General features: G+C 30.0%; 35 protein-coding genes across 45 annotated transcripts; 16 read left to right on the top strand and 19 right to left on the bottom strand.

Annotated features, from left to right (window-relative positions):
* The first annotated feature begins 36,087 nt into the window (after positions 1–36,087).
* Positions 36,088–40,400, top strand: LOC145755658 (cationic amino acid transporter 4-like). The gene is made up of 10 exons (XM_082571909.1): positions 36,088–36,175; positions 36,255–36,431; positions 36,850–36,994; positions 37,292–37,503; positions 37,746–37,911; positions 38,524–38,821; positions 39,015–39,181; positions 39,489–39,993; positions 40,137–40,245; positions 40,333–40,400. Exons 1-10 carry the CDS (start codon positions 36,088–36,090, stop codon positions 40,398–40,400), a joined length of 1,935 nt encoding a protein of 644 aa, XP_082428035.1.
* Positions 40,401–41,894: 1,494 nt separating this feature from the next.
* Positions 41,895–44,136, top strand: LOC145754899 (arrestin domain-containing protein 17-like). The gene is made up of 8 exons (XM_082571064.1): positions 41,895–42,038; positions 42,144–42,269; positions 42,340–42,435; positions 42,513–42,640; positions 42,742–42,884; positions 43,060–43,216; positions 43,330–43,398; positions 43,488–44,136. The coding sequence occupies exons 1-8, from the start codon at positions 41,921–41,923 to the stop codon at positions 43,620–43,622; spliced, it is 972 nt and encodes a 323-aa protein (XP_082427190.1). The 5' UTR covers positions 41,895–41,920; the 3' UTR covers positions 43,623–44,136.
* LOC145755657 (arrestin domain-containing protein 17-like) lies at positions 43,923–45,594 on the top strand. Its single transcript, XM_082571908.1, has 8 exons — positions 43,923–43,926; positions 44,129–44,251; positions 44,367–44,444; positions 44,520–44,644; positions 44,751–44,896; positions 44,984–45,140; positions 45,304–45,369; positions 45,434–45,594. The coding sequence occupies exons 1-8, from the start codon at positions 43,923–43,925 to the stop codon at positions 45,557–45,559; spliced, it is 825 nt and encodes a 274-aa protein (XP_082428034.1). The 3' UTR covers positions 45,560–45,594.
* Positions 45,595–46,321: 727 nt separating this feature from the next.
* On the top strand, positions 46,322–54,651 carry LOC145754898 (arrestin domain-containing protein 17-like). Of its 5 annotated transcripts, XM_082571058.1 has the most exons (10): positions 46,615–46,713; positions 49,933–50,209; positions 50,285–50,532; positions 50,606–51,156; positions 51,232–51,394; positions 51,487–51,550; positions 51,647–51,787; positions 51,846–51,984; positions 52,143–52,711; positions 52,856–52,908. In XM_082571058.1, the coding sequence occupies exons 2-8, from the start codon at positions 49,972–49,974 to the stop codon at positions 51,860–51,862; spliced, it is 1,422 nt and encodes a 473-aa protein (XP_082427184.1). In that variant the 5' UTR covers positions 46,615–46,713; positions 49,933–49,971; the 3' UTR covers positions 51,863–51,984; positions 52,143–52,711; positions 52,856–52,908. The 5 variants fall into 5 exon arrangements, with proteins under 5 accessions (XP_082427188.1, XP_082427184.1, XP_082427187.1 ...); XM_082571062.1 differs by lacking the exons at positions 49,933–50,209; positions 50,285–50,532; positions 50,606–51,156; ... (2 more) ...; positions 51,647–51,787; positions 51,846–51,984 and adding exons at positions 46,322–46,507; positions 53,092–53,234; positions 53,380–53,536; ... (1 more) ...; positions 53,881–54,046; positions 54,253–54,651 and having other exon boundaries at positions 46,588–46,713; positions 52,616–52,711; positions 52,856–52,983; XM_082571061.1 differs by lacking the exon at positions 46,615–46,713 and having other exon boundaries at positions 49,966–50,209; positions 50,288–50,532.
* Positions 54,652–55,515: 864 nt separating this feature from the next.
* Positions 55,516–63,297, top strand: LOC145754945 (tenascin-N-like). Its single transcript, XM_082571118.1, has 26 exons — positions 55,516–55,619; positions 55,751–55,854; positions 55,928–56,093; positions 56,543–56,665; positions 56,816–56,956; positions 57,176–57,347; positions 57,609–57,700; positions 57,770–57,818; positions 57,976–58,042; positions 58,167–58,300; positions 58,449–58,480; positions 58,583–58,705; positions 58,826–58,959; positions 59,067–59,234; positions 59,483–59,585; positions 59,725–59,845; positions 59,988–60,127; positions 60,259–60,435; positions 60,566–60,655; positions 60,808–60,975; positions 61,067–61,265; positions 61,546–61,709; positions 61,809–61,929; positions 62,014–62,141; positions 62,513–62,771; positions 62,948–63,297. Exons 1-26 carry the CDS (start codon positions 55,562–55,564, stop codon positions 63,039–63,041), a joined length of 3,327 nt encoding a protein of 1,108 aa, XP_082427244.1. The 5' UTR covers positions 55,516–55,561; the 3' UTR covers positions 63,042–63,297.
* A 704-nt stretch (positions 63,298–64,001) lies between these two features.
* Positions 64,002–67,462, bottom strand: LOC145754807 (claudin-7-like). Its single transcript, XM_082570932.1, has 5 exons — positions 67,272–67,462; positions 65,536–65,660; positions 65,335–65,454; positions 65,042–65,194; positions 64,002–64,626 (listed from the first exon to the last, which is right to left on the bottom strand). The coding sequence occupies exons 1-5, from the start codon at positions 67,378–67,380 to the stop codon at positions 64,492–64,494; spliced, it is 642 nt and encodes a 213-aa protein (XP_082427058.1). The 5' UTR covers positions 67,381–67,462; the 3' UTR covers positions 64,002–64,491.
* A 1,852-nt stretch (positions 67,463–69,314) lies between these two features.
* LOC145754535 (TOG array regulator of axonemal microtubules protein 1-like) lies at positions 69,315–88,656 on the bottom strand. Of its 2 annotated transcripts, none has more exons than XM_082570598.1 (24): positions 86,522–88,656; positions 86,284–86,422; positions 85,648–85,734; positions 85,115–85,318; positions 83,842–83,975; positions 83,129–83,602; positions 82,922–83,046; positions 82,675–82,828; positions 82,436–82,589; positions 81,045–81,116; positions 80,786–80,905; positions 80,467–80,673; positions 79,514–79,607; positions 78,984–79,069; positions 78,328–78,533; positions 77,748–77,846; positions 77,427–77,566; positions 77,118–77,238; positions 76,748–76,912; positions 72,096–72,245; positions 71,818–71,949; positions 71,409–71,619; positions 71,070–71,156; positions 69,315–70,975 (listed from the first exon to the last, which is right to left on the bottom strand). In XM_082570598.1, exons 1-24 carry the CDS (start codon positions 88,526–88,528, stop codon positions 70,755–70,757), a joined length of 5,589 nt encoding a protein of 1,862 aa, XP_082426724.1. In that variant the 5' UTR covers positions 88,529–88,656; the 3' UTR covers positions 69,315–70,754. The 2 variants fall into 2 exon arrangements, with proteins under 2 accessions (XP_082426724.1, XP_082426725.1); XM_082570599.1 differs by having other exon boundaries at positions 82,922–83,034.
* On the bottom strand, positions 74,181–76,526 carry LOC145755204 (uncharacterized). Its single transcript, XM_082571432.1, has 4 exons — positions 76,506–76,526; positions 76,323–76,425; positions 75,933–76,127; positions 74,181–74,293 (listed from the first exon to the last, which is right to left on the bottom strand). Exons 1-4 carry the CDS (start codon positions 76,524–76,526, stop codon positions 74,181–74,183), a joined length of 432 nt encoding a protein of 143 aa, XP_082427558.1.
* Positions 88,657–89,626: 970 nt separating the features above from the next.
* Positions 89,627–99,227, top strand: LOC145755996 (tubulin polyglutamylase TTLL5-like). The gene is made up of 29 exons (XM_082572214.1): positions 89,627–89,819; positions 89,918–90,027; positions 90,189–90,271; positions 90,457–90,563; positions 90,701–90,831; positions 91,278–91,360; positions 91,634–91,788; positions 91,862–91,963; positions 92,299–92,498; positions 92,574–92,655; positions 92,750–92,811; positions 92,892–92,947; positions 93,164–93,208; positions 93,501–93,724; positions 94,098–94,173; positions 94,290–94,419; positions 94,574–95,177; positions 95,256–95,379; positions 95,524–95,705; positions 95,838–96,017; positions 96,180–96,331; positions 96,511–96,726; positions 96,845–96,919; positions 96,993–97,151; positions 97,306–97,422; positions 97,561–97,658; positions 98,225–98,439; positions 98,564–98,709; positions 98,790–99,227. The coding sequence occupies exons 1-29, from the start codon at positions 89,707–89,709 to the stop codon at positions 98,831–98,833; spliced, it is 4,071 nt and encodes a 1,356-aa protein (XP_082428340.1). The 5' UTR covers positions 89,627–89,706; the 3' UTR covers positions 98,834–99,227.
* A 1,089-nt stretch (positions 99,228–100,316) lies between these two features.
* LOC145754688 (small ribosomal subunit protein mS29-like) lies at positions 100,317–102,196 on the top strand. Its single transcript, XM_082570792.1, has one exon. The coding sequence runs from the start codon at positions 100,595–100,597 to the stop codon at positions 101,894–101,896; it is 1,302 nt and encodes a 433-aa protein (XP_082426918.1). The 5' UTR covers positions 100,317–100,594; the 3' UTR covers positions 101,897–102,196.
* On the bottom strand, positions 101,288–103,074 carry LOC145754690 (uncharacterized). Its single transcript, XM_082570794.1, has 6 exons — positions 102,908–103,074; positions 102,623–102,811; positions 102,443–102,533; positions 102,272–102,379; positions 102,145–102,208; positions 101,288–102,071 (listed from the first exon to the last, which is right to left on the bottom strand). Exons 1-5 carry the CDS (start codon positions 103,057–103,059, stop codon positions 102,149–102,151), a joined length of 600 nt encoding a protein of 199 aa, XP_082426920.1. The 5' UTR covers positions 103,060–103,074; the 3' UTR covers positions 101,288–102,071; positions 102,145–102,148.
* Positions 103,075–103,242: 168 nt separating this feature from the next.
* On the bottom strand, positions 103,243–104,014 carry LOC145754689 (ciliogenesis and planar polarity effector 2-like). Its single transcript, XM_082570793.1, has one exon. The coding sequence runs from the start codon at positions 103,993–103,995 to the stop codon at positions 103,255–103,257; it is 741 nt and encodes a 246-aa protein (XP_082426919.1). The 5' UTR covers positions 103,996–104,014; the 3' UTR covers positions 103,243–103,254.
* Positions 104,015–104,052: 38 nt separating this feature from the next.
* On the bottom strand, positions 104,053–105,320 carry LOC145755071 (protein DPCD-like). The gene is made up of 4 exons (XM_082571272.1): positions 105,208–105,320; positions 104,860–105,068; positions 104,510–104,740; positions 104,053–104,419 (listed from the first exon to the last, which is right to left on the bottom strand). The coding sequence occupies exons 1-4, from the start codon at positions 105,266–105,268 to the stop codon at positions 104,315–104,317; spliced, it is 606 nt and encodes a 201-aa protein (XP_082427398.1). The 5' UTR covers positions 105,269–105,320; the 3' UTR covers positions 104,053–104,314.
* A 184-nt stretch (positions 105,321–105,504) lies between these two features.
* Positions 105,505–106,544, bottom strand: LOC145754938 (meiotic recombination protein DMC1/LIM15 homolog). The gene has a single exon (XM_082571113.1). The coding sequence runs from the start codon at positions 106,542–106,544 to the stop codon at positions 105,525–105,527; it is 1,020 nt and encodes a 339-aa protein (XP_082427239.1). The 3' UTR covers positions 105,505–105,524.
* Positions 106,545–107,151: 607 nt separating this feature from the next.
* On the bottom strand, positions 107,152–108,525 carry LOC145755012 (DNA-directed RNA polymerase II subunit RPB7). Of its 2 annotated transcripts, none has more exons than XM_082571205.1 (2): positions 108,423–108,525; positions 107,152–108,180 (listed from the first exon to the last, which is right to left on the bottom strand). In XM_082571205.1, exon 2 carries the CDS (start codon positions 108,165–108,167, stop codon positions 107,649–107,651), a length of 519 nt encoding a protein of 172 aa, XP_082427331.1. In that variant the 5' UTR covers positions 108,168–108,180; positions 108,423–108,525; the 3' UTR covers positions 107,152–107,648. The 2 variants fall into 2 exon arrangements, with proteins under 2 accessions (XP_082427331.1, XP_082427332.1); XM_082571206.1 differs by having other exon boundaries at positions 107,152–108,201; positions 108,423–108,506.
* Positions 108,526–108,626: 101 nt separating this feature from the next.
* Positions 108,627–111,206, bottom strand: LOC145754902 (uncharacterized). Its single transcript, XM_082571067.1, has 5 exons — positions 110,889–111,206; positions 110,397–110,567; positions 109,674–109,727; positions 109,174–109,230; positions 108,627–109,077 (listed from the first exon to the last, which is right to left on the bottom strand). Exons 1-5 carry the CDS (start codon positions 111,095–111,097, stop codon positions 108,990–108,992), a joined length of 579 nt encoding a protein of 192 aa, XP_082427193.1. The 5' UTR covers positions 111,098–111,206; the 3' UTR covers positions 108,627–108,989.
* Positions 111,207–111,994: 788 nt separating this feature from the next.
* LOC145755981 (uncharacterized) lies at positions 111,995–117,680 on the top strand. The gene is made up of 14 exons (XM_082572200.1): positions 111,995–112,126; positions 112,468–112,629; positions 112,779–113,205; positions 113,284–113,944; positions 114,154–114,336; positions 114,694–114,798; positions 115,222–115,416; positions 115,601–115,679; positions 115,756–115,788; positions 115,971–116,130; positions 116,241–116,358; positions 116,449–116,596; positions 116,709–116,871; positions 116,989–117,680. Exons 1-14 carry the CDS (start codon positions 112,060–112,062, stop codon positions 117,470–117,472), a joined length of 2,985 nt encoding a protein of 994 aa, XP_082428326.1. The 5' UTR covers positions 111,995–112,059; the 3' UTR covers positions 117,473–117,680.
* LOC145755980 (unconventional myosin-XVIIIa-like) lies at positions 117,640–137,869 on the bottom strand. Of its 5 annotated transcripts, XM_082572196.1 has the most exons (44): positions 137,837–137,869; positions 137,451–137,576; positions 137,140–137,236; positions 136,863–137,067; positions 136,643–136,779; positions 136,426–136,540; positions 136,153–136,348; positions 135,963–136,038; positions 131,140–131,181; positions 129,933–130,059; positions 129,759–129,853; positions 129,406–129,588; positions 129,100–129,295; positions 128,754–128,896; positions 128,427–128,527; positions 128,004–128,218; positions 127,487–127,695; positions 127,244–127,341; positions 126,943–127,120; positions 126,497–126,686; positions 126,018–126,177; positions 125,661–125,838; positions 125,443–125,599; positions 125,168–125,352; positions 124,873–125,001; positions 124,412–124,555; positions 124,241–124,330; positions 123,956–124,067; positions 123,739–123,861; positions 123,417–123,544; positions 123,131–123,285; positions 122,772–122,895; positions 122,590–122,688; positions 122,206–122,418; positions 121,880–122,134; positions 121,457–121,570; positions 121,080–121,280; positions 120,918–120,998; positions 120,794–120,850; positions 120,477–120,662; positions 120,316–120,402; positions 120,097–120,203; positions 118,303–119,918; positions 117,640–118,183 (listed from the first exon to the last, which is right to left on the bottom strand). In XM_082572196.1, the coding sequence occupies exons 1-43, from the start codon at positions 137,845–137,847 to the stop codon at positions 118,325–118,327; spliced, it is 7,419 nt and encodes a 2,472-aa protein (XP_082428322.1). In that variant the 5' UTR covers positions 137,848–137,869; the 3' UTR covers positions 117,640–118,183; positions 118,303–118,324. The 5 variants fall into 5 exon arrangements, with proteins under 5 accessions (XP_082428322.1, XP_082428319.1, XP_082428325.1 ...); XM_082572193.1 differs by having other exon boundaries at positions 117,640–119,918; XM_082572199.1 differs by lacking the exon at positions 118,303–119,918.
* A 628-nt stretch (positions 137,870–138,497) lies between these two features.
* LOC145754811 (uncharacterized) lies at positions 138,498–139,539 on the top strand. The gene is made up of 5 exons (XM_082570937.1): positions 138,498–138,634; positions 138,713–138,830; positions 138,889–138,997; positions 139,085–139,226; positions 139,311–139,539. The coding sequence occupies exons 1-5, from the start codon at positions 138,564–138,566 to the stop codon at positions 139,501–139,503; spliced, it is 633 nt and encodes a 210-aa protein (XP_082427063.1). The 5' UTR covers positions 138,498–138,563; the 3' UTR covers positions 139,504–139,539.
* On the bottom strand, positions 139,499–148,821 carry LOC145754810 (uncharacterized). The gene is made up of 17 exons (XM_082570936.1): positions 148,680–148,821; positions 148,272–148,354; positions 146,838–147,006; positions 145,775–145,904; positions 144,969–145,445; positions 144,552–144,790; positions 144,405–144,486; positions 144,102–144,197; positions 143,777–143,939; positions 143,548–143,696; positions 142,820–142,944; positions 142,498–142,669; positions 142,294–142,422; positions 141,720–141,847; positions 141,440–141,595; positions 140,846–141,275; positions 139,499–140,750 (listed from the first exon to the last, which is right to left on the bottom strand). Exons 1-17 carry the CDS (start codon positions 148,716–148,718, stop codon positions 139,981–139,983), a joined length of 3,537 nt encoding a protein of 1,178 aa, XP_082427062.1. The 5' UTR covers positions 148,719–148,821; the 3' UTR covers positions 139,499–139,980.
* A 1,748-nt stretch (positions 148,822–150,569) lies between these two features.
* LOC145755655 (uncharacterized) lies at positions 150,570–156,171 on the top strand. The gene is made up of 21 exons (XM_082571907.1): positions 150,570–150,652; positions 150,866–150,976; positions 151,132–151,225; positions 151,375–151,517; positions 151,780–151,899; positions 152,028–152,152; positions 152,421–152,510; positions 152,805–152,896; positions 152,972–153,138; positions 153,261–153,432; positions 153,509–153,601; positions 153,687–153,875; positions 153,943–154,121; positions 154,270–154,388; positions 154,506–154,624; positions 154,715–154,882; positions 154,952–155,051; positions 155,136–155,303; positions 155,389–155,469; positions 155,660–155,796; positions 155,922–156,171. The coding sequence occupies exons 1-21, from the start codon at positions 150,570–150,572 to the stop codon at positions 155,967–155,969; spliced, it is 2,598 nt and encodes an 865-aa protein (XP_082428033.1). The 3' UTR covers positions 155,970–156,171.
* A 488-nt stretch (positions 156,172–156,659) lies between these two features.
* On the bottom strand, positions 156,660–157,522 carry LOC145754999 (transport and Golgi organization 2 homolog). Its single transcript, XM_082571187.1, has one exon. It carries the CDS (start codon positions 157,520–157,522, stop codon positions 156,686–156,688), a length of 837 nt encoding a protein of 278 aa, XP_082427313.1. The 3' UTR covers positions 156,660–156,685.
* Positions 157,523–158,204: 682 nt separating this feature from the next.
* Positions 158,205–177,559, bottom strand: LOC145754900 (leucine-rich repeat-containing G-protein coupled receptor 5-like). Its single transcript, XM_082571065.1, has 16 exons — positions 177,232–177,559; positions 176,653–176,755; positions 168,916–168,987; positions 167,247–167,318; positions 165,136–165,207; positions 164,272–164,415; positions 164,010–164,081; positions 163,706–163,777; positions 162,472–162,540; positions 162,267–162,338; positions 161,819–161,890; positions 161,630–161,698; positions 161,289–161,498; positions 161,132–161,200; positions 160,879–161,053; positions 158,205–160,706 (listed from the first exon to the last, which is right to left on the bottom strand). Exons 1-16 carry the CDS (start codon positions 177,350–177,352, stop codon positions 158,661–158,663), a joined length of 3,510 nt encoding a protein of 1,169 aa, XP_082427191.1. The 5' UTR covers positions 177,353–177,559; the 3' UTR covers positions 158,205–158,660.
* A 3,820-nt stretch (positions 177,560–181,379) lies between these two features.
* On the top strand, positions 181,380–187,687 carry LOC145755397 (transmembrane protease serine 9-like). The gene is made up of 14 exons (XM_082571622.1): positions 181,380–181,612; positions 181,795–181,966; positions 182,158–182,261; positions 182,401–182,562; positions 182,791–182,914; positions 183,392–183,576; positions 184,084–184,341; positions 186,029–186,172; positions 186,260–186,440; positions 186,636–186,736; positions 186,833–186,991; positions 187,073–187,202; positions 187,284–187,468; positions 187,548–187,687. Exons 1-14 carry the CDS (start codon positions 181,516–181,518, stop codon positions 187,553–187,555), a joined length of 2,010 nt encoding a protein of 669 aa, XP_082427748.1. The 5' UTR covers positions 181,380–181,515; the 3' UTR covers positions 187,556–187,687.
* Positions 187,688–189,350: 1,663 nt separating this feature from the next.
* On the top strand, positions 189,351–191,043 carry LOC145755255 (trypsin-1-like). The gene is made up of 7 exons (XM_082571479.1): positions 189,351–189,484; positions 189,557–189,737; positions 189,933–190,033; positions 190,130–190,288; positions 190,369–190,498; positions 190,578–190,762; positions 190,840–191,043. The coding sequence occupies exons 1-7, from the start codon at positions 189,394–189,396 to the stop codon at positions 190,845–190,847; spliced, it is 855 nt and encodes a 284-aa protein (XP_082427605.1). The 5' UTR covers positions 189,351–189,393; the 3' UTR covers positions 190,848–191,043.
* Positions 191,044–191,805: 762 nt separating this feature from the next.
* LOC145755395 (serine protease 33-like) lies at positions 191,806–195,216 on the top strand. The gene is made up of 10 exons (XM_082571620.1): positions 191,806–191,902; positions 191,987–192,167; positions 192,342–192,442; positions 192,517–192,675; positions 192,752–192,884; positions 192,952–193,136; positions 194,388–194,459; positions 194,545–194,725; positions 194,865–194,965; positions 195,041–195,216. The coding sequence occupies exons 1-10, from the start codon at positions 191,806–191,808 to the stop codon at positions 195,214–195,216; spliced, it is 1,386 nt and encodes a 461-aa protein (XP_082427746.1).
* Positions 195,217–195,256: 40 nt separating this feature from the next.
* LOC145755394 (transmembrane protease serine 9-like) lies at positions 195,257–198,853 on the top strand. The gene is made up of 9 exons (XM_082571619.1): positions 195,257–195,328; positions 195,444–195,663; positions 197,152–197,268; positions 197,329–197,509; positions 197,676–197,776; positions 197,882–198,040; positions 198,110–198,239; positions 198,330–198,533; positions 198,583–198,853. Exons 1-9 carry the CDS (start codon positions 195,257–195,259, stop codon positions 198,851–198,853), a joined length of 1,455 nt encoding a protein of 484 aa, XP_082427745.1.
* Positions 198,854–203,421: 4,568 nt separating this feature from the next.
* Positions 203,422–207,264, top strand: LOC145754616 (actin-histidine N-methyltransferase-like). The gene is made up of 13 exons (XM_082570695.1): positions 203,422–203,826; positions 203,975–204,067; positions 204,171–204,340; positions 204,469–204,541; positions 204,622–204,732; positions 204,847–204,927; positions 205,062–205,247; positions 205,340–205,434; positions 205,523–205,697; positions 205,809–205,967; positions 206,043–206,206; positions 206,309–206,504; positions 206,695–207,264. The coding sequence occupies exons 1-13, from the start codon at positions 203,727–203,729 to the stop codon at positions 206,904–206,906; spliced, it is 1,815 nt and encodes a 604-aa protein (XP_082426821.1). The 5' UTR covers positions 203,422–203,726; the 3' UTR covers positions 206,907–207,264.
* LOC145754617 (sorting nexin-7-like) lies at positions 207,146–211,302 on the bottom strand. Its single transcript, XM_082570696.1, has 9 exons — positions 211,124–211,302; positions 210,469–210,636; positions 210,219–210,329; positions 209,838–210,002; positions 209,576–209,765; positions 209,277–209,449; positions 208,524–208,745; positions 208,072–208,224; positions 207,146–207,936 (listed from the first exon to the last, which is right to left on the bottom strand). The coding sequence occupies exons 1-9, from the start codon at positions 211,226–211,228 to the stop codon at positions 207,859–207,861; spliced, it is 1,365 nt and encodes a 454-aa protein (XP_082426822.1). The 5' UTR covers positions 211,229–211,302; the 3' UTR covers positions 207,146–207,858.
* A 716-nt stretch (positions 211,303–212,018) lies between these two features.
* On the bottom strand, positions 212,019–214,815 carry LOC145755636 (protein arginine N-methyltransferase 1-like). Its single transcript, XM_082571883.1, has 10 exons — positions 214,718–214,815; positions 214,531–214,650; positions 214,214–214,433; positions 213,918–214,060; positions 213,368–213,499; positions 213,173–213,244; positions 212,909–213,059; positions 212,653–212,774; positions 212,472–212,559; positions 212,019–212,398 (listed from the first exon to the last, which is right to left on the bottom strand). Exons 1-9 carry the CDS (start codon positions 214,763–214,765, stop codon positions 212,476–212,478), a joined length of 1,092 nt encoding a protein of 363 aa, XP_082428009.1. The 5' UTR covers positions 214,766–214,815; the 3' UTR covers positions 212,019–212,398; positions 212,472–212,475.
* Positions 214,816–214,948: 133 nt separating this feature from the next.
* LOC145755634 (uncharacterized) lies at positions 214,949–216,829 on the bottom strand. The gene is made up of 2 exons (XM_082571880.1): positions 216,757–216,829; positions 214,949–216,462 (listed from the first exon to the last, which is right to left on the bottom strand). Exon 2 carries the CDS (start codon positions 216,442–216,444, stop codon positions 215,005–215,007), a length of 1,440 nt encoding a protein of 479 aa, XP_082428006.1. The 5' UTR covers positions 216,445–216,462; positions 216,757–216,829; the 3' UTR covers positions 214,949–215,004.
* Positions 216,830–217,307: 478 nt separating this feature from the next.
* Positions 217,308–222,041, bottom strand: LOC145755393 (uncharacterized). Its single transcript, XM_082571617.1, has 25 exons — positions 221,996–222,041; positions 221,806–221,884; positions 221,489–221,602; positions 221,115–221,273; positions 220,795–220,963; positions 220,643–220,720; positions 220,514–220,570; positions 220,368–220,427; positions 220,188–220,252; positions 220,010–220,103; positions 219,837–219,887; positions 219,642–219,737; positions 219,443–219,536; positions 219,284–219,372; positions 219,097–219,215; positions 218,995–219,026; positions 218,884–218,927; positions 218,774–218,801; positions 218,628–218,695; positions 218,368–218,502; positions 218,015–218,227; positions 217,848–217,955; positions 217,663–217,779; positions 217,531–217,583; positions 217,308–217,428 (listed from the first exon to the last, which is right to left on the bottom strand). The coding sequence occupies exons 1-25, from the start codon at positions 222,039–222,041 to the stop codon at positions 217,308–217,310; spliced, it is 2,289 nt and encodes a 762-aa protein (XP_082427743.1).
* A 436-nt stretch (positions 222,042–222,477) lies between these two features.
* Positions 222,478–229,195, bottom strand: LOC145755068 (proteasome activator complex subunit 4A-like). The gene is made up of 2 exons (XM_082571269.1): positions 224,060–229,195; positions 222,478–223,905 (listed from the first exon to the last, which is right to left on the bottom strand). Exons 1-2 carry the CDS (start codon positions 229,152–229,154, stop codon positions 223,214–223,216), a joined length of 5,787 nt encoding a protein of 1,928 aa, XP_082427395.1. The 5' UTR covers positions 229,155–229,195; the 3' UTR covers positions 222,478–223,213.
* An 878-nt stretch (positions 229,196–230,073) lies between these two features.
* LOC145755635 (epsin-2-like) lies at positions 230,074–233,333 on the top strand. Its single transcript, XM_082571882.1, has 2 exons — positions 230,074–230,371; positions 230,455–233,333. The coding sequence occupies exons 1-2, from the start codon at positions 230,174–230,176 to the stop codon at positions 231,679–231,681; spliced, it is 1,425 nt and encodes a 474-aa protein (XP_082428008.1). The 5' UTR covers positions 230,074–230,173; the 3' UTR covers positions 231,682–233,333.
* Positions 233,334–236,203: 2,870 nt separating this feature from the next.
* On the bottom strand, positions 236,204–243,529 carry LOC145755392 (G-protein coupled receptor GRL101-like). The gene is made up of 8 exons (XM_082571616.1): positions 243,521–243,529; positions 243,255–243,401; positions 242,777–243,073; positions 242,482–242,662; positions 242,140–242,311; positions 241,741–241,949; positions 241,326–241,525; positions 236,204–236,278 (listed from the first exon to the last, which is right to left on the bottom strand). The coding sequence occupies exons 1-8, from the start codon at positions 243,527–243,529 to the stop codon at positions 236,204–236,206; spliced, it is 1,290 nt and encodes a 429-aa protein (XP_082427742.1).
* Positions 243,530–256,581: the final 13,052 nt, after the last annotated feature.

Raw genomic sequence — 256,581 nt, 5'->3', positions numbered from 1 at the left:
GTTCTATTCGTTTGGTTTAAATTCGATTTAAATTTTTAATTTTTTTTTTAAGTATTTCGAGTTGCGCACTTACATTGAAGTTTTCGCAGCATATTTTCAAGTTCTCTCGTGGCTGAGTGGTTATGTTGAGGTAGTTGGAGACTTATAGTTGTCAGGTTCGAATCTAGGCAGAAGTAAAGTTAGTTAGTTAGTTAAAAAGGTACTATATAAAGTGAGCCAATAAAAATTTCAAAAAAAATTTAAAAATTTAAATCGAATTTAAACCAAACCAATAGAACCGCACTGGTCTAAATATCCTATTTCAAAAAATTATGAAAAATTATTTAATATTAATAAAGTTATGACATATTTACTAAATTTTTGCAAAATTTCAAATACCGAAATTAAACATCTTATTTGATGCGCATTGCCCTAACTAACATAAGAGATAAAGAAATTTGCGAAAAAATCCAAAAATAAAAAAGTTAGGGCAAAAAATTATTGCCCCCCCCCCCCCCATAAATTGGTACTAAAAAAGTGGGCCAATAAAAATTTCAAAAAAATTTAAATCGAATTTAAACCAAACCAATAGAACCGCACTGGTCTAAATATCCTATTTCAAAAAAATTATGAAAAAATATTTAATATTAATAAAGTTATGACATATTTACTAAATTTTCGCAAAATTTCAAATTCCGAAATTAAACATCTTATTTGATGCGCATTGCCCTAACTAACATAAGAGATAAAGAAATTTGCGAAAAAATCCAAAAATAAAAAAGTTAGGGCAAAAAATTATTGCCCCCCCCCCCTCCCATAATTTGGTACTATATCAAGTGGGTCAATAAAAATTTCAAAAAAATTAAAATATTTAAATCAAATTTAAACCAAACCAATAAAACTGCACTGGTCTAAATATCTTATTTCAAAAAATTTATGAAAAAATATTTAATATTAATAAAGTTATGACATATTTACTAAATTTTCGCAAAATTTCAAATACCGAAATTAAACATCTTATTTGATGCGCATTGCCCTAACTAACATAAGAGATATAGAAATTTGCGAAAAAATCAAAAAATAAAAAAGTTAGGGCAAAAAATTATTGCCCCCCCCCCCCCATAAATTGGTACTAAATAAAGTGGGCCAATAAAAATTTCAAAAAAATTGAAAAATTTAAATCGAATTTAAACCAAACCAATAAAACCGCACTGGTCTAAATATCCTATTTTAAAAAAATTATGAAAAAATATTTAATATTAATAAAGTTATGACATATTTACTAAATTTTCGCAAAATTTCAAATCCCAAAATTAAACATCTTATTTAATGCGCATTGCCCTAACTAACATAAGAGATAAAGAAATTTGCGAAAAAATTCAAAAATAAAAAAGTTAGGGCAAAAAAGTATTGCCCCCCCCTCGCCCCATAAATTGGTACTATATAAAGTGAGCCAATAAAAATTTCAAAAAAAATTAAAAAATTTAAATCGAATTTAAACCAAACCAATAGAACCGCACTGGTCTAAATATCCTATTTCAAAAAATTATGAAAAAATATTTAATATTAATAAAGTTATGACATATTTACTAAATTTTCGCAAAATTTCAAATACCGAAATTAAACATCTTATTTGATGCGCATTGCCCTAACTAACATAAGAGATAAAGAAATTTGCGAAAAAATCAAAAAATAAAAAAGTTAGGGCAAAAAATTATTGCCCCCCCCGCCCCCCCATAAATTGGTACTAAATAAAGTGGGCCAATAAAAATTTCAAAAAAATTTAAATCGAATTTAAACCAAACCAATAGAACCGCACTGGTCTAAATATCCTATTTCAAAAAAATTATGAAAAAATATTTAATATTAATAAAGTTATGACATATTTACTAAATTTTCGCAAAATTTCAAATCCCGAAATTAAACATCTTATTTGATGCGCATTGCCCTAACTAACATAAGAGATAAAGAAATTTGCGAAAAAATCCAAAAATAAAAAAGTTAGGGCAAAAAATTATTGCCCCCCCATATATTGGTACTATATAAAGTGGGCCAATAAAAATTTCAAAAAAATTGAAAAATTTAAATCGAATTTAAACCAAACCAATAGAACCGCACTGGTCTAAATATCCTATTTCAAAAAAAATTATGAAAAAATATTTAATATTAATAAAGTTATGACATATTTACTAAATTTTCGCAAAATTTCAAATCCCGAAATTAAACATCTTATTTAATGCGCATTGCCCTAACTAACATAAGAGATAAAGAAATTTGCGAAAAAATCCAAAAATAAAAAAGTTAGGGCAAAAAATTATTGCCCCCCCATATATTGGTACTATATAAAGTGGGCCAATAAAAATTTCAAAAAAATTAAAAAATTTAAATCGAATTTAAACCAAACCAATAGAACCGCACTGGTCTATATATCCTATTTCAAAAAAAATTATGAAAAAATATTTAATATTAATAATGTTATGACATATTTACTAAATTTTCGCAAAATTTCAAATCCCAAAATTAAACATATTATTTGATGCGCATTGCCCTAACTAACATATGAGATAAAGAAATTTGCGAAAAAATCCAAAAATAAAAAAGTTAGGGCAAAAAATTATTGCCCCCCCCCCCCATATATTGGTACTATATAAAGTGGGCCAATAAAAATTTCAAAAAAAATTTAAAAATTTAAATCGAATTTAAACCAAACCAATAGAACCGCACTGGTCTAAATATCTTATTTCAAAAAAATTATGAAAAAATATTTAATATTAATAAAGTTATGACATATTTACTAAATTTTCGCAAAATTTCAAATCCCGAAATTAAACATCTTATTTGATGCGCATTGCCCTAACTAACATAAGAGATAAAGAAATTTGCGAAAAAATCCAAAAATAAAAAAGTTAGGGCAAAAAATTATTGCCCCCCCCCCCCATTAATTGGTACTATATCAAGTGGGCCAATAAAAATTTCAAAAAAATTGAAAAATTTAAATCGAATTTAAACCAAACAAATAGAAACGCACTGGTCTAAATATCTTATTTCAAAAAAATTATGAAAAAATATTTAATATTAATAAAGTTATGACATATTTACTAAATTTTCGCAAAATTTCAAATCCCGAAATTAAACATCTTATTTAATGCGCATTGCCCTAACTAACATAAGAGATAAAGAAATTTGCGAAAAAATCCAAAAATAAAAAAGTTAGGGCAAAAAATTATTGCCCCCCCCCCCCATAAATTGGTACTAAATAAAGTGGGCCAATAAAAATTTCAAAAATATTTCAAAATTTAAATCGAATTTAAACCAAACCAATAGAACCGCACTGGTCTAAATATCCTATTTCAAAAAAATTATGAAAAAATATTTAATATTAATAAAGTTATGACATATTTACTAAATTTTCGCAAAATTTCAAATTCCGAAATTAAACATCTTATTTGATGCGCATTGCCCTAACTAACATAAGAGATAAAGAAATTTGCGAAAAAATCCAAAAATAAAAAAGTTAGGGCAAAAAATTATTGCCCCCCCCCCCTCCCATAATTTGGTACTATATCAAGTGGGTCAATAAAAATTTCAAAAAAATTAAAATATTTAAATCAAATTTAAACCAAACCAATAAAACTGCACTGGTCTAAATATCCTATTTCAAAAAATTATGAAAAATTATTTAATATTAAAAAAGTTATGACATATTTACTAAATTTTCGCAAAATTTCAAATACCGAAATTAAACATCTTATTTGATGCGCATTGCCCTAACTAACATAAGAGATATAGAAATTTGCGAAAAAATCAAAAAATAAAAAAGTTAGGGCAAAAAATTATTGCCCCCCCCCCCCATAAATTGGTACTAAATAAAGTGGGCCAATAAAAATTTCAAAAAAATTGAAAAATTTAAATCGAATTTAAACCAAACCAATAAAACCGCACTGGTCTAAATATCCTATTTTAAAAAAATTATGAAAAAATATTTAATATTAATAAAGTTATGACATATTTACTAAATTTTCGCAAAATTTCAAATCCCAAAATTAAACATCTTATTTAATGCGCATTGCCCTAACTAACATAAGAGATAAAGAAATTTGCGAAAAAATTCAAAAATAAAAAAGTTAGGGCAAAAAAGTATTGCCCCCCCCTCGCCCCATAAATTGGTACTATATAAAGTGAGCCAATAAAAATTTCAAAAAAAATTAAAAAATTTAAATCGAATTTAAACCAAACCAATAGAACCGCACTGGTCTAAATATCCTATTTCAAAAAATTATGAAAAAATATTTAATATTAATAAAGTTATGACATATTTACTAAATTTTCGCAAAATTTCAAATACCGAAATTAAACATCTTATTTGATGCGCATTGCCCTAACTAACATAAGAGATAAAGAAATTTGCGAAAAAATCAAAAAATAAAAAAGTTAGGGCAAAAAATTATTGCCCCCCCCGCCCCCCCATAAATTGGTACTAAATAAAGTGGGCCAATAAAAATTTCAAAAAAATTTAAATCGAATTTAAACCAAACCAATAGAACCGCACTGGTCTAAATATCCTATTTCAAAAAAATTATGAAAAAATATTTAATATTAATAAAGTTATGACATATTTACTAAATTTTCGCAAAATTTCAAATCCCGAAATTAAACATCTTATTTGATGCGCATTGCCCTAACTAACATAAGAGATAAAGAAATTTGCGAAAAATTCCAAAAATAAAAAAGTTAGGGCAAAAAATTATTGCCCCCCCCCCCACCATAAATTGGTACTATATCAAGTGGGCCAATAAAAATTTCAAAAAAATTGAAAAATTTAAATCGAATTTAAACCAAACAAATAGAAACGCACTGGTCTAAATATCTTATTTCAAAAAAAATTATGAAAAAATATTTAATTTTAATAAAGTTATGACATATTTACTAAATTTTCGCAAAATTTCAAATCCCGAAATTAAACATCTTATTTAATGCGCATTGCCCTAACTAACATAAGAGATAAAAAAATTTGCGAAAAAATCCAAAAATAAAAAAATTAGGGCAAAAAATTATTGCCCCCCCCCCCCCATAAATTGGTACTATATCAAGTGGGCCAATAAAAATTTCAAAAAAATTGAAAAATTTAAATCGAATTTAAACCAAACCAATAGAACCGCACTGGTCTAAATATCCTATTTCAAAAAAATTATGAAAAAATATTTAATATTAATAAAGTTATGACATATTTACTAAATTTTCGCAAAATTTCAAATCCCGAAATTAAACATCTTATTTAATGCGCATTGCCCTAACTAACATAAAAGATAAAAAAATTTGCGAAAAAATTCAAAAATAAAAAAGTTAGGGCAAAAAATTATTGCCCCCCCCCCCCCATAAATTGGTACTATATAAAGTGAGCCAATAAAAATTTCAAAAAAAATTAAAAAATTTATATCGAATTTAAACCAAACCAATAAAACCGCACTGGTCTAAATATCCTATTTCAAAAAATTATGAAAAAATATTTAATATTAATAAAGTTATGACATATTTACTAAATTTTCGCAAAATTTCAAATACCGAAATTAAACATCTTATTTGATGCGCATTGCCCTAACTAACATAAGAGATATAGAAATTTGCGAAAAAATCAAAAAATAAAAAAGTTAGGGCAAAAAATTATTGCCCCCCCCCCCCCCCCATAAATTGGTACTAAAAAAGTGGGCCAATAAAAATTTCAAAAAAATTTAAATCGAATTTAAACCAAACCAATAGAACCGCACTGGTCTAAATATCCTATTTCAAAAAAATTATGAAAAAATATTTAATATTAATAAAGTTATGACATATTTACTAAATTTTCGCAAAATTTCAAATCCCGAAATTAAACATCTTATTTGATGCGCATTGCCCTAACTAACATAAGAGATAAAGAAATTTGCGAAAAATTCCAAAAATGAAAAAGTTAGGGCAAAAAATTATTGCCCCCCCCCCCCCTCCCATAAATTGGTACTATATCAAGTGGGTCAATAAAAATTTCAAAAAAATTAAAAAATTTAAATCGAATTTAAACCAAACCAATAGAACTGCACTGGTCCAAATATCTTATTTCAAAAAAATTATGAAAAAATATTTAATATTAATAAAGTTATGACATATTTACTAAATTTTCGCAAAATTTCAAATCCCGAAATTAAACATCTTATTTAATGCGCATTGCCCTAACTAACATAAGAGATAAAGAAGATTGCAAAAAAATCCAAAAATAAAAAAGTTAGGGCAAAAAATTATTGCCCCCCCCCCCCATAAATTGGTACTAAATAAAGTGGGCCAATAAAAATTTCAAAAAAATTGAAAAATTTAAATCGAATTTAAACCAAACCAATAGAACTGCACTGGTCCAAATATCTTATTTCAAAAAAATTATGAAAAAATATTTAATATTAATAAAGTTATGACATATTTACTAAATTTTCGCAAAATTTCAAATCCCGAAATTAAACATCTTATTTAATGCGCATTGCCCTAACTAACATAAGAGATAAAGAAGATTGCAAAAAAATCCAAAAATAAAAAAGTTAGGGCAAAAAATTATTGCCCCCCCCCCCCATAAATTGGTACTAAATAAAGTGGGCCAATAAAAATTTCAAAAAAATTGAAAAATTTAAATCGAATTTAAACCAAACCAATAGAACCGCACTGGTCTAAATATCCTATTTCAAAAAAATTATGAAAAAATATTTAATATTAATAAAGTTATGACATATTTACAAAATTTTCGCAAAATTTCAAATCCCGAAATTAAACATCTTATTTGATGCGCATTGCCCTAACTAACATAAGAGATAAAGAAATTTGCGAAAAAATCCAAAAATAAAAAAGTTAGGGCAAAAAATGATTGCCCCCCCCACCCCCCCCCCCCCATAAATTGGTACTAAATAAAGTGGGCCAATAAAAATTTCTAAAAAATTTCAAAATTTAAATCGAATTTAAACCAAACCAATAGAACCGCACTGGTCTAAATATCCTATTTCAAAAAAATTATGAAAAAATATTTAATATTAATAATGTTATGACATATTTACTAAATTTTCGCAAAATTTCAAATCCCGAAATTAAACATATTATTTGATGCGCATTGCCCTAACTAACATAAGAAATAAAGAAATTTGCGAAAAAATCCAAAAATAAAAAAGTTAGGGCAAAAAATTATTGCCCCCCCCCATATATTGGTACTATATAAAGTGAGCCAATAAAAATTTCAAAAAAAATTAAAAAATTTAAATCGAATTTAAACCAAACCAATAGAACCGCACTGGTCTAAATATCTTATTTCAAAAAAATTATGAAAAAATATTTAATATTAATAAAGTTATGACATATTTACTAAATTTTCGCAAAATTTCAAATCCCGAAATTAAACATCTTATTTGATGCGCATTGCCCTAACTAAAATAAGAGATAAAGAAATTTGCGAAAAATCCAAAAATAAAAAAGTTAGGGCAAAAAATTATTGCCCCCCCCCCCCATAAATTGGTACTAAATAAAGTGGGCCAATAAAAATTTCAAAAAAATTGAAAAATTTAAATCGAATTTAAACCAAACCAATAGAACCGCACTGGTCTAAATATCCTATTTCAAAAAAATTATGAAAAAATATTTAATATTAATAAAGTTATGACATATTTACAAAATTTTCGCAAAATTTCAAATCCCGAAATTAAACATCTTATTTGATGCGCATTGCCCTAACTAACATAAGAGATAAAGAAATTTGCGAAAAAATCCAAAAATAAAAAAGTTAGGGCAAAAAATGATTGCCCCCCCCACCCCCCCCCCCCCATAAATTGGTACTAAATAAAGTGGGCCAATAAAAATTTCTAAAAAATTTCAAAATTTAAATCGAATTTAAACCAAACCAATAGAACCGCACTGGTCTAAATATCCTATTTCAAAAAAATTATGAAAAAATATTTAATATTAATAATGTTATGACATATTTACTAAATTTTCGCAAAATTTCAAATCCCGAAATTAAACATATTATTTGATGCGCATTGCCCTAACTAACATAAGAAATAAAGAAATTTGCGAAAAAATCCAAAAATAAAAAAGTTAGGGCAAAAAATTATTGCCCCCCCCCCCATATATTGGTACTATATAAAGTGAGCCAATAAAAATTTCAAAAAAAATTAAAAAATTTAAATCGAATTTAAACCAAACCAATAGAACCGCACTGGTCTAAATATCTTATTTCAAAAAAATTATGAAAAAATATTTAATATTAATAAAGTTATGACATATTTACTAAATTTTCGCAAAATTTCAAATCCCGAAATTAAACATCTTATTTGATGCGCATTGCCCTAACTAAAATAAGAGATAAAGAAATTTGCGAAAAATCCAAAAATAAAAAAGTTAGGGCAAAAAATTATTGCCCCCCCCCCATAAATTGGTACTATATCAAGTGGGCCAATAAAAATTTCAAAAAAATTGAAAAATTTAAATCGAATTTAAACCAAACAAATAGAAACGCACTGGTCTAAATATCTTATTTCAAAAAAATTATGAAAAAATATTTAATATTAATAAAGTTAAGACATATTTACTAAATTTTCGCAAAATTTCAAATCCCGAAATTAAACATCTTATTTAATGCGCATTGCCCTAACTAACATAAGAGATAAAGAAATTTGCGAAAAAATCCAAAAATAAAAAAGTTAGGACAAAAAATTATTGCCCCCCCCCCCATAAATTGGTACTATATAAAGTGAGCCAATAAAAATTTCAAAAAAAATTAAAAAATTTAAATCGAATTTAAACCAAACCAATAGAACCGCACTGGTCTAAATATCCTATTTCAAAAAATTATGAAAAAATATTTAATATTAATAAAGTTATGACATATTTACTAAATTTTCGCAAAATTTCAAATACCGAAATTAAACATCTTATTTGATGCGCATTGCCCTAACTAACATAAGAGATAAAGAAATTTGCGAAAAAATCAAAAAATAAAAAAGTTAGGGCAAAAAATTATTGCCCCCCCCCCCATAAATTGGTACTAAAAAAGTGGGCCAATAAAAATTTCAAAAAAATTTAAATCGAATTTAAACCAAACCAATAGAACCGCACTGGTCTAAATATCCTATTTCAAAAAAATTATGAAAAAATATTTAATATTAATAAAGTTATGACATATTTACTAAATTTTCGCAAAATTTCAAATCCCGAAATTAAACATCTTATTTGATGCGCATTGCCCTAACTAACATAAGAGATAAAGAAATTTGCGAAAAATTCCAAAAATAAAAAAGTTAGGGCAAAAAATTATTGCCCCCCCCCCTCCCATAAATTGGTACTATATCAAGTGGGTCAATAAAAATTTCAAAAAAATTAAAAAATTTAAATCGAATTTAAACCAAACCAATAGAACTGCACTGGTCTAAATATCCTATTTCAAAAAAATTATGAAAAAATATTTAATATTAATAAAGTTATGACATATTTACTAAATTTTCGCAAAATTTCAAATCCCGAAATTAAACATCTTATTTAATGCGCATTGCCCTAACTAACATAAGAGATAAAGAAGTTTGCGAAAAAATCCAAAAATAAAAAAGTTAGGGCAAAAAATGATTGCCCCCCCCCCCCATAAATTGGTACTAAATAAAGTGGGCCAATAAAAATTTCAAAAAAATTGAAAAATTTAAATCGAATTTAAACCAAACCAATAGAACCGCACTGGTCTAAATATCCTATTTCAAAAAAATTATGAAAAAATATTTAATATTAATAAAGTTATGACATATTTACAAAATTTTCGCAAAATTTCAAATCCCGAAATTAAACATCTTATTTGATGCGCATTGCCCTAACTAACATAAGAGATAAAGAAATTTGCGAAAAAATTCAAAAATAAAAAAGTTAGGGCAAAAAATTATTGCCCCCCCCCACCCCCCCCCCCATAAATTGGTACTATATCAAGTGGGCCAATAAAAATTTCAAAAAAATTGAAAAATTTAAATCGAATTTAAACCAAACAAATAGAAACGCACTGGTCTAAATATCTTATTTCAAAAAAATTATGAAAAAATATTTAATATTAATAAAGTTATGACATATTTACTAAATTTTCGCAAAATTTCAAATCCCGAAATTAAACATCTTATTTGATGCGCATTGCCCTAACTAACATAAGAGATAAAGAAATTTGCGAAAAATTCCAAAAATGAAAAAGTTAGGGCAAAAAATTATTGCCCCCCCCCCCCCTCCCATAAATTGGTACTATATCAAGTGGGTCAATAAAAATTTCAAAAAAATTAAAAAATTTAAATCGAATTTAAACCAAACCAATAGAACTGCACTGGTCCAAATATCTTATTTCAAAAAAATTATGAAAAAATATTTAATATTAATAAAGTTATGACATATTTACTAAATTTTCGCAAAATTTCAAATCCCGAAATTAAACATCTTATTTAATGCGCATTGCCCTAACTAACATAAGAGATAAAGAAGATTGCAAAAAAATCCAAAAATAAAAAAGTTAGGGCAAAAAATTATTGCCCCCCCCCCCCATAAATTGGTACTAAATAAAGTGGGCCAATAAAAATTTCAAAAAAATTGAAAAATTTAAATCGAATTTAAACCAAACCAATAGAACCGCACTGGTCTAAATATCCTATTTCAAAAAAATTATGAAAAAATATTTAATATTAATAAAGTTATGACATATTTACAAAATTTTCGCAAAATTTCAAATCCCGAAATTAAACATCTTATTTGATGCGCATTGCCCTAACTAACATAAGAGATAAAGAAATTTGCGAAAAAATCCAAAAATAAAAAAGTTAGGGCAAAAAATGATTGCCCCCCCCACCCCCCCCCCCCCCCCCATAAATTGGTACTAAATAAAGTGGGCCAATAAAAATTTCTAAAAAATTTCAAAATTTAAATCGAATTTAAACCAAACCAATAGAACCGCACTGGTCTAAATATCCTATTTCAAAAAAATTATGAAAAAATATTTAATATTAATAATGTTATGACATATTTACTAAATTTTCGCAAAATTTCAAATCCCGAAATTAAACATATTATTTGATGCGCATTGCCCTAACTAACATAAGAAATAAAGAAATTTGCGAAAAAATCCAAAAATAAAAAAGTTAGGGCAAAAAATTATTGCCCCCCCCCCCCCATATATTGGTACTATATAAAGTGAGCCAATAAAAATTTCAAAAAAAATTAAAAAATTTAAATCGAATTTAAACCAAACCAATAGAACCGCACTGGTCTAAATATCTTATTTCAAAAAAATTATGAAAAAATATTTAATATTAATAAAGTTATGACATATTTACTAAATTTTCGCAAAATTTCAAATCCCGAAATTAAACATCTTATTTGATGCGCATTGCCCTAACTAAAATAAGAGATAAAGAAATTTGCGAAAAATCCAAAAATAAAAAAGTTAGGGCAAAAAATTATTGCCCCCCCCCCATAAATTGGTACTATATCAAGTGGGCCAATAAAAATTTCAAAAAAATTGAAAAATTTAAATCGAATTTAAACCAAACAAATAGAAACGCACTGGTCTAAATATCTTATTTCAAAAAAATTATGAAAAAATATTTAATATTAATAAAGTTAAGACATATTTACTAAATTTTCGCAAAATTTCAAATCCCGAAATTAAACATCTTATTTAATGCGCATTGCCCTAACTAACATAAGAGATAAAGAAATTTGCGAAAAAATCCAAAAATAAAAAAGTTAGGACAAAAAATTATTGCCCCCCCCCCCCATAAATTGGTACTATATAAAGTGAGCCAATAAAAATTTCAAAAAAAATTAAAAAATTTAAATCGAATTTAAACCAAACCAATAGAACCGCACTGGTCTAAATATCCTATTTCAAAAAATTATGAAAAAATATTTAATATTAATAAAGTTATGACATATTTACTAAATTTTCGCAAAATTTCAAATACCGAAATTAAACATCTTATTTGATGCGCATTGCCCTAACTAACATAAGAGATAAAGAAATTTGCGAAAAAATCAAAAAATAAAAAAGTTAGGGCAAAAAATTATTGCCCCCCCCCCCATAAATTGGTACTAAAAAAGTGGGCCAATAAAAATTTCAAAAAAATTTAAATCGAATTTAAACCAAACCAATAGAACCGCACTGGTCTAAATATCCTATTTCAAAAAAATTATGAAAAAATATTTAATATTAATAAAGTTATGACATATTTACTAAATTTTCGCAAAATTTCAAATCCCGAAATTAAACATCTTATTTGATGCGCATTGCCCTAACTAACATAAGAGATAAAGAAATTTGCGAAAAATTCCAAAAATAAAAAAGTTAGGGCAAAAAATTATTGCCCCCCCCCCTCCCATAAATTGGTACTATATCAAGTGGGTCAATAAAAATTTCAAAAAAATTAAAAAATTTAAATCGAATTTAAACCAAACCAATAGAACTGCACTGGTCTAAATATCCTATTTCAAAAAAATTATGAAAAAATATTTAATATTAATAAAGTTATGACATATTTACTAAATTTTCGCAAAATTTCAAATCCCGAAATTAAACATCTTATTTAATGCGCATTGCCCTAACTAACATAAGAGATAAAGAAGTTTGCGAAAAAATCCAAAAATAAAAAAGTTAGGGCAAAAAATGATTGCCCCCCCCCCCCATAAATTGGTACTAAATAAAGTGGGCCAATAAAAATTTCAAAAAAATTGAAAAATTTAAATCGAATTTAAACCAAACCAATAGAACCGCACTGGTCTAAATATCCTATTTCAAAAAAATTATGAAAAAATATTTAATATTAATAAAGTTATGACATATTTACAAAATTTTCGCAAAATTTCAAATCCCGAAATTAAACATCTTATTTGATGCGCATTGCCCTAACTAACATAAGAGATAAAGAAATTTGCGAAAAAATTCAAAAATAAAAAAGTTAGGGCAAAAAATTATTGCCCCCCCCCACCCCCCCCCCCATAAATTGGTACTATATCAAGTGGGCCAATAAAAATTTCAAAAAAATTGAAAAATTTAAATCGAATTTAAACCAAACAAATAGAAACGCACTGGTCTAAATATCTTATTTCAAAAAAATTATGAAAAAATATTTAATATTAATAAAGTTATGACATATTTACTAAATTTTCGCAAAATTTCAAATCCCGAAATTAAACATCTTATTTGATGCGCATTGCCCTAACTAACATAAGAGATAAAGAAATTTGCGAAAAATTCCAAAAATGAAAAAGTTAGGGCAAAAAATTATTGCCCCCCCCCCCCCCTCCCATAAATTGGTACTATATCAAGTGGGTCAATAAAAATTTCAAAAAAATTAAAAAATTTAAATCGAATTTAAACCAAACCAATAGAACTGCACTGGTCCAAATATCTTATTTCAAAAAAATTATGAAAAAATATTTAATATTAATAAAGTTATGACATATTTACTAAATTTTCGCAAAATTTCAAATCCCGAAATTAAACATCTTATTTAATGCGCATTGCCCTAACTAACATAAGAGATAAAGAAGATTGCAAAAAAATCCAAAAATAAAAAAGTTAGGGCAAAAAATTATTGCCCCCCCCCCCCATAAATTGGTACTAAATAAAGTGGGCCAATAAAAATTTCAAAAAAATTGAAAAATTTAAATCGAATTTAAACCAAACCAATAGAACTGCACTGGTCCAAATATCTTATTTCAAAAAAATTATGAAAAAATATTTAATATTAATAAAGTTATGACATATTTACTAAATTTTCGCAAAATTTCAAATCCCGAAATTAAACATCTTATTTAATGCGCATTGCCCTAACTAACATAAGAGATAAAGAAGATTGCAAAAAAATCCAAAAATAAAAAAGTTAGGGCAAAAAATTATTGCCCCCCCCCCCATAAATTGGTACTAAATAAAGTGGGCCAATAAAAATTTCAAAAAAATTGAAAAATTTAAATCGAATTTAAACCAAACCAATAGAACCGCACTGGTCTAAATATCCTATTTCAAAAAAATTATGAAAAAATATTTAATATTAATAAAGTTATGACATATTTACAAAATTTTCGCAAAATTTCAAATCCCGAAATTAAACATCTTATTTGATGCGCATTGCCCTAACTAACATAAGAGATAAAGAAATTTGCGAAAAAATCCAAAAATAAAAAAGTTAGGGCAAAAAATGATTGCCCCCCCCACCCCCCCCCCCCCATAAATTGGTACTAAATAAAGTGGGCCAATAAAAATTTCTAAAAAATTTCAAAATTTAAATCGAATTTAAACCAAACCAATAGAACCGCACTGGTCTAAATATCCTATTTCAAAAAAATTATGAAAAAATATTTAATATTAATAATGTTATGACATATTTACTAAATTTTCGCAAAATTTCAAATCCCGAAATTAAACATATTATTTGATGCGCATTGCCCTAACTAACATAAGAAATAAAGAAATTTGCGAAAAAATCCAAAAATAAAAAAGTTAGGGCAAAAAATTATTGCCCCCCCCCATATATTGGTACTATATAAAGTGAGCCAATAAAAATTTCAAAAAAAATTAAAAAATTTAAATCGAATTTAAACCAAACCAATAGAACCGCACTGGTCTAAATATCTTATTTCAAAAAAATTATGAAAAAATATTTAATATTAATAAAGTTATGACATATTTACTAAATTTTCGCAAAATTTCAAATCCCGAAATTAAACATCTTATTTGATGCGCATTGCCCTAACTAAAATAAGAGATAAAGAAATTTGCGAAAAATCCAAAAATAAAAAAGTTAGGGCAAAAAATTATTGCCCCCCCCCCCCATAAATTGGTACTAAATAAAGTGGGCCAATAAAAATTTCAAAAAAATTGAAAAATTTAAATCGAATTTAAACCAAACCAATAGAACCGCACTGGTCTAAATATCCTATTTCAAAAAAATTATGAAAAAATATTTAATATTAATAAAGTTATGACATATTTACAAAATTTTCGCAAAATTTCAAATCCCGAAATTAAACATCTTATTTGATGCGCATTGCCCTAACTAACATAAGAGATAAAGAAATTTGCGAAAAAATCCAAAAATAAAAAAGTTAGGGCAAAAAATGATTGCCCCCCCCACCCCCCCCCCCCATAAATTGGTACTAAATAAAGTGGGCCAATAAAAATTTCTAAAAAATTTCAAAATTTAAATCGAATTTAAACCAAACCAATAGAACCGCACTGGTCTAAATATCCTATTTCAAAAAAATTATGAAAAAATATTTAATATTAATAATGTTATGACATATTTACTAAATTTTCGCAAAATTTCAAATCCCGAAATTAAACATATTATTTGATGCGCATTGCCCTAACTAACATAAGAAATAAAGAAATTTGCGAAAAAATCCAAAAATAAAAAAGTTAGGGCAAAAAATTATTGCCCCCCCCCCCATATATTGGTACTATATAAAGTGAGCCAATAAAAATTTCAAAAAAAATTAAAAAATTTAAATCGAATTTAAACCAAACCAATAGAACCGCACTGGTCTAAATATCTTATTTCAAAAAAATTATGAAAAAATATTTAATATTAATAAAGTTATGACATATTTACTAAATTTTCGCAAAATTTCAAATCCCGAAATTAAACATCTTATTTGATGCGCATTGCCCTAACTAAAATAAGAGATAAAGAAATTTGCGAAAAATCCAAAAATAAAAAAGTTAGGGCAAAAAATTATTGCCCCCCCCCCATAAATTGGTACTATATCAAGTGGGCCAATAAAAATTTCAAAAAAATTGAAAAATTTAAATCGAATTTAAACCAAACAAATAGAAACGCACTGGTCTAAATATCTTATTTCAAAAAAATTATGAAAAAATATTTAATATTAATAAAGTTAAGACATATTTACTAAATTTTCGCAAAATTTCAAATCCCGAAATTAAACATCTTATTTAATGCGCATTGCCCTAACTAACATAAGAGATAAAGAAATTTGCGAAAAAATCCAAAAATAAAAAAGTTAGGACAAAAAATTATTGCCCCCCCCCCCATAAATTGGTACTATATAAAGTGAGCCAATAAAAATTTCAAAAAAAATTAAAAAATTTAAATCGAATTTAAACCAAACCAATAGAACCGCACTGGTCTAAATATCCTATTTCAAAAAATTATGAAAAAATATTTAATATTAATAAAGTTATGACATATTTACTAAATTTTCGCAAAATTTCAAATACCGAAATTAAACATCTTATTTGATGCGCATTGCCCTAACTAACATAAGAGATAAAGAAATTTGCGAAAAAATCAAAAAATAAAAAAGTTAGGGCAAAAAATTATTGCCCCCCCCCCCATAAATTGGTACTAAAAAAGTGGGCCAATAAAAATTTCAAAAAAATTTAAATCGAATTTAAACCAAACCAATAGAACCGCACTGGTCTAAATATCCTATTTCAAAAAAATTATGAAAAAATATTTAATATTAATAAAGTTATGACATATTTACTAAATTTTCGCAAAATTTCAAATCCCGAAATTAAACATCTTATTTGATGCGCATTGCCCTAACTAACATAAGAGATAAAGAAATTTGCGAAAAATTCCAAAAATAAAAAAGTTAGGGCAAAAAATTATTGCCCCCCCCCCTCCCATAAATTGGTACTATATCAAGTGGGTCAATAAAAATTTCAAAAAAATTAAAAAATTTAAATCGAATTTAAACCAAACCAATAGAACTGCACTGGTCTAAATATCCTATTTCAAAAAAATTATGAAAAAATATTTAATATTAATAAAGTTATGACATATTTACTAAATTTTCGCAAAATTTCAAATCCCGAAATTAAACATCTTATTTAATGCGCATTGCCCTAACTAACATAAGAGATAAAGAAGTTTGCGAAAAAATCCAAAAATAAAAAAGTTAGGGCAAAAAATGATTGCCCCCCCCCCCCCATAAATTGGTACTAAATAAAGTGGGCCAATAAAAATTTCAAAAAAATTGAAAAATTTAAATCGAATTTAAACCAAACCAATAGAACCGCACTGGTCTAAATATCCTATTTCAAAAAAATTATGAAAAAATATTTAATATTAATAAAGTTATGACATATTTACAAAATTTTCGCAAAATTTCAAATCCCGAAATTAAACATCTTATTTGATGCGCATTGCCCTAACTAACATAAGAGATAAAGAAATTTGCGAAAAAATTCAAAAATAAAAAAGTTAGGGCAAAAAATTATTGCCCCCCCCCACCCCCCCCCCCCATAAATTGGTACTATATCAAGTGGGCCAATAAAAATTTCAAAAAAATTGAAAAATTTAAATCGAATTTAAACCAAACAAATAGAAACGCACTGGTCTAAATATCTTATTTCAAAAAAATTATGAAAAAATATTTAATATTAATAAAGTTATGACATATTTACTAAATTTTCGCAAAATTTCAAATCCCGAAATTAAACATCTTATTTGATGCGCATTGCCCTAACTAACATAAGAGATAAAGAAATTTGCGAAAAATTCCAAAAATGAAAAAGTTAGGGCAAAAAATTATTGCCCCCCCCCCCCCTCCCATAAATTGGTACTATATCAAGTGGGTCAATAAAAATTTCAAAAAAATTAAAAAATTTAAATCGAATTTAAACCAAACCAATAGAACTGCACTGGTCCAAATATCTTATTTCAAAAAAATTATGAAAAAATATTTAATATTAATAAAGTTATGACATATTTACTAAATTTTCGCAAAATTTCAAATCCCGAAATTAAACATCTTATTTAATGCGCATTGCCCTAACTAACATAAGAGATAAAGAAGATTGCAAAAAAATCCAAAAATAAAAAAGTTAGGGCAAAAAATTATTGCCCCCCCCCCCCCATAAATTGGTACTAAATAAAGTGGGCCAATAAAAATTTCAAAAAAATTGAAAAATTTAAATCGAATTTAAACCAAACCAATAGAACCGCACTGGTCTAAATATCCTATTTCAAAAAAATTATGAAAAAATATTTAATATTAATAAAGTTATGACATATTTACAAAATTTTCGCAAAATTTCAAATCCCGAAATTAAACATCTTATTTGATGCGCATTGCCCTAACTAACATAAGAGATAAAGAAATTTGCGAAAAAATCCAAAAATAAAAAAGTTAGGGCAAAAAATGATTGCCCCCCCCACCCCCCCCCCCCCCCCCCCATAAATTGGTACTAAATAAAGTGGGCCAATAAAAATTTCTAAAAAATTTCAAAATTTAAATCGAATTTAAACCAAACCAATAGAACCGCACTGGTCTAAATATCCTATTTCAAAAAAATTATGAAAAAATATTTAATATTAATAATGTTATGACATATTTACTAAATTTTCGCAAAATTTCAAATCCCGAAATTAAACATATTATTTGATGCGCATTGCCCTAACTAACATAAGAAATAAAGAAATTTGCGAAAAAATCCAAAAATAAAAAAGTTAGGGCAAAAAATTATTGCCCCCCCCCCCATATATTGGTACTATATAAAGTGAGCCAATAAAAATTTCAAAAAAAATTAAAAAATTTAAATCGAATTTAAACCAAACCAATAGAACCGCACTGGTCTAAATATCTTATTTCAAAAAAATTATGAAAAAATATTTAATATTAATAAAGTTATGACATATTTACTAAATTTTCGCAAAATTTCAAATCCCGAAATTAAACATCTTATTTGATGCGCATTGCCCTAACTAAAATAAGAGATAAAGAAATTTGCGAAAAATCCAAAAATAAAAAAGTTAGGGCAAAAAATTATTGCCCCCCCCCCATAAATTGGTACTATATCAAGTGGGCCAATAAAAATTTCAAAAAAATTGAAAAATTTAAATCGAATTTAAACCAAACAAATAGAAACGCACTGGTCTAAATATCTTATTTCAAAAAAATTATGAAAAAATATTTAATATTAATAAAGTTAAGACATATTTACTAAATTTTCGCAAAATTTCAAATCCCGAAATTAAACATCTTATTTAATGCGCATTGCCCTAACTAACATAAGAGATAAAGAAATTTGCGAAAAAATCCAAAAATAAAAAAGTTAGGACAAAAAATTATTGCCCCCCCCCCCATAAATTGGTACTATATAAAGTGAGCCAATAAAAATTTCAAAAAAAATTAAAAAATTTAAATCGAATTTAAACCAAACCAATAGAACCGCACTGGTCTAAATATCCTATTTCAAAAAATTATGAAAAAATATTTAATATTAATAAAGTTATGACATATTTACTAAATTTTCGCAAAATTTCAAATACCGAAATTAAACATCTTATTTGATGCGCATTGCCCTAACTAACATAAGAGATAAAGAAATTTGCGAAAAAATCAAAAAATAAAAAAGTTAGGGCAAAAAATTATTGCCCCCCCCCCCATAAATTGGTACTAAAAAAGTGGGCCAATAAAAATTTCAAAAAAATTTAAATCGAATTTAAACCAAACCAATAGAACCGCACTGGTCTAAATATCCTATTTCAAAAAAATTATGAAAAAATATTTAATATTAATAAAGTTATGACATATTTACTAAATTTTCGCAAAATTTCAAATCCCGAAATTAAACATCTTATTTGATGCGCATTGCCCTAACTAACATAAGAGATAAAGAAATTTGCGAAAAATTCCAAAAATAAAAAAGTTAGGGCAAAAAATTATTGCCCCCCCCCCCTCCCATAAATTGGTACTATATCAAGTGGGTCAATAAAAATTTCAAAAAAATTGAAAAATTTAAATCGAATTTAAACCAAACCAATAGAACTGCACTGGTCTAAATATCCTATTTCAAAAAAATTATGAAAAAATATTTAATATTAATAAAGTTATGACATATTTACTAAATTTTCGCAAAATTTCAAATCCCGAAATTAAACATCTTATTTAATGCGCATTGCCCTAACTAACATAAGAGATAAAGAAGTTTGCGAAAAAATCCAAAAATAAAAAAGTTAGGGCAAAAAATTATTGCCCCCCCCCCCATAAATTGGTACTAAATAAAGTGGGCCAATAAAAATTTCAAAAAAATTGAAAAATTTAAATCGAATTTAAACCAAACAAATAGAAACGCACTGGTCTAAATATCTTATTTCAAAAAAATTATGAAAAAATATTTAATATTAATAAAGTTATGACATATTTACTAAATTTTCGCAAAATTTCAAATCCCGAAATTAAACATCTTATTTAATGCGCATTGCCCTAACTAACATAAGAGATAAAGAAATTTGCGAAAAAATCCAAAAATAAAAAAGTTAGGGCAAAAAATTATTGCCCCCCCCCATAAATTGGTACTATATCAAGTGGGCCAATAAAAATTTCAAAAAAATTTAAAAATTTAAATCGAATTTAAACCAAACAAATAGAAACGCACTGGTCTAAATATCTTATTTCAAAAAAATTATAAAAAAATATTTAATATTAATAAAGTTATGACATATTTACTAAATTTTTGCAAAATTTCAAATCCCGAAATTAAACATCTTATTTAATGCGCATTGCCCTAACTAACATAAGAGATAAAGAAATTTGCGATAAAATCCAAAAATAAAAAAGTTAGGGCAAAAAATTATTGCCCCCCCCCCCCCCCCCCCATAAATTGGTACTAAATAAAGTGGGCCAATAAAAATTTCTAAAAAATTTCAAAATTTAAATCGAATTTAAACCAAACCAATAGAACCGCACTGGTCTAAATATCCTATTTCAAAAAAATTATGAAAAAATATTTAATATTAATAATGTTATGACATATTTACTAAATTTTCGCAAAATTTCAAATCCCGAAATTAAACATATTATTTGATGCGCATTGCCCTAACTAACATAAGAAATAAAGAAATTTGCGAAAAAATCCAAAAATAAAAAAGTTAGGGCAAAAAATTATTGCCCCCCCCCCCATATATTGGTACTATATAAAGTGAGCCAATAAAAATTTCAAAAAAAATTAAAAAATTTAAATCGAATTTAAACCAAACCAATAGAACCGCACTGGTCTAAATATCTTATTTCAAAAAAATTATGAAAAAATATTTAATATTAATAAAGTTATGACATATTTACTAAATTTTCGCAAAATTTCAAATCCCGAAATTAAACATCTTATTTGATGCGCATTGCCCTAACTAAAATAAGAGATAAAGAAATTTGCGAAAAATCCAAAAATAAAAAAGTTAGGGCAAAAAATTATTGCCCCCCCCCCATAAATTGGTACTATATCAAGTGGGCCAATAAAAATTTCAAAAAAATTGAAAAATTTAAATCGAATTTAAACCAAACAAATAGAAACGCACTGGTCTAAATATCTTATTTCAAAAAAATTATGAAAAAATATTTAATATTAATAAAGTTAAGACATATTTACTAAATTTTCGCAAAATTTCAAATCCCGAAATTAAACATCTTATTTAATGCGCATTGCCCTAACTAACATAAGAGATAAAGAAATTTGCGAAAAAATCCAAAAATAAAAAAGTTAGGACAAAAAATTATTGCCCCCCCCTCCCCATAAATTGGTACTATATAAAGTGAGCCAATAAAAATTTCAAAAAAAATTAAAAAATTTAAATCGAATTTAAACCAAACCAATAGAACCGCACTGGTCTAAATATCTTATTTCAAAAAATTATGAAAAAATATTTAATATTAATAAAGTTATGACATATTTACTAAATTTTCGCAAAATTTCAAATACCGAAATTAAACATCTTATTTGATGCGCATTGCCCTAACTAACATAAGAGATAAAGAAATTTGCGAAAAAATCAAAAAATAAAAAAGTTAGGGCAAAAAATTATTGCCCCCCCCCCATAAATTGGTACTAAAAAAGTGGGCCAATAAAAATTTCAAAAAAATTTAAATCGAATTTAAACCAAACCAATAGAACCGCACTGGTCTAAATATCCTATTTCAAAAAAATTATGAAAAAATATTTAATATTAATAAAGTTATGACATATTTACTAAATTTTCGCAAAATTTCAAATCCCGAAATTAAACATCTTATTTGATGCGCATTGCCCTAACTAACATAAGAGATAAAGAAATTTGCGAAAAATTCCAAAAATAAAAAAGTTAGGGCAAAAAATTATTGCCCCCCCCCCTCCCATAAATTGGTACTATATCAAGTGGGTCAATAAAAATTTCAAAAAAATTAAAAAATTTAAATCGAATTTAAACCAAACCAATAGAACTGCACTGGTCTAAATATCTTATTTCAAAAAAATTATGAAAAAATATTTAATATTAATAAAGTTATGACATATTTACTAAATTTTCGCAAAATTTCAAATCCCGAAATTAAACATCTTATTTAATGCGCATTGCCCTAACTAACATAAGAGATAAAGAAGTTTGCGAAAAAATCCAAAAATAAAAAAGTTAGGGCAAAAAATTATTGCCCCCCCCCCATAAATTGGTACTATATCAAGTGGGCCAATAAAAATTTCAAAAAAATTTAAAAATTTAAATCGAATTTAAACCAAACAAATAGAAACGCACTGGTCTAAATATCTTATTTCAAAAAAATTATAAAAAAATATTTAATATTAATAAAGTTATGACATATTTACTAAATTTTTGCAAAATTTCAAATCCCGAAATTAAACATCTTATTTAATGCGCATTGCCCTAACTAACATAAGAGATAAAGAAATTTGCGATAAAATCCAAAAATAAAAAAGTTAGGGCAAAAAATTATTGCCCCCCCCATAAATTGGTACTAAATAAAGTGGGCCAATAAAAATTTCTAAAAAATTTCAAAATTTAAATCGAATTTAAACCAAACCAATAGAACCGCACTGGTCTAAATATCCTATTTCAAAAAAATTATGAAAAAATATTTAATATTAATAATGTTATGACATATTTACTAAATTTTCGCAAAATTTCAAATCCCGAAATTAAACATATTATTTGATGCGCATTGCCCTAACTAACATAAGAAATAAAGAAATTTGCGAAAAAATCCAAAAATAAAAAAGTTAGGGCAAAAAATTATTGCCCCCCCCCCCCCATATATTGGTACTATATAAAGTGAGCCAATAAAAATTTCAAAAAAAATTAAAAAATTTAAATCGAATTTAAACCAAACCAATAGAACCGCACTGGTCTAAATATCTTATTTCAAAAAAATTATGAAAAAATATTTAATATTAATAAAGTTAAGACATATTTACTAAATTTTCGCAAAATTTCAAATCCCGAAATTAAACATCTTATTTAATGCGCATTGCCCTAACTAACATAAGAGATAAAGAAATTTGCGAAAAAATCCAAAAATAAAAAAGTTAGGACAAAAAATTATTGCCCCCCCCTCCCCATAAATTGGTACTATATAAAGTGAGCCAATAAAAATTTCAAAAAAAATTAAAAAATTTAAATCGAATTTAAACCAAACCAATAGAACCGCACTGGTCTAAATATCTTATTTCATAAAATTATGAAAAAATATTTAATATTAATAAAGTTATGACATATTTACTAAATTTTCGCAAAATTTCAAATACCGAAATTAAACATCTTATTTGATGCGCATTGCCCTAACTAACATAAGAGATAAAGAAATTTGCGAAAAAATCAAAAAATAAAAAAGTTAGGGCAAAAAATTATTGCCCCCCCCCCATAAATTGGTACTAAAAAAGTGGGCCAATAAAAATTTCAAAAAAATTTAAATCGAATTTAAACCAAACCAATAGAACCGCACTGGTCTAAATATCCTATTTCAAAAAAATTATGAAAAAATATTTAATATTAATAAAGTTATGACATATTTACTAAATTTTCGCAAAATTTCAAATCCCGAAATTAAACATCTTATTTGATGCGCATTGCCCTAACTAACATAAGAGATAAAGAAATTTGCGAAAAATTCCAAAAATAAAAAAGTTAGGGCAAAAAATTATTGCCCCCCCCCCTCCCATAAATTGGTACTATATCAAGTGGGTCAATAAAAATTTCAAAAAAATTAAAAAATTTAAATCGAATTTAAACCAAACCAATAGAACTGCACTGGTCTAAATATCTTATTTCAAAAAAATTATGAAAAAATATTTAATATTAATAAAGTTATGACATATTTACTAAATTTTCGCAAAATTTCAAATCCCGAAATTAAACATCTTATTTAATGCGCATTGCCCTAACTAACATAAGAGATAAAGAAGTTTGCGAAAAAATCCAAAAATAAAAAAGTTAGGGCAAAAAATTATTGCCCCCCCCCATAAATTGGTACTATATCAAGTGGGCCAATAAAAATTTCAAAAAAATTTAAAAATTTAAATCGAATTTAAACCAAACAAATAGAAACGCACTGGTCTAAATATCTTATTTCAAAAAAATTATAAAAAAATATTTAATATTAATAAAGTTATGACATATTTACTAAATTTTTGCAAAATTTCAAATCCCGAAATTAAACATCTTATTTAATGCGCATTGCCCTAACTAACATAAGAGATAAAGAAATTTGCGATAAAATCCAAAAATAAAAAAGTTAGGGCAAAAAATTATTGCCCCCCCCCCCCCCCCCCCCCATAAATTGGTACTAAATAAAGTGGGCCAATAAAAATTTCTAAAAAATTTCAAAATTTAAATCGAATTTAAACCAAACCAATAGAACCGCACTGGTCTAAATATCCTATTTCAAAAAAATTATGAAAAAATATTTAATATTAATAATGTTATGACATATTTACTAAATTTTCGCAAAATTTCAAATCCCGAAATTAAACATATTATTTGATGCGCATTGCCCTAACTAACATAAGAAATAAAGAAATTTGCGAAAAAATCCAAAAATAAAAAAGTTAGGGCAAAAAATTATTGCCCCCCCCCCCATATATTGGTACTATATAAAGTGAGCCAATAAAAATTTCAAAAAAAATTAAAAAATTTAAATCGAATTTAAACCAAACCAATAGAACCGCACTGGTCTAAATATCTTATTTCAAAAAAATTATGAAAAAATATTTAATATTAATAAAGTTAAGACATATTTACTAAATTTTCGCAAAATTTCAAATCCCGAAATTAAACATCTTATTTAATGCGCATTGCCCTAACTAACATAAGAGATAAAGAAATTTGCGAAAAAATCCAAAAATAAAAAAGTTAGGACAAAAAATTATTGCCCCCCCCCCCCCCATAAATTGGTACTATATCAAGTGGGCCAATAAAAATTTCAAAGAAATTGAAAAATTTAAATCGAATTTAAACCGAACAAATAGAAACGCACTGGTCTAAATATCTTATTTCAAAAAAATTATGAAAAAATATTTAATATTAATAAAGTTATGACATATTTACTAAATTTTTGCAAAATTTCAAATCCCGAAATTAAACATCTTATTTAATGCGCATTGCCCTAACTAACATAAGAGATAAAGAAATTTGCGAAAAAATCCAAAAATAAAAAAGTTAGGGCAAAAAATTATTGCCCCCCCCCCCCCATAAATTGGTACTAAATAAAGTGGGCCAATAAAAATTTCAAAAATATTTCAAAATTTAAATCGAATTTAAACCAAACCAATAGAACCGCACTGGTCTAAATATCCTATTTCAAAAAAATTATGAAAAAATATTTAATATTAATAATGTTATGACATATTTACTAAATTTTCGCAAAATTTCAAATCCCGAAATTAAACATCTTATTTAATGCGCATTGCCCTAACTAACATAAGAGATAAAGAAATTTGCGAAAAAATCCAAAAATAAAAAAGTTAGGGCAAAAAATTATTGCCCCCCCCCCCCCATAAATTGGTACTAAATAAAGTGGGCCAATAAAAATTTCAAAAATATTTCAAAATTTAAATCGAATTTAAACCAAACCAATAGAACCGCACTGGTCTAAATATCCTATTTCAAAAAAATTATGAAAAAATATTTAATATTAATAATGTTATGACATATTTACTAAATTTTCGCAAAATTTCAAATCCCAAAATTAAACATATTATTTGATGCGCATTGCCCTAACTAACATAAGAAATAAAGAAATTTGCGAAAAAATCCAAAAATAAAAAAGTTAGGGCAAAAAATTATTGCCCCCCCCCCCCATATATTGGTACTATATAAAGTGAGCCAATAAAAATTTCAAAAAAAATTAAAAAATTTAAATCGAATTTAAACCAAACCAATAGAACCGCACTGGTCTAAATATCTTATTTCAAAAAAATTATGAAAAAATATTTAATATTAATAAAGTTATGACATATTTACTAAATTTTCGCAAAATTTCAAATCCCGAAATTAAACATCTTATTTGATGCGCATTGCCCTAACTAAAATAAGAGATAAAGAAATTTGCGAAAAATCCAAAAATAAAAAAGTTAGGGCAAAAAATTATTGCCCCCCCCCCCCATAAATTGGTACTATATCAAGTGGGCCAATAAAAATTTCAAAAAAATTGAAAAATTTAAATCGAATTTAAACCAAACAAATAGAAACGCACTGGTCTAAATATCTTATTTCAAAAAAATTATGAAAAAATATTTAATATTAATAAAGTTAAGACATATTTACTAAATTTTTGCAAAATTTCAAATCCCGAAATTAAACATCTTATTTAATGCGCATTGCCCTAACTAACATAAGAGATAAAGAAATTTGCGAAAAAATCCAAAAATAAAAAAGTTAGGACAAAAAATTATTGCCCCCCCCCCCCATAAATTGGTACTATATCAAGTGGGCCAATAAAAATTTCAAAGAAATTGAAAAATTTAAATCGAATTTAAACCAAACAAATAGAAACGCACTGGTCTAAATATCTTATTTCAAAAAAATTATGAAAAAATATTTAATATTAATAAAGTTATGACATATTTACTAAATTTTTGCAAAATTTCAAATCCCGAAATTAAACATCTTATTTAATGCGCATTGCCCTAACTAACATAAGAGATAAAGAAATTTGCGAAAAAATCCAAAAATAAAAAAGTTAGGGCAAAAAATTATTGCCCCCCCCCCCCATAAATTGGTACTAAATAAAGTGGGCCAATAAAAATTTCAAAAATATTTCAAAATTTAAATCGAATTTAAACCAAACCAATAGAACCGCACTGGTCTAAATATCCTATTTCAAAAAAATTATGAAAAAATATTTAATATTAATAATGTTATGACATATTTACTAAATTTTCGCAAAATTTCAAATCCCAAAATTAAACATATTATTTGATGCGCATTGCCCTAACTAACATAAGAAATAAAGAAATTTGCGAAAAAATCCAAAAATAAAAAAGTTAGGACAAAAAATTATTGCCCCCCCCCCCATAAATTGGTACTATATCAAGTGGGCCAATAAAAATTTCAAAGAAATTGAAAAATTTAAATCGAATTTAAACCAAACAAATAGAAACGCACTGGTCTAAATATCTTATTTCAAAAAAATTATGAAAAAATATTTAATATTAATAAAGTTATGACATATTTACTAAATTTTTGCAAAATTTCAAATCCCGAAATTAAACATCTTATTTAATGCGCATTGCCCTAACTAACATAAGAGATAAAGAAATTTGCGAAAAAATCCAAAAATAAAAAAGTTAGGGCAAAAAATTATTGCCCCCCCCCCCATATATTGGTACTATATAAAGTGAGCCAATAAAAATTTCAAAAAAAATTAAAAAATTTAAATCGAATTTAAACCAAACCAATAGAACCGCACTGGTCTAAATATCTTATTTCAAAAAAATTATGAAAAAATATTTAATATTAATAAAGTTATGACATATTTACTAAATTTTCGCAAAATTTCAAATCCCGAAATTAAACATCTTATTTGATGCGCATTGCCCTAACTAAAATAAGAGATAAAGAAATTTGCGAAAAATCCAAAAATAAAAAAGTTAGGGCAAAAAATTATTGCCCCCCCCCCCATAAATTGGTACTATATCAAGTGGGCCAATAAAAATTTCAAAAAAATTGAAAAATTTAAATCGAATTTAAACCAAACAAATAGAAACGCACTGGTCTAAATATCTTATTTCAAAAAAATTATGAAAAAATATTTAATATTAATAAAGTTAAGACATATTTACTAAATTTTCGCAAAATTTCAAATCCCGAAATTAAACATCTTATTTAATGCGCATTGCCCTAACTAACATAAGAGATAAAGAAATTTGCGAAAAAATCCAAAAATAAAAAAGTTAGGACAAAAAATTATTGCCCCCCCCCCCCATAAATTGGTACTATATCAAGTGGGCCAATAAAAATTTCAAAGAAATTGAAAAATTTAAATCGAATTTAAACCAAACAAATAGAAACGCACTGGTCTAAATATCTTATTTCAAAAAAATTATGAAAAAATATTTAATATTAATAAAGTTATGACATATTTACTAAATTTTTGCAAAATTTCAAATCCCGAAATTAAACATCTTATTTAATGCGCATTGCCCTAACTAACATAAGAGATAAAGAAATTTGCGAAAAAATCCAAAAATAAAAAAGTTAGGGCAAAAAATTATTGCCCCCCCCCCCCATAAATTGGTACTAAATAAAGTGGGCCAATAAAAATTTCAAAAATATTTCAAAATTTAAATCGAATTTAAACCAAACCAATAGAACCGCACTGGTCTAAATATCCTATTTCAAAAAAATTATGAAAAAATATTTAATATTAATAATGTTATGACATATTTACTAAATTTTCGCAAAATTTCAAATCCCAAAATTAAACATATTATTTGATGCGCATTGCCCTAACTAACATAAGAGATAAAGAAATTTGCGAAAAAATCCAAAAATAAAAAAGTTAGGGCAAAAAATTATTGCCCCCCCCATAAATTGGTACTATATCAAGTGGGCCAATAAAAATTTCAAAAAAATTGAAAAATTTAAATCGAATTTAAACCAAACAAATAGAAACGCACTGGTCTAAATATCTTATTTCAAAAAAATTATGAAAAAATATTTAATATTAATAAAGTTATGACATATTTACTAAATTTTCGCAAAATTTCAAATCCCGAAATTAAACATCTTATTTAATGCGCATTGCCCTAACTAACATAAGAGATAAAGAAATTTGCGAAAAAATCCAAAAATAAAAAAGTTAGGACAAAAAATTATTGCCCCCCCCCCCCCCCCATAAATTGGTACTATATCAAGTGGGCCAATAAAAATTTCAAAAAAATTGAAAAATTTAAATCGAATTTAAACCAAACAAATAGAAACGCACTGGTCTAAATATCTTATTTCAAAAAAATTATGAAAAAATATTTAATATTAATAAAGTTATGACATATTTACTAAATTTTCGCAAAATTTCAAATCCCGAAATTAAACATCTTATTTAATGCGCATTGCCCTAACTAACATAAGAGATAAAGAAATTTGCGAAAAAATCCAAAAATAAAAAAGTTAGGGCAAAAAATTATTGCCCCCCCCCCATAAATTGGTACTAAATAAAGTGGGCCAATAAAAATTTCAAAAATATTTCAAAATTTAAATCGAATTTAAACCAAACCAATAGAACCGCACTGGTCTAAATATCCTATTTCAAAAAAATTATGAAAAAATATTTAATATTAATAATGTTATGACATATTTACTAAATTTTCGCAAAATTTCAAATCCCGAAATTAAACATATTATTTGATGCGCATTGCCCTAATTAACATAAGAGATAAAGAAATTTACGAAAAAATCCAAAAATAAAAAAGTTAGGGCAAAAAATTATTGCCCCCCCCCCATATATTGGTACTATATAAAATGGGCCAATAAAAATTTCAAAAAAAATTAAAAAATTTAAATCGAATTTAAACCAAACCAATAGAACCGCACTGGTCTAAATATCTTATTTCAAAAAAATTATGAAAAAATATTTAATATTAATAAAGTTATGACATATTTACTAAATTTTCGCAAAATTTCAAATCCCGAAATTAAACATCTTATTTGATGCGCATTGCCCTAACTAACATAAGAGATAAAGAAATTTGCGAAAAAATCCAAAAATAAAAAAGTTAGGGCAAAAAATTATTGCCCCCCCCCACATAAATTGGTACTATATCAAGTGGGCCAATAAAAATTTCAAAAAAATTGAAAAATTTAAATCGAATTTAAACCAAACAAATAGAAACGCACTTGTCTAAATATCTTATTTCAAAAAAATTATGAAAAAATATTTAATATTAATAAAGTTATCACATATTTACTAAATTTTCGTAAAATTTCAAATCCCGAAATTAAACAACTTATTTAATGCGCATTGCCCTAACTAACATAAGAGATAAAGAAATTTGCGAAAAAATCCAAAAATAAAAAAGTTAGGGCAAAAAATTATTGCCCCCCCCCCCCCATAAATTGGTACTAAATAAAGTGAGCCAATAAAAATTTCAAAAATATTTAAATCGAATTTAAACCAAACCAATAGAACCGCACTGGTCTAAATATCCTATTTCAAAAAAATTATGAAAAAATATTTAATATTAATAAAGTTATGACATATTTACTAAATTTTCGCAAAGTTTCAAATCCCGAAATTAAACATCTTATTTAATGCGCCTTGCCCTAACTAACATAAGAGATAAAGAAATTTGCGAAAAAATTCAAAAATAAAAAAGTTAGGGCAAAAAATTATTGCCCCCCCCCCCATATATTGGTACTATATAAAATGGGCCAATAAAAATTTCAAAAAAAATTAAAAAATTTAAACCAAACCAATAGAAACGCACTGGTCTAAATATCTTATTTCAAAAAAATTATGAAAAAATATTTAATATTAATAAAGTTATGACATATTTACTAAATTTTCGCAAAATTTCAAATCCCGAAATTAAACATCTTATTTAATGCGCATTGCCCTAACTAACATAAGAGATAAAGAAATTTGCGAAAAAATCCAAAAATAAAAAAGTTAGGACAAAAAATTATTGCCCCCCCCCCCCCATAAATTGGTACTATATCAAGTGGGCCAATAAAAATTTCAAAAAAATTGAAAAATTTAAATCGAATTTAAACCAAACAAATAGAAACGCACTGGTCTAAATATCTTATTTCAAAAAAATTATGAAAAAATATTTAATATTAATAAAGTTATGACATATTTACTAAATTTTTGCAAAATTTCAAATCCCGAAATTAAACATCTTATTTAATGCGCATTGCCCTAACTAACATAAGAGATAAAGAAATTTGCGAAAAAATCCAAAAATAAAAAAGTTAGGGCAAAAAATTATTGCCCCCCCCCCATAAATTGGTACTAAATAAAGTGGGCCAATAAAAATTTCAAAAATATTTCAAAATTTAAATCGAATTTAAACCAAACCAATAGAACCGCACTGGTCTAAATATCCTATTTCAAAAAAATTATGAAAAAATATTTAATATTAATAATGTTATGACATATTTACTAAATTTTCGCAAAATTTCAAATCCCAAAATTAAACATATTATTTGATGCGCATTGCCCTAACTAACATAAGAGATAAAGAAATTTGCGAAAAAATCCAAAAATAAAAAAGTTAGGGAAAAAAATTATTGCCCCCCCCCATATATTGGTACTATATAAAATGGGCCAATAAAAATTTCAAAAAAAATTAAAAAATTTAAATCAAATTTAAACCAAACCAATAGAACCGCACTGGTCTAAATATCTTATTTCAAAAAAATTATGAAAAAATATTTAATATTAATAAAGTTATGACATATTTACTAAATTTTTGCAAAATTTCAAATCCCGAAATTAAACATCTTATTTGATGCGCATTGCCCTAACTAACATAAGAGATAAAGAAATTTGCGAAAAAATCCAAAAATAAAAAAGTTAGGGCAAAAAATTATTGCTCCCCCCCATAAATTGGTACTATATCAAGTGGGCCAATAAAAATTTCAAAAAAATTGAAAAATTTAAATCGAATTTAAACCAAACAAATAGAAACGCACTGGTCTAAATATCTTATTTCAAAAAAATTATGAAAAAATATTTAATATTAATAAAGTTATGACATATTTACTAAATTTTCGCAAAATTTCAAATCCCGAAATTAAACATCTTATTTAATGCGCATTGCCCTAACTAACATAAGAGATAAAGAAATTTGCGAAAAAATCCAAAAATAAAAAAGTTAGGACAAAAAATTATTGCCCCCCCCCCCCATAAATTGGTACTATATCAAGTGGGCCAATAAAAATTTCAAAAAAATTGAAAAATTTAAATCGAATTTAAACCAAACAAATAGAAACGCACTGGTCTAAATATCTTATTTCAAAAAAATTATGAAAAAATATTTAATATTAATAAAGTTATGACATATTTACTAAATTTTCGCAAAATTTCAAATACCGAAATTAAACATCTTATTTGATGCGCATTGCCCTAACTAACATAAGAGATAAAGAAATTTGCGAAAAAATCCACAAATAAAAAAGTTAGGGCAAAAAATCATTGCCCCCCCCCATAAATTGGTACTAAAAAAGTGGGCCAATAAAAATTTCAAAAAAAATTAAAAAATTTAAATCGAATTTAAACCAAACCAATAGAACCGCACTGGTCTAAGTATCCTATTTCAAAAAAATTATGAAAAATTATTTAATATTGATAAAGTTATCACATATTTACTAAATTTTCAAAAAGGCAATGCGCATAAAATAAAATGTTTAATTTAAAGATTTGAAATTTTGCGAAAATTTAGTAAATATCTTATAACTTTATTAATATTAAATATTTTATTATAATTTTGTCGAAATAGAATATTTGGACCAGTGCGATTCTATTGGTTTGGTTTAAACTCAATTTAAAATTTTTAATTTTTTTGGTAGACAGTACACGTCAAAAATTTTCGGCCCAAATTTCCAAAATTTATTTACCCCAATTGGCCCAAACTTTTTCAGAATGTGAAATAGGAAGCGCTGAATCGAATAAAAGTAGTCACGTCGCTCTATCTTATGTAGTTTTTAAGAAATTCAACAATTTGTGCAAAAAAATCGTAAAAATGGCCCCAAACTTGCCGATTTTTAGCGATTTCTGGCCGATTTTTCAAAATTTTCATAAAAATCTCGATTTTTCAAAATCGATTTTCATAAAAGTTTTTTTTTTGTATTTCTGATTTATTTTGTTATATCTATTGTATTTCTGATTTAACTGTCTAACTAATTAATTTTACTTCTGCCTAAATTCGAACCTGACAACTATAAGTCTATAACTACCTCAACATAACCACTCGGCCACGAGAGAACTTGAAATTATGCTGCGAAAACATCAATGTAAGTGCGCAACTCGAAAAAAAAAAGAAATACTTAGAAAAAAAATTAAAAATTTTAAATCGAATTTAAACCAAACCAATAGAACTGCACTGGTCTAAATATCCCATTTCGAAAAAATATTTAATATTAATAAAGTTATGACATATTTACTAAATTTTTGCAAAATTTCAAATCCCGAAATTAAACATATTATTTAATGCGCATTGCCCTGATTAACATAAGAGATAAAGAAATTTGCGAAAAAATCCAAAAATAAAAAAGTTAGGGCAAAAAATGATTGCCCCCCTCCCACCCCCCCCATAAATTGGTACTATATAAAGTGGGCCAATAAAAATTTCAAAAAAATCTAAAAATTTAAATCGAATTTAAACCAAACCAATAGAACCGCACTGGTCTAAATATCCTATTTCAAAAAAAATTATGAAAAAATATTTAATAATAATAAAGTTATGACATATTTACTAAATTTTTGCAAAATTTCAAATCCCGAAATTAAACATCTTATTTGATGCGCATTGCCCTGATTAACATAAGAGATAAAGAAATTTGCGAAAAAATCCAAAAATAAAAAAGTTAGGGCAAAAAATTATTGCCCCCCCCCCATATATTGGTACTATATAAAGTGGGCCAATAAAAATGTCAAAAAAATTGAAAAATTTAAATCGAATTTAAACCAAACCAATAGAACCAACCGCACTGGTCTAAATATCCTATTTCAAAAAAATCATGAAAAAATATTTAATATTGATAAATTTATGACATATTTACTAAATTTTCGCAAAATTTCAAATACCGAAATTAAACATCTTATTTGATGCGCATCGCCCTAACTAACATAAGAGACGAAGAAATTTGCGAAAAAATCCAAAAATAAAAAGTTAGGGCAAAAAATTATTGCCCCCCCATATATTGGTACTATATATAGTGGGCCAATAAAAATTTTAAAAAAATTTAAAAATTTAAATCGAATTTAAACCAATAGAACCGCACTGGTCTAAATATCCTATTTCAAAAAAATTATGAGAAAATATTTAGTATTAATAAAGTTATGACATATTTACTAAATTTTCGTAAAATTTCAAATCCGGAAAATTAAACATCTTATTTGATGCGCATTGCCCTAACTAACATAAGAGATAAAGAAATTTGCGAAAAAATCCAAAAATAAAAAAGTTAGGGCAAAAAATTATTGCCCCCCCCTCCATATATTGGTACTATATAAAGTGGGCCAATAAAAATTTCAAAAAAAATAAAAAATTTAAATCGAATTTAAACCAAACCAATAGAACCGCAGTGGTCTAAATATCCTATTTCAAAAAAATTATGAAAAAATATTTAATATTAATAAAGTTATGACTTTGCTGCAAAAACTTCAATGTAAGTGCGCAACTCGAAATACTTAAAAAAAAATTAAAAATTTTAAATCAAATTCAAACCAAACCAATAGACTGGTCTAAATATCCTATTTCGAAAAAAAATATAAACATGTCATAACTTTATTAATATTGAATATTTTTTTTTGAATTAGGATATTTAGACCAATGCGGTCGTATTTGTTTAGTTCAAATTCGATTTAAAATTTTCAATATAGGGTCAGGAAAATGGGGTCAAAATGGGCCAATCAATTTTTGCCCTAACTTTTTCATTTTTGAATTTTTTGCAAATTTTTTTCGTTTATGTTAGTTAGGGTTATGTGCATCAAATAATTTTTTTTTATATAAATTCGTATCCAAAACTATATGTATATTTGAGGTCACAGTGTCAGCTGACGTTAGAGTTTATGAAACTGAAACTTTGAACTAACTTTTTTGTTTTAATTATTTTTCGCGAATTTTTTTTCGCTTATTTAATAATTAAATTATACAAACGCGCTTTTAATGATGCCATTATTTTTGAATTTTGGAAATCAGAAATATTGATCATGAATTTTATGAATATTAATATATTTTAATAATAATGTGGATATACGTTCATAAGAGCCCTACGGTTATGTGTATATATGACTTCAGAGTTAGTGAAACTGAAAATTTGACCTAACTTTTTTGTTTTAATATATTTTTGCAAATTTCTTTATCTATTATGTAAGTTATATCAACGCGCTTTTAATGAGGCCATTAATTTTGATTTTGGGGAATCGGGGATTTTTATGAAATATAATCATAACATTTCAATAACATATTAGAATAGAAATATGCTAAAGCAAAACTAAAATCTGAATTTTTTTTTTATTTTTAAATATAAAACTATATATATGACGCTACGGAGTCATTTAACGTCAGATTTTTTTGACAGATTTTTGCGAATTTTTTATATAGTATTTAAGTTATACAAATGCGGCTTTAATAAGGCCATTAATTTTAATTTTTTGGAATCAGGGATTTATATGAAATATGGTCATATCTTTAATCGATATTTATATTTTTAATAACGTAATTAAAATACGATTATTTGCTAGTGCGAGTAAGTATTAAAGTTATGCAAGTGCGCTACTGAATAGGGCTCTTTATTTTTTAAGTAAAGTTAGAGTTTGATAATAAAATCCTCTAGTTATTAATTTCTTTAAATAAAAAAGGTAAAATAAAGATGCGAGATAATGTATATTTTCTCCCTTTTTCGAAAATGGACAGGCGAGAACTATTTCGTTAAACGCTCGTAGAACATTTTCCTGTTATTCAGTTTTATAAAGAAACTGTATTTTCTTTCTTAAGCAGGATAAGATTTAATGTTTAGTTTATTTTATGTTTAACTATTAGGATAAATATCTAGCAAAAATTATAGCTGGCGCTTTTTAAAATTAGCTTAAATTTAATAGTTTGTTAAGAAAAGACAACTCTGTGTATAATTATTAAACATGGCAGAAGGAAATTCTGACTTCGTAGCAAATTTTTTTAAAAACCTTATTAGAAAAAAAAATATTTCAGAAGATATGATGAGAAGGGGTAGGTATTTAATATTTATCAATTGGTTTGCGGCCCTACAAACTTGTTTTATTTAACTGTATGAAAATTATTTTTATAGATTTGCGACGTTGCTTCAAACTTCAAGACTTAACTTTTTTAGCCATCAGTGGTATGGTGGGCTCGGGGTTATACGTTTTGTCTGGTACTGTGACAAGAGAAATAGCTGGGCCATCTATTATTTTGGGTTACATTATTGCTGCATTTGCATCTATATTATCAGCATTATGTTACGCCGGTACTTTGCATTTATAAACTATTTCAATGTATTTATATATAGAATATGACAATGTTTATATATAGGATATGACAATGTTTTAACCAAAATGTTCAAATAACATATGTTAGTCGTAACCTAGTAAGATAAGATGTTATAATAGAAACGCGCGACAAAAATTAAATAAATATCGACCTACAAAATAATGGCGGAAAATTGATAACCGTAATAAAATAATTAATCTTAAAACATGTATTTAATTTTCTAGATAAATGATAAATCAGATTAAGCGGAATTAAATGCGCGTAATTAATTTTGTTAATTTATTGTTTTAAATCATTTATTCAATTTTAATAATTACGTTCCTACTATTTTTGTAGTAAAGATTTTTTGCAGAAAATTAAGTAATTTTATTTTATTAACTTTGAATATTTGACAGAGTTTGCTGCGCGAATTCCTGTCGCTGGGTCAGCCTACCAGTTTACTTATTTAAGTGTGGGTGAATTTTGGGCGTTTGTAGTAGGTTGGAATGTTGCCTTGGAACATACAATATACGTGGCAGCTATCGCTAAAACATGCAGCGCGTAAGTTTATTATTTATTTATCAAGGACCTTTTTTGTTTATAGTTTCACTAACATTTTATAACCGGTTTTGTAAACATATTTACTAAAAAAAATAGTTTTAAAGTGTAAACTTTCGGCTAAAGTCACACAGACTTTTATTAATTAAATCAATTTTTGTTTTCCCATTAACCAAACTCTTTATTATTATTTTACGCAAACGCGACATTTTGCATCTTATCTCTTATAGATAACAGATGTCCAAGGGCCTTATAATACACGCATTATCATCTTAACGACCACTCTGTTTTTAATTACAGGTACCTTGATGGACTGTTCGGTGGTGCAATTAAGAGCTACTTAGAAATTCATGCCCCGATGGCGGGCGGTTTTGTAGCGACTTATCCAGATTTTTTATCGGCCGGATTAATTTTTGTGTTCGCTCTTGTTCTAATGTGCGGTGTTAAGTTATCGTCGAAAGTCAATATTGCTATAGCTTGTATTAACATTTGCGTGATCACCTTTATTATAAGTAAGACGTCTATTTTTAAAAAAATTTCAAGGAAACGAATTGGTTTTAAGTTAAAACTAAGTTAAAAATATTTTAACAGAGTTTTAAGTTAATTACAAATTTTGACCATTTTTTTCATCTTTTACCGAAATTTAACCGAACTTTGTTGTTTGCTTAAGTTTAAATGATATTGTTTGTGAATCTTATACGTGTTTTTAAATGTGTTTGTGAAAAAAATAACAAACTCACTTTGCTCCATCCAGTAAGTGGTTTCATTCTCGGCGACTTCGACAACTGGACCAAGGTCGAGGGTGGTTTCTTTCCGTATGGTTGGGGTGGTACAATTAGTGGTTCGACAACGCTGGTGTTTTCATATGTAGGTTATGAAGTGGTTGCTTCTGCGACGGAGGAGGCAGTAAATGCTGCAAGGTAAAAACTGTGTTAATATTTTTCTCTCAGTAAGTAGCGTAAGAGCAAAAACCTATTGTTATAAATTTTATGCAAGTTAATGCAAAAAATACAAATTAATGCAAAAAATGTTTTTTTTTACAAAATGATAATTAACTTTGTTCTTGAAAAAAAAACGCCAACATTTTCGTGTCGCAATTAATATTTAATAAACGTAAGAACGCACTTCAAATGTTGTTCTGTTAATTTCTATTATCATGTACATTTGGGAAAAGTCAAAACGGGCAAAAATGTTACAAGGCTTTAGTGTTAATATAGGAGAAAGAAGCAATTAGGGAATAAATTATTCATTACACAACGCACTGAGGGGATATAAATATTTCATGAGTTTACATTTAACTTTTCGTTCTTGTCATAAAGTGTGTTTTTGTGTCTTTATATAAAATTTCAAGACTTTTTATATTTTAAATTAAAACTAAAAAAAAACGATTTTTCTGTGCATCTCGTGTTAATAATGATTAAATGATTAGAAAATTTATAATTCCTATAAATAAATATATTTTTAAGCATATTTTAAATTAAATTTTTTCAGTATGCTCTTACATGCTTATATGTTATTTTTTTAATTTCTAGAGATATACCGTTGTCGCTTCTAATATCAATGACTGTCGTGGTTATATCCTATGTTGGTGCGTCGGCCTCTTTAACCTTAATTTCACCATGGTATTTAATCTCACCTTCTACTCCATTCCCAACTGCTTATGCATTGAAGGGTTGGTATTGGGCCAAGTACGTGGTATCCATTGGTGCCCTGGCAGCTATGATGACTTGCTTGATTTCAATCATGTTTGTTGTGCCGAGGTATTTACTGGCAATGGCGAGGGACGGGCTGCTGTGGAAGTTCTTTTACAAAATCCATCCTAAAACACAGGTAAAGCAGATTAAATGTGTTGTTAAATACAAACTTAAACACAATTCGGTAAATTTACGGGTTACGCTTTCAAATTAAACTACATAACAATATAACATCTTTATAATAAACCTTAATTTAGCAATTAAAGTCATAACCATTTAATATATTACAAGGTTATAGTTATATGATTGTGGAAACTATTTATTTTTAGGTACCCTGGCTTGCCACGGTAATAGTTGCATCTGTAAGTTCGTTCATGGCCATCATATTTAGCCTTGTGACTCTGGTTGAATTTATCGCAATTGGTCAGTTATTAGCCTGCACGTTTGTTTCAATTTGTGTAATCAAGTTACGTTATGCACCGAATATGATTTCAAGGTAAGAAATATAGTTAGTATACCACTATAACGCCTACGAAATTATGCATATTTTAAAGTATGTTGCCAACTTCATAAATATACTGAGGCAAAACACATTTTAACAGGGTAAAGGCCACATACGATAACGGCATCGTATATTTTTGGACTTAATTAAACATACTAAATGAAACCCATTTAAATAGTATGGCAGTTTTAAAAAGCGATGACAAAATGCAGATCCATACGTAGAAAAGTGTAGAAAACATGTCATGTTTTAAAAATTGTGTTAATAAGTATTTAAAATGGGCCAAAATTAACTTGTTTAGTTATAAACGTGCCGACCACTGCCCTATCGACGAAGAACAAACGGCTGAAAATTCAACAGACCTAACTTCACAACCAATCGAAACTAAGACCGAAGAAACATCGCTGTGTGGCCCACAACAACAGCAACAACAAAAACAAAATGACTTAACTTCTAACAATTACCAAACAATTAAAACGCCAACACCTGAGGGCCCATTACCATTTGAAAATGACACTTTATTACAAGTATCTGACTTTGGGACAGTAAAAAAACATCTTTTACATTCGCGGTTAGGGTTTTTAATAAGCTGGGCTTTACCATACGAGGCAGGCATAGTTCCGTTTTATTTATTACTTACTGCTATTCTGAGTTCGTCTATTGCAACAATTTTGCTTCTTTTTGCGACGGCTCATATTGCTGAAGGGTGGTTTATAATCCTTTTATTAATATTGATTCTTATTTGTGTCGTCTGTATTTCAATGATCGGGTTTTTTCATCAAGACAACTCAATTCAAACCTTCAAAGTAAGTTTTAATTAATATTTTGGGTAAAGAATAACTTAAGAAAAAATAATGTGACATTATTGCAGCTTAAACACCAAGTATTTTGGCACGTAACTTATGCCTCAGCCACGTCATCTAACGGTTAACACATTTGTAATTTTTAGGTTCCATTCGTACCTTTTATTCCCTTTTTAAGTATAATCATCAACGTTGCTTTAATCCTCAAACTGCGACCGTTAACTTGGATTCGACTTGCCATTTGGATGATAGTTGGTTAGTATACTAAAAACACAAAATTAAAGTTTTTATTAAATAATTTTTACACACCCTATTATAACTTTAATCAATATTTAATTTCAGGGCTGGTCATTTACTTTGGTTATGGATATAAACATAGCAATTTAGCCGAAGAAGAAAAGGAAAAATAATTATTTTTTGCCATAATATTTATTAAATGTGGTTTATTTATCAATAAATATTTATTTTTTTACTGTTATGCATCTATCGAATATTTATTTGTATTTTAAGTTTGTATATGTCGTAAATGTTGCTAATTTTAGAAAATTTCATGATTTATAAATGTAACTGTGGCAAAGTGCTGGTAGAAAATAAAACCTATCCGAAACCTGTGCATGTTTACACGTCTAAAATCGCATTCTTTTAAATGTAGTAATGCCAAATAAAAAAAGTTAAAACAATAAAACGTGTAAAACAAGTTGAACAACCCCATCCCTTATATTAACATTTGGTTCCCACACTAAGCCTTTTTTTTCAAAATACAACTATTACAAAGCTAAATTACCTTGGTTAACGAGCAGTTGTTGGTTAGTAACTCCACTTATATATTTGTAAACATTAATATTTGTCTTTTTAAAAAAACGCTTTTACAGCCTAAACTAACTATTGCTTACCATTTCTAAGTTTAAACTATAGTTTACAACACACTATACTGTAGTCCTGTTACAATTAAATGTTAACAACACAAGTTTATCTTATCTTCTTATCTAATTCCTCGACACCTTGTATCCGCGCGTCTGCTACCACGTAACTTGCACCTTTTAACTAAAAAAATTCTACGATTACGTAATTGTAAACAGACTTAATTGCGCAAAATATGATTTTGTTAGGACTTAAATTTTTTTTTTCAAAATATGATTATGTTAGAAAAACCGGTCGAAAGTGCTTTAGCGTCAGTGGCTTTATATGCCACAACAGCAGACAAGCATGTAAACATAACAAAAATTAAATAGGCAAAGAGTTTGGTAAAATAATTTTTTTTTCCAAAAAAATTATGCTACTACTGAAAGATATAATTTCAGTTAGGACCCTTGTTACTTATACCGATATAAATTTATTTTAAAGTTGTTTAAATCTGGTGTAGCTAAAAAAAATAAACAAACTTTGAGCCTAAATCGCAGCTAAGTGTTCATCAATCAATTTATGTAAATTGTAAAGTCAGAACAACGGAAGTCTATTATACAATATCATACGCACAATATATCACTCGCGCCATGAATTATTTTAAGTTCGGTGGTTTCCCGTGACGCATCAGTCCGTGGTATTGCTAAGTTTCGATGACGTCAGACTATTTAAAGCGCTGTTCAGGTAAAACGATAAACTTTATACACAAAAAAAACGCTAGCGAGAAGGATGACATAGCTATGTAGTATTTTCCATAGTAAACAGTTAAAGCATAAACTTTTAAGAACTTATATGCGTTATACAGTAATATAACTGTTGGCGTTTTTTATTACAAAACTAATGTTAAAATTTTACGGTTTGCTAGTAAATGACTGGAACAGCTTTAAATATATAGAGTTGTTATTATGTGAAGTGATTGAGTATGTAAGCACAACAACATGTTTTGAACGCTGTCGCGTGATATATGAGTTTATTAGCAACGGATATTTGTTTTTAGAGTCAGGCAAGTGTTGTTTTATTTATAAAAATGGGTAAATTATCAAACTTTCAAATCGAGCTAATCGATGGCAAAAAAGTATTTAATAGTGGAGAATGGATGGAAGGAAATGTAAAATTTAACCTCAATGAAGAATTGAAAATCAAATGTAAGTAAATATTAAATCAAAGTTTTAATATACCTTTCAAATAACTGTAAAGATAATGGGAAATTTGGTGGCTAGAAAGATTGAATTTAAATTTTGTTTACATAGCATTGAAGTTGATTTTTAAAGGAAATGCACTTACGCATTGGAGTGAAAGTTATGGAGATAATCAACACAAAAATTTTGTAAACAAAGAAGAATTTTTTTGCCGAACAATACCAATATTTGGCGAAGGTAGAAATTTAAACTAAAACTTAAACATAAAGTGTCACAAAATTAAATTTTATTTTGTTTGACTATATAGGTTCGGAATTTAGTTCAGAGGACAAGTTAAAAGCTAGCAGTCACGTTTTTCCATTTAGATACCAGTTACCGCGCAGGTTGCCAACTTCATTTAAAGGTTGGTATTTTCCAAAAAAAATTACTGACTTAGTTTATGTATTATTAGAATTTAATAACAATATTTTTGTTTTTAAGGCTACCACGGCTATATAAAATATGGAATAAAAGCTACCTTCGACTGCGCGTGGAGCATAACACAAAATACGAAATTAGCATTTACAGTTATAAGCCCTGTAGACCTTAATTTGGACAGCACAAACAGGGTAATATAAGATTTGATATTAAACAATGCTTAGCATTAACTATTGCTAATTTCTAACTGGTAACTATGCGTTTAATATACTTATCCGCAATTTTTTTACAGATTAATCGAAAATACACCAGCACAAATCAAGTTAAGTATTGGGCACGTAAAAGTGGTCAAGTAAAAAAGGAAATTCATTTACAAAAGGCTGGCTATGTTCCGGGCGAAGTTATTCTTATTGACACATTAATTGACAACCAAAGGTATTTGCTACAAAAACTTTATGATCTAACCTAAAATCGCAATTAAAGTAAATTTAAAACTGAAATCTGGTAAATTTAAGCGCGACGATGTATATTACTATAGGTAGTAAGCATTTAATGCGCTATACTTCATGACTAACGAAATAATACTTTAACGTTTTAAAATTCGTTTTAGCTCGTATAATTTAACCCAAACAATATTCAAACTGGTGCAAGTTGCAAAATGGAAGGTGCCTTACAAGAGCAAACATACTTTTAAAACATTGTCGAAAATTAAAAGACTCGGCTGTAAAAGTAACTCGCAAATGGAATTAAAAAACGAAGAATTATTGGTAAAAAGTTATTGGCAAAATAGGCTTTTAAAAAATTAATTTTTTTGTGTGCTGTAGTTGACGAATCTTTAACAAACAATTTTCTTGCATATATTTTTTTTAAATTGTTTTAGATACCGAGAGGAACACCACCGACCTTAACACAACATTCAAATACCCTTGAAATTACATACAGAATTGAGGTATAAGTTGTATTACCTTATCGTAATAATATTATGAGTTTTTGGTGGGGTAATTATTTAACGCCGTGTTAAAATGATTTATTTTATAGGTAACAGCTAAATTACCAATCTTTAAAAAAAACTTAACGTTAAAATGCCCTATTACAATTGGTACCGTACCTTTGCGTGACGTCACACCACCTTATACTCAAAGAAATGTGGGTAATAACATAACTCGAAGGTAAAAAACCAAGGAATTAAAAATATGAAGACAACATATTTCTTGCTAAGATTGCACGATATGATATTTAAGTTTAAGATTTTTTTTGACGTAATATTCGTGATTAATTAATAAAAACTTAACTGGTTTCACAACGTGTTAATAAATGTCTGTAAAATTTTCCATTACTTCTTCATGTCTTTTGCTTATTAACATAAAACGCAAAAAAAATGTTTAAATACTCAGATTATAATTTAGTTATAACAGTTGATTTAAGGAGCTAAGAGCCTTTGAAATATAGTTTAGCCGTAGTAATTTGGCAAAAATGGGTAAATTGTCGAATTTTCGAATTGAATTAATAGATAACAAATTGGTCTATAAAGGCGGAGAATGGCTTGAAGGAAATATCAAATTTTACCTTGCAGAAGCAATAAAAATCAAATGCAAGTTAACAATATAACAAAAATATTTTTACCAATTTTTTTTTTTTTGAGTAGCGAAATTCTAATGCTGTAAATACCCTTTCCACAGCGTTTCAACTTCATTTTAAGGGTTCTGCGTTTCTACAATGGACCGAGAGTTATGGAAGACATTCTCGCACTTATTTTTCCAAAGAAAAATACTTTAGCGAAAGAGTGGCTTTATATATTCAAGGTACTAGAAATAAAAATTCTCTGTTACCCCGATAAAAATAAGCGCAGTTCTAATCGTTCAACGATGCAATATTTAACAAATTAACAGCTTTCTGAATGTTTAAAAAATGTCACAGAAAATAAATTATTTGCTGGGGAACATGCACTTCCATTTCGCTTCCTGTTACCAACAAGACTTCCACATTCACTCGTTGGTTTGTAACTCTAAAATATTTTAAAGCTATGAGCCCGATTTTTGCTGTAAATCTTAAGCAAAAATAATTTTTTAGGTGAGCATGGCTATATTTACTACAGAATTAAAGCCACACTCGATAGCTCATGGAGCACAAAGAGAGCCGAACTTCCATTCGCTATAAAGGAAACTATTGACCTAAATAGAAACATAGCATTTAGGGTAAGTTGGATCTTTAATTTTTTTAATGGGGTGCTATAGTTCAAAGCTATGTATTATCCTCTATACCTTTCTGTTAATATTAAGTCTAAAAACAAGTTGTTTACAGCGGAAGGTGATATGCGAAGATTTAAAAGAAATATGTTGTTGTTTTTCTTGGGGTAGTGATGCTGTAATTGGAGAACTTAGTTTGGACAAAACAGGTTTTGTGCCAGGAGAATGGATTAAAATTAACGCAAAGGTTCGCAACCAAAGGTAAGCATAATATAAGCATTTAAATACTTTTCTACTAAAAAGTTAAATATCAACTTAAATTTGGAAATTTTATAACTTTACAAACAGCAAATATGATATCGATAAGACGACGGTTAAACTTAAACAACGTGTTGTATGGATATCAAAAGGTAACAGCATACACTCTACTGCAACCGTGGCTAAAATGAAAAGACTTGGATGTAAAAGTAAAGGACAGACGGAATGGAAAAATCAAGAATTATTAGTAAATTCTATTTTGATTTTTTTTTTGTTTTGTATCTACTATTTTTCGTGTAAATAATTGTGCAACTAGTGTAACTATTTTTAAGCGATTTTATTTGTTAACTTTAACATTCAGTTTCCATCTTTATTCTAAATACTAATTAGACTTTTTTATTTTGTAAAAGGTGCCGGATATTCCAACGACTTCAACTATGGCCTGCAGAATAATTAAAGTATCATACAGAATTGAGGTAAATTACTACTTTGTTTGTTAAGTAACTGCGATTTTTTTACAAGTGTGATATTGTTGTTTAGTTTATTGTTAACATGCCAGCCTGCACCAAAAACCTGCGCCTCAAATGTCCCGTCATAATCGGTACCATTCCAATCGATGACGCCAGGCCCGCAGAACCCGAAATCATGTACTTTAGGAACACATAAACAGGCACACGGTACACACCTGTCTAAGAACACTTCTTGAAACTAACCCCATTTAACGTTTAAAAAATCATAAATGTAAAAACTTTATAATAAACAAAACAAATAGCAAAACTTTGTTGTATGCGCTTAGTTGTAATCGAACGTTTAATGTTATGAATTTTCAGAAACAGTTAAAAGGTATTTTATTTTTTACTTCGGGCAACTGGTTCTTTTGTTAAGTGTACAATCTTATGACTAAGTTATTGTTTCTCGTGACGTGTTAAATCGTGATCAATGAATTAAACATCACGTGTTTTACTAATTGTCATAAGTCGTGTGTACTGAGAAAATTTCCGTAAAATCTTAACAACAAATGGAAAATTTTTGGTAAAATCGGCCACTAACAAAGTATAAATAGGTGGCTATAAATTAGTTATACATAATTTGATAGCTACAGCAAAACGTTTTGCAAGTCGGTTAACGTAAACATTATAAGAAAATGTTACCCTATATTAGATTTTAGTCTTATTCTATACATGACTAGCAGTGTTATAGACTTACCGACAATGAAGTGTCTTTGTTATTTCTGTTGTTATAGATCCATTGTTGTATTTCTATGACTCTTATTGTTTGATCTAAAAAGGTAGAGTAAAAAGGGTTAGTTAGCATCTTGAAGTGATTAAACAAGCTAAAAGTTAATTTACCTAAAAAAAAAACTTTTAGGATTGTTTTACAAGCCACACGTTTAGTATCAGAATTAGTCAGTTTTGCAAACTTTAAAACATGTTAAAAAAGTTCTGTATCTTTATTACATTTAGTTACATGAAAGTGTAAGTTAATAAAAGTTAAAAATGGGTAAATTATCGAAATTTCAAATCGTCATTAATGACGGTAAAGATGTTTTTCGTTCGGGAGATTTTGTTGAGGGAAATTTAATGGTGGAACTTAATGAAGAAATGGAACTAAATTGTAAGTTTTAATTAAAAAAAACACAAATAAATCATTTTTTATTAAAAGACATATTTCCATAAAAGTTTTTTATTCTACAGTTATTAAAATAAAAATCAAGGGCTCAGCGTTTTTACTTTGGACAGAGCATTATGGACAATATTCCCACGTGACTTACTGGAATAAAGAAAAATATTTTAGCTATAAAACAACAGTACTGGGAGAGAGTAAGTAATGTTTTATTTAGGCTTTGATAATGTTAACATCACTGTTAAAAAAAATAGTAAAATTTACAGTGATAATGTATGTAAATATATGGTAAAATTTTACATGTCAGTTACGTAAATCATTTTTACTGTAAAAATGCAGTAAATTTACCATTTTACTTACAAATGCGGCGTAAACTTTTACGAAGAGCATTTGTAAATCAGATTTACGGTATTTTGCAGTAATTTTTTTTTAACATATTTTTTTTTTAAAAACATGATATTTTTTGTTTTAAACAAACTATTTATAATCTCTAATGTTAAACTTAACAAAAAAACGCAACTATAAAGTTTTTTTTTCAAAACAACGTATTTTGTGGTGCTTTCTAATGCAAAAACACGATACGATGTTTATTTTTTGCCTGAAATTGACATTTAAATTTTTAAACTTTGTAACAATTATTTTTTAGTAACTCTTTATTGTTTTTAATTTTTAATTTAATGTGTGTTAAAAAAATCGTTTTTACCAACTAAAACGCAGTAAAAGCAGCATGGTCGACGTTACGCTCCATTGGTCGTATATTCGCCCTTTGTGATGTAACGTTCAAAGAAAAAAAGTAGTTTCTAGACAAGTTGGCGCGTTAATTTTTGTAACTTATCCGATTTTAGGATTTATTTTAAGTTTTAGTTATCTTAGGTTTAAAGACGTAAGTAATGATATTAAATAAGATGGATACTAGTATTATTAAGCTTAATTGCTCAGTGTGCAAGAAAGAATTCTTTTCACGTGCTTTGTTAAGAAAGCATTTAAGAATGCATATTCGTCATGGATATGAGGTTAAATGCCCAGAAACAAACTGCAACAAGAAATACAAGGTTCTTTCATCATTTTCTACTCATATTTCAAGACATCATCACTTTCAAACTGAAGCACAAGAAAACACAGCAACATCCTTATGTTATTTAGAACCTTTACCTATCGATATTGATGATAACACTAGTACTAAAAGTTATGAACAAGCTGTTACTTCAACTGTTACAACTCATTCTGGTGATTTTACTAGAGACTTGGCTTATTTCTATTTTTTGCTTCAGTATGTTTACTTAATACCAGCTAACACCTTGAACTATATTATAGTCCATGTACAAAATTTGATTGCTAATCACTCTGAAAGTGTTTACCAAACTCTTCAAACTGTTTTAAATAACATTAACCTACCAGAAAAAGAGTCCATCTTGTTTCAACTAAAAAATCTTACAAATTACGATTCTTACAAATTACGATTCGCTGCACAAAACTGTCTTACAAATTATCTTACAAATTACGATTCGCTGCACAAAACTGGTCCTTTGCGATCAGTTTATAGTCGTGATAAGTACTTAAAGGAAAATTTTAAATATGTTGCTCCCATAGCAATGTATTTAAATGTTGGTGGTGATGCTTCTTTTGGAGAAGCTACTTTTCAGTATGTGCCTATTATTGATACTTTAAAAGCATTATTTACTGATGAATCTGTTCGAAATCAATTTTTAAATCCTCTGCCAGCCAATCAGTCAGGAATTTTTAATGATTTTCATGATGGTCTTGTGTATAAAAGTAATTTATTATTAAAAAAAAATCAAAAATCCATCTCAATAGTGTTGTACCAAGATGCATTTGAAATTGTAAATCCATTAGGTTCAGCAAAGCGTAAGCATAAGGTGCTTGGTGTTTACTACACTTTGGCAAAGTACTTTTATGTAAAGAGAACTATTTGAATTCGGCTAATATTACTAACCTATTTCAACCCTTAGTAAATGATTTAAAGATTTTGGAATCTGAGGGCATTGACATAGGTATGAAATCAAATATTTTTGGTACTTTGCTTTGCATAACCGGAGACAATTTGGGAAGCCATTGGTTGGGAGGCTTTACAACCAACTTTAGTACCTCTCGTTATCGATGTCGTTTTTGTAGTGTTGCTTGGTCAGATTTTGAAAACAATTGTTTATGTTGCCATTCAATGCGCACTCTTACAACTTATAATGCTGCTATCCATCATATTTCTAACAATGCTGATAACAATCCTATTTTTACCCATAAAGGCATCAGAAAAAATAGTATTTTTAATGAACTTGAATATTATCATGTGTGTGCTCCAGGGTTGCCACCTTGTCTTGCCCATGATTTTTTGGAGGGAGTAGTTCAGTATGACACAATGCTTTTCATTTTAAATTTAATTAAAAAAGAGTGGTTCACTATGCAATTTCTAAATGCACGGTTGGTCTCGTTTAAATATATGTATTCAGATACTTTGTGTAAACCACCCACCCTTTCAGTTACCTCTACAAAACTTTCTGGCAATGCTAGTCAAAATCGTTGCCTTTTAAGATTACTTCCACTTTTTCTTTATAATAACATATTAGACCCTGATGATTCTATTTGGAAACTGATTTTGCGTCTTAGAACAATAACAGAAGTTGTTGCTAAGAGTGTAGATCACATAACTATATGTCATTTGCAATATCTTATTGATAGCTACTTGCATAAGCGAGCATCTTGTTTTCCCAAAAAACGTTTACGCCCAAAACATCACTATATTCGCCATTACCCATGGGATATATTAAACTTTGGCCCCACTGCTCATTTTTCTACTTTGCGTTTTGAAAGTAAGCATTCCTACTTTAAAAGTGTAATTCGACGAACTCAAAATTTCATTAATGTTTGTCACACACTAGCAAATAACCATCAGTTGCGCCAGGCATGTTTGTTGGAAAAGCCTCTTTTTCCACCTGAACTTTTAATAAAGTCTGATGACAGTACATGCTCTTCCAGAACTATTGCTGATGTGCTATGTAGAGATGGTTTTGATTATTCAAAATGCGTGTTTCTAACGAAGGCTACATTTAGAGGTATTCAGTATTTGACTGATATGGACATTGTTTTAAGTAAAGAAGGTTATGATTTGCATCTTGGAAAAATTATCACAATGTTTGTTCATTGTTCAAAACTTCATTTTGTTGTGCAAAAACGCTTTGGAAGTTTCCACCCTAATTATGGGGTATTTAAAATTGATTCTAATTATTATGATCAGTATGATAGTAATACATGTATATGTGTGTGTATTGATTATATGTATAACCCATTTCCATTGTTTGCATATTCAATTAATGATGATGTTGTTTTTGTTTTAAAACAACATATATTTTAGCTATTATTTTGTTCCAGGTGTGTACAATCTTGTGTTTCATCCTTTTTAGGTTTTTACAATAATAAAAGTATAGAGTAATATTATTACAATGACGGAAACTGAGCAGATGGTTGAAAAAATTTTGGTCGAATTTTTGCCTGGATTAGCAGAGACCGAAGCTTTAACAAAATGTGCTGAACACCTAAAGAGTTTAGGTGTTGTTTCAAGAAAAGACTTCGCAATGCTTGAACAAACTGATCTAAAAGATTTAACTGAAATTCAAAAGAGATGGCTTTTAAAAAATATTAAGGATGACCAAGTTATGGGCCGCAGAAAACCGGCTACTAGTTAGTATTTTATATATATATATATTTTTTTTTTGTGTTACTTGTAGTATTTTTTTCAGCAAATTGTAATTTTAGTAGGTATTGATTCCTGTGCATCAGACACAGACACTACAGACCCAGTTTGGTCCTCCTACATTGAAAGTAGCAGTAGCAGAAAAAGTTCTAATGAGAGTTCTGTGGAAATGCCTAGCTCGCCACAAACAATAAAAGTTCCTTGGGATTTATTTTCTCCCTTGCTAACAACAACTTTGGAGAGTGGGGAGGTTTTAAGTGACTTTTTACGAAAAGAGCTAATACATAAGACAATTGATGAAGTTTTAAAGGTAGTGTTTATATTTTATCAAATTCTGTTTTTTGCAGTGTCTTATTTTTTGTTATTTTATTATTTTTTTTTAGGCAACTTCTAGACCTGGGACAAAAATTCTTAGTAACATTGCTAATGAGTTAGTGATGAAGTATGAAAATTCTCTTAGCGACTCTGTGGAAGGCAACAAAGTAGGCAGTGGTTGTGGATCTTTATATCTCCAATTAAAGAATCGATGTGAAAACTTAGCCAGGAAGAAAAGAAGGCTTGGTCAAATGAAAAGCATTGCAAGCAATGTCAAAAGAAGTCCAAAGAAGCGCCCTTATGCATGCATAAATTGGCATCCAAATCGAGGTAATATGGAAATTGATCAGCTAAATGAAGCAATTTTATGGCTTCAGCAAGAGTACCAAAAAGCAAAAGGCAGTCGAAACATGAACAAGGCCATAAGCCTTATGAAAGATACATTTTCAAATCAGAGGGAATGCCTAAATCATGGTGGAGTTATTGAAGAAGTTTTAAAAAAATGGCCATTTTTAGCTACTTTGGAATGTCTTTTTCAACACTATGAGATACTTATGGGTGTGGAAGACATAAAAAGTGGTCTTTCAGATATGATAAGAAGAAGCCTTCAGATATATCAGTAAGTAAAACATTCTTGCATTTTTTTATATTAATTAGGTGCCTTTCGTTATATTAATTAAGTGTTTTTTTAAAGGACCTTAAAGCCAAGTAAAAAAGTTTCAGTGGCAAAAATTATTAGCAACATGCGAGAAGAAAGCAAGAGGCTCGGCGATAATACACCAAAAACAAAGGGTGTTATTCAACTTCTAGCTGCTTATTTTAATGAGGAAAGTGCCGAAATAGCAAAATGCTTTCCGGTAATTTTTTTTCATATTAGTTTTGCATGTAGTTGCATGGCTATTTTCAAACTGGGCAATAAATATATTTATTGTTATTTATATTTTTATAGCCAGAAACACTTCAATCTACAATAACTGAGAAGTTACCCGCATCTCCATTTTTAGTTGTTTTAGGTAAATAAAATGCAAATATTTTTTTGCTTTTTAAAAATTTTGCTTTTTAAAAAGACTTTCATTATGGTTTAAAATTTGTTGTTTGTTATAATTTAGGTGACTCGATGTCTTCTTCAACTGATTTAAAGAGTCTTTTAATGATTTTTTTGAGGGCTTGCTTTACCTTTTTTGCTGTTATTATGTCTTCAACATGGAATACCCCGCAAAAGCTGTGGCAACAATGGAATTTGTTCAAAGGTATAGTTAAAAAATGTTTTTAGTCCATTATAATGTATTTAATGTTACTGTGTTGCAGGTATTTCATTGGTATAAATGTACCAGGTTCGAAATCGCCTAAAAAAATGAGGGGTGAAGACGCACACCCAAAGGTGTTAGGCCTTGCCCGGAAGTTAAAAATAAACCAGGCTGCTTTCAATGAAAAATAACTTGCAGAGGTTTGTTTTTTTTTTATATTGTTGTGGACAGGTTTTACAGCTTAGGAAAAGGTTAACCTTTATTACTCTGAACCTGGTAGTTTTTTAAGTTTTTTTTAGGATATGTGATAATTTACTTAAGGTCAACTGGACTAATGTAGATTATGTATCAAACTCAGGTCTTTAAACAGTTCGACCAAATCTTACACCACACCTGCATTTTATAGTTTGTTGTATGGTGAGACCAATTTGCAGACTATAATTTTTAAAGGAATTTATTCGTTTTAGATTGATCAAGATTTCTACAGTGTGATTAAATTTCCGAAGTGTTTCTTTTAAATATGTACTTTGTGTATGTGTGCCGTTATTACAGTGTTTTTTCGTTTTTTAATAAATTTTACAAATTTTTTGTGCGGTAGTAATTTTGCGGAAAATTTTACTATAGTTTTACCGGTAAAAAATTTTACGTGTACCATGTAAAATTTTACTGTTCCAAAGTAATGTTTACCACCAAGTAGGTAAAACATTTTACATGTCTTTTGCGTGTAATATATTTTACGGTAGGTGTACGTACTCTAGACTCCAGTCATTTTGTATGTACTTTTTCTAACAGTGAGCGTATGTTAATTAAAATGTGTTTTTAAATGTAAAGATTCGGATAACACTGCAGAAGTTAAGTTAAGAGCGGGGAGTCATGTTTTCCCATTCCGTTACCAACTACCACCAAATCTCCCAACTTCATTTGAAGGTGAATGTGCCGTAAAAACGCCACAAAAGCGTAAAACGTAACTTAAAATTTATTTTATAAAAATATTATAAAACCTTATGTAGGCTGCCAAGTATTGTTACCAATAACGTATAACCCTAACATTCGCATATACATGTAATTTAGGTTGTATTGGGCATATAAGATATCGAATACATGCGACCATCGATCGATCATGGGCATTTAATCAAAATACCAAGTTGGCCTTTACAGTAATTGATAACGTGGACTTAAATTTAAACCCTTCCAACAAGGTAATGTTTGACATAAAACGGTAAAATGTGTTTGCTGAAAAAATGGTGTGTTTACGAAAAATATTTGCAAAGGGCACTGACCCTCAAATGTGTTCTAATTTTTAATAGATAAAGATGGGTTACAATGGCATGAAAGCAATCTGCTGCTGGTGCTGCGCAAGCGCTCCAATAAAAACTGAAATTTCTTTAAACAAATCGGGGTTCGTGCCGGGTGAAATAATTCCTATTAATGCAAAAATTCAGAACCCAAGGTAAGTCAACATAAAAGTAATTGTATTTCACCTAACCAGCATAAAGTTTAAACTAAAAACAAGACTGCACAAAGCCTAATAATTGCCAAGGCTTATTGGTAAAAATTTGTATTTGACAATCAAACTGAAATTTTAAATGTTACAGCACATACGATATTGAGGGAACGAGTGCTAGACTTGTTCAGAAAGTAAAATGGAAAGCGACGCAAAAGACAAAAAACACGTTTCGTACAGTCGCCAAAATTAAGCGACTTGGTGTCAAGGGTCGAGGATGGGGAGATTGGGTTAACGAAGAATTATTAGTAATTTTTTTTTTGATTAAAATTTTTTTTTATGTTTTTCTGATAGTATTACTACTTTAAAATTAAAAACGTGACTAAAAAAGTTTAAAAACTATTAAAAATTATATTTTTAAGTTCTGGCTATTTAGCTTTTATTTACAACTTTAGTTTACTTATTAAGGTTCCTTCAGTTCCACCAACCTTACTTGAAAACTGCAAAATTATTGACATCACCTACAGAATTGAGGTTTGTATTTTACCAATGCAAATTTAATGTTGGCAAAAAAATTGGCAAAAAATTTTTTTTTTCCAAATTGGCAAAAAATACTTGTTATTATAAACACAAAAATATTTTATGTTTTTAGTTTATCATCAAATTCCCGTCCTGTAACAAGAATCTTAAAATCAAATGCCCGATCACGATCGGAAACGTGCCACTGCGTGACGTGACCCCCTTCAATGCCCTCCCGCCAACTGTCACCCCTAATATAAACGATGATGGTGATGTACCCCCGCCCCCAGTATACCAACGTAAGTTTAAATTAAGATATTTTAAAAATCGCTATATGTCAAGGCTATAACAAAAGATAATCAATTTTGGCTATACGTTTATAAGCATAAAAGTTTAACATATTTGGCATCCTTACAACCTATGAAATTATGTATTTAAATAGCCAAAACTATAATTAGATTAATAAAACTTTGTCGAGCCGTAATAACGCAATTGTTTTATTTAGCTCCAACTGCAACCTATGCAGCAATGTTTGGAGACCCTGTCAATATTAAAGAAACAAAAGATAAAGGCGATATATTTGGTGAAACGATGTTCTCACCAAAGTATGCTTATTATGATTGGGGCAAACAAGCTTTCTCATATAAGTAGAAAGTAAATTTTAAAAGATTTAGGGATATGACTTTGCGGTGATTTATTTTGTTCAGATTTGTGCACTTTTCTGTAATTTATGTTCTTTTAATTTTAACGTAAATTTTTATTTTTATTTTTTCATGTAAATTAACAAGTGTATTTATATTTTTATGAATTTTGTTGTAATTTAAAAAAAAATTGTGCTAACGTGATTATTTTTCAGTTTTAAAGCTAAACAGTTTTACGTTTTGGATTTAATAAATTAAGGTAAAAATTATATTGGTTGTGTTAACATTTCGAGGCTAATTAGGTTAGTAAATATAAATAACATAAACATATATAACTTTAAACTTATTACCTTAAAATAGATTTGGTCCCGCTTGCGAGGAATTAAGTAGTTTCAGTTCTTTTTCTGCGGTCTTGAATTTAATGACAGTTCCTTATAGTTTCTTGGAAAGAGTGAACATCAGGTTAGGTTTAGTTTCTTGTGTTATATCTTGAAGTAATTTCAGTTCCTTGTATTTATTTGTAAGTCAGCAGTTTTCTAAGTGTTGTAAATTAAATGTGCAAGAAATCAAAAAATCTGAAATCATAAAAAACATATTATTGTAAGGCTTTTGCCTGATAGTCTTTCGTATAATAAGTCGTTTTATAATTTACAGTTTATTATTGCGAAAGGTTACGTACAACCGTTCAATATATACTGCATCACGAATACTCCTATAATACAATACAATCAAACATTTAAAGCCATAAGTCACGTGATAATGATAAGGTGTAAAGACGAAACTCTAGGTGTAAACACGTGACAAGAAATAGATAAGACTTAAGAGTAAACAACAATATGACGGATTCGTTAGATTATTAATGTAATCAAAAAATTCTCTTTTTAATATTCGATACTTATTTTTAACTTGTTAGCAATACCAACAAATTTAATATTTGTGTTTAAATGTTTATTATAATTAGACAACTAAAATTTATGACAAAAATTACGTATAAGCGACGCAATCTTTTTTGCCCTCAGGCTCCTGAAAGACACGAAATAGTACGTAGACCAATGAAAAAGTACTCAAACCAGTGAAAAAAATCGTTTTAAGATTTTGACGTATGTATACATATTGACATTTTCAGTGTTAGATTTAATAGTTGATGTTAACTAACAGATAGATTAAACAAATATGGAATGGAAATTATGGATTTTTATTATGATGACAACGAAATTAGTGCTAGGATTTAGTAAGACGATTTTATAAAAAATAACCATTTTAGTAAAGTTATTTTGCTATATGAATATTATACTTGATTTTCGTAAATAAACTTCTTATAATGATTTTAAAATTTAAACTAATTTCTTTTATGTTTTTTAGACTCTTTGCTAGCTCCCACAGACGTAAAGTTTGTCTCCGATACTGTTACTTCGAACTCACTGTGGATTAGTTGGGAAGCTGTAGCTAAAGCAGAATCGTATACTGTAAGTTACTCTAACTCATTTTTACTTAAAAGTCAACTGCACTATTTAAATTACAGTTAAACCATTTTTTTAGGTTGTAATAAAACCACCAACGATCGGTGTATCGGGTGTTGGTAGCGGTTTAAGTGACACGTTTGCTAGCGTTAAAGGTTTAAGAGCAGATACCGAATACAAATTTACCATCTATGCAGTAAAGGGTGATCTAACAGGAATACCGGCCGTAGTAGTACAAAGAACTGGTAAAATTTATGTTTTATTTATTTGTATCAACTTCGCGAACCTTAATAATCTATAACGTTATGCTAAATAAAAAAGCTTGCTTAAAAATTATAGTTTTTGCATATTGTAACAAACGGCGTAAACATCCCAGTTAGCCCAATCTTTGTTGTACTTGTCTAGTAAAATATTTATCTGTCTTGACACCTTCTGATAAGCCGTGTTAGTTCTTGGCACGAATTACTACGTTAAATAGATAGTGTTACATTTTGAGTTAGTTACGTTTTGGAGAACCCGCTGAACGGTTGTGTTTGATCGTTGCAGTGCTAGCCTATATTTTGTAAATAAATGTTATATGGTAAACTTTGTGCAAGTTTATAAGTTGTCGACTAGATACAGCAGTAACTAGACGATAAGTACGTAACAAAAACTTTAGTATCAAATATAAATATGATTGCTAACGCTTTTATAGCTTTACCACCTCCTGAAAGTGTCTCAGTTGTTGAAGACACGGTATCTCAAGACTCTATGACTGTCCAATGGTCTGAGGTTGCCAACGTACAATCCTATACTGTTGAAGTACAGCCTAACACTGGTAAGTTAATATACGTATAGTCTAGTTCTTTTAATTGCCTTTACTTTGTTTGATAATATATTGCATTAATAGCTGTAATGTTATGCTTAAAATAACCTAAAGCTTAATAAGATTTTTAATTGAAATTAAAGCTTTAAATTAAATTTATAGGGGTAATTGGAGCTGGTAGGGGAATTTATGCAACTCAAGCCACTTTAAGAGGAATGTCTTCCAATACCTTATACACTATTACAGTTACTGGAGTTAATTGGGTGGGCAAAGGGGCTGGAGCTAAGGTTACACAATATACAAGTAAGAATAAAAATAATAAGGCTCTTTTAGTTAAAAATCATCTAAAAATTTTTATCTATTTAAATTAAATTACCAGAATATAAATAGGTGGTATACAATTCTACATGTTATTTACTACTACTCTGGGTAATTTTAATTTCTAAATATACTATTTTTTTTTAATATCAACCTAAAAATCAACCCTTTTTAATGTCTAAAATAATTTGGTTTTCTTTTTAGAACTAGTTCCACCTATGAACTTAAGGGTAATAGTTAACACTGTAACCTCAACATCGATGGCAATATACTGGGATGAAGTTGTGGGTTCATCTAAGTATGTTATACGAGTTTCACCACATGACACCAGTCAAGATATTCCATCTACTGTTAGTGATACTGACTTGGTTTTAAGGTAATATTAAATGGTGAAAACTGATATTTGATGTACAATATATTGGCCTCTACAATAAAGTTTTAAAAATTGTTTTTTTTGTTTTAAATTAATTCCTTTCTATTTTAACCTAATTTTTTTTTAACTTAATAACCTTAACATATATTTTAACTCCATAACAATTAATGACTTTATTACTCAAAAGTCTTTCAAATTAAATATTAACTCAAAATTTTAATGTTTTGTTTTCTAACAATGAACTGTAAATATATTCTGTTGTAGAAACCTACAACCTGATGTTTCATACAAGATAGAGGTTGCAGCTCGAAATAGAGCAGGAGACAGTCTTTATAACTCAGTTATGCACAGAACGTGTAAGTTTTATTAATTACTTTTCTAACTTGTTCTTTTTTCATCATCCAATTAATATTTTTTTTATTTAGTGTCTGAATGTCATGCACTTGCAAGGGATTTTCAAGAGGACAGATTTACGTAAGTTGTTTTAAAACACTTTCTACAAGAATATTCAAATTTTTACTACAAAAATAATTTTAAAGCAACCCTGTCACTGAACAACAAAATTAAATATATATTACATGATGGACCTACATAGAAAGAGTAAATTTTAAACAAAATTTATTTTTAACAGTTTAAACTGCCCAGCTGACTGTTTAAGCGATGAATATTCAGTTTATGGTACACATCAATACACTACAGTAAGTTATATTTAAAAACTTTCAAAAATTTTTTAACATTCTTTGAAACTTAACCTGAATAAAAAATATTAAATTAAGCCATTCTTTAAATATATTTGCTAATAAAAAATCAATTCTTTTTAAGGATTCAAATATATGTGCTGCAGCCATTCACGATGGTAGATTAAAAAACGCAATCGGTGGAAGTGCCGTTGTTGTCAAAAAACCTGGTCTTACTTTCTTTGTTGGTACTCCTGATAATGGAGTTATATCAAACAAGTAGGCCCTTATATATATTAATCCTTTCTTTTTATTATGTAACTGCAATGTAATTACAAAACATAATATAGTTAATTTTTTATTTATTTTACACTTTCATATCAAACTTGTGCTTTTTGTCTAAAATAATCCTTTTTTTATTTTACAGTTATGGATCATATGATCGCTCATTTGTGTTTGGTAAGCTGTTATTTAATAGAACTAACTAACATAACTGTTTACCATCTATATTAGATTATAGTCTAACATATATATGCTTAATCATATTCATTTACATTTTAGGCTTACAAATGCCTGGCAACTTGCATGTGATAGAAGATACAATAGAGCATCATAGTTTCACTATTGAGTGGGAAAGTGTTAATGGAGCTGAATCTTACAGAGTTGAAACAATTCCCAGTACTGGTGAGTCCCATCAACCAACTTAAAAATTAAGCATTTAAATATAGCCTATCCAAATTCTAAATTTGATTACCCATAATACCTAACACCAGGTTACAATAATCTTTATATTATATTCTACAGCAGTAGCAAGGGGTTTAAGCAAGGTTACTGATACAAAAGTACAACTAACTGGGTTGAAATCAAATACCACTTATCTGGTGTATGTAACTGCTGCTAATGACTTAGAAATTAGTGAATCATCCTCTATATATCAAGTAATTTACTTGTGTGTTTAAAGTTATTTTGTTAACACATTAATTTCAATATTGCTCCAGATAATACTTTTATTTAAATAGCTGTTTAAAATTGTTTTCTATTTTAGAGTACAACATTACGAGCTCCATCTAATGTAAACATTCTTACTGGATCAGTTAACTATGACATGTTTGAGTTAATATGGTTACCTTTAATGGGTGCAGCAAGTTATTCAGTTCAAGTTACAAGCCCTAACGGAACAATTGTTGTAAATGACCAAACACCGCAGAACAATGTAAGTATAATGTTTGTGTTTAGAATTTGACAAATATAACACTTCACTTATTATTCGAATTTGACTTACCCATTGTATTTTTCCTTCAAACTGTTTTCTTAATTTGGATGATTACTTTTTTTGACATATTTCCTTATTAGTAGAAGATGACATAACCTATCAATAAAAATAAGTTTAGCATCTTACTTTTAAATTTCGTTTTCTACTTTGAAGTGATTTGTTTTAAACAACATTATGTTTTGTTTTAGTACAAAGTAACTGGGTTGTTAGGTGGGACTTTATACAACATATCATTAAGAGCAATAGGAAAACATGGTCCTGGACAAGCAGTAAAACTTTCTCAATATACTGGTAAGATATGCCAAAATATATTTCATTTTAAAATACTATTTTAGGCCTATTTGATGAAACTAACCCAATATTACCAGGGATTGTAATTGCTTTGGCTTACAAATCTGTACAAGCTCAAAACTGTAACTATTTTCTACAGATTTAAAGCAACCTGGTAACTTGTTAGCGAAGTATATTAGTTCTGATAGTATGGAAATATCATGGGAAGATGTTCATGGAGCTACAACTTATCAACTTGCAGTTGATGTCTGCTGTGAACCGTAAGTTCTTATATGTAAGCTTTAGCATAACTTAACTGATGGAACACAAAATCACTAAGTCCAATGTTTAGTTTACACTGTTATTTTACTTCGTTCCTTAGTTGCTCACTTATATTTTTTATTGGTCTATCAATTTTTCTAGGTCTTCATTTGATCCTATTACGGTTTACAAGAACAAGAGATTTCTAGAAAATTTAACACCAAACACCATCTACCAATTTGTTATTGTGGCAGTTAACGAAAACCGAAAAAGCATTGAAGCCTTTTTTACACAAAGAACTGGTAAAAAAATTTAAATGCTACACTAATGTTCAGCTATTCCTTAAAGCTTAAACTTTTTTTGTAAATTTATGTTAAAAATTATAAAATCAAGAAAAAAACATGAGCATTATCATTTAAATGGCTTTTTACAGCTTTGCCAGCTATACAAGACTTACATGTAATGAACGAGACTCTCTCGGATAAAAGTGTTGTGATATCATGGAATCCAATGCCAGAAGCTGATACATATTCCGTTCATATTTTCACTAAAGCTGGGTTCACACAAACCTTAAGTCTTTCTAACCTGCACAAAAGTTATAAACTTACAGGTAAATATTTGTTTAAAAAAATGTACTTACTTTTAAGAATTATAATTTTTCTTAATTTTTAATCAACTGTCCTGATATTTTCAGGTATTTAATAATAGTAGATTTTTTATTAAAATTGGTTTTACTTAAGGTTTGACCCAAAATACAAATTATTTTGTGACGATATTTTCAATTAATGATGTTGGAGTTGGAGAAAATACAACGATCTCATTTAAAACAAGTAAGTTATCAAACCAAATTTAATATGTAAATTCTTAAGGTAAAAAAAATAAACAACATTTCATATTCCATGCAAAAAAAAAACCTTTGCAAAAAATATTTAACATGTTCAAAAAAAACTTTGATTTTTAATATCCACTTACTTTTGTTTAGTGATATCAGCTCCTAGTAATATCATAGCAAGTTTTAATCATCGAGAACATGTTTATTTAATATGGGGCAGTATTGTTGGTGCAACTGACTACATGGTTAACTTTGAGCCTAAAAGAAGTATTGATGATTACGGAATTAAAAGAAATATAAACAAAACTATTGTAGAAGGTAATTGTTAATAAAATTTTAAATATATGTCATAGTAAAAAATTTAAATTTTAAATACTTTTAAATTTCTTAACACATTATAACCTTTTAGGTATGAAAATGGGTGTAACTTACAATATAACCATTCAAGCCATGGTTGGGATGGAAATAGGGTTGCCCAAATCTATCTCCTACATGATTCCTAAACCCACTCTTAGTCTCATGGCAGTCTTTTCCATAGATCCTTACACATTAGGAGTAACTTGGAAAAGTGATTTGACGATTGCTTGGGTATCCTATAACACAACAGGGTATAATTAATTCGTAATTAAAAGTTTCTTTTAATTTTAGTTAATAAATTCACTTCTTAAAAAAGTTATGATTTTAATATTCAAAACCAAGTATTCTTACAATTAGTTTGATAATACTATTTGTTTACTTAGAAAAAATAAATAGTAAGCAGTGGGGATTAAACCCAGGACCTATATAGTAACACAAATATTTAAAGTCATTATTTTTACACATTAAATGTATTAAAATTGCCACTAATTTTTCTTAACTATCAGTAATTTATTATTATCTTACTTTTAGGTATGCTCCGTTGTCTATACAAATAAATAAGGACAACACCGGCTATGTGACTCTCTCAGATCTGGATTACAACTCAGATTACACCATTCAGCTATATACTGATCAGCTTCCTGGATTTCCGAACGAACCCATTTTTGGTGCTGAAGCTTCAACCAACCTAAGAGGTAAAAGTAATATTTAAAATTGTTCTTATTTTAAAGATTCATAAGACTGCAAATATACTGTTTTAAATCTTGTTACATTTTTAATTTTGTTTAATTTAGTTGAAGATAATTATTATGATGCTGTACTGGCTTGGGGCCCTACAGAAAAAATGACAAATTATGAAGTCAACATTCAACCAAACAGTAATAATGTTGCAGGAATCGGCCAACAGAACAAACAGTAAATTTTTTTTCTAACAACTGTTATAAATGCCTTATGATAACCAAAGTTAGTAAGAGTTAATAATTTAAAATGTGATTCAAGGACACTTCTGACTTATTTGGAGAATAGCAAACCATATTTACTATATGTTGAAGCTGACAATGCACAAGAGAATATGACCATAGTCAGTATTCCTATATCAAGAACACAACTACTTGAAAACGGAAATGGTAAATCAATAACAAATTATAGGGCTTTCTAACTAACAAAAATTTTATTATAACAAACTGTTTTAAAGCATAAAATCAACATTGTCAATTTTAATGATGTAGTGGTTAAGACATTTGGCTTCACTACATAAAGTACTGGGTTTGATCCCTACTGCGTTTATGCTATAGCGCTCTTGAGTAAGATGCTATAAATGTTGGGAACTCTGCAGCATAACTATTGGGCAATTATAATCTCTATGAAATCCCAAACTGCTAAAGGTAACTCGAGACTGGGTCGGAGTAACTGATGTTACTCTACATTTATGTCGTGGAGTTGACCTTTCCACATCGAGGATAAACCAATTTGAAAATAAATGTTTTACCTTTTTCAGTCGAAGCACCAACAATGTATGTCAATTACGAGGGAACGGAGAAAACAACGAGCAAAGTTCCTGATTGGCCGAATATCTCCGATGAAGAAGAGGACTTGGGAGTGGGAGGCGGGAATGTTGGAGTAGAAGCAGAGAAACAAGGAGAGGGAGGACAAATGTGGATAGTTGCTGTGATCATCGGAGGAGTGTTGCTCCTTCTTCTTCTCTGTGTAGTGGTCCCATGTTGTTGCACTTGTGGAAGGAATAAACCTTTGATGAAGTAAAAAAAAAAAAAAAAAATTTAAATGAAATATTATTAAAATTTATTTTGTCTAAAAAACGCATATTTTTATATTGAAAAATAAACAATTTTTAGTGGTTAAGTTTTTCTTGGTAAGGAGGCATATTTAAAAGCGTATATTTTATTAATTTTATTGACTTGTTTTTTTTCTACAGAAATCACGGATGTTGCTTTTGTTGTGGTTGTTGCCATAAATCTAAAAATTACAACAAATCAAGTTACATTGAAGATACGGACGATAGTGACTGAGGTCCATAGTTTGAAACCCGACTGTGCCAATTTTTTTGATTTTTTTTGTGTTAGTTTTTACCGTAATAAAATACAATTTTAAAACTAAATATTTAAATGTTTGGTATTTAATCTTAAAAAAAAATCGTTGTATAATATTTCCTGGATTATATATACAGTTATATGCGTTAAACCTTATGTGCCATTTAGTATCGTGTTTATTTAATGCACTTAAAAATAAAGCCCGCTTAATTTTAAAACGTCTTTTATTCCTTACGTAACCCGTAGAAAAACCGTAGCATAAGTCGTACAAAATATCGAGCTTAGATTATAGATAATAAATATTTTTTATAATCCCGTCTAATACATTTTATCAATATAAGAACCGTTATCTCAATGCCTTAGAATAGATTATAAAAATAAACTAGGTTTTTACTAGGATTTATACGCACCAAGTATTTAAAAACTTTCATGTTGCTTACCTTGACTTTTTCAACACATTTATCCATACATTAATCTTGAAAATACTTCGATTATCTCCATTTTATATCAGCTTGTTTTTTTACAAGTGTATGCACTTTTATTAGTTAACTTAACTTATTTATCCTTTTCAAATAAAGTAGAAGTATTAGCATAACTGCAAAAACTGTTTTAAACTACGAATTTATCTTCAAACTTTTTATATTACTAACTACTAGCCAAGCAAATGTAAAGATTAGAAGTTGTTTAATTCTTTCTTATCAAAAAACGCTTTGGTGCAAAAAAGTGCACGAGGCAAAAAGAAAACGTAAGTTTAATTGTAAATTGCCATATAAGGGATTAAGGCAGTTCAACGTCGGGCTACCAACAATGGCGTCGTTTCTCTTTTTCGTTCTTTATTTGTGACATCATAATCAGTATCTGGATTACACTTTTCAAAAGCTAAGTTTAAGAAAAATACTTCATGTGCGATGTTTAAAAAGTAATATGTTTATAAAACAATTTTCGGTGTGATTTTTCGTTTCTTTATTTACAAACAAGGGCCGAAAGTTTAACAAAAAATCTAGAAAAACAAACTGTTTTAAAGGTAAGATATAGGTAGTGAAAGTTGTGAAATGAAGTATTTCGTAAATAAAATGTAGTTAAAAATAGTGCAAAAATTTAATATTTAAAATTATTAAAGCATTACTATAAAAAATAAAACCCTTAAACTAAACAAAAACAAAATTAGGCAAAAATTCTTAAAAGAAGGCAAGGCCACGAAACTACTATAATTCAATATGCACAAAAATAAAATAAATCGGTATTTGCAATAACGACAACATTATTTAAAAAAGCACAAACTAAAAAACAGTTATTCACAAAAACAATTTTAAACAATTACAATTTTTTTTTTTTTAAAGAGTCAGTAGTTTTAAATTTTTGTCAATTCTAGTCGCACAATATAAAGAAGTTTGCGATATCAATGACGTCACTGAAATTGTGACGTCATTTAGATATATTCAGCTGCGTTGGTTTTGGGCTTGTGGGGATTGTAAGTGTAAGGACGTCCACCATCGTCTTCATCTGAATTCCATGATGAACAACACATAAGAAGACCGGCAATAATGCTCAGGGCCATTGAGATCTTATTAAAATATAAATCAACTGATTTTGATTTATCCGCAAAGTAGAATTTATATTTACATTCAATTATTACTTTTGTTATTAATCATATTACTAAGATGGTTAAGTATTTAAAGTAAAGCTTTTTATTTTGGGAATCAAATAATTTAAAAATTGTGGTAACCTACTGTAACATTTAATTGATATTCAATAAAATAAGGAATGGTAACTGACTAAATATTCCACAAAATATAATCAGTTATTTAGTTTAAGTCGCAATATCAGTTATAAGTACCCTGGTATCAAGCTGTCTGCTATAAGATAATCTTTAGTGATCCTAACCCTTGCCTCGCATATATATTAACAATCATGTTTTTTACAAAAAAATCAAAATTATAAATTTGTTTTTAAATCACATGAGATTGTTATAAACTTACCCAGCCAACAAAGAGAGCTTCTCCGTACACATATCTTGTGTTGTTTTGCGACAACAAACTGTTGTATTCGGTAAGAACGTTGCTGGCGAACCAAGACACTGAAATACCAATCGAGATACCAGCGATAGCGTGAATGACTCCTGATGCAATAACCTGCAAATAAAAAAAATAAAGTTATAACGACATTTAAAAAGAGGCAAACTTTGTCGTTGTTATACCCAAAAAGAAAAATTATGACCCAAGAATTATGTTTTTTTTAATTCCTTTTAATTTGTTTCGCAAAATATTTTTACCATTCTGCTCTTTAGTCTTGGGTTGTCAGCTCCAACTGTTGTACATTCAAGTCCAAAAACTGCGACCAAGATTCCGATAAATCCCAGTACCATAGCGAGGCAAGTTGTGGCTCTAGCGCCCTATAACGACAATAAAAATAATTTTTTTTTGTGCCAAAAAAGAAAAAAAAGTAAATCCTTTAAAAATGTTGGTTTAACTACCTGTAAAGAGGCTGGAAGACCAAGAAAGAAAGAATCGTATGCATCGCAAGTCCACAAACCAGTCGATTGATGTTGACATTGCGCCCAAAGACCACTTGTTCTATAAACCAACTCAATAACCTCACCTAAAAAAATAAAATATTTACTAAAAAAATTAAAAAGTTTTGCCAATACTTAAATAAGGTAATCTTTTAACAAAGTCATGGTTAATAATGATATTTTTTTAAAACAATTTTTTAAAAACGAAAAAATGAACTCTTTGGTGACGTAATTAACTTAAAAACAAAAAAAAACGGGAAACGAAAATAGTCACATGATTATGATTTGTATGTGGGTGGAAACTATAACCCATATCACGTGATTACTCATTACCCTGACCGATACGTCACAAATAAAATGACGTAAGCATTGTTATTATTACCTATATTTTAATTTTCTCCTTACCCACTTCCCTTTCATTTTTAAAAAGAATGCCAAATAAGGATCTTAAAATTAAAAATGTTTTTTTAAATATTAAAAATGTTTTTTTAAATATTAAAAAAAACGTTTTTAACAATAAAAAATTGATACTATTGATTAAAAGTGTAAGGCAATATAAAATATCATCTAGATACATTGTGTGAAGCATGGGTTAAATTACATAAAACTATTTGTTATTAAATTGAAAATAAATATCAGGCAAAAAAACGCAGTTAAAATCAAATTTTAGCCAAACTCGGTATAAAAATATTGTGTTTTAAAAAATAAAATTGTCATAGCAAAATAAACTCATCGCAGCGTGGCATTTCTAAGCACCTTACAATAATATTTCGCTTGACTGGATTTAAATCCAACCACGGTTTTAACGTCTCGCTGAATTGAATGCGCACAACGGACGAATTAGGGCAACACTGCGCGACTTTTCACTCGTTTCTTTTTGAATAAATAAAAACTTTTCAACCAAGTGTTTTTACCCTTTCTTTTTAAGTTTTATTATTAAAAGTATTCCGTCATTTCAAAATAAATTTTTAAATAGTTTTTAGGTATTTTCCAATGCTACTATAATCCGATTATTTGGACTTATTTGGTCTTTATATTAAAATAATTAAAATGTATTAAATAAAATAAGCGTTTAATCCGACAAATAATGGTGTAGTTATTTAAATTAATATACATTTATGTGTAGTTAACCGATTTCTAAAAAATAAATGTAGTTTTCCTAATTAAAATACCGAGGAAACCATTTTCTTACAAAGGCGAATTTGTATTCACAACATTTAGTGAATATCAACATAAAAATCACAAAGTACAATGACTAACAAAACATGATCTACAGAACGTTCAAATCATCATGAATTCACTTTTTTAATGATTCAAAATTTCTAGATAATTCATCATTTCTATTCAACACAGCTAATGGTATTTAAGTAACATGTTATCAAAAAAAAAATCGCCAATAATTTTTATCTTTTATATAAATATTTTCTTCAATAAAAATAAGCTTCTTAAAAATTAATCAATAATAGTAAGATTAAAATCTTTTTATTATATATTTTACACATTTATTTGTTTTTGTGTCTTAAATAAGATATAAATTTGCTTCTTTTAAAAGAATAATTGTACAATTCAAAACTCAAAAAAATCTTTATTAAGGTTAATTTTTAGATTTTAAATTTAAATAAATACTTTGTAGAACATAAATTTTACCTGTAAGTTATTAATTAATAAAACTCAAAATATTAATTATTATTTTTTACCTTGTCTGTCGCTCTGTCTCCAGTTAGGCAAAACACAAGTTACAATCGAACAAATCCAACCAATTGTTGCAAGAACAAAACCACAAATTTGAAGAGCTCCGTTTGCCATTTTTAATCAAAGTTCTTGATTTGAAGTTTAACAACTTTTAGTATATTTTTAATTTTAATAAATCTGAGAACGTAAAAAAAAAATTAATTTTCGATTTTCTAACTGCTCCTAAATTTAATAAAGCCCGTTTGAAATCGTGATTAAATTTGAGACGTCAAGCTGGCACAATTTTATTATATTCCAAACGCATAACTACTTAAACAATTTTAAGTTAGGCTTTCGATTTTAACGATTTTTTAATAATATTTAAATTTCCAATAATCCATAAAAGTCTTCGACAACTTTCATTAAATTTAAATTATTTAAAACTTATCGTTTTTTTGTATAAGCGCTTATAACACAACTACATCAACGATAAGAAACCTTTGATAGGATCCAGACCCACGCCCTTATTCTTTATACCCTGACAAAGAATCAACGAGGCCCCTTTTTACTTAACTATCAGACTATAAGTAGAGCGCTATTTCGAAATTACAGGCTACCTTATTTAAACCAGCGAATAAGAATGGGTCTCCTATTACGTCATCGCCACACTCCAATAAGCTCAACGCCTGAACAGTTAGTGAAGTCCTCTTTTGACTTTGTTGAAGTGGCCCTAGTTTCATTTTAGCGTGAAAATTCGGGTTTCTTTTTTATCTTGGGCTCCGAAGTTTTCTGTTGTATTGAGTTGGCGCAACAAGTTTTATATTAACAAAAACCTGAAAAGACGCAAAGTAAAAATGTCTGTTTTTAAACATATACAAAAGCTACACAACTTTTGTCTGCCTGTCTGCACCTAAACCAAGCATGTTAAAACTTTACATAATTAATACTCATATACCTCAAAATGGTGTTTAAAAAATACCCTTACATTAACTACCTTTTTTTTACTTACATCGGTTTAAATACTTCGCAGTAACAATCTTATAAAATAACTAATCCAAAACAACTTGTTTATAGTTAAGCCTGCTAAAACACGCCAGTTGCTTAAGCCAGGAAAAAACGAACCTTGCTACTAGTTTTAACTTCCAGCAAGTTTCTCCAATTTCGTTTCAGCGTTTGAAGTGGCGTGCTTCTTTTACTTACAATTAGGGCGCCTGCTACTTAATATTATAATAATATAATGAGGCCTTTGAATCATAATAAAACTTCGGTTTTTACAAGCAGAATTAAGTAATCTTGTACGAGGGTATGATATTAAAATAATATTGTTGCCATCAAGAAATTTTATACATTCCAAATAGTGTTAATGATGACGTCATTTCGAATGAAATATAGGATCTTGTTTTCTAAATGGACTTCCGTACATTGTACACAAGTATATATAACCTTATTAAAATGCTTCTGACATACATACCTTTTTTAAACGTGGTCCAATGTAAAAGGTAATTAAAATTCTTGCGTTAAGTCATTGGTCGCAACACTTCGTTAATTTGGCGCGATCAACAAAAGATAAATTGGTTGGAAAGTTTCAAATAACAAAATGTCTGAAAGGCAACAACTACGTCACCAAACTGTAAAGCACTTCGAAGTATAACATATATCTAATTAAAAACGGGCATTTTTATAAGTTAGTATTATATAAATTTTAAACTAAAATGCTGAATTAAAAAATTCTTACTGTATCAACAATAACATTAAACCGGCTGCGTGGTGTAGTGGTGGTAAGAACACTTGCTACACACATGAGGTCGTGGGTTCAATTCCCACTGCTGTAGCGCCTTGAGACGGGCGCTATAAACGGTATGAACTCCTGCTGAGCCAGCACTTAATCAGCAGCATAATTATCGGGCAATTATAATCCATAATATCCCAAACTGCCACAGGTAACTCGGGACTGGGTCGGAGTAACTGATGTTACTCTATGTTTAAGTCGCGCATTCGAATTTCCCACATCGAAGATAAAGATATATATACAAAAAAAACATAAACACAAGGCATTGTATAATATACGAATCAAATTTATATTTATAAAAAGTAAAAAATCTAACACTATAGTAATAAAGTTGTCGGGATCTTATTCTGAGCGCACAGTGAAGTGGGTTGACGAAAAACAGAAAAAAAGCAGAATTTCGTTGAGAATTTTTTTGAGAAAAATTAAAGAAATCGATTTTGAATTTTAAAATTTCAACCAAATAAAATAAAACAGATTCAGAAAATGAAGACTTTTATATAAATATAACATCGAAATCAATAAAAAGTTGTAAAATTTAAAATTATGTTTTTTTTTCAACCAAATAAGATCAATTTTAGTTATAAAATTCTACTCCACATAAAACTAATTCTACAAAACTTTAAGCCCAAAATGACGTCATAAATAACCTTATGACGTCATCAATATTCAGGCTAAATACAACATGGAATAAAAGTATATAAAAAAGTATAGTTTAAAAGTATTCTAAATATTTCAATGAATAAAATAAGTTTGGCGAATTCCAATCACAATGCCAGAACGTTGTAAATCAGAAGTAAATATAGTAGAGCACTGTTATTTATAAATAACTATCAATAAACATATATAGTTTTTTTTTATAAAAAGGCTTTGAAAAAATAAAAATTAATTTAAATTTTAAGAGTATTCACGTAAAAATGTAATGTCACTTTTTGTTTTCTTATTAATATTACCCATGGTAATGGTAATACTACCTATAACAATAAAACGAAATACAATTATTAAGCGTAATACTGTGCACTAACAAATACAAATATAATTTTTTTGTGAACTCTTGTAGAAATAAGTAAAGCTAAAAAATAAAGGAATATTCTCTACAGGAAAAAAACTTTTAAAATCTAACAAAAAACCAAACATATTTTATATACAAGTGCAATTAAAAACAATCGATAGCACAAAAATCTTTCTATATCAATAAAATGTAAACCTTTATAAAAACTGTTATAAATGTGTAACAAATATAGATATATATTTTTAAATGAAAATAAATAAAAGTTACTCTTTTAAGATATTTGTACAATTTTGATTTAACCAGTTAACACTTTACGGTTAAAACAACACTGTAGTTCAGATGTTGGTTTGAAAATATAACAAATTTTAGGAATATTTTGTCTGCATTTAGCAAACTACACCAAAAATGTTTTAAAAAGTAAGTATATGAGTGTGTAAAACGTTTTTTAAAAAAATACCCTTAAAAATGTAAAAGTGAATTGAGATGTAACGGAACTAAAAAATGCTTAAAAATTGTTGTTTTTTTTAAATACAAAATTAAATATTAATTCTGCATTAGGGCAGAGTATATGGAATAAACTACTAAAAAATGCCACTAATGTTATGGCAAAGTCTTAACAAATGCCTCTAAAAAAATCAGTATTAAAAGAATTTTAATTTTTTCTTTGGAATCAGAAATTTTCGGTTGATCAAACCAAAATTCATCAAATCCTTATAATTCTAAAATATCTCGCACTCGGTCAGAAATATTATGCGAATCAGCATAATCTAGTAAACGCTGACCCAATAGTTTGTAGAGTATAAGAGTGAGTTGGGTGGCCTCGTGCCGGGTGGTATAAGCGGCCCCACGGGGTGAAAGAAGGGTGCTAAGAATGGGTAAAACTTGGCGCTCGACAACTTGAAGTTTGTGGCTGGGCACATTACGAAGAATTCCTAAAATTTGATTTTTTAAAAATGGCAAAAAATCTAACACTAATTTGTACTGGTAATTCTACCAATATATTAAGTATTTTAATGTAAATTGTACCTGTAAGTTTTTCCATTGCAACTGGCTTTGATTTTCCAGTTCCGTATTGAACAACATTAGCAAGGTAGGGTATAAGTAAAATGTGGTCTGTTTTGTTTGAGCAAAATAATGATAAAAAATGTTTTCAGATGCAAAAAAAGAAAAAATCACATAATTACGCATATTAGACACATAATTACGCATATTAATAACAAAAGAAACCCAAATAAAATAATTACAAAAAGGATGTATTATTTATAGTTTGAGTTTAAATTAGCATACATTTTCCTATTTTTAAAATAGAGGTGATAGAAATGGCATTAATAGCAGGATAGATCCTATTTTGGTCCTGAAACTTACCGATTTTAGAGATAAGATGATCCACAACACCCAACGCAATCTCACCATGTTGTTTTGATTGAGATAACTTAAGTAAAGCTGGAACCAAAACACCTAAACTTTCCCTAATACTATTCCCAACCTCATCAATGATCACGGACAAACCTTGCAACCCAATTAAGTTGATTTTTGTGTTCGAGGTTGTAAGAAGGTTATTGTATGCATCCATTATCTAAAAAAACGATTTTTTTTTTGCTTAAAGGTGACTTTGAGAAATATATATGGCCTTGACATAGCATAGAAAACATAACCTTGACATATCATAGCCTTGAGAAAACTTTTACTTTCACTAGCTTATTTATAGAATTAAACCCAAAATAATGTAATATTATTGTTAATTTTGTATGCATTGGCTTTTTTGTTTTTTTACCTTAAGAATGTGCTCTTCCACCCATGGTTTATTGTCCCTTATTTTGTTATGCAAAGTTGTTACAAAATCTTTTCTTTCTTTCAAGTTCCCTCCACTTAATCCAGCACATAAACTCTTCACTTCTTCATAATCCTGTTTAAAAGAGAAATGGATTACTTAACAATAAATACAAAGAATGTTTTACAACAGAAATACTTTCAAATTTAATCAAAAAATTTTAAGGATAATAAAAAACCATGAATACAAATTCTTTGAAAAAATTATGATGCCATAGTTACCATCTCAATATTCCCCCTTGAACCTGGAGCTTTTCTCCTTAGAGATGCGCTGGAGGATTGGGAAGTTGGGGACTTGTATGTGGATGCAGAATTTGTCCCACTTCTCCTCATGCTGCTCTTTCTACTGCCAACTGATCCAGATCCCAATCCCTGAAAAAAATTACGTCAATCAAAAAAAAATTAACAAGATTTAAAAAAATTTTTTACATTATTTATGTTGCAATATTCACTAAACTAATGCAGTTAAATAGAAGTGAGAAAACGTAATACTAGTTTAACGGTGAAATAAAAAAGGAATAAAAGATAAGATAAACAGCGGGACGCTAAAGTAATAGGAAAAAGACAAAACAACATGCGTATAACGTACACACACATACTACCTTTCGTACGCCATTAAAGTAGTGCGCTACACAATTCCCCCCCAGAAACTTAGTAAAAATTACAAAAAAATTAAAGACCAACGGTAAACGTTGTTTCTTGTTTTTTTTGGTCTTCCACGTTTATTGGAATTGCCACTTGAACGGGATGCGTCAAATCAACGTTGGCTGGCTTCAAACGATCTACGGACAAGTTTGTTTGGTACCACCAATATCCAAAATAAAAGTTTTTATATCACGCTTTATTATGACCCTTCATAAGTCGCTGTTAATGGGGAGGCGATGAGCATCTTTTCGGATAAAAACATATTTACAAGTTTGTAAAGTTTGGGGGACATATGTAGTTTAAGTTGCATGGCAAGACATGTGTTGTGGCATAAACTGACTGAATTTTTCGCAAATTTGCTTTAATTTTTGTTCTTTTTTTTCCGTCAGGGTCATGTGAAATAAAATTCCCAGGCACAGTAATGGGGGGCGTATACTAGCTTCGCCGTCGACACCTTTAAATCTTCTTCTTTAGGGACAGTTCTTACACCTAAAAGCACCCACGGTAGCTGATTCGTCCAGTTAGGTCTAGTCAACCGCGCCATCAACGAATTTTTCAGGTGGCGATTGTATCGCTAAACCTAGCCATCAGATAGCGGCCTAAAAGCCCATGTGTGGTGTAACTGAATGCCAAGTAAAGCGTTTATAAAAAAAAAAAGTAAAAAAAATCTTCTAACACTAGAGGTAAATTGCGATCCCTTATCAAACGACATATTTAAAGGAACACCAAATCGAGATATCCAAATGTATAAAAAAGTTTTCGTACATATATCTGTTGTTGAATTCTTCTTTGGAATTGCTTCTGGACATCTTGTAAATCAAACTTTTTTTGCTTTTGGCCATACTGTCATTTAAAAAAAAGGCCCGTCATTTGACAAAAATTGTCCTGTCTTTCGAAAAGAAATGTCCTGTCCTCTGAAAAAATGACCTGTCCTTTGAAAAAAATGTCCCGTCCTTTGACAAAAATTGTCCCGTTCTTTGGAAAAAATTGTCCTGTGCTTCGAAAAAAATTGTCCTGTTTTTTTGAAAAAATGTCCTGTCCTTAAAAAAAATGTCCCTTCCTTTGAAATAGTGTCCCGTCCTTTGACAAAAATTGTCCCGTCTTTCGGAAAGAAATGTCCGGTCCTATAAAAAAAATGTCCTGTTCATTTAGAAAAATTGTTCTGTTCTTAAAAAAAAGTAATGTCCTCGTTCTTTGACAAAAATTGTTTCGTCTTTCAAAAAGAAATGTTTTGTCCTTCGAAAAAAATTGTTCCGTCTTTCGGAAAGAAATGTTCTGTCTTCTGAAAAAAATGTCCCGCCCCTTGACAAAAGTTGTCCTGTGCTTTGAAGAAAATGTCCTCTTTTGTAAAAAAAATGTCCGGTCCTGCAAGACAAAATTTCGTCATAAGGCTACCTACAAATTTTAAATCAATTAATTCGCGGATAGTTCAGATTAAAGAATATGATAAGTCGTGCAAAGTATAAAATATTTTCTTTCTTCTGACAAAAAACAATGGGACGAGGCTTACCAGTTGAAACATCACTCAAAACAGTTGCGCCCTTGATGCCCACTATTACATCAGCAATTTTCAGATTAGTTTCCGTGGTACAATATGCTTGTACTTCCGGTACAAGTTGGTCTGCGGCAAAAATCTTAAAATCGAAGTCAATTACGTTATTTTTAATGCAGGAAATGGAAGCCCGTGTCTTTTCCACTAATATGTTGAATGTCAGTCGTATTTTCGAATATAGCTGACAGTTGTCGTTGTTGTCGATTAGACCAAGGATCAGTGGCTTTAGAAAAAGCAAAAGTAAAGGGTTTGTGGGGATCTGTGTGGATGGTAAAGCTCAACCTTGGAGAAAATAACAGAAATGGCGAACAGCTAAGTACATGGCTAGCAGTTCCTGGTCAAATGCACTATATTTAATTTTCGCAGTTTGCAAATATTTACCGAATAAAGCAAGGGTTGTCCAATTTCCACCGATTACTTGTTTGCAAAACCGTATGTTGTGATGCGTCAACCCTTTAAGGCTGTTGTGGCATGTCTTTGGGGCTAATGTAGCATGGCACAATTAGCAAGTGATAATTTTGCCTTGTCGAAAGCAAATTTAGTGTCCTTATTCCAGATTAACTTCTTTGGCTTTCCTGACAAACTTTTATATTTGGCGTCACTGTTTGGGCGGCATCAGGAATAAAACGAAAATAAAAATTTATCATTACAGCAAATTCCTGTAGTCCCTTTAGGAGGGCTGGATTTGCATGATAGCTGGATTTGCATGATAGGAGGGCTGGATTTGCATGATGGCTGGATTTGCATGAAAGTTAAGTTCTGATTTGCCAAATTGACATTTATTTATGTTGACGACTAAGCCGTGTAGTGACAGAACTTAAAAAAGATTTTTCAAGTGCTGAAAGTGCTCTTTCTGTGATTTTCTGGCTACCAAAATGTCATCAAGATAAACGAAAACGAAATTAAATTTTTGACATACGCTGTCCATGAGACATTGAAAAGCTTATGCAGCATTTTTTTAACCCGAACGGCATGTGCCTAAATTCAAAAAGGCCAAATAGCGTTATGACAGCGGTCTTTGGTATATCTTCAGGGGCCACTGGCACTTGGTGATATCCTCTGATTAAGTCGATTTTAGAAAACATGCAACAACCGTGCAAATGCGATGTAAAATCTTGTATATTGGGTATCGGATAACGATCCGGTTCTGTGATTGCATTTAAACGGCGATAATCACCGCGCGGTCTCCAACCTCCAGAAGCTTTCGGCACCAAATAAAGGGGTGAAGACCAAGAACTAGGGGAGCGTTGAATTATTCTAAGTTCTAACATCTTCGTAAACTCCGCTTTGGCAATAATAAGCTTTTCGGGTGGCAATAGACAAGCGCGTGCGTGCACAGGTGGACCGATGGTAAAAATGTAATGCATGATATTGTGCTTCGTAAACTTTTGATCAAAACGGGGCAATGTTAGCTCTGGAAACTGATGCAATAACGACGTGTAAGTTGAGTTAACTTGCAGTATCAATTTTCGTTAAAGATATTTTTTGCAAAAGCTTTTTGCCGTTAACGTTTATAAGGAAGGAGTCTTTACGCAAAAAATCTGCACCAAGAAGTGGCCTAAGAACATCAGCAATAACAAATTTGCATAAAAATGTACCAATAAGTGCGGGCAAATTTTCATAATTTTTGTCCCGTATGTATTTTTTTTGTCCCGTATGTGCATATTTTGCCTCCATTTGCAGAAAGAAGTGGTTGTTGTTTGGTTCCCATGCGTCGCTCATAACTGGTTGGCAGAATAACACTTACTACAGCACCAGTGTCAATAAGAAATCTAATTTTGGATTCGATGTCGTGCACAAAAAATAAATTGTTTTGCAATTTAGTTTTCCGAAAAATTACAGGGTGGAACGTGTTTTCTTACCTTGTTTCCAAACCGGCGATAATAAAACACAGAGAATCGCCAATCGTATCGGTTTTCGCTCAGTTTGTGCCCGATTCACTCGAGAAATGGCGTAAGGTGATGGAGCGTTTCTTGACATCCATACAGCATCGGCACGTTGCGCAGGTGCACGCATGTTTGTAAAGGAATCATCGACAAGAACTGAACATACATCTTCTGGTAGATGTTGCAAAAAAAGATGTTGAAAAATAAAACACGATTTGTAATCGCCTAACAACGCCAACATTTTGTCCATTAATTCGGACGGTTTGCAGTCTCCTAAACCACGCATGTTTAGCAACCGGGAAGACCTCTCTTATGCGGCAAGACTAAAAGTTCCTAGCAATCTTTGTTTGAGTGCTTCATACTTACCATTACTGGAAAGATTTTCCAATAAATTAATGACTCGAAGGGCAGTATTTTGATCCAGGGCAGCAACCACATACAAATATCTCGTTTGATCAACATTTATTTTCTTAACTCAAACTGAGCTTCTGCTTGTTAATACCAAACTCTCGGATGAGCTGACCAAAAGCTTGGCAGTTTTAAAGAAACAGAATTCTCTTCTTCAATCATTCTAGAAATATCGTTTCTAGATATCGGGGTCACCAATGTAGCAGTTATATAAAAGTGAGAAAACGTGATACTAGTTTAATGGTGAAATAAAGAATGAATGAAAGATAAGATAAACAGCGGGGCGCTAAAGTAAAAGAAAAAGGGCAAAACAACATGCGTATACTACGCTTTGTATGTCATTAAAGTAATACGCTACAAAACTATAATTAAAATATTCTTACCCTTTGTTTAATGCTCGCTGCACAATCTCTAAGATCTTGAGCCAGTTTAGCTGATAAAAATCTATCCAGACTTGCTTCAAAGTTGGGGTGGTTCATTAAAGTTTGGATAATTGTTTTACCAGATTGTCGAACATCAGGCGAACTATCACAAACAAAATTCGACACCTGAAAGAATAAGAATTTAAACACAAATAAAATGAGTTCGTATAGTTTTATATCATATATCTATGGGTAAATACTTGTAGGAATTATATCACAACAATAATATGAAGGTTAGCGGCAAAATTGCTTCAAATACAGTCCAAAGAAACGGTTCAACTAGTTTTTAAAAATTCTGCAATACGTGGAAAAAAAGTAAGCATTAACTTACAGCATCTAGCAATCTTTCAGTTATATCCCTCTGCCCACCTAGTGCCTTATCAGGTCCTATTTTGTCAACTAATTGGGAACAAAAGTTGGCTGTGCTGCTGCGAATCGTTTTGTTTTTATGTCTGTAATGTTAATGCAATGTTAAATTGTGATTTAAATTACACTTTAAATCGATAGATAACATAACACAAAATTTTTTAGTGTAAGTAATACAGTGTTTATATAAATTTAAAATAAAATTCTAAAATAAATTTTTTTTGTTTAGGAAGTAGATACAAATAAATAATTTATAAACAGTTAATAGATTTACCTTAGGCCAGTGTTAAGTAAAGCACTGAGAAACTTTGCAGTAGACGAAGCCATCAAAACACTCTGTAATGCTTTATCTATTTCATCCCTCATAAAAACATTCATTTTACCAAACTCAGTGATCAGAGCTTGCACCGAAATCTAACAAAAAACAATAGATTTAAATAAAAAAAATGAAAAAAACATTAAAGGCAATTTATTCAAGTACATTGTGGTAATGATATTTCTACAAAATTGATTATTTTTACAAAAACATAAAATAATGATTTTTTTTTTGTTGCAAGAGTCAGGGTAAACACTTAATTGAAAGTAACAACTTTACCTCCAGGTCCTGATCGGCGAGGGGTTTCTTTACATGGCTGTAAATATCTGTAAGGGTCACAACACTTGTTCTAGCTACTTTTGACCGCAAGTTGTGAACCTAAACATATTAAATGGTTGTAAATAAATTGGTCGATTCAGAAAATACATATATTGGTGACCATATATGCCTAAATACAAAGTAATTTATTTGTTCAATACAACATATATGTTTACAATGACATTATGTTGTAATAAATCAGTTTAAAACTGATGACAAGCTTATAAAAATCAAATTTAAACAAACAGTTTATATAAGAATGTATGGTACCCACAGACAGAAGTAAAGTTTGTTTAGCTGTCTACATTCACACACCATACTAAGGGCACTCTAAGCCCTTATTTATATTGAGTATACTTGGTTTAGGTAAACTTCAATCTGACAGTTACAATATTATTGAACTGATATTAATCATTCAACAAGTTTCAAATGAATACATTGTATACAATTATAAAATAAGTAAGTTAAATGACAAAATATTAGGCTAAAAACCAACTCAAAAAAACCAACTTATTTTACTACATAAAAAGAGTTAGCTTACATTTTTACTAAGAAGAACGATGACATCATGATATCGAGATGCAAGGACTTCCCGGTGATGAGTTGCCACTCTTTGGAGGAGGATCATGACCTTTTTGATGTTCTCCCAATCCTCCGAGTCCGCCGTCTCGAGCGTGACAATCGCCTCCGACAAGGAACGTTCTGGATAATCGAGCGGAAGTTTTTGGACCATCGCAAATCCTGTTCCTAAAAAAATTTTTAAAATAATAAAAAAAGAATAAAAATATTTTTTAATTTTTAAATGTAGTATAAAAATAAAAATTAAACATTTTAAAACTTAAATTTCTTGTTTTAGGTAATTAGCACACAATATTCAGGTCACCAGTTTGTAATTTAGACAAGTTATATTTAAATGTTACGAGCTTATACATAATTGATTAGCTCAATTGTTTGGTAATAATGAAAACACGCTTTCGGGGAAAACTTTGCATTATTTATTTACAACAAATTTCCATCCACAAAAAATTTGACCTAAATCACACAAAAGTTTTTTAGGTAAAACATATTTCACTAATCATTGTAAAAGGCATGACCTTAGTGAAACAGTAGATCCCATGAACCAAACCCTATTTAGTAAACAGTATTATTAAAAAAAGTGACGTACACTTGTGTTTAATTAGTTTATAAATTATTTACCCTGCCCAGTTTTTGCACTTTTGTTTCCAGCTAATCTATCACGAGAATAACTATTCATACTTTCACTTTTGTCTGTTCGTGATGAACTAAAAAACAGGTTTTTAGAAATTAAAACAAAAAATGAACCCCAAATATAGCTTTATAGAAAATTAATTGTTAACCTAACTTTTAAATATAGGACTAAGGATTTTAAGTTTTAATATATATCATAACTATTTATTTACTGAAATCAAAATATTGATTAAAATGTTAAGATTTTATTGGGTAATTATATGTAAAAACATGTTGTTAATGTGTTAAAAAAACAACACGTTGTAAAAAGATATGAATAAGTGAAAAATTGGAACAATAAAAATGAATTATTGATTTAAAGAAACACCTGTTTTATAAACAATCGATGTCAAAATATGTTTTCAATTATTCTTGTTCACAAAAAAAAAGATTAATCGTTGAAAAATTATTAATAAAAAGACTAATTAAAAACTCAGGTATTTTGATAATTTAAAGTTTCTTTAATGCCGAGTACTTACACTTTTGTGATAGATTCCGTTGGTTTACCCTCAAATGGGGAAATGACTGAAGAAGTTCCCATATGAGAAGATCTATTTGAAATCACTGAAATATCTGAAATAATAAAGTTAAGCAGTTTATATTTGATAAATCAAAAATTAAAAAAATGTGCCAATACTTGAAATAAAAAAAAAACAGCAAATTCATAAAAAAATATTTTGGATCATTCTTAAAAATTTTTAAACACAATATTACAAAGCTATGGCATTAATAGGTTCTTAAACTATGACCTAGTATGTTCTAATACAACCTTAGTTAAACATGATCTTACAATGAAAATTACAAGTTTATGTTATTTAGGTTAAATCAGGCCTATAAATTCTGCCGGTATAACAAAATTCCGCACAGGCATTACGCAATTACTACACACACCCATTTACTTGAACTTCAAATAAAGTTCTAAAAATAAACAAAACTCAAACCCCATTCTCCTTAGTTTAATAAGTGAGTTTACGAATTTTGAACGTGATTATATAAAAAAATTATTTTTAGACAAGGTGGGGTTACTATTCCTACAATTTTGATATATATTTTAAAAGGGTGTTACCTATATTATTACACTATATGGAATATACCTAGGAATTAGGTCTGTAATATACAAAAGCAACAGGGCATGGCATTAAAATCTCTTTAACAATAGGATGAATATACAAAGATTACATCGATAATGTCTTTGACGTAGTTAAGTCAATAACAAGCACGTTATCGTGGTATATACTTTAAAAGCTTTTATGAATTTCATTTTTTAAATGTTAATATTGTTATTACTAAAAAGTATCAAAATTTAAAAGCATAATAAATTCATTTTAAAATCCTAAAAAACAAAGATTTTAAATAAATTATAAAATTCTAAAAAAAAAATTTTTAAATATTTTTTGGAATAGTTTTTTTTTAGTAAAAAACTTTTAAATACCTGATGACTTGTTGCTATGTTGTTGTTGTTGCAAGTGCAGTCCCTCATTAGAGTAAGATTCCTTCTTTTTAGTTTGTCTTATTCTCAGAGAGGCAGACAAGGAAACTTGGCCATCAATTTTTTGTGACAAATTTGAAATTGATTTATTCGGTTTTTGGAAGTTTTCGTCACTTGAATTATTTCGAACCGCCCTCCCAAAAATACCATCTAAAAATAAGATTTTGTTCAGTGAAAGGGTTTTTAAAATAATAAGTCTAAAAATAATATTTTTTTGGCTAAAAATTAAAACTAAATTTTCACAAAGATTTTAAAATCTTACCAAAGAGTAAATTAGAGTCTGTTTCGGTTCCAGCAATTGCTCTAACGTCCTCCGTACTCGGGGAAGAGGAGGAATTATCCTGCTCCAAACTCGTTGCAGAAGATGGAGAGGAAAACACTCCTGGAAATTTTAAAATAAAAATTTACTAAAAAAAATTAAAAAATGATTTTCAATACTATTATTATAAATAAATCTTTGTATATATAGGATTAATTGTCTAACTAATTATCTAGGCAAGTTTAGTTCACTTTTAACTTACCAACTCCTTGAACATTAAACGAATCCGAAATTATTTCTGAGGCTGAAGAAGTTTGAGCTCCAAATGGGGATCCTAAAGAATAAATTTAAAAATTTAATAACCAAAATTTTAATGATCTAAATACAATTTAACATGTATTTTTAATATGTTTATTATATTAAAACTATTTAAAAATCTATTAGAAGTGACCTATACATCATAACCTATGCAGAATCATTTGTATTAAAAGTACACAACTTATGTAAAGGAAATAATATTATATGTAGTTAAAAAATAAATATTTTATTAAATAAACTAGTACTCTGAATTATAGTTTTAAGAACTTAGTCAAAATAAAAGAATTAAGATGTAATAAATCACCAAAATAACAAATAGTTGGCAAAAACTAAAATAAATTCAAACATCAGAAAATAAAAACTTGGATTCTTTAAGGTAATATTTATTCAAATAACATATAGTCTAGTAGTGTATTCGAAGTTTAAACATTTGTAAAGAATCAACACAACCAAGTTTTGGTAAATATTACTTCTTCCCACCTTGAAAAAATAAAGCTTTAATTGCTCAGGTTATTTACATAAGAAAAATACAAAGTCTGCCTTCAATCCGTCACCAGGTTTATTATACAAAAATTCCTAATAATAACACTTTTTACAATATCTTATTAAACTTTAAGTCAAACTGGCTTCTCCTGCCTAAAAGCACACACAAAGACGTGACATATCAGAGTTTTAAACTGTAGTTAACCTGTGTCTGCCTACACTAAATATTATTATTGCAATGTTTTTTCAGTTTATGGAAATTCGCTTTTCAAAAAAATTTGCACATTTATTTAATAATAAAATTGTTATATTACCATAAACCACTTAACCATTTTCTAAATAACTTAAAAAATAGACAATTTTTGGTACAATAAAATAGTTTTTAGCCTACCTCTGCTTTGGTTATTTCGGTATGTTCGATTAAATAACGAACATAATAAAAAAATAAGCTAAGATTAAGATGGAAAACAGCTGATTTAAGTACTTGACATGACACTTGTGGTTTATTAACAAACAAATTTCTAATGTTGACTTTAATATAGAGTGTCCTGTGCGCAAATTTAATATAAAACGGGGGATGATAAACACAAGTAAACTACTTCATGTGGTAAAGTTATTGGATAAATAAGATAAAAATCTTGGCAGATTTAAACCACAATAAGGGAATGAGTTAATAAGTCGTGACGCAAATCATCATTTTATTAATAAAAAGTGGTATTCATTTTAAGCCTGTTCATATCTGAAATCTATTTATCATGTTTTTTTTTCAAAAAAAAAATCTACCAATTTATTTTTAAAAAATGGATTTTTAGGGATTTTAAGACGTTATTAAAAAAAAACTCATTTACTAACCTCTGTATGATTTGTTTTTGTCGGGTTGGTTGAAGTTGTTGTTTTTGAAAGTTTGTGAGTTAAGTTGAGATCCAGTCATGGTTGAACTTGAGGAGTCTGTTCGTCCCCCACTGTAACCAACCTTACCTCCCACCACTGACAATGTAGAATCAACCTAAAAAAAAAAAAAAAAAATTAAATTAAAAAAAAAATTAAATAGCTTATTGTTTTGAATTCCTGATAATGCATTAATTTTTTACATTTTTCGGGTGAAAAGTGGCCCCGGTGTTTGGGTTATACATTAGAGGTGGTGGTTCAGATTTGTTTACAATAGATGAAGTAATACTTGTTGAACTTAAACTCTCAGGTAACAAAGAGTTTTGAGATGATCGACCACTGTCAAATATTCGAGAGCTAGTAAAACAAAAATAAAATTATTTAGAGTTTAACATATACAAAAAGTCACATTTTTTAAAGATTTAAGTAAAAAAATAAATGCGTTCTTACCTGAATGATGGTATTGAAATGTCAGGTGACTGTCTGACTGCATCTTCGGGAGGAGTTGGCTGACTTCTCATCCGTTGCCGACGGTTTTGTGCACTTCTGCGTATTGAGCTCACCTGGGATTGAAACTAAATTATTTAAACAATTAAAAATAAAAAAAATTTGGTTTCAAAAAGAATTTATGTTAAAATGAGAAAATATAAATTCTACCTCATTGATGGCAAATGGTTCGTTGCTGGAATCATTGTTTGGAAATATCACAGAATTTGACTGAATTGGGGAGTGCATGGCTCTGGTGGCCACTGTTTTGGGCAAATTATGTCGCGCCGAGTTGTTGTTATTTCCGTTCGACGGAATCGGTTTTGAAAAATTGGTGTATAAACTTGTTGACGAATGCACAGAGTGTTTAGATGTCGGGGAGTAAGCACTTATACTGGTAGACGAGGTGTCGTTTAAAGGGAACGATAAATCCAATTCACTTGTGTTGTGGCTACTTTGGGTTGAAAATGTTGGCTTTGATTGAAATTCGCTGAATTTTTTGTTGAAATCGGCCGAAGGACTGAAGTTGAGTTTAGTGTTTAACGGAGGCGGGGGACGCATCAAAGAAGTGTGATCCGAGGAGGTTTTAGCGATCATTCGATCAAAACGAGGTGAAGCTGATGTGTTGGATAACTTCATTGGAATCTAAACCAAAAAAAATAAATTTTAAAGAAAAATAGAAAATAAAAAAATTGAAATTTTTTTCTTGAGTACGTGATTATTAAGAAAGTCAAAACTTTATTTTTAATTCTAATTTTAAAATATTATAGTATAAAGTGTTTAAACTACAAAATAATTCATCACATTTTAAAACATAATTTCTCTTCATTAAATATTTATTACCAACACTTCAATACTTTGAGTTAAATTTTTAAATTACTTACGTTTAAAATGTTGTCATCAATTTTAAGAACATCTTTTGATCTTATTTGCATTTTTGCTAGATCCCTATTCTTGGTCGCTGATCTTGCTAACGCCGGTTTGACCATTATTGGGGATTCAACCGGTTCTGTGTGCCCTAAAATCAACAAGTTTAAATTAAAACATGTGCCAAAAATTAAATTATTTTAACACTAGGAAAGCTTTAAATCAAATATATTCCTACTAGACATACCTTTACAGCATAAAAACATAATATTACTTTTTACTAAATAAGAATAAAATTACTAAACCAAAAAAATTTAAGGCCAACAAGCTTTTTATACAGCAACAAACTATATAGAAAAAAAGAATTGCAAGAGTCAAACACAGTGGTGGATAGGACAATGTTGAGTCAAAACTGTGAAGCACAACATACTGCACAGCTTGATGCAATAAAACTGTCATGATTTAAAAATTAATGAACCCGAAAATCGGATGCTTTTTAAAATGCAAAAAATAGTATATTGTCGGAAAAAAAGTTAAAATAAAAAAATAAAAAAGACAAAGCTTTTTATAGAGTGGACATAAACAAACAAATCAGTTAAGTTATCCGGACGCGCTATCGCTAATCTTATTGTCCATTCCAGCACACACAAATGACTTACAATATCTCTCTAAACAAACAATGACGCAAGAACAATGGTCGTAAATTGACACTTCTTTTACTTGTAAACCCCACTCAAGGCAGAGCTAGCAAAATACTTGTCGTACGAATCAATTTAACAGTGCTGGGCTGTGTGTGGCTGTTGTGGAATTTTCAGACTAGTACACGTCGTGTTTTGTGACACAAAAGAATTAATTGGAATATTGTAAAGGTGGCAAAAATGTCAAATTTTGTGGCCTATTCTGATGTTTAAAAACACAAAAAATAAATTTCTGAACCAAACAAAAATAGCAATTGAATAAGAATGTATTTCAGCAATGATTTAACACATTTTTATTAAAAAAAGTTTAGTCATTATATGTAAACCACATGTCCTAACTTACAAAGTAAATTAGTCAATACTCAAGTGGCCTACAAAATCACTACTTCAATTTTAACACTTAAATGTTGGTTTGGAGAAAAAGTTACATTGTTACTAGTATATAATACCGGTTTATCTGACACAAAATCACAAAATAGTAAAAATTTTATCAAATGGCCTATACGCTTTTTTAATTAAGTCTTTTTGCAAAAAACTGTAACATAATACCTTTGCTGACAACATTATTCTAAAAATAATTAGGTTTACATACTTGCTGTATTGGTAGGTGACTGTTCACTTGCTAAAGGTAGAGGTTTGTATTGCATTGCTTGATTCTGAGCCAATTTTGGTGAAGAATTTTTCTCGAAGAATGAACTCGGACAAGAACTTGATAAAATTGTTGGATCTTGGTTGGAGGTTGATGAAAATTGGTTGTTTCCGCTTGCTGCAAATGATGGTTTATAACCATTGTTGTCTGTAATGTAAAATATGTGAGATTTATATGCTAGAATTTTACAAATACCAATGATGTCTAAAATGTACTTAAAATTACTAGCCTATCAAAGTATTCAAAAATACATACAAAAATTTGGGTAATTTTCATTTATACAAAATTTTGTACATTGAAATTAACATTTTTCTGTAAAACCAAAATCAATAATTCCTATTATTAACAATAATTTGTCACAATTAAACGCAGAGAGGAATCAATTTAACACCTGGCAATTGGTATTTGGCCTATTATATAAATGCCTCCTTTATAGAAAAAAAAATAATATAAAATAATAAAATTAAAATATTTACTTGAGTTCTTGGCTATTGAGCTACTTCTCACAGTCGGTTTGCTGTGTTGTTGTTTCTTTCGATTGTGAATTTCTCCGTACGTGGGCCCTAAATAATTCAACAAAATTTAAATTTAATAAACTTAACTGAAGCAAAAAAATTATAAAGGTTTTTTTTATTTTAACGTTACAGAAATATAAAATAAAAAACAGTATTTACTCATTTTTTAGAAATTTTCTATGACAAAGTTAATGCTACTAACACCAACATCAATTCGACAAAGAAATTAAATATTTCGACCTTATTCATTATATATATACTGGTTGGTTACTAGTAGCAGACAGGAAAATAAATAAACTGTTAACCTTTCAAATTATAGTAAACTTCTACTACATGCTGGTAAAGTTAATACTAGAAACAGTTTTAACAAGCAATAAAGTTAATGTTTTTAAAAGAATCAAAATTGGTCTGGAAAATATTTTACGCAAGTTATCATTATTAACATGGAATTTCCAATAAACAATAAAGCAATTTCTCCTATGACATTAACAAACACATCAAACAAGAAAATAGTTGCTAGTATAATAAAAGCTGAACTTCCGATAACCTTTTATTAGGCCCCAAAACCAAATATTTATTAAATATTTTTCGTCTAACCTGGTGATGGAATGGAATCAAAGGAATGGTTGAATTTAGTTTTAAGCCCATGAGGTGGACTGGTGATTTCGGATTCTGGGCCCCAAGTATGTTTCGGCCTGAATGGAGGTTTTTCTATCGATTTGCCATGGTGTTGATACTAAAAAATAAACAAATAAAAATAAGTACACACATTGTAAAATAATAATGAAAAAAAATGTCTTAAAAATTTTTTTTTTAAAAACAAAAAATGTTTTACCTTTACTGGTGCACTACTTGGAAGGGTTCCATTTTCTGGGTTCTCCTTATCAGACCATGGAAATTGCCTTTGTTTTCCTGCACTTAAATGCCTTCGAGGTTGAGTTAAAATAGTGGAAGACTCAAGACTATTTTCAGGTGAGTATCGATAATCCGACTTCAACTGCTGCTGTGACTCAGCTCTTCTTTTGTCAAATGATCTGTTCATTGCAATTTGTTTTGGTTTGGCTGCGTTAACCCATTGCATATCAGCCCCCATGTTTGGTGCAATGGGAGAGGGGTACACGGCATATTCAACCAGCATTTTCTCATTTAGACGTGGCAGTTGTTTGCGCATTAATCTTGAATGTACGGCTGAAATAATCCCAGTTGCATTGCTGTGCTGTATCTCAACTTGACCTATAGCATTGTTTATTGGATATAATGAAGATATGTCTGGGCCAAGGATATGTGCAATCACAGCAAAACAATCGAGAGTTGCCTTTCGAACATTGGGCCTAGCATCCATCAAAGAAGGTGCTATTAGATTGCAAACTTTTTCTATATTAATAGGTTGATCTTTGTTCTTTGAACCTAATGAGAATTTTAGTAAAGAGGCAATAATAACATGGATAGTGTCTTCGCGAACTTTAGCTTGGCGGTTTTCCAGCTTTGGCGAAAACATTTCAATAACGACTTGAGGTCCGACTAACTCCATTAAATGTAACAGAACTTTCATAAATTCGGATCGAACACTGTTTTGGTTGTTGCCTAAGCGCTTTGCAAGAGCTGAGATAAAAATCCTCGGCAATCTGTCATGTTTAAGGTAAGTACCAGCCATTGAAATGACCTTATCAAAAGTCTGCAGAGCAGCACAGGAAACCTTCCAATCTTTGTCTTCAATAACCGGTTGTAAATTAGAAACTAAAGGTAACAGGTTGCTCTGATCTCGCAGAAGAGACACATCACCAAGTTCATTAAGCATCATTTTGAGATCAAGACAAGCTTGTAGTTTGACACTGGATAAAGAATGACCCAAAAGGTCAAGGGTTTGAGAAGGGATGAACGGAATGGTTAAAAAATTGTGCTCATTTTTATTGTTTAAGTTGTTAATTGTTTGACTAAAGGGATTGTTGACTCTGGGTTGATGGAAAGCAGAACTTCGATCTGATAAACTTCCATCTTCAGAATTCTTACTTCGAGGATAATAACTTTCAAGATTTTCTAAGTCTACAGACTCAGATTTTTTAACTCTTTTTGTTTCGAGAACATTGTGGAAACTAGTGTACGTCATTTGCAAAGGAGTTGGTAATCTTTCAATGTAGCGACTGAACATGTCTCTTCCAATAAACTGCTTTACTTTTTCAATTGTCTTTAACACTAGCTCCTTGTCCACATTATTTTCCGTTAAATTGGTTACAAGACTGTGCACAATATCAAAAAAGTCTTCTGCTTTAAACTCAGGAAAAAGTAAAGTGGGAAAGGAGTGAATCACCTGCCTTCGTGTTTTAAGGTCTTTATGTTGAATGCCATCACAGGCAATAATGTGTAAAATTTTAAACACGTCATGTGAATGTTTCATGTACATGTGCAATGTCTGAATTGATTCTTTTTGAATACTGACCGCTGGGTCTCCTATATTAGAAACAATTTTCGATAGAACTTTGTGCATGTAAATGTCTAAATCAGGGCCAAGTTGAGGGATTATTTTGGCGATTAATTTGGTGCATTCTGTGCGAATATTTGGGTTGTTATCTTGCAACGCAAATGAAAACCCCTTAAATAATGCAGCCTTGTTTTGAAAGATAAAAACACTGTTGTTATTGTGAAAATGTTCGTTCAAGTAACTCAGAGCCTGGTTTCGTTTGACGTCAGATTGTAGAAGTTGTAAAATTGTACTTTCATCTATTTGCCGAGAGACATAATCATCTAATCCACTCATTTTTGCAGAATCCATTGTTTTTTCTCGATATGGAGTCGATTTTTTTACTTCAAACACATACGACTGTTTTGCGATTTGACCTGCCATTCCATAGACATTATCAAACAAATTTCACATAAGGTAATCTGAAGATCATTCTTTTTTCAGTTCCTTAAACAGTGGATGGGCAACTGAACAAAATGTTATATTGCATCACCTAACATTGCAATAAAAAAAAGATTTTATTACCTAAATAAAACAAAAATTGTTGTAAAAAATATAGTTTAACTAAAACACTTAAAAAAATAACGTTTACGTTCACAAAAAACGTAAAACCACTTGGAATTTAATTTAAAATTTACGTATTTTTTTCTACAAGTTTTCAACATTTAATTTGCTCCACCTGCAACCTGTGTTAAATTAAACAGACTGTCAACAAATATAACTTATCTTAGACAGACTTACATACTGTAAAGCCCTGTTACCGGTAAATTTGCATAAAAATGCATTAACTACAAGTTTTTAAATGTTTACGTTTCTGTAGTTGACAACGATTGCCCTAGAGAGGCTTAGGTCAATAACAGCGACATAAGGTGTTGGTATGACATTTCATATTTCTCCGTTTCGTGCTACAAAGTAAAATAAACGAAAAAATTAAAAATAATTAGATAAAAGAATAACCTAAAAAACCTTGTAATAAATTTGAATCTAAACAACATAAAAAAATTCTTACAAATTTAAGTAGCTATGTATTATGGCATTAAGTTATCGTATTACCACATTAATTTAATAAAATTAGTGTAAAGCTTTTTAAAAATGTATAATTTATATTAAAAATGAGTGCAGAAATAAATTTATTTTAAATTAAAATAATTAGTTTTGGCAACATGATTAATTGTTGCTACCATTGCTTATTCTTGTTGCTATGGAAATTTAACGTTCAAAATATTAGAAATTAAAGTTTAGCATTAAAGCATTATCAAGGCATTTAAAAGACAAATGAACTAATTAACTAGCTTCTTAAACGTGTATATAGTTTATCTATATTACCAGAGAAATTTAACTTAAAAAATTATTTTTCGGATGGACAAAAACGATTTTTAAGTTGTATTTTTTGTCTTTGCTATTATTTACGCAAGCAGCCATGCTTTGTCGTTGTGAAATTTAATTCATAAAATATTTTATTTTTATCTAAGGGGTAGTTGTGTGTTTTTTAATTTTTTTGGCAGTCTATTGCAATGAAACTAAATTTTTAAATTGGTCCGACAGTCTGACAAGAAACCATTATGCCTGACACGTCTGAAGTAACATCAGATTATTCTGGATCGCTGTCAGACGAAACTTCAACTGAAGAAAGTGATGACGGAGATGAAAAACGCATCGCAACTCGACAAATCAAGTAATTGTTTATTTTTAATAAAAATATCAAAATAGCTATGACTAAAGTAAGTTTATAACCTCATAAAAGTTTTTTTTCTTACATACTTTTACTTTAAGTGAAAATACATCATTGTTATGGACTGGTGTTGGGTCAAAAAGATGTCCTGTGCTAATATTTAGACCCGATTGCAGTGTTGTTAGGGACAAAAAAGCCAGGGCAATAGGAGGTAGGTTTATTTGTTTATTGACTAGGAAATAACTAGGAAATTTTAAATGTAATGTGGTACAATTATAGTTTTAAATATAAAACAAGCTTCATAGGTTTTTTTATGATGCTGCAACTTTGATTTGTGCAATACATTAACACAGGTACATTTGTTTTTTATAGAAAGGTACCACCTTGCTTACAAAATGGTTAAAACTGAAAGTAAATTGGTGAGATCGGTTTTATCGGCATATGGATTTCATGAGGTAAATATTATTTACATTTCTTTGTACTCAAATATATAATATCAATAAAAGAATAATTTTCAATTTACTATAAAATACTATTTTACCTTTGTTGATTATATGTATTGACACATAGCTATTGGTGTCTTTTGAATTAAAGGTAAGTATTATTTTTACTACATATACAGTACATTTTTTAATTTTAGGTGCACCCAAACAGTTCAGATTTTAACTTAATGTGGACAGGGGCCCATCTCAAACCATTCTCGCTAAGAAATCTACAGGATTTTCAAAAAGTCAATCATTTTCCAAGGTCTTAAATATTTACTTTTAAAAAATTGAGCCCAATAAGTAAACCAAATATACATTATGTCATTTTTAAAATAGGTGTTGTTTTCATGTTTAACTATATGTTAGTTGTAATCTATTTTTATTGCTTTTGTTGTCTAGATCATATGAAATCACCCGTAAAGACAGGTTATACAAGAACATAGAGAGAATGGGTCATACAAAAGGACAAAAACATTTTGATTTTATTCCAAAAAGTTACCTTATGCCATCAGAATATCAAGAATTTTGTGGTAAAAAATAGGATAATAAAATACATGTTCCTAATGCATTTATTATAATAATTATTGTGATGTTTTTATGCAAATTTGCCTAATGCTTATTTTTTTCAGTTTTATTTATTTTTTTTTTGTATATATCTTTATCCTCGATGTAGGAAAGTCGAATGCGCGACTTAAACATAGAGTAACATCAGTTACTCCAACCCAGTCTCGAGTTGCCTGTGGCAGTTTGGGATATTATAGAGACTATAATTGCCCGATAATTATACTGCTGATTAATTGCTGGCTCAGCAGAAGTTCATACCGTTTATAGCGCCTTACTCAAGGGCGCTACAGCATGAGATCAGTGGGGATTGAACCCACAACCCCATGTGTGGTGTATATAATTAAAAAGATTAAGTATTTATCAATATAATTACAGCAATACACTAAATATAATTTAACTTCTTTAATTTTAGCTGCTTATGTAAAGGAGAAAGGGTCGTGGATTGTCAAACCAATTGCATCATCGCGGGGTAGAGGAATTTACCTTATCAATAATGTAAGACTTTTACGTCTGTTAAGTAGGGATTAAGGTTGTGTTAACATCACATATGCGAATTAACAAATTTTAAGGTTTCACTCATGTTAAGGATTATAAAGTTATTTTTATCTCATTGTGCAAAAATATGTTTTTATAATTGGCTATACTCTTGTAATATCATACTTGAATTTTTTTATCTAAATTTTTATAGATACTTTGCCAATTGTAATAATTGTATATTTATATTGTAAAATATTTTTAAAGTTTAAAAAAAAACTTTTTGTAATATAGCCCAACCAAGTTCCATTGGAAGACAATATAATGGTGTGTAGATATGTCAGCAATCCACTACTAATAGATGGCTTTAAATTTGATATAAGAGTTTATGTTGCAATTACATCTTATGACCCTCTGCTTATTTATTTATTTGAAGAAGGTTTAACAAGGTAAATTAATAAACTTTGCTTGATAAATTCTTCTATATGGTTTTATTATAAAATGCTATTTTTTTTCTTCTAGATTTGCAACAGTTAAATATGAGAAAACAAACCGGCACATAAAGAATCAAATGATGCATTTAACGAATTATTCTATTAACAAAAAGAGTCACGATTATGTGCGGTAAGTACTTACATCTTGACCACTTTCTAATTAGACAACTACTCGAGTTGGTTCAATCATACTTAAAAGTCTTCCGTTAAACCAATTAAGTTTAAATTTAATTAGATAAAAAAGGTGAAATGTTGCCTCAAAAATCAAAAATTTAAAATAGTTCACAATAATTTAGACAAAATATCCAATAAAACAATATCTTACAAAAAATGGCAAAATTAATATTTATATAAACAATAAAACAAAATGTCTTGTCAATTTCCTTAAAATTCAAACTACAATTGCAACAACCAACTTAAGTTTACCCTAGCCTAGAAGACCTAATTTTTTTATATTTTACCCAGCTGTGAAGATCCAACTGTAGAAGATTATGGAAACAAATGGAGCATGAGTGCCATGCTAAGATACCTCAAGCAAGAAGGAATAGACACTGCACAGTTAATGTTAAAGATTGAAGCTGTTATCATTAAATCGATTATTGCTGCCGAACTTCCAATTGCTACAGCTTGTCGCATGTTTGTACCTCATAGAGAAAATTGTATAGGTAAACAAATGAATATTTGTATGAAGAATATTTAGGATTAAAATTGGACTTTTAAATGTTTTTTTCCTTCTATAGAACTTTATGGGTTTGATATTCTAGTCGATGAAAATTTAAAACCTTGGATTTTGGAAGGAAATTTATCACCTTCTCTAGCATGGTAAACTTGTACTTTTGTGGTGAATTTAAGGGATTTATTTTTATCCTAAATATTGTACTTTTTAATATATGTAAAAGGTTCTATAATATTTTAGTGATGCACCATTGGACCTCAAGATAAAGTCAAGCATGGTAGCTGATTTTTTCAGTTTAGCTGGTAAGATCAATCATTTAATGTACCTGTATAATTGAGTAATGTTGCTCCAGTTTAAAAAAATATAATTTTGTTTCAAATAGGTTTTCATTGTGTTGATCCCTTGGTTAAAAAGAAGAAAGCTGCAGATGCAATGAAAGTAAGACAAATAAATTTGCATGTTAAAAAATCTACAAAACCAATCATAAACATTCAATTCAGTTTCTAATTTTGATTTAACAATCATTTTTTCATAATCATTTTAAGAAAAATGTAGTCGTACAGTAATTACTTACATAACATACATTGTAAATATGCCAATTGTTACATTAAATTAGTTAACGATCAGTAACTTAGTTAATTTTTGTTTAATTAGCGACCAATGTCCGCAAAATCTACCAATACAATGTCAAGTAATTTGGTAAGACTTTTCAGATTATTTTTGCTTGTTTTCTTATCAGTGTTTTAACAATTAAATAAAAAAATTTGTATGAAAGAATGTTTGGTGTAGACCTAATCAGGCCTAATGAACGATTTTTAAAATTTTATTATATTATGTAACAATATAGTTTACTAATTTACATGTCATGTTATCATTTTAACCTTTTAGTAAAACATGTAACTTCTAAGGAATTTAAAATCAACGGTTACAGTAAAATTTTTTATATTTTTTTCTTAAATATTTGTAATCAACTAATTTAATTAACTACTAGACACAAGGAAGTAAAAGACCAGTATCTGCCGGCCCTCGCTCACTAAACGACACTCTAACTAGTGAAGAAAATGCAGTTCTGAAAATGGCCAAGGAACAGTATCAAAGAAGGGGAAGTTTTGTTAGGATATTCCCCACACCCGAGACCTGGGAAATGTACGGCTCGTTCTTGGAATACAAGTCAAGTTTAAATTCATTGTTGGCACAAAGATTATTTCCAGACATGTAAGTTGTTATTTAAAACTTTGTTGAAAAACATTGAATGCTAAATTTACTTTGACAAATTTATTTGAGTATTGTAACGAATCCGCCATCTTGTTGTTTGCGCCAAGGTCTTATCTATTCCTCAGATCACGTGTTTACACCTATTGCCGATCTGTTACCCCTTATCTCTATCACGTGTTCTTAATCACGTGATGTATTAGTTTAACTGTTTCGGATATATTTGTAATAAGTATTCGTGATGCGAGATTGTGAATGGTTGTATGTGTATCTTTCCGCATTAATGAACTATAAATTATAATACGGCTTTTCTTACGAAAGACAATCAGACTCGATTGTTATGGTATGATCTAAATATTATTTATTTTTTTTGTAGGAAAAAATACTCCAAGTCCACCTACGGAGCTTACTCAGGGGCAGTTGCTAGAATTAAAAGTGTAGCCTCCAAGCAGGTGATACTACTCACTTCAAAATTTTCTCGTTGACATTTTGCCTTGAATATTAAACTAACTAAACACAAGGATTAATGTTTTATCTTTGAAGTATTAAAATTTCCTTTGTTTAACAGATGTATGAATCACGGACTAGTATGATATCACAGAGGTACATGCAATATGAACGCAAACTACTTGCTCTTGAGTCAAATAAAAGAAGGAAGGTTACTTCTGCAAGATCCTTACGAAAAGAAACACCAATTGGTATGCTCATTTGTTACACTTACAATACCCTTATGTTTATGTACAGATATTTCTATAATACACACATTTAATGCATAATTTTGGTGTATTTAATTTACTACTATAAGCCTTAAAGTCATTGTTTTACATTTTAAATTTCTTTTTTATCATCAAGGTATTGACAAGGAATCTGCAACTATAAAAACATCAACTCGATCGAAACAAAGTACAAAAGACACGGAGGAAAGTGACAACTCTGAATCAAGTGGCTCAGAAAGTTCAAATGATGTAAAACCTAAAACAAAATCAACACAAAAACACTCATCAGCCGGCAGTGTTAGATCGGTCTCAGTAATAAGCTCAAAATCATCCCAAAAAAAGCAACTGAAACCAGTTCGAGCAGGTTCAAAGCAGGCCCAACCAACTGGCAGAAAAGTGTCCAGTTCATCTGAAACAGCATCAACAAGTAGCTCATCAAAAACCAATGTTAATGACCGTGGGGCAGGGGATATGAAACCTAAACCAGTACAAAGAGTATACATGTACAAGACTAACTCAACCACTGAAAGCACTTATGCATTACAGAATGGTAATAGTTTACATCCTAGTGCTAGCACAACCCCCGATCTTATTGAAGCAGGGGGTGGTGAGGAAGAAATAAAAATCAATGGTAAACAACCGATGAAAAGTAGAAATGCTGTGATGTACAAGACGCCTACTGCTAAAACAATTTCCTATAAGAATGTTCTAGAAAGTTTAAAAAATGATGGCAACCTTGGGTTAGTATACATTTAATGTAACCCATTTAAAAATCCACACTTTTAGGCTTATTTATTTTTAAATATTTTGTTTTTTAGCAAAGTACAAGCAAGGCAAGCATTTTCAGCATATTTAACCAAAGTACAACATCGTCTTATCTTAGAGGCAAAATCTCATAGCAACGATGCACAAGAAACTGTTTCCAAACAAGAAGAACAAATGGTAAAAAATGTTACAGCTATAGCAGTTAAAAGGTCACCAAATAAATCTCAAATTAGGCAATGATAAAAGCATAGGCGAAAGCTAACTTTAAGCACTATACTATCTTTACTTTTCATTGGGTCTAAAATAACTTGTTTTGTTTAGGACTTAGTTCTTCGATTTTTAAAGCGAGCGGCAAGTAATTTACACCAACCCTTTTCAATAATGGTTCCAAGCCATCGTTTAATGCTGACAGATCGCAAACGGATTTTATCCAAGCAACTTGGGGATTTTATCCAGATCTACAACCGGGAAACAGATCAAATGGAGACCAAAAATCACATTAAGTAATACAAATACTTCTTGAAGCAATCTTTTTTTATTAAATTTGGACATAAAATATCCCAATATATATAATTAGGCTCAATTTGTCCATATATTTGGTATTAAACGTTTTTGTTTAATTCTTATAATTTCAGCCTTAAATCGCCACCTGATAGAAATACAAACAAACAAAGTATTCCAGATATTGATTTCCAATCATTTGTGAGCTCAGCATCTGAGAACACTTTGGAAGAAGTTTTGACAACTTACACACACAAAAATAAGTCAGCTTCTGTGTTTCTTGGGGCAAGCAAACCAAAATCCTTATCAGCTCGGTAAAATTTTTACATTTCTATGATTTTCCTAAAAAAATATAAGAAAAGCTTGTATAATTTTTTTACTTAAAGTGTCATGAGGATTTTCACTCGAGAATTTTTTTTTAAATTCTTTTTAATTTTTTAATATTTTTAATGCAACAAAACTTTTCTACAAAACAGTGAGGTTGGGGACAAGACCCATGAAAACAGTGTGAATAGCAATTCAACACATCATCAAAACTCGCCCCCTACCAGGTTACATCGGGAGGCTTTTGCCAATAAAAGTGATGCGCCGAAAAGTCCCTACATGAGGGATGAAAAATCTTCCACTGGTATTATTATATAACAGGCTTAAATAATACAAAATGTGTAAATATTTATTCGATGTAAGATGCTACAAAAGTATTTGCAGGTTTCTTGGTAATTAAAACTTAATAACATGGCAATATTTTGCCCAATAAACATAATGGGAACATTGTGTTGGTAGTTTTTGACTTAGTATTTTCTTTAGTAAGCCACAAACCACACCACACAAGTTCACCTCAGTCCACATCATCGTACATGAAACTTGCTCGTTCCCATTCAGCTAGTTCATTGCATCACCAACCCCCTTTATCACCTTACCATTCCTCCATCAACTTAACTGAAAAGTATATAAACCCTCCTCCACCATCTAATATGCTACAACGAAGGCCCAACAGTGCTAAAGTATTCAGAGAACATACAGGTATTGGAAAAGTTATAACCATAAAAAAAATTAGGATACTTTTGCTAATTTAATATAAGCTTTATTTTATGTAAGGATTTATATGTAAATTAGAATTGTTTTGTTTTTTTTTGTATAGAAAATGGTGTAACAACAACAACACAACCTCTCAGTTCCAGCTCTATGCTTGGTGGTAATATGCATTATCCTTCTTGTAAGTACAATAAGATAATAAGATGTTTGATTACACTTAAATTTACATTCACCATCTCTGTGTTATTTTATAGCTGCCAACCAAGAGGCCATTGCAGATGCACTTCAAAGGTTAACCAAGAGACAAGCAGCAAGGCAATATTCTGCCTCTGTACAGCTTAATGCTCTTACTCAACATTTATCGAGTTTAAACCTTACAAATATGAGCAGAAACAGACCTCCCTTACCCAAAAGTTGGTTGAAAATATTGATCATCACCAAAGAATTTTAAAACTCTGTTTTTATTTAAAAGTTATTGTTTATTTAAGTATAGCCTTCTTTTAGCAGAAGAAGATAAGTAAGAAATTTTTGTGCCTATAGCATCTTTAATACGGTTTCTTTTAATAGGTGAGCTGCAGCAAATAACTCCAAAATCCACAAGTTTATGTGATCTAGCAACTTCAGATCCTTCTGTACAAAGCATGGTAGAACCAAGTCATCATAACATGGACACATATCAAGAAGGTTTTCACAATATATATGTATATATAACCTTTGTAAATAGAGAAAAAGGGCATTGTAACATAAAAGATTTTCAAATTAAGAATCTTATTTTTGCTAATACAAAACTCCCTAAACTTAATTGTTTCAACTCTGTTCTAGCAACTATGAAAAAACTACAAAGAAATGTGGCCAAGGATGATTATAACACTGATTTAGGGCTTCAATACAAACCTAAACAACCCACTGTTATGTCCCAGGTAAACTAAAGTAATTTTAAATCCATGCACAACAACTTACCAGTTTATAAAAGGCTACCAATAAGTGCTGTAAAGAGTTTAGATTTAGTCCTAGAAAAGATGTATTTATTAGTAATGTTAAAGGTAATAGCAATATGGAAGAAAAGGTCTCAGGAAATAGTTTCAATACCAGGCACAGAAAAGAAGTAAGTACTGTGATATACAAGCTTTCAACACATAGACCAGAAAATATAGCTTTTAATGAACTTGAATGCATGTTTATTAGAAATGCATTATCCGATTCTTGCCTTTCCAATGTTCCATCAATCCCTGACTTAACTTACTTAATAGAAGAAGTTCATCATTTAAATGCAGAAACTTTAAAGCATTGTCCAATGAGTATTGCAAGACAAAATGGAGTAAGACTTAGACTAGTTTAACAAGACCTGAGTAATCAGTAGAGCAGGTTAAACCAATAAGAATGTTTCTAAGACAAAAGTAAAACTACTACGACTTTTATTATTAAAAAGAAATTATTTCAGCATTGTCATCAATTGATAAAAACTAAATTTTATTGTATATTTTAGGTCCATTCTTTACATGGTAAATCAATGGAAAGCATATCATCAATGAAGAAACCGACCTACCACAACAATACTGAACCACTTGGTTCATCAGAACACAATTCAACAGATAGATCGAACAATTCCGTTCACTTTTCTACAAACTTACCCAAACCACCTCAGGAATCCAGGTTAAAACAAAGGCCACCAGTGCTGAAGAAAATCCCAAGAAGTTTCAAGTAAGATAACACTAATTAAGGTGCCCAAAAACAAATTTAAATGGGGTCTAATGTTTTCTATAATTGATAAACAAATTATAAACCATTATTATTAAAATTGTATAAGAAATAAGGATTTTTTTAGGTCACCGTTACTGACCAATGGCTCAGTTGATAGTTATACAGCGCAGGCCAACTTTTATGATAGTCTTAAATATAATCCACATACTGGATCTACTGAAAACAACTATAATGCTAAGCCAAAAACTCAAACCACATTTGAATCTACTGGTAAATATATAATACAATTGAAATACAATACGGTGACAACAATTTTTACAAACAAATTTACTTTTGATTTTATTTTTTAGATAAGTCTGAAAGACCTGGCAGTGCTAGACCGTGGAAGCCTTGACTATATGACCAACAATAGGCCATTGTTAAAGAGTATTGTGATGTCACTGTTACTTTTTTACCTTGGCAGCGATAAAGATTTTACCTTTTTCTTTTTTAGAAGCAATTTTTATATGTTTTTATATTTTCAATAATTTTACATAATGACGAATTTGCTTATGAAGCAAATTACAATACCACACTATTTTAAACACATATAAAACATTTTAAACACATTTTCGTTTTGCACGTTCTGTAAATTGTCTTGATAAAACTTAACATAATAGCACATATAATTTCTTATTTTTCTACTTAAACTGTTAAAGCTGTATTTAAGCATTGTAAAAGGCAATCGATAATTTCATTTGTGCCAAAACTGTAAAACTATTTCATTTTGCATTCTATACAATTCCTTCAAATGCCAAGTATATTTCTTTTATGTCTTTGTTTGTACAGCTTATAATAAATTTTTAGTCAAAATTTTTGGTATCGAATTGAAAGAATGGTAAAGGAGGTATATTGCATTTGATAGAGGGTTGAATATAGCTTCTTACAATAAAAAGGTGTTTTAATAAACAAAACCTATCTTAAAATGGGTCATCATTTCTAGTTGGGGGTTTAAATTTGATGCTAAGAACTATCAAGAATATCTTTTCTTTCAATTTATTAAGATACACAGATTTTAATAACTATTAACCCGAATAAGAAACCCATATGATCTAAATTAATAAGAGCAACAGCTTTTGTGCAAATAATAATATTGTATAGACAGAAGTTAACATAGTTTTGTCGGGTCGACTGAAAATGAGGGAATGGAAATTGAGGGAATGGAAATTGAAGGAACGGAAAATGAAGGAACGGAAAATGAAGGAACCGGAAAATGAAGGAACGGAAAATGAAGGAACCGGAAAATGAAGGAACGGAAAATGAAGAAACCGGAAAATGAAGGAACGGAAAATGAAGGAACCGGAAAATGAAGGAACGGAAAATGAAGGAAAGTGAAAAAAGGAGTAGCGGAATCCTAAAAAAATAAAACGCGGAAATACCGTTGACTGTTTATTTAGGTTTACTGTTATTTATTTGAGAACTGATAAGCGATAATGAGTTAATTTTTATTACCCCAGCATACCCTAACCCTCTTTTATAAAATGCCCGTTTATTTCTAAAATAATATTGACTTAAATATAAATAAATAGTCAACGGTATTTCTGCGTTTTATTTTTTTAGAATTCCGCCTCTCCTTTTTTCACTTTCCTTCAATTTCCGTTCCTTCATTTTCCGGTTCCTTCATTTTCCGTTCCTTCATTTTCCGGTTCCTTCATTTTCCGTTCCTTCATTTTCCGGTTCCTTCATTTTCCGTTCCTTCATTTTCCGGTTCCTTCATTTTCCGTTCCTTCAATTTCCGTTCCTTCATTTTCCATTCCCTCAAATTACGCGTCCCCGTTTTGTCATTACTTCTGTTGCACGTGACAGGCGATTGTTTACAACATGGTTAAAGTTGTCAACTTTATAATTTTATAAAACTACTGTTCCGTCTCTTTTAGCTGTCTAAAAACTGTTTTTTAGTGGAAACTATAAGATGAAATCATTTTTCTTACACTGTTTACAACCTACGTTGTGCGTTTATTTAGTTAAAGTTCGATAATTTACCCAAACAACCTCTCCATAAACTGTCAATCAGCCATATAATATACGGTCTACTGTCACTGGCAGATAACAGTAAAGTTACAAATAGATATTATATACTTGCTTTGTTCTTAGACCTAAATTAACTCATAGAATAATGAATTTGCTAACAAAAACCAAACTGAATAAACCTGCTCTATTACATTACTGGAAGACAGCTTTTCAAACCATAAACGTTTTACCAAATCAGGTTTCAAGATATTCCACAGATCTAGCAACACAAGAAGTAATACCCAAACCCCAGTTACAACAATTATCTAGGCATGAGCCCAGCAAAGCCAGCTTAATAACTAACCTTAGATGCAATAACAGTGATCCAAATGATCATACATCTGATGATGAAAATCTCTTATATGTGATTCCTAAAGAAGACTATGGACGTATGGTTCACGATAAATGGAACACAAAAGCATTTTCTAAGCGGTATCAACGAATGTCTAAAGTATTTGGCGAAAGCAGCCTTATTATTCGTAAACCAGGACTGGAGATTGTCAATTACTTGAAAAATACAAATTACGACATGCCTGTAAATAGATATGTATTATACGGTAAAACAGGTTGTGGTAAATCAATGACATTGCAATACGTGACACATTATTGCATGAAACAAGACTGGCTGATACTACCAACAACACAGTTGTGGAATTGGTTGACTTATGTTTATCAATGGTATAAAAATCAAAGGACTGAATTGCTTCAGTCTTATTGGAATGAAAAACGAGTTGACCAATCTATTATGGCTGCAAATTGGCTAGAACAATTTCGACTAATGAATCCAAACCTTCTTAAAGATATAAAAACCACCAAGCACTACAAATTGAGTAATCACGAAAGTGCAGAGGTTGGTATGCCTTTATCAACATTTGTTGAAATTGGAATAGCTCGAGTCCGATTGGCAAATGATATTATTGGTTGTATTATGCGAGAAATTTGGACACAGAACCCAACAATGCCCAGAGTCTTAGTAACTGTGGATTGTGTAAATGCAATTTTTTCACAAACGAAACTACGAATGCTGCATGGTCATAAGCTTGAAGCTCACGAACTTTCGTTTATTTATAACTTAAAAAAGCTGTTGCAGAACACATGGAAAAACGGTGCGATAGTGACAGCACTAAACACAAGCGGAGTGATATTCTGGAATAAAGACTATGAGAAAAGTAAAGCAGAACATCCTTATGATGTCCTCGGAAAAGAAGGTTTTGATTGGTTAGACCCCCACATCCCGATTGAGGTCCCGAAGTTTACAGAGCAAGAGATGTTATCACAACTTGCTTATTACAAGGAAATGAAATGGCTTGGTGCAGAGAGCTTGACAAGAGCAGGGGAAGGTGAACTACTGCAGCTATGTAACAATAACCCAAACGAATTGGCAAATATTTGTGCTGGTTTATATTAAGTTTGATCTGTAATGTTTGTTAAATAAAAAATTGTTGTATATTTCGGCAGTATTTATATTTTACATTTATTAAAAAAAGATAACGGAAATTTGAAGTGCGAGGTAGAGTTGTTTACGTTACTGTTAGGAAACGGTACCTTCATAAACCGATATTAACTTGGTCATAGAAAATAATCTAAAAGTATAAGAAGTTTATTAAATTAATATAGTTAAATATTTAAATGTCAAAAAAAAATTAATTAATTTACCTTTTTAAATGTCAGGTTCGATGGCAATTAGTTTCTTTTCTTTTGCTTTACACATATTACTCACCTAAAAATATTAAAAATTAATTAAACAAAACAGTTTATGAAAATAATTTACAATTTCTCTTACCTCTTCCCATTTATTAACTTTTGCTTCAATGTCTTTAAACATAGTTTTTAATTTTTTTTCTTTATCAGTAATTTCGTTTGTAAGCCTTTCGTTTTCTGTTTCTTCATCCTTTAAGTTGAGAAAAATATAATTTTGTTCCAATGGAAGAATAAAAATTGAATTTCAGTTTACCTTTAGAATTTCTTTTAATTTTTTAAGTTCTTTTTGTTTTGCCAATCCAACATAGGCCTCTATATCTTTCTCAGGTTCCCCACACGGTCTCCTATAAAAAAAATTCAGAACTTATTTAAACTATGGGCTTATCAAATAATCATATAGATTTTAAAATATATATCAAGGGGTTTATATCACCATGTGGGTTTATCATCTTCTTCCAACTTTGAAAATCGAACCAGGCTTGATTTTAATTTGATGTTATTTGTTTGAATGGAAGATACGAGTTGTGTTTCAAAGGTATCCCATAATTTATTTGAAATCAATTCGACAGTTTTTGGGTTTTTCTTGTAGCATTCTGGAAAAGCTTTCGCCCATTTCTTACAACTAAATTTATAAAAAAAAATGTATAAATATCTTATTTAAATTATGAAACCAAAAGTTAGTTTAAGTTAAAAACTGCAATTTAAATTAGGCTTTTACCTTCCTGGTTTATCTCTTAAAGATTGAACAAATTTTCTCGTGCATTTCACCAGATTTTCGTATTGGGGACAAGTTTCATCCACCAGTGAAACATCCATACTTTCTGGGTTTGTTTTAACAGTAGAAACTGGATTAAAAGAAACATCGGCCATTTTTTCATATGATTAAAACTCTAAGAAAGTGGGATAAAATTTTTGTGTTAAATAATATAAAAGTGCAACTAGATTTTTCTACAGAATATAAAAATATTTATAAAGAAGGTAGAAGTACAAAATAGTTTATATCAATAAGAAATATAAGGTACAAAATAAGCTAAACCATAAACATTAATACTAAATAAATGTTTTTTATACAGTATATTGTGGTTGTGATACATTCGCCATATATTGTTCTCTTAAACTTAGTAGTTCACATAATTTATTCAAAATTGGGGCAATTTCTAAAATATTTTCCTTGCCATCCGGAATAGAATTCGCAACATTTTTTGTCCTTAATACCGGTACATTTCTACGTTCACTTAACTCCTGAATTTGCAGTTCAGAAATATCACTGTGTGCATATTGGTCTGCTTTGGCTCCGATAATGATCTGCGCAGGTTCTTTTACATTTTCATCAATCATACGACTCATAAGATATGGTATATCTACAAAACTAGATCGATCAGTAAAAGAGAAAGTGTAAAGAATACCATCTACATCGGCTTTGCATGCTGGCAAAACATGGTCGAATTTCTTTATTGCATTTTCTCCTACATCCCAAAAGTTAAGAGCAAAAAACACAATTTTTCCTGTGTGGGTTAAACGAATCGGCCAGTATATCATTGTTGTTTCTATTGCTGCTGTCTCATTTACTGAGTTCTGTATCTCATATCCTGCAAGTTTAGAAAGTGTTGCACTTTTTCCGACCCCCGATTTTCCACAAATAAAAACCTTGAAATTGAGAATATCGATCGACTTTTGAGGAGGTAAAGATGGGCGTTCGAGTAAACCAAAAAGTCGGCGCTTCCCTCTGTGAAGAATGGAGGAAATATATTCCTGTGCTGCCTGGGTTTTTATCCAATCAAAATCAACAAGGTTTTCAGTATTCATGATTTTAAAAATTTGTGTTACAAACCCTATAAAATCTAAAAATATGTTTGCATTAACAGTAATTGATTAGGTACACAAAGCAACATTGATAAAAATATCACAAGTTATAGTATAGTAAAATTTTGAAACAATTTCAAAAACAAATTAAACCTAATAAAGTAATAAATAAAATGTAAAATTTGAACAACAAAAAGTTTACAAAACACACATCATATACACTTTTTAAGCAATTTTGCAAGCTACAGAAAAGTGTAAAAAATAAGACAAATCGTTTATTCTTGAAGCTATGTTAACTCAGTGTTCAGTTGTTCGAGAAACATTAACTTTGATTACAATCCACATCTCCTTCCTTTCCACTTTTTAACTTTTTAAATTCAAGAATTAACAATTCCTGATCTGTTATTATTTGCTTGGGCTTTTGGTACTAAAAAAAGTTTTTTTTTTTTTTATAAACAATATTTAGGTAAATAAAATACAAACTAGGGAACTCAAATCTTAACCAAAGATTTTGTACCTGTACAATTAAGGTGTTGTTAGCATGAGCAAAGGTGAGCGAATCTTCACTAAGATACAAGTTATATCTTTCCATATCCGGGATGTTGATTTTCTTAAAATATTTCTTATTGCTTGTTCGAATGACGATGTTATCTTGTTCAACTTTAACACTGTATGTTGCTAGGGGGTAAGGAAGGTTTCGGATTCTCCACTGGAAAGAGCGCTTAGTGTCTCGGCGAACACAGATTGGCTGAACAACAACAATAATTTTCAAAAAAGTGTACATATATATACTATACAAAAAATAATAAAAAAATGAAAAAAGGCTGATGGTTCTAAAAAGTTAATTATTGTTTATGAAAAACTTACATTTAAAAAACTTTCTTGTATATGTTGGGAACCAGAGTTAAGAGATGGTATAGGTGCATCAGATTCCCCAATCTCTACTTCCCACGGTTTAACTCCACCCAATGTGGTTTTTCTTCTCCATTTTCGAACTAAAAGATCGTTTGTTTTTACATCATATTCTTCGCTTAATTCCGTCCCATTCTGAAGTTCAAAGTGTATTTTTCTTCTTCCTAAAAATATTAACAAGTGAATCATTTTTTAGAATTTAAAAATCTATAGTATAAGTTAAACTAATATACAGTTTAATGTTAAATAAGTATGTACATCATAACATGGTATTTTTTAAAAAATTTAATAAAATTGACTTACCATCTTGGTTTAATGCAGTTTTTCGGGCAGACTTTAACATCTCAACCCAAGTTGACGTCATTCTTTAAATTGTTACAAAATTTTAAAACTTTAACAAACAATCCTAAAAAAACATAATCTTAGATTGGTTAAAGATATACAATATAAAAATATATATATAAACTTTATCATCTTATATGTCCAATGACATGTATATCAACACATAAATATATCCATATTTTTTAAAATAACAATAATATTAAAACAATGTTTAAAAAATTGAACTAAAACAACTCAATAAAACACAAAAATCAGGTATATAAATCAGAAAAGAAATGTTATTCTTTTGCATCGTTAATTCCACCATTTGTAATGGAGAATGTAGCTTCAGATTCTGGCATATCTGGACTATCATAAATTTTTGCTATTCTCAACTCTCCTCTTCCTTTTCTGAGTGAAATCCTGGTAGTTGATGCATGGGCAAGTATGTGGCCACCAATGGGTTTCTTTGGATCGACCTGAAATGACATAGAAGCACCTGGATCGGCTGTCATTTGATTGGTTAGAAAAACAGCAACATTGTACTCTTCTGAGATTTTTTGTAGTCTTGATAACATTTGTGCTAGCTTCTGTTGTCTGTCTGCTAACTCACCTCTGCCACTAAAATCAACCCGAAACAATGCCATGACTGAGTCTACAATTAAAAGCTTAAATATACCTGCCTCCTCGTGAAATTTAGCTGCAACGTGATCTAACAACTCCATCTGATGCTCGCTTGTGTAAGCTCTTGCATACATCACATTATCAAGCACTGCATTTTGGTCTAAGTTAAATCTGTCAGCTATAGGTCTTAATCGATCTGGTCTAAATGTGTTTTCTGTGTCTATATACACAACTTTTCCTCCAGTATATCCATTTGCACCTGGTAGTTGTGAAGTTACTGATAGGGTATGGGAAAGCTGAGTTTTGCCTGTCCTAAATTCACCAAATACTTCAGTGATCGACATACTTTCAACTCCACCTCCAAGCAGTTTATCTAAGTCCTCACTGCCAGTTGAGATCTTAAAAACTTGTTTTCTTTTGCCGCTAAAATTGAGCGCAGACATAAACCCAGGAGTAACCAGTTTGGATGTCGCCTCCTTTATTTTATCAACTTTCGCCTCAGAAATTCCTTTTATATGACACAGTGACTTTCTGGTGGTCATTTGAACACCTTTGACAGTGCATATCCCAGCCTGTTTTAATTTTTTAAGATCAGCTGCATTGATGCCGTGCTCCTGGAGCAAATTAATGTCCTGGAAGAACGATTCATCATCTTCAAACTCATCAAAGTTTTCGCCTAACATTTGATCTTGCATTTTGTAATTAGACAATTTATTCGAAACCAAACTTTATGCCTAATAAATATCTATGTATATCTAGGTAATGAAAATAAGAGAAATAAATAAGGGATTACTTGACAAACAGACAAACTAACCTTCTTACCTACCTGACCTACATAAATAAATCTACCAAAAGCATTCGGATATATTCGGACGTAACTTTAATTAAGTTCTAGCGTCAGTAACTATTATATTTAACGTAACAGGCAAACTGTCAGTGACGAGTTGCATCAGAGTTTACGTTGACAAATCAAAGTCGCATTAACTAATTAACGAAGAAAGTGAAACTATATTTATAAGTCAGACAGTCTTTTCTTTTCTGACTTTGCGGTCTGGTTACGCGTATTTTCTAATACGCATTTTAGCATTTAAGGTTTAATTTATTAGTTGACTAACCCTATACACTAATTATCAATGAATATACTTAAGTTTATTAAATAACAAATTTGTTTTTTCAGACTTTTGCAAAATCAAAATTTTGAAGTTCTTGCATTTACATGCTTCAATGATTACGATCTTCTCATCTTGTTTTCTGTTAGTTTTATAAGATTTTTATGGCCTCAAACTTTGGATATATTTTATTATGCCCTGAAAGTGTATTAAAAATATTATTTTAGAAAACATTGGTTTAATATAACACAACTAAAAAATACTAAACCGTTTTACCTTACATTTTCCCCATAAAATAGAATATAAACTTGTGGCTTTTATAAATGTGGATCCAATTTACATTAAAGGAAATGTTTATATTCCCTGCATCGGTTACAAAATAGTATAAGTTACAAAAATAGTATATATTCAACTAATATTTTGAACAAGAAACAGGCCCTGCTCATCAATTTTTACAATTTACTTGGTTCAAATAAAAGCTTGTTATTATAATACAAGCAAATAAAAATATAACAAAGCATCAAAATTTACAAAATTAAATAAGACAATTTCCTAACAACCCCACTTGTGTAACAGCTTAACAAATCATAAAAAAAAAAGAAGTTATTTCGATAAGCATTTTCTGTGGTGCTTTTTAGCATAATTGTAAGTAACAAAAATATATTCATAACTATGACAAGTCGAAGAAATCTAACTAATAAGCCCAAGAAAATCATCCATAAGTGAACCGATAGCAAAAATATCATTTGCATCAACTCTAGTCCCGACTATCTTCAATCGAATCTCGTCATCGTGTTGGATCACCACATCTTCATCTTCGGTCTTATAACAAGGAGGTTGTGATTCAGGATCAAATTTCATGTCGGCAGGAATCGAATGCCGGGAAATAAAACATGACATTGGTCCTATATCGGTAAAGAGTCCTACTTTGTTGACCTGGGTTACCACAGCATCTACAACTTCTCCTTTAAAAGGTCGAAAAACGATCGCTTTGTATTTGATTGGATAAAGAACAAAACCACGACCTGGTTGTATAAGTCCGTCTCCTATTGTGTCTATTGAGGTTACAGCTATAACAAATCCATGTTTTCCCGTGCATGTTCCTTCGACTTCAGTAAATAGTTTTTGTTTCACAGTTCCAAGAAGGTTTGGGCCGAAATATCGAGGATGAAGAAGAATTTCGTGTTCGAGTGAAATATGATAAAACATTTTTGTTCTATCCCTGTTTTTAATATTAATCCTTCTGTTTATAAAGATAAAAAATTCTTTAACTTCTACTATTAAACCATATAAAAATTAAACAAATATTTTATTTATTTATCCTTAATGTCTGAATGAATGTAGTAAATAAAGTAAGTGACATGAAAAGAAAAAAACGATTACAGGCCTAAACCTTAGTGCAATACAAGTATTATGTACGTTTAACCTTATTTAAATTAAAACTTTACATAAAAATCTTTTTACCTAATTTTATTTACGTTCAGACGTTTGTTTGTCGTTATCTTGTTGTTGTTTACGTCCTTACATCCAGAGGTTTCTAAAACATGCTTATGGTAAGAGCGGGAGATGTGACAGAATTGTGTTCCATCAATACTAGTAAAATTTAAACTTTATCCTCAATTTTACACTTTTATTAAAGTCAGAAATAAACTAAATACATCGTTTTTGCTGCGCTTAAATATACTGTATTTTGCCCCGCGAGAAAATATTACAAACTAAATAAATTAAGAATCATTTTTCAAATAAAACCACTTTTCGACAAATCTTATATTAGTTTAAAAACAATTTATTTTTACATCGGACAGTAAATATTTATGAATATTTTCAAATTAAAACCAAAGCCTGGAATTAAACAGAACAAAAGCACAAATCTGTAATCAATTCCAGAGTATAACATACCCAGAAGACAGTAGGCAATGTTAAATAACAAGGTTTTGAAAAAAAAATTGGGCAAAAACCTATTAAAATATTGTTTATATTCTTATAGTTAAACAGGTATGCTTAATTTGTTTTTAAGTTATGCAAGTAAGTTCAGGATCTGCTACGACTTCTGCTGTCTCTGTAATTACCAACAGGTGATCTGCTGCTCGATCGATTGTTATGTGGTGGAGAAACCGACCTTGAAAAATAATTATATTTATTTAATGACTTACGAATACTTTAGAAAAAATGCAAACACTGCAGCAATTCTTTTAACTAAGCAATTTAATTTTACCTGCGTGGACTTGGACTTCCCCTTCTTTGATAAGGTGAACGACTTCTGCTTCTACTTCTTCAAAATAAAAGTATTTTTAATTTTGTGAAAAAAACACCGTATTAAAATTATCAGCAATTTCCTTATTTGATAAGAAAATGGAAAAGTACAGGGCATTGTTTACATTAGGACGCAACCAAAAAATGGCAAACATTGCAACAAAACTACAAAGGTAACATGACATAACAATTGTCTTAAGTGCCAGTTTTCCCTTGTTTAATTTTTACTCCAAAAAAAGGTATACCATAAAGGAAAAGTACCGGCATCGTTTACATTAGGACGCAATCCAAAAAAAAGGCAAACATTGCAACAAAATTACAAGGATAATATGACATAATAATTAATAAAATAAAATTCCACGTAAGCTAAGATTTATTGGTTCTGCTATATATATTTCTACTTTAAAATTATTTATTTTCAAATTATTTAAATAAAAGCTATTATTTTATTTCTATTATTACCTTCGACGCCTTGGGCTTCTGCTGCGACTCATTCTTCGTCTCGGACTTCTTGATCTAAAAAAAAATAAAAATTTATTTAATTTTTAATAACCAAACTTAATACAAGAACAAATAGGTTGTTACCAAATTGATTTAAGAAATATAGTTTTTTGCCAAGTAATTCCATAAACAATATAACTTGCATATAGACCAAAAACAACCAATCACCAAAATATTTCGTCGCCTATTTACAAACTCTTAAATTTAACATTTTAAAGTAGAAACCATTTTTTTAGAAAAACACGAGGGTGTATCCAGCGCTGGGCTGAAAGGTGTGACGTTTAGGATAAAGAAGTTAACGAAATGATGTGTAGTGGCGATGTCGGGGCATTAAAAAAGTTGATGGGATCATGTAGGAGTAGAAAATATGACCCCATAGTGTGCGTAGTTGTCGTAATAGCTTAAGTTGCAACGTTGACAAAAGTTGAAATTTATTTAACGGTTACGAATGTAGTAAAGTGGCGTAGCTGAATAGTAGTAGTAGTAGTGGGCGAAACTCTAAGAAAACCGAGCAAAAGTTTAGTAATATCTTACCCGGCATTGCTTCAAATGCTAAAATTAAACTTAAAACAAATGTAATTCAATGTCAAGTTTAATTTACTTATCAGGAAATAAAAAAAAATAATTAGCAACAATAATAAATTTCCCAATAACTTTTTCAGTCAAAAAAACAAGTATAAAAACCTTCTTCTGCGATCATCATCACGGCGACCACCTCCTCCATGAAAGTCATCTCTTCTTCCTCCTCCTCCTCGATCGTTTCTGTATCTATCTCCTCCGTCTCCTCGATCATTGTTTCCTCTTCTTGATCTTCCAGAAGAAAGTTCGACTCGAGCACGCACCCCACAAATTGTTCTGTTGTAAAATAAATTTATTTTATTATGTATATAAGTTTTATCCAAATATTACTTATAGAACTCCATAAAAAAAATTAACAATAAACTCTATGCCAAAAAGAAAGAGTAAAATTAATTAAATTTAGTATCAGTAAACCCACATTAGTCATATTTGGTTAAAACCCGTATTCAGTTTTGTGTCTGAATTAACCCAAAATTTAATGCACAAGCTTTGTTTTTGAAGCAAATACCAATTTTACTACATCAAAACAGCGTTTAACATACTATCAGACTATCTGACTATAGAGTTAAGTTACGCAAAACAAATAAAGTAGATTACCTTCCATCTAAATCCCGAACCGAATCTTCTGCGTCACGACTATCCTCAAACTCAACAAACGCAAAACCAGGGGGGTTTCTGGCCACCCAAACGTTCTTCAAAGTTCCATATTTGCGAAAGGCTTCTTCTAGCTCGCCCTTTGAACCTTGGTTGCCCAAATTTCCGACATAAACTTTACATTCTAGCGGGCCAGAGTTTCGGAACGACATATTGACAGAGTTTGTTTCTTTTAATTATTAAGTTACTTATTCAACAACAAATATAAACTGTTATCACAACGCAAACTTCTGTAAGTAACGACAAAACGGCAAACAAGCAAATCGCTTTACTTTTCGCGCGCATGCGCAAATGTATCGTATTCATCCGCGAATTAGTTTGTCCTCTTTTTTAGCACCTATTTTTTACAGAAAAATAACCAAACTTTATTACTTAAAAGTGTGTTTTAAATGTTTTTTTTCTACTAAATATTACAATTTTACTTTTATAGCTTTAGGTTTTTTTTGTAGAATGCTTATATGTTTATATTGTTGAATCGTTAGAATTCAACGAATAAAAATCGTTCACCTTATTAACTGGAGAGAAAAATATGTTAAAGCTGGTTTTAAAAAGACTTTAATGAACAGACTTTAAGTATGGGCTTTAAATGTTTAGTCAGCCAAAACAGCCGTGACATAAGCCCACGGCTGTTTTTATATTTCCTGTTCTTATTGTAGACTAGGTATTAAATCGGAGCAGCATAAACTATTTTACGGCAGTATTTTGTTTTACTTTTTTACGTATGTTTTTATTTTATCAGTTTTTATAGATTCGAATGTTGTCCAAAATTACGAAAAACATAAGTTTTCAATTAAACTTACGCTGACGTAATGTAAAACTCCGGGTTGTAAAATTCCGTATTCGACAGTCTACAAAAGTAAGGAGAAAAATGTTTAAATTAGAAAACGAGGTTAATATCGATTCGCATAAAGTTCTGTGTGTACAGAACGCGCAAAGGGAGAACCAAAACCAATGTGGGCTTTAAATATTTTTTTTTTTTGCGATTTTAGGGTATTTTCCAGGACTGACCTTTAAAAATAAAGCTATAAATATAAGAACTTGTGACTAAAATTTAGTTGGACCTATAGCGAAAGAACTCACCGTAGCGTAGAAAAAGTTTAGATACAGCTTTAACATGACAGACAGAAAACAATCAAATGCTTTACATAACCAGGCCATGGTAAAAGTATTCAAGCCCCAATGTAAGTTTTTGTAAATAAAAACTTTTTTTGTAATGTTAAATATATATACAAACCTACAGGTTTTGTCAGTGAAATGTTCTTTTTTGTTTATTTTGTTTTTTTTACGTTTTGTATTAAGGCCAATGCCCTTTTAATAACAAATTTATACCGTAAAGTTTAATTGCACTGCAAGGGAATGCCGTGAAAAGTACTGCGATACTCCAAAGCCATATTGTTAATATTTATCTAAGTTATATTGCCCACGCACTTTATGTCGTATAAGATAAGACTAGCAAATATTGTTTTAATAGGAATTGAAAACTACCAATACATAACACGATTTCTACAAATTTTTAATTTAGGCAGTGTGCTTAACGACAATGACTCAGGAATTGATCACCTTGGGACCGCCGTTTACGCACAAGCCTTGGCCAAGCAAATTGAGCATATAGAAACACCGGTCACGTTCGGGATCTTCGCCCGCTGGGGCACCGGAAAGTCATTTTTACTTAAGCACATTCAAAGTAGGCACCACCAAAAAATTTAAAACAATTTTTTTTATTTTTTTAAATAAAATTAGTATAATTTTGTGTATCATTTGGATTTTAACAGCCCTCAAAAAATTCATTTTAATAATTTTTGTAGCCACGAAACGTATTTTATATTGCTTTAGGTATACTAGAAAAACGAAAGAAGCAGATTGACATAACTTTGGGAAGAAACAAACCGTTTAAATCCTATCATTGTATCCGAGCTTTATCCCTTACCATGGTGGTGTTAACTTTAGTTGCCGTTATCATTTATCTGCTTATCAAGCCACCGTTTACAGATATAAATTCAGTTCAAAATTTCCGCATTGCTCTTAGTGCAATCTTAGTCTTCTTTGTTTTAATTCTCGCCTTGCGTTTTTCGTGCTCTGTGAGGCTGAAGAAGTACGGATTTCATTATAAAATGGTGTTGGGGTACGCTAACTTTACAAAATTACCGATACTGAAGCCGGAGTGTAATGTAGCTAGCGCGACTAAGGAAGGGAAAATAAATCTTCATTTGGCCGAAACTGTTGAAGGCGAGGATGATGAAAAAGACGGGATTGAAAGAAGGTTAGCTTTAAGTTATTTTACTTTAAACTTCCCCTTAAAAACCTATAATTTATTTAAATATGTACTTTAACATTTAAGGTATATTTTTGTCAACTTTAATGCTTGGAAATACGCGGGTAGCGACAATCTATGGGCAGGTATCGTGCTCACTCTAGCGGATAAAATTGAAGAAGAATTTAGCTCCATAACGACAAGAATTTTTCGTTCAATCAATTTGGAAAAAATCGTGAAAGGTACCAGCGACTTGGCTGATGTTTACATTCGAATAGATGCCGAAGAAGACGAGGTAAGAAAAATCGCCGAAGCGTATGGTGTTGTACTGGATTGTACGACATACAGTAACTGGAAGAAAAAGAACAAAAAATATTCGGACGATTCTAAAGAAGAAAATGGCTGGGTAGTAAAGTATATAGACATAAATAGCGCCCAAATTGCTGTTAACCTTTTAAAAAGTAATACATTTGAAGCGGAAATACTAAATAAGTTATCGAATATGGGCAAAAAAGAAACAGAAAATAAAAAAAAAGGTTCTGTTTCCATACAAATAGATCAAAATTCAATAAATAAAACAAGGCCGTCTTTTGTTGAACATTTTCACAAGCACCCCAAAAAACATTGTTACTTTCAAGATCTCTACTGCATACTTTGTTTAATCTTGACGTTCCTTCTTATTCCAATTGCAGTGACCTTTGCAACACAACATCTTACTGAACCAGAAGAATCAGACAAAGAAGAAGATGTAATTATAAACCTTTTTTAAATATGTTTTTAGGCCTTAAAATATTTCTATAAAATTAGATTGGTTATAACAACACATGACGCTATAAACAGTCATAACTTCGTCTAAGTTAACAACTTATCGGGAAAAAATTAAATTCATGACATTTTCATTAGTTTCATAATATATCAATACATTCATTTAAAAATTAAACGCCTTATATTGCATAGGACAAAAGTTTAGTTGCTCAAATTCTGGCGTGGTTACCAGCAGGGGCTGCGCTTCTTTATGCAGTTGGATCCGCTTGTTATTCGATGATTCGATCACAAACCAGCCGCGTGGAGGCAGCTTTAAAAGGAGTTGAAGGAAACTTGGCAAATGAACTCGGGTTTATGCATAAGGTCAAAGAAGAGGTAAGTCATTTTTAATTAAGTTGTATGTACAAAAATGGAAAAGGTATGTATCTCTAAGCAAAAATTATATAATATTTATATTGTAACGAATCCGCCATCTTGTTGTTTACGCTAAGTGTTATCAGATCCTAGTCACGTGTTTACACCAAAAGTTACGTGCTCACACCTTTTCTTTATCCCGTGATTTGTTAGTTAACTGTTTCAAAAGTATTGTACGGAAGTGTTCGTGTTAAAAGTTTGTGGACGATTGTTCGTTAGACTTTGCGCAAAAAACTATAAATATAACTACGGCTTTTATACAAAAGATTATCAGGCAAATTTACGTTACAATATTGTAAAAGTTCCCGTTTATTTTAGGTTGAGTATATGACAGATCTTATTCATACAGTTGAGTTTATTTACAACGTAAAGTACCGGGTGATTATAACCATCGATGATTTGGATCGCATACCACTTCCAAGGGTAATATTAATAAAATTAATGCAATTATTTAAATTTAATTCTAATGTGAAAATCCGACTTAACAATTATTTTAGACTGGCAGCATAAAGATTTTTTTTATTTTTTTTGTATATATCTTTATCCTCGATGTGGGAAAGTCGAAAGCGCGAATTAAACATAGAGTAACATAAGTTACTCCGACCCAGTCTCGAGTTGCCTGTGGCAGTTTGGGATATTATAGAGACTATAATTGCCCGGTAATTATGCTGCTGATTAAGTGCTGACTCAGCAGGAGTTCATACCGTTTATAGCGCCTTACTCACGGGCACTACAGCATGAGATCAGTGGGGATTGAACCCACGACCTCATGTTACCGGTTCATCAAGGTTTAATATTATTATAAGTTGTTTGCCAATACGGTATGTTCAAAGGTTATAATTACAGATACGGAGTGTCCTTGAAGCAGTAAATATTCTTTTAAGCGATCGGTCTAGTCCGTTTGTTTGCCTGATAGCCGTCGATTCAAGAGTTGCTGTTGAGAGTTTAGAGAAAAACGAACGCGATGACTCGAACAGAGCGAAAATAAGTGGCCACGAGTATTTGAAGAAAATCATAAATATGCCATTTTGTTTGCCGGAGGTAAGTTATTTTATTGCAACAAATTATGATACAGAGGCGAAATGAATTCGCTTATTCCATAACCATTAACCACGGATATTTAAAAAAAAAATGAAGATCGATACAGATCTGGCAAAAACAAATGTTTTTTTTTTTAAATTAAGATTCTAAATATATCCAATTACAAAACCTTTTATATTTTAAGATCACAAACTCTGATAAAAAAAACTATGTTGCTGGACTAATTGATAAATCGGACATGACAAGTTGTCATTATCGGCAAGGTGATTTTTTTTTTGATAACCGATTAAAGGTTAATAAATTCGATTAGTTGTTTAACAAGTTTTATTTATGTTTTAGAGATACAAACTACAGAAAAACCTTCGCAACCAGGTTAGTTACCTTTTTCCAACATGATTTAATCAAGTTTTTTTGTGAACTAGAAAATTTAATTTACCGTTTTGTTATATAATTTTAAATATGGTCAGGTAGGAAATTTTCGGGCAAATAAATAGTTTCACAGGAATCTTAAAATATAAGTATAGCTTAACTTAATCATTGGCTTAATAAAACAGGAGGACGTTTAAGAGCTCGCAATGTTCGTGATGCAGCGGTATTCGAGAGTGCGGGAAGTAGTAGCGACTCTTCTTCCAGTTCGAATGAAATTTCTCCTCCTCAAGTAAAAAAACAAGATCTTGTTCCTCTAAAATTAAAAAACTTTCAAGCTAAATGCAGGTACTGCCAACATTTCTAACAGAAAGCTAGAATTAAAAAATTATCATACAAATGAATAGCTTTAATATAAACCAATACAGTTTATGGTTTAACATTTTACATTTATTCAGGCAATTAATGTTGGGTGATTTTCTATTAAACCACTTGGAAGGCAACCCAAGAAGCATTAAGCGAATTTTTAATGTTATTTCCATGACTTCGTTGCTAATAAAGTGTCATCAAGATATTGTAAGTTAATTTAATTAGGGTTTTAAAAATGCTTAAAAACACATTGGTTAAAAAGTAATTTTAAATGCAATATACCAAATTCTATTTAAGGAGAACAACTCGAAAAATCTTAAAATACTTGCCGAAAAATCAAAAATTCGAGATCCGAACAAACAGAAACTAAATGAATCAACAAACCAACAAATAAACGACGTTGATACAAACCGCCAAACTTCGCTTTATAGCACCCACGTGATGCGTATGACATTTACTTAATTTTTTTGTGATATGAATATTTATGTAGAAATCTTTCTCAAAGTTTCCTATGTTTTTTTAAAAAGAATTTTATGACCCCACATTTTTTTTTTTAGACAACCAACTGGCTAAAAATATAGTCACGTGGGTCATTCTGACTGACCAATGGCCATACAGAGCAAGTTACATACTTCAGGTGATAGAGGACTCGGATCAGAGAAACGAACAAGAAAATAAAAAAATAAACGACAACAGAGACTTATTCTCAATCTACACAAAGTAAATTAGAATACTTCTTTTTAATGTTAACTTTTCGTTTAGGTTAGATTTTGATAAACAAGTAGTATTATGGCGTTGCCCCTTTTGCTATTAATCGATTAACGAATGTGTTTTTAGATATGTTATTCCTGAAATTAATACCAGAGACAAAGATATACTTAACTTGGATGGTGACCCAGATTTGTTCCGAAGGTTCCTGCAAGAACAACATTTAACAAAAGGTTGTGTGAAAGCCTTGCTTAAATACACAATTAACCTTGATCAAGGATTGAGGAACATGATCGCTATAGACCGGTCAGTTAAATACTTGGAAGGAGAACAGCAAACCCATCGAGAATTGAAAGAATCTAAAAGCAATAACAAAGATCAGCCAAAATTTAACAAAAACCTGGAATCGAGGAGAAATCTAAAAACAAATAATGACGAAACAAAACTCTGTATCATGGAGGTCGATTCTACGGTACAGGTGAAAGAAGAAAACGGAATGGTGGAATTAGACGGAAATTCCTCCGCCGAAACTCCGCTGCTAAGCTCATCTAAACAGTCACTTTCTAATGCATTTAAAAATACTAAAGCGAGTGCACTATTCACCAATAGCTAAATACAAAATATAGTTTAAATTTGGCCGAACTTACGACTGCTCTAAAACAGCTGTAGTTAAAAAAAAATCTACCCAGCGCCAGCTGAACAAGAAAATGGACATTTCATGTTATTAGTGGTGCTGGGATAAACAATTTTAAGCTCAAAATATAAAAACTTTAATTTTTTAAAAGTGTGCGACCTATATTTATTTCCAATAAAATGTTCAACAAAAATCAAGCGTTAATATAATTGCATTACAAAATTCATATTATTTCAGTGGAAAATTATAAACAAATTAGGAACAAAAGCTAACTAAGAATACAAAAACGCAACCGACAAATTAACACCTAACCAAAGCTACGAAAATTAAACTATAAAAAACAGAATACGAATAAACAAACAATAAAAACACATAGAGTAATATAATATTAGTAAAAATATGGTTAAAATATTTTGAGTTCTATAAACAAGTTTGTTACCAACAAATTATAGGGATGATAGCAATTTGGTTATTATGTAATGAAATGTCTGCATAAATATATATAAAACACGAGTTTATAGGAAATCGCTAAGTAAGCCCCCAGTATTAATCAATTTAAATTAATTTAAAATTATGATTGTCGCCGTTTAAAACACTCGACGGGGTTACTGGAAAGAAACGAAGTGCATGAATGTCACGTGACTGGTCACGTGGTCGGCTCAGCTGACGTCACTATCTGAAGATATCGACCTAAAAATATTTCGTTTTCTAAGGTTTAAAATACATAGAACATTGTGGAAAAAAAATATAGTAGGTAAGATATAGAGTCGAATAAATAAAGAAAGTTTGTTAAGAAGTTAGAAAATTACCTTAACAAAAGAAATTTTATTTTTATTTTTTGTAAAGATATTTGCTGATGATGCTGTCTAGGCAAACAGGTTGTCCTGGGTCCACGTCTAAATCGGACAACTCGTTTTCGCTGCAGCGAGAACTCATTCGACCTTGACGATTGCAACTACGTGACCTCACGCTGACGTCATCGCGCATCACGTGACTTTTTCGCGAGGCCCGTTGATTGGTCGGTTTCGGCTTGGACCTGGGTTTAGAAGACGCGATTGAACTACTGGGGCTGTGAACTACTCCGTACCGTGACAAGCTGACGTCATCAACGCTTACGTCATCATCTTCAAAATCGTTCTCGTCAGAATCGCTGAAATATAAGTCGAGTCGTTCAATGTCACGCGCAGACATGCGACTTAAACTTCGGAGAACCTTCTTTGCATCGAATCTCTCTTTCTCTTCTCTCCGATGATGCGACACGCTTCGGCGGATAGGCGATCGCCTTCTTCTCGAAGCTGTCTCAATCTCCGGCTCGTAATCGCTCTGAGAGTCTCTCTCGGATTTGTCTTTGCGGACTTTGCTTAAAAATCTCGAAACAAAAGGTTTTTTCGTCGCCTCTTCTTCGTCCAATATCTCTTTTTCTTCAGCCTTGACAGGGATGTAATCGTCCAGTAACGACCTAACTTTTTTCATGGAAGATCGACTTCTTTGTGGAGATTGATCGACAGCCTCGACTCCACCAAAGTCGCTATAACCGTCGTTGTCATAATAATCACGTGACTGACTTCGCGACTGGGGCCTGACGCTCTTCTGACGTACTTGGTCGCGACTTCGATTTTGTGAGGTCACTGATCTGGATTTTCGCACAGGTGCGTCATTATATGACGTCAAATATTTATCGTCGTCATCAAACGATTTGTTTTCGTATGACTTCATAGACCTTGTGTTTTTCTTCGAAATTGTGTGGTCTTCGTAAAACTCTGAGTTGCGTGAAAGTTTTCGTCCTCTGACGTCATTATCTACGTCACAACGATCGCCCTGGAAACATTCGACCACCGAATTTCTCGAAGACGAACGACTATCGTCGCTCTCCACGTCATCACTGCTCAGGTGATTACCCCGATTTTTCGCTGACGTCATCAGCTTTATGTCGCTCTCGATCTTGTCCCGTAAGTTAAGCTGGGCGCGCTGTGCTTCAGGAAGGTTTTGTCGCATTTTGACTGCCCGTAAGCTTTCGTTGAGAGCTTGGAACGACTTGGCTTGACCCAAGCCCAAGTTGCTGGCGATGTTGCTTGGTTTCCCGTACAACAACATTGACGGATCCTCGTCCGCCAAACTCAAACTCATTCGGTCCAGATTCTTCTCGTTCTGTTCCTCGACACTCGAAGTTGAACTCGGCGAAGTGAAGTTCGAAGCCCGAGTGCAACTTCGAGTACGACTCGAGGCTACTGACCTTGTTCCCATGGCAACAGATTTAGCGAGTTTTTGCCCGTATTCGGACATGCTTTCTTCGATGGGCAAAGTGTCGCTGATTTTGGTCTTTTTCGTTGGTTTGTGCTGCCGGGAAATATTACTGAAACTAGAAGGCGCCATGCTAAGCACGGTGGTCGTCCCAGCAACACTGAAAGGTTTGTCTTCGTCATGCCTGATTAAGGGTAAAAAAAAGAGAAAAAAAAGAAGGTTTAGAAGAGAAGATTTAAACAGCAAAGTTAACAATATTAGAAAAAGAAGATTTAAAGTAATGAATATAGAGAAAATTGCAAAACGTTTTTTGGAAAAATAAAAGACTGAAAAACACTAGAAACAAAAAATAAAATGAAAACCTTGATGAGCCATAACTTCTTCCCCTCCATCTCGATCCCTCCTCATCCGAGGATGAGTCATCATCATCTCCATGATCTTCAGAGTCTTCCAGTTCTTCAAATGAAATCTAAGAAGAGGAAATTTTCTTAAAATTTAACTTAAAAAAAACTTTGAAATGGAAGTTTTATTAACAGTTTAAATATAATTTTAAGTTGTTAAAAATTCAACTTTATTATTACCTGAAGATCACTTATTCTCTTAAAAGCAAGTTTGAGATCAGATTGTAAACTCTCGATCTGGTTTTGGCTTTCACTTAACTCCATTTCCTATCAAAAATTTATGATTAAAATAATTAAACATTTCAAAAAAATTTTTAAATTAAAAGAAATTTTAAACATGCCAAATCGTGTTTCTTCTGAAGAGCATCTTGCTCGTGCTTCAAGATGACTCCCTGCTCTTCCTTCGCCTCTCGGAGCTGCCTCTGGACTCTCTTTAGGGCTTCTTTTTCCCTATGTTCCGATGCGATGTGGGAATCACGCTCAGATGTCAACTTCTCAACATTTTCCTTGGATCGTGAAAGTTGAACCTGGGAGTAAAAATGTTACATAAAAACTAAAAAAATAGACACTTTTAAACATAAATAAAAAATGGTTGAAAAATGCAGGTGTGTTAAACTATTTTTTTTTACATAAAAATAATTAAAGGTACAAATTCTACCTCTAATCTTCGTGTTGCGGTCTTCTGAAATTCCAACTTTGTTTCCAAATCTTTTGCCTAAAAAAATAACCAAGTTTTTAAAAACATCAAAGTTCAAAATATTGATAAATTTTAAAATATTGACCTTGTTTTCTAGTCTTGTAACAGTTGAGTTATCAGTTGTGTTTCCCTCCAAATATTCTATTTGGTTTTGAAGTGCTGTCAACTGAAAAAATATTCAAAATTGAAAAATTTCGCCAGACAAAAAATACAAATTAACCAAGAAAATTTTGTTAAGAGAGTTTACCTTTTCATTGACAATTGTTTTTTCGTGTCTGACTTCCTCTAAGTTAGTTTGAGCTTCCACAAGCAATCTCTTATCTTCCGTTTGCTGGTTCACCAAGGTTCTGTACTTACGAAGTGTCTCCCCAGAGTCCTCTGCATCCTCCTCTAGCTTTGATCTTAACTCATGGACCTCTCGCTGGAGTGAACTCACTTGGTTCTCATACTGGAAACAATTAAACAAAAAAATTAAAAAACAAATTCTTAAAAAAATATATTTTAAATAAAACTAAAAAAAATAATACCTAGACAGCTTTAAATTTTATGTTAGTATAAATAAAATTAAATATAGACTTCAATTTTTTTTAATAAAGATTTAGTCCCAATATTTTAGTAACTTACATCTTGTTTAGCTCTTGATACTTCTTCAAGTTGAGCTTGTAAATCATCTACTTCTAATTCAATTGCTTTTCTTGACTTAACTGCAGCTGATGATGTATATTGAAGATCTTCCAACTATTTCAAAATAAAAGTTGACGAACATGTAAAGCATTATAGGTAAGTAAAGTATATATATATACAATTGACATAATAGTTTTTGTCACAACACTTATAATAGTTTTTGTCACAAATAAATACTTTGCATTTACAAAAAAATTTATAGAGTAGAAATACTTTTTAAGAATATTATTTTGCCTTCAAAATATCAGAAAATTGTAGAAGTTTAAAATATATAAACAGAGTAAGTAACTTTATAGAACTGTAAGAAAGCAAATGACATATTCCTTTTTTTAAAACATTTAAAATTATAAAACAATTTATTACCTGTGCTTTAAGCTGCCTCATCTGCTGTTTGCTAACTACATCAGCTTTTAAATGATCGATCATGGTTTGTGCATCAGCCAACAATGCTTTATATCTCTTCAAATCTTTTCTTAACCTTTTCTCCATTGCAACATCGTGACCAAAGTTCTTACTCTCACTGATCTCGCTCATTTGCTGCTCGAGTGATCGTTTCTGCTTGAGAATGGAGTTCCTTTCTTCTTCCTCTTCTTCAAGTTGGACTTCAAGTTGTTTTATCTTTTTGAAAAATAAATTTGTAAATTTTTTTTTTAAATGTAAAAAAAATGTTTAAAAAAATCTAAACTCACTCTTTTATGGTAAGAGGACCTCATCTCTTCCAGCTCCTCATCTTTTCCTTCTACTTCCCTGTGTCTTTGTTGTCTTGCTTGCTCTGCTGACATCTCAAGTCGATCCTTTGTTTGCTCCAGGATGTGGATGGTGGAGGCTTGCTCATCTAATTCTTCTTCCTGATCCTTGATCTTTGCTTCCACCTCTCTAAGCTGTTTCTTTAAACCATTTACCTAAATTTGCAAAAAAAGTAATAACAAATGAAACAAAATTTATTAATTGGCCTAATTTGTTATAGTGTGGTAAAAATAATTTATTTTTTAAGTATTATTCGGCATTCTAAATACTATTTTTTATCTTTAAGCAGTTGTTTTTATATTTTATTTAAAAAATATTTGTTTTACCATTTGTCTGTCATCTGTGTCTTTGTTCGTACTTTCCTCCAATTCAATTTCCAAGTTTTTAATTTTATGATAAAGTAGTTCCATATCATCAACTTTTTCCTAAAATTTAATTTTTGTTTTATAATATAATTATATTCAAATATGAAAGTAATAATATACAAATAAAATTTGAAAGAAATTACGTTTAGTTCTTTTTCAACTTCATTTTTCTCCATAACAATTCGGTCTTTTTCTCTCAAAGCTTTTTCTTTGGAAGATTTGAGTTCAGTTAAATCAGCCTGGAGTCCATACAACTCACTATCAAACCTGACGAAAAATAGTTAATAAAATTCAAAAAAGGAATATTGCATAATTACTAAAAAAATGCCATTTGTGGTGCGGGGGTAAATATTAGTTAAAAGTTGCAACCAAATTATGACATTTAAAATACTGACTGTTAAGGCAGCTTTCGATTAGTAAATTAAATAAAGGAAAACAAAAAAGTCTAAAGCTAAAATATTTCTAAAACAATAAAAAAAATGATAAAAAATTGTCATCTTACTTTCTTTGTTTTTTCTCAAGGTTGTGGTTTTTGGCGGTGGTTTCTTCAAGATGAATTTTTGTGTCGCTTAACTCTGCTGCCACCCTGTGATGCTTCTTGCGATGCTGTTGATCGATCCTTCTCATCTCATCCATCTCTTCTTCTAACTGGATCAACTGAAAAGGGAAAAAATTTACAATAAAAAAAAAATTTGAATAATGAAATTACAACCCTCAAAAAATTATGAAAAATTTTAACACAAACTTTTTAGTTTCTAGAATAAATGAAAAATAATAAAAAGACTAACTTTTCTGTCCATAGTTTTCTTTTCATCTCTTAGTTCATCAACTAAATCTTCATGTTCCTGGCTGCTCTTCTTCATTTTGAAATTAAAATCACGAACTGCTCTCTCATATTTACCCTTGTATTCAATATCTAAATAGACGATCATTTTATATTAGTTAAGCATAATACAATTACTATTTTTATAGAGTTATAGGACCAAAAGTCCCTAGTTCAAATCTCATTGCCGGCAAAGTTAATTTTTTTTAGAAAGTTTAGTTCTCGCTTTTGCCATTTAAACAATGGATTTTACAGTTAAAATTTTAGATTAAAATTTTAAGTTTTACCTTCCAAATCGGAATCAGAGTCTACAACGTGATTTTGTTCTGACAGGATAAGCCGTTTTTCTGCCAGTTCAACTTCAACATCTTCTAATCTATGTCTTAGTTCTTCATTGTGAGATTGTGAATCTAAAAAAAAAAAAAAAATAAAATAAAACTTTTTTAAAAAATATTCCTTTTTTAAAAAATAGAGTTTTATTTAAAAAAAGTGTTATAAACAAACCTTTTAATATTTTTTCTAACTTTATCCTCTCTTTAGTCTCATGCTCCAAAACTTCAGTCGTATGTGCTGATTCAGCTCTTTCATCTTCCAAATGTAAAACTAAATCTTGTGTCTAAGAAAAAAAAACAACATATTTGAAGTATAAGAAATTCATTGCATAAAAGACATAACCTATTTTAAAATAATGGGTGCTCTAATACTATAGTATTTTTATGTATTTTACTAAGCAAAATGCTATAAACCATAAACTATTTACATACAAATGCATAAAAAGGTCTTGTTTACCTTATTTTCATATTTGGTGTTGGCAATTTTTAAGTCATCTCTTTCCAGCTCTATTCTACTTAACTTTTCTTGCAACAATTCAATTTCAGCCTATAATAAAATGGTTCAGTTAAAATATTACACGGATAAAATAAATATCAAAAAAATTAATTAAAAAATGAAATAATTTACTTGTTTTTCTCTTAGTTCTTCTTCAGACCTTGTTACTTCAACCAAAGGTAAAACCTTGGTTAATATTTTCCACCATGGCCATTGTCTGATCTCCATGAATTTCCTCACATTTCTTTGAATACACCGAACAGCTACTACTTGAACCTAATTAAGAAATTTAACAAAATTTTATACATAAATTTGTATAAGAGTGTATAAAAAAAAATTGTATTAAGTATTTATTAACACATAAACTTTGAAGCATAGCTTAGTTAGGCACTAAACATTACAACAGAAGATCTTGGGTTTAATCCCTGCTGTTGTCATGGTAATGCCTTTGTTTTTCATCGATGAAAGTTTTTTTCATTAAAATCATAAATCAATTAACAACTTTATGATTATGTAGAAAATTTAGATAAAAACATTAAACTTGATTTATGGAAAAAACTAAACTTGATAATTTTTTAATAAAAAAAAATTACCTTTCTCCTTTCCAATCTCTTGCGGGCCAAGTAACCTCTACATTGAGCTTGGAAAGCAATAAGAACACTTGAAACCTTTTCATTTCTCTTATCTTCTAACATATTTAACATTCCTGATCGGAACAAGACCTGAAACCAAAAAATAGGCATCAGTAAAAATATATAATGTTAAAATATTAGACAAACAACGACTAAATTGTGAATTGATGATAGCTAAGATATAAATTTTGCCAACCAAATTAGTTGCAATTTAATTATTTCACATTTAAAATAAGTTTAAAAAAAATTTTTTTACCTGGCTAACTCCAATTCTAAACTGTGATCGACTTAATTCAACTTGTTGTAAAATCTTTTCTGTTGCTTCTTTGTCGTCCAGCAAAGCAACAGAAGTTGAATTACGGGGTAGATCACTTGACAGTTGTCGTAGCAACACGTCGAATCGATGTCGGAAGTCGTAGAATACCATGTGCTCAGGATAACCTGGGTTAACAAAAAAGAAAAGTTATTTTTAACATTTTTACAATGTGAAAAAAAAAATTACAAAGTACATAAAAATCTGCCAATATTTACCTTGTTTATGTAGTCTAGCAGCAGCCAGTAAGTGAAATCCTTTGATTTGATTTCTTATAAAATTGACATCAATTTTATTATTTTGTTCATTTAGAGTTGGTTTTATTGAGAGAATAAAATGTGGTTGGCTCCGTTTTAAAGTGTCAATTAATCCATCCTAATAAAAAAATTAGTTAAAAACAGAATTTTTATAATTGACACAATAAATTTGAACTTACTGTTTGAAATTTAACAAAAAGACAAGCCGACTTCTTCAGAGATTGAACTCCGCCTGAGCTCCATCCCTTTCTTATACTTGCTGCTCTTCTTAACCCAGGACTTGCTACCCCAGGTAATTTTAAACCTGATATTGAACCCTGTAAAGTTTCGCCACCAAAAAGTTGGCGAATATATGGCCTAAAAATTAAATAAAAAAATTAAAAACTTCATGAAATGAAATTTATTGACTTAACTGTATATTTTTTCACTACATAGTTAAAAAAAAATTGACAGCTACTATGTCACTAAGAATAAATTTAGTTTAAAAACACTGTAAATTTTTAATTTTGCATTATTTAAATTGTTTAAAATCTTACTTTTTAGAATCTTGCAGCATATCTGAACTGAAGTTAGCAATGGAGTTGTAGTAAGCAGATGAATGCCAACTTGAAGTATTATATTCAACTATAGTTGCTCCAGATTGATGGGAGATCAAAATATTTCCCAGATTGGGAGATCTTTGTAAAACTGGTATTCCTACATACAATAAAAATACACTTTTTTCTGTCAAATAATTAGAAATTTAAAATTAATAGCATTAGGTCTTTGTAGTTAATTATCCTTAAATTGTGAAGCCGCATTATGGCCTAAAAATAGGGTAACATTTGTTCCCCGACCCAGTCTCTAGTTGACAGTAGTAGTCTAAGATAATATTATTGGTAAAAGTTCAATAAATAATCTGTTAAAGTTAAAATCGTTTGGTGACTTACTTAAAGACGCTATAGCAAGAAAACAGTAGAGGATTAAACCAAGGAACTTATGTAGTCACCACTCTTATCCTTACACTTAGGCTTACCATCATAATGAGACTTTGAATAATTATCGAACAATTTCTCCACCAAATCCTTATCAGCACTTCCTGAAGTTTCTTCATCAAGTAACCATAACAATCCTTTGCTGCCCCCAGGCGTAGGGGGTTCGTCCACAAGGTCAGAGGTCATTAGATAACCATCCTCTGGGACTGTGATATCACAATCAATTTCTTCCTACAAGACAAAATAAGTCAAAAATTTAAAAATAATTTTATCTAGCTGGATCTGCCTTATTTCAGAAAATTCACATTTAGAAAACAGCATTTTAACTAAAATTTGGGTCAAGTATTAAAGAGTATTTTTTGGTAAGGGTGAGCATAGATAACCCTAAAAATATATTGTCATTATTGGCAGAGCATTAACTGTCTAAAGTGACCACTTGGTAATCTACTTAAGACATAAAGCAAAGAATGCAGGTAGCCAAAGTCACCTGAAAATATCTGTCTCTGCAAGCAGTAAAAACATTTTGTTGGTACATTCCATGCAGTCTGTCCTGTACATAATTAAAAGTTAAATCAGAGAAGGTTGCATCAGGTCGTTGACCTTGAAATCCTGGGGTGTCAAGAATTAAAATCGAGTTCTTTGACCTTTGCTGAGTTGAACAAGTTCTAAAAAAGAAGTTGATCAGAAAATTAAGAAAAATTAGCTTATAACAAAATATTTATATCAGAATTTCTTTAAACCTTGTTATATCAAGTTATATTTAAAACTTAACTGTATTGATTAACTACCTGTTTATAAAAGTAAGAATTGTCTTAAAGGCTTCAGAGTATATTGAAATGATAAAACAATTCAACAATTCTTCGCCTCCGAATTTTTCTTCTTCACGCTGAAAATACAAATTCGTTATTTTAAAATTAGTAGAGAAATTTAAAAATAAACTAACTATAACATTATTAACTGAAAGTTATAAAAAAATTATGTTAGTATTTTAACTTTAATTTTTTTAATTTATTTCAAATTATTTTGCTTACAGTTAACAACCCAGATTTTGATGAACTATTAGACATAGAAGAAGATGACCTTCGTAACCCTGAAGTTGACCTTGTAAGGGTTGAACTTGAGGTTCGCGTTCTCTTTGACACAAAAATTTCCTTGCTGAGTTTTTCGGCTGGAATGCCAAGTAATGATGCAGCTTTTTGTGCTGAGTCGGCTTTTGCGAATTGATATCGGTTACCAGGCACTAAATGATGTAAAAACATTTATTAATATTAAATCAAATTAGTTTCAAAATTAAGTTATTTTTTTACATTTATTTATCCCTGATATGAAAAAGTCAACTTAATGACATAAACATAAAGTAACAATGATAACCAAGACCACGAGTTAACTTTGGAAGTTTGAAATTTATTATAACTGCTCTTTAATTTGACTGACGTTTGGTATTTGGCTTAGCAGGAGTTCTTACTGCTATTTTTAGAGGAATTACAAAAAGAAAATAAACATTGGGAATCAACTTTGTAACAAAAATAAGAAATATAAATAACTCACATTTTTGTACACCAGCTATAGCAAGATGAATACAAGCTGAGACCAGATGATAAATAGCTTTCACTTCATCACTGCTTACTCCTAATACTTCAAAACTGTTCTGAAGTAAAACAAATCCCTTCGTGCTATGCTGGGTGAATTTGGGCTGGGAATTTCCCTCATATGAGATAAGAGGGTTCTCTTCGTGCTCACCCTCAACCAAAAATAATTCTCTTCTAAAAATATAGAAAAAAAAATAAAATAAAGAACATTTTATATATTTTTATCCTTGTTGTGAAAAGGACAACAGGACAACAGCCTTAATATTAGGTAACATTGGCTAAAAGAAAGTTTTAAGACTGCATTAACCCAGTACCTTATTTAGTGAAGCCCGGTAAATTAATGGTAGTTGGTATTATCAGAAAAATAAATTTAATTGCTTACCTTAAATTTGCATCAGCACCATGTAAGAGTTGATAAAATATATTAAAATTAGCTTCGTTTTTATTTCTCTGGACTATTCTGCATCTGTCCAATAACATTGCCTGAAATATCATTAATTATTTATCATTACAAGATTTTAGATTAGTGTTAACTGTACAGCAGACTGAATATCAAAATTTTACAGACCTTTTTATTTAAATTAAAAATGGACTAAAAAATTTAAAAAAAAATATACAATAAAAAAATAATAATTTCCACTAATATTATATTAATTTGAAATCTTAAAAAAGTTCTAAAAAACACAAATTATGGATTAGAAATATTTACTTGTACTGATATAGTGTTAAGCTGTCCACCTTTATCAAAACCCAAGTTAAATAATTGAACACTTCTGGATGAGTTGAGTGCATCAACATTACAAGCTGATGTAAACGAGTTCAGAAGATTTAAAATCGAGTTTAGTTTCTCAACTAAAAAAACAAAATGTTAATTTAAAAACACAATTCAATGTAATTATGTAATAAATATAGTGTTGTTAGTATGTTAGTTTACTATATAGACCTCTATATTAAAGTTGAGCTTTCTTTGATAGCATTTACTTCTTTAAAGGCTTGTTATAATATAATTTTGATATTAATTGTATATATCTTTAATATATAAATTTTTAATTTACTTGATAAAGCTGATGTAGTAGCGAAGTAGTTGAAAATATGATGTAGACTTTCACTTTTTCCTGACCCAGACTGGCCGAGGTTAATAATGCACTGGTCAGTTGATTGTGACATCATAGATTGATGGGCATGTTGAGCGGTTGCATAAATATGAGGTGGCGTGTCACCAAATCTGCTCCCCTTGTAAGTTGATTTGACCTAAGAGAAATCAAAAAATTCAAAAAAAACACTATATGCAGATTTTTACTTGAATACCACAAACCATTTTTCAGTGCCAAAAAAAATTGAAAATTCGTTGGTTATTTTACCTTTTGAGTATAGTTGTTGGGTGTGGAGTTGTGTTGCTGAGATATAGAAATTAGATGAGGACCAGCGAAAGAATAATTTAAACTCCCCTCATATCTCTGCGACATTGTGTGAAGCATGCTGCTCTCGTTCAGGTTTCTTAATGTGGCAACATCTCCAATTCGATCAAATTGTGGTTCATTTGCCTTTAAAAAATAAAAAATGGTCTTTTAGTTGTTGAACGTATAGAAAAAATTTAGATAGACTTATATACTTGTAGTGTGGTGCACACTTGTTTTTAAAGCCTTGTCTACAAAATCAGTTATAAAACTTTAATCTTTTAACCTTGATTTTTTTTTTAATTTTTATAATTTACCATTTCAACTTTGTCTTCTGGGACCATTAAAACTTCCGATGAAGAATCAATTTGAATTCTGATTTTACCTTCTGGTAAATCTGGTACACTTCCCTCTGAAAATAATATTAAAACATAAATAAAAATACTTCATTACAAACATATTAAATTTAAAAATAAACTTAGTTCACAAACCTGCTGCTACAGTATGTGCTTTAGAAATGCCATGTTTATTAATAAACCAGACCTGGTCTTTTTTAGACCATACTACACCAGGTATCGCTGGTACATGGACCACATCTGTTTCACCATTCTCTTCGACCTAAAATGATAAAAAAATTTTATAAAAAAATGAAAATTTATAAGAAAATTACAAGCATTGGTACTAATTATGCACTAAAACAGGAACAGAGAATGCTTAAAAGTAAAAAAGTGTATAAAAGAAGTAAAGAATAAAGAAAGGGAATCAAACCTCAAATACAGGCTGAGGTTCTAAAGGGTTTGATTCATTTTGTTTTGAATCTATCACACTTTGAAGCGAATTAATGGCTTTTTCAACATCTACAAATAGACCAACTGTTTCGGGAATGGTTTCTGGTTCTTTTACTTTATCCGCTTGTTGTGGTGATTCTATAGATTTAATGATGTTTGTCTCTGGTTCTTCTTCCTTTGATACTGGAGTTTTAGGTAGTTGCAATGGTGGATCATTGGTTGTTGAATTGGTTGTTTGTTTTGGTATTTTAGCTTTTTTAGCAACTGGTACAATGGAGTTTTTGGTTGGTATTTTGGCATTTTCTGATGATTTATTTGGTTCTTTTATGGTCTTTTTAATGGGCACTTTTGGTTGATTTGCTGGTGCTTTACTATGATTAGATTGGTTATCTGGTGCAGGTAGAATAGTTGTTGCTTGTGAAGAGACTACACTTGAGCATGGTGATTTTAAAACACCATTTTCTTGACCATTTATGAGTGCAGCAACACCATTGGGTTTACCAATTGTTTTTTCGTTGGTCACTTTACCATTAAATGGTGTTTGATTATTATCTGGTACATTTGGTTGAACCATTTTGTCTACCACATCACCATTTAAATCATTACTGGTGGCACTAGCATGCAATTGGTTTGCAGTTACCCATTCTGAAACTTTAACTTCAGCAGATTTTTGGTCTATATCTGGTAATTGCGACAAAATGGTTTCACTACTGGTAGATGGTTGTTTGTAAAAGTTGCTTCTTTTGAGTTTTTCTGGTGGTGGTTCTTCAGTCTTAAGGTTAATTATAAGAAGAAAAGAAAATTAAAAATTAAAAAATGAGAGAATAAGGTTAAGAAAAAAAATTGAAAAAGAAAACAGGATAAAAATGTTAGATACAAATTTTATTTATTATATTTAAAAGTAATTTACCTTCTTGACCACCGGCAATTTGGGAGCAGTGTCATCTTTTGCCTGCAACAATAAAAATAAATTCATTAATAAACTTCAAATAAAGTTATTAAGAATACTTTAACTAAACCTTTAACAACAATTTTTTTTAAATCCGAAAAAAATTAACTTTTATTTAAAAAAAATAGAACATAGAACATATTCTTTACATACAGTTTTACTAACCGACAAGAATATGTGGCTTAATAATCATGTTACTTAAATGTAATGTTGTTATAATTAAGTTAATGTTGTAATATGTGAATAGGAACAAATGTTAAATACAACCACCATAAAACCACAAAGTTAATACAGGTGTATATTAAATTTATTCAATTAGTTATTGAACAAATATAAGTAATGTTGCAACATAATTCAATACACAGTTCAACAAATAAAGATTTTTAACAATATTGTATTACTAAATAAATTACATATAGGTCTTATATAAGCTTGGATTATCTATTTTTATCACGTTTACTTATTTATATTAAATAACTTATACAACTTATCCTAATAGGTTTAGGAATTAATTTAAATATTTTTTTTCTATTGTTTAGGTTATGACAAAATTTAATTAAAAATTAATGTCTAATAGTGTTCCATAGGTTGATATAGATAAAAACGTTTAATAAATGCGTAATAACATGCTAAACGATATACATATAGTACGGGAAGACGCTATAAAATATCCTACGCTTTTATTGCAAGTAAATTCGGTTCATTCTAACGTAAACAACCTCTTTATAATATTCATATCTACTAGAATAGTGTTTAATAAGACCATATATTTATTTATAAAATATTTTGTTACAAAAATTTGTCATATTAAAATTTTAATGCCAATATTTTGTAAAAGTTAGTTAAAAATGAATACGATTTTAACGTATCTATAAAATGTTATGAGGCTATTAAATTACAGGACCGTACTACAAAAATTTGTCATATTAAAATTTTAATGCCAATATTTTGTAAAAGTTAGTTAAAAATGAATACGATTTTAACGTATCTATAAAATGTTATGAGGCTATTAAATTACAGGACCGTAACCTACTACTATTTCAAACAAATAGCGGTATTATGTCATATTTTAAATTGGTAGTAAAGCAACAGAATATGGTGTAGACCAGTTCTATAACATACCACGCATATTTTGCCAACATCTAAACTTAGAAAATAATACGAGTTTTGGAATTTTCTAAGACACAAAAATACCACCTTAAGCTAAAAACCCAACCACACAAAACAGCGCGTTACAGTCTAATGAATAACCTAAGCAGTTACGTTTTTATATAGACAAGGCACGAATATACAAAAAACTAAGGTAAAAAAACAACATTTTAAATTAAAATTTTGGTTAAATAAATTAATTTAAAAAAATGAAGTTAAAGGCATAAGATCTAGTATGCCTACAGTGTTACAATTACTATGACTTAAAACATGGCAAATTTAAATTTATAAATATTTGGCAACTTAAATGTATTAAAAGCACGGAAGTAGTATGGTGTTATTAACACAAGACACCGGGTAATCGAATCACTAATTTCCACAAATTTATGCGCGCACAAGTTTTTTTTGATTGACAACTTATTTTTAAGTTCAACTAAATTTAGTGCCGTAAATCTTCTTGATTGTTAAATTTCTTCATTAAATTTAATACATACGATGACGTCATTAAAAGTGACGTCATAGTTTACCTTTTTCTCCCAGAAGGAAAATCGGCTCCCGAACATTGCAATCACTGATCCGTGAAAGTCACGTGACTAACACCACGCAAAACAATTTAAATTTTGAAATTATATTTTTTGTATAAAATTGAATTACTTGAACTTAACCACCTAATTTTCTAAATCTTAAATAAATAGGTGTTACATATGATCCTTAATGCTTAACGTTAATTTAAATTAAAACTTCTTTACATTTTTTAATAAAGAAAAAACTAAAATCTGAGATTTAAAAGTTTGTCAGGTGGCTTCAGTTAGCTACCGATCAGGTCGCTTTAAAAATTGATTTAAAAAGTTAGAAATTTACGTTTTCTCTTAAACTCGTTAAATAATCGATCGAAAACAAAATGTCAAAAAAATTTTAACGACATAACTACCAGCACAAACTAAAAATAATTCTAAACTGTCTTCTGTTAAAGTCCTTGAAATTGTGTAATATTTAAAATAAACACTTATGCTAATTGTCAAAATTATCAAACGTAACCCTATCCCTACTAAACAAATAACTTTACCCTTCATTTTAAATTAGTTATCAGCGTGTGTGGTGGTGATAGAGTTATTATCTAGATTTGAACGTGATATAATGCAGATGCATTTGTCATAAAGATAAAAATTGTTTTCATGTTTATCTTCTGCAATCGGAAACGTCAAAATCTTATCTGAAGTAAAACTAAAACTTTAATTCGTATTTACTTAACAACAAACGTAACGTTAGAAATTCAAAATAGTCTAAAAAACAATTTTAAAAAATATAGGTATTTGCGCTATTTTAAAACTTTTATTTTTTATAAATAAACAACTAACATATTTGCAATACCCTATATCCCTATGTCTATGCAAATTTCTTAACAATTTTTTTACTTTCACTAATACTGCAGTCTTACGATCCATAACCCGAAAATGCAATAAACAATGCAAGTCTGCATAACCGAAACTAGCTCCGTAACGTCATTATTTGACAAAGAAAGACACATGTAAACGCGTGTGTGGCCTATAAACAAGACCCTAATAATGGAAAGTTGTCAACACGTTAGAACGACAAAAGAAAGGTAAAATAAATTAATTAGGCCGTTACTAAATCGCTACATTTGATACAAGAACGAGTACTGTTACAAGTATATAGGCAGCATTCCTTGGTTTTATAAAGGTAGAATCAGTTATTTAAAAGATAAAATTAACAAATTTTGAAACAAAATTTATAGGCAGACTACACTTAACACCATATTCGTAGTGAATACGGGTATTTTAATACAAGTAAAATGCAAAAAATGTCAAAATTAAAGTTAAAAACTTAAATTAAAATCTTTTTGGCAATATAAAGTTGTATATCTATTTAAACCATAAACATATTACATAAACATGCTTACCAATAAACAATCAATTTAATTTTCCAAATAATTAAACTTAAAAATAATTAAAAGTTAGATAGCTATATTGCCCACAAAACCTAGATGCCTATGCTTAGGTTTTGTTGTATTTTTATGAATGAAACAACTTTTACTAATTTAAAAACTTATCTCTACAAGTGAAAACGAATTAAAGTTTTATACGAATCAAATTAGAACTATATTCACCCAGTACAAATTTATACTGAGTAATTTAATTAAAAAAATATTTTTTTACAGAATTAAAAAAGTAATATATTTGACTTACCATTTCTAGTATTTTTAAGTTTTACATTAACTACATAACATTATAACATCTTTTATATCTAAATATATTAACTGCATTACATCTACTGCGTACAAGGAAACATAACTAAAACAATAACACTAGGTCTAAACTTAACTAAACACCTAGCTAAACAGGATATTAACAAACATGTAATGTTTACAATAGAAAATTACCCAAGAAAAATTTGATTCTAAGTCATTCAGCAACAACCTATGCAATCAAAACCCCAAAATTATAAATCCTATACCTTTAAAAAACGTTAACTAATTAAACATCAATATTTTACCAAACTTTAAGATATTTTAACCACAAGACACCTAAAGACTGTAAAAAACCCTATGCCACAGAAATACGAAAGTTTTTATTGTCAAGATTAATGTATGGTTAGCATCAAACTTTAACTTAAAATATATTTGACATTGAAGTTATCTGATTCTGATAACCAATCAACTAACATGTATATTTGTATAATGTATGGATAGTGTTTAAAATTTGACAAATTTGATTATTAAATCTGTTTTAATCAATTAAATAAATGATTTGTATAAGTGGGGGTATGGGTAAATATTAAAGCTATAAAAGTAATAAGTATTTGGTAAAACATTAACAAATATATTTACAATCATTTAACAATACTAATATTAATTTCACTTTAAAATCTTTCATTTTATATAATTTACTCTTTTAATACCCAAAGTCTAGTACATTGTATTGAGATCTTACACGGATTTTATCATTTGTGGTTTATTTTGGGAATAGATAAATTTAAATAAAATTTGAAACAGAGTACTTGTCCCCACTTAACAAGAATTTATAACAATTAGTACTCGATCACTTAGAGTAAAACATAACAATGCTTTAACACCTTGTATATCATTTACACAAAACCAAAATAGTTTTTCCAAAAAAAAATCTAAAGCCTATCTAATGGAGCTAAGTGGAAAATATATGTCTAATTTATGGCCTTGCAAATTAAAAAAACTGCTGTTTGTGGTGCGGGTTAATTAGCGCAGGCAAATATTAGTTGAGAGTTGCATTCATATTACAACAATTAAAATTTTGACCGAAGGGCGTATTCTCAAATAGTTTCAATTATTAAGATATTGCAAACAAATGTGTATTATTACTGATTTGTATAATATAATTGCCAAATATACATCATGCTGAAAGTATTTTTAAAGTAAACATATTCTCTTAATTGTTATTTGCTTAAAACCTTAAAGCCACTGCTTTGTGCAAACAAAAACAAAACCAATTTTAATTTAATGACATTCGGGTTCATATACTAAATAAACTATGAGATTATTATTTTAGTAATTCATCAACAAATTGCATTTTAAAACAGAATAAATATACAGAAGTAAGGTGTAACATTTACATCATTAAACAAATAAGTTGCACACTAACCTTTTTCTTGGGTTCTTTTTCGATAGTTTTTGTTTCTGGGCTTCCAAAGTCAATTTTTCTTAAACTATAATCTTGGCTAAAAACATGAAAAGTTCAGTTAACATTTTAAAAACTGCATTAACCAAAAGAAGTTAAGATATATTTTATCCCAACCAAAAAAGGTTCATTTTTAAACAAAAAACATTTGTACCTGGTGTCAGGTAAAGACACTTCGTCTAATTCTCCGATTTGTTGCACGACCAGCGTGACAACATCACCGGCATTCTTTATCCTTGATATAATCTCGTCTCTCGTTGCCATCTCGACATTCACTTTATCGATCTTGATAAGTTGATCTCCACGAAATAATCTGGAAGGGTCTGAAGGATCAACTTCCATTGAATTTCCTGAAAAATTAAAATTTACTTATGTATATTTACATATAATTGGCCGGTAACTATTTAAAGTTTTAAATTCTTGTTACCTGGCTCAGCAAAATAAATTGTTCTTTTAAATTCTTTTCCATCCAACACTTCGACAATTGCAGAACGACGAAGAGAGACACCAAAGTCACCACCCTTCCTCTTTTTAAGTTTAACCTTTAAAAAACAAATATAAATTTATAATATCAAAAACTACTATGACAGCACAAAAAAAAAAAAAAATGTACAAAAAAAATTTAAATATATAAAAAAACTAACTGTTCTTCTGTTTGGTAATTTCTTTTGTGAACCTCGTCGCGCCATCTTTGCCATTTCTTGATGTGCCGCGGCCATATCTGTCGTGGCTTCTTTCCATGAATGTGGCACTGAGTAACCACCATCAACTGCAGCTTTTACTATCGAAAAAATTAATGACAGTTGTTTTTTATTTTTTAAACAAATTGATTTAACCATTTTTCACTAAATTTTATAAACATACCATTTTGCTTTGGAGTATCATAAAGAGCTGATTTGTTACTGGTGTTGGAACTTTTTCTTCTTAAAGGGGGAATTGGGAATTTAGTCGGAGAGTAAGAAGAGGAAGAGGAATGAGGTGGCGAAACAGGAGGCGGGGATGTTGAAGAGTTTCTTCGATTTACAACTGACCCGTACATCGTTGCTCTTTGGAGGACTGATGATTGTGTCTAAATATTTTTTAAAAAATATGTCAGAAAAACAAAATATTAATGACACAAGTTATAGTTTAAAATTCTTACTTCCTGCCCATCTACTGTATCATCTGCAGGTAACATTGCTGAAAGAGGTCGTGAAATGCTGGCTTTGTTTATCTCATCTTTATGCTTTGAACCTGACCTACAAAATCAATTAAAATTTACAGATGATCAAAAATTTGGTAAATATTCTACTACACAATTAATTTAACAGTACTACAGTGCAGTGTACAACAAAATTTTAATGCAATAACAATACAAGCAGTTAACGAAACATTGTTAAATTTGAACCACTGAACAGTAAGCTTTTAGATAGTTTACTGTAACTTCTACAAATAATATCAACAAAAAATTACTTTTTGCTAAAAAATCCTCTTCTTATTCCGACTTCTTCTAGTTTAGAAATCTCAGCTTGGGTCATCCCAGGTTTGTGTCTCCTCTTCTCTCTTTTCTCCTCCTTGTTTTTCTTGCGACCAAACATCCTTGATAAATTTAACACCAAACTTTGTTATTAAATATTTAAAAGTTGTTTGAAGTTAAAGTATTCTAAATGCAAAATCAGAGGTTCCGTATTTTTAGCACTGTAACATAATAGCTTAAAAAACAGTTTAAAATGGTAATATAACCTTTTAAAGAATGTCCTTTTCTAAATGTTTATCACTCTTTTTATTTATAAATAACATTTTATTTTGAATGAAATTACGGAAGTTAATATAAAGTTCACGCAACTTCATTAATTAACCTGTTTGACATTGATTAATTTTGTTGAGGAGTGAATTATTACTATTCTATTGTTTAAAAGTCTTTGTCAACTAATTTTAACCATATATTCATTAAATATAAAGCAGTATAATCTATGTGGGAAGTTTCTGTGTATGAGTTATATTGACGTTATTAATTAACAAATTCCTAGATCTGCAGATAGAAAATAAAATTTGCAGATTACCCGCCATTATCACTGACGTCACTCTATCATAACAATATTGCAAAATAACTTTCTATAGTTTATACAAATTATAATGCCTAATTCTTTTATAATGGACCTTATGCTGTTGTTTATTATATTCTAAACGACTTACGCTGTTTTAAAAACGTGCATTCTTACTTCCTTTTTACTTCCGTAGCCCACCAAAAAATTATTTTTAGCACACTAGCCCAACCTTACGGTGGTATTTTGCATTTCTAAACCCTTACTTAAACTTTAAATTCTGCTAATATAATTTAAAACAAAGTTATGTTGTTATAATTGTATGTTAGCCTTACAATTTTTGTTTATATAAACCTGTAAATTCGATAATTTACCGCCTTAAAACGATAATTAAAATGACGTCATAGCGTCATTATATTGGCAAAGGTGAATTCCCTAAACCAATTCGTCTTTTTTAAGCTTATCAAAAGTTTTCTGAACAGCAAAGTTTACTTAGCTTTTTTTGAGTTTTTATATTAAACTAGTTGGTTTTTGGATTAACATGAGTAGCCAAGCAACAGACGAAAGTAAATTTGACTTAAAATCGCGAAAGAAAAATCCGTATTTACCACAGTAAGTAAAGGGGTTTTCATTTATGTTTATGTTCAACTTTTTAATGTTTAAAACTGCCATATTTTCACATATTTTTAGTTATTCTACAACATTTGAACTATACCGCAAATTGGAAGAAAGAGATATCTTTTTAAGTGAAATTGATGACCGATTAAAGAAAAAAAGCCAACAAAATGAATTAAATAAAATGATAAAAGTAATTTTTGTATTAAACTTGTCCAACTAAATTTGTATTGACACCTTATTTTATTTAGAATTTAGCATCAATAACTTTTAAAGACCAAACAGAAAACTGTAATATTTCACCTATCAAGCAATGGTTTATTGAAATCAAAAGATATGACAAAGAATGGATATTGAAAAGTATACAGATTATATTTTAAATTTTTGTATTAAAAAATAAATGTGTTAACTATAGCCCATATTAACATTTAATATTGATATTTTTAGAATCAAGTTTTTCATGGAAAGAAAATAGGTTTTTCTATGACATCAATTATTCACAAAATGATAATTGTGAATTACTTACCTTTAGTTCAAGGTTTGAGGGTCATTGTTTCAGAATCTCAATGAAAGATTTAAACACAAAAAGGTTTGCTTACTGGACTACTACTTAACAAAATATATTCAAAAGCTTAAATGTTACTTGTAGATCATTAATGTTTTTTTTTTGCAGTAAAAATAATAAATTTGAAATAGAATCAAGTATAGCCTTAGATGGATTACTTAATTATGGATCTGATGCTTTGATTAATGGAAAAACAGCAAGAGAATTTGTTGAACATTTTGTTTGGAAGGAATTAAAAACTTTAAATAATCTTTTTACACCTGTACCAGAGAGCTTAATTGTTGAAAAAGTGAATGTTTAAATTTTTTATTGTATTGCTTAAATATAAAATCAAAAAATTTTATTTTATGAGTTTTCATATTCTGGGTAATATAAGGCATTAGGAAATAATAAAAAAGTACATAGAACATGCTTAAAATTTACCACCATTAAAACTATTTAAAGCACGAGTAGGCAGTTAACATAACACAAGCGATCAAAAATCAAATCACTTTTTTCTATTTTTGTAGTAAAAATGTTAGAATTGCTATCTTTATACAGCAGATTTTATGAAGCATTAATAGAGTACCACGCATAGCTCAATCAAAATATACAGTGATAGATTTATGGTGCCTGTGTACATAAATAAGAAAATAGTTTTTTTCTTTTAATTAGGTTCTACTATAATTTAATATAATCACAAACTGTATTCCTTAAATATTACATTTCACTGATTTACCTGTAATCAAATCAGGCAAAAGAAATTATTTGGTATTTAAAATGAAAAAAAAAATTGATTTTATTCTGTTTGCGATTCGAAATACTCTGTAAGACTTGCCACACTTTCTTTTCCATACCGTGACACTCGTTTTGGACTTATTTTACAAAAAACCTCTTCTGTACTACTGTGTGCAGAGAGATTTTTCTCTGGCATGCCTGGGTCAGAGGCCGTCGACTTTTTAATAAATATTTTTGGAATCTCGATTTTGGATTCACTTTTTGGTCGTTGTTTTGGTTCAGGAATAATTACTTCATTAATCGGAGAAAAAACCTGGTCATCAGAAGAAAGATTTTCATCGATTGAGGGCAGTTTAGAATGCTTTGGACTTCTTTTGGGAGATTTTTTGACAACAGGCTCAACAACAATTGTAGGTATCTCAGTAAGTTCAGCCACTAGGCTGTTAGAGGTATTTTCACTATCTGGTTTTGGGTAAGGGGTTACTGAAACCTGATCTTGGCTTTTGGGAAGTAAAGGGATATCAGTTTGTTTAAAATTAGACACTGGACCGTTCAAATCTTGATCACTAATTTCATTTACATTTTCTTGTTCTATTAAAATGTTTTTTTCTTCAGTTTTACTTTGCACATTTTCTAGTTCGTGATTTTTGTTAACGTCTTTCTTATCTGAAACTAAATTAAAATTAACATCCACATTCGGTTGATTTAAGTCTGGCAAATTCCCATGATCTACAGGGGGATTGGAAGGAACAGTTTCTGTGATAACATTTTGGTCAAGTTGAGTGGGGATAAGATTTTTATGATCTGTGTCCTCAGGGTATTTCATAACTTCTACAAAAACAAATTAATAAAACCAATATGATTTATAATAAATCAAATAAAGCAAATGTTAAAACAGTTTTACCTATTAGGCTATGAGGACCTACCTTGACTAAGGTTGGTCGAAATATCTTCAATTTTCTGAGGATTTATTTCTTCCAAGGATTCTGATTTTTGATTAACTTGATCTTCATTCTCACCGTTGTCTAAATCTTTCTTGTTTTCTTCATCCTCTTCTTGATTTTGATGGGGAATATTTGAAACAGGGTCATTCAATATCTCACCAACCACAAACTTCACCTCTTCTTTTTCATTTTGCTGTTTCGGTTTTTCTACTATGCTCTTCCCCTTGTCCTCCTCACTCATTATTACGGCAGCCACATCTTCCTCAGTCTTCTCTTCTTGTCTCTTCTGAAAAGAGAAGTAAAAAGAAGAGGCAGAAAACTGGGTAAGGAGGTCCATTTTAACAAGCTGAGGACACTCACTGGGCTCAAGGGCATGAGCAATTCCATTAACAACAACATGAAGACAATACTCCTGTTAAAAAAAGCAATCAAATTAATTTATTTTTGTTATATATTTTATTAACAAAAATGACGGATAAGTTTTTTACCTAGAATAAAAAATAAACTAAGTTACACATAAGGTAAGAAAATTGTATTATACAATATATTTAACGTTAATGCCACAAAAAAACTTACTGAGGGGGTTGCGATGTTAAACTTGCGAGCAATCATACTACACAAACTTTTACAATTCATGGCTGGAGGAACATGTAAGGTTTTGTGCAAAACTAAATCATCATTTTCTTGCTCTTGGTCAGAACCTAACGAAGCTATACCAACTTTTAAGAAACCCTAAACATATACAATTTATTTCATAATAGTAAAGTAATCACAAAGTGCATGTTTTTATAAATTTAATACTTCCAATAGTTAATTAAGTAGTAGTTGTTTTAAAAAATATTATTATTATTGTTACCTGAAGGTCTGATATGTTAGGCAGTGCTACTTCTCTTCTTTTAATGCTGAATATAACTTGAATTGCACTTATCAAAGTTGTCAAATAATAACCACCTTCTCCCAGTAATAAACTTGGGTCCAACAAGCCTAAAACAAATTAAAAAAAAATATGAGGCCCAAAATTGATTGCCATTTATTTCAGTGAATAATAATACAAATAACATCGTGGGTTCAATCCCCACTGATCTCATGCTGTAGCGCCCTTGAGTAAGGCGCTATAAACGGTATGAACTCCTGCTGAGCCAGCACTTAATCAGCAGTATAATTATCGGGCAATTATAATCTCTATAATATCCCAAACTGCCATAGGCAACTCGAGACTGGGTCGGAGTAACTGATGTTACTCTATGTTTAAGTTGCGCATTCGACTTTCCCACATCGAGGATAAAGATATATACAAAAAAAAAAAAAAAAAAAAAAAAAACATAAACTAGAATATACAATAACTGGGCTTAGCTAAAACAAATCTTACTTTAGACTGTCTAGACACTTCCTTTACATTAACAAAAAAATCAAATCAAAAAATAGCCTACCATCTATATATTGTGCTTCAATATCAGATGCCACAAATTCACATTTAACAATCGAATAAACAAGCAAGGGCAGGAAATCGTCTGCTCCAATCTTTTTCGCACTTCGATCATTCACAGACAAGTCCTGAGCTGCAATTAAAACACAAGTAGTTGAATTTTACACATTTTTAACAAAATAATTTTGCCAATTCAAGTTTGACTTACTGCTTTCATAGATCTTCATAACAGCAGCTAGTAGCTCCTTAAGTTTAAAGTAGGGAGAATAAGTTTTCTGAAGGTTAATAAAATGACCTTTGATTACTTCAATACTTTCTGCATCAGGAGGAATTAGATCTTCTCTTATACCCAACTCAGTTTTGGTCTTCAGCTTTGCACACTACAAATATTAAACTAGTTATAATACACTTATAACATCAGAATAATAAATCACAACTGTTTCAATACCTAAGATGTTTATTTTTATCAAACATAACTAACATCTTAAATCAAATTGGTTTCTGTAAGTAATTTAGGATTAAAAACTTACAGCCATTGCTTCTTCTAGGTTTTTAAGTTTTCCACTTTTGGTATAATCAATCACCAAGCATCTGTAAATGTGGTTATGTAGTGGATATAGCACAAGTCTGTCCAGTGCATCATCAACTGCTCCCTCTACATAAACAACAACACATACATTATGTTATTCCACCACTTTAGTTTCTTGAGTTATAAACGCAGGTTACAAAATAACGGGTCGCTATTCGCTAAACGCGAATCGTTTTTTTAAAATTAGCGAATCGTTTTTTACAAATATATTAGAATTAGCGAATTAACCAAAAAAGTTCAAGCGATAATAATACTTTCGTGTATATTTGTGTATTGTTACGATCTATTTTTGACCGGTTTAACACATTTATAATTACACCAATATAATCCTGCATGAATGTAGTACTATAGGGCATTTAATAACAAAAACTTTCCATGTTTGGCAATGCGTAAACTTCACCTCCGGGTTCGTTTAGTTATTGCGCAATTTTTTAAATACATAACACAGCTTTAAAGTAATCAAAAATGTCTCGTTCTTGTGCAAAAAATTATTAACGATTGTTTAACAAGACGTTACATTTTAAAACGCCACGCAACCCGTCAAGTGTTATCAAAAAACGAAGATTATGACTTGAACCTAATTATTGCTCTAAAAATTCAACCTCATTTTTAGCGAATCGTTTTTTAAACGTTAATTCGTACCCTGAAACGTTTTTATTCCTGACTTACCAACATCTACTGAAGTATTGTAGTTAACAATTTTCTCAATTTTTTTCTTTAAGCCAAGATGAGGATTCGATATTAAATATCTTTTAATGTCTGTAAGAAAACTTCTAATGTCATGAAGCAAAACTAACGGTCTCTTCTCTTTGTTTTTTCTAAATATACATAAAAATAATTAGGGAAAGAAAATATCTTTTATATATTGTCAAATTTTATCAAAAAATATTTTACTTACAGAGTTTGTTCTACAAATTGTGTCACAGCATATCCAAGTGCATTGTTAACATTTGTCCCCATTTTTTGTAAGAATGCCCTGACCTTTGAACTGTGTGACCTTCGCAGCCGGGGGGCAGGAGGAAGCAAAGAGGATAAAACAATAAATGCACTTTCTCTCTTGTCTAAAAAAAACAATAACTGAATTTTTGACTTGTTTATATCAATTGTTTTTTTATTTATTTATAAAGGAATGAGAACTTATAAAAAAGTATATGCAAATCATTATCAATAGCCCATAAAACTTTATTAGCTTAATGACCTCTTTTTAACACAGAAATATTTACTTTTAACTTTAGACGGTGAATATGGTTCGCTGAATTTTGATTCATTTGAGGAGTCAATTGGAGAAGACAAACCGTCACTTAAACTTTCCTCTGTTTCTAAAAAACATAAAACATTAGTTTAAAAAAATAATAATTATAACCTTAACCTAATTGCCATTACTGTAAAAACAAAATCATAACGCATTTTTTTAAAAATGACACAAAATTATTAAAATTTAACATAGACTAAGCGTATTTTTTGTTTGGGTATTTATTTTAATTGTTACAACACTTGTTCTTATTAAGATTTAAAACCTAAACAACCTGTTGTATCAGAAGCATCTTCATTCATTCCAAAACTCGAAAACTGTCTTGAGGGTGTACAAGATCTTGGTCTTTCAATTTCCTTTAAAAATAAAATAATTTTTATTTAATTTATTTTGATATCCAAACTTTATTTACAAATCTTACCCCCAAGTTATCAGTTTTAAGTCTTGTCACTGCTTCCACCTCTTTATTTGGACTCCCCATCATCCCACTTGAATCCATCAATTTCTGTTTCTTTTTTTGCTTTTTCGTGAATTCCCTGATCAAACCGGGAGCCTTTCTAGTTCCGCTCCACTTTAAAGTTTTGTCACGGCGAAGAAGACCTGTTTGCTCAACAAACTTTTCCTCTGAGTTAGCGCCTTTGTCAGGTTTCTCAGTAGGCTCTTAAAACATGAATACACATTTATTTTAACGATCTTTTAAATAGCTTGTAAATACTAAAAATTAAACTCTTTACCATTTAATTTTAACATTAATTTAAAAAAAAAATTTTAGCGTATTTTTTATATAAAACAGTGGTTTTAATATCTTGTTCTAATAAGCTAACACTGGTTTACTTACCTTGTTTGTTGATTATTGGAACAGTCGCAATTTCATCCATTACATCAGCCATTGTCATACCATCTGCTGACATCTCCCCTTCAGAAGGGCTGGATGACGATGGAGACCCTTGCGGATCAACTGGGATTTTTGAAGCACTAAAAGCTGATTTTTCTGGACTTAAAAACACACTTTGGGGTACAGTTTTTTCTGGGGAGGGAGTTTTAGATATTTTTGGGGCTGCATAAGTAACAGTTTCTTCAGAAGTTGGGGGACTTTTCCTGGGTAAGGGTTTAGGCATAGGGTTACTTTCAGGAATTTTAAGAAGTTCTGGGGCGTCAATTTTTGGTTCATCTTTTTTCTCTGAAATTTTATTTTCTGAGGTTGTTTCTGAAGTCTCGGATGCAAAAGAATAATCATCTTCTATGACTGATTGATCACTGACGTAATATTCTTTGGTAACACTGATTTTTGGTTGGGATTGGCGACGTCCCACAGCTAAGGACAAAAATTTTAACATTTTAAAAAAATTAATCACAAAAAATGTAAGTTTACCTAAATTTAAAAACTTAATGTTAAACACTTAGTTTTATATAAATTTTAACACTCTAATAGCACTTGCACTTTCTATCTAATTCCACTATTTAATTTGCAACACTGTGTATTTATATGGATTTATTTAACTTAACTTTTATTTGCATTACAATAACGAATTCCCATTTATGTAAATATTTAATTTTATTACAATGACTTATTTAACTTTCAGTTTTATAATTTGGCTTTAAAATCCAAAAAAAAAACTTTCACTTTGAGAATGGTAAATTTACCTGCAAGTTTGGACATAATTTTCCCATGATGCCCGTGCTTCTTTTTTTCTTTTTTAATGTATTTCCCAGTTTCATGGTTTTTATTTTCGTTGTCTGATTGTTTTATTGGAATAAGAGTTTGCCTTGGTATCTGCCTCAAGTTTATTAAAAATAGGAGTTTAGTTATTTTTTACCCAATTTTTTACAACATTTATTATTATTTAAAAAGCAAAAAAGGGCCAACAAGAAAAAAAAAAAAAGAAAAAGGGCCAACAAGAAAATTTTTTTTTATCTTAGATGTGAAAAGCTCAAATGCGTGACTTTAACATAGAGTTACATCAGTTACTCCGACCAAGTCTTGAGTTGCCTTTAGCAGTTTAGAGTGTTATATATATAGATTACAATTAAAATCTGTTGTTTACTTGTATGGTCAATTTGCACCACTATGCAAACATATAACAAGGTTTATAGTAGTTTAAAACCACAATATAAAACAGTGTACACACTTCAACATAAAGTAAATAAAAGATTAAAAGTAATTCAAGTTTCGTATTTATTTTTAAATGAAAAACCTCAGTTCAAATAAGATATTGCAACTCGATTGCAAATATTAATAAATATAATATCACAAAGTTCAAAAAAAATGTCGGGGTGATATATTTAGCAATGACAAAATCAAAATAATGTAACAATAGCAAAAACTTAAATAGATTGTAATTCTGGAAATTTTGCATTGAAATTTAACCCAATTAATAAACTAAAAAAAGTTGTGACTAACACATTAGTCACAGTCAAATAATTTAACCAAAAAAACAAAACAAAGATAGCAGTAACCTACTATCATATGCTATGACTCAGCTAATATAATTGCTTTATTAAACTAAATATAAAGTGGGTTAAATTTACAACAACAAAGTTAATAAACAAAAAAAAAATAATTTAAATGTCATTTTAAATTTTTTTATATTTATTTAGACTTGATGAAAGAAGGTTGACTTCACAGCCTTAACATAGAATAACATTTGTTACCCTGACCCAGTGCTTCTAATACATTTAAAATTTTATTAAAATTAGAGATAATTACCTGTGCTGCAGCTGGTCCTTTATAAAACATATGAAACACAGGATTGTGGAAATGCAAAGGCTTTGCAGCTTTCCTTGAAAATTCGTCCATGTTGTTATTGTCAGCACTCTGTGATGAAACAATAGATGGATTTCGGGATGAAGAAGACAAAGAGTCACTGTATTCACTACTAGAACATTAAGATTTTTAACTTTAAAAATGCCTGTGTTTTCGTAAATTTATAAGTTTAAAAAATAATACAATATTTAAATGCTATTTAAATTATATTACCAAAAATATTATTGATATTACTTTAAACTAACAATAATTCAAAACAGGAAGTTATTAGAACATTATTTTTCTCACTAACAAATTAGCTTTAATAGGTAACAAAATTTGTTAAAGCGCACTATTTCCTAAAACATTCTATGATTTTAAGCTATTTAAAAAACCCCAATCTAACACGGCTTACTGTTGTATTTCTTAATTTTCTGTGCTTATTAACTGGAGTAAAAGTTCATTTTATTACCCAAACTAGGTTTATTTGGGTTTAAGTGTAAAGTAAGTGTGAAAACTAGACCATTACATTTATTAACACCAGAAGACTATTTACAATTTTATGACCATTCCATAACCGTTAAGTCATAATAAAATGTATCCAGTTTCGTGTAAGTCATACTAGTTTAAAAATAACCAGAAGATTTGAAATATATTTTTATAAGAAACTTATAATGTCTTTTACATAGTTTTATTATATTAAATAACTATTATACTAGTTGAGAATACAAAAGTATTTAAAACAAAATCGACTTTTCGCTAAACATTTTATCAGAACTAACTTCAATACTTAACAAATGTCACTGTATTATAGTATACAAAAAACAGACTACCTTCAATAATACCAGTTGTGAATAGATTCATTTTACAGTATAAACTAACAACAAATATATTGTGAATACAGTTAACAGTAGGTATACATGAGTCACTTTTTGATCTCACAGCTTCCGATATATTAACAAGGATCTAAAAACACCTACGTTCTTAAGTTTATGATTAATAGGAAAGGGTAATATGCGTAAGCTATACTATCTTTCTCTTAGTGCACTCGACCAAATAAAAAATACCAAACTTAATTTAACTTAATTTAAATTTAACTATGAATGCATTTGTTATTGCGACTAGGTTATCTAAACATTTTGTTTTTTTTATGTCGCCGTTTATTTTTTTAAACTTATAGTATGTAAATAAGTTGATTAGTCATCTGCTAATAATAATTAACGGGGCTAATTACTATAACGATAGTGCAAATTTAAATGTTTATAGTTTAGTTTTCTATATACTTTTATGCAAATATATGTTGTAAATTTGTGGAAAAATGTTTTATACAACATTTGCTTTGATAACATCACACATTACAATTACAGAAATTCAAGAAAAAGAATTGTTTGTATACACCTGTCATCTTGAGTGTTGTCCTCCCAGTTAGTGGCGAGGTCATCGAGTGTCGAACCCAACTCCGAAGCAAATTCATCAAACATCTGAAATAAATTTTAAAGTTTTGTCAAAAATATTTTTATTACAACTTTAAAGTCAAACCATTTAAGATCAAAACCAATTTTTTTTTTAAATTGTTAAACAATATAAATTTTGTGCAACCACAGTCTGCAATTAGTCAGTTAATATTTAAGTCAAGTAACATACATTAAACTAAAAACTACAGAACAATATGAATTTATATTTAAAATATAACTTTCAATCAATATTACTTTATTAACACTAAATATTACTTTATTAGTTTAAATCGTTAATCTAAAATTATTTTACTGTAAATATAGTACACAAAAAATTTCAAAAAATACTTACAAAAGAATAAACTTGGTTGTTTTTATCTGTGCCTGCCATATTCCATTCTATTTCCAAGTACAAATCTACTTCTGTTGTATTACAAATTCAATTACACCCCCTTCCTATTTAAACAAATTAAATAATAATCCTATTAAGTTGAATGACTTAAAAACAACAAAGTTTGCAGTTTTGATCGATTAAATGAAATTTCCTGCAAAAAACGATGACAAAGATATTAGGGTAATGAACCAAACTTAATTATAAACAACTCTATTTTTGCAGGCTTAAAATAAACAAGCAAATATTAATTAGAATTTAATTTTAAAATTTAAATAATTAACTACTTAATATTTTAAATTTAATATTAAATTTAATTTAAAAAAATAAGCTTCAATATTAAGTCTTTTTTTTCTATTTTTAAATTCAACCAAATTTAATTAAAAACTGCATTCTAAAATATAAAACTACTTTGAATAGAGCAAGTGTTCAAGCATATTAATAATTACAAACTTTCTAAAAATAACCCCCGCATAGCATAATGAACAATAACTGTGCACTTACTATTAAAAAACACTCCCGCGAAAGTTGTATAATGCTGAAATATTGGAGGGCAGATATAAGCCAATGCACAGAAATTGCTGTTTACATGATTGTGTAGGAGAGATTTAATAGGCAGGAAACGTGCAATGACACATTTGACGTTTTTTGAGTTCCTGAGTATTGAATCTCGAACCCTTCAACCATACCTAAACAATCAATTCATTATGCAGTCAATAAGGGGATATTGTGACGCAGTTTCAACACAGGAAGTGTAGTAAAATTTTTGGTATTTAGTTAGGAAGTTAGCAGGTAAAATAATTGAAATTCCAGGTAATAATATTGACATTTTACAAAAGTTAATTTAAACTCAAAATTTTTGTTAAAATTTTAATGTGGCAATAAAAAAAATTATTTAACATAATCAATTACATTTTAAAATTAGTAAAAAAAACGCATGCAGTTCTACATTTCGGCAACGCATTAAAAAAAGCATTACAACGACGTGGTACCCTTCATTACAAAAATTCGCGTAAACGACAACCGCTAACTGATCGCCAAAGAAGTTTAAATGGACCTTTACAATGCTAAAACAGTGGAAGTTACTTTAGTTAATGGACGCACCACAGTGTTTCTAACGCTGTCACTAGTAAGAACATCGATAAGTTAATAAGGCACAGAAAAACGTAAAGAGCGTTATCCAACCAATACGTAATTCTATAACAAGAATTAAGATTCGTAAATTAACGTTTTGACCACATTTTCTCTAAGGACAAAAAGAGTTGACGAAGACTTTAACATTGAACTTTAGGTGTTGCAACTATATAACAAAAGTTTACCTTCAGATTTAAGTCCAAAGGAGAAAAAGGAGAACGAATATGATCATCAAGATAAAGACTTGTCTGAGGTAGTTGCAAGTGTCTTGTAAATATAATTCTTGCGTTGTCTATGAAATATCGTTTCATAAACTTGTACAAGAATTGTACGAAAACGTTTGAAAAGTAGTTTTATCGCGTGTGTAAATTCTAAAGTTACAAAGACTAACAAATTTTAGCAAACAAACACGCATTTTTATACACGTCCGATGTCTAAAAGAATTATCGATTTTTTTTATTTGATTAAGATATTTCTGGTGGTTTTTAAACCATTTCTCGATAGCTAATATTTGGAACAATAGTTGGTGCTGAAAGGAATGAAAATTTGTGTAAAATGAGAGGTTATTTAATTATAGAAATCAATTTCTATAAAGAAACAACACAGCTGGATGACAGTATAAAACGTGTAAGTAAGAACATTTGCTTTTAGTTTGTTGGTTAGTAACGTTAAAATAGTTTTCTCAAACCTTTTAAAATTTTCTTTCTAATCAGAAATATGAAATTTTCGCGTCAAAGAAAACGAAATAAAAACTCAAACTCAACTGAAAATCAAAGAGCAAGTATAGACCAAGAGTTTAAGTGAGTTTTTCTTCTTAAAACTAAATCTGTATCTGTATTCTTTTAAACTTCTAATTGGGCACAATATTCAAGAGCATTTTATGTCTATTATAAAACGATAAGCCATGTACGAAATTTATCACTTATTTAGTATAAGTTTAACCTACATACGTAAGATCTAACTGTGTTCACCAATGCCGTAATAAATTAATTAAATGAACTGGTACGATTTAGGTTTGTAAATTACAAGCTAGCGGCAGCTTATGTAAAAGACGCGATCGAAGGACGATTTTATAAAGCAGGACTTGGAAAAAATTTACAAGAAAACCAACAATTTTCTGTTTGGTAAATGTTTCGCATAAAATGTCTTACAAAACCCTATGTTTTAATTAACTTTTACAGACTTAAACAGCTCGTTAAATATAAAATAACCAAAACAGAATCAAACAATATTTTACCAAATATATAAGTTAGTTAGTTACCTTATTTTTTTATGTCAGGTGTTTATATTTGAGCAATCATTTCGTTTACAAAACTTTCTTATTTCTGGTGGTAGGATTTCATTCATTTGTATCAGCTTATGAACCAGTTCAGGTAAAAGGCAAACCTTTATAAAAAGTTTAACTAAAATTGAGTTTTGGTGAATGTCCTGGCGTACATAGTACAAAAGTATAAGTGAAAATGTTTTAATCGTGTTAACTTCTATAAATAAAAAAATCTGTTTTTATAATATGTATTTTTAGATGATTTCAAAACCCTCGACTAATTTAAACCCGATCGCATTATGGGGTGGAGTCAGTTGTTGTTTGGTTTATATTATTGATATTGGATTAAACTTATCGTATTGTCGACCTAGACAGTTCTTTTCTTTTTATCATTGCAGATTGTAAGTATGAAATGGGTCCTTGCCAACTCAACCTGACAACAACTTAATATTAGACAAACTAACCTAATAGCAAATTCTTCTTGTCGGTTTATTTGTAATCTGAACCTTAGAGTAAAATTCCATCGGGTTGAGTTGTCCAGGATCAAGTTATTTTAGTTGAATCGGTTCAAAGTTTACTTGGTTGAATCAATGTCTTGTTAATATTAAACAACTCTATTTTTATATTGATCTGTTATATTTTTGATTGGTTATTTTTGTTAAGATTCGTTTGGTTGTCTTTCCTAATCACGCTGGATTATATATTGTATGTATCATGCGGTAGAATGATATTTCGTGGACTTCGACCGGTTTTGTTAATGTTTCGAATTCATTCTTTAAGAAGGTAACTCAAAAGTAATTAATTAAGATGCTATAAAGTTAATGTAATTATATTTATCGAAGAAGTTTGATATAGGCCTAAATGTATTTATTATATAATGATTTTTAATTAATTTTTTTTTATAATTTCAGTACTGGCTTAGTGATGCTGGGTGTCACGCCAAAGTTTTTACAGTTTCTACTTATCATGGGAGCTTATGTTACAGTTTTTGCGGTTATTGGAGTTCATTTGTTTATGTATACCTACATTGAAAATGGTAGATAACAGAAACGCAACTTTTTTTATTTTATCAAGTAACCTTGTTGGTGATGCAAATATCTATTTAAAATAATATCTTAAAAAATAAAATCCAATAATTTTCGAAGAAAAAATAAAATAAATTTTAATTGTCGAGTATTTGAATAGGAAATTAAATATTTGCCAGGCTACCACTCTTTAATAGCCCCAGAACAAACATAATTAATATTACCTTATCGATTACCCTTGTATTAAATTATTGATTACCCATAAATAATATGACGTAGAAGTGGTGAGAGTACAACATGAAGGAATATACGAAGGTGCTTTTAACCATACCGGGATCGCTCTATTGGAAGTTTTTGTACTAATGACAGGTGCAATTATTATTAGGGTATACATAAAATAACTAACAAAAAAACTTGGGACAAAACCTATTCTTTTAAAACCAATATATACAATATGTTAATATTGTAATGACTGGTTGATCTAATTCAAAGACAACTTATCTCAATGACAAATTAAACTTTGAGGGTTTAGTGTACTTAAAATGAGTAAACAAAAAATAGGAGTATTTGGGTTGGTTTGTCTAGGGCTAAGTTGCAATTGGATCACGTTGCCTTAAGGTTAAATTAAATTGGGTTAAATAAACATGGAACTTTATATTTCAGGTGGAAGTTATCCCCGATTTATGATTCCCGCTTATGTTCAACACAGAACAGTTTCTCTATTCTATTTTATCACTATAATCATGACAGGCGAGGTATACGCTAACAACTATATGTATACTTGAATTTAAATACTTTTACATTTAACACTTTGGCCCAAAACCTTTTAGATTATTTTATACGCAATATTGGTTGCAAGGATATATGATTTTTATATGGAAGCAAATAAATCCCATGTTAAGGAGGAACGACATCATGAACGACAATGTCTAATTCGAGCCTTTGAAATTATTGATATTAAAAATGTTGGATATCTTGCCTATGCGCAGTGGAAAGGGTAAGTATAATATTTTAAATAATAAACTAAACATACTCAGTAAATTTTAAAGGAAAAGGCCCAACTATTATACGCATAATTAATTATTAAGTTGTTATTATAACTTACCGACATCTTTCCAGTTTATTGAAAGCACTTCGTTCTGGTATCACATCATCTGAAGTCAACAAAAGATTTCGTAAACTGAAAGAGTTGTCCAAACTTAATGTAGAGAAATATGTCGACGAAAACACCAATGATGATTACTGGAGAATTAATATGTACGAATTCTTCTATTTGCCCGACGTCTTACAGGTACATCTATGAATAAAGGTTTGTGATAATGTTTTGGTACGTATTGCTAATGATAAGCATTACTTGTATGTTTTAGTTTACTGTTGAAAAATCCAAGACAAGACGAAGCATACCTACAATACCATCTCAGCAATATAAAATATTAATTTATTTACGTTATATTGGACAGGTAAAAAAGTGTTAAAAAAATTTTTCAAAACAATTGTTTTGAAACATACACTTTTTGTTTAACTTAAAACTTTGCTTTTTTATAGAAAATTACTTTGTTTTGTCGAACTCTTTACCACCATAAAGCTTCCTACTACATTTCCCTGCTTATAAATGTTCTGTATATCGCACCTTTTGGTCTACTATGGTACAACATGTCGCCCCAGATTTTGGTGATAATTTACAAGATTGAATTTCTGTTAATATTCATAATAACGGCTGAAATTATTATACAGGTAAAAACAGCACTGTCGTATCTTAAACTACATATTTTACTGCTTTTTTAATTTCTTCTTTACTTAGTTTATAGCGCTTGGACCATCATATATGTTGGAAGAGATGTCATTACACGTTGTTATGGTAGTTGTTGCAATCTGTTGCATGATTTATATTTGGAGTAGTGATTCGGAGAGTTGGAACGAAGGTTGGGTGCCCGTACTTGCTAACCTGGCAATGTTAGTAAGGTTATCTGGCTTTAAACGGTAAGTGTATTGAACCTAAGTTACTGCAAAGACCTTTTATATTTTATGTTCTTGGCATATTAGTAACTGTTTTTTATACTTAGACTTTTTAGCTTTGCCACAGTTACTATTACTAACAAGAATTTAATAATTTGCAATGTTAATCTAGGAAATCTTCGTCTATGATGCACTATCTACGTCGTATAGCTCCTCCATTGTTAACTTTATTGTGCGTTACTGAAATCTCTTTCTACACCTTTGCTATAATTGGAATGGAATCATTTGGTTGTAAGTCTAAAAACTTATACTCAAAGCTGCCACTCTATTTAATATACTTAATTAATACCCTCTAGCATACTCGTACACAAACAAAGTTAACGACAGAAACCTTTCTTTATACCTTAGCTATAAGAACTGTTAAACATCTACCAAATGGTATATCACTGTGCAGATACGGATTCGAGAGTCTTGGTTGTTCTCTGTTAACCTTGTTTCAAATCAGCCTTGGATCAAGCTGGCATAAGGTATTAAAGCTTGGATCCTTACACTTTATTTGCCTTACTCTCCTATTATAACCCAATACAGTGTAAATCTATTGCCTTATTTTTTTTTAGGTGATGCACTTTATAATGGACGTAGTCAACTCTTGGTGCTGCGTATATTTTGTTTTCTTCTACGCTTTAATGCAAATGCTGGTATTAAACATAATATCTGCTGTGATGGTGGAACTATCTAACGCGATATATAATGATGAGAATCAAGCCAAACGACGGGACAAAGAGGTAGGTGTAAAAAGATAAATATAGTTTAAAGTTAAATAAAAAGTTTTACCTTAAATGTTGTTTGTAAAGTTTGAAACCCGTGAAGATTTGATGAGTCGAAATACCGAAACTACTACAACTTTCACTAGGAAGAAGATCTCGTCAACCAGCATGTCTTCAGCGATTACTGGTTAAGTAAAACAGTTTACAAGATTGAAATGACAATATATGGTAACTTTTTTTAAAATTTTCCTATTTAAACTTTTGTCTTTAGCTGTTACTATAGCAACAACGGACTGGTTGTCACCTGAAAATGACGTGAGTCCAGATACAGAACCAAGTAGTTCGCTGCAAGTACCTGATCTATATCCGAATCTTTTTCCCTCCAAGAGTAATGAAAATGACAATGTTTTTACCGGCAAACGAGTTTCTATTTCAACAGGTTATGATAACTTTTGTTCTGTAAAATAAATATAACTTGGACAATGGCATTTGGTTTAAGTTTAAACTTTAATGTTGTTTGACAGATCCTCCAGTCCTGCTAGAAAGAAGTACACATCTACCTTGTATTGTGGAAGAAGATCAAGGCACTGAGAACTTGGATGAAAGTAATTAAATTTAGTTTATTTTTTGCTTTAAAAAAAAATTAAAATATGTTTTTTTTTAGTTATTTAAATATTTTTTAATGGGGTCGTATAATTTATTTCTTTTAATATGTTAAGCTAGTTGTATAAACATTAATTACCACAATTGTTTACTGTTATATATACCTTGATATACATTTCTTCATGTTTAAAGTGACTTTAACCGGAAGAAAGGAACTGGGTAAGTGGACACGTGAAATATTGCCAGACATGACTTTTTTAAACGCTGAAGACTTGAAACGTTTACAAGCAGAGATGGGGCAATCTGTAGGAAGATTACATTACAGCAAAGTAAATTTTTATATATCTTGTAAGACAGTAAATATATCATAAAAGGTAAAATGTTAAACAGCACAGTTTCATAGACAAAATAAATTTATTTTTATTTTATGACCTAAAAATGATTTGTTGTTAAGGCAAAATCTAGAACTAGAACAACATCAATAAATAGCAACACAACTTGAAAAAGACAAAATTTTACGACACAAATGTTGGAAGCTTTACTACCAGTTTGTAAAAGTTCACAAATGCACTGTTTTTTTATTGTGTTAAAAACTTTATTACAAAAATTAAATATTTTTTAATTTTGAATAACATGAACTGTTACCTTTTTTTTATTTCTTGCATGTTGATTGAAGATTTATCTGACTGCTTTTTCTATTGTTTAGCTGTGATCTTTGTCTCTTTTTAGAATGAATTATTTTTATGAAACCTACAAAATTAAAAAAAAATAATAAATGGCTTTATATATTTCTACTTTTTAGTTGGTAACACTAGAATATTCAATAAATTAAGAAAATAATTTTGCACCAAAAATATTTAGGATAACATACCATCAGTACATCCAAATCTTCTTGGTCGGATTTTACAACCTTTAGAACATAGCATTAAACACAATTAACATGATAAAAAATTTATTAATTTAAAACCTGATTTAAAAACAAAAATCACATAACAAAAATTTTATTTATTTTATAATATTGCACAGAAAAACATGTGTATTGAATTAAAAAGGTACGATATTAAATCTATATTTCTCACAACAATTTATTCATATTTAAATGTTTTGATATATAAGATAGTAACGGTACTGCATAGTAATTAATATAAAGAGGTTTTAAGTATATACATTAGGTTATACAAAATCACTGTTAATTAGAAAGCATTTCTAAAGAAAATATTAAACTGTGTCTGTAATTTCAAACTCAAAAGAATTTGATTTCCAAGAAGCTTCTCCATCTTTAAAACTAATATTCCTTTCGGTAAAGAATAACTTGTTGTTTTTATCGACCAATATCACTGTCTGTGTTCTTGTTCCATAATTCTTTAACCCAGTTATCATAACTGAGCAGTAAGACTTTAGATATTCTTCATTTAATCTATCCTTGCTTTGGTTGGTGACTAACTCATCTGGATAAAGACATGTTGTATCAGATAGGACTTTTTCAAAGAGGATTGGAGCTAATTCTTCGGGTTGAGATTTAGTATTTTCTGAAACAACTTGATTAAAAATTGAAGATCCATGCTTCGATTTGTTCCATTTGACATCTAAATTAGTGCATATGACAGTGTGATATCCATTTTTCAAAGGAAATGGTGAAGATTTATCATTAACTCCATAATAAGACATCTCAATGCTATCTTTGTTTACAATGCCACCAACAAAGTTAAACAATCTGTATTTTTCCTCTCTCAGTTTGCTTGTATATTCTGCAGGGGTTGTGTTTGAGGACAGAAAATCTCGAACTATAAATCCCCTTGATTTGTTCTTTGTTTCGACTTCTGGCAACAAATAATTGGTTAAGAAACCAAATCGGCCATTCCTTGTCACCCCCAACCAAGTACCCCCCTCTACCCCTTCTTTAGCATCTTGCCCACATAGAACATTGGGTTCTGAGGGTAAAAAGTTAGCCGGTAATGAAGGTCGTTCGTAGTATTCGTCCCGATTTGCAGCGATGATTAATTTGTATTCCCTTTCTTGGCAGTCAGGATTTGAATACAAAAATATGATGCACATAATGTAAAATTAAATCTTTAAAGACCCTTTTATACATATAAATAATGGATCTCTATTAGTTTCGCACGCCCTACATAAACAGGGTGTGTAACCAAAATGCGGCACATGTAATTAAACAAAGAGGTTGCATAAATTAAACCCTTACCCTAACCCTCACCTATTCAGTTTACCCATTACAACATCTGACTCATAAAGTGGACTAAGTTATACTCATTAAAACATATTTTAACTAATTTTTAATGTCTGGTTGAACAATTGCCATACTTAGGTTATAACGCCTTGTTAAATTCAGGCGTGCGAAAGTAATAGAGATCCTAAATAATATATTTAAGGGGCTAAAAGAAAAACTTAACTAGATCTTTTTTTCATTCTAACACTCAGACACTAGTAATGCGTTTTTTAGCTTTTTTGCACAGTTCAACATTTCTGACCTTAAAACCTAATTAATTTTAAAAAATTGTTCTAAAATGGCTGTTTTAGGCACTGTTTAAAAATGTCTTTGTAAATTTTATTTACTATATCTGCCACGTGCTTCAATAAACAAAACTTTTCAAGGTCACATGATCAGTGGAGAATTTAATTAATATATCGTTTATCCTCACAACATTGAAAAATGTATTTAATATTTTCTTATATTAGACTATGGTAACTTGATAACATTATGTAGAAAATTATTCCAATCTTGATTTTTTTAAAGTTTATGCGCGAAATTTTTAGTACGTGACGAAAAAGTAAAAATAATTATCGAACGAATAATGATCAAAAAATAGCAGAAATAATGATTTGTAGAATGTAGCAGGCCTTATAAACAAGCAGCACCCCACAAAATAGTTAAATTTTGAAGCACATCAAAGTTTAACTCGTTATATACCTGAGTAAAATCGACAATCGCAGTAGGCAGATATTTAAATATGAAAGCACATGCAGAAAAAAAATACATAAAGGCTTTATTAAAATTTTAGCAACAACAATTAAGCAAGCAGCTAAACAAATAATATAAAATAAAATTTAATGGCAATTGTAAAAGCGTTTAGCTGAGGTAGCTATCTAACTTCGTTTTATTTAATTTTGATTTTAAACATGCAAAAACGTTTAAAAATAAGGCAAGGGTATTTTAGCAAATAGATTAAACACAGAACTATAACGAACTCTCGTGGGGGTTTTTAGAAGCAAAAACTTTACGAGATCTCTTAGGGTCATATGTTGAATTTTGATACAACATTGTTTTCATAGGTCTTCGGTTACTGCCATAGTTAATAGGTTGATTAGAGTGTTGACCTGCCTGTTTTACACAGTTCGAGTCACTTGAGCAAGCAGTGCAAACGCCATAATCATGCTCTGATTGTATCCCAGAGTCTTTCGACGTCGAAGACTCGCAAGATTGGGATAATTTCTTTGCCTCGCTGCAAGGCTGTAGAGTTTGCGCGGCACCGTGCAATGTCCAAGGTGGCAAGAGATTTGTGGCGGGTTTGTTAAAAACTTTGCGGTATTTAGGTTGTATGTGGTTGTTACCAGACATTTCAAGTACATGGCTACTCTGTTGAGGTATTATTTCAAACTCTGACTCCGTTTCATCATGATCATAAAGACCTAAATGATTTGTTGTTTGGTATTGCGGCCTCGCAGAAGGGCCTATATAACCGTCTGGCCATTTAGAAGATGATGGAATGTCTTCAGGAAAAATCTCGGGCTCTGTTTTATTTCGGTTTGGAGAATAAACTAATTTATTTTCACCGTTGTACATGTCATGATATGTATGATTGCAGTTATGCATGAGCCTTGGATCGTTGTGAGAATAAGAACTATGCTGGCAAGTGTCAATGTATTTGAGGTTCATTGGGAGTTTTTCTTCAAATTGTGGGTATTCATATTCCTCTAATGGAATCCCTCGCTCTCTAACGCTACCTTCTTGAAAAGTAAATTCGGTTGCCGTGCCTTCTGAAAATCCATTTTCGTCGTCGCTGCACTCGTAGTCATGGTATCGGCTTCTTCTTTTTGCGCAACAAACTGCCTTTGTGACGTGTAAAATGTCGTCACGAAATCGATCTCCAAACACGACGTAGACGAACGGGTTAAACACGAATCGAAGTGAAATTAAAAGAATCACAAAGGTGAGTAAAAGATCAACGTTAATCTGCGCAGTCTCGTATGAGAAATAATCAGTGTTGCCATCTGTAAGCCATGGTTCACTGGCAGTTGGGTACGAAGCCAAAGCAGAAGCCAATAACCCAACCAGCGCAAGGGGAAGAATAAGTAAAACGTTGCAAGCCACAGTAAAAGCAATTTGTCTTCTTGTGTGTTTCTGTGCACTGAGCCACGATCGTTTTCGTCTTGCACAAAACATTAAAAAGCAGAGGACAGATACAACAAGACACAGCACCACGTGACAACCAACTAAAACTGCTACGTATGGAAATTCGGTAGACCATGGCAAGCACGTGGCGCCGTTGGCGGACGACGGTGCGCCAAACGGGTTGAAATCCTTGTAATCTTCCGAGCTGTATAACGTCACAATAGCGGTAGCGACTGAGATAACCCATGCTGCGCTGAGACTCAAACCCACCACCGTTTTACCCACGTGTTTTTCAGGTTTAAGTGGGTACATTGTAATTATATAGCGCTCAACTGTGGCTATAATTACAGTGAAAAAACTAAGCTGTAAACCCATAACCAGAAACACCCCTGCTGTTCTACACGGAATGGATTTTTCCCACCACGCCCCAGATTCGGCGAAATTGTTTCGAGTCGCAGTGTCATAAGCTAATATAATTGCGACATACACACTGGCTATGACGTCAGAAAGAGCAAGATGACACAACGCCAGCTCAAACGCATCGCCTCTACCAGAATTTGAATTACTAGATGGCGTAGGAGAAGCTAGAACGGTGGTCAATGTTTTTCTTTCGTTCCCAACTGCTGATGAGGCGGTAGTTACAGTATTAGCTTGCTTAGACTTGCGAGCATAGCTTTTACATACACGAATACATCCTCGTATTACATTAACAGTGATAATAGCAATGTTAACAACAACTGATACAATCAAAACGATCCACAGAACAACGCGAACTGTCATTGATGGTAAGAGATCTACGCATGGACTTAATGGTCCAGGTTCGGGATAGCATGAAACTGGTTCGTAATTTTTGGGAAGATCGTCCCAGATAGTTTTGTGTAATTCTGTCCACTAAAATAAACAGAAAAAGCTTGCATAAATGTAAAGTATTTAATAATCCTTTGACACTAGTAATATTCAAACTATAATGTTTGTATTAGCCAGTATATTGTCCAAGTAAATGGAACTTTTTTTTGTTTAACAATTTTTACATTTTTAAAATTAAAAATACTATGGTTTTTACCTCAGTAAGAAATTGGCAACAATGATATGAATAAGCTGCATCTATTATTCTTAAACTTGTAAATAGCTGGGCTGGCGGTAAATAAAGAAGTGTGTTTACTCCAGATAAGTTTAAAGCTTTCAAACGACGAAGTCCAACGACTGGTAAGAATGAAAATTGATTCTGTGCTAAATTTCTAAAACAAAATTAAAAAGTTCAATAAAAAAATTATTTTTAAATGGTCCTAAATACGTCTTTTTTTAAATTTACTTACAGCTTTGTTAATTGTAAATTTCCGAATACGTTTTCATCCAAACTCTTTATTTTATTTCCACTTAAGTTCCTACACAAAAATAAAAAGGTTGTATATTTAAAAACACATTAACAAATAAATAATGTATTTAAAAATATATATTTCATAAAAATCTTACAATTCTGTTAACTTTTTCGCGTTTCTAAACTCTGACTCTTTGGCCTCCATCAACTCGTTCCCACTTGCGTCCAACTTTGTTAAATTGCCACATCGCATGATGGCGCTGACGTTAAGCAAATCATTATTGGAGACGTCCAAAGAATGTAAAAGTGGCAACTTTGTGCATAAATCCATCGGTAAATCGATTATATTTCCACCTGTAACGCTTCTGTAGAAATTAAACAATAGACGTTTTAAAACACACTTGATTAAAGTTAAAGAGTTTTTAATATTTTATGTTTTATTTTCTCTCTAAGTTTAAAAAGTTAAAATATTCATATTTGAATTAAATCTACTTACAATTCTTTGACGCTGATGCAACCACTAAAATCAGGAAAAATATCTTGGTGCGTCACATTTTCAATAAATCTATAAAAAAAAAACAAGAAAAACGTTTTATAAAATCCAACAATTAAAACAAAATGTTATATCTTAAATATACTTTTGACTATACCATTAATAAATTTAAAATAAAAAGAATTTACTTACATAGATTCCAAAAAAGGTAGGTTTGTGAATGTGTTTACTCCAACCATGTTTAAAGGATTGTTGCTAAAATCTCTGTATAGAACAACACAAGTTATTATTGTTTAGATAGTATTTAGGTTACCATATTTCCAATGGATTGACAGAAAGTTATTGGACATAGCAGACACTTTGTCGCATAGGATGACATAAGAGGATAAGTAGTAAACATTGTGGGCTTTGAAGTTTGGTTTTAAGGTAAACAATCAACAAATGCAAAGTGTGAGATCGGTTAAGGCGATTACTTTACACTTTGCTACATTGAACTCTATTTTAGTACGCGGACACATGTGTGTATATGTCATAAATCACGTTTAAAAATAATTCAAAGTTTTAAAGTTTAAATTTTTACAAAAGTATTTTAACTTATGTTGTATGGCTTACACAGTATAAGCATAATGTCTATACTTACAATGTTCGTAGTTGGACTTGGTTTTCAAATGCTCGATCTGGCAATTCCTTGATTTCATTGTCGGAAAAAGTTCTATAAAATATATATAAACAAATAATTAAAATTTTATTAACAAGTTGAATATACTTGAAAAGTATACACAATGCTTTGATAAATATATTAAATAATATCAATAGAAATTCTATTAGTATCAAATCATACTTACAGTTCAATCATACTTCTTAATTGCTTCGCAGTTTGTGGATATTTCGTTAATTTGTTACTATCCAGTTTTCTAAAAAATGTAAATAAATTACAATAAAAACATTTTTTAAATCATTTAATATTAAATTACTAAAAAGTTCAAGTTAGATAAGCTCATCCGGTCTCTGAGTGCAAATCTTTTAATCATTAGCCAAGCTTGCGACCCTGAAATAAGTATATACACTTAACCCAACGAGTATTTAACTTTGTTCTTTATTTCAATTGCCATAAACACTCATGAAGTCAAGTGCAGGCCTTTTATTAGCGATAGCAATAACCCAAATGATTAATTTTCGAAGTGGCATAAATTTTTACATTATATAAATTTTAATTTCAAATTATTAGTTGGAAACGATTTAAACTGAAACCAATTAGCCGTAAACTTTGTCTTTTGTTTATATTTTCAACGCTAAGCTACTTGATAAATAACTTAAGCAGTGGGTAATTTTAATTAACAAAACGTGGTTTGGTTTTGACAACTTGAACCTCAGGACAAGGAAAATGCATTATGTTTTTTAGCTTAAAATTTTCAGGCAAGCAAAGTAAACAGGTGTTAAAGTTATACGCAGTTAATCAAGCTTTTAAATGTAAATTTTCAAACAAAATATTTCAAAGGAAACACATTTCAAATTTTGACCCTTTCATTCTTATTAACCTTATTGTGGACAAAAGCTTATAACAGCCCTATGATCAAGGGGCAATATTTTCATCGGACACGGTTAAAATCAGGCAGTAATCTTGATCAATTACAAATTTTAAACCAGTGGCAAGTTAATATAATGCTTTAATACATAACAAATATAATTATCAAACTATGTAAGAATTTCTAAAGGCTTAGAGGTGTCAATTTTTGACCGCCTTTCTTTTATTAAAAAGCCAAAAATTTCATAAATTCTAAACGGTAATTATTTGGTAAAAATAATATTTTAGCACCAACATTTGTAACCTTTAATTTAGTTTTATAAGTATTTCATACAGAAACATTTTCGCTGACTTTTGCAACAGGTTAAGCCTTTAAAAGCCAAAACTTCCTTTTAAGTAATATTTTTTTGAATAATAGTAAATTTCAGTAACACCTCGACCTTGCCCATTACCTTTTATAAAATGTTAAATCTACCTTCATTTCTGTTACGCGAAATCGCAGAAAAAATATTTTCTAAAAAAGAAATATTAAGTAAAGTTCAACGTTTACTTACAGCATCACACAATTAAAAATTCCTCGAAATCCATTTTCGCCAATTCTTGATATTAAATTATCTCGCAATATTCTAAAAAAAAATTTTTAAATAAAAATCTTAAGAAAGGTTACCAAAAAACAAATAAAATCTTTTTTTAACTTAAGTTCTCCATAAGTTGTTCAATTTTTCTATCAAATGTATTGATTTCTTATAATAAGATTACTTTTAAATCAGTGAAAAGTTTCAAAAGTTTAGAACTGCAAATTATTTTTACAAACTTTACTTAAAAAAAAACAATGGTTAAGCCAGCGAATCTACTTACAATACTTGAAGATTTGGAAGATTGATAAAGGCATCGTTTTCAATGGCAGTAATTTGATTAACAGCTAGATTTCTAAAAAAATATCAACATTTAACATCGTTATATACACAAATTTAGGGATGAAAAATCTTATACTAAAAATAGGAGTTATATGTTCATAAATTTTAATGACCAATTAAAATAAACTTAAATTGATTTTTAAGCCTACGTTTAGGAGAAAAATAACTTTGCGTTAAGTAAGTAAAACCACGAGTTTATTTACAAGAAAGTAAGACTAGAAGTTTTCTGCAAGGCAAAACTTGGAATATTTTTGATAAGGTTTTTGTCCAGGTGAAGTTCCTCCAAATTCCTTAAACCCACCAAGGAATTGTTACCGATAGTTTGTAAGAAATTTGCAGACAAATGTCTAAAATAATAACAAAACATTAAATTAAAACAATCTCTAATGTCCAAAAATGCCTTAATATAATATGTGATTTATATAATACACCTAATAACAAAAAAACGATACGTATAACCTTTCAAATAAACGCAATAGACTTTTCAAGAAACAATTAGTTAACTAAAAATAGACAACACAAAACCGCGTGGCATTTCGCATAAGAAACACTTACTTTACAACCTACTATACACTATTACAAAAGAACTCTTAATTGAGATGGTAGTAGGGGTCAATATGTGTTAATGTAAGCAGTGACCTGTACAATATTGTAACCTTATCTCAGGGCCAGCTGCCTCGTTCCATCACAAGTCAAAATGCGATTTAATTAAGACTTGTTTTGGAGAAAGGAGATTTAATTAACGTGTGCACACATATTTACTTGGCTAGGTTGACGTAGGTATGTATAGTTACAGGAGCTTTGCTTTTACTAATAAAACCAACCATAGGTGCTTTTAAATTTTGCGAACCTAGCCACATTTTGCTAATGAAAGAGCTTATAGAGCACTGAAAGTTAAATATAGATAAAATAAAGGAAAATTATTTGGGGACAACTCTACTGAACCCTTTTTTAACATGGGACAACTTGTTTTTGACTAAAAGTTTTATATATAATCCCAAATTACGTTATGGATTATGATGCTTTAAAAGTTATTTTTTGGTATAAAGCATAATAAACATACTTACAATCTTTTAATATTGGGGTTATACATAAAAGTTTTTTCTGGGATCGACTTGAGTTTATTTCCATGCAATCGTCTAAAAAATAATAAAAACATGTTATCAAGATGAAGATAATAAATCTTATCAAGCAAGTGGTGAATATGCATGTTGAAATATTTACGTTTACATTTATGTAATCGCCTTGGCTGACTAAATATATGCTACTATCTTAATTGATTTATTAAAATTTGAATAAGAAATTCAATTTAAATTTCTTGTGTTTTTAGTATGTTAAAATTTATGTTTTAGTATGTTAAAATTAAAAAAATTATGTTTTTAGTATGTTGTGTTTTTAGTATGTTAAAATTTAAAAAATTTAATTTGATCTTGTTGAGTTTTCTAGTATGTTTTAATGTATTAACTTATTTGCCCACCCCTGCTTATTATTATCACGAAATTACCATCTTCGTTAAGTATATATACAAAGTATTCAAAGCATATAAAATTTATAATTATTTTATCAGGGAACTCATTTATGCCCCATTATCACATCCTGTGTGTTAAAATAGACACTAATTATACGAAATGTCCATTTAACTCCATTTAACAGGACTTAAAAATAACAAACATGTTTTTCAAACGTAAAATTTCCTGAAAAAATATGTATAGAAATATAAGACAACAATAAAAAGGGTGAAATATTGCTTGGAAATTTAAATCTATTATAGCTCTTTGTTATTTATTATAGCGTAACAAGGTTAAAACCATATTCTGATAGCGATTGGTATCTATAGGAACATATAATAGGTAAATCAGTGGTATGGGAAATACAAAAATAAACAAAATGGACTATTAATATTAAGTTAAACTATTATCGTAGAACATTTATTTAAATATAAAGTCAAAAATAACGTTTATTGCTATATATTAAGCCCAATAAATTTACATGTACAATATGCTGAAATTTACTTGTAAATTTTAGATGATTAACTCCTTTTGATTTACGGGCTTCAAACGCAAATTTAAAACAACATTAAACGCGTTATTGATAATGCGTCGCCAACATTAATAAGACCAGTCCGACTAAATATGATCAATGAATTTACAAACACAATTTTCTTTGGATCGACCCAACAACTAAAATAACAATTCGTTTTAAATTGGGGCGAAAAATAACAAAAAGTTTGGGAAAATGTAAGCGGCTGGTAAAAATAATTTCAAAAATTCAATTGTGATTCAAGCGAGAATCACAAAACATGAATCTTAAATATGATGAATTGATTTAAAAACATTGGGATAAAAAAACTTCAGGAAAATATTAGAATAATATGTCGAATTCTCTTCTGTAACCAATTAGTCATAATCTGGGTTTAGAAATAAAGGCAAAAATAAATTCGTAAACCTACTGTTAAACACCACATGAGTTCTTTATAAAATTCCTTAAACTAAAATACTTCAAGAGCAAGTTGATAAAAAACATGTTATGTTATTTCAACATTATAAAAAATTGAATCTTGTGTATTCGCATTTACTCCTATTTTTGAATATTACAAAATATTTTATTTATAGACCTTATAACCGAATGTTTTGAGTTGTTGGGTGGCAAATTTATGTTTTTGTTTGATGTAAAAACGGCTTGTGAAAATTTTAAATAAAGAATATTTGTTTTTATTTCAATTTTCAAAACAAAATCTTAACAAAACCCTTTTAAAATTTACGGCGCTACTGTGCCATATAAATAAACACAATCTATAAACTTTGGATAGGTAAAGAGTTATATATATTTTAAACCCGTTCTGTAAACAAAACATAAAGACAGAAATACAATACTTTGCCTGTCATATATTATAGCTTATATTAACACTTTGCGTAAACTTTAAAATATTTTAGGACCGCACGATTTTATATCAGAGGTCGTTAAATTAAATAGTTTTTATTATTTAAATCCATTTATTCACCTGTGCAACGGTAATAAAGTCTAGCACAGGGTAAACTGTTTACATATGGGCTAGAACCGGCATTTTCTGAGTAGTTTAACTCTAAAAACGAGTCGTTATATGTTTGTTTATTTTACTTTGTTAAAAAAGCTAGAATGGTATAATACAAGATAAAATGTAAGTAATTTAGTTACTTACAAAATTTTAAGTTTTTGCAAATCTTTGAAACTGTATAATTCCATCGTCTCAATTACGTTGTTCCCCAAATCACTAAAAATAAAAAAAAATAAATTAAAAAAACTTGACATCTTCAAGTTGGTATTAAAAATTTACTTTATTAATATTTTATTTATTTAACTAAGTTCGAAATTTAACTACACAATTATGACGTTGCTGATGACGTATTAAAAAGATGGCGACATTAACCAGAGAAATGTGTTTCTGTTGGAGACTGGCAATTAACATAATTAAAAACTTTTTAATTAATTTTGAACTACTTTTTAGCTCTTTAAAATCGTAAAAACTTTTTGTAAAAAACGAAAAGTTGTTGAAGAGAATAATTGTTATTTCACGAGCATTTGTATTTAAAAATAGAAATATCAACACAGAAAACAATCGGTGAAATTTTTGAAATTGTTTTGGCAAGATAAATCCTTTAAAATTACACCCCAATTCAAGAGTACGAACCACATAATTACAAACAAATATAATTTAAAATCAAATCGAGTTAATTTACGGCACGAAGTGAACTTGGGACCTTTAAAACACGGACCACAAATAGTTAAAAACTACTTCGCGAAATCGTTCCCAAAATTGTCTCAACACAAAACGTTGTTCAAATCGAAATTTGAAGTATGAAAGCAGAAATAAACACTATTATTACAACACTTATATTGTTGTTTGATGTCGTGCAGCTGATAAATTACAACTATTAACTAAAAATGTTTGAAATTAGGCGCAGTGTTTGCCATATTCACGTCGAAAAATATTAAATTTTCAAGAAAATGTGACGTAAGCAACTTTATTTTAAGTTACCTTTGAAGATTAAAACCTGTTTACTGTAAATAAGATTTAGATTTATAAGGTAGGTCTGACAAACAGTTAAGGCAAACAGGTTGTTTAGAATAAGAGTCAAAAAATACGACAAACAATCGAGCGATATCAGTCAATCTGTTCGCTATGAAGCCCTCTTCACTTTTATTAAATCACTTGGCTTAAAAACTCGATTGTGAGCAGATGGCGGGGATTGTATTTTTCTCGCAATTTAATTCCGTCATTTTTCGCTCGCTGTCTACTAATTGCCTGAAATCGACAGCGAGATATTTTTCGTCGCAGGTGACACACGATGGTCACGTGGTCGCGCAAGGTCACGTGACAATGTCGGGCTTTTATTTTGATCGATCGGTAGGTATGCGATCGCTTTGTTTTATTGGATTAATTTTTAATAAAATTTCAATCAGCTGGTGACCCCTTTTTTAAACAAAAGAGTTTACAAATTTAAATTAGTTAACACGTAAAATATGACCGGCAGCATGGTGTAGTGGTAAGAACACTTGCTACACCACACATGAGGTCGTGGGTTCAATCCCCACTGTTCTTATGCTGTAGCGCCCTTAAGTGATGCGCAATAAACGGTGTGAACTCCTGCTGAGCCAGCACTTAATCAGCAGCATAATTATCGGGCAATTATAATCCATAATATCCCAAACTGCCACAGGCAACTCGAGACTGGGTCGAAGTAACTGATGTTACTCTATGTTTAAGTCGCGCATTCGACTTTCCCACATCGAGGATAAAGATATATACAAAAAAAGTGTCAACTAAAAATTCAGACTAAATATCTATGAAAATAAATATCAAAACTTACAGGTTTTCGACAAAATGAAGTCTTGTGTAACTTCGTTTTCTTACTTCGCTCATATTATTACAAGATAGATCTCTAAAAAAAAAAAATTAAAATTTTTAAAATTTTGAAACCAGACATTTGATTTGTTTTCGTTCCACATAAAAAGTAGAGTGTTAAACTAGGCCACACACGTACAGATATTGAAATGAAATATTTGTGTAAACATCTAACCACCTAACCCAGCACAACTGTTTGATATCAAAGCGATATTATTCTTATATTGGACATCAAACGATTGAAAACGTGTTAGAATTTAATAAAGTAAACAGGCTATGGATGCAAAGTAAATTTACTTAAGACATGTTTAAAAAGCTAAGCGGTAGATCAATTTAAACTCACTTAATTTATTGACTGTTTCAGGAAAAACTTAATTTAATTACAAAATTAAAAATTACACAAAACTTAGGGTGAATATTTAATTGGTAGGGTGAATATTTAATTGACAGCACTAAGTCATCTAACTATTGCACAACAAAAACTCTTTAGCGTGCAATTACTTTGTTAAAATTATAATTCTTAGCACATAGTGTAAATTTAAACGTATTTACGTAGTGAAAGGGTTGACAATATAAAATAGTATCCATGGTGAATAATATATTCGGTTGAACACATATGTAGGGAAATTAAATTTGTTAATCAATTAACAAGCGCTATCATAACGTTGTATTCTATTTACAGCACGCGACATCTTTTATATTATAAAATGTTATACACTCTCTCTAGTTAAACTATTCATTGAAAAAAAAATAATTTTGTAAAAAATCTCTTGGAAAAAACTTGTTTAAAATTTTTAGAAAATGTTTAAAATTTTTCTGGATTTTAAATATTGGCCTCATTTCAATATTATGTCACATTACCATGAAAGTGGAACAAAACTTTCTAAAAAGGTGTAACAAAACAACCTCTAAAACATAAATTTTTTTAAACAAATTCGAATGTGGGTGACCCTTCTAGTTTGCCCACGGTTACAAACGCTACACTTTAACCAAATTGATATGTCCGGTGTTATTTCACAAGTCATTTTTTGTCAAAGCCAACAGCTTAACTAACATATGTTTAAAATCTTCTCAGCGCACCAAAACGTTAATTTAAATTAAAAATGCTGTATCAAAGGTGATGTAAGACCTATTTTCATTTCAACGTTACGTAAAGAAAATTGCATGAACTTATTAAATTCCATATAAATATCACTTTTAAGTCAGTATTACTCCCACACAATATTCTACGGTGTAGGTCTTACATGTAGTAACGATAATCATCAATTATTTGATTATGGGGTAAAATAAGATTCGATTTAGGCCAAAAATTATGCATAATCCGATTGAACTTACTAGGCCAAGAGTTTGCCTTAAAAATTACGTCAAATGTAAAGACTTTTTGTAGAAAAAATGTTAAAGTTTCTTTGAAATGTAAAGTTGTTCTACGCTATAGGTCATGGTAAAATCAGGGGTTTTTTTGGTCATACAAAAATAACATTTTAAAAGTTATTTAAATTGATGATTGACGTTTTAATTTAATGTTTATTTTAAATCTTTTGTGTTCGTACCAAACCCAAATTTATAAACCCTTAAGTTTAAAATATAAATTAAATTAAACAAAAATATTTATATGTAAAAATAAAATAGTGTTTTCAAGGGCGGAGCAATGAGATTTTTTAATGGTACTTACACAACGACATTCGATATCCGAGTTTAACTCAAGTATTTCAGTCAAGTACGCTAAAAACTAGTTCGTTTTTAAGTTGTTTTTCCGCTGTAAAGGTGTCATAAATTACAAGTAACGACAAATTCAGTTTCCGAACCCCGTAAAAGAGGATTAAGATCGGGATTAGATTAATCTTGTTGGCCCCCTTGTACATTAAGCCGGTTAATTCGCAAGTAAATAATAGGGCAGTCTATTACCTGTTTACAAAACACACAAGAAAGTCTCGATTTTTTTTTAGCCGATGACGCTACATCTTTTATTAAATGAATTCTTTAAAGTTAGAAGTCTTAACCTTTACTAAAAATGGGTTTAAAATTTAGAAAGATTGATTATTGATTTTTGTTTTAAACTGTCTTAATTATAAAGAATGAGCGATATATTCCCTTTTTTAATACATGAATATTTCAAAAATATACATTTTTGAAAAAATAAAATTTTAAGTTTTTTTCTCAATTTTTGAACATATTTTCGTTTCCCAAAAGTGCGAAAAAAATTGGTTTAAAAATAGAAATTTTTTTGTTAACCCGCTTAAAAAGCTTTTTTGTTTAATGTTACCATTTCAGCAGGTGTAGTAATGGGCTTAATGGCTTTGAAGCGACACCAAAATATAACGCGCTTCGTCGATTTTACGTGAGCACCAAACGGCATTAAAATAGACCTCGAAAATAGAGAAGTCATATATTACCTATAAGGGTGTACGGTTGAATGACAATAAACTACATCTGTCTACGAGCCCCTTGAATTTATAAAATAACGCCCGTTAATAAGTCATAATATAACATACAAATTAATCTATAGGCTTTATGTTAAGATGCCTTTGAATAAAGTTAACTTGCCAATAGAACTATACAAGTAAAAAATTGTAATAATTAAAAAAAATAAACATTCTTAAAATCACTGTATGTATGGTATATTTTATCCATTATTAAACGTAACTATGTTTTTTTGTATATAAAATTGGGTAGAATTGGTTGTAAAAATTCGTATAAACATATTTTCTTGTAATCTGTTGTTAATCGGTTGTTCGAGAAACCCTCTAACCCTTTCCTCAAATAAATCGTAAACCAAAATGTAAACAAGTTTTTTGTGTGTCAATAGAGTTTTACAACTACTTAGGTTAAGCGCCAGGTATTTACAAAATAGTTTGTCGTAAAAACTAAAAATTTATGAGCTTAAGATCGAAATTTAAAATAATCCGAATCTATCAGATTGATAAAAATATAAAGTTTAAAAATATGTCAAAATCCAACAGGCGCCAACATTATAAAACGTATTCCACAACATATTTTCTAAGAATTTTTAACCGCAGTTTTCGGAAGTTACAAGTTGACAAAAGTTGACAATACTTGATGATTACATGCGTCGAATTATAACCATACAATTTAATACCTTCTATAACGTGTATTTAAAATGAGCTACAAATTAATTGTATGTAATATAACAATAAAGCACTCGACAACACGCGTTGTCGCAGGTGTGTAGAAAATGTTGTTCAATTTTTTCTTTATTCAAAATCATAAATCACGAAATTGCATCTGCTTTGTAGTCCAAAACGTGCGAAATTCGAACAACGATAAACTATTGATTTATTGAAAGCATTTAATTTTGATTATATGATGTATTACAACATTGGCCTAACAAACTTCGATGTGGAGTATTTTTTTACACCACAGGACCAAGCACAAATAGTTTGTAATAATTTATTCGATTTTAAATTGAGATATCGCTGATGAAAAATATGTCTACGTGCAAATGCAAAGTTAAACGAATCAGTTCAAAAACTGAGACGCTTTCAAATATGTTTATTTAAATTAAGTGCAGCGGAAAAGTGATCGCCATTCATCAAGGCTAAGTCAACAAAGTAATTACTGCGCGAATTAATCAACTCGTTTATCAAACCTTAATTACTGACAAGCAAAAGATAAACTGTTTCAACAAATTCGATACAAAAAACCAAACGCGAAAAAAAAATTTAAAATCTTTTAAAAAAATTTCATTCTTACGCGGATTTAAATTTTTATGTTAAATTCAAAAAGAATATTAATCCTCGATTTGCGCCAATCGATGTGGAAATAAAACGACGACCCACGAGGCTAAGGTCGTGTGAACATCACGTGACCACGCAATAGGAATACCAAGAAAGCGATGTATTAAAGAGCGATGTGTTCTTATTCTTAAAAGAAATAATTCGGTGCCCAGCGGGAAATAAACTAGAGATTATTTTTTAAAGTAAGCGCCATTTTCTTTAATACTCCATCCCTAACATTAAAACCGAAAAAAATCCCCTTTTAAAACTCACTTAATTTTTAATGCCTAATATAACACACTTTAGGTATTAATTACCGTTCATTGCAATTATCGAAAAACACTTAGTATACCACCCAGCATGCCACTCCACACTTGACATTTACCTTCAATATATTTCCCGAAATCACGTAAAGTTATATGGATAAATGTTAGTTAGTTTGCTGTGTATATACGTTTAACAATTTAGCTTACACATCGTGCCAGGCAGACTTGTATCGCCTATACTCTTATCAGTGACAAGCCGGTGTTTTGTATTTGTTTGTGGGATTAACCTGGGTTAAATCGATCGTAAATATTTGACTGGACATCATGAAATTTTAATCAAGGCCAAAATTTGGAAATAATTCACAAATTAGGCCTGAGTGATTGTCGAAAACATAATCAACAGACCTTGAATCAAAGTCCAATATGGTAGCTGATGCATACGAGTACTTTGAATTTTATGGAGGCCTTATTGAAGTGTTATCTGATATCCAAAACTTCAGTATAGATACAAACTTTAATTTAACCCAATACTTTTGTTATTCCGCAAAATCAAAGAGCTCCACGAATTACGGTTAATACGAAGTTTTAAGCCTACCAAGAGGTCACGTGACCAGCGCTTGAAATTGCCGACGGAGGTTAAACGAAGTTATGAAAATGCTCAACCGATTAATAGATTGATTGACTTTCGGGACCACCGTGAGTCTACGATATATTTATTCAAGTTATTTTTACACACGGTGAAGGCTTTCTAATCTAGTCCGACAGCTGGCAAGAAATACAGTATTCTGTTTCAAAAACAAAGGATTATCGGCCTTGCTTGAAATGCGTTTTAAAAACTGCTACAAAAGTTTCAAATTCGACCACACTAACAGACTTAAATTACCCTCTGTTTAAAGTTAAAAACACCAAATTGTGATCCCATCTTTTAAGGATGTATATTACACGATAAACCGGATACTGATATTAATCATTTGTAACAGTGATACTTGATAACTCAATTATGCAAATGACACACACCCAGTTTAAACGAGGTTTGAAAACCTCGAAGTTTTAAGTGTAAGAGGTTGTTCGCTTGTTTTTATATTAAATTCACGTCAAAAACCGACACATAGTTGTTAAGGTAACCTACTTACCTTAGTCACTATATTAACTAAATTTGATTAAAACTTCAGGTTGTATACCTAAGGGATTTTATCAACGAATTTGGAGTTCGTTTAAACTTGAATTGACCTTGTCTTACTGCGAATGATTAACGATTGCATTTGCCAGGTAGGAAATAAGCAGTAAACATGTATTGGGAGAAATTGAATGATGGTTTATGGAATTTCGATATGTCCCCTTTTATACTCAAAAATTTAGCATATCTAATTTCCTCATATCGTCTATTATAAATTTATATGTGTTCGTTATAGAACAATTACTGAGTATTAACTTTGAGTAGATTCAAAGAAAAATTCAAATTGCACTTTTCAAGCGAAATGTTATTAAATTTGCCAATTTTGTTATAAGTCGGTCTATGCGCAACATTGTATTGCAGAAGGTTTTGCATGTATTCCTGCACACTCAATAACTATAAGAAATCAATAAACCAAAGGTATCAGCTGTCTGTAGGAATGTCAATAGAATAACTCAATTATAATACGACAAGATTATTAAATGTCTCTTCACACTGTTGCCAATCCAAATCGTAAAACCGTAATTAAATTCGAATCAGGCCGGCAAAAATAAATAAAATACAAATAGTAACTGAATTAAAAAAATCGTCGTTTTAGTCAATTCGTTTTTAAGTGATAGTATTGATGTTATATTGGATATTGGAATAGTAAATTTTATGGAAATCTGTAAGTGATTCATTGTTTTAACTTTAAATCCAATGGGACGAGGTAATAATGTTACATCATTCGACAACTAGGTAAAGTTATCCAGAACCAAAACTAGTTTAATAATTGGTTAATGCCCTTACAATCAGTTGTATATCACTTAAACAATATTTTAGTTTTTAATTTTTATGGTCAGCCACAAATACCAACTTAAAACTTCACGCAAATGTTAACAAAATTTACATTTTAATGTGAAAACATTTGAATACAAAAGTCAAACCTATATAACCATACAATAAAATGAGAATAGTCGAAGTGTTTCGAATAGACTAAAGTGCGGGCTGAACAGTCATACCAGTGGTTCGGTTTTTATTTCAACCCCATGGGACGTTTAAAGTTAGAACGCTGTATAATACAAATACCGTATTGGAGCGTTTATAACGAAGCAATACTACATTAGGCTAATCGACTATTTAGGTAAAAGGACAAAATAGGAAATTAAATTAAAAAACTAAAGTAAAAATTGTAAAAATTCGACCAAGTTCCAATATTATAAGCATTGAAAAATACCCACTAATACTAATAAGGAATATACATATTAAATGTACTGAATGTTATTTTTACCCATTTTACCAATTTCAATATTTATTCACAAAAGTATTAATATAGCATGATAATCATAGGCTTTTCCTAATCGTGTATAAAACCATATAAGATAGGAATAATACGGTTAAGCTAGCATGTAATCTATCCGTGGTTATAATCGTGTTAACCTAAGCCCAGCTTTATAGAAGATTCGGAAATGTATTTTTTTGAGATTATTTAATTAACAAAACCGATCCAGCATGGATTTATATAAGCAAAACAAAGTCGCTTAATTAAAACCTAATACGGCTAACAAAGTAATATCTGGTATTCAAAAAATGATTTTTATTCGATCTGCTGCTGAGAGTATATAGAAGACGTGATATAAGGTTGTGTTGTAGGGATTATGATCAGGTGTTTTATAGATAGCTGTGGTTCGCAATTGTCCTATTTTTAAACCGCACGCGCACGTGTAAATTCGAAGACAAGTTTTGATTCGGTTTTATTTTCATTTTTCATCGACAAAATAAACACAGGATGTAAGGGGCTTCAATTTTATTTCATCGAAACCAGATGTGTGGAAAATTCGTGCATATTAAAAAACCAGAGTCAATTTTCGGTGTTTATAGCATACCAAGCTGTGACAGCGGCTTTATTGTTTACGTAACACCTCTGCTACAAGGATAGTGTTATGACATACTCCAATGACGTTGCGAATACAACATTTTTTATTGCGCGAATACATCGGAGCGACGATATGTCAAACCGCGGGCACGCGCGAGCGAAAATCCCGCCGTAATAAAACGATAAGCCGTGAACTACGAACAATAGATCTAATCAAGCCGAAAGACAAACGTGTGAAATTTGATGTTTTCGAAATCAATTTCTTTGTTTGGATTATATGGATTCGCCACATGACGTCATTACATATTACGTCACTCTTTGATTTTATATAAGCATGAGAAATTGTAATCGATAAATGGGCGAGAAATAACAGAGTATTATTAATATTCCGTATTTAAATTAAAAAACGGAAAATAAAATTTATTTAATTGTATTCAGACGTTGAAACTTTTTTAAATATTAAGTTAAAATATTTAAAATAAAATAAATATTGCCCAAAAAACATTTTAATAAATACAAAAACTTTTAAAAATATTTTTAAAACTTTCAACTTATATCTTATACTTTTATTCAAAACCACCGTTAAATATTTACACTAAGATATCATAACAAAAAAAAATTGATATTTACAAAAAAATTTTTAAAAACAAAATAACTAAAAACCTGAACTTACAGTGATTTGGTGAAAAAGTTTAAACGTTGTGGAACGTCCTTGAGATTTTGTCCTGAACAAGTTATTTTCATCCAAATATTCACATCATTATGACACTGACAAACTAAAACATAAAAAAATTTAAGAAATTATTATTCAATAAAAAAAAATCCGAATAAAAATGTAAAAGTTTTAAATATTTGTTAACAACATATTTTTTTAAATACTAAAGTTCCTATAATTAAGTTTAAAAATATATGAACGTTATTATATTGACCCCATGACGCTGTAGTTACAAGCAAAACAAAACAAATTTAATTAACTCAATAATGACCCCCCGTTTTGTTATTGCGTTTCCTTATTAGGGTTAATTATAAGCATTAAAATCGGTATATAGCTTGATTTGACCCGTTGAAATACTAATAATAAACCTAATACCTAACTAATTGCAACAGATAGCTTAATTAGTTAGAATGGGTTTATGATGTTTTAGTTAAAAATAAAAAAAAATTTTGACATCTTTTTGTTATCAATTTCTAAATGATGTAACGTCAAGTTGTCCTTTAAAAATTTATAGAAAATTACAAGATGTTAAATTACCTTTAGGACATTGTTCCTTATTATTTAATTTCTGTCCCACAGCATCCCTCATTCTTCCTGACACAAACGCAAACAAATAAATAAACAAAAAGACGATTTTACGCCCAAATAATTTTGTCATTTTTCCACCAGTTTTAATATGGATTCCGGCCGCTTTAATCTTAGGATTAACTCAGTTTAAGCAGGGTAAAGTAGCGTTAAAATGAGTCGAGTAACATTTCCAACTGAAAGGATTAATATTCCTCACCCAGTAATGTCACAACACTTTAACTTGGGTTTTTATCTAAAGCTATATCGGAATAAACTATGAATCACTAACTTTAAAACACGATCGGGCACCTGACAAATAAACAAACAAGTAAATAGAAACAAGTAACAATAAAGATAAAAAAATTATTTAAATTTTCTTTAATAAACTGTTTAGTCAGTTAGTATAGATATTCAACTAACTGACTTTAAAATAAAACAGTATGATAAAAAATTATTCTTTCTTTAAAATTTTACTATTTTTGTTTGGTCAAAAAAAAAAAAAAAATTAAAAAATTTTAACTTTTTCTTGTCTAATTAATCTTGAAAAATCTTGAAAAAAACGTATTCTCTTTAAAACAAATACAATTTACTCTGTGCACTACTATTCGTACCACGTGCCTGGCATGTACTGCACTGCTTTTTAATACTAAACCAAACAGACTCTCTGAGAACTGTGGAATTCGCCCGAAAAAAAATGCCGACGTATTTTCACTTCGAAAACCTTTTTCTCAAAACGCGCGCTTGCCCAGCACCCTTCAGCGGCGACGCGACGACTTTAATGGACAAGTTTACACGCAAATTTCGTAACTGTTTCGCGTATTGTTTGTCGTTATGTATTAAGTTTCGACCGTCTTTTAAACCAACTTGAAGCTTATTTAATTATGTTAATTACCTGTTACTTGAATATGATTAATAACACATAAATATTGTTTACATAACCAAATATTAATACTTCTACAGAAGCGTAAAGCAAATTGTTTTTAACCAAGTTTAAAATCTAATAAACCAACATTTCAAATGTTCTCACAAACGAGCTAGAAGTAACCGTAGCTAATGCTCTGTGTTATGACTTAAAAGCTTAAAACTACAAGTATCAATTTCATACAGTCTCTGACCCACCTATCCGACTCAATTCCTAGAGAAAAAAACTACAGCAAAACAAAGGTTAAAAGGGGTTTGTGTTATTTTATACTAATTGAATGCAAAAGGTCGCTGTTATTATGGCCACCCATGTATTCTCTTTCCGACCTTTGACGTCATCATTGGAGCGTGACGTCACAATAGAGGTAATTGCCAAACGGAAGGATGCGACTGGATATACGTTTGGTCGCGACGATGTCACGTGGCAAGGTAAAGTCACGTGATTAAAGGAACGTGTGATAATCGCGACATTAAGCAAAACAGGGGTTTTGATAAAAGTTAAGCCAGGAAGCTAGTGACAGATATATCCAGGGACAAAAACTTTTGTAAAGGATATAAATTCCCTAGTAATTTAACAATCACATTTACACTTTAAGTAGTCCAATGTTACAAAAAAATGATCCTTTGTTTTCGAAAAAAAAAAAAATTTTTAGAATTAAAAATTAAACACGTAACTTCTATTTTTGTCTATTAACATCATTTAATTTTGCGCCCGAACCAATTATCATTTAAAATTAAACAAACTAAAAATACCCGCTTGACGTTTTAGTAGTAAATACTACGATGCTTGGTTTCAGTATAACGTCAACTATAAGGGTAAATCTTGTAGATGTAGATTTTATCTTCATGTTATATATACACACTAAGTTGTTATCTTGATTGTCGATGAAAAATGATTTATTTTTAATTACTTCGTAATATGCGTTACTGAAACGACATAATTAGTATGTTTATATGTATTTTTACTGGTGCGGCGCCCTTACGTTATTTTGGCTATTTTGTCTATTTTAGTAAAACCTGTATTAAAAAGTTGGAAATTGCGAAAATTAAAAGTAATTTCGTGATAGTTAGAAATTTTTACTCTACTCTTTGACGACATCTTGCGGCTCCCTACTCATACGACTTTTAAGCGTTTGTAAAAATTTTCTTGACATTCTTATATTAAGAAAAAAATAGTTTCTTTCTAAGTTACTCTAAACAATTGTAGCCATCAAATAACTATAAATATTTAAATATATTCGCAATTTATTTTTTAAACAATAAATGTCTCTTTTTTAAAAATGAAATATTTTTTATTTGCACAATGCTCCCATCTTAACAATAAACGCCCCTTACAATTATTTCTACTAACTTAAACTCAAGCAACTAAAACGTAAACTTAAACGACCTAACCCAATATACTTGTCACATTTCCTGTTAACCTGAGTTATTGTTAAGCTAACCTATTGCTATAACTCCAACTAACTTCCATTAGGTAAACATAGTGAGGCCAACATGCAAGTAAACATTCAGTTAGTGGCCTTCCTTGCGTTATCTTTAAAATTAAACAGAGTTAACGGTTGTCCAAACAACAGGTAAGTTTGCTGGTCAATATTATTAAGCGCTAATGTCCCATAAAACTGATATATCGTATAATATATTCCTGTTTTTTCTATTTTAGTTTCATAAAAATTATCTTGCGTTTGTGATATTGTAAATCCCTACGTATAAACGCATTACATTAATTGCAATAAATATTCCTTAAATTAGTGTAAAACACATATAAATATGTTGTGACTTGTACAGTTTACGCTTTTGTAGCTTCTTGCATGCGTATGAAACAGTTTTGGACAAACTGACAATAGTCGTGATCGAATATTGGCAAATAAATACTGGATGCGGGAACTTAAACAACAGTTTGCTGACATGGGCCAAATACTTTGCGGGTATACATAAGTGTCAGTGTATGTAGTTTGGATTAAAAATGTAAAAGACAAATATCAAAGTTTGAGCATAATATATGCCTAACATAAAGGTGTAACAGGTAGTATGACCCTTACAATTACGCAACAACATACATGCAAAGTTTAATAGCGAAAACATGTAAATATTTGCATACATAAATAAACGATAAACTATAAATTACAATTCGTCACTGCCAGTTTAAATGACGATTGTTTTATATTTATTATTAATATATTTGCATTGCAACAAAAAAAAATCACATGAAAATTTATGTAAAACGTTATTTGGGTTAGTCATTTATTGTTGACACAGTAGAATTACCAAGAATAGCAACGTCAATATTTACGGACATTGCACATAGGTAATCGTGATAGATTTCTATAGCCTATCAAAATATAGTTTAATACATATTGTTTAAGTTATAGTTAGTTACATAAATTTTTACTAATTTAAGTTAGACCTAATTTTTATTAGCTTTTAAAAAAGAAATTCGTAGTATTTAGTAGTCTATGCAACGTAGGAGAGCAAAGCAAGTATATCGGATTTAAAAAAATTAGACAAACATACCTACGTGTTTAACTAATATGACGGGGTATGATAAAATTAAAAAATATATATTTAAGCAAGTAATATGAACAAACCAATAAAATTAAAACGGAAATTTTTAAAAACCATTTTTGACCAAAAGTGTTAGGAAAACGATATTGACTGGCAAACATTACTCTTTTTTATATTTCTTTTTAGTTATATCAAGGCTTACCTGTGGCAATAAAAAATAGTAAAAATTTACTGCCTTTTTCAAACAAACATTATAATTCAATTCAAATAAAATCTCACGTGAGAAGTAATGGAATTTTTTTTAAATTTTTTTTTAACTAGAAACAACAGTTACTGTAATATTGTTATTGAACAAAAATTCCCAATGTCATTGTATAGGAACTTTTCCATGTTGATTTTGTTACTTTGTTTGAGGGGTAATGGAAAGTTTTTTTTTGTACAGCGAATAGTGAACCCTTGATCAATAGATTTAAAGTTAAGAGAAATAGGCTTGGCTGTAAAAGACAATGCGATCTGATTTACACTAAGAGTAAGCCAATATTAAATGAATAATCAACCTGATACAATATTGACTTGTTTTAAATCATTTCACAACTTTTCATTTGTTAAAAACATATTTTTAACCAGTCTTTAAAAACATTTGGTCAAGCAACAGATTTTAGTTAACAAAGACAAAATTAAAGACAGTTCAAGTTGTGTATATATATAAAGCAATTTACTAAAGGCAATAGTAAGTTAATCACTTTTACATTTGTTTGTCCAGAGTTTAAAGTTTTATTATATTAAATTAGAAAAATAAAGTTTTATTTTTTTGCGTCTGTTTTTGATAAAATGTACAAAATTGTTTTACTCATAAGCGTGTTTCTTCTACAAAGTGTTACTGGAAAATTTTTAATCGATATTAAAAATCTGGATGAATTATTGACTGGTAAGACTAAACACTTTACGATATTATTTTATATATTATATTTAAATTAAAAAACCTCAAAAAAATCAACAACATTTTATAAATAGTGTTCAACATAATGTATCGCCAAGCATTATAATTAATCGTATGTTAAATGACCTTACAATTTCTTAAAGATTTTATATAGAAATTTTTTTGTCTAGTAAACTCTCATGAAGGAGAAGGTCGCATTGTAGGAGGAAGTGAAGCTCAGTTGGGTGATTATCCCTACCAAGGTCTATTTTTACAATTTTTTGGCGATGGAACGGCGAGTTTATGTGGATGCTCAATTTTAAACGATTTTTGGCTGGTCACTGCCGCTCATTGTACAGAAGGGTAAGTGTTTTAAATCAATGATAAATGCCAACAAAAAAACACTTTTCAAGTTTTATATGATAACTTATTAAACATAATACAGGAAGTTTATACTAGCATAAAACAAACGATTGTAAATGTTAATAACTAACGTTAAAACATGTTATAAAAATCCCCAATTTAATCTAAGTGTTTACTTTTTAACTCTATAGCGTCGATTTACGCCAAGTTGAAATATATCTTGGTATAAATCGAATATCGACCAGAAGAATAATTGGAGACTTGTACACGGTTTCAAGGATTGTCGACCATCCAAGTAAATTAAATAACGATTCTAAGTTGCCTTTTTCAAACAAACATCGAAAAGATGTTTAAAACATAACTTGAGATAGGTTTTTTAAAGTATAACTAGAACATTTTTTTTATGATAAATTAACTTGTATGATATTTTTTAGATTTTAATTCAGTAGATCTAGCAAACGATATTAGCTTGCTCGAGCTGACGTCACAAATTGTTATGACGTCAGCAGTTAAACCCATCTCCTTACCCCAACAAGGACAAAACGTGGCAGTAAATACAGAATGTATTATATCTGGATGGGGAACAACAACTAGTGGTAAAAGTCCAGTTTTAATTAATATTATCGCACTACTTGTATTTGTTTAATCAGCTAAAGGTTCAAGTACAAATATCATTTCGCTTAAACTATTTTTCTTAGATTAAAGACTATGAAAACTGAAGGGTAGGGTGGCAAAGGCTACTTAAAATTTGGGCTGTGGAGTCGGCTTCACTATATCAAAAATTATTATAATATAAAACTTTAATAAAAAAATTTGTTTTGTAGATGGATCCACGTCAGATGTTTTACTTAAAGCGACAGTTCCTATTGTAAGTAACGCTCAGTGCGAGGATTGGTATTTTCCTGATCTAGGATTCAGTTTTCCCTACGATTCGCAAATGTGTGCAGGGTAAGCGTTATTTATGGTAAACAAACTTTTAAAGTTATCTTTGACCTAGCATTACAAAATCATATTCTCAACTCTCAACAAAAAATTCCAATCAATACAAACATGTTATTGGCAAGTTTGTAAAACTAAAGTAAAACAAACACTTTGATTAGAATACTTGCTACACCACCATGAGGTCGTGGGTTTAATCCCCACTGCTCTCATGCTGTAGCGCCCTTAAGTAAGGCGCTATAAACGGTATGAACTCCTGCTGAGCCAGCACATAATCAGCAGCATAATTATCGGGCAATTATAATCCATAATATCCAAACTGCTAAAGGCAACTCGAGACTGGGTCGGAGTAACAGTTGTTACTCTATGTTTAGGTCGCGCATTCAACTTTTCCATATCGAGGATAAAGATATATCCCAAAAAAATGTATAAATTTTCTCACATGAAAAACGTTTTCGTTATAAATACACAAATTTAAAAAAACAGGTACCAGCAAGGTGGTGTTGACACATGTCAGGGTGATAGTGGTGGCCCATTGGCTTGCTTGAACGACCAACAAACTTATATTCTACAAGGTGTGACTAGTTTTGGAATAGGCTGTGCTAACTTTGAACAGCCTGGCGTTTACACACGAGTGTCGGAGTATGTAGATTGGATTGATAATATAATAGGTAAGTGTATACATTGTTAACACAAGTTAATGACTTGTATAATATGTATATAGAGCAGGCCAAACCATATTCTAATTTACCTTATACGCAGCAATTTACATGTAACAACGGTATAGTAAAAGTTAAGGTTAAACTAGCTTAGGCCTTTATAAATTTTAGTTGGAATTAGGGTTTATGTGATATTTGATAAGACAGTGTATTTGTTTCACAAATGTGTTAAAAACTTAACCTAAATATTGTAATTTAAAAGATGAGGGCAGTGGTAACGAAATAACTCCGACAAATCCACCAATAACAACGACTTCAAAAGCTAACAAATTATTTAATTCTAACTCAATAATTTGCACAATTGCATTATCATTAATTTGCCTTATCGTAGAAACAAAATTTCTTCTTTAATAGTTTCTTTAAATCAACTAAAGATCAAATTACAGAGTGTTATTAATTTATTTAATTTTCTAGGTAATTAGATTTTCTTATACATATTTTATAATCAAAAAATTGTAGCTTTACCTTCGACCACTGCAACTTTAATTTCTACAAAATCAATACGTACAGAAACAAGCCGAGCAGGCGGAAATCTTACAAACATGATGCCTACAAAATATGCTACTACAGAAAGAATATCAACATACGCGAAAACTACAGAGAAAATTTCCTCTACAGAGACAACTAACATAATTACAACAACAAACACTAGCAACCATTTGGGCATGTACCCAGAATTTTTAATTATCAATATTTTGATTGCCACTGTACTTATACGTTAATTAAATTGATTTTTCTAATATATATAAATAACGTTCTTTAAACAATAAAAACACTGTTTTAATACACCTGTCTTCTGTTTTACCAAAATATAGGCAGCTATAAAATTCTTTATTTTCAAACATTTTATTCTAAAAAAAGGGTTGAAATATTATGTAAAAAGTATATAAATAAATCTTTAACAAATACATTTGTTATGTAAATTTCCTTGTCAAACCTCCTGTACAAATATAAAATTGAGCTTATGGTGTTAAAAATAATAAAGTCGATTTCCGTACATAACAAATCATGATGCTTATACACAGTAGAAAGCCTAATACCATGGTAACAAAAATCAGAATGAACAGTCAACAAAATCACATTCTATAGGGTGTGACTTGTTTTAGGCCTGAAGCACAAATAAATAATTTAAACAAATTGAAAAATTACGTAAAAATGTTTTTCCAAATTGAAACGCATAACTTAAGCTTTCAGATATTTTCTTACAAATATTGAACACCTTGGGTAATAAATGTAAAGAATTAACATTTTAGCAATTATATTTTTATATGAAAAGAAATTATATAATAAAACACACATCCTTGATAAACCCAATTATAACATCTAAATCAGAGGTCGGCCATCACCGGGCCGGTGCCAGTTCATGAGCAGTACGTTATCGGGTCGCATACTTTTGCCAGGTTAAATGCTTTGAAACAGAAACGAGTTTTTTTTTATTTGTAAGCTTATTTTGACATAGAAAAATTTAAAAATGTTTATTAGCGATTTGATAAAGAAATGAATTGCTTTAAATTTATTTGCGTCTCTTAAAACATCATTATTAGCTGATTGATTTCTTTCACCCGAAAATGTAAAAAAAATTGTTTTTTTTAAAGCCGGTCCGCGAAAAAGATTTTAGTTTTAAATCGGTCCGCAGTGCAAAAAGGTTGCCGACCCCTGATCTAAATGAATACAAGTTTTTAATTTTGTTGTGGAGGTTAGTTGTATACACAAAAATGTTGTTTCACAAACATACAAACATATTTAAAACAAAATTAAAAAAAAATTTATTAGAAAATTAATAAAATCGCTACTTAAACTAATAAACACAGTTCATATTTAATCGACAAATAACAATGCTGAGCTTTGAACACTCTGTTTGAATAACACAGTTGATTATCTCTTTAAACTTTAAATAAAATTAACGAAGAATTTCTCAAAAATAATAATTTTGTTATAGGTATTATAATTACATCATTAAAAGTATTTACAGCCTTATTTTTCATAACAACGTTTCTGTTTTTGCAAAATAACTATAAAAAACAACATCATTAACACAAAGTTTTTGGTGCTAAAACTCTTTTCTTAAAACACCCATATTTTCCTTTATCTTTCTTATGTACTTACAACAGCGTTCGTCGTGATAGAGAAATAATAAAGTTATATAATTCGGTAGTTAATGTACAAAACATTAACGAAGTAAACACTTGATCAAAAAGTTACAGGAACACGAAAACCACGAAAATAATCCAAAACAAAGCAAAGCTTTGAAAATGGATTTTGAATAACACGTTTGATTATCTCGTTAAGCTTAAAATAGATTTTATTATAGAATAAATTTTATTGCCAATCAAATTTTAAACGAGCGTTTGAATCTATAAATATCCTCGATTTTCAACAACAAAATATAACTTGTTAAAACAAGCAAACTTGAAACTACATTTTCTTAACAAAAAGTTTTATACTACAAGTACGAATATGAAGCTGCTGGGACTGATTTTAGCTGTCTTTGCGATTCAAACTGCGAACGCAAAAAGCTTCATTCAAATTGATCAACTTACACTGCCAGGTAATTACAAACGTTTCGTTATTAAATTATTTAAAAAACTAATCGTAATAAAAACAACAATTAACAACAAAATTCTGTTTTTCGTAGTTGTACATGTTTCAAAAATCGGAGAAAGTCGAATCGTGGGCGGAAATTCAGCGCAGTTGGGGGATTACCCCTATCAGGGTTTGTATCTGCGATTTTTAGGTGATGGTACCGCAAATGTATGTGGTTGTTCGATTCTGAACGCAAATTGGCTGGTCACCACTGCCCGCTGTACAAGTGAAGTGTAGGTTTTAAACTTTTAATTTAAAGAATAATATTTTGTTTTCAAACAATCTAAATATTTAATTAAATAAGGAAATAACAGTTATGTTATTTATATCGCATTTTTAAACGACTTCCGGAAGTACAAATAATATTATGGTAATGAATCGGGCAGTTCTACAAGATATTAAAAATTTTAACAATTATATTATTACAGTATAGATTTAACTCAGGTCCAAATCCATCTTGGAATAAATGCAATAAGCGACAGGAGTCTAGCTAACTTGTATCTAGCTTCAAGAATAGAAAATCATCCAGGTAAATAACAACAATATTTTACACCCCAATAAAAAACATATAATTTTTAGTTATTCCAACAAACAAAATAACATTAATAAAATATGAAATATTTAGATTACAATGCCGGCCTCATTCTAAACGACATCAGTGTAATTAAACTTACGTCATCAATTGTATGGTCTTCTTCGCGACAACCTATTTTATTACCCAGTCAGGGAGTCAACATACCTGCCGGTGTTGGTTGTACAATAACAGGATGGGGAAGTACAACCGGTAACAAACAAACCTTAAAATATTTTTTTACTTTTTTTGCACATAAAACACTTACAACACTGTTTAATTTTCTTTAAATAGATGGTGGTGCGATTTCAGAAGTACTACAGCACGCGACAGTTCCTATCGTGAGTAACTCCCAATGTAAAGCTTGGTATTCAGTTTTAGTTTCAGGTAGAGATGTTCCAGTTCCGTCCGAAGTTTGTGCTGGGTAAGACATTTTTTTACAAAAAATGGTCACTAACTTCACAAAACAAAACGTAATTGTAAATATTTTTCCACGTATAAACAGGTACAATCAAGGTGGTGTTGGTTCGTGCCAAGGTGACGGTGGTGGCCCATTAGCTTGCTGGGATAGTCAACAAAATTACGTTCTACAGGGTGTGTCAACCTTTGGGGTTGGTTGTGCTCAAGCTCAAGCACCAGGGGTGTATACTCGAGTGTCAGACTTTGTGAACTGGATTGAAGGCAAAATAGGTGAATTTAAACAATGAAATTTTATATCTTAATAATTAAATCCCAACAAAAAGTTAATGATATATATATTTTTTGACAGCCACATAAAATCCTGGTACGATCGACGAAATCAGCACCATCAATAATTAGTCATCACGCTGCTGCGATTGTAATGACTCTAATTTAATTTTTGCTTTATTTTCAATCCTTGTTGTTGTTTTTTTAAATTTTGTGTTTTTAAAATTTGATGTTTTTAAAATTTGTTTTACCAAAATATAGGCAGCTATAAAATTCTTTATTTTCAAACATTTTATTCTAAAAAAAGGGTTGAAAACATAATGTAAAAAAATATATAAATAAATTTTTAACAAATAAATTTGTTATGTAAATGTCCTTGTCAAACCTCCTGTACAAATATAAAATTGAGCTTATGGTGTTAAAAATAATAAAGTCGATTTCCGTGCATAACAAATCATGATACTTACACAGTAGAAAGCCTAATACCATGGTAACAAAAATCAAAATGAACAGTCAACAAAATTATATTTTATAGGGTGTGACTGGATTTGGGCCTGAAGCACAAATAAATAATTTAAACAAATTGAAAAATTACGTAAAAAGTTTTTCTAAATTGAAACGCATAACTTAAGCTTTCAGATATTTTCTTACAAATATTGAACACCCGACATTGGGTAATGTAACGCATTAACATTTTATTTTTAGCAAATATGTTTTTACATGAAAAGAAATTATATAATAAAACACACGTCCTTGATAAAGCCAATTATAATATCTTAATCAGAGATCGGCAACCACCGAGCCATTGCTAGGTTATGAGCAGTACGTTATCGGGCCACATACTTTTCCAGGTTAAATGCTTTGAAACAGAAACGTTTTTTTTCTTTTTTGTAAGCTTATTTTAACATAGAAAAACATTTAAAAATGTTTATTAGCGATTTGATAAAGAAATGAATTGCTTTAAACTTATTTGCGTCTTTTAAAATATCATTATTAGCTAAACTGATTGATTTTTTCACCCGAAAATGCAAAAAAAAAATGTTTTTTTTTAAAGCCGGTCCGCGAAAAAGATTGCAGTTCGGTCCGCAGTGCAAAAAGGTTGCCGACCCCTGATCTAAATGAATACAAGTTTTTAATTTTGTTGTGGAGGTTAGTTGTATACACAAAAATGGTGTTTCACAAACATACAAACATATTTAAAACAAAATTAAAAAAGAATTTATCGGAAAATTAATAAAATCGCTACTTAATCTAATAAACATTTACACAGTTCATATTTAATCGACAAATAACGGTGCTGAGACAAAGAAAAATGCTGAGCTTAGAAAATTCTGTTTGAATAACACAGTTGATTATCTCTTTAAACTAAAATTAACGAAAGATTTCTCAAAAATAATAATATTGTTATAGGTATTATAATTACATCATTAAAAGTATTTATAGCCTTATTTTCCATAACAACGTTTCTGTTTTTGCAAAATAACTTTAAAAACAACATCATTAACACAAAGTTTTTGGTGCTAAAACTCTTTTCTTAAAACACCCATATTTTTCCTTTATCTTTCTTATGTACTTACAACAACGTTCGTCGTGATAGAGAAATAATAAAGTTATATAATTCGGTAGTTAATGTACAAAACATTAACGAAGTAAACACTTGATCAAAAAGTTACAGGAACACGAAAACCACGAAAATAATCCAAAACAAAGCAAAGCTTTGAAAATGGATTTTGAATAACACGTTTGATTATCTCGTTAAGCTTAAAATAGATTTTATTATAGAATAAATTTTATTGTCAATCAAATTTTAAACGAGCGTTTGAATCTATAAATATCCTCGATTTTCAACAACAAAATATAACTTGTTAAAACAAGCAAACTTGAAACTACATTTTCTTAACAAAAAGTTTTATACTACAAGTACGAATATGAAGCTGCTGGGACTGATTTTAGCTGTCTTTGCGATTCAAACTGCGAATGCAAAAAGCTTCATTCAAATTGATCAACTTACACTGCCAGGTAAAAACAAACGTTCCTTTATTGAATTATCTAAAAAAAAAACAATTAACAACAAAATTCTGTTTTTCGTAGTTGTACATGTTTCAAAAATCGGAGAAAGTCGAATTGTGGGCGGAAATTCAGCGCAGTTGGGGGATTACCCCTATCAGGGTTTGTATCTGCGATTTTTAGGTGATGGTACCGCAAATGTATGTGGTTGTTCGATTCTGAACGCAAATTGGCTGGTCACCACTGCCCGCTGTACAAGTGAAGTGTAGGTTTTAAACTTTTAATTTAAAGAATAATATTTTGGTTTTAAACAATCTAAACATTTAATTAAATACGGCAATAACAGTTATGTTATTTATATCGCATTTTTAAACGACTTCCGGAAGTACAAATAATATTATGGTAATGAATCGGGCAGTTCTACAAGATATTAAAAATTTTAACAATTATATTATTACAGTATAGATTTAACTCAGATCCAAATCCATCTTGGAATAAATGCAATAAGCGACAGGAGTCTAGCTAACTTGTATCTAGCTTCAAGAATAGAAAATCATCCAGGTAAATAACAACAATATTTTACACCCCAATAAAAAACATATAATTTTTAGTTATTCCAACAAACAAAATAACATTAATAAAATATGAAATATTTAGATTACAATGCCGGCCTCATTCTAAACGACATCAGTGTAATTAAACTTACGTCATCAATTGTATGGTCTTCTTCGCGACAACCTATTTTATTACCCAGTCAGGGAGTCAACATCCCTGCCGGTGTTGGTTGTACAATAACAGGATGGGGAAGTACAACCGGTAACAAACAAACCTTAAAATAATTTTTACTTATTTTGCACAAACAACACTTACAACACTGTTTAATTTTCTTTAAATAGATGGTGGTGCGATCTCAGAAGTACTACAGCACGCGACAGTTCCTATCGTGAGTAACTCCCAATGTAAAGCTTGGTATTCAGTTTTAGTTTCAGGTAGAGATGTTCCAGTTCCGTCCGAAGTTTGTGCTGGGTAAGACATTTTTTTACAAAAAAGACACTAATTTTACAAAACAAAACGTAATTGTAAATATCTTTTCACGTATAAACAGATACAATCAAGGTGGTGTTGGTTCGTGCCAAGGTGACGGTGGTGGCCCATTAGCTTGCTGGGATAGTCAACAAAATTACGTTCTACAGGGTGTGTCAACCTTTGGGGTTGGTTGTGCTCAAGCTCAAGCACCAGGGGTGTATACTCGAGTGTCAGACTTTGTGAACTGGATTGAAGGCAAAATAGGTGAATTTAAACAATGAAATTTTATATCTTAATAATTAAATCCCAACAAAAAGTTAATGATATATGTTTTTTGACAGCCACATAAAATGCTGGTACGATTGACGAAATCAGCACCATCAATAATTAGTCATCACGCTGCTGCGATTGTAATGACTCTAATTTAATTTTTGCTTTATTTTCAATCCTTGTTGTTGTTTTTTTAAATTTTGTGTTTTTAAAATTTGATGTTTTTAAAATTTGTTATATAGCGATTCAACCGCGTGTTTAAATTTAAAAACTGTTATCCAATGAACGCAAACAACATTTAATAATATGTAAATCAAATTTTTATTCAGTATTTGGCATTTAATCTGTGTTGTGTATTTTATAATTAATAAAACATAACAACATATTTTTAAGCGTTTAGTATACAACATTTCATAGTTCAATTAAATAAAAAATTAGACTAAACAAAATTATTAAGCGGTTTCACTAAATACTTTCAAGCAAGCTCATAAACATAAACTAAGAAGATAACGCCCACTGATTAAATTTTAACAAACACGTTAAAGCAATAAATAATTCCATCATATAAAAGCTGTTATAGCTGGCTCTATATAATAATAAATACTATTTTTTACAATAGAAATATTATAAAAAAAACGTATAAACGCAAGGTTCCTAAGGCCTCGATCCCTTTCCTTAAACACGTACACTTTTCTATACGATTACTACAAGGCTTGTCGTGATAAAGTGATGTCAACACTACTTAAAACCGTAGTTAATCTACAAAATTTGCGCAGTTAAAATTAAATTAAAGTATGTCCAATAGCAAGAAAATATGCTGAGCTTTAAAAATTCTGTTTGAATAAAAGGTTCAACTATCTCATAAACATTAAATACTTTTCAAAATAAGTAATTTTAACAACATTTTTATCATTTAAAAGATGAAAAGGTGATCATATAAATACTTTAAAATTTAACGACAAAGCATAGTAAGTAAAAATAGTTGATTGAAAATTTAAGTTAATTTTTTAATTTACAGTTTATTATACAAGTACGAAATGAAACTCTTGGGACTGATTTTAGCTGGATTTCTTTTTCAGATTGTTAATGGGAAACATAAGATTCCAAATGAACAACTTGGTAGTTTGTTGCCAGGTTAATGCGAACGTTTTTTAAACTTTTCTAAAAAATTCCATTTTTGAATACAACTATTGGTAAAAAATGTTTTGTTTTATGTAGTTGTGGGTCTTTTAAAAAGCGGAGAAAGTCGTATTGTGGGCGGTAACCCTGCGCAGTTAGGTGATTACCCTTGGCAGTGTTTATTCTTACGGTTTAGAAACGATGGAAGGTTAGTGTTATGCGGATGTTCAATTCTGAACGAATATTGGATTGTCACTTCTGCTTTTTGTACATCACTAGTGTAGGTTTAAATTAACTTATTCATGAAATAACATAAAGGCCATAAACGATCTAAATGGTCAAAAATTTATATATGAAGCCTAATATTTTGATTATTGCATCCAAATCTAAAGTTTATATTTTATTCACAAAGTTTTTTAAATTTAAAACATTTAAGCAAATGATATTGATACAGTACACATCCAAACCAAATTAATATCCATCTTGGAATAATTGATGTAAGCGACAGAAGTATAAATAACTTGTATTTTGTTTCAAGAGTGGAAAACCACCCAGGTAACTAATAATAATTTGTTTTAGGAGGTAAAGCAATATTATTTTCCAGTACTAAAACACAAATAAATTTCCAGATTATAAAAAAAACATAAATCTAAACGACATCAGTTTAATTCAACTCACGACACGCATTGAAATGACGTCATCTGTGCAACCAATTTCTTTACCCAATCGCGGACAAGACGTTCATGAAGGAATTAAATGTACAATAACTGGGTGGGGAACAACGACAGGTGAAAACCAAATTAAAAAAACTTATCCTTATTGGGCTTAACACACTTACTACGATGTGTGATTATGTTAAAACAGAGGATAGTGAAATTATTTCGGAGATATTACAACATGCGACAGTTCCTATCGTAAGGAACTCCCAATGTAGAAGTTGGTATAAGGTTCTAGTTCCAAGCAGAATTATTCCACTAGACACTGAAGTTTGTGCTGGGTAAGAAATTTAGACAAATTGAAATTTTACAGAACAAATGTACATTTGTTGATTTATTTACAAACAGATATGCTGAAGGTGGAATCGATAGATGCCATGGTGATAATGGTGGCCCATTGGCTTGCTTAAACAATCAACAAAATTACGTTCTACAAGGTGTGACTAGCTTTGGAGATGAATGTGGCAAAGCAGAAGCACCAGGAGTGTACACTCGAGTGTCAGAGTATGTGAATTGGATTCAAAACACAATAGGTAAAATGTATTGTTAACATGAGTAATAAACCGGTTTAATATCTTTTGATTGAACATCTACAGTCTATATGAAAACAACTAACCAACTATTAATAACCCGCTTGTTATTAAAAAGATGAAGGCAGTGGTGGAGGACCTCCAACAAATCCACCAATAAAAACGACTTCAAAAGCTAACAAATTACCTAATTTTAACTCAATAATTTGCACAATTGCATTATCTCTAATTTGCCTTATCGTAGAAACAAAATTTATTCTCTTATAATTGTTTTAAATCAACTAAAGATCAAATCACAGAGTGTTATTAATTTATTTAATTTTGTAAATAATTCGATTTTTTTTTATACGCTAGTAATACCTACCCCTTAAATGCCATCCGTTTTACGTAAATTTAAATGTAATAATATTATCTATTTGCTAAAATTTATCTGTAAATAAATGATTATCAGAAATTTAAATAACATTCTTGAATAATACCAATGTCCATCAAAATTTTCATTTAGTATTTGGCATCTAATCTATGTTGTGTATTTTTTGATTAATAAAACATAACAACATATCCTCATGCTTTTAATATACAACATTTCATAGTTCAATTTAATAAAAAATTAGACTAAACAAAATTATTTAGCGCTATATGCTAAATACTTTGAAGTAAGCTAATAAACATAAACTAATGGATAATAACAAAAAACTAGAAGACAACGCCCTTTAATTAAATTATAATAAACATTCCGGTAATGCAATAAATAATTGCACCATACAAAAGCTTTTATAGCTAGCTCTATATAAAAAAAGATTTTTACAATCGAAATATTAAAAAAAACATATAAACGCGTGATTATTAAGGCTATGACCTACACCCTAAAACTCGTACATTTTTTCTTTACAATTACTACAATGCTCGTCGTGATAAAGTGATGTAACGTTATTTGAACCCGCAGTTAATGTACGAAATTTTTACGCAAATAAATAAAGTAAAACTATTTAAGAGCAAAAAAATTATCAAGCTTTAAAAATTATGTTTGAATAACAAGTTCAACTATCTCATAAACATTCATTGGTTTCAAAAAAAGAAATTTCAATAACATTTTTTATCATTTAAAAGATAAAAAAAATAGATCATAGAAATACCTTCAAATTTAACAACAAAATATAGTATGTTGAAAGAATTACTTGAAACTGCATCGTTTTTCTAATTTGCATTTTTATCATACAAGTACGAATATGAAACTCGTTGGATTGATTTTAGCTGGATTTCTATTTCAGATTGTTAATGGGAAACATAAGATTCCAAATGAACAACTTGGTAATTTGTTGTCAGGTTAATGCGAACGTTTTTTAAACTTTTCGAAAAAGTTGCAGGTTTTGAATACAACTATTGGTAAAAAATGTTTTGTTTTATGTAGTTGTGGGTCTTTCAAAAAGCGGAGAAAGTCGCATTGTGGGCGGTAACCCTGCACGGTTAGGTGATTACCCTTGGCAGTGTTTATTCTTACGGTTTAGAAACGATGGAAGGTTAGTGTTATGCGGATGTTCAGTTCTGAACGAATATTGGATTGTCACTTCTGCTTTTTGTACATCACTGGCGTAGGTTTAAATTAAGCTTTAATAATGAAATAAGTATTAAGGCCATAAACAATACACGGTCTATAAATAAAACGACAATTATTTTATATGAAGTCTATTATTTCAATTTAAAACATTTAAATAACTTGTATTGATACAGTACACATTTAAACCAAATTAATATCCATCTTGGAATAATTGATGTAAGAGACAGAAGTATAAATAATTTGTATCTTGTTTCAAGAATGGAAAACCATCCAGGTAACTAACGTGAAATTATCTTAGAAGGTAAAGCAACATTATATTTCCAGTACTAAAACACAAATAAAATTCTAGATTATATTCATAACACGAGACAAAACGACATCAGTTTGATTCAACTTACTATACGCATTGTAATGTCGTTATTGGTGCGACCGATTTCTTTACCCCAACATGGACAAGACGTTTCTGCGGGAACTTATTGTACAGTATCTGGATGGGGATCAACAACCGGTAATAAACAAACCTGACATAAAATTATTACTTAATTGACTTAACACACTTACTACGATGTATGATTATGTTAAAACAGAAGATGATAACAACATTTTAAATGTATTACAACATGCGACAGTTCCTATCGTGAGTAACTTCCAATGTAGAAGTTAGTATAAGGTTCTAGTTCCAAGCAGAGTTATTCCACTAGACACTGAAGTTTGTGCTGGGTAAAAAATTTAGACAAATTGAAATTTTACAGAACAAATGTACATTTGTTGATTTATTTACAAACAGATACGCTGAAGGTGGTGTTAGTTTTTGCCATGGTGACATTGGTGGCCCATTAGCTTGCTTGGACAGTCAACAAAATTACGTTCTACAAGGTGTGACTAGTTTTGCGATTGGTTGTGCTCAAGCAGAAGCACCAGGAGTGTATACTCGAGTGTCAGAGTATGTGAACTGGATTCAAAATACAATTGGTAAATGTATTGTTAACACAAATGATAGACTTGGTTAATATCTTTTAAAATAATATTTACAGTCTATATGATAATAACTAACCAACTTTTAATAAACTAGCTTGTTATTTAAAAGGTGGGGGCAGTGGCGGAGGACCTCCAACAAATCCACCAATAAAAACGACTTCAAAAGCAAACAAATTACTTAATTTTAACTCAATAATTTGCACAATTGCATTATCTCTAATTTGCCTTATCGTAGAAACAAAATTGATTCTTTAATAATTGCTTTAAGTCAACTAAAGATTAAATCACAGAGTGTTATTCAATTATTTAATTTTGTAAATAATTAGATTTTCTTATATGTTTTACGTAAGTGTAAAGGTAATAATATTATCTATTTGCTAAAATTTAACTGTAAATAAATGATTATCACAAATTTAAATAGCATTCGCTTCATCGTAGTAAAAAAAACATTAAAAGCTTTTGTTAAAGTTATTAAAAAATGCAACATAAAAATGCTTTATAGCTGTTAAAATGCTACTGTGTGATACTGGTTAATAATTAATTTTAACACAAGTATTAAAAAAAGATAAGGAAAATGTACTACAATGCTTGAAACGCTTGCCCAAAAGAAGTTATTTTATCACTATTAAATTTAACACATTTTTTTGTAAAAATATTTTATCTTGATTGTTCAATATCGGGTTTTTGGAAATTTTACTCATACAGAAGCCAAAAAAGAATTTTAATAATGTAATCATAAACAAACTTTAATACAAATAATAATTTTTGCATAAAAAATATTTTATAATTCATAAAAAAATTAAATCTTAGAAATTCAAAAAAGAAAGTATATCAATGTTATTTAAAAGAAAAAGTTATCCCAAGCAATCTGTTTTATAACAGATCAAGAATCAAAAACAGAACATGAATGTGTGGTTTATAACAAAAACTTAGAAAATAACAACGAATAAAATGTTTTGATAAACATTACGTCAATGCATGAAAAAATTGCGCCATACGAAAGTATTTAAAGTTAGTTCCGTACGAAAGTTTGCGCAATACGAAAGTATTTAAAGTTAGTTCCGTGAATTGTTTTTAGCTTTTTACATCAAAAATAATAAAAAAAAACTTTATAAACACGAAGTTCTCCGAACTATAACCCTTTTCCTAAAATACATCTTTTTTTCTTCAAATTTACTATAATGCTCGTCGTGATAGAGTGGTGTCAACACTATTTAACTAGGTACTCAATCTACAAAATATCTACCCCGTGATTATTTAATCAAAATACTATTGCCCAGTAGGAGAAAAAAATTTGTTTGAACAATGAGTTTAACCATCTCATAAACATTAATGACTTTCTAAAATTAGTAATTTTTTTACCATTTATTATTATTCAAAAGATAAAAAACCTAGCTATATAAATACCTTAGATTTCAAACAACAAAGCATAGTAAGTAAAAATAGTTGATTGAAATTTCAAGTTAATTTTTTGATTTGCAGTTTATTTTACAAGTACGAATATGAAACTTTTGGGAATAATTTTAGCTGGATTTCTGTTTCAGATTAGCAATGGAAAAAATATCATTTCAATTGAACAACTTGGTAATTTGTTGCCAGGTTAATGCAAACTTTTCTTTTAACTTTCCTAAAAATTGCAACTTTTTTTGTTTTGTGTAGTTGTGGATATTTCAAAAAGCGGAGAAAGTCGAATTGTGGGCGGAAACCCAGCACAATTAGGTGATTACCCCTACCAGGGTTTATTCTTACATTTTAATGACGATGGAACTGGAAGTCTATGTGGTTGTTCAATTTTGAACGAATATTGGCTGGTCACAGCTGCTCATTGTACATTCCCAGTGTAGGTTTTAAATTTTTTAAATAAAAGAATAATATATTAGTTTCAAACAATCTAAATTTTTAATACACAAAAAAAAATATGAAAGCTATTATGTTTATAGTGTTTATATATATATTACAACGGGCGCTTTATAATTTTAAACACTTAAATATCTTATAATTTACAGTACAGATTTAACTCAGATTCAAATCCACCTTGGAATAAATGCAATAAGCGACAGGAGTCAAGCTAACTTGTATCTAGCTTCAAGAATAGAAAATCATCCAGGTAAATAATACGAATTTATCTCAAAAGTTAAAACAACATTATATTTCCAGTTAGTACTAAAACTTTCTATTTTCCAAAATAATCTCAAATTATGTAAATTTCTAGATTACAATGCAAACCTACTACAAAACGATATCAGTTTGATTCAACTTACGTCACCAATTGTAATGACGTCATCGGTACAACCGATCCCTTTACCCCAGTCTGGACAAAACATTTCTGCAGGAATTAATTGTACAATATCTGGATGGGGAACAACGACCGGTAATAAACAAACCTGACAAAAAAACGTGTACTTGTATCGAATAAAACAGTAAAATTGTGTTTGAATAGAGGATGGTGCGATCTCGGAGGTATTACAACAAGCAACAGTTCCTATCGTGAGTAACTCCCAATGTAAAGCGTGGTATTCAGTTTTAATTTCAGGCAGAGATATTCCTCTTGCTACTGAAGTTTGTGCTGGGTAAGAAATTTAACTAATAAAAAAATAACAATGCAGAAAGTATATGTAAAATACAATTTGGTTTATATTTGTTTTCGTACAAATAAATAGGTACCACCAAGGTGGTGTTGATTCGTGCCAAGGTGACAGTGGTGGTCCATTAGCTTGCTTGGACAGTCAACAAAATTACATTCTACAAGGTGTGACAAGTTTTGGGGTTGGTTGTGCTCAAGCAGAAGCACCAGGGGTGTATACTCGAGTGTCAGAATATGTAGAATGGATTCAAAACATAATAGGTAAAGAAAAACCATGTCTGTTTGTAATTTTATATATTAATCCTTACTAAGTTATATCATTTTAATAGTGACAGAAAATGCCACAGATTCAACGCAAACAACTACAACACAAACAACAACCACAACGCCAGCAACAACAACAACGACAGTAACAACAACAACAAAGCCAACAACAACTTTAACAGCCACAACGCCAAAAACCACAACGCCAGCGACAACAACAAGGCCAAAAACAACAACAACAACAACGCCAGTAACAACAAATCTAACAGCCACAACGCCTACAACTTTATTGCCAACAACTACCACGATAGCCCCAATCAGTACAACAAGTTCTAGCAATAATTTAGTCATTCAGTGCTTAAATTTTACTCTTTTAATTGTGGTTTCACTGTTGTACAATATTTATTTTTGATTATGATTTTCAAGTAGAAATATAGTTAGTTAGTTCTTCTGCTTAATTCTCATTAATTATTTTAATATTTTAGCAGGAGTATACTGTTTTTAATCTATATTATTTGTATATTTGCAATTTGTAAACCATATTAAAAGTTTAAATTATATTTTCCCTGATTTTTGAATTTCTTTAAATTAGTTGGCTACTTTAAAAAGCAAAGACGCTTAAGCTAAATATAAAACATACATCTTTCAATAAATTTTTTTTTAATTAACTAAAGATTTGCATAGAATAATAAGTGCATAATTTATGGCAACTTGATCAAAAAGTAACCTTCAATATTTAAACAGTTAAAACAAGGTCAATAAACAAAGCATTACAACTATAACTTTACCACTTAACTCTAAGAACAAAATCAACAAAAAGCTTTGAAAAGTTTATTGATTAAAAAAAGGCACCAGAAAAAAGAATTTGTAAAAACAAAATTGATAATATGCTGATCTAAAATTCAATATAAAAATTTTAAACTCTAAATGATTTAAAAGAAACTTATAGTTAGGTTCCGCTAGTACTCGGTACCGAATAAACGTTCTCATAATTTTGATCAGAAGCAAAGCAATTTGTTTCGTTGATTAAACGATTGCATCTATTAACGTAATTTTCACCAACGGGAGATAGATTTTGAATTTCGGTTCTGACATTTTCCATCAAAGGTACAACCCAGTGATGTACTACTTCAATTCCGACCACTTGATTAGATATAAGATATTGACGAGCAACTTCTTTAATTCTGCCCAAAATTAGTACCCGTCGCTCGTTAAAGGCATTTAGAGTAATTTTTTTGCTGTTGAGTTGTAAACACGCTATGTAATAAAACAGAATCGACTCAAGATATTTTCTGTCTGGTAGTTTATTTAAATCCCTAGCAACCGTTTGTATTGCCCTGGCGGGCAACGACGAATGTTTCTCTATAGCTTTAAAGAGCCTTTCAGATAACACAATCGCATTTCCATAAGAGCCCTTCGTTACAAACGACAATAATAAGGTAATTAGGTTGGGTATAGTTTGAACCTCGGCTGGATATAACGAAAGGGTTAAAGCCAAGTGGTGTATTCCATCGTTATTTTGTTCTACCCTTGCTTTCATCATGTCATCTACGTTTAAAATAAAATTATTGTCAAAAAGGCGCGTTATTTTTTTATAATTATCGTGTAGTTTATTGGCATTGTGCAACATTCTAAAATACCTATAAGTTGCTAATAAACAATCAACATACTGACCATTAAAACAAACAAGGTCAAGTAGTTTTCCACTTTCATTAAGTTGGCTGGTGTTAGCTTGATTAATCTCTTCGTCTGTTAAATTTGGTAGAGGTTATACTTAAGATCACATTTTTTTATTAATTTATGTTTATTTAATTGTTTTTTTACGTACTTGTTGTAGGTTCGCTAACTGAGGGCTGTCTAGCTTCAGGATTGGCAGGGGGCATTTTAGTAGCCTATTTTAAACTTGTCAAAAAACAACTGTTCTTTTAACTGCCGGATACGAGTAATGTTCACTAAGTTTTACTAGACTTTAGCACCTTCTAATTAGGTTTCTTGGATATGTCAATAATATAAACCAATAAGCAAGTAAATACGTGGGTATAAAAAACTTCTTTCTTTTTGTCTATTTACTCATGTGTTTTGTTTGCTTGTTGCAACATTAATAAATAGCATAGGCTAAGTTAAAATCAAAAACGAAACTTATTTTTGATTCGGTTAAACCAACAAACTTGTAATATCGCGTGCAAAGATCGAAATACCATTTGTTGTAAAGCCTAAACAGGGTCGGATCGACGATACAAAATATAAAAATAAAAAGTGCTTTAAACATAAACAAAAAAAAACAATAAAGACACTGTGTCTGCAAATCTTATGCAATATGTACATTTGTCGATGATGAAATAGCTAATGGACGCGACTAAAGCGAAAGTAAATAGAAACAAACGGGGGAAATTTTCAGTTCTACCTCCGTTTGGAGACTTCAATGCAACGTTTGTGCAACGAAAAACAAAATTATGCGTATCGCAATCATATGTCGTAATAACAAATAAAAAAGTTTTTTGTAAAACCAAAGTTTTTTTTTTAAAAACAGAACTCTTCTTGGGAGCTACCGATTTAACTCCAGCAAAAGCAAATTTATTTGGTGTTTAAAATAACACTTAACAACGCCAACAAACATCAATCAAAACCTAATTTAAGAAGCAAAGACGCTTAAGCTAAAGTTAAAACATACATCTTTCAATAAATTTTTTTTTAATTAACTAAAGATTTACATAGAATAATAAGTGCATAATTTATGGCAACTTGATCAAAAAAGGATTTGTAAAAACAAAATTGATAATATGCTGATCTAAAATTCAATATAGATATTTTAAACTCTAAATGAAATAAAAGAAACTTATAGTTGAGTTCCGCTGGTACTCGGTACCGAATCAACATTCTCATAATTTTGACCAGAAGCAAAGCAATTTGTTTCATTGATTAAACGATCGCATTCATCAACGTAATTTCCGTCAACGGGAGATAGATTTTGGATATCGGTTTTGACATTTTTCATCAAAAGTACAACCCAGTGCTGTACTACTTCAATTCTGACCACTTGATTAGATATAAGATATTGACGAGCAACTTCTTTAATTTTTCCCAAAATTAGTACCCGTCGCTCGATGAAGGCTTTTGGAGTAAGGTTGTTCCTGTTTGGCTGTAAACACGCTATGTAATAAAACAGAATCGACTCAAGATATTTTCTGTGTAGTAGTTGATCTAAATCCCAAGCAACCGTTTGTATTGCACTGGCGGGCAACGACGAATGTTCTTCTATAGCTTTAAAGAGCCTTTCAGATAACACAATCGCATTTCCATAAGAGCCCTTCGTTACAAACGACAATAATAAGGTAATTAGGTTGGGTATAGTTTGAATCTCAGCTGGATATAACGAAAGGGAACGAGCCAAGTCGTGTATTTGATCGTTATTTTGTTCTACCCTTGCTTGCATCATGTCATCTACGTTTAAAATAAAATTATTGCCAAAAAGGCGCGTTATTTCTTTATAATTATCGTGTAGTTCATTGGCATTGTGCAACATTCTAAAATACCTATAAGTTGCTAATATACAATCAACATACTGACCATTAAAACAAACAAGGTCAAGTAGTTTTCCACTTTCATTAAGTTGGCTGGTGTTAGCTTGATTAATCTCTTCGTCTGTTAAATTTGGTAGAGGTTATACTTAAGATCACATTTTTTTATTAATTTATGTTTATTTAATTGTTTTTTTACGCACTTGTTGTAGGTTCGCTAGCTGCGGGCTGTCTAGGATAGGCAGGGGGCATTTTAGTAGCCTATTTTAAACTTGTCAAAAAACAACTGTTCTTTTAACTGCCGGATACGAGTAATGTTCACTAAGTTTTACTTGACTTTAGCACCTCTTAATTAGGTTTTTTGGATATGTCAATAATATAAACCATTAGGCAAGTAAATACGTGGGTATAAAAAATTTCTTTCTTTTTGTCTATTCACTCATGTGTTTTTTTTGGTCGTTGCATCATTCAATCAATAAAATACATAAGTTTAAATCAAAACGAAACTAATTTAATACGGTAAAACCAACAAACTTGCAATATCGCGTGCAAAGATAAATCATTTGTAAAAAAATCAAAAAAAAACTTTGAAGCAAATAAACAAAGTACATTACAAATGGCATCGTTTCTACAAACCTTATGCAATATGTACATTGTCGATGATGTAACAGACGCGACTAAAGCGAAAGTAATAAAAAAAAACGGGGAAAATTTTCAGTTCTACCTCCGTTTGGAGACTTCAATGCAACGTTTGTGCAACGAAAAACAAACTTATGCGTATCGCAATCATATGTCGTAATAACAAATTTTTTGTAAAACCAAAGTTTTTTTTTAAACAGACCTCTTCTTAGGAGCTATCGATTTAACTCCAACAAAAGCTGTTGCAAAGTTGTTTGGTGTTTAAAATAACACTTTACAACGTCAACAAACACCAATCAGAACTTAATTTTAAATAACATGGGTATATAAGTATAAATATATTGCAATACTGAAATTCTCTTCAAGATTTGGTAAAAGAATACTATTTTTTAACTAACCTTTTGTTAATATTGGCAATTGAGGCATTTTTTGGGTCGTAATGCACATTCTTGTCCATGATTTTGGCTATTTTAATGATATTTTAGCTGTTGAAATTTTATATGCAAAATTTAGCACGTGTTAATTTTTTAGTGACGATTTTCGAAAAGAAAAACAGCTGATCGCAGTGTTGCCAATTTTTTAATTATTCACATAAATACAAATTTATTAGGAAGTGTAACTTCATTACATTGGTTTGTAAATAGGGTTTTGTTCTTAAAACGTACCTCAAAAAGTAAGCAGTTAGTGTTAAAAATAAATAGGTTCTCTAGCAATATATAAGTTAAAATTACGTAAATAGTGGTTCAGGTAATAATGAACGAATAAATCTAAAAATTTTATAGGCAGATAAGGGCGGAGTGTATTATTGTCGTTAAATACTAACTTATTGTGACTCAAAGTTCAGCATTAGTTTAACTTGCTTTGTGTATACAATATTTCAAAAGTGCCATGTTTAAAAACAGGTTATTTGTTCACATTTAATCGTAATAATTACACAAACAACAAATAGTTATACGTTAACTATTAAACCCGCAATATCCTTTATTTACTTGCTTATTTTATTAAAAGATTTATACAAACATTGTCGTATTTGTGAACTTTTAAACCTGATCATGGGCAAAAAGAATCGTGCAAAGCAAAATGGAAAAACAGCAGGTGCCATAAGCCGCTTTAAGCGAGACATGTTAAAATCTGCTGCTGATCTATTCAAATGTAAGTTAATTAAGTGTACATTGCCTTAAATAACATTTAACACATTTTTCCATTTCTGTTAATAATGTAAACTGCATATTAATACAAAAGAAAAATTATTAACTAAAATTATCATAATAATAAATACCTTTAATCATTTTTATTGTAGTATGTGTATACCAGCCCTCAAGACAGGAAGAATGGGATCATTATGTAAAGATTTATAATTCAGTGGAGGACTTTGCACAACGCCAGCAATTGGGTAAAAATATTACTCAAAATATGATCTTCTAAAAAATTAAAATCTTATTTTGAATCATTGATAAAAATATCAACTGAAATTTACTTTTAACCTATTTTCTTAGGAAATGAAGTCAATAATAAAACAGCATCAAAACCCAAGACTCGATCAGAATTAATTCCGATATTCCAGGACTGGTTAGCTAAAAATCAAGTTACCTATCCTGGCATAGAAATTAAAGATTTTGAGGATCTGAACCAAGGATTTGGATTAATCGCAAAACAAAATTTTGAGGTCAATTTTTATCTCTAAGTTTAAAAGATTTGTACTTTTTTTGGCTACAAAATTAATAAAATAAACAAATAAACCAATCTTATAATAGGCATTAAAGATGGTTTTACCTAACCTAAATTTAATTTTAGATGAAAGACGTTGTGGTGACAATACCAAGAAAAGTAATGTTGACATATGAAAATGCAAAGCATTCATACTTAGGTAAAAACAAAAACTTTAGACTACACCCTCAAAAAAATTTCAAAAACAAACTAACATTTAAATTTAATTTATTTTGCTAGATGATCTAATACAGGGAAACGAGGTCTTATCTGTAATGCCAAATGTTTGTTTGGCTTTGTATCTTCACTGTGAAAAATACTCCCCTTTGTCAGAATTTAAACCTTATATAGGTGGGTAACATATATTAGAAATAACCTAAAAACTGCACCTCTTTTCAATTTAAATCATAAATAATACCAAGGAAAATTTGATGTTTGTTATAAATAAATTGTTTTAATCTTTAGATATTATCCCAGAAGATTTTAACACCACCATATTTTTTACCCCAGATGAACTGGCTCATTTAAAAGGATCCGCAGTGTTAAGTATGCTTTCCATGTTAATTTTTTTGTGCCAATTAACTTACCTTTAGAATGTGTTATTAACATGTCATTTAAAGCACCAAACATTGCTTCATTTAAGAGTAAGAACCTTAAAATTAAATTGGTTTAAAATTTAGGTAGTGCTATACAACAGTTTAAATCCATAGTGCGACAATTTTCACTTCTCTACCAAGTTTTTAACGGCACCCATCAGAAAACAGCTGTGGAAAAAATCCCTTTTAGAGCAAGAGAGATGTTTTCTTTTGAAGCTTACAAATGGGCTGTGTCAGCTGTTACCACAAGACAAAACAAAATACCACTTGGTAATAAGTATTACTTAAACCACTAATAAATCTGCCCTAATTACTAAGACATGAAATTAAACTTACCTAACAATAAAACACATGATTTATAGAAACAGCATGTCTTGAGGAAAATGAATGTACTTCTGACCATTTTACTCTTGCTTTAATTCCATTATGGGACATGTTTAACCATGACGTTGGACCGGTACGTTTAACTACAACACCCTCTCTTTAACTGTTCAATTGTATTTTAATCTTTGTTGTTCACTGGACTATTATGTTTTTTTCTTCAGATGAGTACCAGATATAATGTGGACACGCACCATATTGAGTGCTTGGCTATGAGAAACTTTAATGAAGGAGAACAAGTGATGATATGTTATGGTGGAAGACCAAACTCTGAATTGTTGATCCATAATGGTTTTATTCTAACCAACAGCCCATTTGATAAAGTCAAAATTTTACTAGGTAATATGTTAATATGATATGACATACATTTGTTGATGATGTTAAATTAATAACACTATACCTGTGCATATATGTAAAAATGAATCTTTTAAGATGACGTTAAATATTTAGGGGTTAGTCCAAAGGATCCACTTTATGGTAAAAAAGTAAAGTTGCTCAAACGTTTAAACCTTGAGCCCAGCGGCCAGTTTCTGATATGTGCAATGGATGGGAATTTACCAACTTCACCTATGCTGCTTGCTTTTTTGAGAATATTTCATATGGATGAAGGTAAAATAAAATAATTTAATATAGAACGTGTTTCGTTAAATTTAATTTGTCATGTATAAATTTTGTATATTTTAGATCAACTAGACCACTGGTTGTTAAGAGAATTAATGGACCTAAACGTGTTGCGAGAAGTTTACGTTGCCGGCCCAGTTCAGTTTAAAAATGATCTAAAAATGTGGGAGTTTTTGTACAACAGAGTTGCACTTCTACTACGAGGGTTCGGAGCTAATTTTGAAGAGGTAAAGAGACAAACAGATGGATCAATTTAAACTTACATTTTCATATTTCAAACAATGTATGCAATAACATATGTATTGACTATGAATGTGACTTTCTTATAGGACACAGAAACAAAGTTACTAGATCCCAAGTTATCATATAGAACCAAGTTAGCAATACAACTCAGAAAAGAGGAATACCGGGTCTTGAATGCATGTGTTGGCTTCTGCCAACAATTCAAAAATTCCTTGGAAAAGAAATCAGTTACAAATATTACCGAAATTGAAAATGAAGAGAAGGAAAATGACACAGCAAAAAGTAAGTTTCAAAATCAGTTTTTTTAATATCAAAAGTAGTATTTAAATCAAACGTGCCTCTAAAAAATTGACTTTTTAAGTGCCTTTCCAATACTAAAACCATATTACAGTTCAACCAGTATAACCACATACATTACCGCATAAGAGTAACTCCTGTATAACATATCTTACCATTCTAATACATGTTACAGTTACTGAACTCAGTGACAGCGAAGATGTCAAAGAACCAATTGTAAATAATTTAAATGAAGAACGTGGCTCGCAAACAACAACACAAAATGGAGAAATTTCAAACTCAAAAACAGATTTACCCGATCAAGTGAACTCCATTGATATTAATAGTAATCCTAAAAAGAACATTGCCCAACCTTACACTGCTGAAACTGTACAAGAAATTATTTAAAAAAGAAAATATTTTAGGATAAAATGTTGCCAAATAAAAAAAGAAAGTTTGCCATTTCAACTGTAATCTAGAAAATAGAGTTTATATATTTCAAGTGTTGAAAAAATTCTGTAGGATTTAACACATTACTTTGTACAAAAAGTTCATGTTTCAAAGAAATAGAAACTTCTTTATCTGTAGCATGGCTCTTTATAAAAATTGCACTATTTCAAGTGATTTTCTTACAAAATGTGCATGATTTTTTGTCATAATTATTGTATGTTTTTCTGTAGAAAACTGTATAAATCTTTACATTAATTTATTTCAGAGTCAAATATTTAAATGTTTTTGTTCTTTCCGAATGGAATAAAATGGATATTAATAATCTATTGCACATTTATTAGTTGTAACTTACACCACAACATACCACACTAACATAATATACAATCAAAGCTAGCCAACAAAACTAATTTGAAGAAAAAAATCAGATGCAAAATGATGATGACTTTGGTTAAAAAAGATGATATAAATTAATGATTGAATTGTGTATAAACCCATTGGAAGGGTATAGCTACTATAACAAATAGACTAAGTTAAATGCCCATATTCCAAAAAAAAAAATTATTGAAACCAGTTTTTTACTAAAATTAGGTCTCATTGTCGTTAAAATCCTGTTGTCAGGGATATAGTTTAAGGTAATATGTCGGTAATCCTTTGACTATTACAGGTAATAAGGAAAAATACTTACCGCTACTAGGAATCAGTTGCAATATTAATAAAGATCAATCAAACAAGAATAATTACCCTTCATCCTCAATATGGGACAAAATTAATACTAAGTTTATCATAAAGTTTAAATATATAAAGATATTTTACCCACAAAAAGAATTGCAAAGTGACAATCATCAAAAAATGAAAATCAAATATTGCATGGCAATCAACATGGAATTATTTTTCATAGATTACGATAAAATCAAGAGGTTTCATTAATGGTGGTTTGTTGTTCTTTTTCCTGCATTGAAGGAAGGATATTTTCCCATGCTGCTAAGCACTGCATGGAAATCAAGGTTTATAACACATAAAACAAGACAAGCATAGTGGATTTCTTAGTTGGGTGTATATACTAATGCTTAACAAAATATAGCCAAAAAAGGCCAAGATTTAATTCCAATAAAATCTTTTTTACCTCATTGTGGTAGGTGATGTGGGACTTTCCCAAGTCTGAGAACAACTTAGCCATGTCTTGTAACTTCATGTTCCTCCATCGATCTAAATCAGCTCGTAAATTCGAGTTTGCTTTTTCTAATTCGTCTCCCATCTGTTCCCTCTTTAACGATACCTTAAGAAAGCAAGTATATAAATTAAAAGTAAATTGTTATGCAATATGCCAAATTATTAAAGCAACTCATATGCCTTACATTTAATATTTGGTAAATTATATCAAAGTAATTGCATAAAAATACAGTACATAAAGTATTTAGTAAAAAAAAGGATTACATAAAGTATTCAGTAAAAAAAAGGATTACATAAAGTATTAAGTAAAAAATATAAGGAATGAAAGGTAAATGACAAATATATAATCTAAATTTGCTTAGCTAATCCACAAAAAATCATTAAAAAACTTAAACCTATGATTACCTCCCCAATGATTTGTCTTAATCTTGACTCTTTTTGTTCTTTCACTTCTTCAGCATTTTTACCCAACAAAGCACTTATAGAATAAGACTGATCAGACTTTGGTAGATTTTCTCTCTCGTCTTTTTTTCTTTGGAGTTCCTCGGTACAACGATCAAACTGGGAATGGTAAATGTCTCGACGCTTCAACACTTGTTTTATTGCATCCGAGTATAAGATGTATTCCTGTAATAGCAAATACCCAATTAATATTATAACAAGATTAAATAAAAGGTTGATTAATATATTTTATCCTAAAGACAACATACCATTGTTTAAAAAAAAATTACTTATCTAATTATTAAAAGGAAATAATAAATTCACCGGCAGCGTGGTGTAGTGGTAAGAACAATTGCTACACCACACACGAGGTCGTGGGTTCAATACCAACTGCTCTCATGCTGTAGCGCCCTTGAGTAAGGCGCTATAAACGGTATGAACTCCTGTTAAGCCAGCACTTTATCAGCAGCATAATTATCGGGCAATTATAATCTATGATATCTCAAACTGCCACAGGCAACTCGAGACTGGGTCGGTGTAACTGATGTTACTCTATGTTTAAGTCGCGCATTTGACTTTTCCACATCAAGGATAAAGATATATACAAAAAGAAATAAAAAATCAGGTGGTCAATAAAACACCTGTATGACAAAAAAACAGAAATCCATATCAAACCTAGCAAAGTAAGGTATAATAGCTTGGTTGAAAAACACAAACCTTTAGTGGTGGTAAAAACGCAGTTTCATGTTTTAAATGGTTTTCAGCTGCAGCAGTTGCACAGGACTCCAAACAGCTGCTAACTGAATTCATTATTGTGGAGATTGACTCATTCTCCTTCGAACCCCATGCTGTAAATGTTGGACTGAATTCACTTAACTCAGCTTCAAGTTCTAGAAAAAGAGAACAAAAAAAATATTAAGGCAGCAATCTAGCTTTGGATTCTAAGGGGCCACCAAACTAATTAAGATAAAGTAAAACTGCAATAAAAATTTTAAAAAAAAATTAAAAATTTTTACCTTTCTTTTCTATTAAAAGTCTTTCAGCCACTCTGCATGCAACCCCCATTTGTTCACCAAAATCGGTGACATTCGTTAAAACTTCGGTAAACTCTGGGTCATGTGAACTAGTGCGTGATGTTAACGACTTCATGGAATCGCTCACTCGTAACATTAAGCCCTCGTATTTTTTACGGTGAGCAACAAATTCCTACATTACAGAAAAATACATTTGGTAAAAATTTTTTTTAAATCAATTTTTAAATAAATTAAAAACTTATACCTTTTGTTCTGCTGTTAAAAAAACTTTTAAATTGTCGTTAAAAGAAAGAACCGGATGTCTAGAAAGTCTGTCTAGAAATTTATTAAGAGCCATACATCTTGTGTTGATAAAAGTTTCACTAAATCTGTCCATCATTCCCTTCATTACAAACTTGGCTGGTAGTGGCTGTAAAAAAAATATAAATAAAGTAATTGGGTGGAAAATAAGGTTTAAATTAGAAGAAAAACTTCTCACAAACCAACAATCTTTATATATATACAGTTTATTAAATAAAGAAATACTCTAAAAATTACCTTATGCAGAATGGTTTAAAACTAGACACAAATAGGGTGAAAAAAAATTTTAAGTAATGTAAAAAAGGCATTTTTATTTTAATCTTACTGGAATAAGATGTGTGGGATGGCCTTCTTCTAGCCTTAGTCTTAACCAGACAAAATCCTGATATCTTCTTTGAACTTTAAACTCACTGTCCTCGAATGTACTTCTGGTTGTCTGAAAAAGTCAAAAAAAAATACGTAGTGCACTACAATTTTAAAGTAATAAGACCAAACCTAGGACCATATGTAGCGATATGAAATGTTCCAACTACTACTTTAAGTCTTAATTTTGATAAAAACAATAAAAAATTCACCCTAGTTTTAACTGTGTAACCAACAAAGGTCTCCATCGGCATGACATGTTTTTCTGGGTCAATAACATTTATAAACAAATCTTGACCTTCTTCCATTGTATAACCTGAATCTGCATCAGGTGTCTCAGTGCTTTGTTTTTCTTGTGTTTTAGTAACTTGATCATCATTCTATACAGACAAGAATAAGGCATTAAAATTTGTTTAAAGGATAACCCAAAATCAGAAAAACATAAAGTCTCTAGCTGCCTGCCAGTCTGGAAAGTAGGGCACTGTGCACGCACAAGATTTTTTTCATTAAAAAAAATGCACGCCTGGAATTAGCATTTTACACGCCTGGTTTCTTAAAAAAATGTGCACGTGCAGTACTGACGCCTAAAACTTGCTAACATAAATCACGCGTGCACGCCTTGACTGAAAATTTTGATTCGCGGGCACGCGCGATCACGCAATTTTTTACGCTTGCACACACGAGATCTCATCGAAAACTGCCCTTTTTTCCAAACTGGGCTGCCTCTGGTTGGAAAAAATATGAAAAAATGGTTGGAAAAATATTGGAAAAAAAAAAAAAAAAATATGGACAAACTTGTAAAAAAGTAAAAAGTTTACTAAATTAATTTCTTTTTGGTTTGTAAAAAAGTGGACTTCGCAAACTTACGAATAAGTCTTCTGGTTCTTCATTTTCCGAATCTTGCTCTTCCAAGTTTGCTTGTATTTGTTGCAAAGGGTCTAAATTATTTTCTATTTCTTCAGAATTTTCCATTTTGTCACGTCAATTAATCACATTCAAAATTCAAAAACAACCTCAAACTTTTACCCTAGCAGACCCTATTATCTATAAACTGTAAAATGTATAAAACAATTAAAAAATGTTAAATATAGTTTGCTTTCTTCTAATTCAAGACCACATAGGATGAAACAGTTTATTAGATTGGTAAATAACCCCCTTATCTACTTGCTAATAATCACTTTGAATAATTTTCACATTTTACCCCCGAACTAACCCGTTTAACCCCTCTAAAAAATTTTTCACTGTAGCGTTATCTGCTGCAGTGTTTCCAAATCGTGTTACATCAGGTTCATATAAAACATTTTTTTAGTATATATCTTTATCCTCAATGTGGGAAGGTCGATACGCGACCTAAACAATTATTATTGTGCACATTGTATCCATGTTGTCTATCATGGATAACGTGTACAAATTGCGCATTGTAGGTGATAAAATTTTATTTATCATTAAAAAATTAACGACCCTCATGCATCATTTCGCAGTCTAAAAATCAAACCCCAAAAAATAATTGTCTTCTAACCTTTTGTATCACCTTGTAGCACACAAAGTTTAATATTACATTGCTTACTTTGGGTTTTAAAGAAAACTTTTAATCCTACTTAAATAATTACCAAAACATACAGATTTGCTACAAGAAAACTGAAGGCTTAATCTTGTGTGCCTGTTGAGCAACTGCACTAGTCTAAAAACAACTGTTTAGGGGTATAATCAAATTGCAAAATCTGCAGTTTATGTATTTTGTCATCCGGTAAGAGTCAAAAACTTAAATGTAAAAAGATTTGCTTATTATAATAATACATTAAAATACTAAACCGAAGAACAATATTTATAATAATGACCAAAACCCAGAATCAATTTCAAATTTGTACCAGTTACTTTACTTGCAAATAAAATACATTTGTTCGTTTTAAATACAGAATAAAAATGCTTAAACGGTACTATTAAAAACAGACTTGATTACAAAAATGTGTATTACTGTATCAGACCAACAAGATTTAAATCATTTTTTTTAAATCTGCTGATTTAGCCAAAAAATTAAGTAATTTATTTGGAGCCTCTTAGTTTAAAATGTTGTGTGTTTAATCTACTCAACGAAACCTAAACTAGGGCGGTGAAGAATGTCATCAGTAGAAGAATGTCCAACTTAAAATAGAAAAGTATAAATTTAAATATACTAAAATTTTAAATTAAAAATTATTGATTTTACTTCGTTTACCAGCTTATCTCATATGATAAGTGTTCGACTCTGAAAGCTGACAGAGTTCTCCACTAAAATCAATATCAACACTGATGTCCAGGTCTCTCTAAAGAACAAACATATAAAACAATTTACCACACACAATTTCAGATTAAGTTAAGAAGGGTTTTAACCACCACACAATGTTGCTATTGTTTACCTTATTTCTGTTGTTGGGTTTCATGTGAAATGTTCCCATGATTTCTTCTCCCTTCTTAGCAGTGATGTAATCCTTTAAATAAAACACAGTCTGTTTCCAGTGAGTGTAAGGAGAATCAGGAGCTAAGAAAAAAAGTTCAAAAAAATCAAAATTAATAAAATTTCAAAAAAAGGAAAAAGTAAAACCTTTGAAACATTGTCCTACTAATACTGTAAGATTCAAGTTAAACAATAATTAAAAGCTTAGATTAATTTACCTGTTGAAAATCCGGTTCTTTTATGGCATTTCGTGAACTCAACACTGAAAAAGGTAACTAGAGCTTGCATATAGTCATTTCTAGAAACAGTTAAGTGGAAAGGGCAACAGAACTCCAAATCACCTTCTTGGACTGTGTACAAATCAACATCCTAAAAAAATAAAATAAAAATTTGAATTATCACGCTTTAAAATTTAACCAAAAACTTATGAGTAAAACTTTCATATTATTTAATCATTTTTTTACATATTTTTAAAAATTTACCTTAACTAAACATGAAGTGGTCATAACTTGTTTAGGTTCAACAACATCCACCAATGGTTCTGATATAGCAACCTTTAAACAATAAAAAAATCAAATACAGGTAGCTAAAGGCAGCTTAATGTTCAGGGTTGTGAAGCCAGCCTTTCACACTGAAAACAAAGGTAGAAAAAAAATTTCACAACTTTAAACACTTACATCTCTTATGCAGCTCATATCAAAGCCATACACATTATCCCACCAATGTATTTTATCATCTTTGTATTGTCTGTCTTCGATGGCTGTCACATACAAACTTGCTTTATCGGGAAAGATCAACCCATCTGGTGCCTACACAAAAACTTATTTGTTTAAAATATATAAAGTACTTACATCTTATATACAGACCGGCAGCTTGGTGTAGTGGTAAGAACACTTGCTACACCACACATGAGGTCCCGGGTTCAACCCCCACTGAGCTTATGCTGTAGCGCCCTTGGGTAAGGCCTTATGAAAGGTACAAACTCCTGCCGAGCCAGCACTTAATCAGCAACATAACTATTGGCCAATTATAATTTATAATATCCCAAACTGCCACAGGCAACTTGAGACTGGGTCGGAGTAACTGATGTTACTGTATGTTTAAGTCGCCCATTCGACTTTCCCACATCGAGGATAAAGATATATACAACACAAAAAATAAGAAAATTTAAATTTTAGTAAAAAAACAATAATTTTCGTTGTTTTATTTCCAAATTTAATTTCTTACCAGCCACTTGTCTCTTGCATATAACACAGTGTTAAGCATGGACTCATAGAATAAACAATATCCCATCCATTCACTTAATATTATGTCAACTTTTTCAACCGGTAAAGTCACTTCTTCAACTTTTCCCTTAATCAAGGTCACAACTAAAACAAAAAAAGTTTATTTCAAATCTGATCACTGCCATTTAGCATAAAATATGACATTTTTTAAAACTTATATATTTTTATATACAACACGTTATTTTTACCAAACGAGCCTTTAAAAAATATCATCAAGTTTTTACTACAAAAACTTACTGTGGTCAAGCTTATTTGATTCCACAATTTTTTTAGCATAATCCACAATGCTTGAACACTCGATTCCGATCACTTTTGCTGCTCCAGCTTTTGCAGCAAACATGGATAGAACGCCAGTTCCACAACCCACGTCCAACACCACTTTGTTTCTAAATAAGTGCTTGTTGTGGTAGATTGAATTTCTGTAAGTCAGAGTTCGAACTTCGTCTTTTAACATTTCCTGAAGTATATACAAAAAAAAATTGATTAAAAAAAAGAAAGGCTTGACTTTTTTAATTTTATTATTAACTTTTAAGAAATGCAGTTACAACCCTTACCTCATGTATTCCAAAATGAGCGTAAGAATCAAAGTAATAATCCTTAGAGGTCATTTGTTCTGGAGGGACTGTCCCTAATTTAGGATCCTCAGTTTTTCCATCCCCATCACATTTTAAAATCTAAAAAAATTAATAAATTTTTAAAATTAAAAATAAATAAAATCAAGTCATTGAAATTGGTAATTACCTTTGTGACAGGCTCATTAACTATTGGAGGAGTGATTGTAACATCCATTGTTAGAATAAAATTACAAAAATCAACTTAATTTAACTAATTCTATTTCTAAAAAAATCAAAAAGGAAATTGTTATGCCATAAAATGATAGTTCAATAATGAAAAAAAAGTTATCACCAATTTGAGTGTTAAAAAACTTAATAACTAACAAAATTCTTTAATAAACAAAAATACATCGTGATTGAATGACATAAAAAAAGACATGTAAAAATAAAACAACTTCAATTAAAAAAATACATTTAATTTTCATTATTTCTTGGCCTTGGAGCACGATTAAAAAGTGTTAAAAGTTCGTTGACCTCATGTGATGAAGGACAATCAAGGTTTGGTTGTGACCTTGAGTAAGATGGGGGTGGTGGGGGTGGATTGTTAAACGACATAGCTATCTGTTGCCATGGGTGACCCTGTGGGCCCATGTTGGGATTCATATGTGGGGGTCTCATTCTCATATATGGATTTCCACAAGGTCTAGGTGGTCCCATATAAGAAGGGTAATTTGGTGGAAGTGGGTTATGCGGTGGTGGGCCCCTAAAACTTTGATGATTTTGGAAACTCATTCTGTGGAGATTATAGGGAGGGCAATTTCTAGGAAAATTGTTGTTGGGTATATTTTCAGTTTTATTTACAGGTGAAGTATTGTTTGTGATCTTCCGTTTGTTTCTTCTTTTGTGGGATCTTTCCTCCTCATCATCAGAATATTCCAAATTAGCACGAGGAGGCTCCCCATCTCCGATCCAGGAAGCATCCGATCCTTTTAGATCTCTAACTTGTTGCATCAAAACATAAGATGTATGCTCCTTTGCATCCGGAGCATAATAAATCTCATCATTTATCTTCAGATTTTCACTCCTTGCAGCATCCTGTAAACACACAACATAGAATGGTGATGTCACTGGACCAAAAGTTTCTTGTATAATACCAAGTGATGTTCTGTCACTTAAAAACAACGTGCTATCCAGATTCAAAGCAGGTATGTTAAGTAAAGCCTTGACAACAACCACCTTGCCTTCTATGATGCTTGAAACTTTGCCTATCACATTTATTTTAGTGGCAACAGGTAAAATAATAACTTCGTCTTCAATTTTAACATTGGGTTCTAGCACAACTTGGCCAAAAACTGAAATGATTTTTTCGTCTGTTTTTTCTTCAGGTTTTTCCGTCATTCTTTTATTAATTTCATCCCTAAGCAAGTCTTCTTCTTCACTTGAACTCGACTCAGATTCAGAACTCGAGGATTCACTCTCACTTGAGTCCGACTCTTCTGAGTTAGATTCATTTGAGTCATTATCATTTTGCTCAAGATTTTCAACACTTTGTTTCATTTCATCCACAAACGAGTTTATATTTTTTGAATCCTTAATAATTAACTTATTTTCATCACTGTCAATTACTTCTTTATTGGCAATTAACTTGCTTAAATCTTGTTTATGATTATCACAGTTTTCTTGTTTTAAATTTGTTAAATTGCCATCAAGTTCAACATCCATATTTTTTATTTCCAAAAAAAGGTTAGAAAATGCATTGTCAGTTTTTTTATCAGATTCAAACATTTTAACATTATTTTCACTTGCTAAAAGTTTGCATGCCAAGTTATTTTCATTATCAAGCTTTAAATCATCTTGTGAGGGATTGTTGGTCTCGTTATGAAATACGATTTTATCTTGATTTTCTTCGTTCATTTTGTATAAAGTTGAATCCTAACAAAATATATTATTTTAAATTATAGCCTATTCATTGGATTATTGTGTTTGACATTAGTGCAGAATTAACACGTGTAGGAAATATTAACTCTACACTACAGTACTGTTAATATTTAGATAGTAGTTTACTTAAACAAAATACCGAAAAATCACGATAAAATATTACGCTTTTGAGAACGTAACATCTAACCACCAACTTTAAAGATTGATACGAAATAATGAAAAACACAAACAGACACACAGGTAACACATTAACATTTGTTATACATTGTAATCAAACACAAAACTTACCAAAGTTGCTTGTAAATTAGTTATTTCTTCTAAATATTTTTCGCATGCTGTAAATAAATATTATCCAGACACGTGGGTTTGCCAAAAACGGTAAAAACTTTTTTCCAAACAAATAGTAAACACTTTATTTCAAATAAAATTTGTAAATACCTCAAGTTTTAACATAAAAATTGAACGTATAAATTGGATTAAAAATTATAAGCGCTTAGCTTTTCAAAAATAACCTGCAGCACTTACATTATTAAAAGGGGGCTATTACCTTACATCTTACATTATTAAGTGGGGCTAATTTTATTTCTCTTAGCTTTTTTTCTACCCTAAAGAACTTTTACATGCAGCAATATAACCTTAGAAATAATAAGTATTTTTAACCTTTATTAGTAAACTTTAATTGTTGCAAATAAACAAAGATATAACAATCTTTAAATAAATATTTCATTGCAAAAAAAAACTAAACTTTAAATAAATAATCTGAAATTTAAACAAAATAAGCAACAAATAAACAAAATAAAAAAACACAAATGCTTTAAACAAAATTGATCTTCTTTGTTTTAAAACACTGGGTCCACCTTATAATCCACTGGTTTATATGACAGATAGCCACAAATAATAAACAACATTATCAAAATTGGAATTTTACCAATTGACATCACCTTGTTTCTCGCAGAATACCTAATAATGTAAACATTTAATGCCAAATATTAAACAGTTTGTGTAATAACCTAGACTAGCAAAAAAAAGATCTTTTTTTAAATGTAGATGTAATTGTTTTACCCTAATCCAACAATTTCTTCCATAAAATGTTTCGGTAAGATAGATTGAATCATCTAAAAATCCAAAAAAGTTTAATTTTACAAACTGTAAAAGTAAGTATTTTTTAAAAGCTTTTACAGTGAAGTTACTTACTTTAATCCACTTGAGCTGTAGTAAATTATTTTGCACTATCTCCAATATTTCAGGTGAGATTTCATCAACATAAACTTCAAAGTCTGTGTTATCCATGCTCTCATTTAAAACTGAGTCCTGTTAATAAAAAATGTAATATAATTGGTAATATATTACAGTTACTTAAGATAAATTTTTTAAATTACCTGAATTGGAATGTTACGAATAGAAATAACATTATCAACATCAATTTCTTTCTTAAATTGTGCTTGATAACTAAGCATTTCTAGATTTTCAATATGGTTCTTAAATGCCTAAAATAAAAAAAATTATTTTCTTATAAATGCATCAAAATTTTAAATTATTTATATACCTTAATTAATTCAAAGAACTTTTCTTCACATTGTGCAATACCAAAGGCAAAAGCACAGTCTGATATTTTCAAAACTATGGTTTCCAATGTGAGCAACTGTTGAGTTAGATCTTGCGATAATTTGTTTTTAGAAGGAGATAACATGACATCATTTAATTCATAAAATAATCCACAGAATGCTTGGCAAAGACTGCTTTTGATATTGTCAATTTTCTAAAAAAAAACACATTGTAAAACAATTAAAATAATGCATATATAAAATATCAATTTTAAAATAATAATTCCATAATTTTAAATAAATTTTTATAAATTTGTTACCCTAATTCAATTTTACTTGTTTGGAAAAAGGTTACCTGTTTAAATATACTTTGCATTGAATTGTTACAAAATGACAAAGTTTTAATTCTTTGACTTATAGATTTTTCATCCTCCAACAACAAATAAGATGATGATTTTGTCAGGAATTCTTCTATGTCAAAATCGTGCATCTTTAAAAGAAAATAAATTATTTTTTGGTTCTTTTGAACATTATTTTTTGGTACTTTTTAATTATATCATATATAAATTATTTTTACAATTTTTACGAATCAATGTGTTACAAAGTTTAACTTACAATATTTTTGTCAGATACATTCGCATTCTTATTTCTGTAAATTGGCAATCCTTCTAGACTTAAGGCATCTAAACGTAATTTAACAAGATTTGTATTTTACTATAGGCTTTTATATCAAACTATTATAATCTACACACAGTACCCACCCATGTAGCGGTTAAATTTACAAGTATCCTAAAATAAAAACATAATGTTAGAATTATTTTAAATAATTTACAATTTATTAGAATCATAAAACCTAGTTTATATACCCTACCCTAAAATCATTCTTTTCTATTATAGTTGTCTTTGATTCAGTACCTTAAAAATAAAAAGTTTAATAAATTTTTTTTTTAACAATTTTTACCCAAATTGAAATAATCATTACCTTGTATTGGGATAAAATTTGTGTCTTTCAACCTAAAAAATAAAACAGTTTGTTTATTTTATAAAAACGTATTCTTTTAAAGGTATTATAGACTAGACATACCAGTCTGACATTTTGCTTGCACATAGTTTACAGTTTATATCATTCAAGCAAATTATTTCTTCTTCATATTCTCTCATTTTTTTTAGAATTTCCAAAGATTTTTTCTCATGATTCTGCAACTAAAAATACAAATTAGAATTGTATGAGTTGCAACTGTTTATATTTCAAGTTACAACTGTGTATATACCTGATTAGACATGTTTTTCATTCTATCCTGTACAAGTGTTATATCACCACTCAAATTTCTATTTTCGGTATTTAGACTAGAGAGTTGATCTAAAAATAAAATAATTAAAAATAATATTCTAAAAATTTGGTAAAAAAAGATTAATTGTATTAACTCAACCTTGTAATTTTTCACACTTCCTTTCAGTTTCATTAAACTTTGAAATATTAACAACTTCCTCAGTAGTTTGGGCACTTTGGTTTGACACTTTTAACTACAAAATAAATACAATTACATAACACCAAAAACGCTACAGTTGTATTTTATTTTTGGCCATAAGAAATGGCTTCATTTGATTAATAAAATTAAATATACTAACCTCTGTTTGTGTTGAAAGTTCAACAAGTCTTGGACTTGTGACAGCAGAATTATTCAACGACCCCTCTAAATTTTCCAAAATTTCCCACCCTCTTATCTAAATGAAAAACACAACAATGTATCCAGCAAATTTAAAAAAATAAAATTGTATTCCAAGTGATTATTATACTCTTAGTGTATTTTTTCTCTTAGCTACCTTATCAGTAGAGCAACTTCTGCGCTTTCCAGGTATATCCAACACATTTCCCTGTAAACCAAAAATATAAAAAATTAGAAAATCATAAGGTTTTCTACAAGATAAATATGTTTAAACTTAAATTAAGGCTCTGTGTATAAATTTATGCTAGGTAAATAATTGTAGGTATTTACCTGCAAAGCTTGGGTTAGCTCAGAATGTAAATTTAAACAAGATTGTTCGTGAATATTTCCAACCAAACCTGGATCTTCGGTTGCTTTGTTATAACTAAAACAATAATAAATCACATTTAATTAAAAATTAAAAAATAAAATTTATCTATTAGCTACTATTTCTACTATTTTTATTTACATTGACACTTCAAGTTGCATTTCCTGAAACTGATTCATTAACATTTTCTTTTCTTCTGCTTGCCTCTAAAAACATGGTAAATGATCTTACTAATAAATATATCTTCCAAAAATGTGTCACTTAAATACCTTTAAAACATTAAAGGTTATTAAGCTCTATTACAATTTAAAATCAGTTTACCTCAAACAAGTTCTTGTAGTGTTCAGCTTTTTCTTTTACTTGCTCAAAATGTTTAAATTTCTTAAACAACAAACAATTATTAGACACATATAGATTGCAAATAATTTGAAATTTATTGCACAGCAAAAAAGTTGTGTATTTTGTACCTCAAAAACTTCATTTTTACTTAGTTCAACTTCTTCTTGCAGATTGGTGTATTTGTTCTACAATAATATTATTATTTATATACCAGATTATAAAACAACTTGTTGCATATTACTCTATGTTTATGTTACCTTCCAAAAAAACAAATCAGTTTGCGTTTCTTCGTAAATACTGTTTTTTAACTGCACCTCATCCATAAGCAAGTCAATCTATAAGATGTAAAATTAATTTAAACACTTCAATGATTTAGTTAGATAAGTTTCTTTACAAAAAGTAAATCTACCTGATTTCTCATGCTCTTAATAGTTGTAAGTGTGTCCTCTTCGCTTGATCTTAATCTTCTACCCTCTTCTTCCAGTAGTAAAGTATGCTCTTTTTCTTTATCCAACTTCTCTTGCAGCTTCCCCATTTCTACAAGAACACAATCACGATCTTTAGCAGTTTCTTGATGACTGGAAAAAAATTTTACCAAGATGATCCATTGTTACATAAAAAAATATATATTAAAAAACAATAAGTTTTAACTGCAAAGATGCTTTGAGCATCATGCAATTCTTAAAAATGAAGATATTTACACTTTATATTTATTTAAAAACATCATACCATTTTAATTCTTTTTCTAGCTCCAAAGTATGTTTCCTATTGTTATCTGAATCTTCTTCCAATGTTTCAAGCTGACGTGATAAGTCCTCATTCTTATCTCGCAACAATTTGTTGCTACTTTTCATAGCCCGATATCTTTGCACCATGTCTGGCATATCCCTAGGGTAAAAAATAATTTCAGTAATAAACTACATAAAACACTACGTAAAATTTAAAATAAAAACTAATTTAAAAAATGTTTAACAGGGTTATGCATAATAAATCCATCATTAGTAATTTTTATATTATAAACAATCTAATATCACAAATAAGTTTAAAATATCTTAAAAATGAGTTAACTAGATCAAAAACTATTGAATTGTTTTTATATTTACATGTTATCAAAAGAAAGGTCGCTCTCAGTTTCAGAAGTATTGGCATGACTGCTCCCAGAGTTGTTTAAATCTCCTTTACTCTCATCTCCATATTCCATTTCAAAACTGTTGTTTCTATCGTGAAATATACAGAGTTAAAAAATGAACTTGTATAATTCCATGTAACTACACTTTTTTAGGCTGTAAATTATGCCCATCTAGTTATACTGTATAGGCCTATACACACTTTGACTGAAAATAAATTAAAAATAGTGTTTTACATAAAATTACAAATTGTTTTATTGAAATTATATTTAAAAAGTTGTAAGTTTCCTTACTTATTCTTTTTAAGGAAATCTTTAAATTTTTCGTGCAGATCAAACGGATTTTCAACAAAATCAAAAGTTTCAACATCCTCTAAAATATGATTTTGCTTGTTAAAAATACAGACGGACAATACAACACAAAAATACGTTTAAATATTAAATTAATGATATCTATATATAGTTAAAACCGTTAAATATTTACCCAAATTAAAGTCGACATCTTCGTTTTCGTTTATGGAATTGTTCATTTTTATTTTTCTATTTTTTGTAATATTGATTAGTCGCACATACTTCTAGCCTAACTATATTGTTTATATAATTATTATTATTCTTCTCAGGGCCTCGCTAGCTAAAGCAAACTTTTTACATTTATATAAAAACAAAGCAATCAAACACACATGGCGTTGTAGATTTAAAAAATGGCAGACAACTCCAGTGTTTCCAAAAATAAAACATTTTTTATACTTTGATAGTTATCCTCAAATTGTTTCTCTAAAAACTAACTTTATGGAGTTTTAAACTATTTAGAAAAAATATGGATATAGAAGTCTACCAGCTATTAATTTTATAACTTGAAGGGTTAGTTTTTATAATTTAAAAAGATATTGGTTATTATTAATTTTGATAAAACACTTTAGATTGACCAAAGAAATGCAAACTTTAATCAATACTTTGTATTCCTGTTACCAATAATCATTTTATACTTAATAAAACAACACTCAAGAAAGAAAAAAATATGTTAAAACAAAAAGTCATAGACACAAAGAAAAAACATTTTACAGTTTATTTTTCTACAGCAAACATTTAAAACAAAACAAAAGTAAGTATTCCATAAACACTGCACTGATATAACACAAATCAGGCTAAAACCAACAATATAAGTTAATACATGTTTACAAATATTTTATACCACTACCAAAATACATGACTGCTTATTGCTTCGGAATTAATCTATTCAAAAATAAATCAATGTTTTAAAATTTGGATTAAAATTTTGTTTTACAAAGCCGTCATGAAGTTGGATTAATTAGGCATAAACAATTAAATATTACAATTAATTTTTGGCTTATAAATTAGAAGAACAGAATTAAAACAGAACAAAATATACTTAACGAAAAGAAAAACTTTAAAATTAGTTAAAGACTTTATGTTTTATTTAATGCACTCTACACAAATTAACAAAAAATGACAAAATTTTATTAATTGAAAAACAAAATTAAAATACTCGAAAAATGTTTTTTTTTTTTATATTTTACAATAATGTTAAAAAACAAAGACAGACTAAATAAAAACAAAAGTCATTTAACTAAATATTATAATTTAAAACTATCTCTTTTAGAAATAATACCAATCGAAAAAAAATTTACTTAAGTTATGTACATGAAAAATAATTTAAAAATTTGTTTTCTAAAAAAAATAATTATGCATAATAACTAGGTGACACTAAGAGGTCAGTGAGAACAGATAATTCATCGCTACTAAACTGTAATTTATCTGCATGCCAATTGTCATGATGAGTTCTTCGAAACTGCGACAATGCTTTTTTAACAGTCTCATGAATCGGTTGTGGGTCGTGTAAGTGATCAGATAGTTGCATAACAACGTTAGGCATCCACTTTGGAACAGTGTAGGGGGAAGATAGCACACAAGCGCTTAAGATTAAAACACCGGCATGGCGCTTTAAAAGTCGCTTTTGAAACCCAGTGTCTATATTATCAGCAGTCGATTTCTTCTTTCTTAGCTTAACCTTGATAAGATCGTTAGCCTGTTGGAGCAACTTTTCATCGAGCTTAAAAACTCCACATTGTATGAGACCACTTAAAGTGATACTCGCCATTTGAGACACATCGTGTCTTTCGTCTTGTAATAAACCTAAAACTGTGTTTTGGATCATAGACACACACTCGTTATTAGATTGAACAGCAAACAGGTTGGTGTAGATAAAAACTTGAATGTAAGCTAGCACAGAGTGGCGAGCATGCCAAGATGATGAAGTGCTGATTTCTTTTATGGTCTCTGCAACCTTCATGATGTATTGATCGTCAACAAAACTTTGTGCGATGCAGGATATAGATAAACGAACGTCTTGGTGTAACTCTTCATCATCAGCTCCTTAAAAACAAAGTAAAATTTTTTAGTAAAACATAAAAGTATTCAAATATGTTTAAAGCTAAAAGTAGAACAATTGTTCTAAAAAAAATAATTTGGAGGGGTCGTTAAATTTAACAGGATCAAATAACTTTTTTTAATACTTTAAAAAGCTTACCTAGTTTGACAATTGGATACATTTTGCAGAGAAGGGGTAAAATTTGCAGAAAATTGATGTTGAAAGGTTGTAAGGTGCTTCTTTGTGATGACACAATCCACTTCATAACAGTCTTGAACACCCTTATAGCCTGACTACGCTCGGTATCAGTATCAACTTGGATCTCGGTTGTATCTTCAACTGGAATTCTCACATCTTCTGATTTGGTCTTCATTTGAACTGAATTCATAAACTGTTTTTGGAGAGCAGGTAGATCGGTAAAATCAGTGCCAGGCGGTAGGATTTGTTTCAATCTGCTCTCAATTTGTTCAATTGTTGTTGCAGAAAGTGTTGACACATCAGGTAAATTACTAGCAGTTATTCCCATTGGTAAGTTTAGGTTATCAAATAGATTTAAGTTCGAGGTTTCAGCATCGTCAGAGCAGGAACCACTAGCTGACGAAGCTGTGCTCAAAGGTGGTGTGTCTTCTGACAACAAAATATCCAGTTGCGGAATAACTTTGGTTACAAAATTTTTGATTGTGGGTGTTCTTACAACAGCTTGCTGCTTGCCACTAAGTTGAATATCATATAGAAAAATACTTGCTAATACACTTCCGATGCGATTCCTTATGGTCTTATATGGATGCCCTAACAGCGGTTCAACATGGTTCATAATCCTGTGCAGTAACTCGGGTACTCTCCACTCTTGTTGGTGTATGCCTCCTTGTAATACATACAACTTGCTGGCTTCAACTAATGCACTTTTACTTGGTATTTCAGGTTCCTCAGCTAGAAAGCTAAGAATCCAATGAATTCGTCTGGGGTCTCGATTTTGCACAATATGTGAGAAAAGTTGATCCCAATCCTTCATAGTTTCTTGGCTAATATTCGACACAGCTGTTCTTAATGTAGGTATAAGCCATTCCCACATAGCATTTAGTTTTGCATATGGCCAATGCTTAGCACCCATCACTATTCCTGTTATAATTTCTGCAGCACAGCGTTGGTTACTTTCAAGTTTATCCTGTGTCAGCCTTTCGATATGGGGTCGAAAATAGGGCAAAAATGTATCCCCAAAATTCCTGAATAAACCTCGAAACAAGTCCATTCTTTTGGAGTCAAACTTGTCTTTTCCTTTTTCATTTTCAATACAGAAATATGTAACAAGCTTATCCACAAATATTTGGTCAGTAAAAGCATCAAAAACAATACTTTCATTAGCTGTCATCTCCTCTTTTTTGCGATCTAGTCTAGGTTGCTCATTAAATGGTGCATATGTTTTTAACTCCTTAGGCCAAGTGTAGTAACCCCAATGTGTTTTGTCAATAAAACAAGTGCTGTCAAATTCCTCTCCAGTTGTTGGAAGGTTGTTGATGGTATATTCATGCCAAGAATTATCCTTTCTATCACCAGGAGAAAACTCAACAAGTTGATCAATATCATTACCTAAAAGCTCCTTAATTGGTCTCATCTTAACAACATGTTTCCGCTTTATTTTTTTCATAATTGAAGCAATGCATGCTATTCCAAGGTTACGAACAGAAACTGCATCATCCACCATTGATTCTGTGAAAATCTTTGTTAGTTGACTTGGTAATTCTACATCGTGTCTTAACATCAAAGACAGCATACCCAACACAAGTTCTGCATATTTCCATGTCAAGCCACCACTAGCTAAGGAAACAGAAAGAACATCAACAAGCCCCGTGTAGTGGCTCAAGTTGGTTTGATTTACTTTCTGGTTGTGGAGAATACCTTCACTTATTATTTCTTTGACATTTAATTTATCAGTAACCATGGGAACACTACTTGAGTTGAGCAATTTAGTAGCAATCTCAATACTGGCATCAGAGGTTGAACTTAATATACCCACAGTGTCAAAATACACTTGAATTTTAAGGGCTAGTTTCTCGTACAACTTAGTGATAGACAACTTGTCGGAATGAGGTGCATTGATCAAAGCAGGCCACACTTTTGCCATCACATCAAAGCTCTGGTAAAAACCTAAAAAGACACGGCTTCTAGTTTTACCACACAACAAGTACAATGCCCCTTTAAACTGTTTATGTGTTGATGGATCTGCTTTGTCAAGATGTTTAAGTATGAGTGGTAGATAAAGTTTATATGCTCGGTTTGGCATAAAGCTAAGACCATGGAAAAAATAGCCTTGTGCTGATTCTCTGACCTTCATGTAATGAGAAGTGGAAAGTTGTATAAGATCAGTCATAATTAGATGTCTCATTTCGGTGTAAGGGTAACGATCAATACCCAGGGTTCTTATTTCATGTTGTAAAACAACTCGGTCTGTGATAGAAGTTGAATCTCGTTGCTTGTTTTTTCGTAGTGGGTTCTGAACAACGCTCTTGCAAACCTGGTATAATTTCCAATGCTGATCAAAATTGTTCTTTTCTTGAATCAGCATCAGTGCACAATGGCTGTAGATGTCCATGATAGCAAGAATTGAATTGATATCATCTTCTTTGTGCTCTAGTATCTTGAATAATGTTTCCCTGACTGTTTTAAATACATTATTTCGAATTTTGTTCCGATCGTTTTGTTCCAAAATTGAGCTAAAGAAGGGTAAGGTTTCAATTGTAGAAATCGGATTTCGTTTTAGTTCCAAACTTGAGCTTTGTTCCAATTCAACAAGTTTACTGTTATCAGTAGGAAGTAAGAGTGAACAAGCTGTTATCAGACCCTTAACAATAGTAAGACTTTGTAAAAGTTGTTCCTTAGACAGCTTAAGTTCACCAACATTGTAGGAGTGCAATTTCTCAAGTGTGGGAGTTAGAAATCGATCCAATACTTCAAATGATGCTTCAAGTTCGTCTATAGTAGGAGTATGCCATTCTAACTTGATCTCATGAGGGTTTGTTGTTTTGCCCCAGTCATCTAAATGGCAATAAGTGGGATCTGTATTTAATGCAGGAGCTTCTATGTGATAGTACGTAGACCATGCAATCACACAGTATTTTAAGATATTGACCGCAGCTTGATAACCTTGTTTGGCAGACATTTCTAAGCCATGCTGAGCAACATTAAAAATATCTTTTTTGTACAGAAGTAAGTACTTGGAGCATGAATGACAAAGTTCTTGTAAGATGCTGATGTCCCAGAGAACTTGTTTGTCAACTTTTTCATCCGTTTTTGCCTCTGGATTTTCTTCAAAGTAGTTCAACAAGGAAGTACAATAGTGTGGGATGAAAACCGAAAATGAATATTCTGGATTAATTTTTACCACAGAGGCAATCATTTTGGTAAGAGTAGACATCGCTGCAGATCCATCAAGTAAATTTGTTGTTGAAAATCTAAAGAGTTTGTCAACTATTTGGGCATAGATTTTGGTAGAACATCGCTTAGCGACAATGCCTGCAGTGGTTATTAAAAGTAAACCAGAAATATATTCAGACTGTGAAGCTTTAGGAACTGAATTATCATTAGTAACATGACCATGGGTATGGGATTCATCCAAGTTTAAGCTGTCTAACAGCACAAAACATCGCTCGTAAAATTGCAGGACAAAATCTTCAAATTGACTTGTGGCGAAACACAATTCCTTTTCAGCTTCACTCAAGTCAGGTCTAAATTTTACTACTTCACTGCAATCAACAGCAGGTACCAAGGTCATGCAAGTACTAATGAACTGAAAGCAGACTAGAGATTTTGGCAGGTCATTAGGATCAATACCTGGAAGACATTGGAAAAGTAACGGTAACACATGACTTCTTATTTCAGGATAACCTTGTAAGCCAGCTTGCAGTGTACAAGCTAGAGATGTAAGACAAGCTCTTATTTGGTGCGGCTCAGTGATGCTTTCAAGGGCGACATAGGTTTTCTCTAAAACCGGTGGCATTATTAATTCAGCTCTTAGGTAGGCCAAATGGTGAAGTACTCTAGAAGCAACAAGAGCACCTGTTTTACCATAAAGAGACATTAAAGTAACTGGTGTAAGAATTTTAACAAAGTTAGTGATATCTTCATCTTGGATAAGATGTGACTCTGGAATTTCTGGCTCCCACATTTGTTCCTTGTTCTTGTATCTTTCGCGGTGAAGTCTGGACACAAACAAAGTGGTAAAATGCTGAATAAATGTAAGAAGTTGGATTGTCCATTTTCCCAAATTGGAAGGATGATAATACGATTCAGTCGCATCAATCAAATTTCTCAAGTTGGTCAGTATCAGTTCAGTTGTACTGCTTCCAAACATATTAACAATAAAACGACAAGATGCGTCGATTGGAATTGCTTGTGCTAAGGCGGTTGTGTGTTGCAGTTTACCAACTGGTAGTTGTAGGCTGCGAAGTAACCTGGTGAAAATTGTATTCACATAGGGAGACCAGTCGATGTAACCTATGTTATTGTGTGCCAACCGAGCAAAAAAATTTACAAAATGCCGCTCCCAAGTTGGCCCATTTTTCACTGACATCCACAAGCTTAACATCTCATCTTTCCACAACATCCAGGATTTTTTGCTTTCTGTTTGATCTAATAATTGGGTTGGTAAAAACATTACGAGATATGTTGAAGCCTTTGACATTACAACATCATAAGGACAAAGCAATGGTCTCCATTCGTCGAGCATGTCCTGAGTCACTTCGGGTGGGAAAAATGGTCTGCAACTTTTAATGAGTTTCTTCAATTTGTTTTCTATTGTAGGTGAAATGTATTCCAACCCCATAGGCTCCATTTTGGAATACATAAGGCGCTCACATAGAGCATAAAGTGGTTTCCAGTCAAGTTCAAAATCATTACGATTGAGAAGTTCCCTTTTCTTTAGAAGCTTATTTAAAAGACTTACAAACTTTTCAACAAGTAAGCCTTCCAAGTCTGGGGTAATAACTTGCTCATAAAATACTTTAACAAAAAGAATATGATCTTCTTTGGAAAATTTTAATCCATATAAGTGGATATATCGATTAAGTTCATTGGCATAAAAAGAAAGTCCTGGCCGGAGGTCTCTCAGCAGAACAGCTTTTGACAAATTAAGTTTAATATTTGCCAAGGCGTTGTTTGATTCTTCATCGATGCAATTGGAATACGGCAAAAGGTTGTTGTAAACTACTTCTTTTTGAGGTTTAAAACCAACATCGTCTTGAAAATCCATTTCATTCATCGTCAATTTCAATTTAACAAATATAATACTTTAAATATGTGTACAATCTAAATAGTATAAAATCAATTGTAATGACTATAACTTCAGCATAATAGTTTTAGCAGTCGGTGTAAGTGTTGTTAACCTTAACATATAATTCCTTATTTACAATACTGGTATACTGCTTGAGATTTAAACCTTAGACTAGTTTTTAATAAAAATTAATGCAACCTCTTTGTAAAAAAGCTTCACTCGTTTTTTTATCAAAGTTTAAATAACAGAATAAACAAAACAAATCTAACAACAACTAACTGACTGCTAAGTGACCTTGTTGTTGTAAAAGCTGGTAAGTGACCTTGTTGTTGTAACCAACCAACAACACTATTAAGCAAAATACAAATCAATAGCTTAGGGCCAAACGCAACTATTATTTGTCTAATTGTCATTTCAATATTTTAAAATTAGTTAAATGATTAGACGTTTATCAGTTTATTATTCATTTAAATTTAAAAAAAAGTTTTTTGGTCCGACTGTATTGGTGACAAGTTAAAACGTTTTCTTTTGGGTTCTAGTAAACAACATCTACAAAATAAAACTGACAGACAGGCGTCACAACATGTTGACAACATTTAAAATAGAATGTTCTCTTTCCTGGTCAAACATCAGATGATTATAGCGCGATGCCAAAATAAAATGGTCATGCTGATTCATCTTTTTCAAAATTCAGTGAGGATAAAAATTAAAAAAAAATTTTTTTAGTAATTTAGTTTATAAAATATAAATTTATTTTAACTTTTAATATAAAAAATGATTATTTGTTTGCTAAGCGTAATTTTAAACGATTTAAAACTGTCTTGTTTCAGTGACGTCAGTTAGTCCTTGGATGACGTCACCTCGTAAAACAGTTATCTTGTATAACCATTTTGTAACAACAACTATCAGGAAACTTTTTGTTTGTGTTAAGCTTCGCTACTTTAGGTTATTATATTATAATAAAAACAAAACATATTTTTCAGAGGAAACTTAGCTAAAACTAAAACATGGCTGATAAGTTTATGGATGGAATCGGCAGGGAGTTGCGATATATGGAATATAAATTGAGAAAGAAAAACAAGGGCAAAAAAGGAAAACATCAACAATCAGGCTTTGGATTGGATTCATCAGGTTCTAGTGGCCTTTCTATGGAAGCTAAAAATGCCTTGCCATCAAATCATAGCGAAGAAGCTTTACAATTACAGGTTTATTTAATTTTACGTTTATTAAATAAAAACAATTCTATTTATTATAAATGGTATATTTAAGATTTTCTATATACTTTAAGATTGCACTTGCTATGAGCAAAGAAGAAGCAGATCAGAATAGCAAAAGCGATATGAACGATAAATTGAAGTTGGAGATGGCCCTTAAGGAAAGCACTAAATTAGCTGAAACAACAAAAACAACACAACCAACTGCACCCACAAATGACCCATGGGGCGACAAAAAAGAATCTGTCACTTTCGAACCATTCTCTTTTGATCAAACACCAAAAACCACACAAAATAATGGATTTGAAAGCCAACAATGGCCAAGTTCTTCAACTACTAACAACGTTCAAACTACTTCTTCAGTTTTGTCGCCACCACCAAAAAGTCCATCAAAGTCATTTGATCCTTGGGGGGATAATTCAAACACGTATGCAACTGTTTCTAAGCCGAAAGTTGATGCTTGGGGCACCACAGTTGCAGCTGAAAGCAAACCAGATCCTTGGGGTGCTACACCTGCTGTGCCACCACCACCACAACAACAACAACAACAATTTGGTTCAGTTGATCTCTTTAACACACCAAATGCACCTGTTGCGGATCCATGGGGCCAAACTCCAAATGGTAACAGTCAAAACCAAGCCACTGCTAACCCATTTCTTAATGCTAGTTTAACACCGACCGACCAACCATCTTTTGATCCCCTTCAAGAATTTGATAATCTTCATATTGCACAGCCACAAACCAGTACTGCCTTAACTGCTGTTGATATAATGAAAATGGGTCTACACCAGCCAAGTTTAAATGAGCCAAATCTTCTTCCAGTAAGCGTGGATGAAAATGAAAACAATGTAAATACAAGCAGCTCTGCCATACCAGCTTCATCTTTTCTTGGAGAAAATGCATCGCTTGTCAACATTGACAATCTTGTCTCGAAAAAGAAACCTGCTAACCCCTACCTTATGCCAATGAACACAGGAGCCACCTTAGAAGGAAATGGGTCGTCAAGAAATCCTTTTAACCAAAAGGGGCCATCAATAAGTCTTAACCAGATGAAAGGTCAATCTGGACCACAGGTTGTACAGCAGCCTACAACAACACCAGTTTACGGAAATATGCAAATGGGTATGCCACCTCAATCTATAGGAATTCAACAACCTCAAATGGGAATGATGCCACAAGGATATCCAAATATGATGCCAGGCTCTTATCCAGTTGGTATGCCAACTGGTACTGTCATGGCACCATACGCACCAGTTCAAAACCAGCCATTTGCCCAACAACCAAACCAATCCTTATTTTAATTTTTAAGACATTTATTTAACTTTGTTTTATTTTCGGCTACTGCAATAGTCACTTGTAATTGTAAGTTTCATATAATATTAAAACACTTTTTTAATTTGTATAAGCTTTTATGTTATACAGCACAATTGTTTGCGTTTTTGTGTAAAACCATTTATTGTACCAACTTTTTTGGTGCAGAACCAGTTGTGTAGCAGTTGGTAGAACATAGCTATAGTCAAACCATTTTGTTTTATTTAAATAATTTTTTTGCATCGTAAAATATTCAATTATTTTTACAATCTTAATTACATGTATTTATAAACAACTAACTGACTATGTACTGGTACATTGTAAGCAAGTAATTTATATTTAATAATTAACAAATATAGGGTGCCTTAATATTTTATAAAATGTTGTTTTTAGTTTAATTCAATCTTTGGTTGTGGTAAAAAATCAATTTTAGAAAATTGTAAATCTACTTGTTAAACAATGTAAATAGCATGTTATTTGTCCTTCTAGTTACCACATTTAGTTTAATATTTGCATTTATTTTACCATACACACAATAGATGGCTTATTTGTATATTTGAAATGGCCTACTTATATGTTAAACTATACAGATTTATTCAATCCAATGAATGTTAGATATAAGACTTGTTTTTTAACAATTAACCTAAAAAACATTACCAATATCGTTTGCACTGTATATTAACTGTTGTACAACGATAATGTCATGCAAGTTAAACTATAGACTATTGTACCCCGATGTGCTTTCCTGTTATGTTAAGTGGTTTTAAAAGCCCATTAAGTGCTTATTAGCTGTTCATAAAGCTACAAAAAAATTTACATTCAAAGTGTATGTATTTTATTAGATTAAGTGCTTTTAATATTTTTCCATGGATAAATGTGTTATGTTGAAACTTATATAGTTTAAAATTTGATCATGTTATTTAAAGCTAGTGTTTCAAAGGTTAAATTCCAACTTGTTTATATCTTTATCTACCTTAAATGTTATGCCGAATATGATACTTGGCTATTGTTCTATCCAATCATAGGCCATTTATGTTACCCTTTATATAGATAAGTGCGTTCTTATTTCATTAAAAAGGCTTTAGAAATATTTTTTTACTTCATAAATTCTAATGTTATTGTTTATATCGTGTGTTGACGCTACTAGCCACGTGACGTCATATTAAATATAAGCGGATGTGATGAAATGATTCCGATGTTAAGTAGACTAATACTGTATTGGTTTATATTTATCTAAAGCGAAAGTGGAAACATAAAAGGGTCTTCTGGTATATTTATTTCAATGTATTTGCAACGAAAATTGCTTTTAAAATAAGTTGCACATATTTTCTTCGCTATGTAATATTCTGCTTCTTAATTATTTTGTAATTATATCTATACTTTCTTGTTTATGTTTTATAATTGGAACGTAAACGCGTCGTCTTTTTTTCTGTATATTATTTCTTTTAGATCGTAAGCCGTTTTAGAGAGCTGTTTTTTGGTATTGGTTTATGTTAGTTAAATTTTGTTATGATAATTTGTACAAACAATCTAGAAGTTGGTCTTATTAAATAAAACTGTAAATCACTGTATATTATCATTTAATTAGATTTTATACTATTTAGTCTGAAGTAATGTTTAACCCAAACAGTTTAATACATCAACATTTACTGTAATTTATGTAATAAATTGTCGTTAGATTGATATCAATATTTATATTATTTTAGTTCAGTTTTAAACATAAAAGCATCGAATTTAGATATTCTTTTAATAAAAATAATCTTAAACTAGTTCACACTGGTTTGTTAGTAATAAGCCATTGCACCACGCCAAGGTCAACCAGAAAGCAACAGGTTATTTTACCCAATAGGAAGGCAAACGATGGAATTTTAAAGGTACCTTGGAAAGGTAAGACACCTAGAAAATTTCAACCAAAAGCCTTTAATTTAGTAATCAGCCAATTTTTTTCCCAAACCCCAGTTTAAACTAAGTTCGAGGGTGCGCGCGACTAATTTCTAATGCTCGGTATAATGGAAAACTATCTTTCTCTAACGGTTCTAAACCGTATATTTAAATCAGACTGGTTTTTAGCTAAATCGTCAAAACGAGTTAAGAGCCTGTAAAATAAATGATTATAGGTGTTAGTTTATAGCCTAAAAAATATGAATTAAAACCTGTAAAAAACAAAAATGGTTAAAGAAAAATTGTAAGAGAGATGGCAACGAACCATATTAGTGGTTTATACTTACTATATATATGATTCCAAATCTTCTTTCACCAGAACGAAAAAGAAAAACTATACCGAGCAAACTGACAACTAATTATCTTTTCTACTCTTTTAACTCCAGACAATGTTAATAACTTTGTGGTTTACCCAACTCTAACAAAGTTAAAACATTTTTTTAAATTAACTTAAATTTTAAATCGCGATTTTAATTTTTGTTTAGACCTAATACAAATACAATAAAGAATTGGGAGAAGAAAAAATATTTTGGTTTTAGGTTTTAAGTTTTAAACAAGTTATATTAACCCTAAATTAATACAAATTAAACAAATACCTAACAACTATTCGATAAAATTACCTAACATTACATTAACTTTTAAAGGTCCCGAGTTGTTGCCTAATTACAAAAAACACTAGCTGAGAATTATCGTTTTTTAACCTTATTTAGTATTTAAGATATGGCATTTAATAAATATTTACGATATGACGCTAACCAATGATCATAATGACAGAAAATGGCACAGAATTTTGTTCAAGTTTTAGGATTTATATATTTTTACTCAACTCTCAATTATGTTCCATCCACGTCCAAGTTCCTCCTACCCTGCGATGTTAAATTTCCATTTTCACAAGGCTGATACCTTACAATTCTGCAGACTAAGCATGGCGCTAAATACTACCCACGAGTAAAACGCACCATGCTCACTAAGGAAGAAAATAATTGATAGAAAGTAGAAAACCGGGGTTTATAGATGCCGGTATTTAATTAGCGCGAAACTTCAAATATAATTAACTCTGCACCCCCAAGCGTGTTGCTTCTTTGGTTAAGGTTTAGTCCCTGGCTATTGAGGATAATCCTTCACATTATCTTATTGTTCGATGCGTTTTTACCCTATCAGATGAGCTTTGCGTTGTTTATGTTGAAAAAGTAATTATGATATGCCACGAAATACAACAGTAATAAAAAATAAATGTGAAAAAAATATACAACATGGGACAACCCGGACGACCATTTGGCGATACGTGGTTCTGCTGACCATAAGGGCCAAAACACAGACTAGTTCTGGCACATGGGACACTAAGGGGACCTAACAGTAATGGTAATGTGACAATGGCCGCCGGGAACGCATCAGCTCATTGACTGTTCGATCCCAAACTTCGACCGACCCACGAAGCGAAATGAGTAAATCTAGGTTTAGGGCAGTCCGCAAAATAAAAATACACTGAGAGAAGAGAAATTTATTGCATACAATTCTGTCTAATTCTGATACTTCAAGACCTCAAAATTAGTAAATAAATTCAAAAAATCTAAATCTAATCTCAATGTCCATTTTTTTTCAGATCATTTATTAATGACCTTATCCTACGTCACATTGACCATACGTGACGTCACAATTGTTGAATCCAAAAATCATCGATCGTCATAGTGGTCGAATCCAAAATCGTCATTTTTGAACAATAGAAAATCGAATATAGGACTAATAGGAACCAAGATTGAAAGAAGCCACGTCACTTTTTGAATATCTAAACGTAAAAAAGGTATTAAAAATGTGCTAGGGTATTTATGCATCAAGTTAAAAGTTACATAAAGCTATACAGATACAAAACATACTTTAAGCCAGTTGGGTTACATCATACATAAAAAAAAATTTGTCATATACAAGAACTTTGACTTAACAATTTTACAATTAGTTTAAATATCGAATTTTAACTTAAAATATTTTAAATAATTTACCTTCAACATAGGGAGAAAGAACATTTACAGTCCCCATTCCGGCTCTAATCTTATCAGTTGTGACGTAATTAACGATGACGTCACTTGCAGGTGATAAGATAAACATAAAAGTGATGTTGACTTTTCACTGTAACAAAAAAATTAATTAATTAGTTAAAAAATAATTATGACAAGAATATATATATTTAAAGTATATACTTCTTATTAATAAAGTGAAAAATAATTGAAAGGCACTAAAAACAATAATTATTTTTAAACCATAAATTAAAATTACAAATGGTTAATGCAAACGCAATCACCTTTTATCAATTAGGAACTGGCGGTATGAGTGACGTCATTTGTAGGCTATAATGACGTCACTTAAGCACGATAAGTTTTTAAGATCGTTTGGGGTGGAAAAATTTAATCTAATAAATAAATTAAAAAAATTAAATTGTTTATCTAAATCTTTAAAATTATACCCATGGCTATATAGATTGTTTAAAAATATATCCCTAAGTGATTAAAGCTATTATATACATATAATCACTCACAAAATATATTAGAAATACATTTTAAATAAACACCTTTTAACTTATTTGAGTGCTTCTTTTATTTGCAAAGCAATAGCGTAAAATATATCCACATGGGGTAAATCTTCCTCGGGTTTCTAATAAAAAAACATAATATTAATGAAAATTTTCAATTAAAACTGTTACATTATTAAATTTAAGTTTAAGGCTATTACGCATATTACTATATTTGACATCCCTGTATACATGATACGTGGTACAATTACGTCATATATGTAGGCTTATACGTCACAAACAAAATCTAATTACGTCATAATTTGATAACAAACACAATATTTTTATTTAAACAAATTTTAGTAATTTACCTTCGGCATAAAGCGGACGGGCGTTACAGTTCCTATTCCGGCTCTAATCTCATCAGTTGTTACGTAGATGATGTCACTTGCTGGTGAAATTGCAAATTCCGGCGCGAATTTAATCAGCGCGCTGGTCTATCTCGTTTGGGTTGGATTAGTCGAATGTTTTTCTAAAAAAAGAATTTTTAAATTGGTTTGTAGGCATTAACGTTTTAATAAAAAAAAATAACAGTTAAAGATGTTGGACAAAGAATATAATTGTCATTAGTTTAATTAAAATACAATTTATCATTAAATTTTTATTAGACATTGTCACTTTATATTCTCACCAAAATGTCAGAGCCTTCCATCTCTGTCTCTTTTGCAACATCCTCCAATGATTTTTTCTTTCTGCCTATGTTTCCCCTTCACTTCTTCCATCTTGTGTAAGACTTAAAAAACTTTTAAACTTGATCTATTTTTAAAAACAATTTTTTATTAATTTTGAAATCAACAATATTTAAAAACTGGGTCGGAGAATTAAGATATGACAAAATAAGTTTTAAGGTATAAAAGTTATGTAGGGACAAATAATTATAGCATTATTGTAAAACTTATTTGGGACATTTAGTTTAATTATAACTTAATAGTTTATGAATATGACCAATTTTGTTTCTAAAAATGTTATATAATAAGGAAAAAAACTTTCTATTAGTTTAATGACAGAATAATATGTTGTTGGACCAGTTGATTTTGTATCTAAATAAAAAATAAATTTGTTAGATTAAAATTTTAAACATTATTTTAAATATTGCTAGGCAACAAACTATGACATGTCCAATTTTTAAATTTTTAAACAGTTAAAGATGATGGGCAACAAATTATAATAGTCTTTAGTTCAATTAAATTACAGTTTATCATTTAATTTTTTATTAAAAATTGTCACTTCACATTCTCACCACAATGTTAAAGTTTTCCATTCTTGTCTCTCTTGCAACATCTTTTATAAACCTTTATTTGTCCAGTTGTTTTCCCTTTTACTTCTTTCCATCTTCTGTAAGATTCAGAAAGCTTTTAAACTTGATCTATTTTTGAAAACAATTTTTTATTAATCTTGAAATTAACAGTATTTTAAAACTGGGTGAGAGAATTATGATATGACAAAATAAGTTTTAAGGTATAAAAGTTATGTAGGGACAAACAGTTATGACATTGTTGTAAGACTTAGCTGCGACATAAATAGTAAAAGAGTTACGATTTATTAGGTTTAATATTTGGCAGCTTAGAGCCATAAAGGGATTCTATGATGTTTATTGAATGTTTTAAATATTGAAAATGATGTTTATTTCATTAGTTGATTTTCTAAATAAAAATATATTGTCAGGTTTGTATAAATTACTTTTTTAAATCTTATTTGCTTTAAAGAACATAGTATAATAGACTAAAGCGTTTAAAATCTTTAAAATATTGGACAAAAAATTGTACAAAATGCAAAATAATTTAAAAATTTTCAAAAAACACATGGCAAAAGTGTTATGAATGACATTAACTTTGTAAAATTAAAATAATTCCAACTGCTAGTGATACTTAGTTTAAAACCAACTTTTTTTCAATTGTTCTTGTTTGTCATTAACATTGTTACCAGCATCCTCATTGTGTTTCCATTGTTCCTCCCCATTTTTATTCCATCAGGTTAAATACCATAAAAAAATTAAAAAAAAGTTAAAGAGATATTTTATACGTGACATTAAGTTGATAAACTTATTTAACTGTTTTTTTTGCTTGGATTTTGATATATTGCAAAAATAATATATAATAAATTAAAAGGGTTTTCTCATTTAAAATTTCCAACAAAAAGTCACCAATAACTACAACAATAAGACACCAGCAAAAACAACCATCAATAAAATCCATCACAAAAACATCTAACAAACAAGCAACCAGCAAAAACAACAATAAAAACCACCAGAAAAAACAACCATCAATAAAATCAATTACAAAAAAAATCCAACAAAAAAGCCACCAGCAAAAACACCAACGATAAAAACCACCAGCAAAAACAACCAACAGTAAAATCCACCAGCAAAAACAACCAACAGTAAAATCCACCAACAAAAACAACCCACAAAAATTCCAACAGCAAAAAACAACTAACAATGAAAACCACCAGCAAAAACAACCAACAGTAAAAACCATCAACCAAAACAACCAAGAACAAAACCAAACAGCAAAAAACAATCAACAAAAAACCACCAGCAAAAACAATCAACAGCAAAAACAACCAATAAAAAACATACCAGCAAAACAACCAACAATAAAGGCCAACCATAAAAACAATCATCGACAAAGACACCAACCTGAACAACCAAAAACAAAAACAACCAACAATAAAAACGACCAGCAAAAACAACCAACAAAAAAGCCAACAGCAAAAACAACCCAAACAAAAGCCAACAGCAAAACAACCAACAAAAAACACCAGCAAAAACAACCAACAATAAAATCCTCCAGCAAAAACAACCAACAATAGAAGCAACCGGCAAAAACTACCAACAAAAAAACAACCAGCACTAACAAAAAATCAAGAACTGCAAAGCCGGAACACACTTTAAATTTACAATATATTAAAAATTGCAATATGTCCAGAACTAATGGAATAAATATGTAACCGAATCATTATTTTAAGTAAAAAATTTAACGTGAGGCCTATAAATATATTAACAAAATTTACGATATGACGTTTATAATCAAGAACTCGATAAGAGACCTTATCACTCGTTGCAATGCTCTCCACATTTGACGTCATCACTCGTTGCAAGGCTTTCCACTTTTTACGTCATCACTCGTTGCAAGGCTTTCCCGCTTTTTCCCTTTTTTGGTGCAAGTGCAAATCGTGTCAGATTTCTATTATTCAAACTTATCAGATTCTGTAAGAAAATTGTAATTTTTAATGCTTTTTTGTTACTTTAAAATTATTAAAACAACTCCTGTATTTACTTAACTTACTTAAAAAACAGATTAAACCATTAACAATCCAAAATCATCAGTTTTTATAAATTTAAAACCTTTTTGTCATTATTATCAGTAACTTACCTTTTCTAGACTTGTCTGTGGCAATGGCTGAACAAAATCTAAAAAAAGAAACTGTAACATTTTAATCTTATAATAATCACTTTTATGTTTAATAAAGTCTTTAGTTAAACTTTTATACAATTACATAGCATTATAAGCAACTGTTTATGACGTTATTATAAGTTATAATGCCTGAACTTTAAATTACCTTTCTAGTGCGGGGTGAACTTTTGACATCAAGATAATTTTATTTTAAACAAAAAACAAGTTAATTTACAATAGTATGTATATTTATTAGGACTTGATTGCTACCTAATCTTAAAAATAAATTAGAACCGTGGCTCTTACTACAAATTCATCAGTTGAAAAAAAATTCCCAAAAAAGATTATCTTTAGCCTAATGCTAAATAAAAACAATACACTAACCAGCCTTAATAATGTTAATTTTTCCAAAATTATTCGAATTTAGCCTAAAGTTAAGTTAAAAATTGCATTTTTAACGATTTAATCGCCATTTTGAAAATGCCGAAATTTAGCCTAACAAAAATTGTGTTTTATTGCAACCTACAGCCTAAGAAACTAATTACTTTTAAGAAGCTTTGTTACATTTTAGCTAATTATAAATTAAATAACATATTTCTAGCCTAAAACTAACCTTTAAGTCCTTTCAAACGATCTGTAAAACTCGTAAAAATCTCCGCAGCAAATTTCCGACCGGTTCTCAACGAAAGTTTTAGCGAAAGGCATAAATTTAGTCTCAAGCGCAGCCCGATGATTTGACGTCAATCAATCCTATTGGTTGAAAAAGTGTCGTCTGATTTTTGCGGCGGGAGTTTCCATAGAAATGTTATTTTAATTAATTTTTTTATCCAATTTTAAGTCTAATATCTTTTATTTATCCCATTTTAAGTGTGATATATTATATTATTGGAAAAAAATGTCAAGTGTTTGAAATTGTTTCTATTTGCCTAGTAAAATGTAAAAAAAGTAAAATGTAAATAATTTATAATAAAATAGAAATGTAATAAGCGTAAGATTAACCAACAAGACCTAAGAAGTTGAATTTGACTTTTAATACTGGATAAAATTTTGCTTTCTTGTCTCTTTCTTGACGTCATAAATTGCCTTTTATTTATTAAACTTCCCCATTCTAGAACAACTGTTCTTTTCAATAGCGTCATATACATATACTCTTCCTATATTGTTGCGCTTTTGAGGTTTAAAATCTTACCAATTAACGATTTTACTTGATACAGTCTTGAACATAACTTCAACATTCTTCTATCACAAGGTCTAGACAAGAAAAAGTTATGTAAAGACTGACACGCTTGAGCCCTGAAATTCCTCACGCTGATTAAAAACCCGGGGCAGCCATTTTTAGAGTTTGCCCAAATTTATGCAAAGCGCGCGCTTTTCTCGCTTAGGTTAAGCTAATAGAAAGCTCATTGCTTGGCATCAGTAAACGCTTTCCTAAAGCATACCCGTTTTACACTTAAATGGAATCGCTTTATATAGAATTTTTTTTATGTAAAAAGATCTTTGTAATGCTATTTTAACGTATGTTTAAGATACAAAGTTTTGTAGATTATTAGGTCAATTTTTTTCAAATGTCTTTAAAAGCTGCACAAAGTTGAATATAGAAAATCTGATAAATCACATGGTCTTTTACATCAATTGTTTTAAAGTAAAACTACACGTGACGTCATAAAAATATATGATGTCATCAAATAGAGACCTCTATTGTATTTTCGCTTCGAAATTGAACTTTTTCTTTCACTTTCGCAAAAATTCTGTCCAGTATGTTCGAGTACAAAATGGGGTTAAGGGTGCTGTTTATCGGGTAAACAATTATGGCTATGACGTCATAGACCCAATCATCGATGATCACGTTAAACCGACGTAGAATAGCAAGAATACAAATAGGCATCCAGCAGCAGAAATCGGTTGCAATAAGTCGCATGATTTTGTTTTGGATTTCTAAACGAAAAAATCAGCATTATTAAAAAGACAACCCAAAGTCTTGCTGAACTAGATTGCCTTTGTTAGTTTTACCATTGTCGATTTTTTCGACCCTGCAAATAACAAAGTTGGGAATACCTTTCTTGAGGACATTTTAAAACAGTTATAACCTACACCTTAACCACTGCGCCTCTGGTTACTTAATAAAAACAAATAAAAAATTGACATGTTACCACTGTTTTGGGTTTTCCGATTTTTTCCGTGTTTTCCAAGAGCTGATTTATTGCTTTTTCTGACCAGAAAATGTATAGCAATATAAGAGAACATTACATACAAAAATCCCACAAAGTTAAACAAGATTATAAGGAACGAAAATTTCCAAATCTCAGTTGAATTTGAAACAAATAAATTGGGTAGACAGACGCTGTTTAAACTATAATATCTGTAACACAAAAACACAATTTTAAGAAAATATAGAGGTAGATTTATGAACATGTAATTTAAAAGCAAATGACAGATTTAAAGTTTATTATAAAACCTATTTTAACCTTTGGGGTTTAATTTAAATCCAGTACAATATGGACTACGGTATGTTTTATATAATTAACCACGTGTCAAATATTTTTTTTTACCCAAAGGTATGTTTAATTAAAAGATCATTACAGTCATCAAATATATCACAAGCTAACTCAGTTAACTGGTTCCAAGTGAAAGCATTAGATAATTGAATCAAAATTTTATGGTTTTTTAAAGGTGTGCTTAAATTTCTAAGCTCAGCTGCTTTTTGAAGAAAGATCCTGTAGTCTTTCAAGAAAATAAATAAATTATAATTTCGATAAATTGATTTAAGAAATTTGTAAATCGTTTTAATATTAATTTAATAAGAGCATTTTCTCTGCCAAAATTTTTTTACCAAAGCATTTAAATTGAATTTTACTTGTTTAGGATAATGCACTACACAATTATAAACTTACCATCAAAAGAGACAAAGTTTTCTAAAAAATAAGGGTTGTCACTGTTTACCATTCCCTGTGAGTAAAACTTTGATTCAAATGTTGGAATAAATGGAAAAAATGCGATCAGTATTGAGGTCAACCAAGTTAACAAAATAAAAACCAAAATAATTCTGTTGCTTAATCTCCGAGTTGAAAATGGCTGAAAAAATAAAAACATAAACATTTACACAAAAGCCCAGCAGCTTATACATTATTAACTTTACAATGCCACCTTAAATTAAAACTAAATTAGAACCCATTAAATGAAATTTACCTTAATAATTGAATACAACCTTACGCTTGTCAGTAAAATCATAGTAAACACTGAAGTCTGTCCTGATATCACCACAATACATCCCATTGCATTACAAGTCAATCCAGTTCTCCATCCTACATCATGTAGACAGTAATGTCCACTATATATATGGTTGTGTGAGGCAAGTAGTAGAAGGTATACACCCATTAAAAGGTCAGCCACTGCAAGGTTCAGTACTAGAGCATGGTTAACTTTTAATAAACAGGAAGCATGTTTCTGAATAGCGAGAATTTTGCATTGTCCAACTATAACAACCTGGATTAAAAAGAAATGAAAAAATTAGGGTAGTTTGGTTCAACATGGGATGAAAAGAGGTTAGATGAGTTAAAATAGGTTTTGAGTCAAGATAGTTAAAGATCCAAAGTTGTTTAAAGAGGTATAGGGGTTTAGGTAAGTTGGGACATTTCGAAATAGTTTAAAAATATGAATCACTTGCCATGTTCCCCACTGTTGCAAAAATGGCCATCAGCCAGACCCCCGTTCTTAATATTGGGTTGTCAATTAATTCATATGCTGAAGAGAATGAGTTTGTAAAACTACATTCATCTGAATAATCTAAACAATCTAAGTTGCCGTCGAATACCTAAACAAAATTTTAACCAAGATTTGCAAATTTTGGAAAATTGTTTACCTTACTTATGCTTCAAATTACTTTAGTTGCTAAAACCCAATCTTATTTTTTTACTTTAAAACAAATTTGACCTCTAACATTTAATCATAAAAATCTAGAAAAATGAATAAATAAATGAATACAGAAAAATTTTCAACCAAGAAACCATTTTTTTAGTTTACTTTTACACATTACCTTGTATTTGGGAATAAATAAAGGCCGTCCAGACTTGCAATAAAATCTGCCATCGGTGCAGTTTAACTCATCTGAAGTATCAATACAATCTATATAGGTATCACACAAGTAATCACTTGGTATTGAGACCTAAAAATAAAGTAAGTGCAAAATTACGGCCTTTAAAAATTAGAAAATTAAGGCTCTGACATTAGGCCAATCAATGAGTCAAACCAAACAAAATAAACTACAAAATGGTTGACTAGCTCACACAACTAAGAATATAATAAAACCTAAAGAATGTTTAGAAATACGTTGATATAATATATAAATAGGCAAATAATAACGTAATTATTTGACAGTAAAACCAGGCAAGAAATATTTAAACTCACCACATCTGGATTAAATGAGTTGTTGCAAAAGTGTCGCCCAAGCGAGATACATAAATTGTTGTGTTCATCGTCGCCTAAATATGAGCTGTAATTACTGAATGATGCCTCCACAATTCCATCACAGCAAGTTACTCCATGTGTTATTGGGACCAGTGAACAAATTTGACTCTCAGTAACGTCTTTCTGCTGCAATATCTTTAACAATTGATACAAAGCTTGATATTTTTTATGTTAACGAGATACTAGTTAACTTAGTCTGATGACCTGACTAAGTAAGTTACATCAGTTAGCACCCTATAACTTAGGATGCTTCGACAAGAAAGCAATGTAAATTAAGAATAAAATATCATGTAATGCTACTTAGTGTTGTAATATAGTGCAATAAATATTCTGTTGTTAAATATATTCCCCAGTGTCTATTTTTCTGTCATTTACTACATTTTCTTCAAAAAGAAACTAACAACATACCGATGATTCCAAGTCCAGTTGAAAGAAAACGGAAATCTCCAAACTACAGCCAGAGTTATTGAAGCTTATGTTTCTATGGTTTAAACATTGTGGCGTGCATTCCTCGCTTGATGTTATGTATTTCGATGGACAGTTGTTGAAACCATCGCAATACTTGGTATCTTGAAAGCTAACAGAACCATCACACCTTAGACATAAACGTATTTTAACTTAACAACGGCTTTTATTTATAAAGGCACTGGGCATTCGTACATAAGGTACCTCGTTCGAACTCCACTGCTGCTATGTTTAGCTTTCCCCAGTAAATTTATTTAAACATCAGGTAATTGTCCGCAATCAATATTCAAAAGTAAAAAAGATAACTCAAGACTGGGGTAGGGAACTTATGTTGAGAGTACAAATAGGTTAACTTACATACTGAGTATAAATAAATAAACCAATGCAAAAAATAGACTTACGTGCATTTTTCTCCTAGAGTAACACTTTCATTGCAAGGTATACTTCCATCACAGATTTGTGAACTAAAAATAATCTATATCAAATATTTTTAAAGAGTCTGTGTTGTAACGCAGACAAAAACATGTATGGTAATATAAATAAATTAACTACCTTTCATCTAATTGCGACGTACAATCAACTTTCCCATCACAAATTGAGCTAAAGTCTAAACATTTTCCATCACACTTGATTTGGCCTGATCTACAACTTACACCATCTATAGCACTAAAGAAAAATAACATATTTTTAAACAACTTTAATCGAGTTTTCTATAGCATTAGGAGCTATAACTTTTAGCATTGTATAATCTCAATAACCTTAAAATCAACATTTAAACAACATTTTTTTTAAGAGTTAGGGTAAAATTAATATAGCTCATTAAAGCAAATAACTCGGAGATATGTCGTAGTTCAATTTAATCTCAATATAAAGAAGCAGAAATGGTGGTTTAACTAACTTTAAAAAAATAATATTTTAACATTCAATCTAACAGTTAAATAAACTTTGGAATAGTTAAACGTTTACCTTAATCCGAATCCAAATTGCACGTGATCGCAAATCTCAGGCCTTGTTTGGCAAAGACATTCATCGCTTAAATCCGGACAATTAATCCATCCGTCGCACATGCTTACCGAGCCTATCAAACTTCCGTCTAAACAATAAGCGCAGTTGTCCTTGTTCAACCCAGTTGGCGATGTTGAATCCCTAAATCATAAAACGTTTGTTTTTTAATTTAAAGTTAATTTTTTTGTCAATTTAAATTTTTGTTTCAAACTTTTCTGGCACCTTCCAAAATCAATTTCATCTTCTTCTTTATTATTAAAAAAACAAAGATCTCTATTGTCGTCACAATCGGCTACGTCATCAAGCACCAAAAACTGTGGCAAGATGCATAACTTCCCTTTTCTAATACACTTAAACCCGAACCATTCATATTTTAAAGGAGAACCGGTGTTGCTTAAACTCCCGTCACATATAGTGTCCCGATGGTAACAATTGAAGCTAATTGGGTCCATGAAATATTGTTGACAACCAAGTTCACAGGGAGTGACGTCACATATATACCTAGACGCCAAATCGCAGTAATTTTCGGAAGGTATAAGGCAAGTTTGATTGCCAGTGGTAGAATTGGATTTGCTTTTGCAAACCAGAAGCCTTAACACATAAAAAGATAATGCCTTAAAAGTAGGAATTCAATAGAGTTTAATGCAAAAAAATTTTTACTTTTTAACATTCTTTTCTTTTATACAATTCTACTAATTTAACTAAACATTTTTTTTGGATATAATAAAGTTTTTTTAGCAACATAATTTATATAAAATGGGTACTTTCCTTTGGCGCTTTCATAATTCAAACTGTAATGATATTTCATAAAAATATTTTTTTATGTATATATCTTTATCCTCGATGTGGGAAAGTCGAATGCGCGACTTAAACATAGAGTAACATCAGTTACTCCGACCCAGTCTCGAGTTGCCTGTGGCAGTTTGGGATATTATAGAGACTATAATTGCTCGGTTATTATGCTGCTGATTAAGTGCTGGCTCAGCAGGAGTTTATACCGTTTATAGCGCCTTACTCAAAGGAGCTACAGCATGAGATCAGTGGGGATTAAACCCACGACCTCATGTGTGGTGTAGCAAGTGTTCTTACCACTACACCACGCTACCGGATATTATAAACATATAGTTACCTAGATTCGCTAGCCTCATAGTTTAAGTTATTGTCAGCTGGACAAAACGAATTATTAAAAATCCCATTACTAGTTGTTGTTTGTTGAAGTATTGCTATAGGAAGATCTAAAACTAATAAAATAGGTATTAAACTATTTGATACAATGTTGCAGTTAAACAATAAACATTGTCAAACAAGTACTAGGTTTGATTCCTACTGAAGGAGATTACTAACCAAGCAACATATAGTTAAGTTAATAGCATAAGTAGCTGACAAAGGCAACTCTAGACTCAGAAAAATACTCTTAAATAAATAACATTTTAATTAGACACAATTAAATAATAAGTTAATTCGTACCACTTTCTTGAGTGCGTGCATAAAAAAATAAAACACAAAATTCAAAAAACAAAAAACTTTGCAGTTTAACCCAACCCATTCTTTATGTTTTTAACTCAAAAATGAACGATTTAAGAAAAATTTAATTTTAAATGAGGTTGTTTCCAGAGAAATATTAATTTTATTTGTCCAATTATTTACTCCTAGCCTGCCAGATGGCAGTTAGTCTATAAAGCGAAAATTTGGCAAATAATCTTCCAACTAACAAAAGATTTAACAAATCAATCAAAAGATAAAATCAAATAGAAAATATCGAACAAATCAAAACCTCTAAAAATTTTCTATTTTATTTTTATCAAGTCAATATTGTTTACCATTTGTAAATATTTTTAAAAATTTTCTAGAAATAATTTTTGGCCACAAGAGGACAGGAAAGAGAAATAAAGAACACTTACCTTATTGTATAGGTTGATTAAGTCAGTGCAATTGTTGTTGTTCTTTTTGGATCAAACGATATAAGTTTAATAATTGAAAGTTTTTTTTTTAATCTTGAAAACCTAAAATTAACGAACAAGAAATTAATGACTACAATTTTTTTTATAATTTTAACATGTTTATGTTTGTAGAAATTAAACCTTTAACTTTAATAATTTTAACATAAATTTATTTGTTGTATTGGTAGAAACGTAAAGCGCTTTTTGGGGGTTAGACAGCGAAAACAAACTATAAGAAACACCAAACATCATTTTTTTATGCAAAATCATTGAATTTAATGGCAGACATTTTAATAAGACGCTCCCAGATTATTTACTCCTCTAGAATTTTGCACACAACACAAACAACATATCAAGGCGTAGAGAATTAGCTATAGATGTCAAATTTAATTGGAATTTAATTTGGGCGCCGATAAACGGCACCAAACCTCACCCTAACTAATATAGGAAAAGACGGAAAGCAAACGGATGTCACGTGACTTGCTGTTTACCAAAATAACTGTTTTTAATTTAAAAATAAAAAAATTAAATATTTTATTGAATAATCATTTTATTACATCATTACAGTTTTTAGACAGAATGTCTAATGTTTAAATTATGGTGTCTGCAAATTTTAAAATTCTTGGCATGGTTTTTGTCAAATAATTCTTACTCACCCTCTATTTTGTTTAAATTTAGAATAAAAGCAATAAAATACGTCATCATAGTACTTTCTAATCGCCTTTGCACTTAAATGGGTAAATCAGCAAATGTGCAAAAATATATAATCGAGCAAGCGGGGTATTTTAGCAACCAGCTAAACCTAATTAAAGTTACTGTTACTCGCTGGTGCATGTAATAAACCTACATGCTTTGAAGTTAGCCGAAATTATATGCCAAGTTATTTATAGACTGGCGTAATCCAAAGACGAAAGGATTGTATAACATTTTAAAACCCAGGTTAATGCTAACAATACCTTCACGATGCAATTTTGTATATAAACATGCTTTGCTTAGCACGTCGAATTTTTAATTTGATTTTTTGTTTATAAAACAAAGTCCCCTGTTAGTAGGTTGCAAATAAAATAAACTAACTTAAATTTAAGTTACTACACGCGGGTTGTTGTTGTTTTAACAGATAATAAAACAATACTTCAAAGAACCAAATCAAAATTACTTTTAAAAAGTGTTTTAGAGTTGTAAGAATTGTCGCATGGTGTCACAAAGAGCTAGAAACGTATTAGATTTGGTCGTTGAAATATAAACAAAGTGCTGTTTTTATAGAAAGGTCAAGTAATGAAGGACAGGCCGCCAAATATATGGTTTTACATTAGAGAAACTATCTCGAGTAATTATCATGAAGTTCCAAAAAAACTTTGTGTTAATGAAAAGTAAAAGGCTTTTCTACTTTTGATTAATATACACACCCTCTTTTAGAATGGGCAGATCAAGTATCAAACAAAACTTATATAAAATCAACCACTTTCGCAACAAAAACTCTAATTGCTTTATATTTCTTTCATACAAAGAGTAACTGATATAATATATTGTATTCGTTTAATAGGGCGGACATAGCCTCACCCCATACCACCGGTACTTTAGACCAAAATAGATTTAAACTATCCGATTTAAATGATTAGCCTGGTGATTACAATGTTGAAACTCTGTGTGGTCATATTTAATACTGTAACGGAAAAAATCTGTCATTAAAAACTGTTTTTGTTATCGATAAACAAACAAATGAACCCTAAAAATTAACGCTAGATTGAAAAAGAGTGAAATTTAAAAGCATTTTCAGAGATTCGATGTCTTTTGGGGCTGGGTTATGGTTTTGAATAGCAAAAGCAAAACAACTTTTAAGTTAATAAAATAATTTGAAATTAAAAATAAACAAATTTTAGGCCTTATAAAAGATTGAATGGGATAAAAGAGGTCAATTTTTACCCGGTAGTTTTTGAAGTCTTATTAAATAAAAATAAATGTCAAGATTAAAAAAAAATTTTATTAAATAATTTAACCTTAATTAATCCCCTTTTTAAATAAATTAAAAAAATAAAAAATTTTTACAAAATAAAACAAAAAACACCATATTAAAACTATTGGTTATACATCGAAATTTACGTTTATGTTACATGAGAATATCAAATACCCTTTATTAACATTCCGATGTCGACATACTATTTTCGACTTGATATTTTAATTCGCAGTTCCGTTTTTTCACAAAAGAAATAAATATTTTCAAAATTAGTAATCAAATTGTTGTAGTGCTTTTCTTTAAGGGGTGGTTATTTATACTAAACTTATTTTTAAAATTTTTTTACGCACTTGTAAGTAAAAATATATTTTAGGGGGTAAATATATGTGTGGGCGGGTAGCTATTGGGTGGGTTAAAATTTTACAAATAGCGGGGTTAGCGATCGTAAAATGTCAACAACAAACAAAGTTTAAAACAAAAAATCTAACAAAATGATTTGAATCAACCGAGCATAAAAATCGCGCGCTTCTACAATATAATTTGATACCAAAAAATCCACTCTAGCCCTTAAGTGCTTCCTTCTAACTCTTACAATACCAAAGGGCAAATTTTACGCGTTTAATATAAGCACAAAAAAGTTTTTGTCGTTGAAAAGTTAATGCAGGGTGTAAATAGAAGGCGTACTTTGTAGCAGTTTAGACGGGCGGTGTTTTGTTGCGAAATAGATCTGAACAACTTCCGTCTATCTCTATTCAAAACAAGTCGAGCGAACATTTAGAAGCGTATTCAAAGCTAGATTTGAAGTAAACAAAATTTTATTCAATGAGCGTTTTTTGTTAAAACGTGACTAATGTAACGATGAAGTTTTCAAAATCTAAAAAGTTTTCTGCTGTAAGTTTTTAAAATTAATTTGATGTGATATTGATAACTATACATTCCCTACTAAAATCACTTTAATTACTTATTAGTTCAAATCAAAATATGCGGTTAAATTCCTTATGATTAAAAAAAATATTGTATGTAAATTGTATATAAAAATGCAATTCATAAAATGCAAACCATGTTCACACGAATTTAAATCTAGTAAATAAATACAATCTTTTTAACTTTCTATAGAAACCAGATTAATCATAAAAATTGTTCAACACATCTATATAAAGGGATTACGTATAACCCTTAAAAAAACACAATTCTGTTTCTTATTTTAGGATGATACACATTTCGTGTTGTAATACGATAATTATCACGTACCAAGTTCTACTTTATGAAAACAGAAAACCAAACTACGCACAAAAACATAACTCAACGAATAATTAAACCCACTTTTACGTAAAAACGCGTTTTCGCAAGCTGGTATGACGCATATGCAAATTCACCTGCAAAGTGTAGTGGAAATGTTTTGTGTTAAACAAAAAGCCTTTACAGTATTTAAAGAAGTAGTGATGAAACTATATGGCTTTTTAATCGTATGTTATGGTTTCTTTGTTGTGAACGGTCCAATACCTAATTTAAATTTACTTTGTAAACAAATAACAACAATAAGAGGTTTAAATTCCAAATAAAATTTCTTGCGTTGCGACAATTCATAGTTGATAAACTTTGAATTTAAAAGTAGTTTTTGAACCTAAAACACATTCTATATATTTTCAGAATCTTTTTTTTAATTAGTTGTTTTCTGAAAATACATCATTACATCCTATATTCAAAAAGAAGACAGTTAAAAACATTTCCTTTTAGCATCAAACACTTAGACTAGAAAAGGATTTTTATAACATCAATACACCCGTGATTTCTATATTAAACGGCTGGGCCGACATTTTATGAGACAAACAGTCGAAATTTGAAATATTAACCAAGACGAATGGCATTCCTCCATTTCCAAACCAAAACACAAAACTAAATTTCCAGACTGGACAATTAGGTTGACACCCCCAACAAATACTCGACGGAAACAATGACGGTGTTTGGGGTGGCTATAAACACTTTGCTCGCGTTCAAAGCCGGGGTCGTGGGTCAATGACGTCACAACGGAGGTCATGACGTCATGACGAATGCTCCATCATGCTTGAGAGGCCATAAGGGCTCGACTTAAGAAATCGCTAGAGCGAAAAAAGTTAGGAATTAATAATGTAAATAATTAAATTGTATGACAAAATCTATCTTAAAATTAGAAAAACATTTTTTTTAAAAAAAAACTTTTTCAAAGCAATTTATGAAACTAAAAATGTAAAATTGGTATTTTAAAGATTTAAACGCCAAAATTCTCAATGAAGTTAAAAAATTAACTTTTTCAGTAAAGTTAAATTTATCAATGAAATCTTACATATAAAAAACACCAATACCATCTGTACCGAGGTGTCAGGTTTTACATTTTTTCAATAAATCTTAGTTCAAATGGTCGAGTGTGACACCTTAAATTGTTTGCTCGGCTATTTTTAACCCTAACACAAGATTAAATTTCCCATTTGAAATCAGTTACTAGATCCAAGTTGCCTTATATGGAGTTAAAAAAATAAGGGGCTATAAATATTTACCCAAAAATTACTTTTACGGTTAAATCAATTTTCATATATATTTTGGGGAAGGAGGGTTTGTGGGTGCGATAGTAGTATCGCTTTATTAAATGGGTTTCCTAACTGAAACCAGTGCTTTTGTCGCCTAATTTCAACAAGGTAACCCAACACTACCTACACTATATACAGGCAGGAACAGACCTGACCCACAGCAGCACTCTGAATCATTAAAAATAATCACTTTAAATCAAAGGGGCGCAAAGCAGGTGAGCGACCAACGCAGCTATATTCAAGTCCTTAACCAACATCTCTCTTGTCTTCGTAATAAACTTATTGTTTGTATTAATAGAAAGGAGCAAAGGCCGCACGCTCGTTTTATGTTTTTGCCCGATTACACAATATTCAGTAGGAGGTAACCACAATGATGCTACAATAACTTACATGTACCTGGTAGGTGACCTCACTTTTGATTTATGTACGTTGGTCTTGCGTCAACTTCTTGTTGGTCTTAATGAAAAGATCTTCAGTGATCCTTGAATTGCACTTGAACGATGTGTGATCTAAGAAATAAATAGTCAACAAGTTGAAATCTAGGTACTTTGGGTTTTTTTATGCGATGCCTTGACTCTTAAAGTAATGCAAAGAAAATGTTTTGAATTTAGCTAAAATGTGTCACAGAAAATAAATATTAACTTTATAATTTCTATATAAGCAATGTTTATAAATTAAGTTTAACATTTACTTTATAAATCAACAAGTTTTAAAGATTTTAATAATTGCTAGTATTGAGAATGAATATTACAATGACAAGACTTATTGATATTACAATTCTAATATTATACCTATTTCACTCAAATCATATATTGAGAAACGAACCTGTCTAACCTAAGAGACAAAGGTGTTTACGTCACTTTCTATATTCCCCAAAACCACAGTGATCCAAAACCTACTTATGCTTAAACTGTGTCGTGGGAGGATTTAAAAGCTTGTGGGAAATTTTAACTCGGGTTTGTAGTAAACAACATTACCTACTGAGGGTGAAATTTCTAGTGATTTTTTTATTTTAAATGATCGAACAGTTATATTAAAAATAAATAATGTTGCGAAGGTTTGTTAAGAGAAAAAATGCTACACGTATTAAAGCAATACAATTCAAACATTTATTTATCCCGACACGGTTCTATTTTTAAAATTAAATTTCGATTTGCGTAAAATAATTACCAATTTCGGGTTTTCTGAAGACCATTGAAATTATTCGTGACGTCAAAGAAATAGGCTTTAAAGTTCCCGTCAGGTTTTGATTGTATTTAATAACAGCAACTTTTATCAATTTCTGTCGACCGCTGAAGCGAACTTTAACATTTTAGCCTAATTAAATTAAGGTATTTATTTATTCACGAAATTTAAATACCCTTGTTAGGGCGAGCAGTGCAATGGCACCACATCCTTGGACTAAAATCGTTTTTTAATCGGACAAGAGAGTATTAATGTTTAATAGTTATATGGAAACTAAAATATATGAACTACTTTAATCAGATTTTAACCGGAAATCTGTAGATTTATTTAAATAAATAACTGATAACTAAAATTAAATTTTGTTGGACATGGTTTTCAAGAAAAAATTTTTGGAAAAACAAACATGAAAAATTTTTAAAAATATTTTAAATTTCTTAATCAACAATACTACTGAAGATTTTTTTTAAAAATTAACATAGTAAAATTCACACTTCCTTTAGACCAAGGTTAAGTCAATACTTAGGTTGGAAAGAAAAATAAACATTCAAACATAAAAGGAATAACCGAAAAATCACCCACGCACACTAACATTTACTTTATATTTTAATATCAGGCTTTGTTATTTCGGCAAAGTAAATAGCAAAATGCTGCCCAAAGACTTTTTGAGAATCTTAATATAGCAGTAATTTAAACAACCAAACAAAGAAGTCTTGTGTGGTTTTTCTTAATAAAACAAAACTTATATAAACAACGAATTGTCTTGTCATAGTTGATTTTAGTTGGCAATCAACCGAACCAAACAATTACATTCATTATTAAATTTTGCCGGTCACGTGACGCACAAAGGGTCACGTGGTCTCGGAAGTACAAAGCAAAGCGGTAATGACGACATTTCGATTTCGCCACGGTTTATTTACACTAAAGTCAAAACCGCGGATTGATATTGTCGCCCGCTTCCGCCGTCACGCCTAAACACACATCACGTGACCTGTTATTGTCTGTGTGCACTCGCGTGGAACGTGGCTGACGTTCAAAGTTTTTGCGATTTTCAAAACAAGGACGGAATCGTGGATGTTTATATACTTGTGGAACTTAATAAAAAACTAAATGCAAAACTTTGATATTTGGTGACGTGTTTTTGCTAGCTGCTTAAACATAAACAATCAAGTAACTTATAAAAGGGCATGTTAACATATTTCACTGTAATTTTTTATAAGTATTATAACAATTTATTCAACAATATTTGTATGAATAATATTGAAAAACAATTAATATTTCAGTGATTACATAATTTTTTTATTTTGCAAATTTTCTTTGTTTATCTTGGTTCCCCATTTCTGCTAAAAATCACGTTTATTAAGATGACGCCACTGTCACATTAACGGCTAAGTTTGCGAGTTTTTGATGGCTGATAACATTGTTAAGTCGCATAACGGGTAAACTGTTTATCCGAGTTTATTATGGCTTGGATTGAAGATAAGCTTAACCCAGCATTAGCGACCTTAATGGCTTTCCGTTCGTACCCCAAGGCGTTTAAACATGTAAATAAACCAGCACCGAGCTAGGTTGAGGTTAAGACGTCAGAATTGCTATTTGAGGTTTCAATACATGCCCTAGGCTTCGCTTAGCTGTCTTTCTGCTACGTTTATTTCCGATCGGTCGTCAATATTAATTTTGAGTGATTAAAAGTTAATTGGAGATTAAAAGTGCGAAATCTCTAGCGGTTACCTTATTTTCGGTCCCGTGCGACCGCAAATTTAAGAACTTTGAACTTTCGTAAATCTTCGAATCATTGGCGCCACGTTCTTCCTAAATTAAATTGATCAAAGGTAATGTTTAATAGTTTGTTGTCCTTGGACAATAAGGGATGGGGCACACTTCCTAAGGTTAATTAGGGTATTTAGTCGTAAGGTACATTTAATATTTTCGTATAACTTTTAACTGTGTAATTAAATAGGTTAACTTGTCCTAGTATACATTTATTGTGGTTAAAAAGGGTGGGAAAATGTGGTGACAGATTTTAACTCTATATTATAATTAAATCAAATTGGCAAGTCTTAAGTTGCTCAACATTTAATTACATTGCAAATGTCTAATAATTATAGCAAATATATTTCACTTTGTTTCCTGCAAGTAGCCGCGTATATGTAATTAAATAAAACTTATCAAACTCTTATTAAACTTTTAATTTTAATTTGTAAATAACCTGACACCAATTTTCTTAACATCAAGTTTTTACAATACCCGATATTTTGTTTTTATTTGGGTTTTTCGCACATTGATAAAAGTAAATAATAAATACGATATACAATTAATATTACAACAATGCGACGGGAAAAATGACAAAATCAATTAAAGATTTAAAACATGCCAAAAGTATTAATGTTTACATAAAGATTTTAAGTATGTTATGGCATGGTCACCAAACCCAACAATTTGATTTATTAAAAAGATTTTTATAAAAGAAATGGCCGGGCAATATATGGTTCCAATTGGAACAACATGTTGTTATTAGCTTGGGAATTAAACCATTTTAAACTACTGGATAATATCGAATAAACCGAAAGAAATATCGCTGTGTCAGCCCGTTGAGTTGAACACTTTAAACTAGCGAGTTGGTTTAACTCCGGGCTTAGTTTATACAAAAGCGCCAATCTAAACACGGCCTATATCAACTCTAAGTTAAAGTATATACCTTATAAAAGAGATTGATTATTTCGGGCAAATGCTCGAATGATTTCATTGTTATTTTATAAAGGCAGTGAAGTGGAGTTATGGAAAAGTTTGTATAAGCCAGAGTTGATAATAACATGTTTTTGATAAGGTCATGGGAAAGAGGGAACGTTCATATGCACACGTACAGACATTACCTTTACAAACTTTGCTAAATTTCCCAACAAAATCTGATAAAAACAAATATAGAAAAAAAATCATTGGAAATGCATTTAAAAGAGATACTATCTGCTCTTATTCAAAAATAACGGCTTGGTACTAGGCCCTTATAAAGGCTTAAAAACATTTAAAAAAAGTTAGATTTGTATAAGATACAATGTAAAATACGCCATCTTTTTAACTGCAATATCGATTAATCTTTTTATCGAATACGTGAAATCGTAGTCTCGAAACAGACCTTTGATCGTACGTTAATCCGATTGCGAAACTTATTGTGTTGCAACAAACTAAATATGGAGTCCGTTAAAATCTACGTTGGCAGAAAAACATTGCCTTATAAACCAGCAGAAATATAAATGATAGGCTTGCAAAAATAGGTAAACCTAATACGAAATCATGCATTGTCTAAAATAGCTTGCGCAGTTATGTTTATATTACAAAATAGAAGCACTTGTTTGAAAAGAGGAAATTAGGTCTTACAAAATTTTGTTTATACCTTTGTTAGTTTCTGTGTGTCGCGAA

Source organism: Corella eumyota, chromosome 6 (assembly GCF_963082875.1).
Source record: "Corella eumyota chromosome 6, kaCorEumy4.1, whole genome shotgun sequence".
In the NCBI taxonomy this organism is placed as follows: domain Eukaryota; kingdom Metazoa; phylum Chordata; class Ascidiacea; order Phlebobranchia; family Corellidae; genus Corella; species Corella eumyota.
This window is presented reverse-complemented; position numbering and strand designations above follow the sequence as displayed.

Bases quoted from the DNA above. Each gene is read 5' to 3' on its own strand.
- LOC145755658 (XM_082571909.1), top strand. From the start codon at position 36,088: ATGGCAGAAGGAAATTCTGACTTCGTAGCAAATTTTTTTAAAAACCTT. The intron at 36,432-36,849 runs GTACTTTGCATT...AATATTTGACAG, and splicing joins ATCAGCATTATGTTACGCCG to AGTTTGCTGCGCGAATTCCT. The intron at 39,182-39,488 runs GTAAGAAATATA...TAACTTGTTTAG, and splicing joins GCACCGAATATGATTTCAAG to TTATAAACGTGCCGACCACT.
- LOC145754899 (XM_082571064.1), top strand. From the start codon at position 41,921: ATGGGTAAATTATCAAACTTTCAAATCGAGCTAATCGATGGCAAAAAA. The intron at 42,885-43,059 runs GTATTTGCTACA...AATTCGTTTTAG, and splicing joins ACATTAATTGACAACCAAAG to CTCGTATAATTTAACCCAAA. The intron at 43,217-43,329 runs GTAAAAAGTTAT...AAATTGTTTTAG, and splicing joins TAAAAAACGAAGAATTATTG to ATACCGAGAGGAACACCACC.
- LOC145755657 (XM_082571908.1), top strand. The intron at 44,252-44,366 runs GTACTAGAAATA...AAAATGTCACAG, and splicing joins AGTGGCTTTATATATTCAAG to AAAATAAATTATTTGCTGGG. The intron at 44,897-44,983 runs GTAAGCATAATA...CTTTACAAACAG, and splicing joins GCAAAGGTTCGCAACCAAAG to CAAATATGATATCGATAAGA.
- LOC145754898 (XM_082571058.1), top strand. From the start codon at position 49,972: ATGACGGAAACTGAGCAGATGGTTGAAAAAATTTTGGTCGAATTTTTG. The intron at 50,210-50,284 runs GTTAGTATTTTA...TTGTAATTTTAG, and splicing joins CCGCAGAAAACCGGCTACTA to TAGGTATTGATTCCTGTGCA. The intron at 50,533-50,605 runs GTAGTGTTTATA...ATTTTTTTTTAG, and splicing joins CAATTGATGAAGTTTTAAAG to GCAACTTCTAGACCTGGGAC.
- LOC145754945 (XM_082571118.1), top strand. From the start codon at position 55,562: ATGGAATGGAAATTATGGATTTTTATTATGATGACAACGAAATTAGTG. The intron at 55,855-55,927 runs GTAAGTTACTCT...CCATTTTTTTAG, and splicing joins CTAAAGCAGAATCGTATACT to GTTGTAATAAAACCACCAAC. The intron at 56,666-56,815 runs GTAAGTTAATAT...TTAAATTTATAG, and splicing joins TGAAGTACAGCCTAACACTG to GGGTAATTGGAGCTGGTAGG.
- LOC145754807 (XM_082570932.1), bottom strand. From the start codon at position 67,380: ATGGCAAACGGAGCTCTTCAAATTTGTGGTTTTGTTCTTGCAACAATT. The intron at 65,661-67,271 runs GTAAAAAATAAT...TTATTTTTTTAG, and splicing joins GAGACAGAGCGACAGACAAG to GTGAGGTTATTGAGTTGGTT. The intron at 64,627-65,041 runs GTAAGTTTATAA...TATTTTAATAAG, and splicing joins AAGCTCTCTTTGTTGGCTGG to ATCTCAATGGCCCTGAGCAT.
- LOC145755204 (XM_082571432.1), bottom strand. From the start codon at position 76,526: ATGATTGAAGAAGAGAATTCT. The intron at 76,426-76,505 runs GTTTCTTTAAAA...GTTTGAGTTAAG, and splicing joins TGATTGAAGAAGAGAATTCT to AAAATAAATGTTGATCAAAC. The intron at 74,294-75,932 runs GTAAGAAAACAC...CTTTTTCTAAAG, and splicing joins ATCGCCGGTTTGGAAACAAG to CCACTGATCCTTGGTCTAAT.
- LOC145754535 (XM_082570598.1), bottom strand. From the start codon at position 88,528: ATGGCAGGTCAAATCGCAAAACAGTCGTATGTGTTTGAAGTAAAAAAA. The intron at 80,906-81,044 runs GTAAGTTAAAAG...TAAAATTTCCAG, and splicing joins GTTTAATGTTCAAGGAGTTG to GAGTGTTTTCCTCTCCATCT. The intron at 79,070-79,513 runs GTAAGTACTCGG...CCTGTTTTTTAG, and splicing joins ACGGAATCTATCACAAAAGT to TTCATCACGAACAGACAAAA.
- LOC145755996 (XM_082572214.1), top strand. From the start codon at position 89,707: ATGCCTGACACGTCTGAAGTAACATCAGATTATTCTGGATCGCTGTCA. The intron at 90,028-90,188 runs GTAGGTTTATTT...TGTTTTTTATAG, and splicing joins AAAAGCCAGGGCAATAGGAG to AAAGGTACCACCTTGCTTAC. The intron at 92,948-93,163 runs GTAAGACAAATA...TTGTTTAATTAG, and splicing joins AAGCTGCAGATGCAATGAAA to CGACCAATGTCCGCAAAATC.
- LOC145754688 (XM_082570792.1), top strand. From the start codon at position 100,595: ATGAATTTGCTAACAAAAACCAAACTGAATAAACCTGCTCTATTACAT.
- LOC145754690 (XM_082570794.1), bottom strand. From the start codon at position 103,059: ATGGCCGATGTTTCTTTTAATCCAGTTTCTACTGTTAAAACAAACCCA. The intron at 102,812-102,907 runs GTAAAAGCCTAA...TTATAAATTTAG, and splicing joins TTAAGAGATAAACCAGGAAG to TTGTAAGAAATGGGCGAAAG. The intron at 102,534-102,622 runs GTGATATAAACC...TTTTTTTTATAG, and splicing joins GAAGATGATAAACCCACATG to GAGACCGTGTGGGGAACCTG.
- LOC145754689 (XM_082570793.1), bottom strand. From the start codon at position 103,995: ATGAATACTGAAAACCTTGTTGATTTTGATTGGATAAAAACCCAGGCA.
- LOC145755071 (XM_082571272.1), bottom strand. From the start codon at position 105,268: ATGACGTCAACTTGGGTTGAGATGTTAAAGTCTGCCCGAAAAACTGCA. The intron at 105,069-105,207 runs GTAAGTCAATTT...TAATATTTTTAG, and splicing joins AACTGCATTAAACCAAGATG to GAAGAAGAAAAATACACTTT. The intron at 104,741-104,859 runs GTAAGTTTTTCA...GTTGTTGTTCAG, and splicing joins TACAAGAAAGTTTTTTAAAT to CCAATCTGTGTTCGCCGAGA.
- LOC145754938 (XM_082571113.1), bottom strand. From the start codon at position 106,544: ATGCAAGATCAAATGTTAGGCGAAAACTTTGATGAGTTTGAAGATGAT.
- LOC145755012 (XM_082571205.1), bottom strand. From the start codon at position 108,167: ATGTTTTATCATATTTCACTCGAACACGAAATTCTTCTTCATCCTCGA.
- LOC145754902 (XM_082571067.1), bottom strand. From the start codon at position 111,097: ATGTCGTTCCGAAACTCTGGCCCGCTAGAATGTAAAGTTTATGTCGGA. The intron at 109,728-110,396 runs GTTTTTATACTT...ATTTTTTTTTAG, and splicing joins GATGATGATCGCAGAAGAAG to ATCAAGAAGTCCGAGACGAA. The intron at 109,078-109,173 runs GTAAAATTAAAT...TTATTTTTCAAG, and splicing joins GGAAGTCCAAGTCCACGCAG to GTCGGTTTCTCCACCACATA.
- LOC145755981 (XM_082572200.1), top strand. From the start codon at position 112,060: ATGACAGACAGAAAACAATCAAATGCTTTACATAACCAGGCCATGGTA. The intron at 115,680-115,755 runs GTGATTTTTTTT...TTTATGTTTTAG, and splicing joins AAGTTGTCATTATCGGCAAG to AGATACAAACTACAGAAAAA. The intron at 116,597-116,708 runs GTATGACATTTA...TTTTTTTTTTAG, and splicing joins TTATAGCACCCACGTGATGC to ACAACCAACTGGCTAAAAAT.
- LOC145755980 (XM_082572193.1), bottom strand. The intron at 124,331-124,411 runs GTAAATTATTTC...ATTTTATTATAG, and splicing joins AAGAACTAAGAGAAAAACAA to GCTGAAATTGAATTGTTGCA. The intron at 122,135-122,205 runs GTGAGTTTAGAT...TTTTTCAAAAAG, and splicing joins GGTCCTCTTACCATAAAAGA to ATAAAACAACTTGAAGTCCA.
- LOC145754811 (XM_082570937.1), top strand. From the start codon at position 138,564: ATGAGTAGCCAAGCAACAGACGAAAGTAAATTTGACTTAAAATCGCGA. The intron at 138,635-138,712 runs GTAAGTAAAGGG...ACATATTTTTAG, and splicing joins AAAAATCCGTATTTACCACA to TTATTCTACAACATTTGAAC. The intron at 138,998-139,084 runs GTATACAGATTA...TGATATTTTTAG, and splicing joins CAAAGAATGGATATTGAAAA to AATCAAGTTTTTCATGGAAA.
- LOC145754810 (XM_082570936.1), bottom strand. From the start codon at position 148,718: ATGGCAGGCACAGATAAAAACAACCAAGTTTATTCTTTT. The intron at 144,487-144,551 runs GTAAGATTTGTA...TTATTTTTAAAG, and splicing joins TTAAAACTGATAACTTGGGG to GAAATTGAAAGACCAAGATC. The intron at 142,423-142,497 runs GTAAGTCAAACT...TTTTAATTGCAG, and splicing joins TATGAAGATCTATGAAAGCA to CTCAGGACTTGTCTGTGAAT.
- LOC145755655 (XM_082571907.1), top strand. From the start codon at position 150,570: ATGAAATTTTCGCGTCAAAGAAAACGAAATAAAAACTCAAACTCAACT. The intron at 152,153-152,420 runs GTAGATAACAGA...AATATGACGTAG, and splicing joins GTATACCTACATTGAAAATG to AAGTGGTGAGAGTACAACAT. The intron at 152,511-152,804 runs GTGCAATTATTA...TTTATATTTCAG, and splicing joins AGTTTTTGTACTAATGACAG to GTGGAAGTTATCCCCGATTT.
- LOC145754999 (XM_082571187.1), bottom strand. From the start codon at position 157,522: ATGTGCATCATATTTTTGTATTCAAATCCTGACTGCCAAGAAAGGGAA.
- LOC145754900 (XM_082571065.1), bottom strand. From the start codon at position 177,352: ATGACAAAATTATTTGGGCGTAAAATCGTCTTTTTGTTTATTTATTTG. The intron at 164,082-164,271 runs GTAAATAAACTC...ATATTTTTTTAG, and splicing joins ACTTCTAGTCTTACTTTCTT to AAATCTAGCTGTTAATCAAA. The intron at 162,339-162,471 runs GTAAGTATGATT...TATATTTTATAG, and splicing joins TTAAGAAGTATGATTGAACT to AACTTTTTCCGACAATGAAA.
- LOC145755397 (XM_082571622.1), top strand. From the start codon at position 181,516: ATGTACAAAATTGTTTTACTCATAAGCGTGTTTCTTCTACAAAGTGTT. The intron at 181,613-181,794 runs GTAAGACTAAAC...TTTTTTGTCTAG, and splicing joins TCTGGATGAATTATTGACTG to TAAACTCTCATGAAGGAGAA. The intron at 181,967-182,157 runs GTAAGTGTTTTA...TTAACTCTATAG, and splicing joins GCCGCTCATTGTACAGAAGG to CGTCGATTTACGCCAAGTTG.
- LOC145755255 (XM_082571479.1), top strand. From the start codon at position 189,394: ATGAAGCTGCTGGGACTGATTTTAGCTGTCTTTGCGATTCAAACTGCG. The intron at 189,485-189,556 runs GTAAAAACAAAC...TGTTTTTCGTAG, and splicing joins TGATCAACTTACACTGCCAG to TTGTACATGTTTCAAAAATC. The intron at 189,738-189,932 runs GTAGGTTTTAAA...ATATTATTACAG, and splicing joins GCCCGCTGTACAAGTGAAGT to TATAGATTTAACTCAGATCC.
- LOC145755395 (XM_082571620.1), top strand. From the start codon at position 191,806: ATGAAACTCTTGGGACTGATTTTAGCTGGATTTCTTTTTCAGATTGTT. The intron at 191,903-191,986 runs GTTAATGCGAAC...TGTTTTATGTAG, and splicing joins ACTTGGTAGTTTGTTGCCAG to TTGTGGGTCTTTTAAAAAGC. The intron at 192,168-192,341 runs GTAGGTTTAAAT...ATATTGATACAG, and splicing joins GCTTTTTGTACATCACTAGT to TACACATCCAAACCAAATTA.
- LOC145755394 (XM_082571619.1), top strand. From the start codon at position 195,257: ATGTATGATTATGTTAAAACAGAAGATGATAACAACATTTTAAATGTA. The intron at 195,329-195,443 runs GTGAGTAACTTC...GAAATTTTACAG, and splicing joins AACATGCGACAGTTCCTATC to AACAAATGTACATTTGTTGA. The intron at 198,240-198,329 runs GTAAGAAATTTA...ACAAATAAATAG, and splicing joins GCTACTGAAGTTTGTGCTGG to GTACCACCAAGGTGGTGTTG.
- LOC145754616 (XM_082570695.1), top strand. From the start codon at position 203,727: ATGGGCAAAAAGAATCGTGCAAAGCAAAATGGAAAAACAGCAGGTGCC. The intron at 204,542-204,621 runs GTAAAAACAAAA...TTATTTTGCTAG, and splicing joins TGCAAAGCATTCATACTTAG to ATGATCTAATACAGGGAAAC. The intron at 205,698-205,808 runs GTAATATGTTAA...TTAAATATTTAG, and splicing joins TAAAGTCAAAATTTTACTAG to GGGTTAGTCCAAAGGATCCA.
- LOC145754617 (XM_082570696.1), bottom strand. From the start codon at position 211,228: ATGGAAAATTCTGAAGAAATAGAAAATAATTTAGACCCTTTGCAACAA. The intron at 209,766-209,837 runs GTATAAGTTTTT...TCTGTAATGTAG, and splicing joins TTTTAACAGCAGAACAAAAG to GAATTTGTTGCTCACCGTAA. The intron at 209,450-209,575 runs GTAAAAATTTTT...CTCTTTTTCTAG, and splicing joins ACTTTTAATAGAAAAGAAAG to AACTTGAAGCTGAGTTAAGT.
- LOC145755636 (XM_082571883.1), bottom strand. From the start codon at position 214,765: ATGGATGTTACAATCACTCCTCCAATAGTTAATGAGCCTGTCACAAAG. The intron at 213,500-213,917 runs GTAAGAAATTAA...GTTTTTGTGTAG, and splicing joins ATGCAAGAGACAAGTGGCTG to GCACCAGATGGGTTGATCTT. The intron at 213,245-213,367 runs GTAAGTGTTTAA...TATTGTTTAAAG, and splicing joins ATATGAGCTGCATAAGAGAT to GTTGCTATATCAGAACCATT.
- LOC145755634 (XM_082571880.1), bottom strand. From the start codon at position 216,444: ATGAACGAAGAAAATCAAGATAAAATCGTATTTCATAACGAGACCAAC.
- LOC145755393 (XM_082571617.1), bottom strand. From the start codon at position 222,041: ATGAACAATTCCATAAACGAAAACGAAGATGTCGACTTTAATTTGG. The intron at 221,603-221,805 runs GTAAGGAAACTT...ATTTCACGATAG, and splicing joins GATTTCCTTAAAAAGAATAA to AAACAACAGTTTTGAAATGG. The intron at 217,584-217,662 runs GTAAGTAACTTC...TTGGATTTTTAG, and splicing joins TACAGCTCAAGTGGATTAAA to ATGATTCAATCTATCTTACC.
- LOC145755068 (XM_082571269.1), bottom strand. From the start codon at position 229,154: ATGAATGAAATGGATTTTCAAGACGATGTTGGTTTTAAACCTCAAAAA. The intron at 223,906-224,059 runs GTAAGCTTTTTA...TTTGTTTTTAAG, and splicing joins GTATCCAATTGTCAAACTAG to GAGCTGATGATGAAGAGTTA.
- LOC145755635 (XM_082571882.1), top strand. From the start codon at position 230,174: ATGGCTGATAAGTTTATGGATGGAATCGGCAGGGAGTTGCGATATATG. The intron at 230,372-230,454 runs GTTTATTTAATT...ATATACTTTAAG, and splicing joins AAGAAGCTTTACAATTACAG to ATTGCACTTGCTATGAGCAA.
- LOC145755392 (XM_082571616.1), bottom strand. The intron at 242,312-242,481 runs GTAAGTTTATAA...TTTTCTTGAAAG, and splicing joins AAACTTTGTCTCTTTTGATG to ACTACAGGATCTTTCTTCAA. The intron at 241,950-242,139 runs GTAAAAAAAAAT...TTTGTGTTACAG, and splicing joins TTAATTAAACATACCTTTGG to ATATTATAGTTTAAACAGCG.